We start from the raw sequence: 288,358 nt of genomic DNA on the forward strand, positions 1-288,358 counted from the left end.
TATCAATTATTTATTATGATATTTGTTTTAAAGATGGCACTGGTGAATTTTTTACTGTTTATTATTTTTTTCTAAGATGTATGACTATGTGATTGAAAATAGTATTGCATTGAACATGTAGACCTATATATATATATAGGCCCTGATTTATACTTTTTGACTCAAAGCTGCGTTAGCGCAGGTTTGCGTCAAAAAGTTTACCGCCGGCTAGCAGCATTCCTGGACGGCAGCCAGGCATCATATTTAAGGAATTACACTAGCCGGCGGTAAGGCCAATTAGCGTAAAAATAAATTACGCTAACCGAGTGGGGGAGGTGTAGGGGAAACAGGAGGTTTGCGTCGAAGAATGGCGCTAGTCAGGTTAGAGTCAGAAAAATGACGCTAACCTAACTAGCGTCTTTTTTTGACACACAAGCCCCATTGACATGACTCCAGTCTTAGTAAAGACAGGAGTCATGCCCCCCAGCCCAATAGTCATGTCTAGGAGACTTATGTCCCCTGGGCATGGCCATTGGGCGCAGGGCCATGTAGGGGGGACCAAGTTAGGCCCCCCTATGGCACTATTAAAAATAAATTAAAAAACCTATCTGGACTTACCTGGGATGGGTCCCCCCATCCCTAGGTGTCCTCCAGATGTGGGTGGGGGTGTCCCTGGGTGTAGGGAAGGGCCCCTGTGGGCTGTTTCCATAGCCTCTGACCATGGAAAATGGCCCACAAGTCCCCTACCGCCTGTTGTGACCCAGGCATTGAATAATGGCGCTAAACAGGCTTAATGTCATTATTTAAGGCCCTCTTCCCCGTGTGTGATTTTTGCACTGGAGGGTAAATAAGGCGCAAATGCCTTAGAGTAATTTTTTGCCCAGGAACGCCTACCTTGCATCTCATTGATGCAAGGTAGTTTTCCACAGGCAGAAAATGACGTTAACTCCAATATTTTGATGCTAGACAGGTCTAGCGTCAAAATATCAATCTAGACTTAAAAAAATGACGCAAATCCAGTGCAAACAGAGTATAAATATGCTCCAGAGTTCTCTCCCAGGAAGCCTGTCCCATTCTGCACACTGTTCTCTGGGCAATTCTGAGAGAAGGCACAAATCCAGGTCGACTAGTTGCTTCTCAAAAGGGATTTATTATTTAATTCAATAAAGTGCAAAGTGCGTGGTGCCACAAAGAAAACCTGGCCTACGCGTATCAGCAAAAAGACATTGACTATATATATATATATATATATATATATATATATATATATATATAAATAAATGTGTATATAGATGGATGAAGAAAAGGTGGGAGGGAAGGTTGCGGTGAAGTGCTATTTTCATTTTCAAATCCCATAGGAACGATTGCTCAATTATACAGAACAAATGGCTGAACAGAATTACATCAAACTTGGCACAAGGTTAGACCTTTACTCAAGGATTATGCTTTTGTTGGCATATGTAAACCTATTTGCAAATTTTTGAGAAAATAGCTGTTTAAAAGGCACATAGGTAAACAGAATGAGCACATTATGACCCCCACCTCCCCCAGGCCACGTGAAGGATCTCAAAGGTCCCTGTGTTTAAAAATTGCCAGAAAAAAGTTACATTTTGTTGCAGGATCTGCAGTACCAGTGTGTGGTACTGATAAACCCAGTAAAGCCCCCATGTATGTAACTGTGGTACTACCACAAGCCCCTGGGTACCAGCATCCCTTCCATGGTACCACAGTCAGGTGCAAGTATCCTGGCTTGGGACAGTGGTGCCATAAGTGGCACGTGCTCCAAAGGGACCACATTCAAAGCTGGGTTTGCAGTTCCAAAAAGTTCAAGCATCTGTGGAGCATGCGGTGGTCAACTAGGCCCTATGCACTGCTCCCTCTGTGCATGGCCTTTGGGATTGAGTGCCTGGGAAGAGTGGGGTGCAGGTCCTGGCTAGAAGCCAGGCTCTTCATCCCATCCCCACTGCACATGGCTGATGGCTGTGCAAGGTTGAGAAACGGCACCCTCTGCCAGGCCTGGCACCCCATCCCTACTGTGCAAGGCAGTAAGCTTTCCGCAGATGGGCTGAGATGTCCACAAAGGCTGTGGTGAAGGGCCTGGACAAAGGCCAGTTCCTACTCCCTGCCCTTGCTGGTCACAGCTGAAGGCCATCTGCAGTACTCAGGCTGTTGTGAAGGTGGAATACAGTGTTGCTAGGAATCGTTCCCCACCCCTGCTATGCACAGCCAAAATGAAGTGCATAGTGGGTTTAGGCATCTGCAGAGGGAATGCACAGTGTGGGTGGTAGCCCGTTGTAGTTAGGACACAAGACTGGCAGTGCTGTACACAGTGTGGTTGGTTGCTCATAGAGTGTTGTCATGTAGTTCCTATTATGGTAATGAGAATGTGTGTTTTAGAGCAGCAGCACCACAGCATATGGGTGACTGAGTCAGTTCCACACCGTCTGGAAGCTGTCTGCCTAATTCCTGGCAACCCCACCCTCTTTGTATGATCCTAAAAGCCTAAATGATTCCTACCTACACCCTATGTCTAAAACCTGATAGCATAGCTGTGATACCCTTCTGCCTTTCCTGGTCTAAGAGAAAGACCCCGACCCCAAGCCTGAAAAGGCTGGCAAGGGATTGCCTCTTGTCTGGATAGCAATCCTCTCAGATGGCTGAAGAGTCAGTGCCAGGATTAGTGAAGTTGTCAATGGAATGGTGTACCTTGCAGGACAGCCATAATTGGAATGCCCTCTGCCCTTTTAAGGCATATACAGTGTTTATATAATAAATCCTGCAGTGTCCTAAGAACAAGCCTGATGTGATAATATGCCTAAGAAATGGGGACTGTCTCCTGAGCTCCTGGAGTGGTAATTTGAGTTAAAATATAATGTACCGAAGATGACATCCTTGAACAGGGCACAAAGTGAAATGCGTACAAGGGGCTGATAAAATGTGCAGCACTAACAACGTCTTCTCAGAAACAAGCAACTGATTAAAATATAAAAAACAATGAGCTAAAAGCTGGCTATGCTAAACAAATATGAAATGAATAAAAACGTGTCTCTGCAAAAGGCACAAGCTACTGGCCTAATGCTAAGATAAGGGTGTCCAACCCAGGTACAAAGGAGATCCCACAACAGTGTGGGGGAGCAATGGCCTTGTGCAGTGGGGTCAGCTGTCTGTAGAGGCTAGGGTCGAGGGCCACTGTGCTCTGACGCCACTGCGCTAAGCCAAAAGGCCTGCTCCAACTTATATCCAGAACAGAAGAACTGACTCCAATGGATAGTTGGCTAGCCTTCTGCTAACCTACAGTGTCTCAAAAAGCTACAAGAAGCCTACCTTCCTGAAGAGCCTAGCTGACCAGTTCAAACCAGACTTGCCCTGAACATTGCTGGTGGCTTCCCCTCAGTGAATCTTAACCCCCAAGAGTTGTACTCAAATGTCCTGGGGCCCTTAAAAAAGGGTCAGAGTGTACGCCTCCTGCCTAACATTAAAAGCTGGGACCTAGAAACTTTTCTGAGGATTTTTGTCAAAAGAATCAAATGCTACCACCAGAACATCACTGATGCAGCCACCAACATTGCATCACCAGTCGGATTCAACTCGGTGGTTTGCCTTGCTGGAAGAATTTAGACTTCCAAAAACTTTTCCAAGGCTGAAGGTAGAGAAACACTGTGAGACGACACTGAAAGTATCTAGGTGGCAAGGGACCTTTAAATTACTCACATTTCTGTGGTTTCCCACCAAACGTCAACAGCTTCACTGGGATTTAATTCGATAGCTATCCAACTTTGTGGAACCCATGTCGGCCACACTCCATTGCTACCCTCCTCTGAGGACCTACAGCTTTTAAAAAGTTTTCTAAGTCAGAAGGTAAAACTTTCTACCAGACCAAACGTGGTCTATCTGACCGTCCCCTTTTCTGGTCACCTTAACTTTTGACTTTGACCCAATCTAGCATGACCTTTGGTTGGCATTTTGTGCTTTTTGTTGCTATAAATATAAAAACTTTGACAAATCATACCTCTGGTTCCCTACATCTGATTTTTGTCGTTTTGGTGTATATTTTCTCATTAAAATGCACTCTATTTTGTAAATTAGATTGTGTTTATAAGTTAAGCCTGTCTGCTCTGTGCTACAGGTACCAGGTGTTGAGTTCAGGTTTAAATTATTGAGATCTATCTGGACCTAGTCCAGAATAGTGACATTATTACTTGGAGAGGATTACCATCCATTTTGACCAATAATCCACATTCTCACATTTTGTATCAACACATTTCCCCAAAGGGATAAAAAACCTCATTGATATGTCTGAACTGTAATGACGGTGCTATTGGTTGATGTCTATTTGCGATTTGGTAATTATACAAGGGAGAAACGCAGTGTTTGATGTTGCTGTCCACTACGTTACGACTGACCAAATGTTAGTGTTTCATATTACATAGTGTTTGATTTTGCTGACTGCATAAACAAAGAAATCTTAATTTTGTGTGTTTCGTGAAAAATGAGTCTTTCGTAGAACCTGGTGATCTTTTTCATTTGCATGATTTTGCGCTTTTAAGTACTAAAGTGACCCCTACTGGATAATTTTGGAACGACAGGCAGCTTTTCATCTCCATGCTGTGGACAACATGATTAATATACCGACAGTTCGGACGTTTCCTGAATGTGGAGGAAGTTGCAACCGCGCCCTTTTTAAACAGGTTTTTCAGGGTCCAGCTTTGGGTTTCTACCTGCTCCTTTCTGCCAGTACGGAGGGGCATAACTTGGTCAGGAAGACTGGAGGGTGGCGGGTAGAGTAATCCTCAGATTTTCCAGCAGTCATGTTGGAATATCATGGTAATATAGATGAGGAGCAGCCCATGAGGCGGGTTTTACAGGCGGTAGAGAGGAGTGCGGATTGATAGGAGTCCTTAAAACACAGTATTTTGTAAAATAGGAGAGAGAGTGTGTGTTTGAGTGAGCTTGTAAAAACCCTTGATGTGAGAAGGTAGCCTCTTTCTAGCCTTGTTACCCCCACTTTTGGCCTGTTTGTGAGTGTATGTCAGGGTTTTGTCACTGTTTTCACTGTCTCACTGGGATCCTGATAGCCAGGCCTCAGTGCTCATAGTGAAAACACTATGTTTTCAGTATGTTTGTTATGTGTCACTGGGATCCTGCTGGTCAGGACCCCAGTGCTCATAAGTTTGTGGCCTATATGTATGTGTCACTGGGACCCTGTCACACAGGACCCCAGTGCTCATAGGTGTGCATGTATATGTTCCCTGTGTGGTGCCTAACTGTCTCACTGAGGCTCTGCTAACCAGAACCTCAGTGGTTATGCTCTCTCATTACTTTCAAATTGTCACTGACAGGCTAGTGACCATTTTTTACCAATTTACATTGGCTTACTGGAACACCCTTATAATTCCCTAGTATATGGTACTGAGGTACCCAGGGTATTGGGGTTCCAGGAGATCCCTATGGACTGCAGCATTGCTTTTGCCACCCATAGGGAGCTCTGACAATTCTTACACAGGCCTGCCACTGCAGCCTGAGTGAAATAACGTCCACGTTATTTCACAGCCATTTTACACTGCACTTAAGTAACTTATAAGTCACCTATATGTCTAACCTTTACCTGGTAAAGGTTAGGTGCAAAGTTACTTAGTGTGAGGGCTCCCTGGCACTAGCCAAGGTGCCCCCACATTGTTCAGAGCCAATTCACTGAACTTTGTGAGTGCGGGGACACCATTACACGCGTGCACTACATATAGGTCACTACCTATATGTAGCTTCACCATGGTAACTCCGAATATGGCCATGTAACATGTCTATGATCATGGAATTGCCCCCTCTATGCCATCCTGGCATTGTTGGTACAATTCCATGATCCCAGTGGTCTGTAGCACAGACCCTGGTACTGCCAGACTGCCCTTCCTGGGGTTTCTCTGCAGCTGCTGCTGCTGCCAACCCCTCAGACAGGCAGCTGCCCTCCTGGGGTCCAGCCAGGCCTGGCCCAGGATGGCAGAACAAAGAACTTCCTCTGAGAGAGGGTGTGACACCCTCTCCCTTTGGAAAATGGTGTGAAGGCAGGGGAGGAGTAGCCTCCCCCAGCCTCTGGAAATGCTTTGTTGGGCACAGATGTGCCCAATTCTGCATAAGCCAGTCTACACCGGTTCAGGGACCCCTTAGCCCCTGCTCTGGCGCGAAACTGGACAAAGGAAAGGGGAGTGACCACTCCCCTGACCTGCACCTCCCCTGGGAGGTGTCCAGAGCTCCTCCAGTGTGCTCCAGACCTCTGCCATCTTGGAAACAGAGGTGCTGCTGGCACACTGGACTGCTCTGAGTGGCCAGTGCCACCAGGTGACGTCAGAGACTCCTTGTGATAGGCTCCTTCAGGTGTTAGTAGCCTTTCCTCTCTCCTAGGTAGCCAAACCCTCTTTTCTGGCTATTTAGGGTCTCTGTCTCTGGGGAAACTTTAGATAACGAATGCATGAGCTCAGCCGAGTTCCTCTGCATCTCCCTCTTCACCTTCTGATAAGGAATCGACCGCTGACCGCGCTGGAAGCCTGCAAACCTGCAACATAGTAGCAAAGACGACTACTGCAACTCTGTAACGCTGATCCTGCCGCCTTCTCGACTGTTTTCCTGCTTGTGCATGCTGTGGGGGTAGTCTGCCTCCTCTCTGCACCAGAAGCTCCGAAGAAATCTCCCGTGGGTCGACGGAATCGTCCCCCTGCAACCGCAGGCACCAAAAAGCTGCATTACCGGTCCCTTGGGTCTCCTCTCAGCACGACGAGCGAGGTCCCTCGAATCCAGCGACACCGTCCAAGTGACCCGCACAGTCCAGTGACTCTACAGCCCAAGTTTGGTGGAGGTAAGTCCTTGCCTCACCTCGCTGGGCTGCATTGCTGGGAACCGTGACTTTGCAAGCTACTCCGGCCCCTGTGCACTTCCGGCGGAAATCCTTCGTGCACAGCCAAGCCTGGGTCGACGGCACTCTAACCTGCATTGCACGACTTTCTAAGTTGGTCTCCGGCGACGTGGGACTCCTTTGTGCAACTTCGGCGAGCACCGTTTCACGCATCCTCGTAGTGCCTGTTTCTGGCACTTCTCCGGGTGCTACCTGCTTCAGTGAGGGCTATTTGTCTTGCTCGACGTCCCCTCTCTCTGCAGGTCCAATTTGCGACCTCCTGGTCCCTCCTGGGCCCCAGCAGCGTCCAAAAACGCCAAACGCACGATTTGCGTGTAGCAAGGCTTGTTGGCGTCCATCCGGCGGGAAAACACTTCTGCACGACTCTCCAAGGCGTGGGGGATCCATCCTCCAAAGGGGAAGTCTCTAGCCCTTGTCGTTCCTGCAGTATTCACAGTTCTTCAGCCTAGTAAGAGCTTCTTTGCACCAACCGCTGGCATTTCTTGGGCATCTGCCCATCTCCGAGCTGCTTGTGACTTTTGGACTTGGTCCCCTTGTTCCACAGGTACCCTCAGTCAGGAATCCATCGTTGTTGCATTGCTGATTTGTGTTTTCCTTGCATTTTCCCTCTAACACGACTATTTTGTCCTTAGGGGAACTTTAGTGCATTTTGCACTCACTTTTCAGGGTCTTGGGGAGGGTTATTTTTCTAACTCTCACTATTTTCTAATAGTCCCAGCGACCCTCTACAAGGTCACATAGGTTTGGGGTCCATCCGTGGTTCGCATTCCACTTCTGGAGTATATGGTTTGTGTTGCCCCTATCCCTATGTTTCCCCATTGCATCCTATTGTAACTATACATTGTTTGCACTGTTTTCTAAGACTATACTGCATATTTTTGCTATTGTGTATATATATCTTGTGTATATTTCCTATCCTCTCACTGAGGGTACACTCTAAGATACTTTGGCATATTGTCATAAAAATAAAGTACCTTTATTTTTAGTATAACTGTGTATTGTGTTTTCTTATGATATTGTGCGTATGACACTAAGTGGTACTGTAGTAGCTTCACACGTTTCCTAGTTCAGCCTGAGCTGCTTTGCTAAGCTACCATTATCTATCAGCCTAAGCTGCTAGACACCCTATACACTAATAAGGGATAACTGGGCCTGGTGCAAGGTGCAAGTACCCCTTGGTACTCACTACAAGCCAGTCCAGCCTCCTACACTTGATGAAACCCGACAGACACCTCACTATGTCTGACTGAAAGCACCTGTCGCCAGCTAGTACCAAAGGATACATTTATTAGGCGGTGGAAACACCCCAAAAATCCCCCCCAAACTATGCACCTGCCAGTACGTGTCTCCTAGAGGGTTGTTAATGAGTGAATCTGAGGTTTAACAGGGATTGTTACAGCAGAGATCAGTACTACTGCAGGGCCAGAGAATTCCTTATGCGATTAGCTCGATTTACTGGAAACAAGAACTTCAATCCAGACTCAAGGTGTTCAGTGCACTTGCAGTGGTTGTGCAATCTGTTTTCAAGGTCTCTCTGTGTTTCGGGCCTAAGCGGTTTATGTGTAACTCATTCTTGGTTTGCCTTCTTAATCTGGGCATTCACTATCGCACTCAGAATCAACACTGTTCTACACTCACTAGTGCACATGTGAAAGAAACTCCGTATCCTGCAACAGTTGCTCTAACTCAGGGGTCTCCAACTTTTTCTGTAATGAGAGCTTCAATGAAAGTCATCTAGAGCAACTAATATTATTTTATTAGTGCTGTAACAGTGACCATGACACAAGATTACATTAGTGGGCACCATATGCAACATTACCAGCTGTGATCCTCTCAGTGCATCAGAGAAGGGTGCCATAAAAAATCTATATGAATGTGGAACAAGTATATATTGGTAATACATAACAACCATAGCTGCAATGCCCCTGGCACCAAGGTAATAATATTACTAATAAGTCTCCCCAGTGCTGGATGATTTATCACTCAAAGATCAACTTTAAACATATTTTACAAAGTCAATCATTTTTCTCCAGACATTCACTTATGCAGGGTTGGACAGGGACAGAAAAATAGATTGGTGCACCAATATAAAAGTGGCCCCTATTAGTGAATTAAGGGGCATATTCATACCTTTTGGTGCAAAACTACACTAACGCAGTTTTGCACCAAAAAGTTTAGCAGAGGCTTGCGCCATTCCTGAGCACCAGCCGGCTGACATATATATGGAAAGGCACAAGCAGGTACAAAGAGTGGGCTAGCGTAAAAAAAAAAAAAAAATGACGTTAGCCGGGTGGGGCTGGTGGTATGGGAAAAGGTGGATTTGCACCAAAAAATGACATTAGGCTGGTTAGAGTAAAAAAGATGACTCTAACCAGCCTAGTGTCATTTTCTGACGCAAAACCATCCATACCATATGACTCCTCTCCTAGAAAAGATAGGCATCATGCCCACCTCCCCAATGGCCAGCACAGGGGACTACAGTCCCCTGGGCATGGCCATTGCACCCTGTGCCATGCAGGGGGCCCCAAGTTGGACCCCGATGGCACTTTAATTAGAAAAAAAATATTACTTACCTATATTTACCTGGGATGGGGTCCCCCATCCTCCGGTTTCCCTCTGGTGTGGGTGTTCCTGGAGCTTGAGGAGGGCACCTGTGGACCCATTCCATGGTGTTTAACCATGGAAATGGGTCCACTGGTCCCTTAACACCTGGTCTGACCCAGGTGTTAAATAATGGTGCAAAGAAAGCTTTGCACCATTATTCAGCCCCTCCTCCCACCCGTGTGTCATTTTAGCACAAGGGGATAAATATGGGGCAATGGAGTTAGCACAGTTTTTTAGATGGGAACGCCTACCTTGCACCTCATTGAGGCAAGGTATGTTCACGCATCTACAAAAATGGTGCAAACTCCAATATTTTGACGTTAAACTGGTCTAACGTCAAAATATAAATATGGAGTTAGTTTTGCACCGAATTTGCGTAAAAAAAGGACACTAATTCGGGTCAAATGGGGTATCAATATGCCCCTAAATAGCTAAAAAAAAGTGACCCATCTTTGCAAATTGGTATCGTTTTGAATTTGTAAATATGCTGTATAAGTGTTTTGCACGGTACACAGGAGTATATGGATCTGAACTTGCTGCAGGCAATGTTTGTTCTAATATCAGGATATCAACAGTAAGAGCTGGCACAGCAGACCATACAACAGGCCTATAAACAGCAAACAAAATGGCTCACACACTGACCTGTCTGATGAGCCCTTTGGGTAATGACTGATTTTGCCCTATAGGCCAGTCTGACCATGAAATTATGAGTCCTGAAAACACACGTTTTCACCTCATATACACAGTTTTAAATGTTGATATGCATATATTAATTCAACCAAGTAAAAGCTTTTAGCTGCGAACAGGAGAGCTGTTTTAGATGGCTGGAGAGCTGTCAGTAGCTCACGAGCTACTTGTTGGAGAAGCCTGTTTCAACTACCAGCAAATTGGCTATTTTCTCTGAGATCCACCCTCTTTCTTGTAAAATTGTTTTTGTTGATATTTTGATACAATAAAGTACTCAAGTCAATTTACATAAGACGTCAGGCCTCTCACCTCATGCTGCGCTTTCTCCCCATCCCTCCCCGCCCAGGTCAAAGCATAACAAATAGGAGAGAAATACACATCTCATTACACCCAGCTCCCCCCAGCAGTTGGTAAAGTAAGCAGCTTACTTCAGAAAACATTAAACAAATAATGAACAAAACATTACAACACAACAAGTGTTCTATCCCTTTCTGCACATCTGAGGTGGATTGAAAGGCCATCGGTTCATAGGTCCCCTCCCTGACCCGGGAACGTCACGCCTAGTCGCACTCACCCTCCTCTTCCAGTCAGCCCCTACACATAGAAAAGATGCAGAGCCCGAAGACGTGGGCTACAAGCTGTGAGAGGCAAGCCTTGTGAGAGGAACCTAACCAGGGGGTCACAAATAAAGTCAAAACCTCTTCGAAAGCCATCCATTTTATCTGCTAAACACTCAAATGGCGAGGCCGCGCCATAGCCCCGTGAACCACAGAGCTATTGGAGGTGGGTCCCCTTTTTTCCAAAAAGATGCTAAGGTTGTCTTCACCCTCTTTCTATTGTATGAGCTTTGTGTGCTCTTACGGCCAGCTAGTGAACATTATTTCCCAAAGTGGCTGCCATGAAGTTCACATTGCCTTACATTCGGGGCTTTGATTGAGGCCGGTGCAATTAAAAACTGAAACTGGTGCCCTATAATCATGACCTTAACATTGCAATCAAAAACACATATCAATTTCACAATGACTGTAAAACCCCTTAAGGTAATCTATGAAAGTGACACAGTCCATGTTTATAATATTTATATTTAATGTGCTTTAATGCCCAAATCATTGTTGTTTTCTGATATCTGAGAAATCAGTAACAACAATGATTTGTTATGAATAATTAGAAAGCAAGCATAGGTAAAGCCAATAGCTCTGGCTTGTTTAGACATATATTCATAGTGTGATGTGTCTAGATGAAATACCAGAAAACTAACAGAGGCACCCAAATACTGTCGGGAGGCATGCTGTGTGAAAATGAACAGGATTTCAGTTCATATGTTTAAGCCATAACCTTAATTTGATAGGCCTCTCCTGGTGGGAAGGATTCCTAGTTAACATTCCTTTGCCCGTGTCCCTTTTACAAATGCCCCACCCTTTTTTCCTCCGCTTTTTTCATCCTACCTGGTTACATTTAATTTTATACTAGGGCAAACACATATGTTGTCATACTCCATCCACTCTCATATCGGCGGCTCAAATTAACTCATAATTATACTAAAACTGTACTCATATTTACCTATACCAATCCACCACTAATTCTTTTTGGGTTCCAAGGTAGCGTGCTACTCGCCGAAAAGCGCTTCAACACCTCGTCAGGGGTAGTAAACGCTATATAAATACTATTACAAATCTCACAAATGCCAGATACCAGAGGCTGCTTTGTCAATGGTGGTCCGGGCGTGGATCCAGCTCTCCACAAATATAAATATAATTCCTCCAGTAAAATATAGACGAATGCCCGGACAGCAAATTGAGGTCAAAAATGTACTTTAATACCAAATGCTTCCTCCCAATACAACGCGTTTCAGCCATAGCCTTGCTCACGTACAGATTGGAAGTTTGCTACACATGTTAAATACCCATACCTTACAAAACATAAACAAAGGACTACATACAACGCATACTTGCAAACAAATTTTGACCTCAAGTTGCTGTCCGGGCATTCGTCTATATATTACTGGAGGAATTATAGTTATAAATACTGATACAATACAATACTTTGATGGAGCCCTTTATATTAATTTAGCCAATAATCTTTTGTGGTTGAACCAAAGTTGTGTTACCCAAGATAGATTTATTAGTCATTTCCATTCTTTGCAAGTCATTTTGATTAGAACAATTAAGCACAGTATGGTAATGTAGGCCTTGAAAATCAACTATTCACAAAGCATTGTTCTTTTCTGTAAGACTGGAGACAGTAACTTTTGGACTTGAATTGCAGATGGCGCAACCAAAAAACCTGAATCAAATGTATGCGTCCATAATAAGTCAAATTATGTGATCCTGAGCAAAAACTTACACCACTGTACCTCAAAGCCCTAAACTCCATAGGTTTCGAGTACTGGTAAGTAATTAAGCCCTTGGGGGAGCCCCTGGGTAGGAGGATGTATATTATGGTTTTGTGGTGATCTGTCTTTTTTGGTTTGTGTTTGGTGTTATTTATTGCACTGGTTACTGTCAGGTCTGTCCTCACACCACAATGCCTTGGTTAAAGAGTGTTTAATACATTTAATAATAATGATAATGAAGATAAGAATGATATTCAAACAATATTAATTTATAATTTAACAGAGGAATTTAATTGTTGTCTGTTGTAAAGTGCCCATTTTTGGATGGTCACCCCCCACTTACGTTGTCTGATTCTGTTGTTTTTGACCTGTCAGTGTTATTAGGTCTACTAACCAGGCCCTAGGACCAATGATCTTTCCCTTATATGGTATGTCGAATTGCAAAGGCCAATTGGCAAGGACCTTACCTCCTGTAAGTCCCCAGTAAATAGTACCCAGGGCATGGGAGATAAAGGAGGTTACCAGGGCTGTGGCACTGATTGTGCCACCCTGAGTAACCCTAGTAAAAGAGACTGTAGAACTGCTGTGTCAGCCTGCAAGAGCAGCCTGCTACTCGAGTGATACTCTGCCCACACCAGGTGCAGGCAGATCCCCTATTACTGCCCATGTAGAGCAGGCGGAAGGGCTGGTGGAAGGGGTTGGGTAGGGTGATATTTCAAGTCTAAGCAGCAACGCACCCGGCTGTAGCGGCCAGAATGGTAGTGGCTCAAGACCATCAGGTTAGGCTGGCATTCGGTTGGTGACACCAACAGGGAGTATGATGGCCCCAGGACGTTGGTCTGAAGAAATAGGGGTAGTTTCATGTGGCCGTTCCTGCAGCGCAGGATTGAATGCGTGGTGGGCCGCCTAAGGTGTGTGTAGCACAGGAAGGATCTGGGCGACCTTCTCCGGCATTGCGACTGAAGGATAGAGAGTACAGTGACATTTATAAATGTGAGGATGTTTTGGAGCTGGATTATAATGCTAAGAGTGATGACGGGGAAGAAGGTGAAGAGTGTAAAGATGATGGGGTTGGTAACAAGTGGATGCCGGGCCTGGCTAGGATTCACAGGAGGCAGGAGTTGGTGTCTTGCAGGCGTCAAGTGCAGACGTAGGAGGCACCCGAGGGTGGAAGAAGCTGACGGCTGCAGCTACCAGGCGGCAGAAAAAAGACGTGGATATGCCCACAGATTCGAAGGATTGGTCGGCAGAGTGGGATGCAAAAGAGGGGTGTTCACTGAGCAAGGCATGCAGATCGGTGGGTGTGGGGGATGGAGTGATTGGAAGGAAGGCAAACAGCAGCAAGAGGCAGACACAAAAGTGGATGGGGGCACTACAGAGGTACAAGGAGAGGCAGCCAAGGCAGGGACAGGTGAGGGTGAAGAGGCCAAAGATGAGGCAGGGCATAGGAAATGTTTGCCCTATATAGGGCCAGCCATGCCTTTAGGGTCACATCTTTCTGATAAAACAAAACGAAGGATATGAAAGCATGAATATGTGGATGTATTTAAGCTTCTTCATAGAGATATTCAGGCTAAGGAAGGGCCGAAGGAAGATGAGTGGGAGCTGGCCAGGAGACCTAAGGGTCCTATTACCGTGGAGAACTAAGCGTCAGCGTTTTTAATCTATGCTACTGTCTACCATGACAAATATCCCAACAGGGCAATCGTCTTGTTTAAGTATATGGACATTATTCGGAAGGCCCAAATGCATTTTGGGGGTTTTGCCTGGCTTAGCTACAATGAGGAATTCAGGGTGAGGGTCAGTGTTAACCCTGACAAGCCATGGGGGACGTAGATGCTGAGCTTTGGATGCAGTAGATGTCGTCCACCCAATCCACTGCTTTGATGCATAGTGGTTTGCTGATCACATACAAGTCCTTTCAGTGGCAGCCTACCCAGTCAGGGGTAGGTAATACAGCCAATAATGGAACGAAGAATGTGTCTGTGGGGGAGTGTCAGGGGCTTGTTGGAATTTTAACAAAGGTTTTTACAACAGGAATCCCTGCAGGTTCAAGCATGAGTGGTCCAAGTGCGGGGGCAGACATCCTATTATGCAGTGCTTTATGCTAGCCAACCCAATGGAGTAATAGAAGTCAGGGAGGGGAGAAGGACAGCAGGGCCCTGCTGGTCTGAAGGCTCCTACGTCAATTAAACTAGATGCTATACTGCCATGGCTAGCATAATATCCTGATGCGGAGGTGGCTTTCAGGCTGGAATAGGGGTTTCAGAAGATTTTTGAGTGGGGTACCAAGGGCCTAGGAGTCGCCGGTGGGCTGACAATTTGCCGTCAGCTAAGGATCTTCCAGAGGTGGGAAAAGCAAAATTGAGCATGGAAATACAAGAAAGGAGGATTGTAGGCTATTTTCAAGAATGGCCGCTGTGTGACCTATTGATATCGTCACTGGTGTTTGTACCTAAGAAGCATGTTGAGGAGTACAGGTTGATACATCACCTTTGTTGGCTCAATGGGGCATCAGTCAATGATTTCATAGCTGTGGAGGATACAAGGGTTGTGTATGCCTCTGTTGACAATGCTGTGGGCCTGGTCAAGCAGTGCGGGCAGGGGGCTCAAATGGCAAAATGTGATATCAAGTCTGCTTTCTACTTGCTGCCTATATACACTGGGTACATCTCGTTGTTGGGGATGCAGTTTGATGGGTCCACTTACGGCGGTTGGGCTTGCCTATGTCTGGGGCAAAGCTTGCGCACCATTGTATCAGCATTTCTGTGGCAGTGAGGGCGGATATAGGGGTCTAGCTCTCCTTTCCTGTGCATTTTAATAGAGTATCCATGTGGTTTCAGGAAGAGAAGATGGTGTGGGAAGTACACATTTTTTCCGACTCAGCTGGGGCGCATGGATATGGCCTGTTCTGGGTCAGCAGGTGGTGTGGGGAGCACTGGCCACAACAATGGCTGCAACAAGAGCGCAGCATTGCCTTGTTAGAGTCTTTTCCTCTTCTGGTGGCAATGGCAGTGTGGGGTGAAGAATTGCATAACAGAACAGTAATATTTTATGTGGATAACATGACTGTGGTGGAACTTGTCAACCGGCAGTGTGCAAGAGATTTTTGAGGGTTTTGAGGCTGCTGAGATGATTTATGCTGTTGTGTTTGCAAAAGAATATTGTTTTTAAGGTGACACGTGCCCGGAGCGAATAATGTTATTGTTGATCCGTTATCTTGTTCACTGTGGCACTGTTTTCGCATCATGGGTCCGGGAGCAGAGGAAGTCAAGATGGAAGTCCCTATGAAAGTCTGGGAGTGGGGGAGCTTGAGAGTTCTTAGGCTGGTGGAGAGGTCTTTACCGGATACTACCAGGAGGAGCTATCAGCTAGCCTGGATGGAATTTCAGTAGGAGAGAGCAAGGAGTACATCACTGTGAGAGTGTGCTGACAGGGAAGGATCAGTGATGCTTTTTCTTTTGGAATTGATGTATAAGGGCCTGTCTCCCATGACTATTGTAGGCAAACTGGTTAGGCTGTCTTTTTTTACGGAAATTGCTGTGGGGTTTTGACCCGGCAGGGTATGAAATGCTGGGCAGGATACTGAAAGGATAAGTTAGAGAGAAGCCACACATGAATAGAGGTTTGCGGGAGGCCATTACGTTTGAACTGCTGGGTGACATTTTGGGTTGGCTGGGGAAGTGCTGTTATGACAGTTTTGAAGTGCCGGTGTTTTGTCAGTGTATGATTTGGATGCTTTTTGGAGCATTCAGAGTGTCTGAGGTGTTGGTGTTGGGAGGGGAAGGGGGCATTAGACAGGATGAAGCGCAAATGGAATCCAGTCATAGGGGGATATAGTTGAGAAAGTCTAAGGCAGACCTAGTCAGGAGGGGGAAGTCGACCTGGTTGGATGAGGGGGTGGGGGTGAAATGGTGTGCCCTGTGTGGGAATGATGTGCTTTTCTGGAGTGGCCCAGGTGCAAATACGCAGGCATTTTTTGCCATCAGGATGGTAGCAGGGTCACAGCTTTTCAGCTTTTAGCAGTGCTGTGCAAGGCAGTGGCGGCAGTGGGTCGCGATCCTACGTTGTTTGGGACTCACTCTTCAAATTGGGGCAGCGACATCGGCGGCGTGATTGGGGTGGGGATCGCACAGATACGGCAGTTTGGGAGGTGGCGCTCGAAGTGCAGTCAGCAGTATGTGCGTAAATGAAGGAGGTCAGCGGGGTTTTTCAGAGGAAGGGAGGTAGAGTCTTTCAGATTGGCGCTTAATCTATTTATTTTTTCCTAGGATGTGTGGGTGGCCCATTGCACCAAAATACAGTGATTTCGATAGTCGGGCACTCATTTGTCCACTGGGCAGCAAAGTATGCAGAACGGCAGATTTATGGACACAATCTGGGACTTTCCAGCAAGCGGCATGAGGTGCTATGGTAGGGGTAAAGGGGGCATGAGGTGGGGTGGTTTACTGCCTTTTCTGGTGTGTATGGTGGCTAGACAGAGTTGTCCAGATTGGTTGGTGATCCATTTGGGGAAAATTACTTGGTACAATTGTCAGGATTGACACTACTGTAACACATGCAGCAGGACTTGGAGATCCTCAAGCGTAATCTGTCTGGGACATGTTTGGTATGGACTGAATTTGTGCCACGCAGAAGGTGGAGGAGAGCGTCAAGCGCGCCGCCATCTACAAGGCCCATAAGAAGATTAACAGGACAATGACGGTTTTCTGTGCAGGACATGGCATCAAGGTGGTAGCTCACATGCTTATTCAAGGGAGGCTTTTCCAGGATGACGGAGTCCACCTTCCTAAGTTGGGACACACTTATTATCTGGTGGAACTAAGGATTGCGTTGGGGAGCTTGTGGAACGAGTGGGTGTGGTGTGAAAAGAACAGGTGGAATTGAATGTGTTGCAGTAACAGTTCCATATGGGTGGGCATAAAAACACCCCTTTGGGGGATTTTCTGGGTGGTGATACGTGGGGGGTGGAGAGTCAGATGCTGGCGTATCCACCCCTTGGGACGACGAGTAAGGAGTTCAGGTGAAAGGAGATCTGGGGGTAGGTTGACTGGAATAGATGAATGAAGTGGTGGTTGGAGGATGTTTTGAAAGGAAGAGATGAGGAAGACGGTGTTTGAGGAAGTGACGGCTGAAGGGCAAAAAGAGCGTGTGAGGCATTGTTGGGGAGAAATGGTGATGACGGGCAAAGGAGAAATACAGTTGCTATGTTAAGGAGTTTAAGAGGTTGTTTGTTACATGTTGGAATATTTTAGTTGTAAACCTGTCCTAATAAATGGCCTTTTGCACACTACTGGTGTCATGATGATTATCCCACGATGGAGGATCCCGGGGAGAGCTAGTTACAGACTAGTCTTTCCCCGGGAGACTTCATGGTATGGAGGCATCGTGGGACAGAATTGGTTAGTGGGAGGTGGGGGAAGTCACATTGGGTGGAGTGGGCAGTTAAATGAGCCGGGAGAGTAAATGACGTCCTCTTCCGGCTCATGGGGAAAAAAGGGAAGGAGTGAGGGCTGCCAAGTTAGGACAGGATGCTGGTGAGTGTGAACGATACGTGGGGGGTGGAGAGCCTGATGTGGGCATATCCACCCCTTGGGACGAGGAGTAAGGATGATGGTGATGGAGGAAGTGACTGGGGTGAGAATGTAGGAGGCTGGCCTGGCTTGTAGTGGGTACCAGAGGTACTTACACTTTGTGCCAGGTCCAGTTATCCCTTATTAGTATAGAAGAGGTGTTTCTAGCAGCTTAGGCTGATAGAAGATAGCTATGGCAAAGCAGCTTAGGCTGAACTAGGAGACATGTAAAGCTCCTACTATACCACTGGTGTCATATGCACAATATCATAAGAAAACACAATACACAGATATACTAAAAATAAAGGTACTTTATTTTTATGACAATATGCCAAAAGTATCTCAGTGAGTACCCTCAGTATGAGGATAAGATATATACACAAGATATATGTACACAAACCAAAATTATGCAGGTTATAGCAAGAAAAGTAATGCAAGCAGTGTAAAGTTACAATAGATTGCAATAGGAGCACATAGGTATAGGGGCAACACAAACCATATACTCCAAAAGTGGAATGCGAACCACGAATGGACCCCAAACCTATGTGAGCTTGTAGAGGGTCGCTGGGACTGTAAGAAAACATTGAGGGTTAGAAAAATAGCCCACCCCAAGACCCTGAAAGGTAGGTGTAAAGTGCACCTACTACCCCCAGAGAGCACAGAAGTCGTGGTAGGGGGATTCTGCAGGAAGAACAAACACCAGCAATGCAACAACAGTGGATTTCCGGACCTGAGTACCTGTAAGACAAGGGGACCAAGTCCAAGAGTCGCGACAGTGTCGAGAGTGGGCAGGAGCCCAGGAAATGCCAGCTGAGGGTGCAAGGAAGCTGCCACCTTTTGGAAGAAGCTTGGTGTTCTGCAAGAACGAAGAGGACTAGGAACTTCCCCTTTGGAGGATGGATGTCCCACGTCGTGAAGAAGCTTGCAGAGGTGTTCCCACGCAGAAAGACCGCAAACAAGCCTTGCTAGCTGCAAGGATCGCGGTTAGGGTTTTTGGATGCTGCTGTGGCCCAGGAGGGACCAGGATGTCGCCACTTGGATGAGGAGACAGAGGGGGCGCCCAGCAAGTCAGGGAGCCCTCACAGAAGCAGGCAGCACCCGCCGAAGTACCTGAACAGGCACTTGGAAGAAGAGTGAACCGGAGTCCATGCGAAGTCACAAAAGGGAGTCCCACGACGCCGGAGGACAACTCAGAAGGTTGTGCACTGCAGGTTAGACTGTCGGGGACCCAGGCTTGGCTGTGCACGAAGGAAATCCTGGAAGAGTGCACAGGAGCCGGAGCAGCTGCAAATCACGCGGTACCCAGCAATACAGTCTAGCGTGGGGAGGCAAGGACTTACCTCCACCAAACTTGGGATGAAGAGTCACTGGACTGTGGGAGTCACTTGGACAGAGTTGCTGAGTTCCAGGGACCACGCTCGTTGTGCTGAAAGGGGACCCAGAGGACCGGTGATGCAGTCTTTTGTTGCCTACGGTTGCAGGGGGAAGATTCCGTCGACCCACAGGAGATTTCTTCAGAGCTCCTGGTGCAGAGAGGAGGCAGGCTGCCCCCAAAGCATGCACCACCTGGAAACAGTCGAGACAGCCGGCAGGATGAAGCGATACAAGGTTGCTAGTAGTCGTCTTTGCTACTTTCCTGCGGTTTTGCAGGCGTCCTGAGCAGTCAGCGGTCGATCCTTTGGCAGAAGGTGAAGATGGAGATGCAGAGGAACTCTGGTGAGCTCTTGCATTCGTTATCTCAAGAATTCTCCAAAGCAGAGAGCCTAAATAGCCAGAAAAGGAGGTTTGGCTACCTCAGAAGGAGGATTGGCTACCAAGAGAGGTAAGAGCCTCATCAGAAAGAACCTCTGACGTCACCTGCTGGCACTGGCCACTCAGAGCAGTCCAGTGTGCCACAGACACCTCTGTTTCCAAGATGGCAGAGGTCTGGGACACACTGGAGGAGCTCTGGGCACCTCCCCTGGGAGGTGCAGGTCAGGGGAGTGGTCACTCCCCTTTCCTTTGTCCAGTTGCGCTCCAGAGCAGGGCTGGGGGATCCCTAAACCGGTGTAGACTGGCTTATGCAGAGATGGGCACCATCTGTGCCCATCAAAGCATTTCCAGAGGCTGGGGGAGGCTACTCCTCCCCAGCCTTCACACCTATTTCCAAAGGGAGAGGGTGTTACACCCTCTCTCAGAGGAAATCCTTTGTTCTGCCTTCCTGGGCCAGGGCTGCCTGGACCCCAGGAGGGCAGAAACCTGTCTGAGGGGTTGGCAGCAGCAGCAGTAGCTGCAGCTGCAGTGGAGACCCCGAAAAGGCAGATTTGGCAGTACCCGGGGTCTGTGCTAGAGACCCGGGGGATCATGGAAGTGTCCCCCCAATGCCACAATGGCATTGGGGGGACAATTCCATGATCTTAGACATGTTACATGGCCATGTTCGGAGTTATCATTGTGACGCTATACATAGGTAGTGACCTATGTACAGTGCACGCGTGTAATGGTGTCCCCGCACTCACAAAGTCCGGGGAATTTGCCCTGAACAATGTGGGGGCACCTTGGCTAGTGCCAGGGTGCCCACACACTAAGTAACTTTGCACCCAACCTTCACCAGGTGAAGGTTAGACATATAGGTGACTTATAAGTTACTTAAGTGCAGTGGTAAATGGCTGTGAAATAACGTGGACGTTATTTCCCTCAGGCTGTACTGGCAGGCCTGTGTAAGAATTGTCAGAGCTCCCTATGGGTGGCAAAAGAAATGCTGCAGCCCATAGGGATCTCCTGGAACCCCAATACCCTGGGTACCTCAGTACCATATACTAAGGAATTATATGGGTGTACCAGTATGCCAATGTGAATTGGTAAATTTAGTCACTAGCCTGTTAGTGACAAATTTGGAAAGCAGAGAGAGTATAACCACTGAGGTTCTGGTTAGCAGAGCCTTAGTGAGACAGTTAGGCATCACACAGGGAACACATACAAGGCACATACTTATGAGCACTGGGGCCCTGCCTGGCAGGGTCCCAGTGACACATAGACTAAAACAACATATATACAGTGAAATATGGGGGTAACATGCCAGGCAAGATGGTGCTTTCCTACAGTGAGGGGCAAAAAGAATGCGTGAGGCATTGTTGGGGAGAAATGGTGATGACGGTCAAAGGAGAAATACAGTTGATATGTTAAGATATTAAGGAGTTTAAGATGTTGTCTGTTACATGTTGTAATGTTTTTGTTGCAATCCTTTCCTAATAAATAGCCTTTTGCACAATACAAGTGTCATGATGATTATACCATGAAGTAGCACAAGGTACAGCTGGCTGAGTTTAGCATCAGCATCTTGGTTTTTCGGAGGAACAGTAAACCGTGGCATAATCTTGTGATATAAATTAGCCGACAGCACTCTTTTGTGCGAGGGAAGCGAGTATTAGGAGAAGGTAGTACACATAACTGCTTCGGGGCAAGTCAGCACAGAGCAGGTTTGCTTCTGAGGGAAGGAAACATGAAGAGCTGTAAGTGCCTTGGATCACAAAGGAATACAATTGGTGCTGAAAAGAGAGGTAAAGATGAGAGGCTAGAGGAACACCGGTCAGAGACAGGCCAGAGCTCACATAAGCCTTTAATTCATCTTATAGACAATGTGGTCTTCAATCAATAACAGACAAAAAGACATAAAAAGGAAATAAGTGCAACCAACAAAAGTCACGAGGCAGCAGCTACATTAAGCTCTACAGCAGCCCATTTAACATCACAAGTGTAGCAACAAAAGATCTCACACAAGGGTACATAAGAGCAGTAGCACGAGCCAGGCGTAGTAAGAATGAAGTGTAAGGGAGAGGATATAAATGAAATCCATTAGTGGCGCCAGCAAAAACCGTGCCTACAGTTACAGAAAAAAGGCGCGCAGAAGATAGAGGCGGGTTGGATAACGGCGAAACGAAGCACACATCTGCCGTAAGGTGAATGGCGGTAGTAATGGTAACAAGTGAATGTTCCTGGTGTACTGTATTGTTCAAAATAACAAAATGCAAATAAAAATGTGTTATTAAAAAAACCAACAAGAGTGACTCAATATGCCTGAAGGAAGAGTGAGTCAAAAGCTATTTAGGGAACAATGGTTCAATAGGCATCGATTAATTAAAAAAAAAAAATAAACAAAAAAAAAAAAAAATAAGAAGATAGGAACATTTCTTTGTAATCCAATCACTGGCAAAAGTGAACGTTTAATCAAAAAATTATAGCATAAAGCTTAAAATTCAAAGCACAGCTGTGAAGATGTCCAGTGCCTCGAGTGATCAAACAATGAAACAAAAATAACAATGAGGGTGCGTATATCTGCAGAGAGCTGAATTGCTGGCTGTCAGCTCTGTGGCATTAATATCACATGTGCAAGTCTGATACTGTGGGACAGGAAGTCAGGAGCCAAACATGGGGCAGCTGAGTAACCTGAACATTTTGCCACCCCTTACTATCTGCCGCTCAAGGCAAATGCCAGTGTGTGCCACTTTAAGGGGGCAGCTCTGCAGAAGTACTATCAATATGATATAGTGAATATGGAGAATTACATCAAAAGATTACACTCACATATAGGGGTTGACTCCTTGAATTTAGAAGGGGTTCCTGCTAAATGGATGTAAGAAAGTCTGACTTTTACCCTCACGTCCTTTCTTTCTGGTGATAGAATACACCACCTTTGTAGAAAATATGATAAAGCACAACAACCAGGAAGTTTTAACACACTGATTCAGTTACCCAGCAATATGGTCAAATTTCTCTCTCACAAAAAATACCAATGCCCAATCAACAAGAATTCAACCCAAGTCAAAATTAACGTAGGGTTAGAGTGCAAAGCATCCCGGAGTACAGTTCCAGGGCATAGCTACCAGGGATCACTGTCCAGTCTGGACATCCATTGTTTTAGCCCAGTTGGTTGGTGCCTCAACTGATCTCCCAGTTCATTAAATTAACTTATAACTGGTACAGATGTAGCTGTGGCCAGTGCTCCCAGTGCCATCCTCCAGGCAGACCAAAAATAGAGGTCTGTATCTTGAAAAACACTAGTTACAGTACATTTTCTAGTAGAAGGAGTGCCTACGAGACTTAAGAGACTTAGGGCCTCATTTCGAAGCCCATGGTGCTGGGCAGCACAGCAAGTGCCTTGCTGCGCTGCCCTGCGCCACCAGCAAATGGCAGAAATGCACTGTATCTACAAGATATAGAGCATTCCTGTCTTCTCCCTCTGTACTGGTGCACAAATTGCTGCCTAGTGCCAATGAGGCACCCTTGTACCATGGATGCAGCACTGGGCCAAGACGCCAAATTTAGAGCCTGCTTGTTTGGCCAGCTAGGGCGCAGGTGAAGATAATATACAGATCCCTTTCTTAAACTATTTTTAATATACCATGAGGGTCATTGGAGATAACCCCTGCCACCCAGGAGGACCAGGGTACTACCGCAGTTTCAAAATCTGACAACAACATTACATGCTTTGGCTAGTGCCAGCGTCCAGTCCACCAGTACAAAATGTGCTGTAGATGTCAGGCTGTCCGCAGCTTAAACTCATCAGTGGGCACTTGTATATATACAGCGTGGGTGTGGCATCTACATTATCATACAGGCACCAATAACAAAACTTCATGTGCAAGCAAACAGGCACAAAACACATAGGTCCTGATTTAAGAAAAGTTGTGCCGTACCCAGTGCAACACCACTTTTCTTGCGTCCCTTAGTACCCACCCCTTGACTCCATCATGTGTGGGTGGATCTAAGATACAGTGTACCATGGCGGTAGTTGGAAACCTGGCATCAAAAATGTTTACGCTAGTTTGGAGCTTTTCAGGATTAGCGTACAAAATGTTGACGCTAATCCTGCAAAGCCCATTGAGGCCCATTGTATTAAATGGTGTGCCTCTTTTTAACGTCTGCTCTGAGCAGGCGTTAAAAGTGCAAAAAAAATGCTTCAAAGAAATCTTTTAGATTTTGTTGCGCCATTTTTTCGTCCTCCCCCTTATGGGAGAACGCGCCTTTGCATACATTATGTCTGGCACAGGCATAATGTATCACAAAGGGTTACGAAGTGGTGCAATGCATGCATTGCGCCACTTTGTAAATTTGGTGCCACGATTTTGGCCTTGTTGAGCCACATTAGCGTAACAAAAATGATGCTAATGTGGTGCAAGGAGGAGCTAAGGGATCTTAAATCCGCCCCATAGAGTCAAAGACTAGTTGATATGTGATTCACAAATGCTGCTCTGCACTGCTTGCATCACCATAGCTGGTAGTGTCCAAAATGCATATATGTTCTGGAGTTGTTGGGTGTGACAGAATTTTGAGGCCAGACATAAGAGTTACAGAGGGTGCTCGATAGTGATCTCTGGGCATTGTGATACGAGTACATTCCTGTGGCACTCCACTGTGGTGTGGATGTATAGTAATGGTGGGGAAAATGTTGGGCACATGCTAATGTGGTGAATCTGTGTATGCCAGAATGGTGCACAATGGTCATAAAAATACTACCACATTCAGCAACTTCACACAACAAGACACTGCCATGCTTATAGGTAGAACGCACAATCAGGGCTTGGCTGGCAATTAAAAATATGAGCATATATTTAATGTACTGTAGGGGACATTCCCTCCAGCAGGCACACCAACCCACAGAACTATACAGAACTTTCACATGCTATAATAACCTTTAACACACAATACTTTTAGCACTGTGTGATGTGTGTGGTGCACTCACCCTTGGCTTGACGGCCCACATCCTCCCAAGTTGCAAACATTCTCCCACCATCTTCCCTTGCCTTTTCTTAGCTGTTCCACCCTTTAACCATTAGCCCTTCATTTTCAGCTTCCCATCCTGTTCAAGAGACTGGCTGGAGAATCTTAGTTATTGCCACTCTATGTGTGCTTCTAACATAGTCACACTATATCCATGTGCACATGAGCTTTCAACTATGGAAGCACCTACATATGCATTCAAATGGCATCTCTGTGGTCATGGTAATGTTAGAAATGTTGCTACAGCAGGATTCATTGGCATTTATTGATCATTTTGTATCATTGACAGTGATTATTGTACATCAGATTTGTAGCAGAACACTGAACATCAAATTCAGGTACACTACAACCCTCCACACCCATCCTAAACTGTTATACACCTTCTGAAGGAATGTAAAATAAAACATACATTGGAACATGGGAAGCCATAAAACGGGAGATGAGTAACTCAAAATAGAACTGGCACCCAAGGAAGGAATACAGCAATCAATGTTGTGTGTGGTTAACCATGCATATGTATATCACACTGATGAATAAAACATAAATCTATCATGAGGCCTGTTTATTTACATCCACCAGATAAAAAAAATACCCAAAACACCAACAAGTATGCCTTCTCCATAACCCACAACTGAGAAACATTTTGTGTTATAACAACTGTATCACATTTCTTTCAGTACCAAGGGATGCCACATTAATTATTATATTGACTTCCTCAAGCTCATGTAAATGACTGTCCATGGTTCTCACCCACATGCCTGTCTATATAATATCTACCTTATTGAAGGAAATGCTCTATCCCTGGAGCTAAGGCTGTTCTATATCAATGGGTGCAATTACATGTATTGAAAAGTGCATAAGGTACTTGTAGGAGGCTGGCCCTCTATGTAGCGTGCAAAACTAGGCACACAGTGCAAGAGGTCCAGGCAACCACACGTTGGTTTACAGGGGGAAAACTACACCACATAATGCTCTAATTTTTATAGTAGTTTGGTGAAGCAGTTAGGCCAATCATGGAGAAGTGCAAAGCATTTGTTGTACTCACAGCATCAATCTTGCAACTCACACACTCCAAGGAATAACTTTAGACCAATTTATAAAAATACTTCAGATTTTTATGTAATTTTTAAAACCAAGATCATCAAAATTTGTTAAGTACTTTTCGCAATATGAATGTTTGAAGTTTAATAAAAATCGTTTTTTTTGTGCAAAATTACGCACCATAGGAATCAATGGAGGATAACTTTAAAAATACATATAAAATCACACATTAGGTTTACCAAGTTCTTCTTTTGCAGGTTGGTCGAGGAACTCAATGGGCACTCTGTGCCAGCTGCAAGAATTTGGGCAGTTATCGGTTCCAGTGGGAGCAGCAGGAACAGGTCTCTGGAGCAGGTGCAGAGCCACTTGGAAAAGCACTGCACAGGTAAGTTTAAAGGTGAATCCTGGGGGTCCTCTCGGAGTGTTGAGGTTGCAAGGGGTGGTGGGCCCTTAGGGCATATCTGGGTCTTCAGTGCAGTGCACAGGGTGGTCGGGTGCAGAGCAAATTTGTTTAGCCAGGAGCTGTGTGAAAGGATGCCCTCAGAACAGGAGGTAGGTTGGTTCAAGGGTCGTTTGTGGGACAACAGGGCACTCTGGTGGGAGGTCCTGGTTGTTTCTGAAGTCCCTCAACTGGGGCTTCCTCCTGGTCCTTTTACAGTCCCAGGTGAGCTGTGTTTCTTGGTGTCTGAAGTCTGCTTTTGGTACGATTCACCTGCTAGAGGGTGTAGTGCCACCAAACTTGGCTCACTGGCAGGGTTTGTGCTCATAGTCATTGGTGTGAAGTTTGGTCTGGCAGTGGCATCCAGTTCCAGAGTTAGCATCCAGTCAGTGAAGCGGACCTCACTGACTTGTTGGTTCCTTGTGGATTTAGAGTGGTAACTCCACTCTGAAGGGAGTTCTCTGGCAAATAGTGAAGCCTGGCTGTCCTCTGGGGTTCTTTGGAGTTTGTTCAGTTGTCGGCTATTGTCAGGTCTTGGGTACTGCAAGGAGGGTTTGGCGCCTTTTTTTGTGCAGCAGGTGCACAGTTTTCATGCCTTTGTATCTTCTTGTTGCTGGTCTTCTTCTGTCTGTCGAATCTGATTTCTTGGTCTAGGGACGCCCACTAAATACTGTATTTAGTGTATGTTTTAGGGGGAACCTGGTAGTGACCAATGGGTCATCTACATTTGGGTGGCTACACCTACTGAGTGACTACTTCCTGTGGGCAGAGGTCACTTCCCTACACCTAATTGGCTATATAAATTAAATGGAAAGTCCACCTCGCATGCAGCACCTTAGGAGTGGTGCATGCCAGGTAGAGCCACTCCTCCTTTTCTTTGTTTGAGTTTCCTGCCATTGCTGCCACCGAAAGTGCAGGTTTGCAATGGAGACGGCCATCCGCTGCTAGCAGCAGGCCTGGAGCTCGAGTTTCAAAGACATAAGCCTTTGAATCTCGCCAACAGAGCAGTGCACATTCCAGTGAGAAGAGGTGTTAGCACCTCAACCCAGGAAGGGCTTTGCTGTACATCCCAGAGGGCCGAGGCCCTTACACCGGGGGTGCAGGTTTGTGTCTGAAGATGGCAGGCTAGATGTGATAGGCGAGCAAACATGCCAAGATAGTTAACTTTTGCAGAGGGCAACTCTAAGGTGACCCCTGGGTACATTTGGTAATGAATCCAATACAGTACCAGTTTAGATTTATAATTCTGAGTTGTTTGATACCAAACAACCCAGAGCGCAGAGTTGCCATCATGCAGCTGCGAAACTCGTATTGATCAGTATCCAGCACATGTATTAAAATAGCTGCTCTCTTCACTCACTGTGTCCCAGGCTTGGCAAGGACACAGTGGGGGCACATTGCTCATGCAGCTATGCCCTCACATGCAGTTTAGTGCACCCTGCCTTAGGGCTGAAAGGCCTGCCAGAGGGGTGTCTTATCCATAGTGCAGGCATTGTATAATGGACAGCGCACACAGGCAGTGGGCCATGTTGAGTTTGCATTTTAGTTTAGCATCAGGACACTCAGCCTGCAATGGCAGTGCTGGATGCAGCTGAATCCACGGCCCTAGTGGGTGGCACAATCAGCGCTTCTGTCTTCAGGGGCCTACCATTAGTACCTTCTGCCCAGGGTACCTAAGTACCATTTACTAGGTGCTTAAGGGGTAGCTAAAGGTGTCTCCAATTGTGCCAGTGCATCACAACAGTTTAGGGAAAGAGCTCTGACCCAGGGAACCTGATTAGCAGGGGCCTTGGGCACTAACAACTTCTAGGCTACATCATATACCAGGCACAAAAGTTGAGGTTAAACATGTCAAAAAGAGGCCTTTTTTCACAGTACTCGGCAACAAATAAACCGGAACCCCAGTCAGATGTTGTGCTCGATCCATGCAGCAGCACAGAAAAAACAAGCACTATCAAAGGTCAGTGAACGGCTGTTCCTAGGGTGTCTAGGTGTTCCAGATCTGCCGGACAGCACAAGCAGATTTCAGTACATGAACTGTTTTTCAGAGATGGTCGACTTAACAGAGACATGTATAGTTCCATCTGTTCCAGTGAAGGGTTAGTTAGCAGCCATTACCAGAAATTAATTTTATTAACATAAAGGATACTGTGTGTAAATGTTCCATTTAATTAGCATTACTGCCTGGTTGGCTGTGCCCCTTGGTCTGACTTTTGTGTTGGTGGAATGTCTCAGTTTTTGATTTTGATAATCTTTTCGCCCTACCTGTTACCCGTTCTCCCTCTGACCACCCACCCCCTCTTCCTATCCAAGACATTGTTCTGAGTCTGTGATGAAAAGTTGGCTTCTGAAGCCTCCTTAACCCCCTGGGTAGATGTGGATGAGTAGTCAAGGCCTATCTCAATAAAGGTGGTGAAGGGGGATATAAGGTACAGAACAACACGATGTTCCCACTTTCAATAACGATATCAGCGATCAGTCAGAACGCTGAGTGCTCAACACTTTAATAATATCCAATAATATTCTTGCAGTACAAATGGGAATCCATCAGCTAACAGATAGTTTCATTTATAAAAGAATGGATGCTGGTACCGAAACCCTTTTGTTTCTACTTGATTCCACTCACAAGCACTTTTTCTTTAAGCACTTCTTTTGTTTCTCTCTGATACTTTCTGTTTTTGGGGCAACCATGTGCACAAATGTGTCAATAACATATCTGTATTGTTGGATTTAATATATAAAAATATCAAATGTATGCATTTATATGTATTTGTGTGTGCATGATAAGTATTGTAGACAATATATGCATTGTGCTATATTGATAAGATCTGACCTACCTCAAGTCAAAGGGGATTGAGCTACTACTGAAGAGTGGGGTAAGCTGAGGATTCCAGCTTTACCTTAAAGTATAGGTCCTTCCGATTGGAACATTGTTGTTATGCATCAGCATAATAGGCGGTATTGACACAATAGGTAAACCTGGGAGGGGGCTGAGCACACCACAATGGGTCAAGTATAAGAATGATATGCTTTGAGCATATTTGAGGAACTTCAGAAAATCCATCAAATACTGATAGGGCAGTACTCAACACAAGAAGCAATACTCAAAGTATTATGGACACTCTGGGGCTCACAATTGCAGGAGCCTGAAACTGATCACATATTACAACGGATACTGGCACAAAGAAACAACGGCATGCAGTAACAGCCCTATACATAGCAGAAAGGGTGCATTGCATAGGGGGTTATACAGCTTATGACAAAAGTGGGAATCCAACCTTGGCACAGAACTTATAGATGGGAATGGCACATGGCTCTCCAACACACCTCCAAGGTTTCAAGGAACTATTATAATTTCATAATTTACACCACACCTACCTCACCCCAGCACGGCTTACTAAAATGTAACCTCAGTTATGTGCCTGTGATGCCTGGAGGTTGATGTCCCCTTTTATCACATGATATGGGCATGTCCAACATTGCATACTTTCTGGATATTATCGGACCTGGTGAGTAAATGAAGTGAAAAAAGGGAATTCACCAAGTGCTTAATTTGAGCAGGTGTTTGCTGGTGGAGCCATCCGGGCTTGTTTTTGACAACCAGCACTTATTTTTCCTCCACAGGCTCTCACAACAAGTGAGAGAAAAAACAATCAGTAAAACAAATAAGGGGGAAGGGAAAAAAGGAACAAGCATTGGCAATGCCAATAGGTCTGGCTTTAAATGAATGTTGCATGGTAATGTGAAGTACTAAAAGTAAATAGCATGGTAATGGATATGTACTCATGGGGAAGCAAAGTACTATGGAAGACTATTGGTGTAGGTTAAAAGGACAGGTGACAGTTGCACTGTCAAGCCAGACCTAAACATCCATGTAGGTTAATAACTGCCTTCCTCCCATTTGTGCTGCAGCCATAGTAAACATCACAAATTATCTAGTTTTCTATGACACTTAATCAATCAATCAGGGATTTGAAAAGTGCGGCTACTCATCCGTGAAGGTCTTAAGGCGCTGGGGGAGGTGCTGAGGATCAGTCGAAGAGCCAGGCCTTGAGGCCCTTCCTGAACTGAGACAGGGTGGGGGATTGCCTGAGGTGGATGGGAAGGGTGTGCCAGGTCTTGGCAGTGATGTGAGAGAAGGATCTTCCTCTGGCTGTGGTTTTCCGGATGCAGGGGACGTGGTGAGGGCCTGGTCGGCGGAGCGGAGTTGTCCGGCGGGAGTGTAGAAGGAGAGTCTGTGGTTGAGGTAGGCTGGTCAGACGCCGTGTAGGGCCTTGTAGGCCTGGGTCAGGAGCTTGAAGGTGATTCTCTTGTCGATAGAGAACCAGTGTAGGTCTCTCAGAAGGGCGGAGGTGTGGCTGTGTCGTGGGGCATTCTTGATGAGACGGGCGGAGGTGTTCTGGATGCATTGTAGTCTTTTCTGGGTCTTGGCAGTGGTTCCGTCGTAGAGTGCATTGCCGTAGTGAAGGCGGCTGCTGACGAGGGCCTGGGTGACTGTCCTTCTGGTTTCTGTAGGAAACCACTTGTAGATTTTTCTAAGCCTGCGCAGGGTGTGGAAGCAACCCGATAAGACAGCGCTCACTTGTCGGTCCATTGAGTGTGATGAGTCTAAGATGACGTGGAGGTTGCAGGCGTGGTCGGTGGGGGTGTTTCCGAGGGCAGTGGGCCACCAGGAATCATTCCAGGTGGAGGATGTGGTGCCAAGGATGAGGACTTCTGTTTTGTCCGAGTTCAGTTTGAGGCAACTATCTTTCTTCCAGGCGGCGACTGCTTATCAGTCACTTAAATAGCATTACAGTGTTAAGTGTGTGCCCCTTCAAGTTAAACCTCACGGAGCTGGATGAATGACCAGAATGACTACAGCTCTGTAGAGAGCAAGCACTTTTTTGTAGAAGCACACAACTTCTTCCAATGAAAACATGTACACTTGGCTCCCAGCATTTGGACAGAGCTAATGCCCCTGTCTAGTGATGGTCACATAATTGTCTGGAAACAGCTGTGAAGCACCACTGTCAGTGCTATGAAGCCAGACCATAAAAATAGACACAAATGGAGCGGGAGAAAGGAGAGACCAGCTAGAGTGAGATAAAGTTGCAGCAGGGCCCGGTAGGAGACTAAAGGAGCTTGAGGTGAATTCAACACTACCCAGCGTTAGTATTCAGTGTGGCTGCCAGAGCAGAGCTTTGGGCACTGGCACTCATTGTTTTACAAATTAAGCACTGAACTTACATGACCCAAAAACGAGCCTGCTTGGCCTAATGACCCGGCCCAAAGCAGGGAAGTCGAACCGCCAATTTGTGGATTTGGGCATTAGCACTCAACAGTTGCCAGCGTTAAACACCTGGTGTAGGAGGCTGGACTGGCTTGTAGTGAGTACCAAGGGGTACTTGCACCTTGCACCAGGCCCAGTTATCCCTTATTAGTGTATAGGGTGTCTAGCAGCTTAGGCTGATAGATAATGGTAGCTTAGCAGAGCAGCTTAGGCTGAACTAGGAGACGTGTGAAGCTACTACAGTACCACCTAGTGTCATATGCACAATATCATAAGAAAACACAATACACAGTTATACTAAAAATAAAGGTACTTTATTTTTATGACAATATGCCAAAGTATCTTAGAGTGTACCCTCAGTGAGAGGATAGGAAATATACACAAGATATATATACACAATAGCAAAAATATGCAGTATAGTCTTAGAAAACAGTGCAAACAATGTATAGTTACAATAGGATGCACTGGGGAAACATAGGGATAGGGGCAACACAAACCATATACTCCAGAAGTGGAATGCGAACCACGAATGGACCCCAAACCTATGTGACCTTGTAGAGGGTCGCTGGGACTATTAGAAAATAGTGAGAGTTAGCAAAATAACCCTCCCCAAGACCCTGAAAAGTGAGTGCAAAGTGCACCAAAGTTCCCCTAAGGACAAAATAGTCGTGTTAGAGGGAAAATGCAAGGAAAACACAAATCAGCAATGCAACAACGATGGATTCCTGACTGAGGGTACCTGTGGAACAAGGGGACCAAGTCCAAAAGTCACAAGCAGCTCGGAGATGGGCAGATGCCCAAGAAATGCCAGCGGTTGTTGCAAAGAAGCTCTTACTAGGCTGAAGAACTGTGAATACTGCAGGAACGACAAAGGCTAGAGACTTCCCCTTTGGAGGATGGATCCCCCACGCCTTGGAGAGTCGTGCAGAAGTGTTTTCCCGCCGGATGGACGCCAACAAGCCTTGCTACACGCAAATCGTGCGTTTGGCGTTTTTGGACGCTGCTGGGGCCCAGGAGGGACCAGAAGGTCGCAAATTGGACCTGCAGAGAGAGGGGACGTCGAGCAAGACAAAGAGCCCTCACTGAAGCAGGTAGCACCCGGAGAAGTGCCAGAAACAGGCACTACGAGGATGCGTGAAACGGTGCTCGCCGAAGTTGCACAAAGGAGTCCCACGTCGCCGGAGACCAACTTAGAAAGTCGTGCAATGCAGGTTAGAGTGCCGTGGACCCAGGCTTGGCTGTGCACGAAGGATTTCCGCCGGAAGTGCACAGGGGCCGGAGTAGCTTGCAAAGTCGCGGTTCCCAGCAATGCAGCCCAGCGAGGTGAGGCAAGGACTTACCTCCACCAAACTTGGGCTGAAGAGTCACTGGACTGTGGGGGTCACTTGGACGGTGTCGCTGGATTCGAGGGACCTCGCTCGTTGTGCTGAGAGGAGACCCAAGGGACCGGTAATGCAGCTTTTTGGTGCCTGCGGTTGCAGGGGGAAGATTCCGTCGACCCACGGGAGATTTCTTCGGAGCTTCTGGTGCAGAGAGGAGGCAGACTACCCCCACAGCATGCACAAGCAGGAAAACAGTCGAGAAGGCGGCAGGATCAGCGTTACAGAGTTGCAGTAGTCGTCTTTGCTACTATGTTGCAGGTTTGCAGGCTTCCAGCGCGGTCAGCGGTCGATTCCTTATCAGAAGGTGAAGAGGGAGATGCAGAGGAACTCGGCTGAGCTCATGCATTCGTTATCTAAAGTTTCCCCAGAGACAGAGACCCTAAATAGCCAGAAAAGAGGGTTTGGCTACCTAGGAGAGAGGAAAGGCTACTAACACCTGAAGGAGCCTATCACAAGGAGTCTCTGACGTCACCTGGTGGCACTGGCCACTCAGAGCAGTCCAGTGTGCTAGCAGCACCTCTGTTTCCAAGATGGCAGAGGTCTGGAGCACACTGGAGGAGCTCTGGACACCTCCCAGGGGAGGTGCAGGTCAGGGGAGTGGTCACTCCCCTTTCCTTTGTCCAGTTTCGCGCCAGAGCAGGGGCTAAGGGGTCCCTGAACCGGTGTAGACTGGCTTATGCAGAATTGGGCACCTCTGTGCCCAACAAAGCATTTCCAGAGGCTGGGGGAGGCTACTCCTCCCCTGCCTTCACACCATTTTCCAAAGGGAGAGGGTGTCACACCCTCTCTCAGAGAAAGTTCTTTGTTCTGCCATCCTGGGCCAGGCCTGGCTGGACCCCAGGAGGGCAGATGCCTGTCTGAGGGGTTGGCAGCAGCAGCAGCTGCAGTGAAACCCCAGGAAGGGCAGTTTGGCAGTACCAGGGTCTGTGCTACAGACCACTGGGATCATGGAATTGTACCAACAATGCCAGGATGGTATAGAGGGGGCAATTCCATGATCATAGACATGTTACATGGCCATATTCGGAGTTACCATGGTGAAGCTACATATAGGTAGTGACCTATATGTAGTGCACGCGTGTAATGGTGTCCCCGCACTCACAAAGTTCAGGGAATTGGCTCTGAACAATGTGGGGGCACCTTGGCTAGTGCCAGGGTGCCCTCACACTAAGTAACTTTGCACCTAACCTTTACCAGGTAAAGGTTAGACATATAGGTGACTTATAAGTTACTTAAGTGCAGTGTAAAATGGCTGTGAAATAACGTGGACGTTATTTCACTCAGGCTGCAGTGGCAGGCCTGTGTAAGAATTGTCAGAGCTCCCTATGGGTGGCAAAAGAAATGCTGCAGCCCATAGGGATCTCCTGGAACCCCAATACCCTGGGTACCTCAGTACCATATACTAGGGAATTATAAGGGTGTTCCAGTAAGCCAATGTAAATTGGTAAAAAATGGTCACTAGCCTGTTAGTGACAATTTGAAAGTAATGAGAGAGCATAACCACTGAGGTTCTGGTTAGCAGAGCCTCAGTGAGACAGTTAGGCACCACACAGGGAACATATACATGCACACCTATGAGCACTGGGGCCCTGTGTGACAGGGTCCCAGTGACACATACATATAGGCCACAAACCTATGAGCACTGGGGTCCTGACTAGCAGGATCCCAGTGACACATAACAACCATACTGAAAACATGGTGTTTTCACTATGAGCACTGAGGCCTGGCTATCAGGATCCCAGTGAGACAGTGAAAACAGTGACAAACACCCTGACATACACTCACAAACAGGCCAAAAGTGGGGGTAACAAGGCTAGAAAGAGGCTACCTTCTCACACAACCCCCCCCCAAACGAAGGACAATAAGGCTAACCTTGGCCAGTTGAGACTTTATTGTCTAAGTGGTGATAAGTAGAGAGTAGCTCTGCAATAGACTGGTTACTCCCTTTATCATCCACTAAATGGTTACTTCCCTGTGGGGATGTAAACCACCCTGTTTGAAGTTTTTTAGCTAAGCAACAATGTGAAGATGTATTTTCAGAGTTTCTATCAGTAAGTTTTAGTTTCGAGCAGTGGGAATTGTCCACTGAACCTATTTGTAGTGATGGAAATGCCAGACAGGGATGCTGTCTCAGAAAAGCCATAGCTGGGCAAAAACTTTGTCCATATGGCTGGAAGAGAGAACAGGGATGCTGTTTCTCTTGGGTTGGAGCAGGGCAGGGATGCTGTCCTATCAGCTCCACACTAGGGCAGGGATGCTGTCCTAAGTGTTGTGAGGTAGTGCAGGGTTTCTGCACTAAAGTTTCTCTGGGAGGGTTGGAGGGATGCTCCATGTTAACTAAAATGGTGCTGTTTTTCTCACCAATGTTAGTTATCCCACAGAGAGGTACTTCCACCTCAGGGAGTCCAGCTTTGCCAGCTGATGATTCCCTTGGAACAGGTGCCACCCCAGGAGAGGTTTCTCCCACCACAGGAATAGTATCCTGAATGGTAGGGTGGTTAGGGGATACTGTGATACCCTTTTTACCTGTTGATGGAGAGGGATCCTGAGTTTTCAGGCCTTCTCTCCTTTGCTTTTTCATTTCACTTGAAATGAGAGGGAACAATTCCTCAGGGATGCCCAGCATGGCTGCATGGGCATAAAACTCTACATCAGCCCAACCTGAGGCCTCTAGGTCATTACCTAAGAGACAGTCTACAGGTAAGCTAGGTGATACCACCACCTGCTTAGGGCCAGTAACTCCACCCCAACTAAACTGAATTATAGCTAAGGGAAGAAACTTAGTGGAGTTATGGACATCAATAATCTTATACTGTTGTCCGATGATGTGTTGTTCAGGAGGCACTAGGTTTTCAGTCACCAAAGTGAAACTGGCACCTGTGTCCCTGTAGGCCAAGGCCTCAACACCATTTATTGAAACTGTCTGCCTGTACTTATCCATTGTAAGGGGACAAGCAGCCAGTGTGGCAAGGCCAATGCCACTAGGTGTGACAGAAACTGTCTTGGGACTGACTACATCAGTTTCCACTATGGACCCATAAGTGAACCCAACTACACCCTTTGCTTGACTGTTGCCAGCAGTCCCACCACTAGTACCACTACTGCTAGGGGCACTAGAGCTTGATGTATTAGTGGTGGTAGGCTCAGGGGGTTTACCTGGACAGGACTTATCCCCTGGCCTATGGCCTCTGTTTTTACACACAAAGCACCAGGGCTTTTTAATGTGTGCAGGTTGGGAAGAAGAGGAAGAATTTGTTTTATCCCCACCCTCTGAAGAGTGTTTAAGATTTGAAGTGGGATCTTTGGTTTTACCCTTATCCCCATGCTTATCTTGAGATTTTTCACCATCTTTCTTCTTATTGCCATCTTTGTCACCCCCTGTATGAACTTTTCTGTTCACCCTTGTTCTGACCCATTTGTCTGCCTTCTTTCCCAATTCTTGGGGAGAGGTCAGATCAGAGTCTACCAGGTACTGGTGCAACAAATCAGACACACAATTATTAAGTATATGCTCTCTCAGGATTGTGTTATACAGGCTTTCATAATCAGTAACTTTACTGCCATGTAACCACCCCTCCAAGGCCTTCACTGAATGGTCAATGAAATCAACCCAGTCTTGTGAAGACTCCTTTTTGGTCTCTCTGAACTTTATCCTGTACTGTTCAGTGGTTAAGCCATAACCATCCAGGAGTGCATTCTTAAGAACTGTAAAATTATTGGCATCATTTTCTTTCACTGTAAGGAGCCTATCCCTACCTTTTCCACTAAATGATAGCCATAGGATAGCAGCCCACTGCTTTTGAGGGACATCCTGTACAGCACAGGCCCTCTCAAGTGCAGCAAACCACTTGTTAATGTCATCCCCCTCCTTATAAGGGGGAACTATCTTGTGCAGATTCCTGGAATCATGCTCTTTTGCAGGATGACTATGGGGAATACTGCTGCTGCCACCATGGGTATCTAAACCCAACTTCTGTCTTTCCCTCTCTATTTCTAAAGACTGTCTATCCAAATCCAGCTGTTGCTTCTTGAGCTTCAGTCTGGTTTGTTCCACTCTCAATCTATTGAGCTCCCTTTCTAACAATCTGTCATCAGGGTGGGTGGGAGGGACATTTCTAGATACAGAGGTATGATGGGAATGAACAGAAGGAGACCTGTCCCTTACAGAGGGCACCCTAACAGCTTGGCTACCAGCATAATGTGAGATCACATCATCAGTATGGTGTGATTCAACCTCTGTACCAACTATGCTAGACTGTCTAGTAATGGGCAGGCTGAGAAGTTTCTTTCCTGAACCTTTTCCTGGGGGAGTCCCTGGATCAGATTGAGAACCATTAGCTACTTTTTCTACAGATTGGGCACTTATGGCCTTATCCTGTACTCTAAGCATATTAATTAACAGTTCTAAGGAAGGATTCTTCCCTACACTCAAACCTCTCTCTATGCAGAGACTCCTTGCTCCTTTCCAGCTAAGGTGATCATATGCAAGTTTGGACAGTTCAACATTTTTTCCTGTGCCAGACATTTTTTAGAGAGAGTTAAAGTGATAGAAAAAGAGAAAAAAGTTTTCAGAACTTTTTGGAAAGACAGAAAAAACTTTTTAAACTTTTAAGAACTTTTTGAAAGTTTAGAAGTACTTTTCAGCACTTAGAAAAGAGTGAAAAGAGGAAATGCAAAACTTTTTGGCTATGTGTATATACACTGACCTTGTTTTGTATATTTTTCTCTTATGAAAAGTACAATGACAAGAGTGGTAAGTAGTCTCAAAGCACTTATCCCACCACTGCACAACCAATGTAGGAGGCTGGACTGGCTTGTAGTGAGTAACAAGGGGTACTTGCACCTTGCACCAGGCCCAGTTATCCCTTATTAGTGTATAGGGTGTCTAGCAGCTTAGGCTGATAGATAATGGTAGCTTAGCAGAGCAGCTTAGGCTGAACTAGGAGACGTGTGAAGCTACTACAGTACCACCTAGTGTCATATGCACAATATCATAAGAAAACACAATACACAGTTATACTAAAAATAAAGGTACTTTATTTTTATGACAATATGCCAAAGTATCTTAGAGTGTACCCTCAGTGAGAGGATAGGAAATATACACAAGATATATATACACAATAGCAAAAATATGCAGTATAGTCTTAGAAAACAGTGCAAACAATGTATAGTTACAATAGGATGCACTGGGGAAACATAGGGATAGGGGCAACACAAACCATATACTCCAGAAGTGGAATGCGAACCACGAATGGACCCCAAACCTATGTGACCTTGTAGAGGGTCGCTGGGACTATTAGAAAATAGTGAGAGTTAGCAAAATAACCCTCCCCAAGACCCTGAAAAGTGAGTGCAAAGTGCACCAAAGTTCCCCTAAGGACAAAATAGTCGTGTTAGAGGGAAAATGCAAGGAAAACACAAATCAGCAATGCAACAACGATGGATTCCTGACTGAGGGTACCTGTGGAACAAGGGGACCAAGTCCAAAAGTCACAAGCAGCTCGGAGATGGGCAGATGCCCAAGAAATGCCAGCGGTTGTTGCAAAGAAGCTCTTACTAGGCTGAAGAACTGTGAATACTGCAGGAACGACAAAGGCTAGAGACTTCCCCTTTGGAGGATGGATCCCCCACGCCTTGGAGAGTCGTGCAGAAGTGTTTTCCCGCCGGATGGACGCCAACAAGCCTTGCTACACGCAAATCGTGCGTTTGGCGTTTTTGGACGCTGCTGGGGCCCAGGAGGGACCAGAAGGTCTCAAATTGGACCTGCAGAGAGAGGGGACGTCGAGCAAGACAAAGAGCCCTCACTGAAGCAGGTAGCACCCGGAGAAGTGCCAGAAACAGGCACTACGAGGATGCGTGAAACGGTGCTCGCCGAAGTTGCACAAAGGAGTCCCACGTCGCCGGAGACCAACTTAGAAAGTCGTGCAATGCAGGTTAGAGTGCCGTGGACCCAGGCTTGGCTGTGCACGAAGGATTTCCGCCGGAAGAGCACAGGGGCCGGAGTAGCTTGCAAAGTCGCGGTTCCCAGCAATGCAGCCCAGCGAGGTGAGGCAAGGACTTACCTCCACCAAACTTGGGCTGAAGAGTCACTGGACTGTGGGGGTCACTTGGACGGTGTCGCTGGATTCGAGGGACCTCGCTCGTTGTGCTGAGAGGAGACCCAAGGGACCGGTAATGCAGCTTTTTGGTGCCTGCGGTTGCAGGGGGAAGATTCCGTCGACCCACGGGAGATTTCTTCGGAGCTTCTGGTGCAGAGAGGAGGCAGACTACCCCCACAGCATGCACAAGCAGGAAAACAGTCGAGAAGGCGGCAGGATCAGCGTTACAGAGTTGCAGTAGTCGTCTTTGCTACTATGTTGCAGGTTTGCAGGCTTCCAGCGCGGTCAGCGGTCGATTCCTTATCAGAAGGTGAAGAGGGAGATGCAGAGGAACTCGGCTGAGCTCATGCATTCGTTATCTAAAGTTTCCCCAGAGACAGAGACCCTAAATAGCCAGAAAAGAGGGTTTGGCTACCTAGGAGAGAGGAAAGGCTACTAACACCTGAAGGAGCCTATCACAAGGAGTCTCTGACGTCACCTGGTGGCACTGGCCACTCAGAGCAGTCCAGTGTGCTAGCAGCACCTCTGTTTCCAAGATGGCAGAGGTCTGGAGCACACTGGAGGAGCTCTGGACACCTCCCAGGGGAGGTGCAGGTCAGGGGAGTGGTCACTCCCCTTTCCTTTGTCCAGTTTCGCGCCAGAGCAGGGGCTAAGGGGTCCCTGAACCGGTGTAGACTGGCTTATGCAGAATTGGGCACCTCTGTGCCCAACAAAGCATTTCCAGAGGCTGGGGGAGGCTACTCCTCCCCTGCCTTCACACCATTTTCCAAAGGGAGAGGGTGTCACACCCTCTCTCAGAGGAAGTTCTTTGTTCTGCCATCCTGGGCCAGGCCTGGCTGGACCCCAGGAGGGCAGATGCCTGTCTGAGGGGTTGGCAGCAGCAGCAGCTGCAGTGAAACCCCAGGAAGGGCAGTTTGGCAGTACCAGGGTCTGTGCTACAGACCACTGGGATCATGGAATTGTACCAACAATGCCAGGATGGTATAGAGGGGGCAATTCCATGATCATAGACATGTTACATGGCCATATTCGGAGTTACCATGGTGAAGCTACATATAGGTAGTGACCTATATGTAGTGCACGCGTGTAATGGTGTCCCCGCACTCACAAAGTTCAGGGAATTGGCTCTGAACAATGTGGGGGCACCTTGGCTAGTGCCAGGGTGCCCTCACACTAAGTAACTTTGCACCTAACCTTTACCAGGTAAAGGTTAGACATATAGGTGACTTATAAGTTACTTAAGTGCAGTGTAAAATGGCTGTGAAATAACGTGGACGTTATTTCACTCAGGCTGCAGTGGCAGGCCTGTGTAAGAATTGTCAGAGCTCCCTATGGGTGGCAAAAGAAATGCTGCAGCCCATAGGGATCTCCTGGAACCCCAATACCCTGGGTACCTCAGTACCATATACTAGGGAATTATAAGGGTGTTCCAGTAAGCCAATGTAAATTGGTAAAAAATGGTCACTAGCCTGTTAGTGACAATTTGAAAGTAATGAGAGAGCATAACCACTGAGGTTCTGGTTAGCAGAGCCTCAGTGAGACAGTTAGGCACCACACAGGGAACATATACATGCACACCTATGAGCACTGGGGCCCTGTGTGACAGGGTCCCAGTGACACATACATATAGGCCACAAACCTATGAGCACTGGGGTCCTGACTAGCAGGATCCCAGTGACACATAACAACCATACTGAAAACATGGTGTTTTCACTATGAGCACTAGGCCTGGCTATCAGGATCCCAGTGAGACAGTGAAAACAGTGACAAACACCCTGACATACACTCACAAACAGGCCAAAAGTGGGGGTAACAAGGCTAGAAAGAGGCTACCTTCTCACACCTGGGGCCTCATTTATGAGGTTTTAGTGCAGGGCAGCGCCACAAAGAATCTATGAGATATGGCGCATTCCTATTCTTTCCCATTGCGCAGGCGCACCATGGGCTGCCATGCACCAATGCAGGCACTCTTGCACCATACTGCAAAGGTGCCTGCGTTGTATGGATGACTGTTTTTGTGCAGGAGGGGATGCTTTCCAGCACAATAAACAATCAATTGTGGTGCTTTCCTCCTTCTGTATGTGCTGCATGCAGCACACAGAGAAAGAGGAAAAAACTTGGAGAAATAATGTTACTTCTCCTCATATGCCTCCCCTGGGGAGGCGAAGGCTTTTGACACATTCCCAGATTTTCAAAACTATGGGAATGTGTCAAATGCCATGGGTGTTACATAGGAAAGTCCCTCGTGACGCCCATGGCATGCCTCCCTATCCCAGAGTGAGGCAACACAGTGACTTGTGCTGGGTTGTCTCACTCTATTTCTACAAGGCCATGAAAAGTCACGCAGGGTGGCTATAGGTGGTCATGTATATGTGGATCTGGAGTGTGTGCCGCCGGCCCGTCATAAAAGTGACATTCCAGCGGCGCACAGAGGTTTGTAAATGAGCCCCTAGGAAAGCAGCATTAAACAGAAGGGCACAAGTAGACAACACTGCAGCAGCTCGGTCAATTGGGACTCCCTGATAATGGAAATGAAAAACAAATCGGACTATAGGGCTGCTATGAGTGAGTTTAAACCAGTCGCAAAAAGCAAGAATTTAAGCGACACCATAAAACCACGCCACAATAGTAATGCTAACGAATCCTCAGTACAGTACGGGCAGGCCCCTAAATGGAACAATTTAAATGTACAATCATTTATATATATGGGGACAAGAAACCTAAATACCTGATGGAACAGCTGCCCCACACCTACCTTTTATTTCACGGGACCTCGACATGCTGAGAAGGCACAATCTATGATGATTCCTTGCGTAATATGTGCCACAGTATAAACCTATTGTTGTTTCCGTTTACATGTTAAAAATAAAAAAAAAGTTTAGCAGCCAAGATTTCTATCTCTTCAAACCTCTTATTTGCATGTGAGGTAGAAAGTGCTTGCGCACCAGAGGCTGCTGCTTCCATCTCTTCCATCTGCCAGGGGACCACTGAAGTGATTGTTTCAGTCACACACACCGTGTCTTGAATTCTTTTTCCTTTGACAGTCGATCTGCAAGAGGTGGTGTATAGGGCAGCACTTGCGATCTGTGGCACTTTGAGATGGGTCAATATTGTTCTATAGCTGTTACGACTGTTTTCCCATGCTAGTTGTAGCTTTCTGGGCCTATCTGCTCCCTACAAAGTGCCTCTGCCTGCCGAGCCTAGAATGTATGTATTGAGTATTTATAAAGCGCATTCCGGCCCGAGGGCATCGAAGCGCTAATAGGCCAGAACGTATGTCATATTATGATACAGGTATGCGTATGGTGGAAACGTTTGCAGAAAGTTCTGCTGACAGAAAAGGGCTCTCAGACTGCATTTATTACCCAGATGGTGAGCCCTGTTAGCATGACCCCAGTTGATGATTGATTCTGCTTACCTCATAGTTCCATGCAGGGGCGTAGCTTGGTCCAGAAGACTAGGGTGTGTGGGCTTCAGATCTTCCGACAATCAGGCTGGCATACAATGTCAAAATACATCATAGGACAAACAGGTGCATGAGAGTGGTTAAAGGGGCAGTGGAAAGGGAGACGAAAGGGCTGGTAGGGATAGTAGGGGCAGATTTATTGAAAAGTGGCGCAACACAGTGCTGCACCAAAATTGACAGCGGCGCGCTGTGTCACTTTAGAAACGCAGGGATGCGCCGTATTTAAATGAATACAGCACACCCCTGCGTTTCCCCCTGCTCTTCCCCCTGCGCTGGCACTAAAATTTAGCTGCCAGCGCGAACGCAGGCATCCTTGCACCATTCTGCAAGGATGTCGGTGTTGAGGGGTGTGATTGTTTATGTGCAGGAAGGAACACCTTCCCGCACATAAACCATCATTTCTGGCATTTTGTTTTTTCCATGCATGCGGCAGAATGCAGCACACATAGAAAAAGCAACAAATGAGGAGGAATAAAAGTATTCCTCCTCATTGCACCCTGCTAACGCCACCCCTGGGGGTGGCGTTAGATTTTGCCGTTGCCTCAGGTTTACGTGAATTCATAAATCTGAGGCAGCGTCAAAATGCAATGGGTGTTGCTGTGGCACACCCAGAGCAACACCCATTGCACGCCCCTTCCACGCACAGTGTTGCGTGGGAAGGGGCTGTATTTACAGGTTGGCGTTAAGCCACAAAAAGAGGCTTAACCCCACCTTGTAAACACAGCGCTGTGCTTGGCGCCACAGGAGCGTAACAAAAAGTGACGCTCCTGTGGCGCTAGGGCTATATAAATACGGCCCTGAGTGAATAAAACCCAATAATTTGTAAAATAACCAACATTTTTAACACTTTAAAAAAATGAGGGGTGAGAACTTGTGTGTTTTTTGTCTGTGTTATATAAAAATTCCTTGCGAAATCCGACAGACACCTCACCATACCCACCTGAAAGCATATGTACCCAACTATGTTCCAGAAAATACCTTTATTGAGGGGGGTGTAACACCCCAAACACCACCCACCTTGAAGCTACGCCCCTGGATCCAAGTGGTAGGTGGCCGACCCAATAGTACATGAATGTTTTTATATTCATTTTGATGCATTTGAGGGTAAGGATGGCTCCTAGTCCTTATTATCATCACAATGTCTGACTTCCTACTCGGTGAGCAAGTGGCCTTCTGTTCCCATCCACATCAGTGTCTGCTGGGGCAACTCCGGGACAGTGTGTGCGCATGCCTGGTGTGGTGTCTTAGGGGGAATTAAGAAATAGCATCAAACTATCTGAGTCACGCACGGGCCACCTTTATCGGTTCATACTGCGAGATCTTGGGATGTAACATGGGGAAATCAGGGACTCAGCTATGTAATCCATTCCCTGATCTGGCAATTCGAAAGTCCTCCTTGGTGTTCAATACTCCACTTATTTAATTGTGTATGTAGTTGTGTCCTTTTGGTTCCATAAAAGCATCTTCCTGTACGATCAACACAATACAGAGAGAAAGCTTTAGGATTTTTGCTGTATCCAGTTGTACATAATCTGCTGAATGATACAACAATATAATCACTTTTCCTGAATTAATTCCGATTGTCATTTTAGGTCTGGTTTGGTAGCCCATCTCTTGGCTTATCTACTGTTACCAATTTTAAAAAATATATATAGATTGGGTATTGGCCCAGAGGAGTATCTCTACCACCTCAAGCTATTGGTTTTTGGTGTACCATTTCGCTTTCTAGGGTGTATTCAATTGGAATGTATGTAGCATTGTTTTGCAACTTAAAGGTTCACATAATCATCACACTGTTTGCTTCAATCATTCATCTCCTATAAGCATTTTACAAATAAACTAATCCTTTTTTACTACTGCCCCACCCCTGGATTGGCAAAACTAATAGCCTGAGCTTTAAAATGCTGAAGAGCATGTGTGTATGTAACACATACAAAGAACATTTATGCAAGTCTTTGTATGAATTAGCATGTTAAAGTCAGAACTTTTGGCTTTGCCAGTGGTTGCACTTCAGCGGTGTACACGTGTTAAGAGAGGGATCTAAAGTAAAGCCCATGGGGTTGGAGAACAGCATACAGGAAGTGTGCCTCTGGCTATGTTTGTCGGGGGTAAGACACCACCGACAGTTTTGAGATGGTGATGGACGGTATACTCGTTTCATCAAATAGTTGCAAACATTTATTGAGCTTTTCTTTTAAAAGACAACCTTGCATATTTTAGGCAAAAGTCTCAGTAGATTAATCGCTTAAAATCTGGACCAATGTTGGATTTTGCATGTGTTAAATCAGAATAATTGGAGATTGTAATGTCTTGGTATTCATACAGTGCTTTCCATTTCCCTTGTGAGACCTAAATTAGTTTTCTGGGTGATCCACTAACATTATTTATATAGCTCTTGATACCCATGGGAACCCTTGCAGCAGTATGGTTAAAAGGATTTTTTTTAGCCTGTATAAGACATGACGGGTGCTGATTGAGGTTTGAGAACAGGTGGGTACGTTGAGTAAAGCTGCACATAAGCTTTGATCTTGCAGAGTGCAAGAATAGATACAGCCAGGCACTATGACAATTACCATATTTTGGGTTGGACACTATCATACTTAGACCCACTGTTGATGTCCCCGCTGGGGTCCACTAGATCATTTCACCCAATAGCATCAGAAGATTCAAGCCATTTGGAAGCACAGATAAACCACAAAACTATTATGCGGATTTACCTGCCTATGACATGAGCAACAGAAAAACAACCCATGGGAGGTATTTTTAAGCCACCATAAAAGTATTATGTGGGGTATACATAGGAATGAAAAAGAAATACTCCATTGGAGGCACTGCTCAAATGCAAAAGGAGTAATGTACCGCATTCACCCTGGGTTGAGAGGGGTGAGGCTTAGGGTCAGATGGGTTTCTGGCCCTAAATGGCCCAAATAAGGACCCTGGCACAAGAAGGGAGCATTAACCTTTCACCTTTTTCCTGGGCGTTCTTAGAGTAGAATTCATACAGGTGTGGAGGTGCAAAGAAAAGAAAGGGGCCAGAGGAAGCTGCGAACCCACAGCAGGAGCCATCTTTATAATGATAGATGAGGAAGAAGAGGGAAACCAAGAAAGGACACGGACCGAAAAACACAAAGGAAAGCTCGTGGAAGTAAAACCTAATAAAGATTCTCACTATGGGAGCGGAGACTCGTGCTAACTGCAAGGTCTCTCCACCATTCCAGAAACACAATGCAGCACATTCAAGGTTTGTCAACTGCTATGTTGTGCTCTATCTGTCCTTTCCACCGAGCAAAACGTGAAAAGGAAAATCCACCTCTTGGGATCCTAATATTCCATGTGTTTTGTAGAGCCATCCCGCATGTGCCCCAGCTGGATGCTCAGCAAAGAAAAAGGTCTCTACTCCGCAGCACCTTGTTCACGTTCAAAATGGCAGTTTCAGATGAAGGGGCTCCCCGTTATTTCAATAGAAATGATGCATGGGAAGTCTGCGACACTGCAGCAGGAGCCAGCCTGTGGGATTTCCGTTAAACGGGGAGGACAAGGAAGTGTGTGTGTGGGGGGGGGGGGGTCAAGCAAGGAGGTAGCTGGAAAAACATGAGAGGAAAAACATACGAAAGTAAACGCTCGCAAAGATGAGCTCTACAACAGTGCCGACCCGTGCCCTTCCCACAATCAGACCATCAAATCACAGCAAGGACTCTCAGCCATTCAAAAAAAAAAAAAAGTATGTGCAATGCAACGGGTCTCGCATTTCCCCAAGTTAGAGCTATTAGCAGTTGTAAATTCCCAACCGAGCTTTTCTTGCCACATTAAATGGAAAAAAAGAGCGCTTCTACAGTTCACTCGTAGCGAAACCTATCGGCAAAAGTGTAATTATCTGCGTAACCGGCAAAAGTGCAATTAACTATGTAATAGGGTCGATGTCATGCAAAGCGCTCAACTTCTGCCAAGTCAGATCGTGCTGTGAAAAGAGATAAAAAAGTAGTCCACAAACCGGACGGAAAACAGCGAGCCTCGCATGTTTTCAGTACTTGGTCGCTGCACTGTAGAGGGCTAACCACCGGAAAAGGCATGAAGTATGCATGCCTTCCACTAAGGAAAGCAAGCAGATTCTAAAAGGCAAGCCCACAAACCAATGAAAACACTGATGTGACATGAACAGGGCTCTGAGCCCTTTTCTAACTACTAAAGTGTCTCGCAAGCGAAACGCATACGCAAGCAACGCAGGCTCGACCCTAAAAACCAACAGAATGCAATACATTCTATGTTTTCTAGCCTGGATCCCGACTCCTCATTACCCTCTGTTTAGTTCACCTAGAAATAATTTGAAGAGAAAAATCCCCCTCCAGTGGTTTCAATACTCCATCTCCATGTGTGAGTTGTGGACGCAGGAACAGCTTTAGCACTGCCGGCGCCTGGTGCAGCAATCATTTTTGGACCACCCACTTCCCCCCAACCTCCTCCTCAGAATCCTTAACTACCACCGAGCAACAGTGACCCTCATCTCCCCATAGCCCCACTCTCACATACATTTCATTTGTTTTAAAGCACCCAAATGAACACTTTTTGCAGCATTACGAATAGATAAAGGAAGACTGGAGGGAATGTCCTAGCCTATTTTATGCAGTTTGCATGCAGCTCTTTGATGATAATTTGTAACAGTCAATGTTGTATATTAGTGCTGTATCTTATGAATTGTGGTAGCAAAAGAATCTCTGTGACAAAAGCCGTAATACACTCAGCTAGCCACATAAAATACAGATCTGTGATATGCATGGTACGCGTCAATTGCAGCAAGCATATTAACCCTCTGCGCTACTTTATGGCGAGTCAAAACTGCAACTAGACATAACTCAGATCTCTCTCTTTCTAGCACGAACATTAATCACAAGAGTTATCTTGCCATTTTTATTGTTGACTGAAAGCTGGAAGCACAAATAACACTGCAGCAGGTGTTTCTAAATCGTAAATTGTTGCTAAACACAGCATCCACCTTCCTCCAGGTCAGTGCCCGGTGCGGCCGCATCTGTTGCACAGTCCTAAAGCCAGCCCTGTGTGGAGGGCCTGGAAGGCCTAGGGGAAGCTCAGAAACCAGGACTACCTCTCCTTGGGGCACCATGTGCAAACTGAACACATCTGATGTGGATTGTTTCCATCTCACTTGTTCCACAGTCCTTAACACATATGGAAGTTAAACCTCCTGAAATGAATGCATGGTGTATAGGTGGATGATTTTTTGCAGAATCATGAAGACAAGGAAGTTGAACACATTTCTGCTTATCTAAGTCTCGGAGTGGCTCTTATGTGATGGGGCTCTGCAATTAAGGCAGACATCACAGCCAACAGGTCTCACTTTTTAAGTCTGGCCTTACAGATCACTGGTGCTATCTTCCCCAGGCAATTGATTCTTTTAAAAAGAATATGCACAATATACCTACATGCAAGGACTCTAAATCCAGGGGCTTCATCCACTGGTCTGTTAAATTGACATTTGCATTTTGGGTCTGCCAACCACAGCATACTGGAAGTTTCAGTGGGTCAACTCAATTTACCAATTGGATCTCGTCACTGACTTCACAAAGCCTGTAAACATTGTTAGCATCTGCCAAAATCTCCTTCCTTGCTCTCCAGTGATAAAGCTGGCTTAAAATGTGCAATTTTATTTGATTTATAAATGCATGGCACAATTAAAGGGGGTGTTATTTAAAACAAAATGTTACTAATAAAACGTCCACATTAATGAGGGTCTGATTTAGATATTGGAGGAGGGGATACTCCATCACAAATATCCCGTCCGGCGTATTATGATAACAAAAGGATATAATGAGATCGTAACACGGCAGATGGGATATGTGTGACGGAGTATTACTGTCCGCCAAGATCTAAATCAAGCCCTTAGTGTTTCATAAATGTAAAATTTGCACTGCAAACCTATGGAGGCCACGTTGAGTTCCAGCATATTTTTTATTTTTGCTCAACATGCTTGCAATGAAAAATACATTTAACCAAATACAAGAATGCCAGACCTATTGGCTTTTGCCAATGCTTAAAAAAATAAAATATGTTTTATCTTATTTCATATCATTGGGCAGACTCTTGAGTAGATGAATGCAAAAATAAGACTAGATGTATGAATGGATGAGTGGATGGATGGATGAATTAATAGGTGAATGATCGAGTCAATGAATGTCTGAGTATGATACAATGGCAGAAAACTGGATGAACAGACCAGCATGCAAGTTTATGGATGGATAATGGATATGTATGACAAAGAGTGGCATGGCCACAGTGGTGGCAGGATGCTATTCTACTCTGCCATCTCCTCTAGTGATTCACCCATCCATGAGTTCAGTCACTTATAGTCACCTATCAACATAAGCTTACATTCACCCACTTTCAGAATCCCCGCATTCAGTGACTCACCCCTTCATACAAACTACCCCTCCCCAACAAACACAAAAGCACTCCCATCAGTTATCAACCACCTTCATTGTTTGTTTTAAATGCTCTTGTTTTTCTGTTAACATTAATTTTAGGTCACAGTTTAACATGTGTGGAAACCATATCCACACTGTTGATATTGAGGACTATCTTGGTTAAATAAAGTGGTGTCTGCTATTTGTGTTTTCCCTTACACTCTGTAAGGTGAGGAGCATGATATCTTTGTAGATAGAGGCGTGGGCACTATGATCAGTGCTGTGTGAAGGTGACTGCCGGACCCCTCTTGTTGCACGTTGATACCCACTTCTCCAACATTTAGCCTTGGAACAGCAGGTGAACCCATAAAATGGCTTTGTACAGGTACAGTGGACCTTTCTCAAAATGGTAGCCTCCATAGAAATGAGGCATCTGCTATAAGAAGTGCAGTCCATTGGAGGGCGGAAAAGCATAAGGGTTTGGACATGGGGACATGTGGACCTGGCACTTTTCTGTGAAGCAGCAAGATGCCCTTGTGAATGCTGAATGTTTACTAATAAAATATTAAGTGTATTTGAATTATGAATCTGCATAGAATTGACTTAATATAGAAAATAATGCACGACTTGGAAAATGTGCCTACTTGAGTGATTGCCAGTAATCACAAAGTGTCTTTATTAATGGTTTATTAAAATGAATAGATGTGATCATGTTTAAATTAATGTAGTAGTGTGATATATTAATGATTACTTATTATGTATTTGCTTTATTAATTGTAGGACTTAAGTTAGCGAGGTCATGAGCCTAGTTGCACAACCTCATGTTCAACTGCACTGTTAAGATAACGCTGTGCGGAATGTTTGCTTGAAGAAATTAATGCGTGAATTGTCCTTTCTCCTGAGTTGACCAAACAATAGCTGCTGTCTTCTTTTCCCATGAGAATTGCTGGTTAGAATATGCTGTATTAGTTATTGTTCCTTTAATAGATATTTTGATAGTGTACCACTTGAAATAGATCAATAAAGTCCAATTACTACATATTGTCAAATTATAATTTTTGTTTTATTTCGCGTGTCTTGCACATTAAAAAACACATCAGCCAACGTGTTTCGTCCTTAGCAAAGGACTTCTGTAGGGCTGAAATATAATAGAGAAAAGTATCCTAAATATGTTAAAAAGAAACAGACATAACAACAACACTAGATTAGAAACATAAAACAAATGCTGAAACGATGGCCAAGGGCCAGTTTGTAAAACATATAGGCATGGGACACCCAAAAAGAAATATGCTTCAGGGCTGAATTTCAACCCTGAAGAAGTCCTTTGCTAAGGACGAAACGCGTTGGCTGATGTGTTTTTTATGTGCAAGACAAGCAAAATAAAACGAAGATGATAATTTGACAATATGTAGTAATTGGACTTTATTGATCTATTTCAAGTGGTGCACTATCAAAATATCTATTATCTACAACTCCATGGAGAAAGCACCTTGGTGGCAGGTGCTGTGATCAGTGCACACATGGAGTTATAAACACTCCTTTTTCTGCTCCCTTACAGTGCATACACTTTAATAGGTGATAGGGGTAGGTACATTTTCATTCTTAAACCCGCCGCCAATTCTATCAGGATTATAGTTATTGTTACTTTGTATAGCTTAGGTTGTGAGAAAGCGATGTTCCCAGGAGCTAACAATGGATGCACTGACTGGAGAACAGAGTGATACAAAATTGATACCTGACAAACCTGACGATGGGAACAAGAGAAGAGGAGCCCATCATCGACATGTGAAAGACATTTTAGGTATATCTTAGATTTGAAGTTCTACCTTCATTGGTCAAAATGTAATTGTTTGATTCGTGGACCAATGGCAATTTGGGAAGAGTTTTAGACAACTTTAACTTAGCTCGGCTTCACACAGAGAGAAGCACTCATTCTATTTTTTTTTTTTGTTTCTGCCGAAGAGGCATGCTCATTTCTTAATTTTGATTCCTCTATTTAGAGAATTCTCCCTTTAACTTTATTGCTTAGAATTCTGATACTGAATGCTGATTCCTTAGACACTACTTTTCAAATGGTTCAGATAGCTTAGAGTCTCTTGTTCTGGACCATTCCCTTTCATGGCTTGTTGCTGATGCTGACCGAACAGATGTCCAATTGACGAAGATAATTGCAGCTTGCTGATCCATACTGAGGAGAGTTATAACAAAATGTTCTTGTGCTTGTTGTATTTTGTCTTTTGTTTCTAGGTACAAACTGCTATTTTTTTAGAGCCATAGCTAGATGTTTTCCAAATTTGTGTTGACTAAAATTATTTTGCATAAATCCCACACAAGCTATTCTAATTAGGAGGTTAATAGAGGAAATCCTAAAATGTTAATAGGTTGCTATTAATAAAACAATGATGCTACTCACTTGCTTAATCTAAATGTAGGTGATTTCTATTACACAGTTGTTCTTGCTATTGATTTGTACTGTAACTCTTGAGTGCATAGTAATTCATGCGTTAGTTAAATAGAGATTCTTTAGAAGGTTTGGTCAACCAGTGTTGTTTTTATATGTATATCATTTGATTTTGAGACTAAGTTACGTGACATTAGCATTGTTAATATAGGGAAATAAACATTCTAACTTTTCTATAAAGTTGTGGTTATTCATGGCCAAAGGGGTCATGGTGCATGAGATTACGGTCTCCAAAGATTATTAATGTTGCTGATTTACAGTGTTTGATGGTTTATATTGAATTTGTAACTTGTGGTGGGACTTACTCTAAGCCTAGACAAAAGGACCACGGACCCTCTAACATGTCCTCTTATAAATTAAAGATAAGAAACCAAATAAGGTCAGATGCGCTAACACCCTGATGAGGGGACTGATTTGAAAGGGTGCGTGCTTTCATGGGTCGCCCACGTTTATTTCTTCCATTGGCAAAAAGTAGGATATCTGAAATGAATTTTAGAAAATTACACCCTAAACCTATCCCAATGAGCACCAGATGAATGCTAGAAACACCTTCTTACGTTTACATGCATGTGCTCAGTAGGTTGTACAGTTCAAAAACAGAATGGGAAAATGCTAGCTGGAGAGTGAATTCAAAATCTATGTGCTTGACCTCTCTGACCTTGTGTGTGACGTTAGCAGAGTATAACCCCCCCCCCATATTCTATACCACTGATTACAATAACTCCAGAATGGCAAAGACATCAAGGTAAGGCATATCTCCACAAGCAGGAAAATTAAATGTACAATTTAAGCTTATAGCTTTGCATTTCATACCATACGTGTTGTAGCATATGCAGGTTTCATCAAGTACTGCTGAAGTATTCATTAGAGATTGCCCAAATTAACTCTATAGCAGGCGCGGCTCCTCCGCTGTGGTGGAGGCGCGTCAAAGTCCCACCGTCAGCAGCTGCAAACCTATTACAACAAATCGATAATAAACTGTGTTTATTATCATTTTGTAGGAAAAGGGGTGGGCCGCAGGCTGTGACGAGCTCTGAGGGGAATTCACTGTGCACTCCCCTCAATGCACATGTATGTTTGGCCGGCCGTCTCAGCCCAGCCAAACACTGTTGCCAGGCTGGAGAGAGCAGACTCAGGCACCATTCTGATTTGGAGTGACTTAAGCAACCTGTGCTTGCAGCAGATGAGGCAGAGGAGCAGTGCGATGGTGGCGGCAGCGGCAACAATTCAGGTAAGTGTTTTTTTTTAGTTTACTTTTGCTCCCCAACCCTCTGCGTGCGCCACCCCACCCTCCCCTAGAAAGCACCGCGAGCCACACCTGCTCTACAGGTACATTTCTTGCCAATACATCTGGAACATTAATCACTCGAATGACCCACACACTGGCTACCATCATTCTTATGTTCAAAGGTTATTATATCCTGTAGAAAGTAGCATTTAATTATATCACTGTCTGGCAGCACAGGAACCTAACAACATTAACAATTTCAACCCAGCGGTAAAATGTAAACTATTAGCAGTTATTCACTTCAAACTTTTAAATAGTTTTATGTACCATATTATGAAAGAGAGAACATAGCATTTTGATTAATCTCCATACTTTATTTGAGCTTTCAGCTCATGTTTCACAAAATTTATAAGCGCTGCAGCCACTGATTGTTTGAGAGTTGGGATTCCCATTACAAGTGTGATTAGCTGGGTAGCTGTGGACCAGGTCAGTTTCTCAACCATGGGCACAATCTCAGCATAAAGTTTCTGCTTCTCAGACTCATTCATTGCTCTAATGATCTGAGGTAAAGGCTCAAACTGACCTCTGGCCATCCAGAAAACTAGATACCCTCCCACCGCAGCACCTAAAAAACAAACAAAAAACAAAATTAAACAATGAATACATTCAACTCAATCACCTTCAGTACCCAATAGCTATTTTGGTACATACTTATTAATTAAATAATTGATCTGGTTATTAAAATGTACAATGTGTTACCTTAGAAAACGAAACATCCATACAGCATAAAACAATTATAAACACCTTGTTTCATTATTAAGAACGTGACATAGTAAGGACACCCCTAGGCAAGACCTACATATAAAAATGTATTGTGCATTGCCAACTGAGTATGAGTTACTTACAATTTCTGGTCCTGAATATTGACTAAGGAGTATCAGTAAAGACTACTAACATAGGCAAATTAGCAAGGGCAAAAATATCAATAGGTAAGTATGTAGAGATTTTCTATACTAACCTCCACATGTACGTACCTTGAAGAAGAAAGAATATATATGTAACCTATTGGCAGTCACCAGTAGGTAGTTATAGTTAGTACCTAGCTTCCATAGAAAAAGTATTTTTTGACTTGGCTATATCTTTGGTGGCATTCGAGGAATCGTCATTAAATTTTCCACAAAAAGTGTGCCCAAGGGATTTGTTGTGCATTGAAAGTTTTGGGTGATACGGCAAGTGGAGGCTGAGAAAAAAAAGGAGGGGGGTTTAAAAAAAAAAAAAAAAAAAAAAAGTGTGTGTTCCCATGTTAATCTCCATAGACTCCTTAGATGCCTGTAACCCAAACAGCTGGACGGAATTACATCAAATGTGGCAGAAATTTAGCTTTTGGTCCAGAGATCACGCTTTTTGTTATTTAGTGTAAATCTGTTCAGTAGTTTTTGAGATATTTAAAGAAACCCATATTTAAAGAAAAAAAACCAAATTTGTTTATCTAGGCAAAGCCAAAGCACAGATCTCAGGGTGAGATCTGATTGGCTGCAGATGCTTCAACCAGGAAGTGACGGCAGCCATCTTGGGACCAATATATATGATAGCACCCCACTGAAATGCATTGTAGTGAATGGCAGCTTTGGAGGGTCACAAAAAAGAAAACACATGAAGGGTGATAACAATTGTTAGTTACAATCCAATCATTTGTTGATGGTACTATACTAATTTTAGGATTTGTGGTGTATTTTAAGGTGATTTTACCCTGCTGAGATTTCATGACTCATGTTTGGGAGAAAACTGTTTTCCCATGATTTTCCTATGGAGATGATGGAAGGTGCTCCAGAAGCTAAAATGAGAGCATACGTTTTGTAAATTCACACTTATCTTTCTCAGCCATATGAGAATGAAGTCTGACATTCTCAATAAAACATGTACTTTCAACAGGAGCAGACAGCCTGTCAGTTGATTTCCTTTGTTCTACTGCAGCCTCCCAATGGGTTCTAAAGAACAACTAAAGTGCTAACAATCTTACTTATGACATAATTGTGTCACACCTGAAGCCATCTTGATTGAATCAAACTGCTAAAACTTTAAACATTTAGGGGCCGATTTAAGAGGCATTAGCGCCTCCTTGCGCCACATTAGCGTCATTGTTTAAGTGCAGTGCTATTTTTCTTGTGCCTCTTAGCACCCCCTAACGCCACCATGTGTGTGCAGTTTCTAAGATATGTTCGCACCATAGCGATAGTTAGGGAACTAGCGTCAGAATTTTTGACGCTAGTTCTGAGCATTGCAGGATTAGTAAACTTTTTACGCTAATCCTGAAAAGCCCAAAAGGCCCATTGTAAACAATGGTGTGTCTACTTTTAATGCCTCCTCTGAGCAGGCGTTAAAAGTGCTAAAAGAATTACTCAAAGAAATGTCTTAGATTTCCTTGTGCCATTTTCTGTCCTCGCAAAGCCCTCCTCACCCCCAACGGGCACAACTTTTGCATACATTGACGGAGGCATAATGTAGCACAAAGGGTTACAAAGTGGCACAATGCATGCATTACGCCACTTTGTAAATTTGGTACTGCGATTTTGGCCTCGTTGGGCCATATTAGCCAAAATAAATGATGCTAACGTGAAGCAAGGAGGCACTAGGGTCTGTTAAATCTGCCCCTTACTTTTGTAGTTTTTTTGCAGTTTCATATAGCACAGTCATAACCCGAAGGTATTGCAGTGCTTTACATGAGCATCAGTTACATTACACAAGCACACATTCATTTTGGTACATAAAGATAGCAAATAATTTAAAAGTGCTTTGTCTATACTTTGGAACTCAGACAACATGTCCTTATTTTAGTTTTTTAGAGCATTAACCATAATTTCAATGGAAATAAGGCCCTTTTGCTTTTATAATTTCTTAAGGAACTTCCCTAGGAATTACAGTTTTTATAACATCAAGATGACATCAGGGTGCCACACTTTTGTAATAAATATAGAATGTTAGCAATCTAGTTGTACATTACAATACTGTGGGGAGGAAGATGTCTGGGGCACGGACTCTGATGATTGAGGACAGAATGGAGGGTGCAGAGGCAACAAGTTGACCATGCTGGGCAGGCAGGAGGGGCAGTGGGAGTATAATGAACCATGGAGGGCAGAGGAAACAAACCAACCAAGCAAGACAGGCAAGAGAGGACGTGGCAAAATAACAGACCATTGAGGGCTGAAGAAAGAGGCTGCAGCAGTACAACCATAATGCCAGCAGACCCAATTCAGGCAGGAGATTCCTAATGTTTTTAAGCCCAAAAGGGCTTTATTTTAGCTGCCTCCTGCTTAAAATCTCCTCTTTTTCAATAAAATTCAATTTGGAAAATCAATACCCCAGGTTTTATTTTTCAAAAACTCCCTCTTACAAAATTTAAAATGTTGACAAGTATAGTACATTGGAACACGGAGGGCAGGAAGAATAGGGTAGGGACATGGACTCAAATAACAGAGGGCAGGAGGGAGAAGGACAGAGGCACCAAACTGACCTTACACAGCAAGGGTCAGGGGTTACAGCAACACAATACACCACATAGGGAAGCAGGACAGCAGTGCAGCACAATGGGCCATAGAAAGCAATAGGGAGCGGTCAGGGCCATGTACATGCACAACGAAGAGTATTGGGGAAAGAGGCAAGGGCGGCAAGCTGACCATCCCGGCAGACAGGAGGGACAGCTGCACCTTAACAGACCATGAAAGGAGGAAGGGGGCAGTGGCAGCACATTGGACCATGCAGGGCAGGAGGAAGGGGGCAGTGGCAGCACATCGGACCATGCAGGGCAGGAGGAAGGGGGCTGGTGCATGGACTCGGACAACAGAGGGTAGGGCGGAGATGGATGGGGCAGCAAGCTAACTGCTCAGGGGTGGCGGGAAGGGCAGTGGCAGAACAACTACCACACAGGGCTGTAATGGGGGGCATTGACTTGGACAATGGATGGCAAGGAGGAGGCGGGGCAGGATCAGCAAGCTTGGGTAGGGTAAGCACAATGCCAGGCCAGGCCCTGAGTCCAACACCCCCCACTGTGTATTGTGATAGGCATCTTGCTTAACATTTTTTTAAGAACTGGAAATTCACTACAAAACCAGAGGTTTCAGGGAAGTTATAGTTATATTCAGATTTTACATGCACAAAACCATAGAAATTCAGCTGTTATAGTTATTTCAAGTAACTAGAACTCGTGTCCTAGGGTAATTATAGCTCGCCCCCTCACCATGCACTGCTACTTACCCCAGTTACTACATAACTCCTGACATCTTTTATAACATCATTGATAATATCTCTGTAACATTTGGGGCCGTATTTATACTCCGTTTGCGCCGAATTTGCGTCGTTTTTTTCGACGCAAATTCGACGCTAAACTAACGCCAACTAACGCCATATTTATACTATAGCGTTAGAGGCGTATAGCGCCAAAGTTCCCGGAATGTGCGTCATTTTTTAGCGTGAACCCCTTCCTTGCGTTAATGATATGCAAGGGAGGCGTTCCCGTCTAAAAAATTACTCCCAGGCCTTTACGTGGTATTTATACTCCCGGGCAAAAGAGACGCCCGGGAGTGGGCGTGGCTAAAAACGGCGCATTTGCGCCGCTTTTTAACGCCTGGGTCAGGCATGGCGTTAAGGGACAAGTGGGCTCAAAATGAGCCCAGAGTGCCCTCCCCTGCCCCCAGGGACCCCCCCTGCCACCCTTGCCCACCCCAGGAGGACACCCAAGGCTGGAGGGACCCACCCCAGGGACATTCAGGTAAGTTCAGGTAAGTATTTTTTTTTTTAATAATTTTTTTTGGCATAGGGGGGCCTGATTTGTGCCCCCCTACATGCCACTATGCCCAATGACCATGCCCAGGGGACAGAAGTCCCCTGGGCATGGCCATTGGGCAAGGGGGCATGACTCCTATCTTTACAATGATAGGAGTCATGTTGATGGGGGATGGGCGTCGAAAATAAATGGCGCAAGTCGGGTTACGATGATTTTTTCGACGTAACCTGACTTGCCCCATTTTAAGACGCCCATGCGCCATTTTCCCCCTACGCCGGCGCTGCCTGGTGTACGTGGTTTTTCTCGCGCACACCAGGCAGCGCCGGTCTGCTTGCGCCGGCTAACGCCATTCAATAATTACGGCGCCCGCATGGCGCTTCAGAATGGCGTTAGCCGGCGCAAAACTTTTTGACGCTAAACTGCGTTAGCGCAGTTTAGCGTCAAAAAGTATAAATATGGGCCTTGATGTAAAATTATTCATTAAAAAATTGTGCATGGCGGGTGCACAAGTTATCGTTACCCAACTATAACTGCTGAATTTCTATGGTTTTGTATGTTTAAAATGGGAACCTAACTATAATGTCCCTGTAACATTTGTTTTTTTTAAGTGAATTTCTATGATTTTCTTAATTTTATTTCCTAAATAAAACGTTCCTGTATTCAGAAGTTCATAAGTTATAGTTTGATCTCAAGAAACTATAACTTGTGCCCTAAGGTTACTATTACACATGCTCTCGCCATGCGCTGTTAATTACACCACGTATCTAATCAATAATTGCATCTTATATGAGATCATTGATATCATTGCAACATTTACACTAACATTATTGATCTGAAAACTGTACATGGCGGGGGCACAAGTTATAGCTTGCTTAGGGCATGAGTTATAGTTTCTTGAGATAACTAGAACTGCTGAAGTTCTAAGGTTAATTGCATTGGGAAAACATGTTTTAGAAAGCCCTCTTTTTCTTGGCCTTGCTTGACGAGGAACCCTGAAGCTTTCAAAACTGCAGCTGAAGTGAGTGGCAAACTAGTTTTTAAAAATTTGTGAGGATTCATCAACAACCCACACCAAAGTTATTGGCAAAATAAGAAATACTCCTCGTGGGGAAACTAGGTCCTAACTATAAACTGGTGACCACCAGTAGGTCTAATATATATATATAAATAATTTGGAGTTTAGAAAAGTAAAGGTCCCTCTAAGCAGTTAACTTTCGATATATTGGTCCTTGATAATTTAGCTATAATATTACGGTATCACAATATTCTGGTACTCAATATTCAGACAAAATTCATGCTATTTCTTCACTAGAATTATAATTCCTTAGGTGCAAACTACACTCTATTGTCACAGTTTAGCACTTATAAAAACGCAAGTTTTTCCATCCGCGTTTCTTCTGTTTTTATCCTGACATGGTGCATGGACTTTTGGTTTATCTTTGAAGCCACACGTCGAGAAAATAACAGCTGCTGCGGTGAGAATATTCATTTAAGGCTTCCTTAAAACATCCGGGTTAACAATGGAGGGAGAACCCAACAAACCTCAAGCAAAAATAAGCTGTAATTTAATAGTAGTTTCATTTTATAAAAGTTACAAAGGGTTACGAGAGGCATTAACATATATAACAAGCATTTGCAATGCAATGGGTCTCGCATTTGCTCGAGTTAGAGCTATTAGCATTGTAAACTCCTAACCGGACTTTTCTTGCCACACAAACGGAAAATGAAAAGTAAAACAGTTTCACGTAAGCGAAAACGGCCGCCATGAGCGCACAGTAGACACACAAAGGGATAAAGAAGTTCGCTCACAGTGAAACTTATCGGCAAAAGTGAAATTAACCATTTAACCAGCAAAAGTGCAATTATCCATGGACCCGGCAAAAGTGCAATTATCCATGTAACAGGGTTGATGTCATGCAAAGTGCTCGACTACTGCCCTGCAAGATCGCACTGCCTACGAAATAAAGAGAAAAAGTAGTTCAGAAACCACATGGAAAGCATGGCGCCTCTTATGTTTTCAGTAGTTGGCCGGTGCTCTTGAGAAGGGCTAATCGCCGGAAAAGGCATGATGTATGCATGCCTTTCACTAATGAAATCAAGCAAATTTTAAAAGGCAAGCCCACGAACCAACTAAACTGATGGGCATGACATGGTTGTGGTTAAAAGCCCACAGAGAGATTACAACAGGGACAGAGGGCTTTGCGGGCTCGACCATTATAAATGGAAGTGGCTTCTACTGAAGGAAGGAGGTTCCTCTGTCCTTGCAGCTGTCAGACCTTGTCAGCTGTGCAGCACAGGTTTAAATTGGACACATAGCACAACAGCTATGAGTTAAAGTGAGTAGCTCTGTATTTTAACTGAATGCAATTATGACACGTTCACCCAAACCATTTATTAAGAAGTAACAGGATCTAAGGCTCGCCATCAGAATTTATTTCCATCATAAATTATGTATACACCTGGTATATTCATTCAAAGCAACAGGTGTGAAGATGTAGCGTTGCTGGATACATGTTCACAATTACGAATAATGGTAGCTGGAATTGTCAAAGGAAACGTTTTGAGGAACGTAATTTTTGAAATAATAAAAAAAAGTGCCAGCAGTCTGTGAAATGAAGGCAGGTGAAACCATGTGGCCAGTTAGATTCACTTTGTATTCTATAAACATGGCGTCCGAGTTAAAAAAAATCTTTGACTGGCAGGGCATGATTTTGCCTTGTGCAGCTGTGATTGAAAAGGCAATCATGCAGCTCAGACATCTTTGCACATGTCCCAAACAAAGAAAAACAAAGTAACGCGGTTCAGAACCTACAGCCTTCACGACAAACAGCATGTGCGCACGCAATAGAGAACGTAAAGCTGGCTGGCCTCGCTGGGCTCCTCACCAGGGCCTGCCACTGTGCCGTCACATGGAGAACACACGGAACTGCGTGGGGGAGACCGGCAGCTGGATAATGCACCGCAAAATGGGTGCAGGTAGCGGGCCACCTGACTGTCAGGAGCCTCGCGCTGGGGGCGGGGCCTGCAGCATGTAGGTTGCCCGTTGATCCCCGCAAAGCGCCCGTGATCTGAGGCAAGACACTAATCTCTTCCGTGAAACGTTTACGTGTCCTTTGCTTCAGTCCTGCAGCCACCAATTAGCGGCAGCGCCGCACACTAGACTGAGCCCGGCTGTGAATCAAAATAAGGCAATTTGCAGTAAATGATTTTCATATCAAAGCCTATCTGGGCTTAATATTTATTCTGGAGAAATGTTAAACGATGCACTCCCAGGCGTTTACACTGAATTGTCACTTTCGTGAAGTGGGAATGGGAAAGGCGTTGTCTCTCTCCATCTAGACCACACTCTCGTCGCAACCATGATTCTTTGTTAAACTTTTATAGTCATGTGAACTCATTTTTGGGAACTACTGCTCAGTCCAAAGTCGCATTTAGGCAGTAATACATGCGGGATATGTAATAACAGGAAGCACTTAACGATAGGGGTTACGGTGACAGCCGAGGACAATTGTTTATTCAGGGAGACAGTGATAGCAAAGAAAACAGCAGCATCTATCCCAGAAATGATGTTGATAAGATAAGAATTTCTGATTGAGCCATGCCCCCCACACGCATGAATGCTAATGGCTTATTTCATCATGGTGACTTATTTAAAACAAGCGAGATCGCGCTGCGAACAACAGATACCAAGCAAGATCACGCTGCAAACAAAAGATAAAAAGTGCAATTCACTTTGTAAAGCTCTCTACTTCTGCCATGCGAAATCGCGCTAGGAAAAATGGAGAAAAAGTAGTCCACGAGCCAGACAGAAAACAGAGAGCCTCGTATGTTTTCTGTACTTGGTCAATGCGCTCGAGGAGGGCTAGCCACCGGAAAAGGCATGACGTATGCATGCCTTCGAATAATGAAAGCAAGCAGATTTGAATAGGCAAGCCCATGAACCAATGAAAAACACTGACGTGACGACGACAGGGCTCCGAGCCCTTTTCTACTAACTAAAGCTTCCCGCTGCGATACGCATGCGCGACCCTAAAAACATATCTTGGCCATGTCCCGAGCAGTACAGTGTCCTACACCAGGGCGTCTGCGTCAAGTTCTCCTGCTCAAAGAATACACAACTTTTCAACCAAAACTACAGGCACATGGATTTATACAAAATGCTTCTTGTGCAGAAAAGCATTGCTATGTAGTAGAATAAGAACATAATGTTCTTACCCATTATGTTTACTCAGTGGATCCACAGTGAATACAAATCATGATGTGTTTACTTACGAAACAGGAACTAGATGTGTCAATAGTTGGGTCCCATAGGAGCACTGTGTTGGTACGGCATATGAAATGTGACTTCGCCACATCTTTGTGCCGTGCCAGCTGTATCAATCTTAGAAAACAAAAAAGTGATTGTTGGAATACTTCAATTAATCTCACACACTAGTATTTAATCAACCCAAATTTCAGTCTATCCTTTTTTGCTCACTATGCTGCTTCACACAAAAGGCAGCCATATGCAAATCAGACTCAGTTCTACTAAAAAAATAACAGCCAATCCCAAACTGCCAGCCATGCCTCATCCAAATGGGAACACAAGCAACCCATGACCATTTATCACTGAGATTGGCTTGAGTCCAATGGCACAGTGAGCTTGGAATCCAAGTCTAGACACACTCATTGCACCTAAGGTGCCTAAGAAAAATACAAAAGCTAAAATCTGGCACAGGGCAAAGGGAAGTTTCACAAACACATTTAACTTCATTAATATTCATGAGGTAGGATCATTTTTCTGACTCTTTGAAAATGCCTGCAAATGCAAAGATGGGGGTGTGGAAGGAACTGTATACGTTTTGGAGATTGTAGTTCATGTAGGGGAAGGACCTTTGATACACTTTAGTATTACCCTATTAAGGGCCCCTGCAGCTCTTTCAAAAAAGCAGCAGATCATGAAAAGGACACTGGAAATGCATGTCCAGGGGACCACTGCCTGCTTTGGAGATGCACATAGATGCGATTTGTACAATCACAGCTGTACGTAAAGTTTTTCAATTTTGTAAATAGTTACCAACGTACAAGGGCACTCAGTACCCTTTAGATAAATTGTGACCAACAAAGTGACCACAAACCATGGATATGCCCCTCAGCCGGCACCTAATTCCTTGTGATTTACGAGGGCTTGCTTTGTGACCCCTGTGATTCTCAAACGTACCCTGATACGTTGCAGTTTTGTGCTTTTCCCCTTGCAAATCTGTCAGTGTGCACAACAGAGCCTTTGCGAAGGAAAAATACATTAAATACATGTGGCTACTGATCAGCAGGTTCACACCAGCACAATCATTCAAGATCTTTGAAGGTGACCTTGTTTGCAGTACTGAAATTCCAGAGCCAACGTACTGCAGATATAGTTTTACTATGCAAGCACAAATTCTGAAGGACTCAGTAAGCAACTCGAATCTGCCACAATTCAGGAGCAATTTCAAGAACTACCTTTACTCACTCTTCCCTGGTCTATTCTCTGCAGTGCTGGCTCGTCTGCCGCTTCTTTCCCTCATCACTTCAACTTGCTATTAGTCCATTGTACCCCACCAGCCCACTACGTCCCGTCCCTCGTCCACTGTTCCACCACTGAGTACCTACAATGTGCATGTGTCACCTACAGCGGTAGTAAGCGCTATATAATTACAATATAGTTACAATTTACAATTACTTTCACAAATGCTTAGAAAATAAACAGAGTTTAGTTGTTGCATACAGAATTGTCTTTTGCTATCTGCAACCAAAGAAAGGTTTGGGTGTGAAATACAGGGAGGGAACAGAAGCGCGGGCTTTATAACTGAGTGAGCCAAGAAACATTTATTTGCTTCTGATTTGTATTTACTTATTTCCCATTTTTATAGTGTGCACCTCTGCTTAGCCAGGTCTCAGTGTACTTTAAAAAAGAAACAAGCATAGATTTGCTTTTCTTTAGATAAAAGTGAACTCTTATAGAGTAAAACAATGACCTTTGAGCTACATTCGGCATAAGGAAAGAAACTGAAAAACCAAGTAGGGTACACCAGTTAAAAAAGTAATATATGTTTAATCAAATAGCATCCACAGATTTTGTGCTGCCTGAAGAGGGAGACTGCGTTGGATTGAAAACTTTTGCCATCTGTCATTGTAACATCCTTCAGTGTTCAGACTCAATAAATACAAAGCACACGCAGTAGTTATCAATAAACAAGTTATTTATGGCTAAGAGAAATTCTATTGATCATTCCAGTTTCTGAAAGTCATGACTCCTTGCTACTACATCTCAATACTTGATAACAAGCAGCATTACTTGTATGCATTGACTAAAAGCTGAGAATACATCTGCATGAGGAGGAAGGCAGAGAAGGTAGTGCGTTTTGGTTAAGGATATTTATTTTTCACATTGTGTAAGGAGGAGAGGGCATGATATATATCTCCCATTATTCTCTGTCCCTGCACAGTAGCTGAAGGCAGGGGCAGATAATTTTTGGGCAATACATAACAAAATTATAGATGGTGTCATCACAGACAACTTGAGCTTCTGTTTGACATCAGTCAGAACCCCTGAATTAAAAACATCCCCATAATTCACTGTTATTCATCTGTAATTCTAGATAGTAATAGCAATAAGGTGCTTTGTGGTGGTGATGTGCTTTACAAGCAGACCTTCAATAGCAAACCTTACAGCTCGCAATCGTCTGCATGACATCACCACCCCAACCAATCCCCTGTCCCTTGCCAGCCAGATGGCTAAAACTGATCAGGCTTCCCTCCTTTCTAGCTTATGACACAAGCCCTTAGTACTGCCTTACCTCTGAGAATCCATGATTCTAAATCAATAAAGTCTGGCATAAAAAAAACTCAGTTAGTTTCTACTTCAGAGCCATCACATTTCTGAGCAGTGAACATTTTCTGGGGATTTTTGTTCAAAGTGGACTTGTTTTATCATGACTCATTTTCTATATCTTTTAACTAATTAGTCTGAGAAGATGTTCTCTTGGAGGAAATAAACCTAACACTATGTCTGATCACTGACTTAATTCACTGTCACACTACATTCCAATATACCTTGCATTTTCCTTTCCAAAAGTCTTGTATGCACTTCTTGAGATATCTACCAGTTACTTCTCAAGTAAAGCAGTGGATGAAGGATGCGATATGTAGTTGAATGGTAATGAAAACCCCTCCTCCAACATCTGGAGGAGATGTAAAATACAGTGTAAAATCCCCCAGTACACATTTACTACGTCATAGGAAGAGCATAGTGGAGGACATTTCATCAGTGCAATTCCATACAAATGTGTTGCTGTCTCCAGAAATCAGATGATTTTTCCATTACATCCACTCTAGATCAGGCCCCATGACTGCACGTTCCTGCTTTCTAATTGAGAATTGGGACTTGATATAATCTCAGGAGGGGACCGTCCCTCATAGTGATTAACACCTAAATGGAGAAAGACATCATGAAGAAGCCAGGTTGACAAAACTATTTCGGGTAACAGCATTTATAAGGAAGGTACGTGTCCATGAAAATCAAATAATTGTGGGGAATAATACACCAGACTCAGATTAGAACACTAGATCGGATACAAATTAAAAACATAGAATATAACGAATTTTAAAAATATATATTTTATAAAGGCAAGGTGTAAAGAACTGTAAAAAAATATATTTTTAAGAAAGGCAAGATGTAAAAAGGGTAGTCTTTTTTCCATGTCTACTGTGACTCAGAAGGAAAGATAAGTGAAAGATGGAAAGAAAGAATATGCCCACAGAAGAAAATGAGTAGAAAACATAAAAGATAAGTAAAAAGATGAGAAGGTGGTGGTGGACAGGAAGAGCAAGGTCCTCATTGGCAAAGTAGGATTGGGGATAGGTGGTGGGATGTAGTAGCTATAGGTGGGTCAGAGGAGGAAGGAATGTAAAGGGGATAAAATAAAGGATTTCTAAGAGGAGTTACAGTGTCAATCCTGCCTTTAAAAGAAAGTAAATAACACGCAACCGGGAGAAAGGGTTGCCAGCTAAAAGCAGCAATGGGGGGGGGGGGGGGGATACAGAGGGGGAGGGAACCCCTTGAAAAACGAAAGACAAAAGGTTCGGAAGGGAAAATCAAATTGGGTTTGGGATTTTTTGCTGAAAAATACATTCCGATGCCTAACATCCGTGCACCTTAAAAATTGAGCTCTAGACAACTTCCAACACAAGGCTTTGCCACCATTTTTATCCCAGTGACTTCATTAAGATATTTCTAGATCGCTGCTCCCGAAGTGTTCGGAGTGTTCTATATAGCGTTTAGTAGTGCTTAACAAAAACCATCAAATAAATACACCACATTCATCATCAAACTGGTTGCCATTCAGGGTGAAAAATGTGTGGAAACCAGTTTAATGTAGAGGTTTCATTGTCACCAGTTTCATCAAGCTTGATTTTGGTCCTGTAGACATGGAACTGTTGAGGGATCTGAAATAATAATGCTCTCAATTTGTGAACTAGATACACTTCCCACTAGACAATGTGATATATGGACATAAATTAGATTCTTCAGGGTTTGTTTGCAGCATTAGGACAGAGGAGGGTCCCCCTCCCTTCCCCCCTTCCCCCTCTGCAAGCAGCAGCAGCTGCAAAACCTTAAACTGTTTATTATTGTTTTCTTGACAGGGGGCGGGGCATTTGTGGTGACGAACACTTGAGGAGTGCACTGAGCACTCCCCTCAGAGCACATGTATGTTTGACCGACTGTCTCGGGCCGGCCAAACACACATGCACAGTAGGCTCTCTCCAACCTGGCACTGTGCTGCCAGGCTGGAAAGAGCCTGCACAGGCTCCCAGTCTGCCTGGGAGCACACTGGCTGGGTGCTCCCAGACAATCCTAACGCTGCTTTAAGCAGTGTCAGGATTGGCTGCAGAGCAGGCTGGGAGCCTGTGCCTGCAGCCTGGGGCGACGGAGGAGCGGCGCGGCGGCAACGGAGGAGGTAACTTTTTATTCATTCTTTTAATTATTAAATGTTCCTGCACCCCCACCTGGTGCACCTGCCCATTTAAAGGTCAGCAAGCCGTGACTGCTTATTTGTTGCCACAAGGTAATTTTGAAAGAAACCACATTTCAGCTACGTGAATTGGATTTTCACTGTTTATTGAAATTATACACAACTATAAATCAGAAATGTTATTGTTCATCGGGATTTCATGAAGTTCTGAAGAACTGAGTCTTTCACCAAATGTCCTATGCACATGATTAGGTTTCATATTTTATTCGAGCCTTAAACTCCTTTTTCATAAAATTTATAAGCGCTGTAGTCACAGACTCCTTAAGAGTTTGATCTCTCATCACGAGTGAAATCAACTGTGGTGCATCGGCCCAGGTCAAACCCCCAATAAGGGATGAAATCTCGTCATATAGTTTCTCCTTATCACATTCAGTCATTGCCCTAATGACTTTAGGTAATGGCTCGAACTGGCCTCTCGTAATCCAGGAACCAAGTAACCCTCCCACTGCAGCTCCTAAAAATAAATAAAAAACAAAAGTGAATAATGAATGAATTCGTCTAAAGTTCCATCAGCATCCAAACGTCAATCAAAAATAATATTTATCATGAAGAGCTGCCCTAAAACTCCCTAAGCAAAGATAATTGATAGAAGGCTAAAACAAATATGTATTTTAGTAGTGTTATATTTTTTATACAAATGGCTATGAGGATATATGAAACCACATAAACGATAGAATAATATAAAAATAATGGAATATCACTACAATGTATACGGAAAGTAATCTGCAATGGAGCCAGCGACAGCTTTTTTTATCTATGTGAATCGACTATCATATTTTACACACCCTTCAATTTCTCTAAAAACTCTACTGAAATTGCTGTCAACAGATATTCATCTGACTAAAAATAGAATAAAGCAGGCCCCTACCCAAATATGAGATGAGGAATGACTCATCAGCAACACTCATACATTAAATTCAACGTCATGCCAAGGGTTTCTGAGTTTTGTTGGATGTTGTTTACATTAAGTGAATCCTAAATCCCGGCATTAGGTCAGTTGTGTACCTGGTTACAAGTTTCTCTCCATATGAGGGGGTCGGAGGGAGGGGGGCGGAATGTGCATACACAGGCTTTGACAATGGTGTGGGATCGCCAATCCCTAGCACCACATTTTTTCCACATACAACTTCCCCAGGTAACACCTAGAGGAAACGTCCCTTGCAATAACCCGGTTCTCAGAGCAATTTGAGTGAAATCCACAACAGGAGCAATGTGGAAAAGCAGGAGTAAACACCGTTTGTGCCCGCTTTCTACATTTTGCAGGCACCGAGAAGGAGACTAAGGGGGTCATTCTGACCCTGGCGGCCGGTGACCGCCAGGGTCACCGACCACGGGAGCACCGCCAACAGGCTGGCGGTGCTCCCGAGGGCATTCTGACCGCGGCGGTTCAGCCGCGGCCAGAAAGGGTAAACCGGCGGTCTCCCGCCGGTTTACCACTGCCCTTGTGAATCCTCCATGGCTGCGGAGCGCGCTCCGCAGCCATGGGGATTCTGACACCCCCTACCGCCATCCTGTTCCTGGCGGGTCTCCCGCCAGGAACAGGATGGCGGTAGGGGGTGCCGCGGGGCCCCCTGCAGTGCCCATGCCCATGGCATGGGCACTGCAGGGGCCCCCGTAAGAGGGTCCCGCAAAGTATTTCAGTGTCTGCTAAGCAGACACTGAAATACGCGACGGGTGCAACTGCACCCGTCGCACCCCTGCAATTACGCCGGCTCAATTCTGAGCCGGCGTCCTCGTTGCAGGGGCATTTCCTCTGGGCCGGCGGGCGCTCTTTTGGAGAGCGCCCGCCGGCCCAGAGGAAATGTCTGAATGGCCGCCGCGGTCTTTTGACCGCGGTGCGGTCATTCAGCGGCGGTACCTTGGCGGACGGCCTCCGCTGTCCGCCAAGGTCAAAATGACCCCCTAAGTGCCCATAGACCAACAGTCTTTAATGCCCAACCCTTCACTTTGAGAACCACAGATCTGTCTTTGGTAAATGAGCCGTAGCAATGAAACATTTTCAAAGTGTCCATTACCAGGGTGTATATCTGTCTCAATTTTAAATGTTCTTACTCAGATAGTTACTAAATAATCTGAACGTTTAGGCTATGTGGATTTAAGGCAGAACACCTCTCTCAGGAGGCAAATATAATTCTTGCCCTTTGTGTTCACTCAGTGGATCCACATATAATACGACTCTGATCTAAAATGAAAATGACTGTTCTCTGACCTAGACTGAATAGAACTTTAGTATCTCACCCACAATGACCATGACTAAAGCAAAAGACTCTTGTTTTCCTTTGATTACGACAAAACGTTTCATCATGACTCGGTTACTTACTGGTAATCTTCATTACGGTGAATACCTTTTTTTGTACTAACACTTACTAAATGAGGTGTCACACCTCCTATCCAGGCAAAATGTGATCCAGCAGAACGCAATCAAAATAAGCTTTTGACCTCCTACCCTACCTTCCCCAGAGCGGCCTTCCCCTTACCTCGCATAATTGTACAGAAGACCCTCCACATTCTTGCTATCCCAAATCCTAAAGAATCAAGGATGCACAAGGGCAAAAGAGGGAGGTGTGCACATTTTGATATGAGAAAAGTGATTTCTGAGTAATAAAGATTACTAGTAAGTAATCAAATCCTTACCTCCTCAACCCACTTTCTCATACTACTACTTAGTAAATGAGGATGTTCCAAAGCAGAATTTTTAACTTGATTCCCAGAAAGGAAATAGCAGCAGTTAACACTCTAAATCCCGGTTCCATTGAGTTAATGTCTCCCACGGCCAAACTAATGTGAGATGAAAGTAGATGGAGTGGACTATGTAGCTGCTCTACAGATAACTGTGATAGATGCTCCACACTCTTCTGCTCGTGGTGCAGCTGAACCTCTAGCAGACCTGCCTTGTATCTCACCTCGGGGAGATCCAGTCGGCAACACACACCATCAGTCTTAATACATCTACCCAATGTTTTTAAGATCTATTTGAAAAGACCTACTGGAAAAGATCCATCCTGGCATTTTGGTCATAGTTCTGAGTAATGGGAACCAACTCATCCTCAGCCAAAGAGCTGCTACCCATACCAGATCTGCCATCTCGTTCCGAAGAACAGACTAAAAGTCTGTTTTTCAAAGGCAAGCAAAGAAACGCATATAGGAGAGGTGGTCATTGTTAACAGATTTACTCTTCAACAATCTACCTCCTGAAACCTGGACAGAAACCTTTGTAGAACAGTGTTCTTTGAACTGGCGAAAATATATATTTGAGGAGTTCCAAACATGCCTGTCCTCACCCATACCATCTGATTGTGTAAACAATGGGAAAAGCAAAGAACATAATATAGTGTCTTCATCTCCTTCCAGATTCTCTCTTTCCCAGAACCCATTTCCACTGGACTGTCTGATCCTCCAGCTTGGCTCCCCAACCAATGTTGCTCATATCAGACGTCAGTATTAGCAAAGGGGGGTAAAGAAAACAAAAGTCCACTGCAGAGATTCCAGGGAATCACTCACCACTGTAATTTCCCCCAAATAGTTTTCATTGGAGTAATCAGTTCTTCCAGATCTTCTGAGAATGGATCCCAATGACTGAGAAGGTGCCCAACCTGCAGATCCAAGTATAGGTGAGTGCCACAAAGACACTTGATGCCTACATGGAGACATAAGAGATACAAACAAGATATTAATGCAGTTCTCTACAAATAACGTATTACAATTACAATCTAGCCTCCTCAGACGTGTTTTTTATTCTGAGTCATTACCTTGCAGAAGACTTCTTTGCCTCTCCAGATTGGGCAGAAGCTGGTGCTGTCTGAGAACCCTCAGCTGTGGAAGGCCTACATATCCCGAATACGTATCTGGGCCCAACAAACTCCAGATCTCAAGTTGGAACCAAATAAGTTGGAGAGGAGCACTTGAAACCACAAATGGTGACTCTTCACAAATAATCTCAGTTATTTGTTTTGTAGTGGGAAAACCGAGATGTGGCGGTAAGTGCACCGAAGATCCAATGCGGTTGTCCATTTTGACGTAGATATGAAAGGAATTATCTGTTGTAATGTTTCCATCTTGAAGTTAACTTTCTTATGGAATTGATTCTCTTTAGATTTATTATGAACTTGAAGTATCCCAATGATTTCTACATCAAGAAGTCACTGGAATAGAAACATTTTCCTTCCTGTGGTTTTGGAACAGAACAGTTTACACTCTGTCAACAGTTCTTTAAATATCCTTGGCGATGCTTTGAACTTGATTGGATCCTGAACATAACCTAAAAGTACTAGGCTTGAACCTAAAAGGACTTCTTCATATTCCAATGCATAACCTTGCCTCACAATTCCCTGCATCCAAGCATCTGACACATCTTGCCATACTTGATGAACGTAAAAAAGGTGATCTCCCTACTGAGGTGCTGGCATAAACATGGTTACTTCTTGGGTTCCAGAGGAAAAGGACAAGAGTTCTTTACTCTGAAATGGAAAGATTGATTGAACCTATTTTTCCACCCTAGAAAATGAAGTCCCTTTGGCACTGCTGCTTAAATGGTCTACATGAAAAGACTGATATTTTAAGTTGGGTCTTGTTCAAGTGGGCATTCCTCAGGTCTTTAAAAGCTGAGAAAAACATCACAAGTAGCTACTCAAACAAGCCGTTACCAAAAAAGTAATGCATAATAGTCCAGAATACTTGGCTCCTTTCACCTTCCATTCTCTAAGGTAAATATGGCTGTCGGAAGCAATATTAGAAACAGGAGAAAAAGCTAAAGGTTAAGGAATGTCGGAAGACATATCTAACAGGAATTGTGTTTGCATTTCCTGTCTGAAAACAATTCAGAACAATCCATACCCTCCTGTATGACTGCTGGTTTAGACTGGAAGTACTTCAAGAATGACTTAGATGCATACCCCACATAGCTAGCCGCTCATTGCAAAATTCTAGCTTGTAAAACTCTTCTTCGAAAATGCCTCCACTTTGCGATCCAGCATATGTGCTATTGAAACATCTAAAATAACTGATGATTTTCCTGCCAAGTTGGCCCACGTTGGATCAATTTTAACAGCTGATGGTTGCTCTCTGTCTCCCTTACTTTCAGATCTCTAAGAACTGCTCAAAGGCCGATCAAACTTTATAAATAGAGGACACTTAGAATGCGACAGTGGAAAGTAAACTCATGCAGAAAAGGCAATTCCAGGGCTTTTCTAGCTGCATGCTGACCAGCAACAACAAGACTGATAGTCCATGCAGACACTTCCAGGTCATAAAAGGCAGAGCTCAATAAAGACTCATGACACCAGACAGAACGTGCCTAGCAAGAGAAGTTGTTGCAACTCTCTCTCACTTTCATATTAGTTCCCATGCACGCTTATTCCTTCACCTTTCTTTTTCTTCTCCTCTGTTCTTCAGTTCCCCCACCCCTCTTTGACTACAATGGTTAATTTTCTCAAACCAGCTTTGAGTTGTACATTACCATGAATCCTTTCCTGCAGTCTTGCTTGGCATCTCAGCACTCTTCAGCATCTCCCCAAAGTGGCATAGTTCAATCAGCTGTAGTTCCTCAGGCATGTTTCCAGGTTTGTCTAGGGGCTAGTTTAAGTGGAACTCCTCTGCTCTGGCTGCCTTTTCTCCCTGGTGTTTATATACATTATTTTATGTCTGGTGGTACTTACCTTACTTCTGGCTTGCTGTATTCCTACAGACATAGTGTAGCGAATGTGGGACAATGCACCACCTGTAAACAGAGAATTCACTCCAGGTCTTCAGCCAACCAGCCTGCTGGTATGAGTGTCTTTCTCTCTTCCACACCCCCTTTTCCTCTTAGCTCTGGGTTTCCTTCAAGGTCCCAGAGATACAGACCACAAAAAATTGCTCATTAGTGGAGTGGAATCAGCAGTGCTATTAGGCATCGGGTCATGCAAAGGATTTGGCATTTTCCTGAAGGATATAGCTGAAGGTCAGGATGAACCAGAATAACGTGCTATGCTGGTGGAGAAGACAAAGGATTTAGGGGACTTGGGAGAATAACGATTTGAAGTTTATTTTTTTTGTTTGTAGAGCTTCTGATAAGGAACTCAAGTGTTTTGTTTGTCAGGAAAAACAGGATTAGATGGAAGAGGGCAAGGAGCACGAGACTCATCCCTATATCTTTTTCTGCCTTCATTATCCACCTTAGAACACTAACACTTTTTAGAGGAATGTCTTCTGTGATCCATAATGTAGTACAAAAGACAGTCCACTGAGAAAATCCTACACTTAAATGCTTCTAAGGAGCCCTTAATATTGATGTTCACAATAAGGCTTGAACATATACATATTTTCTTAAAATTGAACAGACGACTTCAACAACCCAGTGCCAATATTTTCATTTTTGTAAGTTATTGGAAAAGAAGGAAAAGTACTGTGTTTTATCTACATCCAAAAAAAACAAAATACTGAATGCAGGCAATTTATTAAACACCCTGGTAAAATTCAGAAATTGGTCTAATCCCACCCTCTGTAATTTCAACTGACGATACTGAGATTTGGACTCAAAGCTTTTGAGTGAAAGCCACACACTTATTCATTACACAATTAGGTGGTGTTCCCTAAGCTAGTAGAGATAGTCAGTTCCTGAAACAATGTTCCAAAATGGCCCCTGCTCATCTACCAGCAGAGCCAGGAACATAGGTGTTGAAGCAGCAATGAGGCGCAGGAAAGAGCGGCAGTCCCATACATCACAGCCGTGCCCAGAAGCAACCTTCCATTGTTTACGGCACATCCCCCATTTGATTTGCCCGTCACGAGAGTTAGGAGACGCGCACACCACATACCACAACTTCCAGCTCAGCCCATACTAAAGGAGACATGCCAATGAGACCACACCAATCCTCGATGAAAGTAGGACGATACTTAAGAGGCGATAGTGCAGTGGAGTTCACTTTCCAGAACCACCGCCAAAAAAGGAACAAAGGGAAACCCTCTGTGCCATGTTACTACAGGATAAAAGGCCTTGCTGTTGCCTTATAATGTAGCCCTGAACCTAATGGGTGCTTTGGGGGGAATAAGGGCTTGCTCGATCTCCCCTGGGGCTGATCGGGCATCGGTGGTACAATCTACCACGGTGGGGGAAAGTTATTGGGTGGAGGGTGGTTTAGGGGTGGGTTTATAAGTAGTGGGCAGGGTGTGGGCAGCCTCTTTGGCTACTGTCACACCCAGGAATAAGGGTGTGGTTAGTTTTGAGCCCTCCCCCATTTTATTTGGTTTGAGGATATTTGTTCTATTGGATTTAGTTCGGTATTGTTGGAAGTAGTTTCCTATGGTAGTTTTTATTTCATTGTTTTAATAGGGCAGATCAATTTAATATTTGTTATTTAGTTGCTGCTGGTAGGCAGGTTTGGTGTAGGCAGATTTTAGAGACATTTATTGTGGGGAGGGGTACGGATGCACAAATAAGAGAGGTGGTTTTTGAGCAGGACCAAAGGGAGGGAAGGGCAAGGGTAAAAAAAAAAGAAAAACTGTAAACTTCGCCCTTGTATAGCGCACTACTCACCTGTTGGGGTCTCAAGGAGCTGTACGCATACCGCTGTGGAACCCCTCCTGGCTTTTCCCTGTGAGGAGGCCACTCCTGGACAGCCCCAGGGTGAAGCCAGGCATCCAAGCGCTGTCAGGGCCATTGTGGAGATTAAGCAAGCTATTGCCCAGAGTTACAGAGTGGGACCCTTTAATTAGATTAGGCACTGAGGCGAGAATTATCTGGTCCAAGGAAATTGAGCCCAAGACCTGCCGAGGCTGGAATTGAACCCTGGTCCCGGGCCAGATCTCTAAATGAGGGTCTGTCTCTCTAAACATTGTGCCACACTTCTCCACAGGGTAACTACATGAGGTGGACAGTAGAGCAGATGGGTACTGGATTTGTCGGTTCAAGGTGGGGATGGGAAAGGGAATTGCTGAGGGGTAAGTTTTATTAGAGGGTGAGGGTGGGGTTGGGGTTTAGGAAGTGCCATTGTTTTAGTGAGTATGGGGTTAGTATTGTAAGGCTTAATGCCAAGGTCTATTGCTTGCCAGACCTGTTCTATTAAAGCTGCCTTTTACCCCTATATTTGGTGTGAGCGTTGTGGCTCGTGCGCTGTTTCGCCCGATATTGTTAAGGGAAAGGCCCTGCAAAAGCTTTGACAAAAAATGTTCCTTCTGAATACACTTCAACCTGACACCCGACAACATATGCCCCGATTGCCACCTGATTGAACAACGAGTAAGGCATAAAAGCTTGAAACTTTATCCAGGATGCCTAGCATCCCAAGACATAATCTGAAGTTTCTACTGGCTTCAGAGCACGGAGTTTGATGGGAAGGCGGAAGGTTGGGGGTCAAAACAAAGCTGAATATTAGCTTTGTGTTGGGTGGGTGGGAATGTGAGGCACCCCATTTAGCAAGTACTAGTATATGGAAGGGGTTGAGGAAGTAATAGCCACAGCTAACAGGAAAAGGGCAATGTCTATTGTATAGTAGCAGAGGCAGAAACGGGCAACTGAATGGGTCTGATGACTCTAGTCTATCACTAATGTATATTTACCTATATAGCTTTAGATATAAACAATTTTCTTACAAACTGTTAATGGTGCCTTGTTGACCTTGTATGAATGAATAGGAATCAAGTAACTTGATTGATGCATAGAGATATAGATGCTTGAAATTATATTTGCCTAAAAACAAAATAGATACTTCTTGTATGGATGGGTTTGTTGTTTTTAATAGTGGTGTTTGGTGTGTTTTTAAGGTTTCATTTTTTGAAGAGCTGGTGTGAATGTGAAGAAAGGATATCCCCATATATTTGGGGTAAGAAATTTTGTCATGATATGCAGAAAAATATACTCATTAAAATGAAAAGGTTTTTTTGTTACAGAGGTACTGTTTGTTTGTTATAGATATAAAGGTGTTGTGGAGTTTAAGTGAGGAAGAGTATGGCCTTAGGAATTCACATTATAGCAAGTGTAAGTATGTTTATATGTAGTTATGCAGCAGCATTATGTTTGTTAGATTTGGATTATGTTTATATTAATTATTTTTGTTTGGATTATTTGTAGTGGTCCCCTATCTCTTTTTTAGTCCTGATGAAGACCCGTATGTGAGCCCGGAACTAGCCCAAGAGCCAGGGGTCGAAACGTCGACGATGATGATTGAGCCTGGATGTGTTTGTTTTCGTTTTGGTTTATAGGATAAATGAAGGACTTTATTGGGGATTATATATATATATATATATATATATATATATATATATATTCGACGGCTGTTCTTTAATTCTCTGTTTTTTGGTTAGGTGTGAGATTGGGTTTCCTTGTCTTTTCTTTTGAAACACGAGCACTATTTCTTCTGACACTCGTTCTGTCCTTCTTATAAAAACTTTTTGATAGGAGTATTTCTATTTCTAGGTAAATATGTTTTATAAATTTTGTATGTAAATAAAAGCAGTTTATTTAAATATATATTGTTTGCTGCTGCATGTACGATTTAGTGTTTTCTAGTTTATATTTAGTCCAAGAGTGGGCAATGTAGTTAGTTGACAATAGTTTCTACCGAGCCCCTCTTGGGTTTGGCAGGGTTACCCCCTGTGGTTTATACTATTATATATAATAATAGTATACACATCACATACCAGGCAAAATTGGGGGCAAAACGTGTCAAAAAGAAGCCTTTTCTCACAACTATTCTCACACCCAGAGAGACAGGACACAGCCAGCTCCCACTGTGTACCTCCAAAGGGTCATGAGCAATGTGGGCAGTTAAAGTGGTTGGCCTCAGGGTCTACCCGCAGGCCAGGCCTTGCTGGCAACCCCCTCCTCACAAGGCCGAAGGCAGTGCATGGCGCAAGGTTGGGTGCTTATAGGGGGGGTTGACATCAGGGCCTTGTCGCAGGCCAGGCGTGGCAGCCAACCTCCGCTGCGCATGGCCAAAGGCCGTACACGGCAATGGTTGGATTAATGTATAGCAATGAAAATTACTGTACATTAAAAAAAATAGAAACTGAAAAAAAAAAAACGTTACAGGGACATTATAGTTAGGAAACAGAATAAAAAAAAACAAAACATTAAAATTCACTTTAAAAAACAATGGTTACAAGGAAATTTTAGTTTGGCTCACATTTCTCACATTTTAAACGTAGAAAACCATAGAAATTCACCTGTTATAGTTCGAGTAATCTCAAGTAACTATAACTCATGCCCTAAGGTAACTGTAACTCACGCCCTTGCCAAACACTGCTAATTACCCCACAAATTACGGCACTCATGACATCTTCGATAATATCATTGATAATACCGATGAAGTATTTGCAGTAAAATATTTTACGAAAAAAACGTGCATTGTGCGGGCGCAACTTGTAGTTACCTTAGGGCACGAGTTATAGTTACTTGAGATAACGAACTATAAAAGATTAAAAAAAAAAAAAAAAATTATATATATATATATATATATATATATATATATATACACACACACACACACACACACACACACACACACAGACTAATAGATAATGTTTATTTTCTAAAGTGTTTTCACAACATACTTGTTTTAACTGCTCTCTAAAAAGCAGGTGATTGTTCACTTTATGGACAACATAACAAAATGTAATCCAATATTTTGCTGCATTGGTTTTTCACTTAATTTGGCCTTTCATATTCCATGCAAAATGCAGCAAGAACAAATGGGCTTCTATAGACCGATGAAGGCAATTTGGGCACTGGTGGAGAAACTGCCTTTTTTACAGCTCAAGCCTTGCTTTTTGAGCAATGACCAGTGTCTTAATGCAATATATGTATTCAGTTGGAAGCCAGCACCGGTTCCTTAATACTGAAATGGTGTGCTCAATATATCCTGTTTTGATAACAAAATGATAACTTGATTGGCAAAATATATGTTATCAGAGATTAAGATTTATGTAGAGTACATTAAAGTAATCATATTTCAATACAATAGAAGAGATAACAGATCTACACATCAGGTAAAAGTGGTAGATCTATTTTCAGTATGTAATGATCTGAGAAAACTAAATTAGATGATTCCATTTAAAACTGGCTAGATACTCACATCTTTTCTCAATCCTGTAGTAGTAACTCTTATGACAGGAGCTGTGACTTGCTATAATAGAGCTTTGCTAACTTGGCTTGCACCCAGGTCTTCACCAGCAGAAAAAGATATAAGGTTGATCAAACAGACTTATTGTAGTAGGACTTACCGTCTGCAAGACATTATCCTCACAACAATGCCTCTGTCCTCATTACTCACACTAGCCAGCCAGTCGGCTAAAACGGACTGGGCAGTCCTCCCATGACCATGAGCTACAAGGTCTTGCTTTCCCCAAGACTGACAATTTATGAGCCAAAATAAATAGAAAGAAATATGGACTTTTTTCCCAAACAAAAACATAAAATGGATCAAATTACTATGGCGCAGCCATCACATTTCTAAGCAGGACAAACATTAAGCTACCACTTAATATATGGGTGTCAGATAAGCGTACATAAAGTCCAAGTAAAGTACCAATCCTAGAGTACCCCAGCCCTGCTCCAGTGAGCATCAGCATTAATGCCACCTGAGCCACCTGACGGTTGCCGAAGATCACTTGTGTCCCCTTGTTCTTGTTTATGAAAAACCTTTGAGAGGTGAGAAGCTAACTCAAACTTGCATTCTCGTTGGCATTAAATACATAAAATGACACTGCTCTCAGTTTGAGAGTTAGGATCCAGGCAGACCTCATAGTTATCTTGAAGTAAACATATCTCTGCAGTGACAGCCACACTGTACGACAATCAAACAACAGTGATACACAAATTAATGTATGAAGAGACTGCTTTAAACAATCCAAGCACTCTTTAAAAAGGGAAGAAAGAAAAGAAAAGAAGACCGAAAAAAATTAAGATATAAAAATGGGCTAGAAGAAGGTAGAAGAAGAAATAAGATGAAAGAGGGAGAAACAAGAAAGAAAAGGTGAGGAAGACACAAAGGAGGTGAGAAAAGAAGAGGTAATGATAGAAGGACAGAAACGGGAAAACACAAATAAAAAAGACAGAATAAGGAAAGAAGGCCAGAAGAGAAAAGTAATTCGAAAAAAAGGGAAACGGTCGTAGAGAAAAAGACAAGGAGAGAGAGGGGCTGAAGGAAGAGCGTGGGAGAGCATGGAACGTGAAAGTTAATAGGGCAAATAAAAGAAAAAGGATAGCAAGAAAGGTGAAAATTAGTGAAATAGAAGCAACAGTGACAGAAAGAGTAAAATGCACAAGAGAAAGCAAACTAAGAAAAAAGAATGATAAGAAAAAAGGGGGAAAACAAAGCACAGAAAGGGAAACAAGGGAATCTAAACAAAAATGAAGGCAGAATAAAAGGAGAAACGGAAAAAAAGGAAAAAGAATAAATGAAAGAAACAAAATAAGAGAGAAAGAAATGCCTGAAAGAAGGAAAAAGCAAAATAACAAAGGGGATAGTGCATGAAAATGAAAATTAGAGTAATTAGAGTAAAAGGGGAAAAGAAAGTGGGGAAAAAGAAAGGAGGAAGCAATGGAAAAAGAGGAAGAAAGAAAAAGGTGATAAAGAAAATAAAAAATAAAAGTAAAGAACAGAAACCAGAAAGAATGGAAGAAAGAGAAACAGAGGAAAAGGTAAGAAAAGAAAGAAGGAGGGAATGACGTGAGAAATAAAGTAACAAAGAAACAGAAAGGAGAGAAGTAGAGAAAAAGGAAAGAAAAAAGATAAATACAAACAGTAAGAAATAGAGAAAGAAAGACAGAGGAAGAGGAATTGAAGCAAATAAAGGAAGATAAAGGAGAGAAAGAAGAGAATGAAACAGAACAGAGAAGATAAGGTGAAAAATGAGGGAGAAAAAAATGGAGAGAGAAAGAAGCCAAAGAAAAAAGAAGGATCCTACGAAACATAGGGAAAAAAACAGAAAGGAGAAGAAGAAAGAGAGAAATAGCAAAGAAATCTAAAAAGAGTGGGCTGCTTGGACATGCTCTTTCAGCTTCCTGAAGCCGCACAGACAGTAGTGCACTGTGGTTTAAATTGCTGCCTTAGCATGTGGACAGCCAGAGATTTCTAACCTACCTGACAGTTAATTTTCATGTGCGATCTAGTCAGGGGATCCCTGGAAGCTACTGGTAGCTTAGGATCGACCTGTTGGAGACCCCTGCTTTAGATCGTTTTCTGAATCCTTTAAATCAGTGGTTCCCAACCTGTGGTCCATGGACCCCCAGGGGTCTATGACACATTCCCAGGGGTTCCGCAGGCCTAGGTTAAGAAGGCATTTCTGACTGTTTTTATATTTATTGCTTCATTTGTACAGCAGTTTTAAAAGCACTGCAAAGTTCCTTGGACATCCAGCAGCTTTCATGCCAAAATAAAAGTGTCAAAATAACTGGTGATTAATGTACCTGCTAGAGAGAGATGGAGTTTTGTTTAGTGGCAGTTTTGACTCATCGAAATTAGCGCAGATGGTTAATATGCCTGCTGCAAAGAACATGTATCATGCAAAGAACAGTATTTTAGGTACATAACACAGTGGGTTACTGCTTTAGGCACACATTAGAAAGTTATGTTGCTATTTACATGACAATAATAACAAAAGGTGGCTAAAAATCCTGTAGTCTCCTTTGAACACCCTTTGTGTAGGTGTTCAGAACCTACTAGCACTTTTCAAAATCCAATCTACATTCAAATTTTATGTTGGCATTTCGACCCTAAAACAACAAAATTCATTCAAAAGAGTCATCGTCAGGACAAAGAATTCATGTAGGAAGCACCCTTCATTGATATCGATAACATACAGCCTAGTCTGGTTTAAGACTACAGGACTTTTAGCCACATTTTGTTTTTATTGTCATGTAAATAGCACTGATGCACTTTACTAACACATAACTCACTTGCACTCTGTCGTCACCATATAGGAGCACCTAATATATTACCATACTTTAAGTTGTTTAATTTGAGTTTTCCTAATAAATTGGATACTATACTAAATGAGCCTCATTGATTCAGAGGGTTTTAGTGGTTCAACCACTGCGCATGGAAGTTGATAAGTACTCTTACCATTATTGTTTGTTGCTATACTATTTGCTCACCCAGGTCCCAGGGTACTGTGTTGCCCCATTTTGCCAAGACATACTTTGAGTGAGTCAGCTGCGTCCCTGTCCTCCATTGCACAGTGCATTTGAGGAGGAGAGTGCCACATTGAGGGACAATCCTGTTAGCTGGAGAGGGGGCCGCTGGGAGTAAGGGAGATGTACCTCTTTAACTACATTCTGGCAGCATTATTGGTGCAGCCACGCCCAATGACGAGGGCTTCCCTGCTGTCAATGGAGGTGCGAAGATACTGCAACAGTCTAGCCAAATTGGTAAGAGGGCTCCACCTGCTTCAGGGACTATCTGCCTTCGGGAGGGTGCAGAGGAGGATCTGTCCCTATTCTTAGTTACCCTCCCAACTAACGTTCTGGGCACAAAGGGGGACCTACTGGTATGGCTTCCCCTCCCACTACCTGAAGTGCTCCCAGCTGGGCTAGGGGGGTTATTAGGGACTCTATGATCCTCTGAGGGCCCCTGTTGACCCTCCTCAGTGTCCAGATCCTGTCTTTCCAACACTGGGGGGCTAGTGTCTGCATCTTCATCCTCCTCCTCCTGGCTACCAGCATGGTCCTGGTCATCCTGGAGGATCAGGCCCAGAAGCAGACTTTTGTTAGGGTTCCTCCCTGCCTTCAAGTTTCCACCCAAAAGGACTAAAAAGAAGATATGCAACACCCAGACAAGACTGCTAGAAACCAGTGGTGGATTCCTGAAGAGGAAGACCTGTGGAAGAAGGGGACTAAGTGCAGAAGTCGCAGGAATGTCCGGGGGTGGCTGGAGCCACTACCCACCAGTCTGTGGTTGCAGGAGGTGGTCTGCGGTAGGACGAAGACGTTCAGCAATGCAGCCCTAGGGACAGATAAGAGTTCATGGAGGATGTAGTCGATGTCCCATGCCAGACTGCAGTCGGTCAGTGGCATGGAAAAGCCACCAACAAACCTTGGCAAAGGCAGAAGTCGTGATGAAGCAATAGTGGAGCTGCCGGTGGCTAGCAAGTTCCAGAAGGACTCAACCCAAGGCAGAGAGTCCACAGAAGAAAAGGCAGCCCCCAAGGGAGACCCACTTGAAGAGGAATCAGGAGTCACAGAGGAGCCCAAGTAGCACAACTGGAGAAGGGTCTCACCGCAGGAGAAGTACGCTGATCAAGTAGTAGGAGGGCAGAAACCTGCCTGAGGGATGGCAGCAGCTTGCGGCCCCAGAAAGCTGGTAGGAGCAATGCTGGGGGGTCCTCTAAGGAGCTCCCAGAGTGCAATGGAATCATACTTCTAATACTGGCAACAGTATTGGGGTATGATTCGGACATGTTTGATAACAAACATGCCTAGGCTTGGAGTTACCATAATGTAGCTGGATATAGGTATTGACCTATATGAAGTACATGCATAAATTGGCGTCCCCGCACTCACGAAGTCCATGAAATGGAGCTGGAGATCATGGGGACACATCTGCTCATGCAGGGGTACTCTCACAAACAGGTACTTGCACCCTGCCCTCTGGGTGAGGAGGGCCTACCATAGGGGTGACTTACAGTGGTCTGGTGCAGTGACCTGTAGTGAAAAAGGGTGCATGCACCTTTTTACACGGACTGCAAAGGAAGGCCTGCAGATACACTTTGCATGTGCTCCCCAAGGGTGTCATAATACATGCTGAAGCCGATGGGGGGGACCTCTGGTGCCCCATTGCCCTGGGTACCATGTACTAGGGACTTACAAGGGGGCACTAGTATGCCAAATGTGGGGTATGTGTGGTCCAAGCAACCAAGTATAAAGGGAGACAGCATAGTCACTGGGGTCCTGGTTAGCAGGAGCCCAGTGAACACAGTCAAAACACACTGACATCAGGCAAAAAGTGGGGGTAACCATGCTAAAAAGAGGATACTTTCCTACAATTAGTATTTGAAAAGTTTCAACACTCTGTCCATCATTTTATTTTGTGATGTCGCTATGTGCGTTCTAAGTGGCTAGGGTATGCCTAGACGTGCGTCCCTTGCTCGCTGCGTCACTGGAATCAAGCTAGCCTGGCTGATGAGGTGTGATACCCTGATACCGGTCCCAGGTTGCTTGTTTCCAGTCCAGGGAGGACCTGACTTGGGAATTCAGGCTGGACTGTTCCCATGGGAGCAGGGTCAAGACTGATTTGCACATGGCTGCATCCAAACTGGGGTGAAGTGGCAATCAAAATAACGATGGATTAAACCCATATCTGTAATGGGGGTGAATGTTTGAAAAGTTTCAACATTCTGTCCGCTATATTATTTTGTGGTGTTAGTTTGTGCACCTTAAGTAGCTAGGGTATGCCCAGACATGGGTCCCTTGCTCACTGCACCACTGGAATTGAGCTAGCCTCATTGATGAGGGGTGATACCCCAAAACCAGTCCCAGGATGCTTGTTTCCAGTCCAGGGAGGACCTGGCTTGGCAGTTTGGGCTCGACTGTTCCCCTGGGTAGCAGGGTCAAGACTGATTTGCATATGTCTGGGCCCAGAATGGGGTGACATGGCGAGCAAAGTAACAATGGATTAAACCCAGATCTGTGACTGGGGGTGAGTGTTAGAAAAGTTTCAACACTGCATACATCCTTTTATTTTGTGACATTGATCAAACAGGGCATACTTTGGCATGGTTAATACGATCAGAAATCCCCACGACAAATATAGGAGGGGCTATCTGTGACACTGCAGGTCACGTGGTTACTACCCAGGCAGACAACAATGATGTGTTTGTCCGGTTCTATGAAGATCTGTACTCTCCCCCCACTAGCTATCAGGGCTTTCCTGCGAGAGATTGCTCTACCCTGCTTGTCCCCTCTGCAGCTGTCAGAATTAGAACACCTCCCACAATTGAAGGAACTTCAGTTGGCTATATGCCAGATAGCATGGGACAAGACCCCCCGGCAAGGATGGCTTGCCCGTTGAGTATTACCTGGCATTCCGTGCCACCCGGGCTCCTAAGTTGCAGGCAGTATATTGGGAAGCTCATCAACTGGGCATTCTGACAGACTCCCTTTGTGAGGCTCTTATAGTGGTACTGCCTAAAAAGGTCAAAGACCCACTCTTCATGCTCAACATTGATTACAGGATCCTGAGTAAGGTCCTGGCCAACAGATCACTCCCAGTGCTCAACTCCATGGTCCATCCTGATCAGTGCAGGTTTATCCCTCACCATGCAACCTCCCATAACACACACCGCCTGTGAAATATTCTGGCCATCATAGAAGGCTCAGCTGATCTCCCGGTTTAGTCTCCATGGATTTTGAAAAAGTCTTTTCTGACCCATGTGTTGGAAGCCATGGGAGATGGGCCTGGAGTTCCTTACGTGGATCAAGCTATTGCACACTGAACCACAAGCTCCTAGATGACTTTGGTGATCTGATGGGCCTTAAGGTGAATTGGGGCAAATCTTGCCTTTTCCACTTGCACCGGGTGGATTAGGAAGACCTAAACACATTAGGACTTGGCCGCTTCCCTTGGAACTATATGACCTTTTGCTTTCTGGGACTAAACATGTAGTGAAAGGAACCTCCTAGATGGTAACCACTGGAGAGCCCTTGCTTCCATATGCCATTTGCTGACATTCTGAACATGCCTGCCTGTCACTAATGGGGTGCATGGCTATTGCTAAAATGCTTGTCCTCCAGCATCTTTTATATTATTTTGCGGCCCTCCCAGTTATGCCCTCTAGAGCCTTTTTCAAAGAATTGAGAAGACTGGTGTCTGACCTAGTCTGGGGTCCTGCCTGAAAGCATGTCTCAATCCTGTCACTGCAACACCCTATATAGGAGGCTGGCCTAGGGGTGCCTGACCTAGAACTATATTTGGCAGCAGCTCAGTTGCAGTGGCCAATGAGATGCTTGGTGAGAGATAAGAAAGGGGAAATGGGAGAAGACAGGTTTGTGTTGGCCGAGCTCAATGGTAAGAGCCTGTTGCAGTGGTTATTAACGTCTGAAGGCCCAGGGAAGGAGCTGAGTAGTTTACCACTATAGGAGGTTCTCTCTCTATAGGGTGTCTGAAAAAGACGTGCACTGTGCAGACAGTCCAAGCAACCCCATCTTGGTATCCAGAGGTAAAAAGCAGACAACCTAATGTTCTGTTTTTGTGGTAGGGTGGGCGAGCAGTTAGGCTTATCTTGGAGACGTGTTAAGCATTTAAGTACTCACAGTATCAATAAATGTGGAAACACTTGGAAGAATAAACCAAGACAAGTTTACAAAAAAAAACTTCAGATTTTTTTATAAAAGTTGTAAGACCAAGATCCTCAATTTATGGTAAATACCTTTTTAGTTATGATTTTTCAAACTTTAGAAAATGTTCTGTTTTTGTACGTAATTATGCACCATATTAATGAACGGGAAAATCTTTCAAAACGCACATCAAACCAGGCAGCGCTTTCACAAGTGTCACCTTCTATTTTTAGGTCCAGGTCGAGGAGATATCCTGTGGGCCAGCCGGAGAAGTTTAGAAGGTTCCTGGTTCAAGCGGGAGCAGCGGCTGAAAGGCTTGGATCTGGTGCACAATGGAAGGGGGACCACTTGGAAACACACTGCACAAATGGACTTAAAGGTAAGTCCAGTGGGTCCTCTTGGACGGTGGATTTCATCAGGGGTTAGGGACCTCTAGAGCACAGCTGGTTTGTTGATGCAGGGGCTAGGGAGGCCAGGTGCAGTGCAGACAGGTCAGCCAGGAGTCTTGCGTCCTGGAGTCCTTCGAGAGTAGATTTCAGGTCAGCAGGGCTTCTTTGTTTCTGGGTGTCCAACGTTGCGGGTCCATTACCCAGGGTAATGGTATGTCTCAAACCCTGAAAGTCCCAGTGCCATCAAATTTGGGTAGGTTCTTTTCTTTGAGTCGGTCTGGTGGATTTTGGTTGGGCTGCCTGGTCCGGTTCATTTGTCAGCAGCCGGTCAGTGAATTGGACTTCACTGGTTCCTTGTCTGCAGAGTGCAGGAGAGTGCTACCTCTGTCAAATCTGATCTGTTGGTCTAGGAATGCCCATTAAATACTTCATTTAGGGAGTGCTAGGTGGAGTACCTGGTAGTGACCAATGGGTCACCTACCTTAGGGTGGCTACACCCACTAAGTGACCACTTCCTGTGGGAAATGGTCACATTACAAACCCCGATTGGCTATTTTCCTGCCATCCAAGATGGAGGAAAATGAAATGGAGTAGTCAACTTGCCTGCCTCACCTGAGGGGTGATGCAGGCTGGGGTGTGCCACTCCTCCTATCCTTGCTAGTTTTCCTATTGGTTTTCCCACCCAAAGGGGGGGGGGGGGAATCATTGGGTGGCCATTTGATACTAGCAGCAGAGGCGGAGGTCCAATTTCAAAGGTGGTAAAGCCTTTGAAGGTAACTGCTAGTGCAGGGTGCATGCTTGTGGGAGGAGGTCTAACCCAGGAAAGGCTTTGTGTTCTGGGTCCTAAGAGCAAAAGGCTCTCATCCCAGGAGTCCACAATCATGTCTGGTGGTGGCAGGCTGGTTAAGACCAGCCAGCAACCATGCCAGGGCTGTTGGGTTTTGCAAGTGGAACCCCTAATGTGCCCTCTGGGAACATTTTATAATAAGTCCAAGACTGGCAGCAGTGTAGGTTTATTATTCTGAGTAGTTTGAAACTAAACAACCCAGGTTCGGAGAGGCCATCATGTAGGTGGGGAACTCATAATGACCAGTGTCCAGCACATGCATTTGTTATAAGTCCCCTCTACGCTTACTAGGTTAGCAAAGACACAGTTAGGGGCACATTTGCTCATGTACACATATGCCCTCACATGTATTGTAGTGCACCCTGCCTTAGGGCTGTAAGGCCTGCCAGAGGGGTGACTTATCTAAACTGCATGCAGTGTTAGTGGGCCTGGCACTCTGGGTGAGAGGCATGTTGAGTTTGCAACTTTAGATTCACTTTATCATGCCCTTGCAATGGCAGTCTGCATGGGGCTGGCATGGGGCCTCTCAGAGTGGCACAATTGGTGCTGCAGCTCCGATGGGCCCTCTTCAGTACCCATGCCCTAGTTACCAATCAATCAATCAATCAAATAATTTCTTAAGAGCACTACTCACCCGGTAGGGTCTCAAGGCGCTGGGAGGCGGGCGGTTACTGCTCGAAAAGCCATGGTTTTAGGTGCTTTCTGAAGTTTAAGAGGTCCTGGGTCTTGCATAGGTTGGTGGGGAGGGAGTTCAAGGTCTTGGCGGCGAAGTGGGAGAAGGATCTGCCACCGGAGGTGGTGCGTTGGATGCGGGGGACTGTACCAAAGGCGAGGTCGGCGGAGCTGTCGAGTTGGTATGTGGAAGTTTACTCATTCATTGAGGTAGGCCTGTCCAGTGTCGTGGAGGGCTTTGTGAGCGTGGACAAGGACCTTAAAAATGATCCTTTTGTTGATGGGCAACTAGTGTAGGGATCTGAGGTGGGTGGATATGTGTTTGTGGCGAGGGAGGTTGAAGATGAGACGAGCGGCTGCGTTCTGGATTCGCTGGAGTTTGAAGCTTGGCTGTGGTCCCTGCGTAGAGGGCGTTGCTGTAGTGTTGTCTGCAGGGAATGAGGGCGTGGGTGACTGTTCTTGTTTCTAAAGGAATCCATTTGAAAGTCTTGCGTAGCATTCGAAGGGTGCTGAAGCAGGAGGATGATATGGCGTTGATTTGCTGGGTCATGGAGAGAGATGAGTCCAGTATGATGCCAAGGTTGCGTGCGTGGGTGTTGGGGGTGGTGGGCCACCAGGAGTCGTTCCATGCTGTCTTGTTGGGGCCAAAGATGATGAGCTCTGTTTTGTTTGAGTTCAATTTGAGGTGGCTTATTGTCATCCATTTGGCGATGTCGAGGAGTCCGGTGTGCAGGTTAATCTTGGCTGGATCCTGGTGAGAGAGATGATGAGCTGGGTGTCGTCAGCGTATGAAATTATGGTGATGCCGTGGGGGCGGAGGATGTTGGCGAGAGAAGCCATGTAGATGTTGAAGAGGGTGGGGCTGAGGGAGGATCCTTGGGGGACCCCACAGATTATCTTGGTGACTGTAGACCGGAAAGGAGGGAGGCAAACTCTTTGGGTTCTTTTAGAAAGGAAGGAAGTGAGCCAGTCCAGGGCCTTGTGGCAAATTCCGGCATCGAAAAGGCATGCGTGGAGAGTTTGGTGGCATACAGTGTCAAAAGCTGCAGAGAGGTCTAGCAGGATGTCTCGCCCTTGTCCACTCTGGTCCTGTTGTCGTCTGTGCAGGCGATGAGGGCGGTCTCAGTGCTGTGGTTCTTGTGGAATCCAGACTGGGAAGCGTTGAGTATGTTGTTTTCTTCTAGGAAGCGAGACAGTTGTGCGTTTACTATCTTCTCAGCGACCTTTGCGGGGAAGGGGAGAAGAGAAAAAGGGGCGGTAGCTTGTGAGGTCTTCAGGGTCTGCTTTGGGTTTTTTGAAAAGTGCGTTGGCTTCGGCGTGCTTTCAAATATCTGGGAAGGTTGTGGTGTCGAAGGAACTGTTGATGACGGCGCGGAGCTGGGGAGCGATGATTTGGCTGGCCTTGTTGAAAATGTGGTGGGGGCAAGGGTCTGTTGGGGAGCCTGAGTGGATGGAGTTCATGGTTTTGCCAATTTCTTCCTCGTTGGTGGGGGTCCAGGTGTTTGTTTCGGTTGGTGCGGCAGGGTGTTGTGGTGTTGGTGGTTGTGTCGGTGGTGGTGATGGTGGGTGCTGATGATGTAAAGCGGTCGTGTATGTCTGTGATTTTGTGGTGGAAGTAGTTGGAGAGGGAGTTGCAGAGGTCTTGGGAGTGTGGAGGGTCAATGGTGCAGGATTTGGGTTTGGTGAGTTCTTTGATGATGGCAAAGAGTTCCTTGCTGTTGTGTGTGTTGTTGTCTATGCGTTGTTTGTAGAAGGACCGTTTGGTGGTCCGGATGAGTTGGTGGTGTTTGCGCATGGCTGTTTTGAGGGCGGAGAAGTTGCTCATGGAGGGTTCTTGGCGCCAGGCTCTCTCAATTTTTCGGCATTCCTGTTTGGAAGACTGGAGTTCTGTGGTGAACCGGGTGCGGTCTTGATGGTGCGGGTGTTGTTGTTAGTTTTCAAAGGGGCGAGGGAGTCTGTGAGGGTTTATAGCCATCGTCTGAGGTTGTGAGCAGCGGTGTTGGGGTCGTTGGTGACGGGAGGTGGAGATTGTGCGAGGATGGAGATCAGTTGTTCTTTGGAGATCTTGTTCCACTTGCGGTAGGGTGTAGTGTGTTGTTGGTGGTGGGTTTCATGAAGGAGAAGTGGACGCAGTGGTGGTCAGTCCAGTGGAGTTCGGTGGTGTGAGTGAAGGTGATGTGGCTGCTGGAGGTGAAGATGGCATCTAGCGTGTGTCCCACTGAGTGGGTGGGTGAGGTGACCAGTTGCCTGAGGCCGAGGTTTGTGAGGTTGTCCAGCAGGGCTGTGGAGTTGCAGTCGTGGGTGCTTTCCAGGTGAAAGTTGAGGTCACCAAGTTGTATGTAGTCTGTGGAGGTGAGGGCGTGGGAGCTGATGGTATCAGCAATGGTGTCACAGAATGGGGGGCCGGGTCCTGGTGGTCTGTAGATGAGGGTTCCTCTAAGGGTGGTGTTGGCATTGAAGTGTATTTGAAAGTGTAGGTTTCTGCGTTGACTAGGGTGTCGGTGTTGGTGGAAATTTTGATGGTGTTTTCGTTTGTTATGGTGATACCTCCTCCTGGTTTGTTAGTGCGGTCTCTACAGGTGATTTTGTAACCTTCTGGGAAGGCTATGGCGATGTCTGGTTCTAATGAGGAGTTCATCCATGTTTCAGTGAGGAAGGCGATGTCAGGAGAGTTTGTGGTGAGCAGGTCCCAAAGCTTGATGGAGTGCTTGTGGACGGAACGGGTGTTAAGGAGGATGCAGTTAACTGGATTGCGGGGTTTAGTGCTTATTGGTGTTGCAGGTGTTGGTGTGAGTGCAGGAGAAATGGCATGAGTGGCATGTGAAAGGTCCATGTGTGTGTTTGGGGTTGGCCTGGGCGCAGGCGGGGTGCTGGCCTGGGTTGAGAGCAAGGAGTTCTGTGGAGGAGTAGTGGTGCTTCGGGGGGGGCGGGGTCGGAGAATCGTGGACCGGGGGGACAGGTGCTGGGTGCGGTCCAGGCGCAGACAGGCTTGCCTCTGGCGCGCCTCCGGTGCACCCGGTGTGCACGGCTGCAATTAAGAAGGGGAGGTGGGAGGGAGTAGCAGCTGGGAGGCGGGAGGGAGTGTCCAATGGGAGCATGAGGGGGGCAGTGTAGTAGCGGACGCAGCAGCTAGGTATAAGGAACCGGCGAGAGCGGGGAAAGAAAAACAGGCACAATTGAAGCACAAACACGAAGCGGAGCACAGAATGGGCCCAGTTTAGGTTAAAAAAAAAAAAACAGTTCTAAAAACGAAAAACTAAATACAGAAAATTAAATACAAGCTATGGAATTTAATACTAGACACGCCTACCACTAGGCACCAGGGATGAGGCACAGGCAGATGCCTGCAGGTGGTGGAGGGCCTTGAACTTCTCTTGCAGCAAACGGCGGGGTCAGGGGCACAGAGGCAGGCTGGTGGAGCCGAAGTGTACTCCTGGCCCAAAGCAGGTCAGGGGGTCACACTAGGCGCTGCGCAGAGGTACCATTTACTAGGGACTTACAAAGGTAGCTGAAGTGCCAAACATAGTAGTTTTAGGGAAAGAGATCTGGCCTTGGGAACCTGTTTAGCAGGGGCCCAACGCTATTACAGTTTGAAACCACATTGTTTTCCAGGCAGAAAGTGGGGGCTACCAAGATAAAAGAGGCCTTTTCTCACAAGCACACGTAGCAAAAGTTATTTGCAATAGATATAGCCTGCCCAAATGTAATGTGGCCTCCTACGCATAGCAGCTTCCTCTTTGAGACATGCCTGCCACAAGAGGGTTATTGGGCGGCCATGACCCAGCACCATGGCAGGATGCAGGGATCGTTCAAATGGGTGGCCTATTTGATGAAGGTGACCTGCAATCATTCCAAGATCTCCAAGACGCATACGGATTTGGAGGTGGGATCCTTCCTCACCTACCATGCCCTTGAACTAGCTGTTAGAGACACGTGGCCAGCAGGTGGTAACGAACCCAAACTACAATAGGGGTTACAACGTTGTCTTATACACGGAGTAGGACGCAAAGCAATATCTTTCCTTTACACAGCGCTTCTAGCAGCAGGTGCAGACCATACACTAGAGGGGAAAACCCCAATGGGATGAAGGCCTGGGGACCGAACTCCCAGTTAAACAATGGATGATGGCACTGGAAAATGTGAAACGGGTGTCTTGAAATGCTCACCTCAAATTCACAGTTTAATTATCTCCATCAAATATATTTTACATTACACTGGCTCCACACGATGTTCCCCGCTGTACCATCAACATGCCCCAAGTGTGGACATGCCGATGCAACTTTTTCACATGTGGACAGGAGTGCCCACCACTTGCGCATTTCTGGGGTCAAGTGCTGAACCACATAACCACAGTAGATGGGATACAGCTGTCCCCTGACCTGTTGTTCTGCCTCTTAAGGATTATCAAACACACTAAATACTACCGGAGACTGGTGGACCCTGCTCTGGCCCCGTTTAAGAGACTAATAGCCATGGCATAGAAATATGCACAGCTTCCCAAGGTACTTATTTGCCTTCAAGTGACTCATATATGGGCACTAGCTGAAGCAGATGCCATGGTATCCGACCGGCTCCTACAGGGTAGCGAAGGTGTGGTCACTCTTTGGGAAACCTATGTCCTCAAATTGTTTGATAAATTGACTTCACCTCCATCTTAATTCATTTTCTGAAGTGTGATGGCCCTGTCGATAGCCACACTGACCTGCTCTTGGTAGACCCACTTTGGGACTATGGGGTCACCAGACTCGGACATTTCAATTGGAGGCCCCTCACAACCTATCCTTATGACTCCCCAACCCCTCACTCCACGGGGGTCAAATATATTGCATTATATGCTCTCTTTCCATGCCTCCACCTCCATCTGGGGGTGACCTCCAGCCAGAGGTTTCCATAAGTGTTAGCATTCTTTTTGTTACACACACTGTTCTTTAGACGTATTGTATGCCAAACCCTATAAGACATTGTTAACTGCCTTTCTTGCTGTGCTATGTTGTCCTATCTTCTTAGTCTTATTTTTCTCTTTTTCCATATCGATTGCCAACAACACAATTATAGCTGTTGTTTTTTGTATTGCCCACATATCAAACTCAGGGATGTACGTTTCACTGTCCATTATTTCTGCTCAGATTATATCTTGAAAATGCCCATAAAGATATTTAAAAAAAATAACATTTCATTTACTGAGGGCACTGTACATTAGTATAAATTCCATTTATAATTTTTCCATCAGTTGTATCACTTCTTCCTGAAATCAAAGGACTTTCCCATATATCGTTTTCTAAATCAGGCCCCAAATCTAGATGTGTTCTGTCTCTTTTGGAGGTCAGAGTAGGGACTTAAGTAAAGAAATTGAATCTCACAATACAATGCTCTAAGTTTGTGAACTAGATGTGCCTCCCACCAGACATCCATCAATCAAAAATATTTAACTCAGGAAGGAGATTGATATTGATTTAAAAACATATCTATAGTCCCTTGCAGAAGGATTGCCTAGTCTCCAGGTATTCTTAAATCTAAGTCAAGTTTAAAGAATTCGAAAGCTTTCTTATCACTGTAATCTTGTGCCATGAAAGGTATCCTTGTTTTTTAAACTAAGGGGGTCATTACAACCCTGGCGGACGGTGTTAAAGCGGCAGTAAGACCGCCAACAGGCTGGCGGTCTTTTTTTTTGTATTATGACCATGGCGGTTACCGCCATGGTCATCCGCCGCTTCCCTGTTCCGCCCGCTGGGCTGGAGACCTGGGTCTCCAGCCCGGCGGCCGTGACAATACCGCTGCCGGTATTGTGACCCAGCTTACCGCCGTGGATTTCCAGCGGTAGGAACCGCCATGAAATCCATGGCGGTAAGCACTATCAGTGCCAGGGAACTCCTTCCCTGGCACTGATAGGGGTCTCCCCCACCCGACTCCCTCCCCTACACCCCCCCACCACCCCTGCCACCCCACCAAAGGTGGCAGGGCCCCCCTCCCCACCCCGACATTACCTGACACATACACACCCAACACGCATGCAGGCACCACCAACACACATACACGCACACACACCGACATACATGCCTACATCCACACACACACTCAGACACGTACCCCCACATTCACGCACACATCCATACAGACATACATACAGACAGACACGCACACATTTCCGAAACACGCAACACCCCCGCAAGCATACACGCACTCACATACCCCCCTACATACACAGACGCACACCCCCATGCACCCACACACCACACAACACCCCCCTCCCCTAATGGACGATCGACTTACCTGTTCCGTCGATCCGCCGGGAGGGGACGGGAGCCATGGGGGCAGCTCCGCCAACACCACACCGCCAACAGAACACCGCCGCGCAGAATCACAGGACGTGATTAGCTCGGCGGTGTTCTGTTGGCGTGGCGGTGGAGGTGGAGCAACCTCCACTTCCCCGCCGCCCGCAAGTATGGCTGTTGGCGGCTCTCCGTCGGAAAAACGACGGAGGGCTGCCAACGGTCATAATACGCAGAGCGGCAAACCGCCACTACTGGCGGTCTTCCGCACGGCGGTCCCTCGGCGGTCTTCATAAAAGACCGCCGAGGTTGTAATGACCACCTAAGTGTCCAGGTTCAACGTAGAGACTCTAAACTTCACACATTTCCCCCATCATCAACTACATTCTGCAAAACCCCATTAATCAACAAAAAGTAGGGCTGTTCATTAAATATAGTCATCAAGGTAACCTCTTTATTTCCTAGTAAAAATCTAAATGTAGCCATCTTGCCATTTTATCTTTCCCAATACCTAATATATTGATTGACAACTTAGCATAAATCAAAATAAAAGTCTTCCTCCCTTGGTTTTGAACTAACCAGCAGCACTATGGATTTCCCAACCAAGCACTTGTTCTACGTTATTGACGCTTTATCTGCTGAGTGGATCTCTTGCAATGTCAAAACGTTAGTTTGTATTTCTGTAAAGACCTACATTAGTACCTTCTTTTCACAGTTGAAGAGATGAAAGTTGGAGACCATCAGCTTGTTCATCCCTGCCATTTTTTCTTTTGCGAATATCACAATAAGTGCAGATGAAAGACTTGCCTCAATACCCTTCAACGCATCTGTTGTTTAGGTTATCCTTTGATCATTATGAATATCTTTGTAGCATAACATGAAGTATATAAGATGGAGAATATAAGCAGTGCATGACGGAGGCACAACTGATAGATTGTTCACTATTTTATAACTGGCGTATTGCAATGTTTTGGGGGGTTCAACATGAGCTTGTGTCTCATTTGAACACCTAACTGTAACATCAATAAAAGTTCTTTTTTGTTCATTTCAGTGTATTTCAGTTTTTTTTTTTTTATAACGTAAGATAAGGTCTTAGCACGAAACTATAAAACAACCTCAACCATATATATATTTTAGATGTCAGCTGTTCCATAGGATATTTTTTGTGTGTTGCTAATAACTTTGGCCCCATTTGACGAATCTTTCCAAAAAGATGCTACTTTTTGACAAGTTTGCACAGGGAAAGTTTTGGGGCGATCAGTCAAGTGGGGGCTGAGAAAAAAGGAGGGGGTCCAAAATGCAAAATCCCCATTCATTTTCCATAGACTTCTACTAAAGGCTAGGGGTCTCCTTCCCCTAGTCTTTACAAGCACCAAGGAGCCCATCCGAGGTTAAAATTATTGTATGTGGAGAGGGACAGTACTTAATTTGAGCCAGTGGTTTCCTGTGCTCAGCACTGGCACTTAATTTTTAACACTAGCACTTGTGACAGTCTGCCACATGGTGGTGCTGTTTGTCTGATTTAGAGATGAGCACAACAGGAGTGGTTTACTAATTCAATGTACATTTCAAATGACTAATACGTGCTACTATCCTTATAGCTTTTTGGGGTCTTGAACAGTCTGGTTTGTCACACTTGTAGGAGTGTGATGGTTAGTAACTGTATTGGTACCGTAATTTAAGCTTGGGCAAAATAGGGAGAGGGTCCACGCAGATCCCCTCCCTGAGCCATCAAAGGCACGGGGAGCCCACTCCGGAGCCAAACTTTGTCAAAATACAGAGGTTGTCGCGCAGCCTACCTCCCAGAGCATCTATAGGCCCTGGAGACCACTGCTCCCTGGGCTGCTAAACAATTTAAAAGGGAGTGGCTCACTAGCTATATCCTGGGAATCCCATCCCCGGGACATAACAGTTTCACTGCCCACACCGGCACGGGTAGGAAAACTTGTGTTTGCTCCCACTTTGTGGGAGCATTTTTGAATCTCTGCCGTGCAGAGGCAAACACAAAGTCTGCTCCCATTGGGCGGGAACTTTAAAAATGTTGCCGCTAGCTGGGAGCAGATGTTTGATTTAATTCCCTTCCTGCACTGATGTGGGCAGGGAAATTGATCAAGAGATTGCTCATGCCTGGAGGGAGCAGCATAAGTATCTGAACTGTGCAGGGGAAAGCAATGCCAGCTCTCACTGCATGCAGGAAGCCGGCTGCAGCCATGGGGGCTCTGGGACTCCTCCTGTGGCCCCATATGAATGTATAGTGGGTGTCCAGAGTGGACAAGAGAGCATCAGGTCATCCTCCTTTAATAACGCGAGCCCCGAGGGATTTAATTACTGGGGCCGATGACTGCTCGGGGAGAGAGGCGTGCGGCCCCCTCCCCTTTATTTTAAGGAGTGGCCCTAACAAGACTTGGGGAGGAGGGCCACGTGGTCCCCCTCCTATTCTAATTTTTCTTTTTTTAATGCAGTCCCAGGGCCTAACAAGGCTCAGTGGGGGCTGCTTGGTCCCCTCCCCTTTAAAGAACTGTAGTTACATGCCACTAAGTAAAGAAAAAAATCAAACTAACATACTCATTGAATTATGTCATCAGTGATGTCATCAATTGTCAGTTGAGATGTCATCAGTGATGTCATAAATGATGTCATAGAACTTGACACAAGTGATGTAATATGTCTGTGTTATCTCAAAAAGTGCATGAATGCCTAGAGCAAATTAGCAAGTGGATGACAGTGAGTTGCCTGAAATTAAATGGGGACAAAATGGAGATCATGGGGGTGGGTAATAACCCATCATTGTGGGATCAACTCACGTGGCCTCCGTCTGTAGGAAATCACCCTTCCCCAAAACTAGAGGTGAAAAGCCTGGACATTATACTGGACAATAATCTCTATATGGCCCTACAAGCAACAACAAAAAAAGTGTCAGCCTCCTATTTCGTCCTTCTCAGAGCCTTGAGAAAAACAATTAAAAGACTCCCTTTGATCTATGAAAAACTGAGGTACAGGGGGTGATTCTATTACACCTTGACTACAGCAATTCGCTATTCCTAGGCAGCCTTATCTCAGTGATCAACAGGCTGCAAATCATCCAGAATGTGGCAGCTGGTCTGCTACTGGCACCCCTAGATCTCAGTCTGCTCGCCCAGCTCTAGCCACTCTGCACTCAATGCTGGTAGAAAAAAGGGTCCAATTCATGGCACTGTGCATGGAGTAACATGCTAAACATAACTCAGGCTCTCAGATTCTGCAGCATCTCATAAAACCTTACGAGGCATGAAGAAAACTCAGATCACCCAAGCTAGGCCTATTCATTGTTCCAAGAATTAAAAAGGCTAGAAGTGGGGGTCGATCTTTCGCCTACCTGGCCCCTAAACTGTGGAATTCCTTGCCAATCAGTCCTAGACTCAACAAGAATCTACTTAGCTTTAAAAATCAATTGAAAACAAATTTATTTAAAACATAACGAGGATAGTAGCAGCAAGGACGGCTAGCACTGGAAAGCCCAATTGCCCAATTGAGTAGCCATGCGCTTAACATATGCTGTAATATTAATAATAATACTAATATCCATCCATCTCACAGTTAAACAGTGTGTATATATGTATATATATATATATATATATATATATATATATATATATATATATAGACAGACAGACACACACACACACACACACACAGACCTAATGGTGCTTGGGTAGTTATAGTTAGGACCAGGTTTCCATAGGAAATTGATTTTTTGTTTGCTACAGACTTTAACTCTGCTTGACAAAACTTCATGCAATGCTCCAACAAACACTCTCATCCCCCTCAGCTCCTTCCTGTTAAGATTCAGGGTGATTTTTTTAAGTGGGGGGTCAAGAAAAAGGGGAGGCCCCAAAATTAGTTTACCCATAACATTTTCTATAGGAAAACTTAACAGTGATTTAGACAAAGCAGATGAACAGATATTTCTCAAATTTGACAGAAAGCTACATGTATACTCAGAAAGCTTGCGTTTTGTGATTTGGTGTGAATACATTCAGTAGTGTATGAGAAATTAAGGTTCAAAATTTATGTATATTTCATAAAGAGGTACATAGTGGGCATCTACAAAGATTCACAGACCTGTAAGCTCAAACTATACAATCTTATTTGCTGGTCACACCCTGAGCAAAAAATTGTGGCAGACATTTTAGGACTCAATCTAGTGGTTAAAAAAAAAAACAAAGGGCCAGGGTGGAGGTACCTCTTGTGGGTTAATTTTCAACAACTTGCTTTGGCATATTTATTTTGACTTGGGCCTGCAGCCTGTGTCCTTTTACCCAGTTATTTCATTTATTTGTCATATTTCATTTTAGAATGGCTTGCTTCAAGCAGGGATGTTTTCATCCTATGGTGTGGGTCACTTTGCATCTTTCCTGATCAAGGCCTTGTCTCTACAGCCAACCGAGAAGATTGGCAGCAGATCCTTGTTCTCAGATATGGGGGCGGGGGCTCCTTCCATGGCCTAGTAAGGGCAGAAAGGGCTGTCACTGCTATGATCTCATGTAGATGCTAGGGGTGTAGGTAGGAATTCTTAGGCATAGTTATTCCAGGATGTTGGGATTGTTCATTTGTTTTCCACTAATGGTCACAATTCTATCTGTGATATGTTTCATCCTCCTAATAATCACAGCTCATGTCTTATCATAGAAGGCAGTCTTTTCAATAAATGCATTGAAAACTGTCCTGCATCTCTTTGTCTGCCTTTGCTTGGGAGAAACTTGTCCAAATTAGAGAAATGGGAAGGATCTGCCAACTACTACCTCCATAGAGGAGTCAGAGTGTCATGTTTTCTAGGCTACCACAAATCACCCTTACTTTCTAGGTTTTATTGAGGTGCTGCTAGCTAGCCAAAATGGTTAGCCCAACAGCCTCCAGCCAGTAATTACTCAGTCACCAGCAGTCTTACCCCGTGGTAAGAGTCCTAGAACATACCCTGACCCCCTTGGCCGTGTGTGGAGGGGGAGGTATTCAGAGGGACCCTTCCCCCAGGGTCAAATTGAAATTATTTTTTTTCTGCAATTTTATGGAACTGCTGATCTCCTGCAACACCCAGCATGGTGACGTGTAAATTTGCGGGGAACGCAGATCTAATGTCACCAAAAAAATGGGGGGTGCTGCTCAAACATGGGTGTTGACTACCTATCCCCACGCTGTACATGGCTGCCAATGACCAATGCGTTGAGGGCAGGGCCTCACCGTCCGCAATGTGGGATTTCTATAGTATGGTATGCTGATAGTCTATTACTTTACATTAAGAAATGCTAGAAATTCACTGAAAAAAAAAAGGTTAAAATAAGGTTTTAGTCGGGTATGGTAACAACATCTTACTTTGCATTAAAAATGCTCACAAATTCACAGAATAAAGTAAGGTTAAAGTAACACAACAGTAAGTTAAAAATGTCAGTTAAATCACACATTTTAAACTACAAAAAACACTGAAACTCTCCAGTTCAATTTAACTGAAAAAACTATAATTCACAATCTCGCCATGCACTTCTTATGACCTTGCATACTACCATATCTCATGACATATAGTACAACATCCTAAATAACTTCACGGATGACATCTGAAATGACATAATTAGTGACGAAGGTGCACATGCTGGTGGTGCAAGTTAAAGTTCCTTATCTTATTCAACAGTAGTCAACTGCAGTGTTTTTAGAGAATGAAATGTTTTGTTTTAACTGAAATGTTCACCCAACTCTTATAACATTGCTTTGACTATATATATATATATATATATATATATATATATATTTATATATATATATATATATATATATATATGTGTGTGTGTATATACACACACATTAAGTTGTGGTTATGAATTAAAGTGAAAAAAAAACAATGACATTCAATAATTACGATTAGAACCATAATTCATAACTCATAACTCAGCCATGGAAACCATAGCTAGCACACTACATACAATGGTCATGACCTCAACCTTGAAATGTCAGAAGTAATCACAAATGCCTCAGTCTTAGGACTATCAAATAGAGGTCTATGAATGAAGTATTAATAGGTTTATGTATGTGTTATTTAATTACACTGCACTTTTGCATAGTATTAATTGGTTTAACTATTGTGAGGTCATAAACTCCTCAATCCCTGCATCCTAAAATATAAAAGTGCCATAACAGTGCAGGTGCATCCCTTGACTCGCTAGTGAAGAAGGTGGGGGTTCCAAAAGGACACCGCTGTTTGTAAAATAAATTAAAAGAGCGGCTTATTCTTGGTTGGGTTTGCAGACTCAGCGGTTAATTTTATGGCCCCCAGGCCTGCCCTTGAGGTCCACAAACTCTTGTCAATGGTCCCTAAGCACAAGGCAGGGGCTCCTGGACCCTTGCTGGACCTCCAACTGGGTTTGAAAACTGGGTCTGCGTACTGCACAGGAGGTCAAATAAGGGTCCACAAATTCGCAACGGTTTGCAAACATAACAGCAGTTTGTCAACCTTTAAAAATGGAAATAATGGAACCCTGCCACCAATCCATGCTTAGGTGTGCAAACAACTTGGGCTGTAGCCAGTACCTGTTGCGCACAGTCTTCAGCCATGTGCAGTGAGGGTATGCCACTTGTGTCAGCTGGGCGCAGGCCTAGCGAAATGCCAGGCTCTGTAGCCAAATGCAACTGTTGGACTTCCATGGTGGGTTGGTTGCAGGGCCTACGGATAGGCTAGGCCATGAAATCAATGCCTGCTGCTCACAGCCTTTGGCCATGCACAGCTGGGTTTGGCTGTCTTGGCGTTTCGCAAAGGGAACGGTTGGATTTGGTCTGTCATACACAAAACCCCAGAAATTCATTTAATTTCACTTCAATATAAAGTGACGATATGGATAGCTTTGGTACGACACCTTAATGTATGTTAATTCAAAGTTAAAGTGCATTTATTGGTGGGAATTACAACTGAAAAAACACTGACATTTGGAAAGTATGATTAGGTTTATAATCTACAGCTTCCTAGACAGACATGTAAACCATAACTAGCACATGAAATGAAAGTTTGAGACCTCACAATATTTAAAAAAATAAGTAACATTACCTAAAAGCACATCGTTAAATAACACATTCAACCCAGTCTTCTCTTTGATAGTGCTAATAGTAATGTGAAATGTGTGAGGTTTTTACATTTGCGTGATATGTAAGCTCATCTACCCTGTAAAATGCTTTATGCCATTTTTAATGCATCTAGGGTTATGATGTCTATTATTTTGTTACAGACACTATACCGCAGTGTTAAATGGTGGGTACGTAGATAAATGATGGCCATTGTGTTGGCATAAGATGTGGGTGTGTTGGTAATTGATAGTGTGTTCCTGAATGTATGTTCTGGGTGTGGCCACATGAATGTGGATTTGCAGTTATTTAATTAGGAGTGCGTGGGTTATTTCAGTGCTTGTGTAGGCATATCATGTTTGTTGTGTTGTATAAAATAGCTATATAATCGTTTGTGAATAGTTATACGATCGTGGGTGTGTTAGCATAGGATGATGTATACCGAGTAGTAGATGTGTGGTATTTAATGTGTAGTGTATGCTGGGGTTGGGAGTTAAGGTGAACTTAAGATGCTGCTTTTGCCTCAACTGTATTAACTCATCAATCTCCTGATTTGTTTGAGTTTTTATGGCACAACAACTCTTAACACCTTAGACATCCTTAACTCTATTGTAACAATTTATTTCTGTGAATGTGTTTTTTTTGTGTGTTTTTTTTTTTTAACAAATGTACATTATTTTAATATATTTAACAAAAAAACAAAAAAAAAATGTAACATTTCTGGAAATTGTGTGCACAGTCAGGAGTATAAAACCAGGAGTGTATGTCACCAGGGTATTCAAGTGGGCCATCTGTATAGCATGTATTGTGCGAGTTTGAGCATCATGGAGTGTGTGGTATCAGTCATGACGCATATATTAGAACATTGGAATGATGGGATCTCCATTACAAACAATGGAGTACTCCAGGCTTCTAACCGCTAGCAGATGCCCAGAGCTCCAACATTCCAATATTGTTCACAGCTGTTGCCAGACAAAAGCCTCCCGGAGCTCGAGGGGATTTCAATCCCCTTGGACTCTGTGAGGCCTTTGCTTTATTTATTAGAACATTCTGCCCTCTAGTGGCAGAATGATCTAATAGGCATCTAGCCCTCCATAACTAGGCTATACCAACATTAAAGTCCCGGTCCCTTATAAAAGGCCCTCCTTCGGCTCAGGCCTTTAACCCCTTCTGTGCCGGGGACGTAATGGTTACGTCCACCAGCACAGTGCTCCTGTGCTGAGGAGGTTACCATTACGTCCTCGGCTTGGAGCTCGGCTCCCTCTGTGGGCTTCCCTCCCACCCCCACCAAGGCAGGGATGGAAGGGGAAGCCCTTCCCCTTCCACCCTGCTCCCCAACTCCCCCAATGACGTCAACGTGCAATCGCGCGCTGACATCATTACAGGGTGCCGGTCGCAGCTACCAGATAGCGAAAAGAAAAACAGGTGAGTTTCTCCTCCGGTGGGTGGGGGGTTTCAATCAAAGAGGCATCGGGGGAAAGGAAAGGGTTTTCGTTTCTCCCGGTGTCTCTTTGAGCATTCCTGCTGCCCGATTGCATTGCGATCGGGCAGCAGGAATGCCCATTAGATGCCAGGGATTTCTTTTTTTTAATCTTCAGTGTTTTGTGTCGTGGAGCGGCCCCTTGGGCAAGGGTCGCTCCCCTTTTGGGGGGGGGGGGAAGGTTTGCTGTGGCCATTTCTGCCCCCCTTGGGGATCTGCCTATTATTTTTAGGCTGATCTGCCCCAAGGGGGGCAGAAACCACTGGAACGCCAGGGATGTTTTTTTATTTGTTTACTTATGTGGGGGGGCGCCCCCCCAAGGGGGGCATAGAACTGTTGGCCGTTTCTGCCACCCCTTGGAGGATGATCAGCCTATTTTATTTAGGTCCATTGCCCCCAAGAGGGGCAGAAGCCACTTAAGCACCAGGGATAGTGTGTGTGTGTGTGTGTTTTTTTGTTTGGGGGTGGCCCCTTGGGCAAGAGTCGCTCCCTATGGGGACACACTACTAAAGGTATTTTCTGCCCCCCTTGGGGCAGATAGGCCTATTTTTTAGTAGGCCCATCTGCTCCTATGGGGGGCAGAATCCACTTAGGCACCAATTTCTAAATACTTGATGGCGTGGTGTTTGTCAACTGGCGAAGTAGTTGCATTTGTGATAATTTGTTTTTAATCCTTTTTGTTCTAGTTCAAAGCTTTTGCTTTCTTTGCTGTGGCTCCTTGCGGTTTTGGCGGTGGTTGACCTGCGGTTTGCATAGTTGCATGTTTTAGGTAAGTAAAAACAATTACTCCAAAGGAGTTTTGTTGCCATGCATGAATGACATGTTTGTAGGTGGTGTGCTAAATGCAGGATTGTGTGTGAAATTGTCCTTAGATTTGAGCACAATGATATTTGTGTTGTCTTATTTCTAATTTGCTTTTCTTTCTTTCTTTTTAGTGGAATATCATTGGTGATTGCAGTGTCTGAGCAGAGTAGTTGCTGGTGAGTCAAGCTTTTTCAGGCAAGTGAGCAGTATAGTTTTTGAGTTTATAACTCTTACTGATAAAGCTACATTTTATTACTTATCTTACACAGTGCTGGTTGTTGGTGGTGCATTTGTCCAGTTACTTTTCGTAGGAAAGATCATGGCTAGCCACAGGATGACCGCTCAGCAGGTGGTTGGTATGCTTTTTGAGTCATTGTCTGATCATGATTATGAGACAGACTCTGCATCTAAGTCAGAGGAGGAAGCGAGAGATTCTGGCAGTGAAGTTTCTGTCTGAGAGGAATCTTCCGATGAGGAAGCCACTCTCAGAGCAGATGAAGGGCCTGTTTTAGAGGAGGATGCTGATGTGCCATTAGTGCAGCAACCTAGGGCTGAAAGGTTTCCCATTAGAAGACCAGCCAGAGTTGCCTACCTTTACTGGTCTCCCGGGGTGTAGAGTCAATTCAGAGAACTTTTTGCCTGTCAATTTCTTTGAGTTATTTGTGGATGATGTGTTTTTTTAAGAGATTGTTGAGCAGGCTAATTTGTATGCGGAGCAGTATTTGAGGGACAACGCTGCTAGACTTAAGCCACACTTTAGGGCTACCCAGTGGATTCCCACAAATTTGGAGGAAATGAAAAGGTTTTTGGGTTTGACTCTTTTAATGGGGTTGATAAGGAAGCTGTCACTGGCTTCTTATTGGTCTACTAGTCCCTTGATGGCAACAGCTATATTTCCTGCAACCATGAGTCATAATCGGTATTTGCTTCTTCTTATGATGCTGCATTTTGTTGGCAATGCATTAGCCTTGCCACGAGATCACCTTGATTCTGACCGTCTTTTTAAGATTAGGGCTGTCCTTGGTCATTTTGTAGATCGGTTTTCAGAGGTCTATGCTCCAGGCAAAGAAATAGCTGTGGACAAGTCTTTGGTCCTCTTCAAGGGTCGTTTGGATTTTAAGCAGTACATTCCTAGCAAGGAGGCACGATATGGAATTAAATTTTATATGCTGTCTGAAAGTAGTACAGGATATGTGTATAGTTTCTGTGTCTACACTGGTAGGGATTCCAGTATTGACCTCCCTGGTTGTCCTCCCACTTTTGGAGTACTGAGAAAATTGTGTGGGAACTTGGTAGACGACTGTTCAACAAAGGTCACCATTTGTATGTAGATAACTTCTACACTGGAGTGCAGTTGTTCAAGGAATTGTTTAGAGTGGACACTGTTGCTTGTGGCACAATTTGTTGTAACTGGAAAGACTATCCAAGGGAGCTTGTTTGTAAAAAAAAGAAAAAACCTTGAGAGGGGACAGTGCAGTGTCTCGCAGAATGATGAGCTGCTAGCTATTAAATTTTCAGACAGGAGGGATGTCTTCAAGCTAAGTACTATCCATGATGTGAGTACTTCCCCTGTGACTGTTTGGGGCCAGGTTGTCGAAGTGCGCAAACCTGTGTGCATCTTAGGTTATAATAAGCACATGGGAGGTGTAGATAGAGTTAATCAGAGGTTGGATTCTTATACTGCTATTCATAAGTCTTACGTTTGGTATAAGAAGTTAGCAATTCACCTCTTCCACTTGGCAACTTTTATGCTCTTATTGTGTTTAAGGATAGGTCTCCAGAGTCAAAGATGACATTTGTGAAAGTTCAGGAGTCAGTGATAGAGAGCCTTATTGTGGTGGAACAGGCAAGAGTTCCTAGAGAAGCAGCGGTGGAGGATGTGGCTAGATTGAAAGATCACCACTTTGCGGAGCATATTCCTCCCACGCCCAAAAAAGATTTTCCAGATAAGAAATGTAGAGTCTGTGTTTGAAGAGGTATCCGGAGGGAGAGTCGAATGTACTGCCCAGATTCTCCTTCAAAGACTGGGCTGTGTGTGGGTGGTTGTTTCAAGAATTACCACACCCAGAATTACTGGGAACTACCATGAGTGTAAACTGCCTGTTTTATATTTTCATGTGTTCAGTTTCATGGTTGGCATTTCTGTCATGTACTTAGTTAGAGCTTTTGTGTTTGTAGTTTTGTAATTATTTCTAATTAGTTAGTGGTTTCTTTGTTTTTAAAACAAAACAAAAGTGATGCCATTGTGTGTGGAGTGGCACTTGGCTGACGGTGTACATATTGACTTGCTGTTGGCTACTGCAACACACTGCCAGCCAAACGCCAGTCCACACACTCCCATCAGCTGGTGTGATTGCTGTATCAGGCATGTTGGCTTATGTAAGTGATGGGCCCTTGAGTGGCGCTGTCTGTCGATGCGAGTGTTGTAATGTGCTGGGCCCGTGGCTGGCAGCGTGAATGGTTTGTGCATGTCATGTATGAAAGGTGTGTGAATGGACTGCAAAGCGGTTGGTGCCTTGTCGTGGCTTTACAGCTCACGAGCTGCGAGTCATTGGTTCAGTTTTTAGGCCTTTCAGTTATTAACAGTGCATTTCATTTTTGTGAAACTTTTTGTTAATAAAATTTGAACCACTCAACCATCACTCATCCTCGTGCCAAATCCAACCAGTATATGTGGTAAAAATGACAAAACCTGTTCCGCTGTAATCAAGCGTCGCAGCACACCTGTGACACGCTAGGTGTCTCGGGTGAGACCCCGATGATGAAGCATGCTACCAACTTGGTTGGTGGGTGAGAAGTCTTTTTAACATATCCAAATTGTGTTTCTTTTCACAATTTTAGTGTTTGGAACACCACATAAGTATGTGGACACACCAAAATGATCTATTGCAAAGCTACTTGTGTTTTGGGGGGGGGGGGCACCTATGTTTATGGTCCCTGGTGCAGCCTTCATGTAGGGAAACCTAACAAACCCAGACATGTTTTAAAATAGACACCCCAAGGAGTACAAGGAGGTGTGGCTTGCCTGGATCCCCCAACATTCTCTTACCCAGACTCCTCTGCAAAACTCAAAATTTGCTTAAAAAAGCATATTTTCCTCACTTTTCTTTGTAGGATCACCGCTGCTGCAAAAACTTCCTACCACCCAGCGTTCCCCTCATTCTCCCAAGTAAAATGATAACTCACTTGTGTGGGTCCCCAAAGCAGATTCAGCCTAAAAGATGTATAAAAGAAAAATATGTGCTTAGCAACTCGTTGTGCTATCCCTTCAATCTCTACAGGTTGTTGGCATTTTTCTGTTGCAGACATCTGGGCCACCCACACAAGTGAGGTATCAGTTTTATTGGGAGACTTGGGGGGAACGCTGGGTGGAAGGAAATTTGTGGCTCCTCTCAGATTCCAGAACTTTCTGTCACCGAAATGAGAGGAAAAAGTGTTTTTTTGGCCACATTTTGAGGTAGGTTTGCAAGGGATTCTGGGTAACAGAACCTGGTCAGAGCCCCACAGGTCACCCCATCTTGGACTCCCCTAGGTGTCTAGTTTTCAAAAATGCGCATGTTTGCTAGGTTTCCCCCAGGTGCCAGCTGAGCTAGAAGCCACAATCCACAACTATGCACTTTGCGAAAAAACAGCTCTGTTTTCTTTGTGAAAATGTGATGTGTCCATTTTGTGTTTCCTGTTGCGAGCATTAGGCCTACCCATGCAAATGAGGTACCATTTTTATCAGGAGACTTGGGGGAACACAGAAAAGTAAAAGAAGTGGTATTGTCCTTTGTCTTTCTCAACATTGTTTCCTTCCAAATGTAAGACACTGTGTAAAAAAGACATCTATTTGAGAAATGCCCTGTAATTCACATGCCAGTATGGGCACCCCGGAATTCAGAGATGTGCAAATACCCACTGCTTCTCAACACCTTATCTAGTGCCCATTGTGGAAATACAAAAGTTTTCTTGATACCTATTTTTCACTTTTTATATTTCAGCAAATTAATTGCTGTATACCCGGTATAGAATGAAAACCCATTACAAGGTGCAGCTAATTTATTGGCTCTGGGTTCCTAGGGTTCTTGATGAACCTACAAGCCCTATATATCCCCGCAACCAGAATAGTCCAGCAGACGTAACGGTATAATGCTTTCAGAAATCTGACATCGTAGGAAAAAGTTACAGAGTAAAACGTGGAGAAAAATGGCTGGTTTTTTTTCACCTCAATTTCAACATTCTTTTATTTCAGCTATTTTCGGTAGGAAACACTTGTAGGATCTACACAAATGACCCATTGCTGAATTCAGAATTTTATCTACTTTTCAGAAATGTTTAGCTTTCTGGGGTCCAGCATTGGTTTCTCATTCATTTCTGTCACTAACTAGGAGGCTAAAAGCACAAAAAGTTGTAAAAATGAGGTATGTCCCAGTAGAATGACAAAATTGTGTTGAAAAATGGGGTTTACTATCTAATTCAAGTCTGCCTGTTCCTGAAAGCTGGGAAGATGGTGATTTTACCACTGCAACCCCTTTGTTGATGCCATTTTCAGGAAACAAAAACACAAGCCTTCTTCTGCAGCCCTTTTTTCCCATTTTCTTTTTTTTTTTTTTTTATGACATTTTTGCTGTATTTTGGCTAATTTCTTGATCTCCTTCAAGGGAACACACAAAGTCTGAGTACCTCTAGAATCCATAGGAAGCTGGAAAAAAAGGACACAAATTTGGCATGGGTAGCTTATGTGGAGAAAAGGTTTTGAGGGCCTAAGCGCAAACTGCCCCAAATAGCCAAAAAAAGGCTTGGCACAGGAGGGGAAAAGGCCTGGCAGTGAACGGGTTAACGCTGGAGCGGGCCTTTAATGGCCGGTATAGCCCAGGGGTGTGGAATTTATTAAAATATCTACTTGTCCAGGGGACAGGTTGCTTCTCAAATCTACTTGTCCTGTAAAAAGATCTACTTGTCCCTTTGGTGTCATGTAGTGTGACGACAAATTATGGCAGCAATTAATAGCCTCTCTGATTATGCCAGGGCTACTACCATAGTAGGGCTTGAATACTTGGAGTTTCAATCCCTACTGTAGCAATTTCCTTATTTTGCCACCTTTCTGCAGATCTGCATAATGGGGCTGGAGGAAGCAGTAAGCAATAGTTCCAGGGCTGGAAAGCCTTTGAGTCTGCAAACCTACTAACCTGCATGTTTTAAAGATTTTTACCAGCTTCTCTCTAATATTTTCCCATAATAAGAATGGTTAGACATTTACTCCTGACAATGGCAGAATTAGAACTTCTTCCAGGGTTGGGAAGAAAGTGGCTGGAGGGAAAATGAACTTGCAAATGCTCAATAGATTTTCACATGAGCAAATCTACACATCGTATTTACCCATGCTAAAATACAGTTCACAAATATTTTATAAGGGTACGACATTTACCATGGGTGCACTTTTGTGACTTTCTTCAAGAATTTGGGGCCACATGTAGGTAGGTTCAGATTTGTGACCTGCAAATTGCGAGTCGCAAATCCGAATGTAGGATGGTGTCCTTGACACCATCTGTGATTCGCAAGGGCTTCGCAAATGCCCACATCATGAATAATCATGAGGTGGGTCGCAATTTGCGACCCCCTCGCGAATGGTGGCCTGCTGGAGACAGCAGACCACCATGTCTGTGACTGCTTTTCAATAAAACTGTTTTTTTTTTTTTATGTAATGCAGCCCGTTTTCCTTAAAGGAAAACAAGATGCATAACAAAAACGAAAAATGAAACGTTTTCGTTTTTTCAGAGCAGGCAGTGGTCCGCAGGACCACTGCCTGCTCTGAAAAAATGTTTACAGTGACATTCACAATGGGGAAGGGGTCCCATGGGGATCCCTTCCCTTTTGCGAAAGTGTTAGCACCCATTTGAAATGGGTGCAAACTGCGATTGGTTTGCGTTCGCGGTCACAAAACAATCCTGCATTGCACTGCGAGTTGCAATTAGGAAGGGAACACACCTTACTAATTGCGAGTCGCAAACCCGTTTTGTGATTCGGTAACCAGGTTACCGAATCGCAAAATTGGGTTTGTGCATCGCAATGTGCTTTTTGCACGTCGCAAACAGCGAAAGTCGCTGTTTGCGACATGCAAAAAGCTACCTACATGTGGGTCTTGGTCCCTAATTAGGTCTGGTGTTAACAAAGACATTTTGTTTTTATTAAACTTCTATTTCTCTCTCTTTCGGCTGGCTTTACTGTGAGTGATCACATTCTGCTCTTCCACAAGGAGCATATTGCCACACAAAGTAGTTTTGTTCAGTGTCAGGAACTACAGTGGCAATCAGTGACGTAACAAAACTGGAGGGTGCCCCTTTGCAAAGAACATGGAGGAGCCCCCTCTCCAGACTCACTCCGGGCAGGTGCTGTGCTGAAGGGGCCCCCTGGAGGGCGGCTGCGGGGCCTTTGTTATGCCGCTGGTGCTTTAAGAGTTCAAAAACTTTTTGGGGGGGGTTTGCCAATGTTTGTTACAATGTTGAGGGCCTGGTAGCTCCCACAACAATAAAGTGTTACAAAAGCCATGTCAAAACAAGACACGCATTGAATAAACTAAAAGACTTATAAAAATATGTCAGATCAGTTGGCTTTGTCAGTGTTTGTTTATTTTCATGCTTCCCATAATCGTGTTGAAAATGGTTACACTGATTTTCCATTAGAAATATTTCTGGGAAATACTAGCATGCATCAACACATTTTACTAAATGACACTTCATTTGCATATAATCAGAGAGCATTCTGGGAGCATTATACTTAGCCTCTTAGCCTAAACTTTTCAAACATGTGTGTACACGTTTTTATTTTTTTGTACTGGAACCAACGTCAGTAGTGAAGTGTGACCTTAAAACATTTATTTACAGCACGCACCCCAATAATGAAGGCTTTCAAATAATGAACCATAAATACAAGTTCGAACAGCATGATCTTTTGGAAACACATTACCTCAACTGCAGAGAGTGCCACTCTCTTTAAACAGGCAGCCAAAGGGTTTGTGCTGCAGGGGGTTGGGCCTACTTGTCCCAAGGACAAAGTAAACATAAAAACTTGTTGCCCTTGACCCCAAACAAGATGTCCCGGGCGATAGGAATTCCACTTCCCTGTAGCCACTATGGGTGGCTATAAGAAGTGTGCGCTTTGTATGTGTATCAAGAGAATGTGTCTTCAAGAATGTGAAAAGTCAGGAGTATGGAGTCAGGAATACAAAGTATGGCCCGGGTGCTTGTTTGTGCCAATCTCTGGAATGGAATGTATGCACCAGGTGTGTCGGCAAGAGTCTTTGTTTCAGGGCTACCCATTCATTAAAAACAATTCTTAATAAATGTGGAAATAAAAAAATCTGAAGTTCTCAAACAGTGTAAAAGCGTGTCTGCAAATTCCTGTTAATGTTTTTTAAACCATATTTATTGGCATTTTCATTACAGCTTAGGAAAGGATTACAGCGAGATTACAGATGAACAAGCACATCTGGTAGATGTAGTTATGATGCAGTCGCTTTTACAACAACGTCAATAGCTGGTTGTGACCAAAGGTCTCTTTAGAATCCTGAGTCGATCCGTTTTGTAAACAGTGGCAAGCAGCCAATTTTCAACACGTGAAAATTACAAGGGGGTAGCAGTATAGCGGTACACACACGGAGTCCGCAGTAAGTGATGAGAAATTAGTGTTTGGCCGTTAGCCTCAACAACTGTACTATTGAAGAGATGTGCAAGATCCCGCACCCCCCCCAGCTATTCTTGAGGGGATACACAACCTAGAATTGATTGATATATGACATACCCAACATTAAATAGATCATACTTTCTCCTCAGTCATCCTTAGCTCTCACTCTAGAATAGACGGCTTTCTTTTTTTTGTGTTGTAATTTGTTATTGAAGAGACAAGAAGTACACACGTACATTATGCAGAGTATACTTCCACATACAGCCGTAGAACAGGACAAACAGGATCCATCAACATTTGGGTAGTCTGGAAGAGGGGAGAGGGAGGATAAAACGGAAGAAAGATAGGGAGGGGTAAGAGGAACGACTGAGTAGTGGCCTCGGAGTGGGGGAGTGAGAAGGCGACGAGCTAGGAATAATGACACCTCAAGGGAGGGGGGTGCGTAGACGCTGGATTAGTGCATGGGTTTATGAGAACGTAGAGTTAGAGTGTTGTATAGTAATGACTTCAGCCTGTTTAGCGAGGTCCAGTGCCTACCCTAAGTTGCACAAGGGCAAAATTGTTAGTAGCCAGAAGGAGGGGGGTGGGGGGAATGCATGAAATGGAAGCACGGGTCGCACTATAGTACTTGGAAACCTCTATGTCGGCGGTCCACCATAGATATGTCTGTGTTTCTCCTGGATATCGAAAGGTAGACTAAGTATGTAGAAAAAGAAAAGACTAGTGGACAAGATCGGGGAGGTAGAAGAGAGCAGCCGGGGATATAGCAGATAAGTTGAAGTGCAAGATCTAGAGAAACGGTAAGGATGTGAGATGCAGGGGCAGGGTGAAGGTAGTGAGGACGTTGGAAGGGAGGTCAGATAAAAGGGCATAAGGGCCTAAGAGTCTAAGGGTACCCAGCACCTCCATCCGAGATTGGAAGGGAAAAAAAGGGGAGGTAGAAAGGAAGGTATTTGGAGTAGGGCTAGTGGATAGATGGGGAGATAAATAGCTAGAAAGATGTAGATGAGAGGGGGAGGGAAGTGGGTGGGGGGCGGTGAAAAGCAGCCCAGTATGGAGAGCATCGGTCTAAAATAGAGGGAAGGTAGGTACATGTGTACAGGATTGTTCCCCGAGAGTACCAATGCGGGGTCTGTGGCTTTGCCAAGGGCAGGTCGTACCGTATTCATGATTGCATTGCAAATATGGAGATCAGGTAATCTCAGATTACGATGCTTCGGGGAGGAATGGTGCCCATGTCTGGGTGAATAAGGCGGCTTGGTACTGTAGATTGTTAATGGCACGCTCATGCTTTGCAGTCTGAATCATTGCCACCAGCCATTCTTCCGGTGTGGGCGGGTTGAGTGATCTCCAATGGCAAAGGATGCATAGCTGGGCCAGTGTTAGAGCAGTGTGTAAAAGGCTGTGTGGAAAACGCTCCCCAAGTATAACGTTCCCCAAGTATAACATTCATTTCTCATGCGATGTTGTGGTCTGGACAAATCAGGGAGGTTACCCATATCATGTAGATGGATAAGTGAGGAAGGAAGAGATTGGTGGAGAGGGATGGAGTCTTCAAGAAAGGTACTCACGGATTCCCAAAAACGACGTATCGAGGGACAGTCACAGGGAATATGGATGATATTGTAGTATGTCTCATTGCACCGCCAGCAGTGGGCATGCAGTAGCAGGCCCATTTTGCACAGTTTAGCTGGGGCCCTATACCAGTCATTTAGTATTTTAAAGAGGCAGAATTTCATTCAGGCCTCTTGTGTGCCCCTGTCCAGGGCATTTAGGATGTCTGCCCAGTCTTCATCCTCAAAGACGGTATGAAGGTGGTGCTGCCATCTTGTCTGTAGGTTGGTAAGGAGGGGTTGCGAATAGAGATGTTAAGTGAGCACTCCATAGAGGCCAGACATCACCTCTTTGGAACGTCCCCAGGTGTTTAAGTAAGACGGTACAAGAGAGGATTCGAGGGACCAAGGGGAGGGGCCCAGAGCACTGCGAAGGCAGTGGTGAAGTTGTAGGTATCGCTATACTTGATCAGGGTGAAGGCAGAATTCCTCCTGTAATGTCGCAAAGGGTTTAGGTTTTCTGTTCTCTATAAGTTGGTCCAAAGAGGTAATACCCGCCAAACTCCAATGGGGCCAGAAAATAGAGGATCCCCCCCTATTCTTAACCGGTCATTACCCCATATAGGTGCTCCAGAGTGTAGATGGGGGTGCACCCCAAGAAGTCGGTGCATTCGTTGCCAGGCTGCAAGGGTCGCCTCTAGCATTGGGTTTTTGGGAGGAGTCTGAGGTTTGTAGTCTCTGTATAACACGCTAAGGCCACCGGTTTTTAAAGTAATTGACGCGCAAACTGGACCCACGGCGGGGGCTTTGAGGCACCGTATAACATGTACACCAACTGAGACCGGTGGAGGGCCAAAGCGTATTGTTCAACTGACGGAAGTCCCATACCGCCATTAGAACGGTGAGCCATAAGTTTGGCAGATGATAAGTGGTGGCGGGACGTACCCTACACAAAGACTCTGATTAGTGCATCCATTCTTCTAAGGGTCGTGAGGGGAATTTGCATGGGCAACATACCGAGGACATAGGTGAAATGGGGCAAGGTGACCATCCTCACTGCCTGCACCCATCCCTTTGTGTGTGGCTGCCTGGAGAGAATGCACAAGAGGCCAGCTGTACCCCACCCAGACATGTAGTAAGAGACAGACAGAAGGCACTAGATATTTAAGGTAAGAAAATGCAAAATTTCTAAAACTGCAATTTTAAGAAATACAATTTAAAATCTGCTTCACCATGAGTTGTGATTTTAAATTGTGATTCTAGAGACACCGAAATTGGGGGTCCCATCTCTTCCCAACTGGACATTACACTTATAAAATGTAATAAGGCAATCCCAATGTTAACCTATGGGAGAGATAGGCCTTGCAGTAGTGAAAAACAAATTTAAGAGTCTCTCACTACCTGGGCATGTAAAACTTAAAAGTTCATGTCCAACGTTATAAATGCATGGCACTCTGCCCTCGCAGTTGTCCATGGTCTACCTTAGGGGTAACCTATATGTGTTAAAAAGGAAAGTTTGGGCCTGGCAAGAGGTTAACTTACTAGGTCGACATGGCAGTTTCAAATTCAACCACAGGCTCTGCAATGGCAGGTCTCAGTCATGTTTAAAGGGCTACTGAAGTGGGTTGCACAGTTAGTGCTACAGGCCCACCAGTAGCTTTTAATGTATAGGCCCTGGATACAGTTAACACACCTTACTAGAGGCATAAGTAAATTAAATATGCCAATTGTGGATAAGCCAATGTTACCATGTTTTAGACAGAGAGCACCTGCACTCAAGCACTGATTAGCAGTGGTGAAGTGCTCAGAGTCATAAAGCCAGCAAAAACGAGGTCATCAAAATAAGAAGTCAGAGGTCAACAAGTTAGAGGAAACCACGCCAAGGATGCCAGGTCTAATATATGTCCTCCCCCAGATGAAAGTGAGGAGAGCTACCCAACCCCTTGAGAGTTCTCTTCAGTAAGGCAGAAGAACCTGGAGAGACCATCAGAATTGGCATGGTCAAATCCAGGGTGGTGCTCTTGCATAAAGTATATTCCCCAGTAGGGAGATGGACCCCCTCAAAAGTTTGGGATTCTCACCCCTCATCTGAGGAGCCTGTGGCCTGTTTGAACCCAAAAGTGAGTGCCAAACAGGTATGGCCTTAGCTTCTTACCTTTTCTACTGTGTCTCACCTCTGTTCCGTGGGAAGTAGCCTCCTACGGATTAAGGCTACAGGCTAGTCCAGGCCCTTTTCATTTAGCTCTGAGAGCATGGCCCCTATGACATGCTTTGAGTCGTCTGCCTGCACAATTATTTGTTTTTTGGAGAAGTCAGGGGCCTTGAGCATGGGTGCTATGCACATGGCCTCCTTCAGGGTGTCAAAAGCTTTCTGGCACGCCTCTGTCCAGATCACCCGACGTGGCTGCTTCCTAGAAGTCAGCTCTGTCTGGGGGCAACAATGGTGAAATACCCCTTGACAAATCTCCCGTAATAGCTAATGAGGCCTAGGAAGGCTCTCACCTCTGTCTGGGCTTGGGTGGGTCTCCTAGGCCAGAATGGTTTCAATTGTGGCCTGGAGGGGCTGCACATTGCCACCTCCCACTTCGTGACCCACGTAGACCACCGAACCCTGTCCTATCTGGCACTTACTAGCCTTGATAGTCAGGCCTGCCCTCCGCAGAGCCTGAACCACTCCCTTGAGGTAGCAGAGGTGGTCCTACCAGCTAGAATTGAAGACCGCCATGTCGTCCAGGTAGGTGGCACTAAAGTTCTCCAATCCAGCTGGGTCTTGATGTTGATGACCACCCTCTCAAAAGGGGTGGGATAGACAGGAAAATGTGCAGGGGCGCCTTGCAGTTCCCCCTGTATTGCCACTCACCTGGCAGGTAGGACAGGACCTACAGTAAGCATCTGAGGCCTTCCTCATATGAGGCCAATAAAAGTGGGTGTCAAGCCTATCAGAGGTCTTGTCTTGCTCCAAAAGACCTGCCAGTGGCACATCATGACCAGACCCAATAGGAAGGCCCTGTAACACTGGGGGATCACCAACACACAAGTTGCACCAGGCTCAGAAGCCTTAGGCTCACTATACAGGAGACAATTTCCCAAGTTAATCAGGTGTTTGCCTGAGGCACCACCAGTTGCTTGGGTCGCAGCCTGCGACCCACATGAGTAGGACATTCCCCCTATACCTTCCAGAACTCTTTCTTGGTGTGACCCTATTCCTGCTGCCAGTTGGACAGCTTAGGCATGTTCCCCAGTCTGGCCACATCCTACTGTGTAGGCTCTGGGGCATCCCCCTCAGGGTCAGCCTTCTCCCAGACTGTGGGAGTTTCAGGAGCAGTTTTCTCGTGCCCCTATACCCTTCCTCTTTATGGCAGGACTTTGGGCCATTCTTCCAGGCCCCATGTCCTTCTGATCACATTCCTGGGCTGCCATGGACTGTGCACCCACTCAGGCAACCTTAACATCTCCAAGTGTGACCTGAGCTCCACCTCCTTCCAGGAGGTATGCTCCAGGTTGTTGTCAAGCAGACATTCCACAGGCATGGATGGACTCACAGCTACCCTCAAGGAACCGGAGACCGCCCACCCCCATTCAAAGGAACCTGAGCCACTGGGTAGTGGCTCCCAAGGTAGTCAGAGGCAACAACTTGGTGGAAGACATTAGGGACTACCTGCTCTGAGGACACCAGGTGACACTGAATGGTTGTCAGAAAGGCTCCAGTGTCTCTCAGAGCCTCTACCCTCTGCCCACTGATGGTGATCCACTGTCCATACTTTCTACTGTTATCATGCATGTGGGTTCGCTGCATCACCCAGGGACACTAGGGTAACCTCTACTCCGTCCCTAAAACTATGTTTGCTACATTAGCCAGCCCCAGTGACCGCCTACCAGAAGGGGGGGGGGGGCTGTGCCCACTTGGGACACTTGGCATAGCCCTTGTAGTGTCCTTCCTGCTGAACCTCATAACCCTTAGGGGGTGAGTTCCCTGCAGACTTACTGTCAGGAAACCATTTCTTTTTCTTCTCAGTAGGGGGATGGGAGCCCTGACCTGAAGAAGTATTTTGAGGCCCTTTAGAGAGCTCCTTGGTTTAGTTTTTGTCCCCCCACCTCCTTCTTCTGGTGAGGACCCTGCCACTCTTGTGGTGATCCTCCCCCCCACCCCGATACCTTCTTGTGGACCATGGGGCAAACTAAGCGGACCGCCTCCTTAGCAAACTCTCTGGGGCTATGAGCTTACTAGCAGCAAGGTACTGGCACAGATCTGGAAAGCAAAGACTGAACAGGTGCTCTTTTGCAAATAAATTATACATCCCCTGGTAATCCTTTACCTCACTGCCCTTCACCCAACCATTCAGTGCCTCGCAAAAGGAGTCAACACAGTCCACCCCATTCTGTTGGGACAGCTACTGACTGTCCCTGTACTTCTGCCCATATGTCTCTGGGGTTAAACTGAATTTCCTTCATTGTGGGGGCAGGGGTTGGGTACATCATCCTACCACTCCCTTGTAGGGCCAGTAGAGTATCCCTCCACTCACTAGGGATATGCCTCCACAGATTAGCACCCCAATCCACCTCAGGGTCCTTGTGCATCCATAGGGGAATTTCATATGCATTAAACCATCTGTCTATGTTGTCTACCACCACAAAGTCAGACACCAAACAACCCTTTGGGATGTGGACCTTCTTGTCAGCGGGCACTGAATAATTGCTGCCACCAGTGGACTCTATCTGTTTAGCTTTTAGGTCCACTTCCTTTAGGATCCTCTCGTGAGCCAAAAGCTCCAAAGTGATTTTCTCCTTTATGGCCATTTTTTCCCTGTCTTAGGCTCACTCAGCCTCCTCCAAAAGTATTCTTTTCTCCTCCAAAGCTTTTTCTTTCTCCAATTTGAGCTTAGCCAGCTGCATTCCAAATTTTCTCTGTTCCCTTCCGTCCTCCAGAACTTCTGGGGACAAGCTTCCGAGTGATACACTGCTCCCTGCGTGGGTGGGAACCACTACTCCTGGCAGGACACTGACCTTCTGTCCCACAGCCAGTCCAAATTCTCCTGTGAATTCTGCTCCAATCCTTCACCATCATCCAGTTCCTCTTCATCATCCTCGGGGGGTACAGACGCTGCATCGCAAGCTTCTATCTAGGCCCTCAGCGCCTTTTCAAGACCCACCTTCCTGATGAACCCCATGCAGAAATCCTTGAGCTAGGCCATAGTGTAACTCTCAAGTTTGGCCAGCTCAAAATCCATTTTTGCAGGTGCAGACGTAGAACCTCCAGTCAGAGATATGATTTTAGGAAAAAAAAGTCAATCAAGGAGAACAGAAAAATTTAAAATGCCAATTAGGGAGGGTAGACTAAAATGCCAATCAAGAAGAATTGATTCAAATTTGTCTTAAGTATAGAGTGTTGGTTTCCAAATTACTGTAAGTCACTGCACAAACACGAGTCCTAGCCTCACTGATATTCACCAGTGTTAGAAACTGGGTCTCTAGGTGCCAGAGGAATGCACTCTGTGCAATTGGGGACTACAATCCTAGTCAGGGCAAGACAGTTATACACCATAAATTAACCTGTGCTTACCCTCTGGTAGTTTGTCACAGAGCATGCTGGCTTAACTTAGGAGGTAATTTGTAAGGTATTTGTGCAATACCTAAAACAGTGAAAAGACTACACAACAGGATACCATGCAAGGTTAGAACAATAGAGCTTAATTTAATGAACAAAACAAGACCAAAACAACAAACATCAAATAAGTAGAAGTCAAGATACGAATGTTAAAAGATTAAAATGCATTACAGTGCAATATAGTGCTTAAAAGCTTAAAGCGCCAACCAATGGCATATGGTCACGCTAGTCTGGGTAAAATCTGCCGACTGTGATGGAGCACAAGTCGAATACAGGGACCAACCTGGTTGCGCTGAAAGAGTACTTTGTAGCGCCATTGATGGGGCCCGAAGCGAGGAGGAAAGTAGGCAATTCATCACCGTTGATCCCACTGGATGTAGGTGACGAGTCAGTTCCAAGCCACGCAATCCGCAACGTGTCATTGGCTGTTCCTTAGAGAGGAAGGCGTTGCGTCACCCTCGAGTTGTTGATGTGATGTCCTTTCCCTCAGCTGAGATGCACTGAGGGAAGATGCGCTGGTTCTGACTGGCGCACAGACGCGATGCATGGATTTCACAGTTGAAGCACTTTATAACCACTCCCAAGGGCCCAGGACTAAACTGCACCACTTGGCAAGGCAAGACTTGCAGCAAGAAAATCCAGGTACTGGTGCAGGATGAAGTGAAGTCTTTCATGTCCCTGAGACTTCAGAACAAGAGGCAAACCAGCACGCCCTTAGGGTCACTTAGGTTCTGGGGATGTAGAGATGTGCGTCCAGTCCTTCTCACTCCCAAGCAAGGAGGGCAGCAGGCACAGCAGAGCTCGGTCACTAGAGTTGACGATTCAGACTAAGGCATGCACACAGGCTTGGATTGTCTCCAAAAGACCTTTTAGTGACTACATGCTACGGGATTGGTAAAGGACTATACATCAAGACCGGCTTGGCCCAGCTACAAGTGTTTGTACTCTGTTCTGCACGTTATCTGTCCTTATTGGCTGTTAGCTCTTTTTGGAGAAACAGAGGCCACTAAGCTAGATTCAATTTGTTAAGAGCCTTGAGGAAGTCCTGGAAGGGGACGAAACTCGTGTCAGCTGAACATATCCAGTATCAACAACAACATATAAGACCTTGGAAAGAAATACATCACCATTTAGAACTTTGTTTTCTTTTGTGTCATATCAATTATGGACTTGTTACAATGTTTTGCTTCAGTAAAAAGGATCATATTATCAGTATTTGATGGTGTACAAAAATGTTTTCTTACCTTTCGGACTGCAGGAGTAATTAGTATGGGTTTTGTGATGACTAAATGGAAGGTAAATAGTTATTGATATGATTATGTGCTGAAACCACCTGGGTGCTCTGCTATATAATATTTTCAGAGCAGAGCATGAGTCCAGCAAAGCCCAGTGGAGCCAAAAGAATAGCGGTCCCTTCAGCAGCACAGCAGCCCTTCCTGCCACAATGTCCTCAGGTCCAGAAGTGTACTGATTTGGTAGGGAAAGAAGTCCACTTCTTATACCCAGTGGTGCCTTTGAAGTGGGGGATACTTCAAAGAGAGGTCCTTGAAGTGGACAGAGTCCCTGCTCTTCCTGTCTTGGCTACAGACGTAATACAGGGGGTTATGAAGCCCTTTGAGTGGGATCAGGACACAGCCCATTAAGGTGTGAGTGTCAGGTTCTCCCTCCCATCCTGCCCAAGATAGGCCATCAGGATGTTGACGGTCAGTCAGTTACACCTAATGCCCTTTGTGTGGGGCTGCTGGGTGAGAATGAGCAAGAGCCCAGCTGTCACCCACCCAGACATGTATTCAGAGACAGGCAGAAGGCAGTAGATGATTTAAGATAGGAAAATGCCAACTTTCTAAAAGTGGCATTTTCAGAACTGCAATTTAAAATGCGACTTCACCATCAGGTGTAATTTTAAATCGTGATTCCAAAGACACTAAAATTTGGGGGTTCCAACTCTTCCCAATTGGAAAATACACTTATCCACCCTGCCCTTGAGGCTGTCCACGGCCTACCTCAGGGATGACATATATGTATTAAAAAGGAAGATTTGGGCCTGGCAAAAGGGTTAATTTGTCAAGTCGACACGACAGCTTAAAACTGCACCCACAGGCACTGCATTGGCAGGCCTGCGTAATGTTTAAAGGGCTACAGCGGGTGGCACAATCACTGCTGAAAGCCCACCAGTAGCATTTAATTTACAGGCACAAGTAGCGTGCATTAATAAGGACTTATAAGTAAATTGAATTTGCCAATTGTGGACGAGCCGACCATGTTTTAAGCAGGGAGCACCTAAAATTAGCATTGGTTAGAAGTGGTAAAGTGCCCAGAGTCTTAAAGCCAGCAAAAATGAAGTCAGCAAAATAGGAGGTCAGAGGGCGAAAAGTTTGGGGAAACCTTGCCAAGGAAGCCAGGTCTAACAGACATCATAAGGAAGTTCCATTTCCAGACAATATCCTGTGTGTTATTTTTCATTCTAATGAATCATTACTAGTATTACATGTGGAGTTAGATGAATTCTCCAACATGTCTGGATTTAAGATCAATTCTACAAAATATTTCAGGATGGGCTCAATGTGAATGATACGTTATGTGTATTTGTAAAATGCACTTTCACCTGTGAGGGTATAATGGCATTGCGCAGGTGTGTGTGCTTAGCCCAGCTTATGGTAGGTTCGATAATTGAAAAGCCAGCTTTTTCTGGTATTGAAGAGAGGCAGCGGCTCTGATGTGTAGTGGGAGGTCATTCCACGCATTTGGAGTGATGTAAGAGAACGCCTATCCTCCTACTCTCAGACATCCCACACATAAATAGAACCAGAGTAGAAGTCCTGTGGACCGGAGGTGTCTGGGTGGTAGAACTGAAGGAAATGAGATTCTTCAGGTAGGTTGGCCCTATGTTGTGTAGTTTCTTGAATGTAGGTGTGAGGAGTGAAATGATGGTGTTTATGTATCCGGAGTCTGTGGAGCTCCCGGATGTGTGTTGTGGTGTGATGCAAGTTCTGTGTGGTAGGTTGAGGATGAGTATGAGTATGGCTGCTAATTCTGGATGATTTGTAGTTTTCTAGACAGTTGCTTTGTGATGCCAGTGTAGAGGATATTCCTGTAATTCAACTCGCTGGTGACTAGAGCGTGAGCGACAGTTTTTCTACTGTTGCTTGAGAGCCATTTGAAGATCTTCCTCAGCATCTTCGGGCTCTGGAACCAGGATGCAGTGATAGCATTGACGTGTGTGTGTGATCATGTCCAGTTTGCTGAGATTCCTGGCATGGGTGCTGGGTGTAGGTGATGGCCTGAATTCAGCTGGTCACCAGTTGGAGTCCCATGGTGAGGTGTTCTTGCACAAGCTCACTACTGCCATCTTGTCAGTGTGGATCTTGAGTTAGTTGGCTTTAATCCAGTTAGTAACTTAGTTAATGCAGGCAGTGAACTGGTTTCTTATAATGAGGGTCTTGTCTGAGAGTATGAGGAGTTGTGTGTCATCGGTGTATGGAGAGAACATTAATGTTGTGTGTGTGGGTGATGCTAGCCAGAGGAATCATGTAGGCATTGAGTGGAGGCTGAGCGATGAACCTTGAGGCATTCCGCAGATGAGTTTACGTTCTATTCGTTAAGAAGGAGTAGATTCAGCACACAGCGGGTCCTTGGATGGCAGTCTCGTGCAGGCGCATGATGAGAATGGGAATTGAGACTGTGTCAAATGCTGCAGAAGTCCAGGAGAATGAGGGCTGTGGTATCTCCTCTGTCAAGGATTATGTGGATGTCAAAGGTGGCAGCGATGAGAGCCGTTTCTGTGCTCAGGCTTCAAAAAAATCATCAAAATGTTACTAGACCTGTGGGTCAAGTAGCTTGAATAATCTACTCGACCTAACTGTAATGTCATTGACCCGGAAACAGGTCTCAAATTATGTGATCCTAGGCAAATATTTTATTTTACAATTGCCTTTTTCTTAATTCTCACATATGAGTGCACCTTCAAATATGTGAGTTCAGAATTTCTGCTGTAAAAAAAAAAAAATACTCTTTTGTTTGATTAAATACACTAAACGTTTGCTCCATGTATAATAAATCTAGCCCACATATGGAGTGCAAATGATCCATGCAGGACTTGCCTCTTAGTTAACTAATAGCCTTGCCTTCAGGGCAGTAGAGTTTCTCAGTTTATGTTTAAACATTCACTTTTAATAAATATATTACCAAAGCATGATGTGGTAGCGCACTGTCATTTACAGACAGTAAATTTCCAAGAAATGTTCAAAAACCTTCCCACTAACTTACAGCTTTACTGATAAAACTATATAAATAGGGTTCCAGAAAACATTTATCATTCGCACATCACTAAGTAAAGTGTTCTGACTTTTTTTTTTTCATCCTATTAAAAAAAGAATTCATCACACAGAAGTATAAAAAATGGTCTTTCACAGCTACTAAAATGTATTTTGAAATGTTTGTAAAGTTGACTTAGTTTTATAAATGTTGTGTGTTAGGAAAAACCTGATGCCAAAAGCCTTTCACTTCACATAGGTCAGACAGTTCACCTTCCAAAATCCTGGAACTCTTCAGTCACAAGGAAAAGTATTTGCATTGCAAGAAGACAAACTGACTTTTGACCTCTGTCTCTGAACACAGAGCAAATGTGACAAGAATAAGATTTAAAGGCATCTTAATTGCAAAACACCTGTCCTTTGTACACTAGAAGTGTCCAGTGGAATCTAAAAATAGGTCAACCTTATAAAATAAAACTTGCCATAATAATGCAATTGGGCCTGAATCCAGAATGCATGGTGTCAAGGAGGTTGGTGAGGCGCAGATTGATTAATGTCTTTAAGACCTTTACTAGGTGTGGTAGAAGGTAGGTGAGTATGTAGCTGGGTGGGTCATAAGATGGTTTCATGAGCAGGGCGCGATGGAGGCATGTTTCAGGTGTCAGGGAATGTGGTTCAGTCGATGGAGACGTTCAAGATGGGTGTTAGTGCTTTACTGATCCGGAGTTGTCCTTTGGTTAAGGCGTGGTGAGGGCAAGAGTCAGATCCTCCCCCCAGCCTAGGTGGATGATCTTCATGTTAGCAGAGATTTTGACGGTGGTGACAGCGGGCTATGAGGTCAGGGTTCGTTCTTCAGCAGAGATGGGAAATTGAGTTGTGACAGTGATGGGGTCCACTTGAGGGTCAGAGTTGCCATATATGAAGATGATTTTGTTACAGAAGAATTTGGAGAGCTTGTTGCAAAGTTATTCTGAGGGAGAGGCTCCGCTGGAGGCAGCAGGGGGTGAAAGCTTTGATGATGGTGAAGAAATCCTTGCAGATGTTAGTACTGGCATTGATGTAATCTGCAAGAGCTGCACGCTTGGCATTTCTTTTCTGCTGGTGGTAACGTCTTAGGACTGATCTGAAGACGCCTTTATCTGTATAAACTTGAGTCTTGACTTGTTCTCCATTTGTTCTCCAGTTGCTTGCAGTGGCGTCAGAGTTCATCTGTGTACTAGCTGGCCTGTGGTTAGCTCTTGCAATTTGGTTGCACTTGAGGGGACCCAGTGTGTTGGTGCTTAGAGTGTTCCAGCTGTTGAGGTTCTTGATGGTGTTCAGCAAGCTGCTGGTGTGCTTGGGCAGTGTGTGTTGGGGGGGGGAGGGATCAGAAGCCCACTTCTCTCCTGTGATGCTTTTCCAGCAGCGGTGGGCGAATCCGGTGGTGGTTGGAGGTCCGTGGCGGTGCGTGATAGGTATGCTGAAACTGATTAGGGCGTGGTCCGTCAAGGTCATAGTTGCTGGCTTGTCGAATGATGTTGCTGATTGAGGAGAAAATCAGGACCAATAGGCATCCGTCGCTGTGGGTGGGTTTGGCAATGCGCTGGGTGAGGCCAAGGTTTGCGGGGTTTTTTTTTTAGAAGAAACAAAGGTTGGGTTGATAAGGTCTTCTAGGTTAAATTAAGGGCTCTGAGGAGGAAGAAGGTGCTGGTGTTGATGATGGTGGGTGCAACAGATGATCAATCATTCAGAAGAAAGGGCTGCTCAAATACCTGGGCACCAAACTTCCTTTAAAACATTTTTTTACATTTGATATTCTAATTTCCCAGGCTCAATAGACACACTATAAAAGGTCTCTAGGGATGGATTTGCCCAGAGTTCCTGGTTCCTCAATACTATTGGACTTCTCATCAGATCTTGAGACAGCTGACAATCTTCTGCTCAACCGCCTATACCTCCAAATCGGCACAAATGGCAGTCTTTCATGGTTTACATCTTTTCTTAGTTAACAAAGGCTGTCAATTCAAAATGGATAACTCAGTCTAGAAGAGGGTTCTCAAAATCATCACAGGAAGGAAATTGTTTGAAGGCGACCCAGCAAAAGATGCAATAAATGTGTCAATGCCTTGATAGACAGAATATGCATTTCATGCTAATGGCTCAGATGGACATCCAGCCACTTCCCTGAGCCCACCACCCAAGACCAAAGCTATGTAATAAGGGGGTCGTGTTTGACAGGCGCCTCTCCTCTCCTTCACACTGTTGGTGTATTTGCCAAAAGACATAGAAGTTATAGAAATTGTGACCATGTTTACAGGAGAATCTGGAGGGTCAAAATGCTTCCTCGTTTCACTTACCTAAATATATACAATTGGTAGAAAGAAATGTTTCTGTGGTTTTATATAATCGCTATATCCCCGGGATGACAGCCAGATTGAATTAGGATACAAATATTTATTATGATCCTAAAACACGTTGCATTTTCTTTGGCTGGAAAGGCAGTGTTAGACCTGACAGCATTAGGGTGGTCACCCCTAACTTTTTGCCTGCCTCCCTCCACTTTGTAGACACTGTTTCTGCTTGTTTTAGGACTCTGCACACTTTATCACTGCTAACCAGTGCTAAAGTGCATATGCTCTATCCCTTAAAACATGGTGACATTGATTTATACCGAATTGGCTTATTTAATTTACTTATAAGTCCCTAGTAAAGTGCACTATATGTGCCCAGGGCCTGTAGATTAAATGCTACTAGTGGACCTGCAGCACTAATTGTGCCACCCACTTAAGTAGCCCCTTTCCCTTGTCTCAGGCCTGCCAGTGCAAGGCCTGTGTGTGCAGTTGCACTGCAAATTCGACTTCGCATTTAAAAGTACTTGCCAAGCCTAGAACTACCCTTTTTCTATATATAAGTCACTCCTAAGTTAGGCCCTAGCCCGTAGGGCAGGGTGCTGTGTAGACAAAAGGCAGGACATGTACCTGTGTAGTTTACATGTCCTGGTAGAGTAAAACTTCTAAATTAATTTTACACTGCTGTGAGGCCTGCTCATTTCATAGTCTAACATTAGGGCTACCCTTGTATACTGTTTGAGTGGTAGCTCCTGATCTGAAAGGAGTAACAAGGTCATATTTAGTATGGCCAGAAGGGTAATACAAAATCCTGCTGACTAGTGAAGTTGGATTTAATATTACTATTTTAGAAATGCCACTTTTAGAAAGTGGGCATTTCTCTGCACTTAAATCCTTCTGTGCCTTACAATCTACGTCTGGCTAGGTTTAGTTCACAGCTCCTTTGTGCATTCACTCAGACAACCCCAAACACAGGATGCTCAGTCACACATGCATACATCTGCATATTGAATGGGTCTTCCTGGGATGGGAGGGCGGAGGGCCTGACACATGTCAAAGGACAGTAGCCTGCCTTCACACAAAGGACTGCCACACCCCCTACTGGGACCCTGGCAGACAGGATGGAACTGAAAGGGGACCTTGTGCACTTCTAAGCCACTCTTTGAAGTCTCCCTCACTTCAAGGGCACATTTGGGTATTTAAGCAGGGTCTCTGACCCTACCAACTCAGACACTTCTACTTCACAAGACACTTCTGGACAAGATACCACGGGAGAAAAAACCCTGAACCAGAACCTGCAACCTGCCAAGAAGAACTGCCTGGCTGCCCAAAGAACTCACCTGACTGCTGCCTTGCTGTTGCCCTGCTGCCTTGCTGCTCACTGGCTGTGCTGAGAAGCGCTCTCCAAGGGCTTGGATAGAGCTTGCCTCCTGTTCCTGAAAGTCTCAAGACTAAAAAGACTTCATTCCTGCAAAAGAACTCCCTGTGCGGCGAAACTCGACGCACGGCCTGCATCGCGGTGAGAAAACCACTGCACGCCAAACCGGAACGACGTAGCCCGACTACGCTAGGAGAAGTTTGATGCAGCGCCAGCGTAGCGACTGGAAATTCGACGCACGGCCCACTGGATCGAGGCAAAGCTGAGTCGGAACGACGCAGCCTGACTTCCTGAGAGGAATTGATGCAGCGCCTGCTGTGCGGTAGACATTTCTGCGCAACGCTCACTGGATCAACGCAGCCCCTGTGACTTCGTCCAGCAAGTGCCGGATTTCAACGCATTGTCCCCGGGGCCTCCGAAAACCCCATAATCTGAAGAGGATCCCAGTCTATGCTCCAGAAATCGACGCAAAGCCTGCCTGCGTAAAAACTCAACGACAAATCGTCTGTGTGCGCAGCAAAAAAAAAAAAAAAAAAACGACGCACATCTCCACGTTTTCCAAGCATCTCCTCCTCTGCGGTCCCTTGCAGAGAATTTGAACGCAAACCAGGTACTTTGTGCTTGCAAGAGACACGTTGCTTTTTAAGAGACTAAAGACACTTTATATCATTTTTACAGTGATACTTCAACATATAATTATTGCATCTTAATCGTTTTGACATGCATCTTATCAGATAAATATTATAGATTTTTCTAAACACTGTGTGTGATATTTTTGTGGCGCTCTACTGTGTTATTGCATGATTTACTGTACAAATACTTTACACATTGCCTTCTAAGTTAAGCCTGACTGCTCGGTGCCAAGCTATCAGAGGGTGGGCACAGGATAATTTGGATTGTGTGTGACTTACCCTGACTAGAGTGAGGGTCCTTGCTTGGACAGGGGGTAACCTGACTGCCAACCAAAGACCCCATTTCTAACAGGCAGTAATATTAATAAGCTCCCACTGAAAAACCCTAGACTATCACAGTGCACATCTTTGTAACTGGAACAGTTATAAAAGTGTGTTAGTTTAGTGAATCAAAACTGCACGTAGGCAAATATGGTTTTATGCTGAATTACAAAAATCCTTTTTTGACTGAAAAACTAGCAAGTCCAATCTACCTCAAGCATAAATGTTTGCATCTGCATTAAGTACACCACGTCAAATGGCAGTACAGAGGGTATAATGCCAGGTCATGGGCGTTGGTTGGTAGTATTTTTTGTTCTGCAGAAACAAACCCCCCCAAAATAGGGGGGGTTGTTCTACAAAAAAAGAAAAAAAAAAAAGAAAATTAATGGTCCCTAACACAAAACGTTTTCCCCTTGAGTTTAATGCCCATTGTTTTGTTTTCCTGTGTGCAACTGTCTCACCTGTCATATCATTTGGGGACAGGAAAAAAGGAGCATCACAAGGCCTGTGATAACAACAGCAGGCTTTCCGGTGCTCTGAAGCTGGCAGCTTGTTTTAAATGGCTGCTGATGGAGGATTTCCACAAGGGTAATACCAAGAAAGGCTCCATCATAGGGAACATTGCAGTACACGGAGGAACCATGAGTTTGGTGGGGCAGGAGAAATTGAGATTCATGGCCTTCCTTTAGTCCCACCATGTTCTAAATGACCAGCTTACTTTTATTTCATATCATAGACTGTAATTTATTGAACATGTTAAAATAAGAAACTGTCAAAATGGTAGGGAGGAGTCAAGGCAAATTCAAGGGCATTCCCCAAATATGAACATCGTGTCAAAGGTGAATGGTTAAACGTCCACTGTGTTCTTCTGAGATCCCAAGATGTTTAGGGGAACACGAGATAACATCAAAATGACCAATTAAATAGTGTGTTGGTGATATATGAAGCAGTTTTGCCTGTCGCAAACGGCCCATGTACCATCCCTATTTTGCGTGTCAGTAACTTGTTACAGACTTGGAAAATAGGGATTGCGAGTCACTATTAGGAAGGGGCATGCCAAGGGCGTCCCTTCCTAATAGCGAGTCACAAGGCCATGTAAGAATGTTTTGCGATTGTGAATCTTGTCGCAAAATATTCTCAGTTACCACTAACTTCAAGTTGGTGGAAATCTATTTAAAAATGAAAAGGGGGTCCCAGGGGACCCCTTCCCCTTTGAGAATGGTAGCGAAAACATTTTTTTAAGAGAAGGCAATGGCCTCACGAACCACTGAATACTCTTAAAAAATAAAGAAAACTTTTCAGTTTTCTCTTTTAAACACATCCAGTTTTCCTTTAAGGAAAACGGGCTGCAATTAATTAAAAAAAAAAAAACAAAAAAAAAAAATTGCTTTATTTAAAAGCAAAATCAAAGACATGTTAGTCTGCTGCCCCCAGAAGGCCACCATCTCTTTAAAAGTGTCCATTCTCAAATGGGTCGCAAACTGCAACCTGCCTCATGAATATTAATGAGGTAGGTCTCTTGCAACTCATTTGGAAATCGCAAACAGTGTTAAACACACACATCACAGTTTGCCATTTCTTAATGGTGATTCGCTAATAGGAAATCACAAACCACTTATCTGATACATCTACCCCCTCCCAATCCCATGGATCTTGAAAAGCTTATCTATCTCCTTATTTAGTGGAACAGGCCAGCCAAAGTTCAGATGTGAAAAAATATGCTCAAAGATGCAATTCTGTGATAAAAGTTTCAAAAATGTGTAAATACTATTTAAAGCACTTTAGGACTTTAGCATAAAAAGGACAAAAACAGATACATTAAAGCATCTGTTGCACTTTCATACATGCAAGTAACGCAGACAACTTGCAGCCCAGCAAACACATGATACAACAGAGATATCCAACCTTTTCTTTAGTAAGAGCTACTTATGTTCAATAATACTATGCTGAGCTACTAATTATTATTGTTTGTGCAATGAAGCCCATATCAGCTATGCCAATATTACTGGTCATTCTGGGCAAGGTAACCAGTAGCGATGACTTTGGTCTATCAGGAGTTAAGAAAAAATGATTGAAACAGAGGTAACAGAACAGCAATAGTTGCAATGCCAGTGGTATCAAAGCAAATTGTCTTCATCCTAGGAAAATAAATTTGAACAAAGATAAAAATAAAATAATACTAAAATGAAATAAAAGCTCATACCCTCATCCCCTGGTAAAAAAATTGCAACGATTTCCTGCGGTTCTGAACAAGTTCAAGGAAAGTGTAAACACTTGAGTAGATCTCAGAGAGGTTAAGCAACTGAAGATATAACAAAGTGGATGTACATCTTGATAGACCAGAGTCCCCTCAGAACAGGAATCAAACATTTTCTTGCGATAAAATTAACAGAAAAATACAAAATGGTGCAGACTCTGTGGGGCTCTCTCGTCACATGGACAAAAAAGGATAGTGGTATAGTCATACTGTCCCAGAGGGAAACAAAGGTGCAATCTAATAGTTCCCAATGTAAACCTAGTCAAGAGCATCTAATACCATGTATTTGTCTCAGGTCAAGATACGGCTCCAGACCAGGTGAGTTTGGATCAAAATGAATTCATGGTTTTGGGAATTAAGTTAGTTCCTCGGTATCCCTTAACCTGTGCCTAAAGCAAATAAAAGACTTTCTGATCCAAGATCTGTCAATTTTAGTTAGCTCAAGCGGCTTGGAAAAAATGGTAGGTCTGCTCATTATCATACAAACCTGCTTAATATAATGAAACCATGGGATTGGATTGCCAAGATAACAGGACAATCAATGACATTAGGATAACACTAGAATGAACAGGAGCCAGGTTATTCTGGTCTTCCACATAATCAAGTCCAAGCTTGTGATAGCATACGTAGGACTGTTTCATGGAAGACCTTAAAGATACCTGCAAGCTCGATTGTCCCCAGCATGTAAACCAGGGACCTTCTTATACCCCCACAATTCTTAGAGCTCAGATGTCCCACGAATCAAAGGTAACTTTAAAATATGAGAAATCATGGGTTATCGCTATTGGTTTGCCCTTTTTGCTCAAACAATGCGATTTTAAATACCTGGAACCACAAGCCATGAAGATGTTCTTAGCTAGGATTGTTCCTTGTTCAATGTACCCATAAATTCAACAAACACCAAGTTAGAGACAAGGACAGAGAGGGAAACCCAGTGTCAGAACCGGTTTTACCGTGGGCATGTAGCCCTTGGGTAGCCAAACCACTAGGGTGGGCTACCAAGGTCCTGACACCAAAAGAAGGGTTGTGTCATCTTAAAAGGGGCAATAATGTTGCACTCTGGGATAGCCAGATCCCACACAAGACAGGTACCAAAGAGGAGGGGAACTATTAGCCCACTGGATAGAGACCACATTGTCCCAGTGGAGCCTGGGTTTAAAATGGCACCCCTTGCACCCAGTCCCTTAGTAGACCATGAGTTTGGAGAGAGGACCAAAGAAGGACCACTGTGCTGGCATTGAAAGGACACAGGGGCTGTACTTTCAGAAGAAATGCACCTCCTGCACTTTAGGCTAATAAAGTTTGGATCGTGTCCATGGCTCCTGGCTCAGGGAAAAGTTGATTCCAAGTCCCAGATTGAAATAGTGACTCCAAGGGTTTGTTAGCTGGCCATCTGGAACAGCACCAGGGACATTAAAGCTGGAAGAACCCAAAACGCCAAGTTGGTAGCCACTGCAGATGTTTTGCAGCCATCGAATGTTGGGCAATTTGAGAGATTTATCCGAGCTAGCCAAAAGTTGCACTCGTGTCTGCTGGACCCATGGGTGTTGTCTGCTCTCTAAATCATCACCCAAGAGGGACACTAGGCCCCGCCAAAGATTTGCAGCCTTGCCATTGTGTCACAAGAACTGATGGTCCACCACAGCTGCCCTTCTACCATCACAAAGAGGTCTTCTTGGGACCTCAAGCTCAGTGGGCAAAGTCACTCCACTTCACCCATGAAACAAGGATCACCCAGAACTTACCCATGCCAACCGCAGAGCATCATGAGCATCCTTAAACATCTTTTTCTCCAACATCCTCAGCATCAGGACCACTCTATGTCCGTCGTCTCCTAAAGGCTGGAACTGGACTAAAAAAGCATATGGTGGGCAGGTACCTCTCAAAAGTATCCTTACTGGCCTCTTACACCTCTAAATGACATTTTTCCCAGATTAGCATTAAAACCCCTCACGAGTTCTATGTTAAATCCCTTATCCAATAGGCGTAATTATTTTGAAGCCGATGTATAAAGTTAAAAATTAGGACATAGTTGAGGTTAAAGCTAGAGGCAAAGTTGTCATTATAAAAATGAATGACTACCATACTAAAGTTATTATGCCACATCAGGAAAAAAGTGCAGAAGAAATCACAATTGGTAGGAATTGGGCATGTTACACAGTCTAATGCAGTCCTAAACCAAGATGAGGTTAAACTTGCCCATGCTTGCCCAGCAACTGAGAGAATAGCAGGGGCTGAATGACACGTAAATCTAGCACAAAATACCTCACTGGTGGTCCAGGTTTCCTGTAACAACAGTATGTCATATGATTTAATATAGTTGACCAAGATTTCCATACACATTTTCCTTGATATCCCAGCAATGTTGCAGCTTAATAGTTTAATGGAGTAAGCACCCCAGGTGGCTGGATGGGTGGCCCTAGGGAATGGCATTGCTCCTGGGTCAAAGGGGCAACTCAAACTAGACAGAGCTCAGACTCTGAGCTCTTAGGCATGGAGGTGTATTGCTGAGCCAAATGATCCCACAGACCTGGTACTGTCATCATCCACCAGAGATTCCCTAAGTCAGTCGTTCATAGGTATGTCTAGCATGATTGAAAAATGATTGTATGTAGGGCTAAGGGTGTCTACAAGAGAGTGAGATGCATGACTTAGCTTACCTGCAGACACTTCTGGGGTCAGTCTAAAACTTCTGTAAAACACACACAAGGATAGGACCTTTATTGGACATGGGCTGACTAAACCAACATAGGATGACTGACTCAACTTACCCACAATATGCAGGTTTCTGAAATTAAATAATATACAAATGTCTTCGAATTCCTTCTCCAATGGGCCCACTCAGCCCACTCTCTAAGGAAACAGGATAGCTTGAAAGAACCAGATCCTGGCTCTCTATGTTCCCATGTAACCTATGATTAGCCTTCTCAGTGAGGTAGTTTCACTGCCCGATGAGCTAGTTTGGGCACACTGGCCAGAATTGGAACATAGAGCCAGGCAGCTGGGGGTAAATGACGTACTGGGATACTATCAGGATGATGTGCCTTAGAGTTTATAACAAAAGGAGCCGAGAGGGCTTTCTGTGTCTCGGTATTACGCCTTATAATTGCTGTCTTGTCACATGCCACCCCACCATGGCGGGAATTATCAGAAACAGCCCCTATCAAGTTTACCCTTTGTGTCCCTCTAATCACACCCTGAGGTGGTAGCGTCTAAGACTAAACTGAAATGCTAGTTCGGGGAACAATCGAGAGATTAGACATAGTCCCTTCTACCACTGATGAGTATATTTGCTTTTCAATAGACTTGAGGCAGCCATACAAGAGATGGAGACGATTATCCAAAATGAGTTTGAGATAGTCACTGATCTCTTCCACAACCTTGTAATTAAAGTCTTCAGAGATATATTTATAATTAGACTGTGTTTGGGCCGTTTCTTCAAGCAATTCACAGCACCTTTGATTTGCCCCATTTTTTTGTTTGCGTTTTACCACAGGGGCCATGTCTAGTGGTGTCAAGGGCTAGTCCATGCAGGGCCAGTACCATTAATCACTTCGGGCCAAGAATTACAATTCTTAACATCCATAAGAAGGCTAAACTGACTGGCAGATGGCATAGGTAGGTCCAAAGTTCTTACAATAAAAAGCAAACCTCTTTCTGTCCGTTTAATTACTTTGTCTTTAACACCCATATCCCACTCCAAAAAAAACTTCTAAGGTGGTATTTTTATTGGCTGTATTTGACGTAGTAAGCCCCAATCTGAGCTATCCCTTCCCGATTGCTATTCAGGAAAAAAAAAAAGTCACGAATCAAGCAGCCCTCAACCATAAAACAATTCAATAATAAAGCAAAAGCGTACTTTTAAACATGCAGCAGTACCTTAAAAACTCTTCAGAAAATTGATCATAGGTCCACGAGAGGGCCCCAGGCTGGCCCAGCCTCCTCCGGGCAAAGACAGGCTGGGTTGCAGCCAGCGCAGCAGGAACACTGAAGGCATAGTATAGCGCAGTAACCGCAGCCCCTCCTCCTCTGGGTGCAGCTCGCATTGTTGGGCTGGTAGTTCAACCAGACCCCCAGCATCACAGATGGTTGTCCATCTCTGGAACATCTTTTAACAAACCCAGGCAACTTCCACCCTCCCACACCGATCTAGCACCAAACAACAAAGCAAAGTACAACACAAAACACACATATATTTCACAAATCATGGGCAACATATGGCATGGAGCGAGGTCAAGACACTACCTAAATCCCACAGCAGATTTTACAAGCGGGTTCAAGCCATATGTATTCTCAGCCTACAGATGTTCCTAAAGGCAGATCTGGTAATATAGAAGTATAACGTCACATATACTGGTCAATCCCCTGAAAAAGAAGAAAAGTAAGAACTGTCTCGTCCTCGTGCACACAGATAATGGTGACAGTTCAGTAGGTCTAATTATGATATAGCCACAGCTAGTTACAGTAACTCCCACAGAAATCATCTGAAAGTTGACAGGAAGATTTCGCTTGCAATTCTCCACCTTTTTAGCGATCTTTTCTAAACCACCGTCCCCGCTATGTTTCTTAAATAGCTCTGTGGCTTCATCAGATGAGCTCACAGATGGGAAGGGAACAGCACTGCCTATTAGAGATCATTACTTCACAACTACTTAATCTCACTGAAGGTTTTCCAGCATTCGTACTGTGGACATGAAATCTAGGTAAAAAGAGAACTTGGTACTCTGTAAATGCAACTCCTCTCTCTCCCTGGCTGATCATAGGACGGTGTCATGGTTTCGGAAGTCAAGGAGGACCAAAATAAAAGGACTTGGGTGGGGAGCCCAATCTGGTTTCCAGATATCTATGGCTGAAGTTAAGGGGCTCTTAAGTTCCTATTACATAGGGAAATGTTCATTTTAGATGCTACCTACATTTTAAAAAGGGTGCTGACATGACAGAAACATTACATATTTCTCTTTTTTAATGTGTACAAAATTATTTTTTTGTTGAAAGACTACAGTTGCACAAAAACACCAAACTATTTAGAACACTCTTGATTTAATTATTTCCCTGGTGTATACCCAAAGCATAAAATGTACTGCAAAATTACAGAAAGACTAACAAAGAGATTGCAAAAAAAAAAAAAAAAAAAAAAAAAACACAATAGCGATTTTGTCCACATCTATTACTTGATGAACAGCATGTACTGATTGTGGAGTATGTTATTGATAAGCTATTCCTTAACTTTTAATCACTCATTCAAAGTTAAAAAAAAAAAAGGTGAGTTTTTTTTATTTAAATGCACCATTTTCCACGTGTTCACAATAAGAAAAATCAGAAACCTCTTGTTTAAAACGTGTTTTTTTTGTTTCGTAAGTTCTATTCTATTTAGGAGTGTATAGAGTGCACTGCTGCAGTTATATGTGTTTTATAGAAAGGAGTTTAAAGCCTCAGGTGACAATCGGAGCTGCGGCAAGTAAATAGTGCACATTACAGCACCGTTAACGTTCTATCTTGGCATTGCCTTTGCCACCATGAGGCTCAAAGGCAGTGCCAGAGGTCGCGTCCATGCCTCTAGGTGTGTGTACTTATTCCATATTACCCACAATACCTTTTTTATGTGAAGTAGGTTTTCAATAACGGCCGCATCACCCTACTCTACATCTGCCATTGGCCTGCCGTGGCTATCCTAGTTGTTTGCTTAGCGATCCGTCATGTGGTCCAAGTATGCTGCTAGAGTTTTTATCTTTTCTGTACACTGTAAGCTACTCTTCAGTTCAAGAGGAGCTTGTATGTAAGTATCGTGTGCAGTTTCCCGGTACTTTGCGTTGGTTTTTCTGGCCGTCTACTCGTCTCTCCCACTACCCCAAGTGTAATTCCCAGTTTCAAAGTTCAAATTCCCTTATGATTGCTCACCCCCGATTGCGGCGATGACTAAGGGGCTCATTAAGTCACGACAGATAGGTGTCCGCCAGTGCGGCTGCCTTCCAGTGGGCCACATTAAGAGTTTCCCGCCCTCTGGCCCAGCGGGAAATGGCCTACAACATTGCCTCCGGCTCATAATGGAGCCGGTGGCAATGCTGTAGTGCGTAGGTTGCACCAGCACCCATCGCGATGTTCACTGTATGCAAAGCATACAGTGAACATCACAACATGGCTGGCCAGAGAGTCCCCTGTACTGGCCATGCTAAGTGCATGGGCAGTGTAGGGCCCTCCCCCCCCCCCAGTCCCCCCTGCACCCCGTCTCCACCAGCCTTTACATGGCAGTGGTACCACGATGTAATCGCTGGCGAGAAGGGACTCTTATTCCCCAGGGCGACAAAAACTCGTAATCTGGTGGCACTGGCAGTCCAACAGTGGTACTACCGCCGCGGTCATATCAGCCATCCAACCACCACCGCGGCCCTGACAGTCTCAAGAAATCCAGGGTCATAATGACCACCTAAGTATTTATGTTGCATTATCGCACAGACATCCAGAAGCAAAGATGAAGTCTAATGCGATGTTCGGTGTTAAGGTATGGGCAAGATATTTAGCGGCGGTTACTCGTTAAATCATTTCACTATCTATGTTTAGCAAACACACCCCAACCTCCATTTCCTAGCTGAGATCTTAATGGTCGAAGGAGAAATGGAGCACCTCAAATGTCAGCAATTCCAGGTTTGGAGAACATTTGCTTGTTTGGGTTTTGCAGTCCTAAAGCATAGAGACTCGTACAAATGCTCCTTTGGCCACTGCATCATACAGTCTCACACATACTTCACTCACTGATTGTGCTCTACTTCTTAGAGAGTTATCTAGGCCTCGAGCTCCATAAGATTTAAATGTGAGGAGCACCCTGGTATAGAATTGACTCCTTGGACTGAAAGTATGTCAATAATGATGCCATCACTGCATCAGGTGCGGGTGTGCTCTCTGTCCTCCTTCTAAAATGGTCACTAATCTCATGAACAAGATGACCAGTGCCAAAAGAAGCATCCGATTTATGCAGCAGTGACAGCTCATGTCAGCCCCTGTTCTAATGAAGGGGGCAATCATAGTGAAGACCAGTCCTTTTGCTCTGCATGTTCCCGATGCTGGGAACAAGCTCAGCCTCTGCTTCCTCAAAAGATTAACTTCTGCAAGGGCAGGTACACTTCAACCCTCTCCTAGAAGGCAGGCTTCTAAGTTGCTTCAGGCAGATTCTCAGCTACTCCAGCAGGAAATAGTGACTTCAAGTGATGTTCCCTCCTCTATGGGAAAATGGTTACAGGCAGACCCCAGCCCAGGTTAGAACCTCTCTCTGAGCACTCTGTGGAACATATCATTTCATGGTCAAGAAGAACTTGAGTGTGTAAAAAAGGTGGGATGATCTGGAACCCATGTTTATAAGCACTTACCAGAATTGGGATGTGGATCCACTGTTACACGCATCAGAACCAGTTATGGGGTGGTACTAATACAAGATGTCCTAAGGCTGTTCTCCCTACACTGCTCCCTACAGTGATACTTCCCACAGAGGGGAACAATGGGGCTAGCAGGAGTAACCGCCACATGGTCACAATGGACTGTCAGATCTCTGCATCCGGCTGTAATCAGCCTTCCTGAAGCAGTAATTAGAGACAGACAGAAGGGCAGGCCCTGCCTAGAAACCTCTTCACTTCACCCAACACCAATGCCATCTACCACATGTCAGTGCCCAGGAAGAACTAAACAGTATCTCCTTGCTACAAAGTCTTCACGACATTCCTAAAGGTAGCCCCGTTTTCACCCTCCTCACCAGTGTCATCCTCTAGCCACAGGAATACAAGTGAAACACTTCTACCGTCTGAGAAGGTTATCCTCACCCTTCATCTTTGCTATGATAAACCAGGAACATCCAAAATGAATCCCAGTGGCTTCAGTATGTTCTTTTTATCTTCTCTCGCTTTCATTATCATACATGTATAACAGACTTACTGTACAGGTACACACACTCCCTATACACTTGGGATGCCTGCACAAGGTTCTGGGTCTCACGTAACATTGGATCTTTACACACGAGGTGAGTAGGACACTCACTTAGACATATAGAATACTAAACACAGTACAGTGCCACCTCTGCTTAACATGGTAAACATTGAACAAGGATATTAGTCCACTGTTCACTGTGGTGTACCCCTTCAGGTCACAGGATACGTCCTGGACTTCACATTGTCTGGGGCAGTCCTACGCCTCTGACATGCACTAGATCACTGGGGCACCAGTGCCAAAATAGAAAGTCAGGATACCACTTTCACATGCAGTTGGGCACTCATGGTTGGGAACATACCGGACTCAACAGGAAGACATCTCCCTCCACCTCTAGGAGCCAGCAAGGAAAGAAGTTTAGCCCAGATCTCCCTGCACTGTATGCACAGATGCAGCCCTTGACCTCCAAGGCTGTGATCCATTCAGTCTCTGCCGGACTGCAGACCAACGTCACTACAGAAGGGGATGGTCAGCTTGAGATGCACAGAACCACAAGTCATTTGAAAGGCTTTTCTAAAGGACTTTTTTTCTTTGAAACTGGCCTTAATAAATCTCCCTGAATAATTTAGTCATTTCAATTGTCTTTTTTTTTTTTTTTTTTTAAACTCCCAGAGAAGCCTATAGCATAGAGATGAGCTTTCCCAGAAGAGCAAGTCTATTTCCAAATAATTTTAGTTGAATTTAGATGCAGGTGTTTTTCGTATTTAGAATTTTTCTGATAGTTCAAAGTTTATTCAGATTGCATAATTATTTAAAAATCATAGGACACAGTGCAAAATATAGAAGCACAAAAGTATAAAAGAACTGCACCATACAAATTAAAGAAAACACCATAAACAATAAAAGGGTTTTTTCCCCAAAGGAAATGGGCCCTGGGTCTACATTTACCATAGTCAAAGTGCAAAAATTACTAATTACTTAGCCACAGGGGCACTCATAAAATCAAGGAAAGTACTCACCAAGCCGGGCAGATGCCCTAGTGCTTAATGGTGTAAACATTGGAATTTAAGCTTTACTTTCAAGGTGTTACATTTTTGAGCACTGATAAAGCATAGAAAATTATAATATGGCATGCTCACTTATTAAGATCATAACCCATAGGTAATCAAGTGCTGCCAATCTTTCATGTGACGCCAGCGTAAAAGCAGCGCAACAATCAGCGTTACTCCTGCCATTCAAAAAGCGCAAATCCAATCATATGTAGACATGAGGATAACTCAATATTGAGTTTTGAGGTTCTCATGAGAAGGAAGAAAGTGGAGCAGGAATGTTATATAGTTTATCCTTGATGTCCAGCCACTCTTGATCATTCATCATCTTTAACAAATTAGCATTGAAATCTCCAGCTAGTAGCCATGTAGAGTTTAGATGATCCAGCCTTACTTCCATCAAAGTCTCAATGAAATACTCTATCAGAGACCTTTTTTCTTCAAGCTAGAATTTATAAAATTGTTTGTCAGTAATAGTAAGCTTGAATGTGTGCAGCAGGGGTTTTCAAGTTTAATAATGACCGCTCCATTTAATTCAGTCAGGGTGGAGATGATAAAGCCTAAATGATTAGGTACATATATTGAGGTGCTCCCAGATGGTCAACCCCCTCGCCCCCCCCCCCCCCCAGCAGAGCTTATTGCAGGCTAGTAATATTCAATGTAATCAAACCAGGGGTTTGAACATAATTGCCGTGTTTCTTGCAAGCAAATTAGTTTAAAAGTACATAAATAATCCAAGTGTTCTTGAGAGATTGTTATAACCCCTAATGTTCAATGAGCCAATCGTCAATGGGGTTGACTTTGTCGGGAGGTATACTAGGGCAAGTGAGGAATCACATTTGCTAGTTTAGCCTCCTCAGCAGACTTTGAGATGTTCGTCAGGCAACAAACTTTATTCCCTGACTCAAGGTTTTTGTGCATGAATGAGTAATTTCCAAAGGAAACAATAGGTTGTTGATTTAAAGTGCCTTGTAAGACTGAGGGTCTTGCGATGGGTAGAATTTGAGGGATTATTGCTCCAATGTGGCTGAGATTGCTTGGCGACGAAGATTGGGGGATATTGTACTTCATCCTGTTTGATGATCCTTGTGCCCCAATGAGTCAATCTCTCCTTTTCAGCAAGTAAACAGAAAAGCCTTATTGTTCACCCAAAAAAAAAAAAAAAAAACGAATTTCTGTTCTTGTATTGTTTTCAACACTCTGCCCATTTGTGAAGGCAATACAGTCAATATCCTTTGTTGTTATATTGCTTAAACTTGGGATAGCGGCATTTAACTTTAATAGGTTGCTCTTGTTCAGTATGTTTTTCCTGCTCCGTGATGCATATTCAGAGTATAACAAAACAGTTTGTGAAACAATCCCTTCCGAGCTCGCTGGATTGAACATAGAAGAAGAAACCAGAGGCTCCTCAATGTCCCTTTGACCTGTTAACATCATCTGGCACTGAGCATATTATGCCATGCCTGGACACTGAACATCAAATCCAGATTTTGTTGTAAAGATTGCTCTTTTTTTTTTTTTTTTTTTAATCATTGGAGACTTTTGAGTCCAAAAGTTATGACCATTGACAAGAGAAATGAGCATGGGTCTGGCTCCATATTCACTAGATTGTCGAGTTCTAAAGCAGTGTTGGTAGGATTGTTGTTGTCTGTTGCGTTGACCCTTCCTGATCATGACAAATTGTTAATCCGGATTCATGAGAACCCATTAATGCTTGTCGTGCGTCACAGTCAGTGGCCAACATGTCATGCCCACAACTGTTTCAGCCTCAAATGTGTGCCTCGCTGTTGATAGAACCGAACGTATGAGGAGCACCTCCTTTTTAATTATCTAGTTAAAAGTGATATCACAGCAAGGCGGTCAGGAAACATTTTTAGAAGTTGAGAACAAAAGTATGTTACTTCATTATCGAAAGCTATTTGCTGAGCCTGCGATATTAGAGAATTTAGATTTCATTTTTTGCTCGATGCCTTTGGTGTAGTCCACCAAATTTGTGAAAAATTGTTATTGGAGTATTGTGTTTGTCTGCATTTAATTCTGCCGCTCTGCCAATAGCAGAGATGGTTTATTCCATTAATCGTCTCCAGGTGATCTCCTCGCTGACAAATGCTCACAGGCCAGACTTGCAAACAAGAACTGGAGTCTGCCAAGGTGATAGGACAAAACATTGGAGTACGAGAGGCTTCAGATGAGAGTGTACCCTCCAACACCGGGAAAGAACCCCGAGTTTACATGATTTTCACTGAAGGGAACAACGCAACTGTTTTCACTGATGAAACCTCAAAGGAAGAGGGAGCAGCCGGAAGTCCTGGGAGCGATAGTCAGCCTCCCTAAAGGGTTGAGTGCTCATTAGTCCCAAAGTCAACTTGGACTTGCTTTTAATTCCTTAACTTGGCACTTCTATGGAGTTTTAGGGATGGCAATAACTTTATCCAATAAGGTCAGACTGTTGTCAAATGAGTTAATTAATGAAGAATTCTCATTTAATAGGCAAACCTCAATCTCTGCTAAGCCGCTCCCATCTCCTCCACAGGTGAGGCATTTTTAATAACTGCAAAGAGTAGTCATCTGACTTTGAAGTCCTCGCTATCTTAGTGGGGGGGAGGGCCTGCAGGCTTATGTTGTGAGCTATGCATTTGCTGCAGTCGAAGCCAATGAGAGCTCTATGAGCATTAGACCCCCCCATGCACTCCAGCCCTATTATGTTTACGCTTAAAATATCTCTGAATGCCAACACTTTGTGAGTCAATTTCTATAAGTGAGGCTGCCTCACTTGTCGGTGGATGTGGCGCTTCAAAGACGGGGGAATTCAAGTGATGGTGGTCCACAGGGTTTGATGAAAGTGACAATTTCTTCCTCCTCATGGCAGGTGTTGAGTTTTCTTTTTGTGTTTTTAGGTTGTTTGCCTCTTTCCTTAGTGGTGCCTAATAATATGAAGCTACAAGTATGCATGGCTCAGCTACAAGTATGCATGGCTCAGCATGGCTCAGCAACCTGTTGGGGGCACAGAGACTAGTTGTCAAGAACTGTTTCACCAAACGATAGCAACTTACAAGCTCCAGACAGGAATATACTCAGCTGTCCACCAGGTCTGGCAATAAGCTAAAACAGGTGGCGTATTTGAGGCAATTTGTCCCTAGGCCACAAAAAGGAACTTGAGATCACTGGGAAATAAGATAGAACGGGGGAGTAATTGGGGCACAATCCACACCAAACCCTAAGCCTGCCACTTCCACACCACCAATTCTGAACCGCACGTCAGCTCGCATATGGCAACTGACTTGCTCCTGCTGCACAAGTTGCCCGCTCCAAGATGCCTTTTCTCACTCCCATAGCAAGTTGTTTAAAGGCCTTTACTCTCCTTGCCGTGTGCCAAGTCTTCAGAATTATGTACGCGGGAGTTGCGAGGGCAGTTGCGGCCTTTGAGGGGCGATTAAGAGAAGCTGGTTCTGTCGACTAAAAGCAGGCATAATAAAGAAGACCGTTCCAGAGTGTCCAAGAGTGGGAGGGCTCAGTAGCCAATATGCACTGGGTGCAGGCTTGAGCGGGAGCCCAAGCACTAGCCTCGATTCTATGTCAGGATCGGAGGCTCCGATTATGCTTCTCTTTCCATGCTTTAATTTTTTAGCAGCCAACAGAAAGACAAAAACAAAGACATCACTTCCTGTGACAGACCACATGACCATCATAAGCACCCCCAAACATGTCTCCTCCTTCTTTGCTGCTTCGCAGCCAGTTAAGTACCATTGTTTATCCTGCTGAATGTTATGATCGCGGAGTACGGGTGTATTTAAACACATTGCCCGTGTCCACTGCGCACTCCGCTACCCTTGTAATTGCTTTTCAATTACTTTTATGTGCGTCGCTTTAATTTGGGAGCATTATCCTCCCAGCGTGGGTTTTTTCAGAACCCTCGCATTTCATTACGTGGAGTGGGAGTTTAGAGAGCGGGGACAGCGCGTTATGTCTAACATGCTGTCCTCTTTCTATTTTTTGTGTTTGTACTCTTGTGCGCATACACATTTTGACTGATTTCGTTCAGCGTTTATTCCCCAATGGCTCAGAACACGTGTGAGACATGTGTTCTCGTCTCAGAAGGATTTCACCTGCTCTCCGATACGTGCCCACTTGTTTATACTGTTGAGTTGTAATAAATTATAACTAGGCTCTGTCTTATTTGAATTGCCACTTTGTGGTGGATATTTTTCCTGTGTTTTTCATATAATATTAGCAGGCCTCCCTCCACATGTTATTCCTGGCTCTGGATTTTTTCCCTAAGCACAAAGCCTGCTTTAAGGACTGTCAGTTTTTCATCCCCACTTCACTGGAAGGTATTATTGGCAGATTGTCTGCCCCTCTAAATTGTCACTTGTGTGACCTAGTATTATTTAATATGGCTGGCTATAGAGGACACTCTAGAGAAGGCACCCTGTATGATGATCCTGATGGGTCCTTTCAGCAAGACCTTGTCTATGCCCTCAATGCTGGTGTTAGACACACTGTTAATGTGGCCTTGACCCAGGTTATACAGCCAATTAAGCATCACTTATTGGGTTTTGCAGAGCAACAGGGCTGGATGCCCCATCCGCGCAGCCAGGAAGAGCTGCCCTTTTCACAAGATCCCAGTTCAGCCTCCGATGCAAACCCTCATGAAGCTGACTTTGACCAACTTTTGCAAGCTCTGTCTAAGGATCACAATTATTCTTTGTCACAGTCTCTTCATCCAAGAGATGTGAGTAAGGAGGATTCTGATTCCTCGGCTTCTTCACAGGCTCCGGAAAAGGACCCGGATTCTCCTCCACGTAAACGTAAGGCCAAATCCTGGCATGCGGAAGTGCCTTCTCAGGCTGAAGGTTTTAACTTTAGAACCAGGTTTTAACTTTAGAACCAGAAGATATGCATCCTAGATCTTCATCCTGGACTCCGCCTTCCAAGGTGGCCGAATACGTTCAGGCACACATTCACCATAGTTTTGATAAGGATGTCCGATCTCGTCTGAGGTCAGAATGTCCCAGACCAGATTTCTCCTCTAAGGCCACTAAGACACCAGAGATTGACCACACCTTGGTAACATCTCTCAAGAAATTCTCTAAGGATCCGAAAAAGGCCATTGATCGTGCCTGGTGAGGTTGTCAGGATAAACTCCTGGATGTCTCGTTTCCTCATACCAAAATCCTAGAATTGGATTTTCAGGCTAAGGAATCAGGGGTCCCGGTTAACCCGGAAGTTTTGGTTGGTTGGCCCAGAAGGCCTTATGTGTTTTGGGGAACGCTAAACTGTGCATCTCCAGGGAGAGACGGCACTCTATTACACTTAAAATGGATCCCAAGCTGACGGATCTAGCCTCGTCTGAATCGGGCCCTTTGGCTCAGGGTCTGCCTTTTGGGTCTCCTTTCCTTAAGGAACTTTGAATGTTTGCCTCTGCCTATGCCAACCTGGACAAGGAGAAGGGATCCATAAAAAAAAGGTTCTTCGCCCCCTTTTTTAACAGGGCTGGGTGCTACAAAGGGCAAGCCTTCGGCCGCAATTACTAACAAGGCCCTTCACGTGGTTCCCACCAACATCCCAGAGGAGGCTACCAGGACTCTGCCTCTGCCTTCTATCCCACAAGGTCCCATAGAGGTCGCAACAGATTTCAGAGAGGGAAACTAAGGGAACCTACACCTCCTATCAGGAGTCCAACCCTTCAGGTGACACTTATTTCGATTTCAGAAGTGATTCTGGGGGGCAGGACAGCTTTAATCACCCAGGACCCCTGGGTCCTAGATGCTCTCCAGGGCTTCAAACTGGAATTTTATGATTTCCCAGCTCAGTGGGTTACTCCTCTAAAAATTTATTTTTCCCTACAAGATCGGGAGTTCATCTCCTTGGAAGTCACAGCTCTCCTGGCCAAAAGGGCCATAGTAGAATCCTCCCCCCACCCTGGCCGTTTCCTCAGCCCCATTTTTCTGGTAGAAAAGAAGGATGGCGGTTCTCGACTGGTTCTAAATCTAAAAGATTTCAATGACTGGATTATTTACCGCCATTTCAAGATGGAGGGCATTCTTTAACTAAGGGACATCTTAAGAGAAAACGATTGGATGGTCCGCATAGATTTAAAGGACGCTTATCTGATCATTCCTATTTTTCCTCCTCACCGGAGATTTTATCAGTTTCTATGGCAGGGCAGTTGTTTCTAAATACAAGGTCCTTCCTTTTGGCCTGTCATTGGCACCTTGGGGCTTCACAAAGGTGATGCGACCCACTGCGGAATACCTTCGTGCCAAAGGCTACATCTGATCATATATCTCGACGACCCTATCATCATGTCTCAGTGCCCTCTTCTGGTATTGACCCATCTGGAGCGGGCGATCTCTCCTTCAGGACTTGGGCTTCATCATCAACAGTCAGAAGTCCATCCTGGTTCCTTCCCAGAGATTGGAGTTTCTGGGCTTTCACGTGGACTCTGTCCTAGCCCAATTGATCCTTCCTCCCTCCAAGGTCCGAAACATAAAAAAAGGAGTTACGGGCACTATTGTCCAAACAGATTGTATCTTTGAGATGCTTAGCGTGAATGGTGGGCATTCTCTCCTCGTCCATTCAGGCAATATTTCCAGGCCCTCTCCATTACCGTGCTCTTGAGCGTCTGAAGATCTCTCATCTCCAAAGGGGTCTCAGTTATTCTGCCCTGGTTCCCCTATCATCCGAGGCCAGGACCGAGATCCAGCGGGGGCTCAATCATATGGATGCTTGGAACGGGAGAGCGATCTTTGGCTCGTCTTCGGAGATCGTGATCTAGTCCGATGCCAGCCGCTGGGGCTGTGGAGCCCGTTGCGGCTCAGTGGTCACTGGGGGCCATTGGTCACAGGCAGAGTTTGCTCTTCATATCAATTGCTTGGAATTCTTAGCAGGATCTTTTGCGATTCGCAGTCTCTCTCCAGAGAGGTTGAATTGTTGCATCCTTCTCCGGATGGACAACATTTTGGTGGTCCGTTATGTCAACAGGCTGGGCAGGACGAGATCTCGCCTCTTAGTGAAGATTGCCAAGGACTTTTGGCACTTTTGCCTCCAACATCGAGTTTTGGTGGTGGCAGAGTATCCCCCAGGTCAGAGCAATACGGTAGCCGATTGGTAATCTCGTTATCTCCGCGACTTCAGCGATTGGAGACATCATCAGAGAATGTTTCACTCTCTCCAATGCCTGTGGGGCCCTTTCTCGATAGACCTCTTTATGTCTCGCCTCAACCGCCCGATGGATCGTTTTTTTTCAGTTGGCGCCCGGATCTAGAAACCCAGGAGACCAATGCATTCCTGCAGGACTGGTACCAGTTCTGGGGTTATGCTTTTTCCTCCCTTCATGATGATTCCCAGAGTTCTGTCTCAAGTGCGTCGTCAGAGAATGGAGCTGGTGATTGTGACCGCCCTCTGGAGGGCTCAAGTCTGGTTTCCTGTAATTCTAGAGATGTCTTGCACTCCGCCAGTCATTCTTCCACATCGTTGGAACTTGTTACTAGACCCGATTGGCCTTCCTCTTCCTGTACTGCAATCGCATTCCCTAACCTTGGTGGCCTGGAGAATTTCTGGGAACGATGGTCTCTCCCAGGACTTTAGCACGAATCTCAGGATCTCATCTCAAAATCCTGGGCCCCTCACACACACAAGCGTTACACTTCCGTTTGGAAATGTTGACACTCTTGGTGCGGTCAACGGTGTGCTGATCCATTCGCAGCGGATTGTTCCATGACTCTAAATTTCTTGCTCAGTTTGCAGCTTAAGGTATGGCCTATAGTTATTAATTACAGGTCGGCATCTCAGCAGGTCATGTTCCCTTTGAGGGTAAACCTATTGTCGAACTGCCGATTGTGTGTAAACTTCTTCGGGGAATTCGGTTTTTGAACCCTCCTCAACCGCGTTATTCTACCCTTTGGGATGTAAATATTGTCCTACATTTCTTAGATTCCTGGCCAGCTAATAGGTACCTTTCCATAAAGAAGCTATCTGGTAAGCTTACTATGCTTCTGTGTTTCATATCTCGTAAATGGGTTTCTGATGTAAAGGCATGAGATATCTCTGGTAGAGTTTTTACTCCTGAAGGAGTATCCTTTACTGGGCAATTGTTAATTTCCTTAATGAAGCCTTTCCACCCACTCTCTTCAGCCACTTTAGCTAGATGGATGCGGTGGCTTATGAGCGAGGCGGGCATCAATACCTCTCAGTTTGGAGCTCACTCTGCGCGAGGCGCCATGGTGTCTAAAGCTTTTTCTTTGGGTTCTCACCTAGAGGACATTTTGAGAACGGTTGACTGGTTGTCTGAGTCTACCTTTAAGGCTTTTTACTACAAACCCATTTTAGATGTTGCAAAGATTGTTCTAGATCAGCTTTAAACTAGCATAATAGGAGCCTCCGGTCCTGACACAGAATAAAAAATAAATAAATCTAGCTTACGCAGAACATATTTTTCAATTCTATTAAGAAGGACACAGAGACGAGGATTATCCCTCGATTAGAAAAGTGTTTTGTATAAAATTACACGTTATTGAGATATCTCGACTTTCGTGAAATGTTCCTTTTCTTACCCCACACCCCCTTTTTTTCTGAATGATGTTGAAATATCAAGGGATATGGTCCAGTGTTTATGGCTCAATTTTGTGTTTAACTTTAGGCACTGAAGATAAGTGAATTCTGTTCTTCTGAGTGAACGTCATTCCAGTTATCTGGATTCTCCTTCTCAGATTCAGCCCGTTGGCCCCTTCGCTGGTTGGATTCAGTGGTTCTGTTGAAGCTCCTGTATGGTTTGCTTTTTCCTCTGTTGGGGATTTGTTCTTGATACTTTTACTGGTATTTGGACTCACGCAAAGCAATACGAGGTGTGTTTAACTTAGGGGGCTTATGGAGGGCTGGACTCTATGATGGTCATGTGGTCTGACACAGGAAATGAAGTCTTTGTTTTTTTCTTTCTATTGACTGCTAAAAAATTAAAGCATGGAAAGAGATGCATAATCCTCGCCAAACATTACCATTTTTTTAATTTTGCCTCACAGCTCTGCAACCCATAATAATTTTCTGCTCTTTTCCGGCATGCTCCCAAGCCCATCGCTGGGGGATAAAGCAGAGAGGTAAGGTACGTGCACTCCTTAGACATGCTGCTCTCTGCTCTCCACTCACGGCAACAGCAGCTCACAGCTGGGCCAGCAGCAGCACATATTCATGTTAACTTCACCAAGCCAAAATGTAATGTTTCTGAAAGAACGGATAGAAATCACACTACTGCCATGGTGCCAGTTTGTTGATGAGAATGAGCAAGCTTAATATTTTGAATGACTGACAAGGTGAAAGCTTATCAACTAAGTAATCATTGTCCTTGCAAGCAGAATTCTGATTTTGACATGGGTACAGACACTTTTTTATGCCAGAAAGGTTAAAGGGTAAGTAGCTCTTAAAGAGTGATTTACAAATAGTGATGCATTTGAGAGTGTAGTGTTAAAATTGTGCTACACCTATTTTTACAATTCTAAAAACTAGACGTTGAAGCAAACAGCAGCAGTCTCTTTTGAGAGTTTCAGAAAAATAAAGACCCCATAAGTGATAGCACTATCAAAGACTGCATACCACCACTTGTGACTCGTGGGAAACCCACCTCACACTGCTGTTACCTGAAAGGTTGCCCTACTAGTTGCTGTGGTTAGAATGGGTTACTGCACCAGCTAACGAGTGAGGCTCACTTGTCAAAATGTAAGAGTAGGGAGTCGGTGTATATCTGAAAAGGTGCAATTACACAGATAGGTGCCACACACACTGTAGTGAATCCTCGTTTATTTTAATGGGCTAACAGGAGTCAGCTTAGCCTTTGGCTTGCAGACTCGTGCCCCCGTCACCTAGTGACTTTTAACCTACTTAGCTTGATCTGTCTTAGACCATTTATTTAATTAATTCTTCTAAGATGGCTGCCTTGTTTATAGCTAGGCCATTTTGTTTAGATTTATGTTATCAGTGCCACTGTGGAAAGGCGTCAAATCATGCAACAAAGACAAACAAACTGTAAGTGCTCACATTAGGAATTACCGTCCCAAGCATGCTGTGTTATCTGTTGTTTTGGAACAACCTACGTCAGGGGTCCAAGTAGGTCTGTATAAATACATCACACCTTAGACAGATAATCAGGAGGATTCCAACCAGATACCATCGCTGCTTTCGATGCTGCACGTCGCCTTGACACTGAACCGGACTTCGTGCTCCTTCGGAGTCTGAGCACGAGACCTCATTCCAAGGTAACGAGGGTTGGGGGTTCCTTCCAGGGACATGACATTGGCAGATTAGGTTTAACATACCCAGCTCTCCTCTAGGTAGAAGGTTAGGTCTATTATGGTAGGGTATTAGGACATATCATACACTCTATGTCTTTCCATGTTATTGCAAGATGGTGGGGGTCTTCATAATCATGACTCTTGTCTTTACAATTCTATCTCTTGCACTGTTCATTATCCTAATAATTGCAGCCCAATGCGATTTACCGCAGATTGCATTAAATAAAAACTATTGAAACATTACTGCCTCTTCGTTATTGCCTGTGTTTGGTTGAGACATGATACATCTATGAGAAAGGGGTAATCTCCGTTTAACCACGACACTCCCTGAGATGTCATACTTCTGAGTCCATGCATGAAGGCTGCCACAAATCACATTTAACTTTTTGGGTTATTGGTGAGGTACTGCTAGTGAGCCGGAAGGGTTGGGGCTACAGTTGCGACTTGTTGTAGGATAGGCATAGTCGCCTAAAAACAAAAGTACTGTCATCCTGGAATCAGCAGTCTTGCCCAGAGCAAGAGTCCGAACTACGACATGGCGCCACCAACTATGGTGTTTAGGCACTAATTTACAGATACCCCGACTATCACTGTCTCACAGATAACAGGTACCCCAAGTACCATTGTACGGAGACGCCCGTGGTCTTTGGGAAAATCGTCCTCAGCTGAACAGGGAACACCCAATTAGGCTGTAGGTTGTTCGAGCTCGAACTCAGAAAAAGGACTTTGCTCCCCACTTGGTGTTCCATCTCTTCACCCATTTCACAAATACGGCTAACCCCATATATATGCCTGAGAATGCTAGACAAGCATTAACATTACATCTAGTAGTGCATGGCTTAACAGATGCGGGCGGGAATGTTACATTCATAGTAGAAGCTAATGAAGCTTACCAAACAGAAACGTTCTACTCCTGGGTCACATTTCCTGAGGAAGACCCCAGGTCAGTCACATTCCACACATAGAATTGCTAATGTACCTCAACGTTACCAAGCATACCAGTACCATGAAATACCGCTCACCTATCAAGAGCATCAGAACTGGTTTGGAGGCGCCCTACCACATGTAATACAAGTGAGATTAGGTCCTTTAAGTAATGACGGACCTATGTGGCCTATGTTTGCCACACACACACACACACACACCTCATCCGGGTATACAAAATTTGCAAGCAGCAGATCTGCAAAACTTATATAATGAAATAGTAACATTATATAGAAGGCTTGTTCAGGTTGTAATGCGGACTTTGAACCCAACACCAGCGTGTCCAGCACCACCAGCACCTGCAGGATACGAATTGGCTACTGTGATTTATCCACAAACAGTGCATACTATTATGGGTAAAGTACCCACAGAGCGGGAGAAAATACTTAATTGGATAGCCCAGAAAACAAATCAGCTGGAAGCTGTGTTTCGCCATTCAGGACCACAGGAGAAACATAGAATTCTAACAATGTGCTTGCCCTTTGGGATGGTTCCCTCGGTGGATGACTGTACCACATGGGGTACAGTCTTCGCTGCAATATATACTACCATGCATAGTACCCCAACACTTGCCAATTTACCGGAGGTGTTAAAACAAATAGAGAATGAGAACGGGGCAGCACCTGCCCTGGATTTGTGGATGAAATTAATGCGTAATTTCGACACAGTATCCTCGATAATACTCAGTAACATTAAAGGGGAAGCGGTAGCACTGGCTATACGCCAGCATCAAGAGAAACTCCACATCTGGATCAAGAGAGACAGCTAGCAAAAATGATTTCCGATACCTATACTAGTATAGGACGGGATAGTCTGGGAGCCAAGCCAAAGAAATTAGAAGTACAGAGTACCACCCCTAAGGAAGGTACGAAACAGACACAAGAGGGTTCGAAAAAGCACTGGGAGAAGCCAAAACAATTTAAAGACAGACAGAAGCGGAGAGCAGACTCTCCGCATCCGGAGAACTCCGAAAGGAGATATACTCTCAGAAATAGGGAGAATATTAGAACTCCTGATAGATGTACTGATTCACATCCCTCTCGTTCCTTTCAGAACGCTCTGGATAGGCATAGCGAGAGAGGGGGTCGTCCTGACCGATGTCCTGAATATGTCAAACAAAAGAAAGACTCACCACAATCTTCAGTCAAAAAAAGAAGAGAAGACTCTGCAACAAAAGCCACAGTTTAAAAAGAAAAAGGTGGCAGCATTATCGCTCAAAAATGCCAATACACTTGAGAACATTGCTGAAGAATAAGACGTGGGCGGTGACACTGCGAGACAGCGCAGCAGAGGTCACTATATGTCACCAGAGTCTGAAAGATCATCTGGATGCAACATCAGCAACAGCAACTAGCGATTTTGTTGCAGTTGAAACGGCGGACGGGCGCATACTCCCACCAGATAGACTTTATGATCTAAAGATCCAAATTGAGGGAGACGTGGAATGCACCATCGGTGTGATCTTTTGGGACGAACTTAATTGTGACATCCTATTGGCCGAAAGACTGCCTGCCCAAACACATCCATAAGCTCCCACATGGGGAAAAATGTCATTTTGCCTTCTTTCTCTAATCTTGTTCCAGAGGTGAAAAAGGAAGCCAACGCGGTCAGTTGGGCTCTAGGGCAGGCACCTGCATTATATTGCAATCAAGTAGGTTGGAACAGGGACTATCCGTGTCATGTAATACCTATCAGGCCTACACCCCAGCCTCAGACACAATATCCAGTCAAACATTAGGCTAAAGCTCCAGTGAGGGAGATATCATGGGGAATATCAGGGGGTATTTGAGCCCTGTGCCTCTGCAATGAATAATCCACTATTCCCGGTTGCGGAGCCAGACCATTCCTATAGAACAGTCTTAGATTACAGACATTTAAACAGTCATACATGCGACAATAAAACAAATTTGGTCATCAGAATAATTGCTGGTGCCCATTGGGTTTACGTATGTCACCTTCAATGAGGATGACACGGTGCCCATAGCATATAAATGACATTTGTACTCAAAAGCAGAGCAACACTTTGCACCCACAGAAACAATTCTAACTGCAGTTCAGATGGCTGTCATAAAAGAGAGGCCACTTGCCCAGGGGAAACGCATCATTGTCGTGACCCCAGTAACAGCTTTAGAGGCCGTCAGTAAAGCAAGCGTTCCTAACGCTAAAGCATTACATCCACGCTGGATTCAGTGGGCGACTTCTCTGACAGATACTGATGTTGATTATATTTTTGATCCGAAACTTCAGACACAAGATTTTCTCCAATATGAATAGGAGTGCCCCGCTCCTCTACATCTTTTGCCTTTAGACAATTATCATACTGTCATTTATACTGATGGTTCAGCCCAACCAGCTGTAGGTACCAAACATCAATACTCAGCCACGTGCGCAGCCGTGAGTGGAGTGCTGAAGGATGGAGTCTTCCACCCTCATAACACCTACATGCAGACCTTAGGGGACTGCACAACTCAGTTAGCTGAACTCAAAGCCCTTATTTTAGCGCTAGAAAAAACAGAGACAGGAAGACTGACTTTGATAGTCTGTGATTCGTATTACTGTGTTCAGTCTTACAATGATTATCTTAATCACTGGAAACTGAACAGGTATAGAGATTCTAAAGGGAACACCATAAAATACAAGACATTGTGGGGGAGAGTGGTTGATCTTAAGGATAAGCTACAGTGCGTCCATGTATTACATACATTGGGCCACCAACGTGTAGGAATACACGTTATCGGTAATAGTTTGGCTGACGAAGCAGCCAAATCCGCAGTAGCTACGGCTTACGTGGCTGCAGGGACTCGTTCCCATATGAGATTGAATAATGAAATCGTGACTGCCGTGAAAGCTTCAGCTGAAGGCAAGTCTCTCCCGAAAGGGTACCCTACAACATATTCTTACCACATCAGTGAACAGAATGTTGCTTATGCAACACTTCCTGGGGCTGGGGATAAAGCAATCCCTACCAAAGACCAGAGATTAGATCTAGTGAAAGCAGCACATGAGGGTGTCGCTTCTGCTCATGCTGGTATTTCGGCCACAGTAACACTCTTACAGAAAAGATTCTGGTGGCCAGGTCTATACAAACAGACAAAGCAATACATCTTTTGTTGTGACATCTGCCAGCAAATAAAGGGCTCTAATATCAAACGCCCACCACAGACATCCCTCGTAGTGTCCAGCAGGCCACTGTGGTCCACTCCAACCAGATGGTGCATACAAATACATCCTAGTCGCTGTAGATTCTTATTCTAGATTCCTGTGGGTATGGCCGCAGCGGTCAGCTGACGCTCGAACTCTTATAAGAGATTTGCTGATCTTTATCGATACATATGCCGTTGCAGCATTCCACTCGGACCAGGACGCTGCATTTGCCTCAAAGGCATTCAGGGACACCATGGGGACGATCGGTGTTGAACTCCATTACTCCTTACCATACCATCCCAAGGGAAATTCGGTCGTCGAGAGGCGGAACCGTGATCTAAAGCAGTCCTTAACAGCTAGAGTATTAGGTTCTGGCCGCAGCTGGCTTCATCATGTATATGGGGTCCAGAGAGCACTGAATAATCTGCCAAGAAAGTCTTTGGGGGGGGGGGGGGGGGGAGAACGAACTCCCTATGAGGTTCTCTTTGGGATACCTATGTATGTCCCAGATCTTGATGGTTCAGGTATGGTGGCAGCAGAAACACCTTTTGACATAAATGAACCTCTCACTGTCTACAGGAGATTCAACAATTTTGAGATGATAAATCATCCACCAGTGCTGCCACATTAGGAATAAGGGATATACCAACAACTTCCACTGGCTGGATTCCTAAAGTTGGGGATCTGGTCTGTGAAAAGATTGCTATAAAGAAGGAATTCGGTCCATCCTACAGAGCGCCAGTCTCAGTCTTGGGAATACAAGATACCAGAACTGTAATCTTGCCACCATTGCCTGGTTCCCGAGGAAACCGATTTGTTTCGATTGACAACGTCAAACTACACCATGTGACCGATCCTTCACGGTAGACCCAGAGGTCCCTTGGGTAGTTCCCGAAACCCTCTCACTACCCAACAGGACATACCTCTTCAGAACAGAGTGACAAACACTACTGTGGACTATGCAACAATGTCCAACAATGCTATAAATTCCTCCTCGACCCTGGGGAGGGCGGAGAATGAGCTCTTGCTGGTTCCAGTCACCACTTCCACTACAACACCTGGTCAAGAATTGGCTGTCTTATACACCAATACAACACAGACCGATGGCACTATTTACTATGAGCCCCCACGTGAAGTGAACGCATCTACAAGTACTGAACTTGCTCCTGTGATTGCAGAGACTGCCTCTGGTTACTTCATCGACATTGATGACTTTTCTTCAGACTTATCCACTCCAGTGAAAATGTTTTAAAGACACGCAAGCTAGATCTTTGGCTTAAAACAAATTACTTAATATTCCCCTTGGAACTATTTATGGTTCTGCCTGACATTTTGTACCTTATTTCTATGGATTGGTTTCGTAACTGTTTTCTTTTTGTTTATAAATGGTCATTATATTCCTGAACGCGCCTCTGCAGTGCTTGTGGTTGACGTTTTAACACCATATCATTCCTCACATAAGGTCAGCAGAGACTTGTCCCTAGTGAACATTACAGCTGGACCCATTTCTGATGGGATTGTGTGGGTCAAAGTTCCATTTGAAATATACGGGCCTACTGAGGTTATTCAAATTCCATATGTATTCAAAATATCCATGACCGATGTTATCACACCCAGTGTTGTATCTGATGATTGGGACGTCCAGACAGTTGATTCTATGTTAACTGAAATGAAGGACTATTTGAAAGTGATGATGTATCTGTAAATACAATGAATTATGGAGAAATGTTATGCTACAATAATTGGGGACATTACTACCTGCACCGTGCAACTAGACATAGACCGGTACTTAATTACACACAGTGGGAACATTGTTCAACACCACCAGTGGGGAGCCCGAAAAGTTATTTAGAAAAATTCCCTTATTTTTCTGGGCATGACAAAAAATTCAGAGTCATATTTTTTCAGATTGCCTCCTTCAAAAATTAGGAAAATGTTGCTAACAAATACAAAACTGATATATTCAGATGCCTTTGTTTCCAGTCTTGCCATTGAAGGTTACGATCACTGGAAGAACAATATTGATTTAAAGACTATATGGGGAACACAAGATTGGCAAATACAGGGGGGAGAAGCCTTGTTCAGAGCATTCCTGATTCCTGTACAAAAGATTTTTTTAAGTGACACTGTTCAACAGACATCCTGCCCAGGGTTAGCAAAAATAAGACAAGAACACGCCCAGTATTCCCACACCGGCTAAGTTTAATGACTGGCAATTCTTCCTGAATAACACCGAAGAAGAACTAGATGCAAAAGTTCAGGCTGGTACCTATAATTCTTCACTTTCCAGTCTCGGCGGGTGGTTAGTTTGGCCACTAGACACCAATGAATGTCAGGTGCGTTTTTTAAATTCCTCAGGGGGTTTTAAGATTAGCCGGCCGGAGCTCGCTTCATCTCAGGTCAACACACGGGGATAGGTACTACATACACTGTGGGTAAACTGTGTCAGCAAGGGGTACAGTCTGACATGTTAGCCACAGTTAAAGAACACCTTAACACACTTTCTGAAGATATAGACTTGCAGGACTTCTTGTTAGGTCCTAGGAAACCGAGCTCTAAAAGATTTATACATGCTATGTATAATGAGATATGATAACTTTCTCAGATAGAAGCTGCTGCACGTTTAAGGCAAATTGATAAGGAAAACTTGGAAAAGGCTTTGGCGGTTGTCTATAACGGCATGAACACCCTTGTCCAACAGAATTTATTCACTTACAAACATAGTGTCATCTATAATTGATATCATTCAGTCAGACATGTCCCGTTTATACCATGGACAGTCAGCTGCGTTCTATTATGCAGCTTGGTTGGACATTACAAACATTGAACAATGGCCGCATTCCATGGAGATACATTAACGGTAGTGAATTATTCGCTACTTTTAATTTATCCAAGAAACAACAGACCAGGGCTAAAAGGGAAGCAAGTTTCACCATGCTTCATATAGAGAAGTTGAAAAAATTGCCTTTTACAATAGCAGAGAGTCCTTCGACTGTCTGGCTCCTACTTGGCATTATTAATCTGCCCATATCCACCTTTCGTTTTTCGAAATGCCTGAAACATCTTGTTGTAGGCAGTTATGAGCATCTGGGCAATAGCTATATTAAGGAAGAGTGGGAGTTACCCTTTGATTACAAATGTCTGAAAGGCGAAACAGAGGTCTTTCTTAGCGGAAGCGAAAGTGAAACTACTGTTAGTCATTCAAAGATCTGCAAGCAGGTGTCCCTTCACGGCCACTGCAATGCAGGGGTCGCAAACTGTGCCTGTTTCCTGAAGGGTACTTCAGTCTCTTTGATTCGACCAGCATTTCATGTACTTTCCGATGGCAGTTATGTGGTGCTGAGCGATCAAAGCTGTTGCGGTATGCGACCGGGCATTGCCTACACAATTTCGGTCTATAAGGTCATTAGGTGTTGTGGACATATTTTATTCCTCCCACACAAGAGCTAAAGGTATCAGACACGTGGCCCGGGAATTGATACCATTAATGTAAATTATGACGAGCTGAGCAGACTAAAGGCGCTACTGTTTCAAAAACAGGCCGCATTGACATCTGCTAGAGAGATGTATGTTCTCCAGATTGCAAGATCATTAGCAGAGATACAATCCCTACTAAATACCAACTTTCCCAAGAACTTTGGTGAGCTGGTATCCAGAATTTTCAGTGCCTCGAGCACAACTGGGATTGTCCATTTCTTTAAGGTTGTCGGGTCTGGATTTGAGTCAGTCTTCCAGACTATCTTCGGAGTCATCCTGTCGGCCATCCATTCACTATTTTCAAGTGTGGTTGGTGGCTTTCCTGTAATTTTGGCTTTATTTGGTGGAATTCTGCTGCTATTTTTTCTTATTCACAGGGGTTGTTTCTTTACAGCTACACAGAGCAATGGAGCCACTGCCACCAGCACAACTGTGCCGTGAACGCATGGTTCAGATCTTCGATGCTTCCTTGCTGGAGGAACTAGAGTGGAATTGGTCATTGTCATTTCGACCACTTCCCTGGTGCGTGCAGCCTGTCTTTCGCTGCGTATGGTGCTTCTTCGAACATTTGACAACAATGTGTCTTGCCGTCTTGCCAGTGCCTCCTGTGGACCAAGAACTGCTGATGTCCCTGATGAGGGTTCATACACTGTTGTGCCCCATGAGAATAAGGCTGATCCGCAAGGCCACTTATAAACACTCCGTATTTACTGAGTTGGCTCCTCCTTCTATGGAAAATGGCACTAATGCAGGTGGACCTGCACAAGATACTACTGTGCACTTTTGCTCGATGAATCCATCCGCCCAAGTGTTCGATCTTACATCAGACAATTTGGCCTCATTTTTTGACAACTTTTTAGTCGGTGACTTCGGAGCCAGTCTTCAAGATCATGACTATAGTTCCAAGCCACAATGATTGGAACTTTTTTTTTTTTTACCAAACTAACTTCCAATGTATGATTCATACTTAAGCCTGCTGTGCTTGTCATAGTTGACCTCAAGTCTCCTTTGTATGTTTTTAAACATTTCATTTTAACTATGTTTTTTAACTTTTGTTTTTATGCTTCACTTTTAGTCCAAGGTCTATAAACTCAAATACTAGCACATCTACGGACCCTCGCCTGATCCAAACCAAATGAGCCAAGCATTTCTTTGAATTACGATTTAAGGTATCAGAAATGTATTCTGTTGTGCTGTCAAAGAACACATAGTTTAATACAGGTTGGATACTATGGCACAGACACTACTTTAATTTCATTCATGGCATCACTGATCTCATTTTTCTAACTTGATAATGGGAACTGCTTCTCTTAGTATCTTATGGATGGTTGCCTTCGAGTAATATAATCTATTACTTCTTCAAACTCCAATTTAGAAGGTCATTTAGATCAGGACAAGTGGCTCACCAGCTCATCAAAAGCCTAGTGTTAGACCCGGCAGCCTATGGGTGGTCATCCCCCAACTTTTTGCCTGCCTCCTTCCACTTTTCTGACACTGTTTTTGCTGGTTTAAGGACTCTGCACACTTTACCACTGTTAATCACTGCTAAAGTGCATATGCTCTCTCCCTTAAACATGGTAACATTGGTTCATTCTCAATTGGCATATTTGATTTACTTGCAAGTCCCTCGTAAAGTGCACTGCCCCAGGGCCTCTAAATCAAATGCTACTATTGGACCTAAAGCACTGACTGTGCCACTCACATAAGTAGCCCCTTAGCCATGTCTCAGGCCTGCCATTGCAAGGGCCGTGTGTGCAGTTTCACTACCACTTCAACTTGGCATTTAAAAGTACTTGCCAAGCCTTAAACTCCCTTTTTCTACATATAAGTCACCCCTAAGATAGGCCCTAGGTAACCCATTAGGGCAGGGTGCTATGTATGTAAAAGCAGGACATTTTCCTGTGTGTTTTAATTGTCCTGGTAGTGGAAAACTCCTAAAAAATTGTATACTACTGTGAGGCCCTGCTCATTTCATAGACTAACATTAGTGCTACTATCATACACTGTTTGAGTGGTAGATTCTGATCAGAAAGGGGTAAACATGTCATGTTTAGTATGGCCAGAATGGTAGTAGAAAATCCTGCTTATTGGTGAGGTTGGACTTTATATAACTATTTTAGAAATGCCACTTTTAGAAAGTGAGCATTTCTCTGCACTTAAAGTCCATCTGTGCCTTACAGCCTGTCGCTAATCCACGTCTGGGTTGGGCTAGTTGACAGCTCCCTTGTGCATTTCACCCAGACAACCACAAACACAGGATATTCAGTCACACCTGCACTCATCTGCATACTGAATGGGCCTTCCTGGGCTGGAAGGGTGGAGGGGCCGACACTTACATTTCAAAGGCTAGTGGCCTGCCCTCACACAATGGACTGTCACCTCCCCTACTGGGACCCTGGCAGACAGACCTGTACTGAAAGGGGACGTTGTGCACTTTAAAGGCACTTTTGGGTATAGAAACTGGGTCCCTGACCCCACCAAATCAGACACTTCTGGATCAGATCCTGCAACCTGTCAAGAGGAGCTGCCTGGCTGCCCAAAGGACTCACCAGGACTGCTTTGCGGTGAAGGACTGTTGCCCTGCTGGCTTCTGACTTTGCTGAGAAGTGCTCTCAAAGGGCTGGGCTTTAGCTTGCCTCCGGTTTCTGAAGTTTCAGGGCCAAAAAGACTTCCTCTCTTCAAGGAATCTCCTTGTGTGGCGAAAATAGATGCAGAGCCTGCCGGAAACGACGCATAGCCTGCCCATCGACAAGAAAGTCGCTGCTGGAGATTGATGCAGCAACTGTGTTGCGACCAGAACTTCACCGGATCGACGCACAGCCAAGCCAGAATGACCCAGCCCAACTTCCTGAGTGAAGAATCAACGCAGCGCCTGCCGTGCGACTGATACTTTGACGCATTAACCACCAGATCGGCGCAGCGCCTGTGACTTCGTCCCGCATGCCCTGGATTTCCACACTTCAACCCTGGGCGTTAAAAGGCCCTGCATCGCAGTGAGGATTCAAGACTGCATGCCGGAAATCAACACAAAGCCCTTGCAGTGTGGGAAGGAACTACGCATCGACTGTTGCGTCAGGAAATCTGACGCACACCTTCCTTTTTCCAGGCATCTGCTCCTCTGCGGTGTCCGTGCGTGTAATTTCGACGAAAACCAGGTACTTTGTGCACACAAGAGACAATTGCTGAGTTTTAAAGATCTAAGACCCTTCTTAACATTGCAAAAGTGATATTTCAACTTGTGCTAATCAAATCTTGATCGTTTTGACCTTAATTTAACCAGATAAATATCCTATATTTTTCTATACCTGTGTGGTGTATTTTTGTGGTGTTTTCGCATGATTTATTGCACAAATACTTTACACATTGCCTTCTAAGTTCAGCCTGACGCACAGTGCCAAGCTAACTAACGGTAGGCACAATATAATTTGGATTGTGGGTGACTTACAGTGACTAGGATTGTGGTCCCTACTTGGACAGGGGTTTATACCTCTGCGACCTAGAGATCCCATTTCTAACACCTAGCCTATGCTCCCCAATTGGAGAACTGTCAGCAATGTTTATAGATGCCCCATCTGGCTTTTGGGATGGATATGGATATATATATCTATATCTATATCTATCTATATATATATATAGCTTCAGTGCAACTGCTGTCACAGCAGATACAATGTAAGTACAGCTGAATGCCAAGAGGGCACCATGGCTTGTCTGCTTGCTTAGCATTATAAGCAATGGCCCTGATGCACAGGGTGTTTTGTCTAAGACCATGGGGGAACTGTCTTTTCCTGGTCTGGGATCATCGTATCTAATCACTGTAAATCTGTGGTGGGTGTACCAATGTAATATGGCCGTTTATCATCACAGAGACCTTTGTGGCCCTGTGATGGATGTAACACCAGATCAAGCATTTCAGATAACAGAGCAAACATATGCACTGCTGCTGGAAATCAAGCAACGGCTTCACATCTAAATGTGTCAGGAGAAAGACAAGTTATGAATGGCTGGAGCACTGCCACTTTAAAGGCATAGAACCCCCAACCTCCAAATGATTCCCTTAACCTTTATCTGAAGCATCATTTTCTGGCACAGAAACGCGTTCCGAGGTGGCAAATTTCACCTAAAACGGTTTGTTAAATAAATCAGAATGTTACTATTTTTATTCACTTTCAGGTCTGGCATGGCAGCTTTTTTTGTTTTACAGTCGTGTGTAATGAATAAAAAACAACTAGATAGCCTTGCCACCTTTGCAACACAAAAATATACCGACCATCTGTCCATGTTTTAAGAGTATCCAAAGGCCCAGACATAATACTTAAATAGGACTTCATGTAAAATCATCTGTAATCATTTGTAACATGACTTTTCAGTCTTTGTTTGCTGTAATTATAAGTAAACATTTTTCTAGCTTACGCGTCATGAATTTTCAAATCTGTGAAGGACACGGAGGCGAGTATTATGCTATCTCCTTCTTTACCAACTCAAAACAGCAGCCAATCAAAATACAGAAAAAACAATAACTACATTTCCCATGAGGCATAAGCCTGGCATCACATGGCCCAATCACCTCCCATACCCTTTGTCCATAAATGCCTTGACCTTAAACGTCACTTCCTCTTTCTTTGGCTAAATCCGGCAATAATGTACTTCAGAAAAACGAAACTTCATATATAGTCAAAAAGTCAAAAGTTCTCAAACTCTAGTCTTGGTGAGATCCGAACTCCGCTGGAAACCAAGCCTCTTCAATGAACCGAATAACAGATCCATAAAACGATATCCTCAGAGGGAGAAAACTGAAAATTTCAAGAGTTCTTCTGATCAGAACCTAAGAAAAAATAATACACATAAGGTCATATCATGTAATAATGTAGGGAAGCAAAGCTTTAATGTTATAAATATATCTCAGGGTGGGAAGAAATAATGCTTAATATACAATCAATAAATAAATACAATCATTTGTTATTTAACAGCATTGTTTCTTTGGGAGGGATAATCCTCGCCTCCGTGTCCTTAATAGAATTGAAAATTCTTGATGCGTAAGCTAGAATTTTTTTAATTCTATTTCAGGACCGGAGGCTCCGATTATGCTAGTTTAAAGCTGATTAATAACCACAGAAGCAACATCTAAAAGAGGTTTCTGATAACATTTTCGAAATGTAGATTCTGACGACCAATCAGCCGCTTTCATAATGTCCTCTAGACGAGAACCTAAAGCATATGTCTTGGACGCCATTGCCCCTCGTACTGTATGAGCTCCAAATACATTAATATCTATGCCTGCCTCATTCATTAACCATTTAACCCATCGAGACAAGGTGGCCGATGAGACTGGTTTGAAAGGTTTTTGCAGAGCTATGAGTAACTGACCAGTAGTATCTTGCCTAAGTTGCTCTGTAACTAGCTCATATTCTCTTAAAAAGTGAACCACACAAAGCTTTGGGTTGTCTAAGAACGCTGGGTAAGTTACCGACCTGCAATTTTTCTTTGTCCGTTTGGTAATGTTAAAGGTAACCCCCTCAGGGGAATACACTCTACCTGTTAAGTCCAAGGCTTTGACATCCGATACGCGCTTGCAAGAGATGAGACATAATAACATTGTCAGTTTAGCTGAAATCTGTTTACGAGATAAGAATCTATTGTCTAGCCAGGAATCCAAAAATCTCAGTACAATATTGACGTCCCACAAGACAGAATATTTGGTTTGTGGAGGATTAGATAGCCGAATACCCCTAAGTAACTTACAAATGAGAGGATGTTCACCCGCAGGTTTTCCATTCAGGTGAGCATCGCCGGCTGAAATGGCCGATCTAAAGTTGTTCATGGTTCTATAAGCTAGACCTGAGCCAGCTAATTCAGCTAGAAAATTAATTATAATTTCAACATTAGCGTCCACGGGATTGAGATCCCGTCTATCACACTAGCTAGTCCATCTTCGCCATGCCGATGTGTATCTTTTATGGGTGCCTGATGCCCAGGCTTGTTTGATGAATGCCGCAGCTTGTTGCGAAATTCCTGGGGTATTCCATCTTGCCCTGAAACCTTCCAAGTCATCAATGTTAGTTTCACTGAAACAATCATTGGATGTTGATGATTCTCTGGGTTCAAAAGGAGATTCGGGCGAGGAGGAATGAGAAGAAGTAGAGAGCAGGTTAACTGAAGGGCAAGCGGGAACCAAGGCTGAGCTCTCCAAAATGGAGTCACTAATATGATCTCCGCTTTCTGACGCTTTATCTGAGACAGTACTCTGGGGATCATTAGAAACGGGGGGAAAGCATATCCCCGAAACTTTGACCAATCCTGCAGAAATGCGTCGGTCGTCAAGGCCAGAGGGTCCGGGCGCCAGCTGAAAAACTTTGGTATCTGTGTATTGAGCCGAGATGCAAATAGATCCACTTCGCACGGGCCCCAAACTTTGGAGATCTGTAGAAAAAGTATCGGATCCAGTCTCCAGTCGCTGAAATCGGTCAGGTACCTTGAGTTCCAGTCTGCTATTGTATTCTGGTCTCCTGGGAGATATTCTACCATGATAGTCAGACGATGGCTGAGGCAATAGTGCCAAAATTCCTTGGCAATTTCCGCCAGTATTCTGGATTTCGTGCCCCCTAGTTTGTTGACATACTGCACTGCAGAAATGTTGTCCATTCGTAACAAGATGCAGCAGTCCGTCTTTCAAGGGGAAAGGCTCCTGAAGGCAAAGGACCCCGCTAGGAGTTCTAGACAATTGATATGAAGAGTCTGTTCCCTGGTCGACCAACGACCTCCACTTACTATTGAGCTGCATTGGGCTCCCCATCCCCAACGGCAGGCATCGGACTCTATCACTATTTCTGGGAGAACCGAATATTGCCCTGCCGTTCCAAGCTTCCATGTGTTGGAGCCACCAATGAAGTTCTATTTTCACTTTGTCGGTCAGGGGAATCATTTCTGAGGAACTCAGACCCTGTTGTAAGTGCCTGATCTTGAGTCTCTGTAGGGCACGATAATGAAACGCGGCCAGGAAGATTGCCTGAATCGAAGAAGCCAGAAGGCCTACTATTCTGGCAATGTTCCTCAATGAAATCATCTGGGTGGACAGAGCAGATCTCAATTCTCTCTTGATGCCTCAAATTTTCTGAGGTGGGAGAATCAGAAGGGAGAGGATGGAATCTATCCTGAATCCCAGAAAATCTATCACCTGGGAGGGATTCAATAAGGACTTCTGCACATTGATAAGGAAACCTAAATCCTGCAGAAGATTGATTGTCCATTCCAGATGTATCAGGAGTGTATGGGGGTTCTGAGCCATCAGAAGGATGTCGTTGAGATAAATTATCAATCTGACTCCCCTTGATCTCAACCATTCCATCACTGGCCTCAGTAGTTTTGTGAAGCACCACGGGCCGATGAGAGGCCAAAAGGAAGTGCATTGAACTCTAGACAGTGCCCCTTCCATAGGAATTGTAGGAACCTCCTGTGAGGGTGGAAGATGGGAACTGACAGGTAAGCGTCTTTCAGGTCTAGACGAACCATCCAATCTCCCTCTAGAAGAATGTCCCATAGCAAGTGGATACCCTCCATCTTGAAGTGTCTGTATAATATCCAGTAGTTGAATTCTTTTAGATTTAGAACTAGACGGTGACCTCCTCCCTTTTTGTCCACGACCAAGATGGGACTGAGGAACCCTGATGGATGAGGGGTTGAAATACTCACAGCTCCTTTGTGTAAGAGGTCTTGTACCTCTGAGTCTATAAAAGTCTGGTCTGCGAGGGAAAAAAATAAATTTGTGTTGGAGGGGCAAGTTCCTAGAAATTCTAGATGGAACCCAGAAACTGTCTGAAGAATCCAGGGGTCTCCTGAAATTCTTTTCCAGTTTTTTTTTTTTTAGGAATAAGCCCACTCTGCCCCCAAGACGTACTTGAGAATAATGAATAATGCTCACCTGAATAACTGGATTCTTGGATTGCTCCCTGCTGACCCCTGCGGGGTCCACGTCTGTATCTGGGGCATCCCCCTCGATTGCGAGTGGGGTAGAAGGTGGTGTCGGATTGATCAGAGTACCAGTTGTTTCTGCCTCTAGGGTAGGGATATTGAGAGCCTTGAAAGGATCCCCGGCCGGGCATATGCCCTCCAAAACGTCCGGCCCTGGTAAAAAGGTTTCTTTTGAATACTTTAAGAGACAAATGAGCCTTGTCTAGGGAAGAGAAAGTAGAGCAAAATGTTGCTAGATCTTTTATGAAGGAAGAACCAAAAAGGAGGCCATCAGCCGATGGGCCAGCTTCTGAAGTTGCCAGGTCTGTTAATTTGGGATCGATTCATATAAGAATTGACTTACGTCGTTCTGACGAAATCGCACAATTTGCATTGCCCAAAAGGCAAAGTGACCAGTGAGCCAAACCAACCAAGACTTCAGTATCCACGGGTGTACTCGACTCTTTGGCAAGGAATGCCATGTCTAGGATCTTATTCAAGGGACCTGTGACATCTAGTAGCTTATCTTGACAAATCCGCCATGACCGGTCTAAGCCTTTTTTGGGGTCTTTGCCAAATTTTCTCATAAAGGTGACCATAGTGGGGTCGATGTCTGGGGTGTCCGTCACCTTCTCTTCTACATCAGGTCTAGGGCATTCAGCTCTAAGGCGCGAACGGACCTCTTTGTCAAAACTCCTTCTGACATTATCGTGGACGTATTGCGCCACTTCAGGAGACGGGGTCCAGTTGGAGGCTCTAGGGTGCATGATCTGAGTGGGATCGAATTCCACGGTTTTTGATGTGGAAGGTTCTTTCCTGAGCTTTTTATTAGGAATTGGGGACTCCGAAGCGTCTGAGTCGCTGGAGTTAGAGTTGGAGTCAAATGAGGACTGAAGAGCCCAGGTCTTTTGAGGAATTGTAATTATGTTCATTGGAGTGCTTCTTAAGCAATTTGTTAAATGCATCTGCATGTACTCCAGTGATCGTGTTCTCATTCCCTTCTAGATTCTTGGCTTTTGCTTTGCATTTCGATTTTTTCTCGTTAGAGGAAGATTGTTGTTCATTATGCCAACCCTAGGATTTGGCGTAGTCAAATAATTGCCCTGAAAAGGGTCCTAAAGCTCTTACCAGGGTGTCATTAACAGATTGTTGGACTCTTATCACGGGCTTCAACTAAGTTTACTTCTAGTTGATTGCCCAATTCATCAGGGTAAAACCCTGTATCATTCTCACTCCATTGAGCCATTAGGAGGAGTGGTAAAAGTTTAATTGGTAGTAGAAAAAGGGGGGAGTGCTAGCCCCTGACCATCAAGGAAGCCCAGATATAGAGTGGAGGGAGCCCCCTGTATAATGCACTCTAGGCAGAGCCTTTTCTATATTTTACAACCCAAGTTCTCAGTTTTGAAGTGAACTGGGTGTCAGGGAGCACACAACAATCACCGGGTGTCAGGGAAACAGCTTGCAAGCGCGCCGCGCGTCTGCAGAACGAGCCGTCTCATCAGGAAAAATGATGAGACCGGCTCGAAGCGCGAGACTGGCCATAGAAAATGGGACTACACAGAAGTGTAAAAGCTCCCGCTCCACATGGCTCAAAAAAAATAGTCGGCACGAAGGCGCGTTAAGTAAAAGGTGCACGCGCGGCAAAAACACGGGTTAATGCAAGCGGAATCGCATTGCTACCCGACCGAATTAATTAGCACAGTATAATTATAGTAAACAACAAACTAAACATGCAAAGTAGTGAGGAGAAAGAAAAAACGTCACTTATCTGCTGCGGAGCAGCAAAGAAAGAGGGAGTGACGTTTAAGGTCAAGGAATTTATGGACAAAGGGTATGGGAGGTGATTGGGCCATGTGATGCCAGGCTTATGCCTCATGGCTAGTTATTGTTTTTTCTGTATTTTGATTGCCTGCTGTTTCGAGTTAGTAAAGAAGGAGATAGCATAATCGGAGCCTCCGGTCCTGAAATGGAATCTGGGATCATGAACGCAGATCTAGAGCATATTTTAATGTGCTCTCTTCTTATGTTGAGAGCTTGAGTTTTATTTTTTTTACTGATATTAGAGGAAAAATACTGGCTTTAGGTTATCTTATTAATTGGCCAGGCCATTAAAATACCATTAAAATACCAGGCACACTGGTAGAAAAGCGGCCAGGTGACAACCCTAAACCTAGAGCGCTTTTGGATCCACCCCTTTAACCATTGGTCTGTCTTTCACATGTTGGATCAGGCCACCAAAGAGCCATTCAGGGACTCGTGTTTCAGTCTCTACAAGTCATTTTTTTCTTACATCTGGAGCTCGCATTGGGAAGGTGTAAGCACTGACGTGCAAAGGAGTCTGCAGTTTGCAGCTGCACTTACTGCTATGCTATGTATATAGCAGCTGCAGCGATGAGGCCTGGACAGAGTACCTAGACGCATACTTACCAACTAGTGCAAGGGGATTAAACAAAATCACAAGGGGCTTGTTTACAAGTATATTTATTGTTGAATCCCAGAGTGGAGCCAACTATGTGCTGCTGGGGACCAGAGGAAGCTTGCTGGTAGTGTCGACAACTCTGTACTGCGACTGTGCTGCACTTCCACCATTCACCTGCTTATGCACTTTAGTTAATGTAATATGTGCCACAAATTGCATTTTTAGGACTTTTTAAATAGCTCTATTGTGCTCCAAAATGTTTTAAAGACAGAGAGCATTAACAGGCACATCAATTGAACTAAGCATAACAAAACACACGGAGACATTTTAAACACTTCAGAAAAATAACGTTCAGATAGAGCAAGCGTTTGCAAAGACAACAGGTCTCACCCACGTGAGCTCTTGGTTTTGGCAATATTTTGTAATCATGCTGTTCAGAAGCACAGATGCTTTGCAGAATGGCTAAAGCTAAGGCTAATTTTAAAAAGGTGCTGTGATGCAGCCAGAGCTAAGGTGCTTTAAAAAAAAAAGAAAAAAAAAAAAAAAAATTCTGCATTAGAAATGGATGCATCAAGTCCTTTTTTGTTATTATTTTAGGCCATGCTGCATAGTAGCCTTACTGGTATACAGCAAGGGTAACAGTCATTGCCAAAGTCAGCAAAGTCCATGCTGTACAGCATGAACAAAAGGCAATGGCAGAGCCAATAGGTTCAAAGGTGAGAATTGTTGGCTTTGCCCATGTTTGTTAGGTCTCAGCACAATACCCCTATGATTCTGAGCAAATCAACTCTCCCCATCTGTGAAAAAAATATGACATTTGACAACAACAAAAAAAATATATATATATCAGATTATATAAAGAAAGCAATTGCGCCATGTCTTAGTGGCAATACATTGGGAAGCAGATAACACCAGTTGTCACTATAAATATCTAGTACAAAAGAGGAAAAAAGCATCTTCAAAGTGTGTCTGGCTTTGTAAAATAAAGCAAAAATGAGGAAAAGTTTGAACAAGTATGACAAAGAAGAAGAAAAAACATAAAAGCAGTTTTACATGTTATGGACAGGCACCAATGGGCGGGGGCGAGTGTTTTATTGAGGACCAATTTCAGACAATCAGCTTAGAGTAATGTAAAATACAAACCAGAACAAAATAAAAACTAGAAAAAGTTTTGTGATGGACTAGGCCATTACTACAATTAACTGGAGTAGTTAAGGTGGAATAGACACACAGTAATGCAACATTGCACAAGTATACCTCTCTCCTGACCTTGTGTCTTGGAGACAGAAATTTTTCAGAGTTGAAGATCGCACTGAAAGTGCAATTTTTTTTAGTTCTTTTAAGGAGTTCTAGCATGCAGTTACCGTACTGGTTGGAATTGCACACAGTAGGCGTGGTTCCAAAGAACGACTGTTTGAGACTTTCTTCCTTCCTAAAATCTAGAATACGTTTACTTTCTTTCTCAGTGCTTGTTGCCCTCTTGATCTAGTCTGTTTTCTGCAGTGTGGTTGGGAGTTTGAGAATAAGGCTTTGATTATTATTCAATTTCACTTGGTGTTAAATAATTGGAATCTGTATAACTCACGCCAGACCGCAATCTGCACGGTCTGAGTGCCTAGATTATTATCCACGGCAAAACTCCAGGTTCATGCAGTTCTAAATCTGAAGTTTTTTTATGTTAGTGTTCTATAGACATTTAAGGATTTTTTGCCAGTATTCAATGAATCATTATGGGTCATCTGTGTACGTGTCATTATGTATGTGTGCTTTAAAGGGTGCTTCCATGCATTTTGTTGCCCTAGGCCTTGTAAATTGTTTTACTTCTCCAGCCTTACCAATTTATGGTCTCAATACGAGTTTGGCAGTCTGGACCGCCAAACTCACAGGGCCCTATTACAAGATTTCTGCCAGCCTGACTGTCGGAAACCTTGAAACAGAGCAACAGTGCTACGAGAAAGCACTTGGCTCCCTTAAAGGAGCTAATTGCTATCTCGTGGACACAGGGTGCTGGGCAGGGGGAGCCCCTGCACTGCAAATGGCAGTGCAAGAGTCGCCCTGTGGCCCCCAGCACTTGTTCTCCGCCAGCCTTTTTATGGTGGTGAAACCGCCGAGAAAAGGCAGGCAGATAACAAGGTTGTAATCAGCAAGGTGGTGCAGAGTTCAGCGCTGCCCTGGCTGACTGCAACCAAGACCGCTGTCACCCCGTCGGGATCTAGGATCCGGGTGGAGACGGCGGTTGGATGGCGGTCCAACTGCCAAAGCCGTGGCGGTCCAACCTCTATCGCGGGGCCGGCAGTCTTTTGACCGCCAGCCTCGTAATGAGGCCCTTTGTTTCCATACATAATGCTCCAGACACGCTGCAGAACACTTGACGACTACATAATGACGGAGCCAATGATGCACTCCCCTCTCTGCAAGGTGTACTGTTATACTGTTTTGGGGGGGTTTCTATTTTCATGCATTAAACATGTTGATCAATGTGTTTTATTACTTATTAAATTACATATTCTGACTGTATTAATATGTTTACAACAGAAACAAATTTCCCACAAAGTGTGGAAATATATTATTGCGTTTTAGTTATGCCACATTTCTATATGAAGCACCTTTTTAGACAAGATTAATGCTGTCATTCATTCCTGTTACAATGCCTGGATTATGGGAATATCCATATCGATGAATATCAAGTGCCCAAATGCCTTCATGGAGACATTGCTGTTGTACACCCCTTCGCAAGGAATCATCCTCTTTTGCCTCTCCAGTTGAGTGGGCGAATCACTCACTAGCTCCAAGGCCTCCACAGAGGGCACCCCCGCACTTCTAATTGCACGCCTACTTAATTATCAGGACCATGGCATCATACTCCGCCTGACCAGAGAGAGGGGTCATCAGTGATCGGAGATATCAGTCTACCGAGCCAGCACGCCAATTGTCCAGGCGACCTGATGCATATTCACAAAGATTAAGCACTCGTTTTGCCCTCAGGGCATAAAATACACCATGCTATATCCTCTCCGCGTGCATGTTAACATCAATGGCAAGATACAGATCTTCTTACTGGCAGCTAAACAGGCATGCAGGAAGTTGTTTACTCCTCATGGCTCCACTCCGGACTGTGACTGTGCTAACGGGAACGTGGACAGAAACCTTCAAATGTGCCTGTGAGTGATGTCGAGTGAGACAGCAATGACCCTTGTCTTGTTTGCTACAAGAGCATGTACGTACGCTTGGCTCGTTGTTACCTAGGCTTCATTACTAACCTTGTAGCAGCTCTCTAATACATTGTTTCCTGACCTGTGTCAATGGCAGACATTGGCCTGCACTGTTCTTTCTGTCCAGCTTGGACACCGTACCTGATCCTTGTCCAAGTAAACTGGTTGCCATTGGCCACTCCCTAAGAATGGATCATCATATGTTAACCCATCAGGGTTTAGTTACTGGTTTCACAGGGTTCAGGGCTCTGATAGTTGGCATTTTCAGTGGGGGAGGGTTTGAAAATATTGTTTTTCCATTCCTTGCAGTATGATTACAGAGTGCTCTATGAACAGTGTTGGGTTGAAATCCACAGCTCAGTCCATACACTCACTCCACTTGCATGTCACAAGACAGATGCTGAAATTATTATCCTGGAATGGTAGATGTCTCAATATCAGCGGCATGGTTAGACTGACACTCGCATACCTACAATGCCATCCTATAGACATTGCTATGCTCCAGGAAAAACATTCTTCAACATTGTGTCTTTCTAATCTGGCCAAGAGATGGGGATCATATAAATATTTTTCATTGTATAGTTCCTATTCTAGAGGGGTCTGTGTCCTAATTGGTCAACATGTTGATTTTAAACATACACAAAGTGTTATGTACAGGGAGGGAAGGTTCATTTTTCTTGAGGGGATGCCAAATGACCAGAAACGAATACCTGTCACTACATAAGGCCCAAACATTGACTGCTTGGAGGTTTTCTGGGACATATACACTGTCCTATGCCACTCTGATAGCATGACAATTGTCTGAGGAAGTGATTTCAGTAACGGTCCTTGATCCTACTTTAGTCCCCACAACCCCCCTTTGGCTTTGACCCCAGACATCCACACACACTGGAGGCACTAACTTCAATTCTAGATACGTGCTCCCTAATAGACATTTTAAGGCACTGGCACCCCACTACCATCTAGTCTTCTTTTTCTCACCATCCCAGAATTCCTTCCCTCCGTTAGATTTATAGCTAGGAATGCCCAAGTGTGAGCTCTAGGTACATTACCATTAACTCTATGAGAGGCGATCAATACCATGCTGCCCAAACTTGGCAGGGATGGCTCTAAAGGTACATCATACTGCCCTGTGTCACTATTATGACCATGATAATAAATTAGTAGCTAAAGCTATAGCCACTCAGTGGTCCTTGCTGATGGCAGGGATGCTATACAGTGAAGTGTTGTTCCCCATATGTTCACTGCCATAAACCTAAGGGCAGCATTTGCCCTATTAACCAACTTAATCCAGGGTCAAAGGCTATAGCTGCTTTCCTAGACACTGAAAAAGCCTTTGACTGCTTGGAATGGCCCTTTCTGTTGGCACTGGTGAGGCGCTTTGGTATTCCAGCTATATTGCAGACCTTAATACAACTTCTCTACTCCATCCCAAAGACCAGGGTGCGAACCAATGGCTTAACTTCAGATCTCTTTTCAGTGACCTGTTGTATGAGTCGGGGATGTCCATTATTGCCGTTATTGTTTATGCCTGCTCTGGACCCACAAGCTTGCAGGACTCCAATCTGCAGAAAGGACTGACTTTTCAGTCAGGCCATATACTACTATGTACATTGATGAAATACTCACGTTCCCATTCCCCCACCCTACAAACCAATCCCAGCGATAATGCATATGGGGTGTACCCTGGGATCTGTGTCAACTAGGACAAGACTGAGTTATTCTCCTTGACTGATGACACAGAGGTGCCATACCTAGAGTACCCAAACTGCTGGGCCATGGACTCAGTCAAATATCTGGGAGTATTTATAAACAGAAATAGGGAGGAAATGGTCCAGTTGAACTATGGCCTGGCCATGATCAAACTGCAACAGAAAGTGAACAACTGGATAAAATTACAGTTTTGTTTGGCCTTGCAAGTGACGCTTACAGAAATTATTTTCCTGCCCTTTTTTATACCTGTTCCTAAATATACCTATTATTTTAGGTCTTTTTCTGCCCTGCCTTAGGGTAATCTGGGCAGACAAACAACAAATTGGGAGTCACTCCCTCTTCAGTATGAGAAAGGGGGATTTCTTGTCCTAGACCTAAAGACCTACTACTTCGTAGCCCAAGGACATTTTATCAGGTGGTGGTATGATACAGACAGGTGACTGAGAAGGAACAAAACACAAACTCCCCTGGTATCCTTACTGCCCTGCAGCTGACATGGTCACTACTGTTGCTTAGACCTCGTCCTGGAAGAAGATAGTAACAATGAGGAGACTTCCATTGCTATATTCCCCAGTGCTTAGACTGGCATATAACCCTCTCCTACCATTGACAAATGAGATCAGTGTTCAATAAGCCTTGTTGAATGCAGGCTTAATGTAGTTTGGTGAACAGGACTTTGTGTCTCATGATCAATTCTTAGAAGGAAGTGAGAACTGATCCCACCGACAGATAATCAAATCCCCTAATGTGACTGGATGGGTCTCCCATTGGTACTGAAAATTCACACAGGGGACTTGTTACATTATAAACAGGCCTGGGAAAGAGACCAAGGGGGTGAGATGGCAGCGGCTAAATGGACACCTTCTGCACACAAACTTGATCCATTTAATTCAATTGCCACGATATTCTCTTACACTACAAGTTCCTATACTGAACTCATATCACACCTGGCAAACACAGGATTGATTCTTTCGAACCCCACAACGTCAGAAATAAGGAACAAATTGGGCAGATTTTTTCCAACTGGTCTGGATGTGTCCCTCTAGCTCGCAATATTAACGCAAAATATTTCATACTCTGACTGATATGACTAGTAGTAGAATAACACCGGACCCAGAGCTTGCTCTCCTAGGGATATTTCAAAATGGTACCATCCAATGGATTTCTGTATAAGAACCCTTTGATTTTGGGAGTGAACAATTTTTTTGTGTCCTTGATGTGAACTAGACTATTGTCCAACATGTTCTTGAATTTGCTGCTCCTTTGGGAATAAGTTATTGTTGTTTTGTTCTCTCAATTACTTTGCATCTGAGAGCCTTCATGACATTTTCTCTGTAAAGCTTATTTTTGAACTTGGTAATAAAAGCCTTTAACTGTTTGTCTATAACTCAATTAAGGAGTGGTCCCATTACTTACTGAACTGTTTTACTCTGTTAACTGATTTCTGGGAGGCTGCCTTAGCACGCAAGATCAATCTGTGGGAGAACCATAGGAGGTAAAATTTCATGGTGTTTGAATTCTGGGGTGCTAGATTCTGGGGCACGTTTTCCTTCCACAGTACCATAGGGAACGACTAATCTGGCCTAAGTGTAGAAGAAATGGCCCTGAGAGAGACATCACTGGAAAGAAGAGTCTCTCCCCTTTCTTGTGCAGCACTATTCCCCTTAAAAACAAAAACAAATAGTCCAACAAACCAAAACAAAACCTTCACTATATTTGGCTATTTTTCCCTGTACCCTCTAGACTACTCCTCAAATCCTAGGGGGTGGTAATCAGAAAAGTAGAAATGCCATCCAGGAGAGAGAATTTGATGGAAATTGTCAGACACGAAAAAGTAACTTGGAGAAGATGAAACAAGAGACTGAGAGAAAAAAACAACCAAGAACTTCAGTTAAATTATAGCATTCAATGAGAGCACCATAAGGAAATGCTAATGAGGTAGACAGAGGAGTTTTATAAATAAGGCTGAGGCTAGATGATAGCCGCTCTAGTCCCAAAAAGATACTAGGGTGTTTTGAAGGCTCCTAATCACCCCAAAATTACTGTTTAATATAGGAGCCAACGTATATGACAAAACACACAAGTCCCTAAAAAGACTACACCGAAGAACAAAATCTTTTAAGGAGGGTCACTCCATGAATTATCACTGCTTCATCTTAAGGACTACAGACCGGAAGTCAATAAAGCAGAGAGGTAATATATCCTGCTGTTTTGCTGACTTCCTGGCAGCATTTGTTCTAATAAATATGGAAATATTATGGAAGAAAATCGCTGTCAATGGCAATACCCCATGATCTCAAATCTGTTTTGGGGGCTTTGCATTTGGTTATTTGGCCAGAGTGGAGGTAAATGCAGACAGAATCTGGTCAGAAAAAATCCTAATAAAAAAATGGATTAAGGCAGGGTTGTGTGTTTGCACCAACCCGCTTGCATTATATCTAGCACATTTAAACTCACAATTGTTATTATCTCGATCATTCTCTCCAAAGACGGTTGTAGAACAAATCCAGTGTCTGCATCAGGTAAACAATCTGGAAATAATGAGTCTTACATATATCAGGGTTTCAAACGGTATCAAATGTTTTCCACACGTATTATCTAGAAACTATACAGACAGTAAATATGAAACAAACAACAAAGTTGTTCCTTTTGACCAAAATACAAAGTAGTGTAGGTGGTTTTGGGGGACATAAAGAAGAAGAAACAGACACATAAAATTGTCTAAGTATAAATGTTCAGTATAAAATGTTCAGTATAAAATGTTGAAAAATAATGAAAATGGGGTACTCAGCAAGGGGTGTTGAAGCTTGTGTACACTGTAGGCCTCAATTTGTGATATGGAATTTGAAGGTTTTTCGCATACTTCTTTGCTGCATGCTTCTAAATCAACGGGGCATTCCTAGGTGTTAGATGGGACACAAATAATATGTTTTGAGGGTAAAGATACTCGAGACAGATTGGAAAACCAGTTGCTAAGGAGTCTGTTGTCAATGCCCATATCAAAGAAGGAGCAATCATTACATCTACAGACAGGTTTCATTGTGAGGCAGAATTTGGCAACTCCTCAGACGCAGAGATTTCAGCAGAGGCTTACCTCCTTACCCATTAATAAAATATCAAGGCTCTGATTAAACAAAGTTGTAACTAGTAAGCTAAAATGGGCACAGGAGGTAAGGAATAAGATGGTTGCTATGAAAATATGTTATAAGCAGGATACTGGAAGTCTAATGTCTCCTTTTAATCTTCTTAAAAAAGGGATTAAATATTCTTGCCTCTCTATTGGCCATGTCACTAACGATGTGGGCAGAGAACAATGAACCCAGGCCGACAGTCATTCCAAGCACACTTGCAGAGTGTGCACATGCATGTGGAGGCACCCAATAAATGCAGGCTAACTGCTTACTTGAGGTCGACTGGACTGGCTCACCTGCAGATAAAACTGCACAAGGAATTAGATCAGCCTGTAACAAGTGCAAAATTGTGTGCAGCCCTAGGCAACATGCAGAATGGAAAAAAAAAAACTGGGGTGCGTGGTTTCACACACAAGTTTTACAAATTAGCACCTGGGTTACTTTTTGGAAAAGCTTAGGGAGGTAGTTGGGGTGGGGTGGGGTGGGGGGGGGGGGGGACTTCTCCTGCCAACGATGAGAGGGGAATGAATTATAATAATGATTCCCAAGGCAGGGTGAGACCCCACTACACTGGGCTCCTACCTCCCTTTATATATGATCAATGCAGACACCAAAATCATCAGTAAGCTATTGGCCTGCAAGCTGACGGTGTTACGCACCTGTTGGCCAATAAGGATAAATCTGGCTTTACTCTGTATAGGAGTACAATCTAATCTATGACGTTTGACACAAGTGGAACACTATGTTCGTAAAAGGGATAGTATGCTGTGGCTTCATTCGATCTCAGAAGGCCTCAGATATGGTCAGGTGAGACTATGTGTTTGGGGTTTTGAGATAGATTCATTTTAGACTAGGTGGAATCCAATGTATCAAATTGCCCTAAGGCCACTATTACCTATGCTGTTTGCCCTGGCCATTGAACCACAAGCAAGTAAGCTGCGCAGTGAGATGGCAGGTAGAGTATTCAAATTGGGCTTGCAATGCACGTGGTGTCGATGTATGTGGAAGACACTCTGGTTTACTTGAATGATCAGATAGATTTGTGACCCACTTATTGCGCCTTCTAGAAGACTTTGAGGATGTCGGGACTGACCACCAATAGGAACAAATCCTGTATGTCTCTATGGGTGATCTCATGGATGTGCTGCTGGAGTGACTCTCCGATTTGGGGATAGTGTGGCAGCCCAGGTCCTTCAACTATCTGTACACCTGTACATTGGCTCAAGAGCCTGACTTGAATATTGAGCTCCTACCTGAAGATCTGGAATGTTTTATTATCCTACTGGCGGAGGCTGCCTCTGTCCCTTGCATGGAGGATGCTGGTTTGTAAAATTATTATACTTCCTAGAGGTCTACGTATGTTTCAGGGTCCAATGTATCTGTTGCCCCAGTCTTTCTTTCGGCAGGCTGACCAGATCCTTACTTTATTGCTTTGGGATGGCGCACGTCCTATAATTAAACGGAGTGCACTTAAAACTTCCATTTGATGAGGAAGGACTTTAACTTCCAGACTTTCAATATTACTACATGGCCTCATAGCTGCCACACTTACCACTGTGGTAGTCTAATGCCCCTAATATGGAAAAGGTGGTCTTTGTGGGCTGCTACCCCTTGGTGTGGCACACTTTGACATTACATCTTGTGGCACAGATGTCTCAAGTCTGGGACAGCTTCTGTAGAAACGTGGCGGGGGTACTTCTTTCGGATACAATGTGAATATTTGGACCTACCCGGCTTTTCAGGATCTCAAATACATTGCCTGGAGGATGGACAGGGCTAATTTCTGACCTTTGTTAAACTGGTCAGAGCGGTACATAGGTGCTGGGTGGGTTTGCCAAGTGACTCCCAGAGTCACGTAATCACACTGATCTGCCCCCACCACCTGTAATTCTACCATGGCAATATGTGCCCCTGATTTATAAGGCGGTGATACAAGATATGAAACACCCTCCCTTCACAATACCAGCTACGCGGGAACATGATATGGGTGCCCGTTTACAGATTGATTGCAACCGGTTCTAGGGTTCCATAAAAAGGTGTTCAATAATGATAGGTTCCGTCTTGTACAGTTTAAGATATTTCATTGTGCCTATCTCACAGCATCCCCATCACTAGCAAACTTGACCTGACAGAGACTGGGGAATGTCCTCGGTACCAACAACTTGTGGCTGACCTACTCCATGTGTTATGGACATGCCAGTGGTTGAAAACAATTGGACACTTGTGATTGAAAATGTATCTGCAATACCATCGCCAAGGGTGGCTTGCATCCAATATTTAAAAACAAAGAAATTAGTATCAGTTTGCGTCAATGGTATTGCTGCTGCAAAAGGCAGAATAATGATTCACTGAACCCAGCCTGGGGGTCCCTGAAAAAAGCTGTGATTCACAGATGCTCTGGAATGGATGTTATCCGAAGAAATACTGCCTACAATGGCGTAGTTAATTTATGATAGAGGCCTCTGAGGACATTCAAGTTTGGCAGACAATGGCGGATATTTTGTTACAGAAGGACCTGGACCCACCACTTGATGACGTCTTCAAGAGGCATATCCCTTGAGCAGCCTCTGTGCAAAATGGGAGTTGGTATTTAATGTAACAGGGTACTGCTGCTGATTGGGCAGGCACGGGGTGCATCCCTTGTTTGATAACTTTTACTGGGAATTCTCTAGTTTGGGTCATTGTTGACTTGATGTTGTAATTATTTATAAAACAAATAAACAAATTTAAAAAAAGATTCTCGTCTCGCACATCTCGAAACTTGATATAATTTATTTAGATTTTAAAAAGTCAGTAACGTTGGTTAAGGCCATCCTGGCATAAAGGAAAAATGTTTTCATGTATCAGAGCTCATTAACTTTAGTTTGAGATGGGACATTTTAAAAGGTGTAACTGGTCTATTCCTTTCTATTGCATACTGTTATCTACAAACAAGTGCCATTAGATCCAGGTGATTGTTTGTGTAGTATAGTAATATCGATATTCACATTTTACTAGCCTGTTCCCATTTAAGGCTATAGGGCAAGATGTTTAAGACCAGTGCTTTTAAAATATGAAATTAAATCTTATTAGTCGGGAAAAACCTTTTATTAGATATGAAATTTTTAGATGTAAAATGAGTGTTGGGAATTTATTTATTCTTAGAAATCCATTAAAAAAAAATACAGTTTTTAAAATGTTTATGTTCTTGTTGATCACTGTGAAAATTCATTGTAAGCTTCATTTCTTATCCATTATTGGATATATATGCTTAATAGACTATTGCCTAAGTAAACTTTTTTTAACAGAACCACCAACTTAAACATCTACCTGCAGCACGGCCAATTGTCGTCCATAATAAAATATATTCCGTTTTCAAAAGAAAAAGAAACACACAGCTATTAAGTCAACTTCTTTTCGGAATCATTTCCAAACATTTATTTACAATGAATTAATTCATAATTTCTAAAATATTTCATTCCAGCTTTTCAAACTAACCCACCAAGCCCTAAGAAGCAGTTAAATAAATTAATAATACAGATGTTACAATTTGCCTGACAATGCACTGAAAAGAGCACTGGCCACAAGAGCATCAAGGCAACCAAACAATCCAACTTTACTGTACCACACTGAAAGAAGTCTTAATTAAATTGCTTATTCAAAAGAGATACAAAACAAACATGTTTTTGCAAAGTGTATGTCACAATTTTTGAGAAAGGGGTACAAATGGTACTAAATCGAATTTGCTTTTAAATTATTATTTGGGCATCATACAGATCACAGGGTGTCTAAGAAGCGTGATCGGTGCAGACATGATTTTTTACTAACAGCAACACGGTTTCTTCTATTTCTGTTCGATTAAAAAAATAGGTAACTTTCAGAAAAAATATTTCAGAAAAAATACATGCAATTCTCAGTGCTCGTTCAAAGCACAAATTAGAAATTATATTGTTCAGAAACTTTTCACAAAATATTTAAGGATGTTAATCTTTCACCAAAGGCTCCAAGGCACACGATCAGTCTTCATACTGTATTTGAGCCCGCATCTCCCTGGTCATGTAAGTTATAAGCGCCTTCACCACAGTTTGCTTCAGAGTTGAATTCCCCATCACAAGAAGAATCAACTGTGAAGCGGTGGTCCAGTCCAGAGTCCTGATAACGGCTGAAACCTCATCGTAAAGTTTCTGCTGCTCACATGGAGTCATTTCCATAATGATTTGAGGTACAGGTTTGAACTGGCCGCTAGTCATCCAGGCACCTAGCAACCCCCCCACTGCACCACCTAAAAGGAAACAAACAGTATTTAAAAATGAATGTCTTTAACTACCGTGTGTTAAGAACCCAGTATCCAAGGCTGCAGTGCAGATATAGCATCCGAAAAGCATCTAAATCAAACCACAAACAAAGAAGATGCTAGACACCCCGCCCTTTGCTTTGCTCAAGTTAAAGGTGATTTCAAAATGGCATTAACTTTTTATGAACGTTACAAAGATCATGAGAACACACAAAGCAATATACAGCATAAATGAATTTGAAGATAAAGTGTCCTTACCAACATACAACACATAGTATATACGCAGATTTAACAGTTTAACATGCGGTTTATAATGAGACCCTAACGTTGAGAGGTGAAGCTCTGAACTGACCAATGCTCCTCCACCAGTGCTTAATATGAGCCAGGGGGGCCACCAGCACTCATTTTTGGAGACAGGCACTTTTTTTCAATCAATCAGACATTTCCTAAGAGCAGGAGAGTTAAACACTCAAAGGCAAAACGGAGGAGGAAGAGAAAAACGGGAAAAAAACATCACAATGGGAGAAATCAGGAACCTGCAAGAGTGTAATAAGGGAGGGTGCTTGGCAGTGGATTAAAGAGGTTTGAGGGTGATTCAAGTCTGCGCAGCCTTGGTATTCAGCACGTTGTATTTAGTAGTGCGAGCTGAGCCAAGCTTTCGCCACTGGCATTTATTCTTTTACAAATTAAGTATAGTCCTCTCCCGATTTAACTTGGTAGATCGCAGGACATTGACTATGCTATTTATCTCATGAGGAGCAATTATTGACAAAGATAGTTAACAAGGACCACATCACAAGGAATGACCCATTATCAGTGGTGAAGTGCTTCAACATTTTCAACAAAAAAAGCTAAATATTTTGCAAAGCAAAAAGTGTTTAAAGAGTGAATTGGTGAAAAAAATGGTAGTAGGTAACCATACTTAAGCATGCAAGGCCTGAAACGCTGAGACGCTAAAACATTAAAGTTAACAGAGCTAACAAATTGCAGATTTGACATTTAACTTGACCTTGTCTTTTTAAAAAGACGTATTTATGGTAGTGATGGGTTGTTGCACAAAATGTTTTCCTTCTCGTTTATATAGATACTTCCAATTCTATATGACCACTGTTAGCTAATGGACAGACATGCTACTCAGACGGTTAGATATGCATGTTCACACAAGGGAATGTATGCTTGAATCGGAGGATGAATTATGAGAATCTAAACTAAATAGTTACATAATACAGTTGCAGTCTTACAAGTAGCGGTCTGAAGAATACTGTGTTCCTGTGAGAAAACGGGAAGTGAATGTGTTCCCAGGGGTGCATCGGAAGCCGACTGGTCACCTCAAGAAAGAAGAAGGTACACAAAGTTGCAACAATATTTTTGGCTGTCTATAATACTATGTGTTCCTACAGTAGGTTATTTCATTGCCACCTTCACTTATCTACACCCTGTTCCACGCTGCTCTGAGACTCAGATTCTGGAACCTCTCTTCATATGAAGTTCTCCTTTGATCGATTACTGATTTACTAAGCTGACATTTGATGCTGAAGCTTTCCGATTTCTCTCAAATTCAGAACTCTTTATTGGTTTCTGAACTTACACATTTTCCTTCTCATTCCTAGAATAGGGGTACTCATGTTATGGAAGAGGCTTACTGCTTTTTATTATGATTTATTGATTGCTTATCTTTAAATGTCAATTCCTGACAAAACTAATGACAGACTAACAAAATGTAACTTGTGACTCTAATAAAGATGATTTACTAAAATATTTGAATAATAAAACCCTTTAACTCACATCAACCTCTTTATTGACTGACATAGTTTAGACTTTGTAATAATTTATTGTGATGTACAGCCCCTGATTAATCTCCATCAACGTGAATGGTCCATCAACCTGAGAGAGACTAAGGCAGCAGCGGTTTAGCCCTAACAGTAAACAGACTTTATTTGAAACAATCCCCAAGCCAGCACCGGTAATCTGCATTGACCTTAGTGCTACCTGCCTTCATCACAGTCTTTGCTCATGTGGTGTCTCCACCTCGGGTAGGAAAAAGAAAACAGCATGTAAAGTTCAACTTTGCCTATCCGCTGGATGTAATAAAGGAATTTCTTATCCAAACTACCTCCTGAACATGCCAAGCTGAATGAAGCTCAGCTTTCAATTGAATGACTGTGGTGAGGACAAGTAGGACTGAGGATAATGAACATTACAAATAAGTGACTGGTGCATTATTTCTACATTCCTTATCCTCATCCGAGTAATTGCTTAGGAGATACACCAAAGCTAAGCAAGCCTTCTAAAAAAGGTAAAAATTAAGTGATTTACAAAAAGATTCACCAATCATGCACCTCTTTTAATTAGTGATATGTACACCACTGACAATGAACAGGTGCAGTGCTGAAAATGGGATTGCACAGCACCTAGTGCTTGTGCATTTCAAACTTTTTTAAAGAGGTTGCCATCTGTGTGCCAGTACAGCACATCATCACTTAGGCTGTGACCAGGCTGCTCCAAAGAGCCACCATGACCTATGATTTAACTGCTACTTCACAACATGAAGAAAACTTGGGAATTTCGGGATGTTACAGTGGAATTTCACCCAAGTGAGAATGGTGACAGCACTCACATATTCACTCACTCACTCTTATACTTTGTATAGCCATTTTAGTGCTTCTTTTAGGCAAGTTATTTTAGCAACTAGGCCTGCCGCTTGTGCCCTTTAGCACAGTTAAATTTTATTCTGCTTAGCTTTATTATTTCAGAATTGGCCACATTTGTGGTGCTGTTTTATTTTCTTTATCTAGCTGTTTTTTCGCCTTGGAAAGCACTGCATATCTTAGTAAGACATTCTTCTCACTTTGAGCTACCTCAAGGCTGCAGCAATATAGAGGTGCTGGCACAGTGGTGCACTGCATCTCCAGCATTCACAGAAACAAGCACATCCTTACGTGGGGAAATTTTCCTAGAACATTAGTTGTTTCATTATAAAAACACTTCTCCGTCCCATACATGTTAGAGGGAGATTCCAGCCACATGACCACGACCACATTCTGATTGACTTTGCTACAGCTGATTGCTGAGACTATCGGTTCCCTGGCCTGCATGGGGATGGCGTCTCTAGACAACAGGTCTCCTTGCTCAGGTATGGGGGAATGATGTCTTTCTAGGGGGGAAACCTGAGGGGCAGATTAGGGCTCATCACTGTGTGATCTAACATAGCTTAGGTAGGAACCGCATATATTAGGCATAGTGACAGTATGGTGGGACTTTTCTTGTGTTTCACTTTCCTTGTCACCATTTTGCTTCCAGCATGTTCTATCATCCTAATTATTGCAATTCATGCCATTTTATCTAAGATGCATTTGTTTCAATAAATCTTATTGAACCATTTTCTGCCTGTTTGTCCTTGCATGTGCGAGACTAATGTAACCGAGAGAAAAGGGTGAGAGCTGATATACCACGATTTCCCTGAGAAGTCATTTTTGTCATGCGCCCTACTCCACAATCATCCCTGTTCTCGGACAGAGATGAGGCACTGCTAGTTGGCCAGAAACAGATTAGGCAGACAGTCTTCACATGGTGTGGGATTGGACTCAGTTTTCCACAATTCAGGTGATGCTGCTGTCCAAATCTAGCAGCCTCATTAGGATAATGAGAGCCCACGCGGCACTACTTGTAGATTCCATTCATTGTGTTAAGCACCTGTTCCAGAGACCGGTCTATAACCTACATGTCACTCATGCCTTAACTGTACATATTCTGCGAGAGATGAAAACTTATACTAGTCTGCCCTGTTGGATCTGTTTTGCTAGGAATGGAAAATTGCACTAGCTGCCTTCGGTGAGAGCAGGAAACTTGGTTTTCTACTGCCATCCTATACCAATTATGTGAGTAGGTAAAAATTGCACTGCTGCTGCTTATTTTGTAGGTGTCCCGTGATGATGGGTAAAGTGTGTATTTTGTAAACAGTAGCAACACTCATTCAGCAGTGGAAACACCCCTTCTTCAGAGAACAGTACACCTTAGGCAGAAATAGTGTAATCTTCCCTCCAACAGAGGGCAAATATATACTATTTCTGCTTAGGGTGTCCTATTTAATGAAGAAGGGGTGTTTCCACAGCTGAATGAAAGTGTCTCCACTGTTTACGAAAAAACTAAAGTATGTACGCAGTACACATGAATAACTTGTCCTAAAAATATGTAATTTTCTGCAATGTTTAATGTCAGATGCCTCTTGTCTTGGGGAAGTTCCCATCCACCAAAGGAGCACTATTCAAGCATCAAAACATTTTGATGGGAAAGCGAAGTAGGTTCGGTTGTTCTACTTTCTATTTTCAATCTTTCCAGGAAGTCACCATTAACACAAATTTAATATAGGTCTGAAAATTGAATAGGGGGGGGGGGGGGGGAAAACATACATTTTGGCAGGGATTCCACTGTTAATAAGAAGCTGGAGAGCTCCTTGATAAAGTGTGAACTTGGTCCCCGAGCTGAGGCAAAGTCCTTGTGTGAGAGGATGACTACATGGGCAGTATCCAGAGACTTCATTATTTTCAAACTGGCCTAACCTGTCACAAGCAGTCTAATCCACCGATGCCTGTTCCTTCTTTTGACCTTCTAGCTGGCCAGATACCAATCCCATTGGGGAGGAGCTGCCCCAAGAACCGGTTTTGAGTGGCCACAGAGGAGGTTTTGCTAATTTCTCTGGCCACAGCTCTAGGGTGGGCACAGGAGCTCTGCTGATGCGAGGAAATGTTCGGCTATCTTGAATTTAATAAGAGATGGGCAATATGGGATAGTATGCAGTAGAGCACAAGGGAACTGCTGAAAAATACACCTGGGAACTTTTCCAGATTGGCTGGATGGGGAGCAGGGGAAGCCACCCACAGGCTTGTGCTAGGCCTAAGTGTTGCACCCCTCGACACACTCTTCAGAAAACTAGTAGACCTGTGGAAGACAGAAGAAGGACTGCACCTGCTGTTGAGACCTAGGAGGAGAAGTCCAAGGGCTAGACCTGTTCACACTTGTTCCCTTGACTAAGAAGTGGGCTGCAAAGGTTGATGGCTGACCTTCTGTTAAGGTACAGGAGCACAAAAGCTGCAAGAATCCCACTTTCCTGGGATGATGCATTTGGGGCTGAGTCCATAAAAAACAAAACAAAAAATCCTTTTTGAACTTTTTTCTTTTGGGGGCAAATAAGACTTTAGTAATAGCATTTTTTTTTAATTGTTTTTTGGGGGGGGGGGCCACACATTTTATTATTTTTTGTTCTACATCAGACTCTTTGCATACAGCTCTAGTAACACAATAGTTATATAAGGCATATATGATAAGAACTAAAACTCCCCATCCCACCCCCCCCTCCTTCGGTACATTTCTCAGCGTAGGGTTGCTCCTCCCTCTTTCCTGTGAAGGTCTAACAATATATGGCGTTCTGTTCCTGTGCCCTCCCATTTCCAGGAACCCTTTTATGACTCTGGTGTGTTGTCCTGGTTCTCATCTCTCCTTCCTTTACTTACAGTGTGCTCCGAGGACTTGGTTTTCCCTAGGGTTCAGTTTATGCCTATCCCGTCTCCCACCTCCCCTACATTTTCTCCAATTTCTTTTCTTTGCCCCTATCTCTGTATATTTCCCTTTCTAGTATATGGCATCTGTCCATGCCCTCCCACCACTCGTTATGACCTGGTGCTGTCCCCGAACCCCACTGTCTGGCTATGTCCCTTTTTGTGATCATAAAGCCTAGATTAATCAGTGGTTTTTGATAGCTTGTGTGGTAAGTTTGACCCTATACCCCTAGAAGCACTGTTTCCAGTTCCATTTCTATAGTTTTCCCTGCGGCGTTTTCCAGGGCATTCCCTACTTCCTTCAAAAATCTGGCGACCTGAAGGCAGCTCCATAAGGTACGGTAGAATGTGCCAACATCCCCATAGCCGCATAGACAGTCGGCGTTGGTTGCCCTCCCTATCTTATAAAGCAAGGATCTTGTATAGTATACCCTGTGCAGTATTTAAAATTGTATTCGTTTGAGCGATGCTGGAATAGCTACCTCAGCTAGGAACATAAGCGTCTCTGCCCAATCTGCCTCCACCAGCTCCTTACAGTCTCCTTTCCACCTCTTCCATTGATTAGATAGTGAGCATTGTGTGTTTCTTATAATTGTGCCATAGGTCAGTGATATTAGTTTCTTTTGTATCTCGCCGTCCAGGAGTCTTACTTCCAATGGGGCAGCTTCTTGTGTTTCCTATTCTGCGGGGATACTATGTTTCAGGACTGGCTGTAGCCGCGCATAATGTAACCATTGTTTATCCGACATTTGATATTCTGTTTTAAGGTGTGAAAAAGGTGCCACCCCATTTGCGTGTCAGCTAGGTATGTTATCCCAATGGTGTCCCAGCCCCTATATTCTTTTAGGGTATTTATCTTAGGTAATCTCGAACCTTCTCACAGAGGTGTCCTTGGGGTCAGGCATTTGGCCCATCCAATTTCCCTAGTGAGTCTTTTCCATGTTTGCATGATCGTCGTTGTTGCTGGGCTAAATGCAGGGTTCAATTTACCCCAGTATAGCCAGTGTAGGTAACTATGTTTGTGCATCAGTTCCCTGTCTCCTCGAAATGCTGGGTCGTCCCGTGGAGCGAAAGCCCAGTGCCTTACTTGTGCCGCCTCATAATACTTCTGAATGTTTGGCAGGGCTATAACCCCCTCGTATTTTGACCTTTGTAGTGTGTGCAATTTAATTCTGGGCTGCCCCCCGGTAGAAGTGTACGTGCCAGGGAATCCACTTTGTAGAAGAACATGTCTGGGATAGGGTAGGGGAGCTGTGCAGACTGTATAGGAAGTGGGGTAAGGCCACCATCTTGAAAAGTGCTGCTCTACCTTTCAACGAGATCTGGAGATAAATGTGCCATGGGACAGTCAGCTATAAAGCTATCTATAGTACTAGCTATTTTTAACCACCTTTAAAACAAAAGTTTCAAATAAGCATTGAGTAATTAGTGCGAGCAAGTATCTGCATACACTAAGAGGGTTTTTTAGAAAGTGGAACGAGTTTTGGTGGTTACAATTAGTTTCCTTTGGTCTATTGAAAATAATTTTATAAATCAGATTTTATTTGTTTTAAACGAGATATTGACAAAAAAATTACAATACAGCATGTTAGGAACAGCATTTGTCAAACACATATTTTCCAAGTTGTTATGAAAATTAAAGTAGTCTCATTAAATACCCCAAATTTTGTACTTGCGGGGGCAAACCTGCTGTTGTGCAGAGACTTCAATCTGGCATTTATCCACTGCCCTTGGTTATTCAGACACTTGAGATGCTATTTAGGATTTCCAATATTTGGTGATAGCCCTTTTATCTGCCACAGAACTGATACCCCCCAGAGTCCGCTCACCCCATTTAGCCACTAAGATCCTCCAATATCCCAAAAAGAGCATAATGTGGTGTTTAGTCAGTTGGGCTGCCCGGTGTATTCAAGAGCGTAGTGTCTACTCGTGTTCCAATAATAATCCCGGCCCCCCGATATAATTCTGTGAAAAAAATGGTTGTCCTGAGATTTTTATTTTTGATTTGTGTTTTTGGAATATTAGAGACGTAATTTAGCTTGGGTAGACATTGCTGATCTGGGCCGATTTTTTCTTGGCGCTATTTAAAAAAACATTTTGTGATGTGTTGCAGTGATGATGTACTAATTCAGGAACCATAAGACCTATAAACGTAATTTTGGTGTCAAAACATAGGTTTTGGGGGTCAAGTAGTCTTAGAGAGACAGAAGAAAAAAAAATAACTCCTCAGAGCAACCCTTTCACCATTTTTCAAAATGACAGCTCTATAACGATATGTTTTAGCCGTCATATTGGTAATTTATTTTAATATTGTTTTTGTTTCAAGTTTTCCTTTGATTCAAATTTGTAAACCTGAGTGAAGCGGGTGGTAGCCGAAGATCTTTACTTGCTGCCAGAGTGTTCCTAACTACAAAGTCTGAGGACTCCTTCAACAAAGGAAAACGTGTCATATGCCAAACAAATCTGAAAGAAAAGCTAACCAAATGCGGCTGATGCTGCAGAAATACAGCAAGACAAAGTTCACAAGTATTCTTAGAGACAAACAATAACTCCTCAGAGCAACCCTTTCCAAAATGGCGGCTATAATAGAGGACAAAGAGATATATAGAGAAATAAAACAAATAATGATTGTTTTTAATCCTTTTATCTATAAACCAAACAATGTTTATGATCTGAATACAAAACAAATGTTTATCACTACTGTGTTAGACACATTTTTACAGTTCACTTCATTGGTTTGTTTCAGGAGTCCATTGTGGTACATTTGCAAAATGTTTAACACTGGAGACGAGCATATCGTCAGGGATATGTTTTGGTAGCACAGGTTTTCCCCAGTACATGTACATATAAGTTCTGTGCATAGAGGCTTTAAAAATGTTGTAGGTTTTAGCACCAAACCAAATTCATACTGATCTTTCTCTACATATGCATGATCCAAGACATTTACACATCTTCTGATAAAGTAGATACTCTTTTAATGTGTCCACGCACAGAATATGGCATTGGTGGAAGGTCACTTAGCAGGACTGATCTCTTGAATTCAATGTACCAAAGATGGTCAAATGTGTGACAGTCAGAACTCATTTTCAACACATGCACAAGGTATTTTTCTACGTCTTTAAAGTCACATTCTTCTTCTGTTTCAGCAAATCCTCTTAGAAACTTCACAGGTTCAGCAGTTAAAGCTCCAAGCTTTGTTCCATTTTTGCACAGTGTTATCACCCATAAGAATATATGCCTTAACAAGAACACTGGGCATCTCTGGGTCACGTTTCTTGAACAGGATATGAAGCAGAATTAAGTGTCTTCTCACTTTTTCCATAATGTATCCATAACTGACAATCCTTGACTTATGAACACTGCAACAAACCTAAGTAGCACAGTAACACCTGTGTCATTTGACAGCACAATGACTTGATTGGAACCATTTTGAATAGCCACTCATCATGTAGCACAACAGGAAGGTCAGCTTCCTCAAATTTTCTGTTAATTTCTTGAACAATACAGCCCGTACCTTTAGACTAGATCTCTGCAGACACCATCTCCTCATTGACAATCATTCCACTTGTAATAATTGGACATTCAGTGTTCACTGAAGCATCAGCAATGTTTTGGCGAGTTAACATCTCCAAGTTCACCTTGTTCAATGTTGATGACCAGTATTTATCAAGTTGCACAGGTATAGGTGTTGAATTTTTGATGCAGACAAGGACAATTGTTCCACTTTTGACGTTTGTCTAATGCTCTCACATTCTTTGATCGATAGTTCAAGATAACTATCAAAGACAATGTGCAGTTCTTGCATGGTGCACACTGACTTTGATACCTATAGAACAGTCCGAACATCCTCCCATTTTTCAATGAGGACACCTTTTAGAAATGAAATTCTTCAGGTGAAAGGTTTTTTCCAAGCTCTTGTACAAGGTTGTGCTTCACTGGTTTGATTGCAGCATCTCCATTAAATAGTGAGTTTGTTGGAAGATCAAGCAACAGAATGTGATTGATAAATTCACTCCTTTCTTTTGCTACATCTATCTCTCTATGTGCTTGCGAAACTTGTTTTTTGTATCCTGTTCTGTAGTGAATGGTTGGACAAAACTCTTAATACGGCAATTAAAGCATTGAAGTTTAGCATACAAATCTCGCCTGCTTCAAGTCTGCGTGTAGTTTCGATCTATGCTCTAGGATATCTAGTAAGCTTGTCTTGAAATCATTATCCGCATGATGTTTGGTCACAAAGTTGTGCAGTCGCACAGGCACAGTAATTTCAAAAGGGTTTCCTTGCCGCTGCATAAAATGAAGAAGGCTGTCAATATGTTTATTAAAACATTCCACTCTTTCCCACAAGTTTTTTGTAATCGCTCTGTAAACATTGCAAATAAGAAGAACTTCAACATAAACTAGCTGCCATTGAGCAACATATTCACTTTTACGTGTCTGTCGAACAATTCTCTTGGAACTTTTCTGTGGTCTCTGGATCATCTGTTCCAGTTTCGTACCCGGAGCCACAGCATTGAAACTTCCTTCTCGGTCTTTCATCACAAAATGTTTTTAGATGAATTTTCTGTAGAGGTATGGTTTTTCCACTTCTAGCTTCTTCGTTCTTTCCAAATACCAGGACCCATATCTCAGGTAGTTTATGCAATCAAATTCAAAAAACACAGTAATCAGTAATCACCGTCTTCATGTGCAGCCCCCAATCACCTTCCCGTTCAGCATGTACCAAGTTTTTGCACTAGAGCTATCATGTGTAAAAAACAATTTCCCCAGTATTTGCAAAGTTCTGATTTTTCTTCACATTCTTTGACAAACTCTACCAACTTGGTTTTCAGGTTTTCTAATTTTGAACTGAGTGTATGAAATACTGGCTTTGCATTATTTCTTTTGAAATAAGTGCACCCTGTGCCTTGTTCACTTCCGAGATAAGATATGCAAATACTAATCTGTCATTCTTGTTCCAGAAAGCATTCCAACACAATGTTTTCATAGCTTCAGCTTTAATGAGCATATCTTGTAACAAATTAACATAATAAGTTCCGCTCAATATTGAATAGACAGTTTTGCTTCCAAAGATTTCAGCCTCAATAAGTGCATCATCTATCACCGCAAAACAACTTTTTTCATGTGGAAAACACCTATTGTCGGCTAAAGATCATCAAATTCTTCTGGATTGATCATAAAAATGTCAGTTGCAATTTGGAAAATCCATCATCGCAGAAAATTGGCAGGCTAAGCTGGTCTTCAAGCTAAGCCCGCACATTTTGAACATTTATTTTTAGCACTGTATATACTTTTGCGTAGTTTGTGACTGAAGACTGTATTACAGGTAAAAACCCTACCTTCTTCAGAGGAACGTATTCCGGGAGAACAGAGCATGAATTCCAGCCCTTGGAGAAACTGTTTCTTCTTCATCCTTCAGTCTGCACTGAGTGAGCGATCGGATAAATTCATTTAAATCAGTTTTGCAGACCACAGTATCAGGTAGAAGAAGATCCATGTCCTCAGTCACTTTGAAACATTCTGGCACACTGGGACATGTTGATGGCTTATAGTGATTTTACAGATGTTTGCAAGGAAGTTGGTTTAAAAGTTTGCAGCTTCATTTGTCCATGCCTACAGCTGACACAGCTTGTTTTCCTGCAGCTACTTCATTGGTAGAGTCTTGAAAAAGCACCATTGCAGTATCATGTGTGCGGCATGTTCCAGATAAAAACAAAAAAGAGCTGTATTCAAAATCAAAATTATTAAGTGCAGCAATTGTAAATTCTTTCTTGGTAAAGTGACTCAGAAGTGGTGTGGTGTTGGATTCACAAGACTGTACAGCCTGAGCTGCTAACAAGTTCCTTCTCTGTAGTAAGTCATTATAACTTGTTGATACACCAATCCTATTCATTGAAGTGATTAGCTCTCTACTTTTGCACTTGTCATAGATTGCGTGGGAGGCCATCATGTGTAGCGGAGTTTTCTTTTTGCTGTGATGTAATTCATAAAACATGATTTGGAAAAGACAGTACATTTGCACAGCATAAGCCATCATCTATGTTGTCGGCTTCTGTTCCAAACTCAAGAACATTAGTTCATAACAGTTTTGCTTTGCTGATATTAAACAATAATGTAAAAATTGTTAAGACAACATCAAGCATTCTTGTTGACACCCATGTTTTGCAGAGCTCTGGGGCATCACAGAATTTGTTATCAAGTCCAAAATGATGATCTTTCAGGAGGTTTCTTAAAATGGTTCCTGCTGATTTTACTGCACTGTGTGATCTTAGTTTGGCAGCAAGACCTTCAAGAGTCTAATCAGCTGAGAACACCATAAGTGGCTCATTATTTTTGTTAGACTGCAAAAAACAAATTCTGTCATTGTACATTCTTACTATAAAAATCTTAATTTCATTATTATAGATCAATACCATTTTATCAATGCTGACCATTATTCCTCTGATCTCACAGTGTGAACCCATAGCCAGCACTCAAGAGTGGCTCTAACACGTCATTTGTTTTTACAAAGAGTGCAAACTTAACTGAAGGCTGGCAGTTACGTTGCTGCTGGGAGCTCACTGCAAATTCACATTTTCAAATGTATGCATGCAGTTCTGGTAGGCTTACAAATTTGCTGCCAATACATTTGCCTTGCTGTATGTATCAGCTGCTCAGCTGAAAACCTCATCTTGGAAGAAACTGGCTATAGATAAAAACATGTTTGCCTTTTGAAACTCGCATACTGTGTACTTTGTTCTTTCGCCAATCCCTTTGGCCCTTGTTCTGCCTAAACCACAGGTAACACATTGAAGATTCTCTGCTTTCTGATCAGTTGTTCTAGGTCGACAAACTTTCACCATCGATCTTCTAAGTAGGTGGGCATTGCGTTTGGTTGTTGTCGCTTTCCCAGAAGACTTGTTGGGATTCACTGGTTTCTGCTATTTTTTAACAATTTTTTCCAGGCTTTTTTCCATTGTGTATGCTTTGTAGCACTTGTTGTTACAATGACAAAATATTTGATCCTCTTCTCCCATCAGTTTCAATCTTTTAAGAACTTCGTCCTGCTATGTTTCTGCAGCATCTCAAACTCTCTTCAGTCCAGCCACAGCTATTAGCTTTTTTTCAGATTAGTTTGGCAGATGACCCATTTTTCTTTGTTGACGGAGTCCTCATATGTTGTAGTTACCAACACTCTGTCAGGAGGTAAAGATCTTCAGATAAGACCTGCTTCGCTCATGTGTACAAATTTGAATCAACTGAAAACTTCAAACAAAAACAATATTAAAATAAGATACCAATTTGATTTCTAAAAGACATCATTATAGAGCTGCCATTTTGGAAAATGGTGGAAGGGTTGCTCTGAGGATTCTCTTCTGTCTCTTTACTACTTGACCCCCAAAACCTATGTTTTGACATCAAATTCAAGTATACAGTCTCATGGTTCCTGAAATATTACATTATCATTGCAACACATCCACCATTTTTAAAAATGTCATCCAGAAAAAAGAAGAAAAAAAAAATATTATCTGCCCACATTAGTACTGTCTACCAAAGCTAAATTACTTCTCTAATAAAACACAAATCAAAAATGGAAGTCTCTGGGCATCATTTTTTACGCCGATATATCAAGGTTCCAGGACTATAAGCCACAATCATAGGACAGGTCCAGACCACACAATAATTAGCCCTTCTGACCTACTTTGAGAACACCATAGCAAAGTGAGTCTGTCATTTTAGCACAATCTTAACAAGGTGAAATAGGGAGTATGTAAGAAATTAAGTTGGGTTAGTCCTATTCTGGTAGAGATGACAGTTTCTTCTGGTGCCAATTCAGCATCCAACCAGTCGCTTTAAACCACAGATCCCACTCAACTCTGCTCCTTGTCCTTGAGACTGGTAAATAAATCTGGTACATTAATTTCAAGGATTTATATATTCATGAGATGCCACCCCTTCCCAATGGCCCAAGGGGCACCTTACCCTTCAGTTGGATATACACCACCATATCAAGGAGTTCTGTTTGATTATCGCCATAGGGGAGTATTTGTAAAACTGCATTTTCTGTAGGCTTGAATGAAAATAGTTTGTTTTTTTTAAAACATTGTGGGTTTCTTGATGTTGGGGGAAGATTGCCATGTATGTTTCTTCAAGTAGTACTCAGAAAGGGGGATTGACCTTCTGTCTAGAGTAAGGATCAAAGACAATCATCTTCTACTATTTTCAGTATCTCAGGAATATAATTATTCAAAAACGATGCCACACTAAAATGTGCAGCTAAAACGGAGACCCAAGAAAGCCTTACCAAAATAAATATATATATATATATATATATATATATATATATATATATATATATATGATGCACAAGGCTAAATAAAGGCAGTGAGTGACATTATTTATCCTCCTGCTGCTTTTTAACCACTGGGCCTAACCCAAAGGCCAGGTCCTAGGAATAACGAACACTGCACGTAGTCAACTGCCATTGGCTATGGGTGTAGGCTTTCTGTGGCAGGTTATCCGCAGGACCTGCAGCTGACTCATGCTGCACACAGCCAAAAGCTCTGGGCAGAGGACAATAGCTCTCTTTGATGGGATGTTCAAATAGCCTGTCTGAAAGTGCTGTACACACAGAGTATACTGTCAGTTCACTCTACAGCTGGGCAATCACTTCTGGGGTACCAGAATGATCACTTCAGAAACTGCTTCATGGGCAGTTTAACTTCTTTTCCATTGCAGCTTTTTTTCCTATGCAATCACAACATGCAAGGGGTACACAACGCCTGTCCTAGTCCTGTCTGTTAATGGGTTAATGACTTTTGGAAATGTGCCTTTGTGTGTGTTTTCCTTTGTTTGAATTTTGCCCTTTCTATACCATTTCGCTTTATTGAAATTTTGCCCTTTCTGTTCCATCACCTCAACTTTTTTGGCCTTTCTACTTAACCCTATTTTTGCTGGCTACAGAACTCTGTGCACTTTACCACTATTAACCAGAGGTAAAGTGCTTGTGCTTTTCCTTTCAACATGGTAAAATTGGTATTTTTAACCTGCATATAAGTCCCTGGTATTTGGTACTCACTGTGCATACAGGACGTGCAAGTTCAAGGTCATAGGTGAGCTGCAGCACTCACTGTGCCACCTACTGCAGTGACAATAGAAACATGTAGGCCTGCCAACAGTAACCCATGCTGTATAGGTGTGAAGTGCAAATTTGGCCGGTCAAAATATCCCCTTTTTGACAGGCTTCTAAACCTTCTTGTTTAAAATGTAAACGTAACCCCTAAGCAGGCATTATTGTTCATGGGGCGTAGTATTTAAAAGTTGGACATCTGAATGTTTACTGTAAAACCTGTCCATACAGTGAAAATGACATTAAAGCTATCTAAACTGTAGCAGGGCTGGCTGCTCTATTGAAAAGCACTGGGAACAATATTAGGGTTAGTAAATATTACCTTCACCTAAGAAATAACTACAAATTGAACTATTACAAGCTCAATTCACTGGTGAAGTCTTATCAGTAATACACATTTTAGAAAGATGGCTTTCAGAAAGTCGCTTTTGCTTTGCCTAAAGTCTCTGGAATCCAAATCTGCATTTTGCTCTCTCCCTTCTGCCAGCCAGTATATGCATTTCAATGGATGTGAATGAGGTATGAACCTGCTGCTAAGACAGCGACAAAAGTCTTTGGGTGAGGGAAGGTGCTGTTGTGACCTGGACAGGAACGCCTGTGCCCAAGGTCTTGATTAACTTCAAAAAGGCCTACCCAGTCACAAGCAGATGTAGCGAACACCCAGGCCTGCATCCTTCTACAATGCGGCCAGCCAGGATCAGTCTCCATCACAGTGGGCCTCTTGCTCACATGACAGTGTCAGATTGTGCTGGAGTGTCAAGTCTGCTTGACAGGTCTGCTGGGATTTTCATACGATATTTGAGGCACACTTCGAAGGAGGAAACAAAGCCAAGACAGTTTGTGTGTATTTACTGTCTGGTTGCTGAAAGTTCAGATTTTTAATACCAGACTTCCTTCTGAGTTTGCTGGGGGTACAGGGACCGCCTAAAACCGGATTTTAGTGAAAGATGTGGGAGGACAATTGGATTACCATAGTATATCTATATAACACACACACACACACACACACACACACACACACACCACACACACACACACACACACACACACACTTTCCTGCCCCTCCCCACAAACCCAAGATTAGTGTGGCTGAAGACTCCAGCCATCTTGAAAACAACCAACATGGGTAGGGTTAGTCCCGGGAACATTTACTTCATTAGTTGCAATTCACTCTTAGACACTAGCTCATGCCACACAAAAATGTGGCACCTATAGGCCCCTACTGCAAGACATTCCTGGACCTGTGGAAGATAAGAGGCCTGAACCTGTTGCCTCAGACCTGTGAAGAGCCCTAAAGGACGGGGTATGCTCTTCCTCTTGAACCTAGAATAAATAAGTTGACTTCAGGGGTCATATAGTTGCACTCTTGTTCAAGCAGAAGGGATACAACAAGATAAGAGAGGCCTTTCCTCCACCTGCCCAGCTGATCAGTGGTAACTGGACTGGACTCTGTCTGTCACCCTATTTGTCTCTAAGTGCCTGAGTCCTGGGGAGGTTTGGAAGTGTACTCATGTGGTGGACTGGGTCTTAAAGGACTAAATTCAGAAGGTAAAATCATCTTTGACCATGATTAACTGGTTAGTGTATCTGACATGCGCTTTATCATGGGCAGCATCAAATTTTGCCTATGTCCTGTTCTACTGCGATCATTGACACTTCCTACTTCTTAGCGCTATTTGTACTTAAAACGTTTCTTTTTTTTTTATAAATGTCATTATCAACAGTTCCCCTCATTGGATTTTTGTCAATGTTGTGTCATTTTTTGTTTATTAAATTTTACTCTACATTTTGGATTTTTTATTGTTTAATGTTTCAACTATATTACTACTTTAGTATTGCATAAATACTTTACAAATTGCCTCTAAGTTAAACATGTAGGCTCTGTGCCTTACCTATCAGGGAGCTGAGCTTGGGTTTACTTAGAGGCTTTAGTTGTTCACCCTAACCAGGATTCTGACTATTACTTGGAGGTAAGTACTTACTATTTCTCCCCCCCTCACCAACCAAACAATAACCAAATGTCTTACAGCCTTGGATTTTTTGCTTTAAGGAGCTGGCTTACCGACCTTTTGGACCGATGAGTGGTGAGAGACTGCCGACTATCTCAAAGCAGATTTCAATTCAAAAACATCAATTGAGCTACGAAATTTATGTAGGTCTATGGTCATAAATGTGCAAAGCTTGTACAAGTGGCAGTGTAGGCATAGTGCAATATTCCGACAAGCACATGCAAGATTGGAAATATGATAAATGACAAGTAGGCTGGGATTCTATTTGATGAGGAGATGCTCGACTCAGATTAGGATGAGTGTACTTAGCAGAAGGCCCGGGGAAATGACAAAGAGAAGCCTAGATACGATTTTTGTGCATCATTTTAGAAAACCCAAGACACTGTACTTCATAAAAAATTTTGTTTTTCAGTAATACACAGCATGTGCTGCAAAGGAGTTGGGGATTTTGCCTGGAATATTCCCTGGGAAAGGCCCAGGAAACTTTACAAATCAGATATGGGTCAACATTATATACATCTACTCCTACCACCTTGAAGTTACAATGTTCCCAGAATCTTGGAAGACGAGAAGAAGAAAACAAGCTATCTGAGCACTGATACCCGAGCAAGGACAGAGAAATGTTTCCTGCTCCTCTGAATCTCTGACCACCAAGGACAACGAAAGACAGGAACTTGTAAACCCAGAAGATGAAAACTGATCCAGGGCTGCAATGCCAACTGCTGTTCATCTTCTCTGCCAAGCTGTGGATCCAAAGACCAGAGCTCCCTGCGATGTTTTAGCTGTAATCAGTAAAAGAGTTGGTGAAAAGCCTGTTTCCAACAGAAATCTGTGGATTTATATCCTATAATTTAGTTCCTGAAAATTTGGGAACAACTTGGTTAGTGTACGTTTGTACTGTTTAGAGGTTCCAAGCACAAACCTCATTGGTGTTCTGTTTGGCAACACCATCCAGATTTGTCAGTTAAAGCATTTTTAGCTGAGAAAAAGCATCTATGTCCACAACCAGCTACAAAAGAAAACTGTGTCCCATTTCCTGCATCCTGTACGAGCAATGACCTTTAGGTTTCACATTGCATTCTAAAAATGCACATTTTAAAGATATGGCAAAAAATAAAAACTCTTGAGCCTCCCAATTGTTTTTTTGTCAACATAAAATGTTCTTCGGTGTCAAAACTGGTGAAAACTTCATCAACTTTGCAAGTGTTTTTCTGATCGTTAAATAAAACACATGCATTTTCTCACAATTAAGATTGTCAGCTTGTGCCTAGCTTCCAAAGGAAAGCCCAGTATTCCTGAGGGAAATATGCCTTTAATTTTAGTTGCTAGATGCTTTTATCTTCTAGGAGCTCAGCCGCAGCTCACATCAAGATCCAGGCTGCTCTCTTGTTTTTAGTCAAATTTCCTAAAGTATTATAAATTAGCTTTCTGACAATCTGTGAATGACTTCTCTTTCAGATGGAAGTCTATTTCCAAGTTCTTCATAGAACTAGGCTGCTTAGAGTTGAATGTTAAGTTAGAGGCATTCCACTTTTTAATAGTGCCACCTCTGAGAAAAACCCCTGTATCTGATGCCAGACAAAGGTGTGTAGTTTCCCACAAGCCACAACTGTGGCGTAGTGAACAAACTTCAGTGTCGCCATTGAAATTCCAAGAGACCAAGAAGTGGTCAACCAACTTGCTTTGATCATATTTTTCTGGCTTATGCTACCATTTGGAAATCCTGATGCACAGTCACTGGGTGGCATCTCTAACCTTTAAAGGGAGACTCCCAACAATCACGCCAAGTGACCTGGCATCAAGGGTTATAATTGAGAGAGCATAATTTTGGTGGTCAGCTCTGCAAAGGGCTAGCTAGACTACCTGAGGGGATCACCAACAGCACCTGCAAGACCTACAAAGCACGAATGCAAGGGGCATTCCTCCAAGCTGCTGGGCGAGGTCTGCTTGCATGGCCTGTGCTCATGTAGTGCCTCAGAATGCCGGAGAAAGCAGAGACAACAGCACACACAAAGCAACGGTGAATGAGAATGTGCTATAACCTGAAAAGAAACTGTGACTAAAAGGCTTTGGAGAGGGCACAAAGGGGTTACAGCCTCATGGTGTGGTATTAATCAGAGAGGGCTCTCAACCACAACCACAAGAAGGGGCACTGCCGAGACTACAAGTCTCAGAGTGCATCAAGGCAGTTATCCAGTAACTACGGGAGCAGGGAAACTCATGGTTGGAATAACTTAATCACTGGTAGCCAAAGACTTCTCAACCCTATGACAAGAGCTGGGGAAACAGTCAGGTCACATTCTAAATAAGGCAAAAAGGAAAAAAAAATATCCTATATTCCTAACTGGCATGCTCAATTTATCCAAAACAAAGTCAGCGGTCTCTGTGCCCTGAAAAGTTTGGTCTAGCTTGCTTAGATATACAATCTTTAAGGAGGAGTTGTACAGTTACACTGCAGTATCAAAGGTTCTCCTCTCAACATATAACAAATGAAAATGAAAAATCATTAGCCAACACAGAATTTTATCTTATATCATGCCAGAAGTATGTATTTGGTTGCGGTTTATCTGACCTGTGAAAAATCAGTTTGGATACTAAGAATAATGTTTTGCCCCTTGTGTTTTTGCCACCTGCTACCTTTCCAGGAGTGGTGCCCCCTTTGTGTGAGGCTTCTCCAGACAAAAATACTTCATGACCTCCATCCCACTCTCATCTGTCCCTTTTCTGACAACCATGGGTCAAAGGCAGTTTGACACTGATAAAGCCCCAGCTCAGACAAAGGAATGCTTAACTGCTACTGCATCCTGCCTTGATAGCACATGATAGGTTTTTGACACTGTTCAAGAAACAACTTCCACAGGGGCACCCTATCTGCTAGTGCCCTTACGGTTTGCCAAACAGGAGTCAAATGGAAGCTACAACAAAAGCCTCCTTTACAGTCTAGGGGTTGCACAGACAACATGAGCCCTACTCCTGGTAGTACTTAGAAGGTGATGTTTGGCATTGATCCACAAGGGGTCAGAGGAGGCTGGCGCTGGGAAGAGCTAGATGATGGAAAAGGAGAAGTTGAGACAAAGCTCCGGGTACATGTCAAAGACACAACTTTGGCAGGCAAAAATTGGTGGTCCGTCCTATTCAGAGATTTTTCTTTAAAGAATAAAGGAATTAGCAGCACCTTGCAAACAAGGAGGCAAATCATGTTGAAACCTTGCCTTCTATGACTTTCAGCTTTAACCTGTTGATAGATTCCAACCTGCAAAAAGTTTTCAAAGTCAAGAAATAAACCACACGAGCAGTACAAAATGCTAATGTGTGCCCAACTAGACAGCGATATTGGTAGGTACAATGCCAAGGGCTATCTTGCTGAGCTTTGCAGTTTGGATCAAGATTATGGAAGGAACACAGAGTCAACACATCTGAACCTGTGAAGACCTGCTAGTCCACAGTATCCCACCTTGACCGGCTTGTAAATTTGGACTTCGAGAAACATGACTAAATCTACAATAAAAACCTTGTCCAAAGCAAACTGTGAGGCCTTTATAGCCTGCTCTCCCATTTGGAAACCCATTGGGGGTGTCAAGGAACAAATCAAATGGCACCTATGTAATAACATATGTGTGACATTCTAGATTAGGCGGAAGGAAGGCTCTTACGGAACTAAGAATTCATTACCTTTCACTGCCTACATGTAAAACACAGTTTTATTGAGAAAACCTTGGCTAACTACCTGGCAAGAAAGGCACAAAAATGTAGACTTTTCATAGAAAGATGCATGTTAACTGTGTAAGCTACACGAAAACAACATTAAAATAAGAAAAGAACACAGATCTATTTAGTTGAAAAACAAAAATAGAAAAATGCAATGATGCAAGCAACACCACAAAGACCAAAATGGGAATAAAAATCAGTAAGTATGATTCTGTTTAAGAAAACAATCAAAAGTAATCTCCAGAACACAGGAGGTCCAATCTGTACCTTAGTAAGAGAGGCCTCTGTTGCACAAACAAAAAAAACAAAAAAAAAAAAATCGCAGTAAACCGCACAATTATGTCCCATAGGGGTTACATGGACTCAAATGCTTCCAAACTCCTAAAGCTTGCAAATTGCTGGGTGAGGGTGAGGGTGATAGGTTTCCGGCCCTCAGGGGGAGGTTGGCTTCAATGTTCTCTCCTCCAGTGTTTCCAGAACAGATCCCTGTGCTCATTTGTCTGATTTTTCTTCTTCCAAAAAATCCTTTTTATGTCTTATTTAACCGACGCTACAGGTGGCGAGCAGGTATGACCTTTGAGAAATACTTTTAAAGCCGAACTACAAGGAAGCGCAGCTCTGATCTTAGTACTCTTCTAGGCCGATACAGCAACAGGATCTTCCACCTGCTGTTCTCCCTACAAGTCCACCAGTGTTCCAAGATGATGGCTTAGGGATCCCATATAGGGGTCACTTACCACTGGAGATACCTCCAAATTTAATCACATTTAAACTCCCAGAGCCAAATCAGTCTTCCATTAGAACGCTTTGTTTTACTGGCAAGAATCTGAGGAAAGTTTGCTATGGAGGCCTTTCAAGATGGCAGGACCCCAGTGTCAGTGTGTGAAGCTATGATTCCCTTCCATGAAATGTCCCACTATGAAGAAACTCCTGGGGAAAACCAACCGAGGTGGATTTTGAGGAAGAGTCCCCATCTGTTGTTATATGAGGCAGCTTGGCTTGGAAAAGACCATTAACAAACACCTTCCTCTCACTAGGACTAATGAACTTACTACAAAAATGACAACAATCAGTCCCCAGCCTATTCTTTGTAATAGACTCTGCTGCTCCTATCTGTTCCCCTCTCCCACATTCAAAGATGAATAGGGGTAAATAGCTTGCAATTAACTCCTTCCTGTTAGAAGGCAGCTGATAGTACTAGCCGATTATCTCAAAAGGTATTTCACACCTGTTGGACCTGGCTTTTTGACAGGGTCATCCCCAAACTTTTTGCCTCCTTCCTCCTATTTTATCTGCCCTGTTGTTGTTGGCTTTTGACTTCTGGGCACTTTACCACTGCTAACCAGTGCTAAAGTGCATATGCGCTCTGTGTAAATTGTACTATTGATTGGTTTATCCATGATTGGCTATTTAATTTACTTGTAAGTCCCTAGTAGAGTGCACTATATGTGCCTAGGGCCTGTAGATTAAATGCTACTAGTGGGCCTGCAGCACTGGTTGTGCCACCAACTTCAGTAGCCCCTTAACCTTGTCTCAGGCCTGCCATGGCAAGGCCTGTGTGTGCAGTTTCACTGCCACTTCGACTTGGCATTTAAAAGTACTTGCCAAGCCTAGAACTCCCCTTTTTCTACATATAAGTCACCCCTAATGTGTGCCCTAGGTAACCCCTAGAGCAGGGTGCTGTGTGGGTAAAAGGCAGGACATGTACCTGTTTAGTTATATGTCCTGGTAGTGTAAAACTCCTAAATTCGTTTTTACACTACTGTGAGGCCTGCTCCCTTCATAGGCTAACATTGGGGCTGCCCTCATACATTGTTGAAGTGGCAGCTGCTGATCTAAAAGGAGCAGGAAGGTCATATTTAGTAGGGCCAAAATGGTAATCCAAATCCTGCTGACTGGTGAAGTCGGATTTAATATTACTATTCTAGAAATGGCACTTTTAGAAAGTGTGCATTTCTTTGCATTTAAATCTTTCTGCCCCTTTCAATCCACGTCTGGCTAGGTTTAGTTGACAGCGCCTTGCGCATTCACTCAGACACACCCCAAACACAGTGTACTCAGCCTCACTTGCATACATTTGCATTTTGAATGGGTCTTCCTGGGCTGGGAGGGTGGAGGGCATGCCCTCACACAATGGACTGCCAAACCCCCCTACTGGGACCCTGGTGCATTTCTTAGCCACTCTTTGAAGTCACCCCCACTTCAAAGGCACAAGTTAGTATAAAACAGGGCCTCTGCCCTACCTCATCAGCCACTTGCTGGAGAAGAAACCTGAACCAGAAACTACATCCTGCCAAGAAGAGCTGCCTGGCTGCTCAAAGGACTCACCTGTCTGCTTTCTACAAAGGACTGCTGCCTTGCTGTTGGCCTGCTGCCTTGCTGAACTCTTGTCTGGCTGTAAAAGTGCTCTGCAAGGGCTTGGGTAGAGCTTACCTCCTGTTCCCTGAAGTCTCAGGACCAAAAAGACTTCTCTTTTTCATTTGGACTCTTCGTGCGCTGAAAATTTCGACGCACAGCTTGCTCCGTGGCGAGAAAAACGCCGCACACCAACGCTGATCGACGCGAGGCCTTCGGGGCGACCGGAACTTCGACGCACGGCATCGCAAGGACAACGCCGCCCGACTTCCAGAGAGGAAATCGACGCGACGCCTGCCATGAGATCGAAACTTCGACGCACAGCCTCGCGGAACGACGCGCAGCCGGAAATCAAGCCGAAGAATCCACGCACAGACCCCGGGACATCTGGTAATCCCGCGACCCACAGAAAGAGACTGTCCGCGTGCCGGAAAACGACACACGACTTCCCCGCGTGAAAAATAACGACGCAAGTCCGTGTGTGCAGGGGAGAAATCGACGCACACACCATTTTTCCACGTATCTCTTCTTCTGCTGCCCTTTGCGGAGATTTTCCACTTTAAACCAGGTACTTTGTGCTTGAAAGAGACTTTGTTTGCTTTTTAAAGACTTAAGACACTTTATATCACTTTTCAGTGATATCTCTACAATTTCACATTGCATCTTTATTCGTTTTGATCTGCAATTACCCAGATAAATTTTATATATTTTTCTAAACACTGTGGTGTATTTTTGTAGTGCTATATGGTGTTATTGTATGATTTATTGCACAAAAACTTTACACATTGCCTTCTAAGTTAAGCCTGACTGCTCGTGCCAAGCTACCAGAGGGTGGGCACAGGATATTTTTGGATTGTGTGTGACTTACCCTGACTAGAGTGAGGGTTCTTGCTTGGACAGAGGGTAACCTGACTGCCAACCAAAAACCCCATTTCTAACAACACTTTAACCAATAGTAATTTAGTGTGGCTGGAACAGAGAAGGCAGAATCCAAATAATTATTGCCCAGGCCTTCGGACAAAGAACAGGTTTTAATTAAATCACCTTGCAAAATATCTAACAAAAGTATATGTCCACCACTGAAATAGACTTAGATAAAAATATTACAGTGGTGCCCTGGTGTTTTTGGTAGCTATCTGGAAGCCCCCCCAAAAGAAATTATTACTTATTCCATCTGCTTTTATGGTAGGAAAAAGCTACCATAGCTTAGTCAGTAAAAGGGGGACTTTGTCAATGCAGGGACATAACACTATGAAACATCAGCCATGCCCCACCTTTGGGCATTACATAAGTATAACTGTGAATGCCAACACAATAATTATAAGCATATTGTCAAAAGTCGGCTTTCATACATGTCATAACAGGTTCCTTTTACATATGTTTGCTACAGCTTGTCTCCCAGTAGTTCAGAGCTGCATTGTCACACCTTAAGTCATGCTCCAAACACCACTTGCGAGTGGCGTAAGCCTATAAGCAGCCCATGTGACATTTAGCTTCCATGCCACAGATCCACAACCTGCACCAGATTACTGTGGCCTTAATTAAAAGTTAAATGTGCCTATTGGGTTAGCTATTCTTTACTGATAGTTAGGAGATCTAAGCATATGCACGAGGAACTATTTAGCAGTTTTCCAGTGCACAAAATCAAAGAATGCAAATCTTGTATCAAAGCAGAAACATCTGGGGAGCCCATGCACAAATATTAACTGCATACAGTGGGATTATTCCGAGTCTAATACTTTTATATGGCTATTTAGGATTATTTGGTCTAACTGCAGCATAGATCCTTTTTGATTATTGGTATCTTTCTAATCATTACATTTTACTTTTAACTAAACTGGGTTGTAAATTTAAACTTATTTATTTCTTAACTGTAATGTTGTTTTGTTGTTGTACATATGCATATGTACTTATCTCTGCTAGTGCACGCTACCAGGGATGAAACAGGGATTTCTTACAGACGCTTCATTTTACTTTTAGGTACCATATAGCTTTGACTGTGTGAGCGCTCAGCAACGGCTCATAACAAGACTGACACATCTCTCTCCCACAGTCTAAGAGCCCCGTTTTCTGTAGCGTCTCTGCCCGAGTGAGGGTCTTTTTGTAATGTTAAATTATGCGAAGAATGTTTGTATAACGTTCTGTAGGGAAAACGGCATACATGTTAAAGCTTCTGCTGTTAAAAACAGGTACAATTTGCCAAATGCTGATCATGTTTAGCACATTTAAACTACGTTTTAATGACCAAATTTCTAAGTTTAAAAAGTCACTCCCTATTATGGACCAAAGAATGCAATCACACAAATTATACAATTGTGAGGTCAGGGCCGATTTTCTTACAAGCAAACCGATCACGTCTTCCGCTGCAAATTCTTACTTGTATTGCAGCCAGCTACAAAGCCCGGGACACTCTCAGAAAGAGACGTGGATGTGTTATTTTGTCCTTCTGGACCAACTGACATTCCCTTTTGACAGGATCTCAATTTATGCAGATCTTGAAAATGGAAAAAGAAGAAGGACTTACCAACTGCTATTCCTGGTGGCCCTCCCACAAGACCTCCCATGAAGGCTGCTGCACCAGCATAGAGTGCCCCCCTTGTTGAATGCTTCACTGCAGCCTTAATTTTATCAGTCTCAGCAACATGGCACAAAAGCTCCATGACAGCTTCTACCTCAGCAGCCGCCATGGTGAGGTAAAAGGTCCCCTAGAAAACAATAGATACAGAACTTGTCAGCATCTTTTGCAACACCAGATAACTACCTCATTATTTTGTATCAACAACTAGGAATATGTGGTCAAGACAGAACAATATGAGGTACGAAAAGGTAACCTGCTACCAGACTGTAGTTTTAGGATTTAGCACGAGTAACTGAACACATCTCTGTAGCACACTAAACCCCTTTTACAAAGTGTTCGGCTTATTTCTAGGCTTCAAGATAAAGATTTTAGCTGCTTGAGAAACGCAGTCAATGTGGCCTTCTCTAATAGGTGAAGCGATGGTTTGTTCCATGTCAGGGTGATATGCAAAAGACTGTTCTTGCTTTGGAGCTTAATTTCAATGTAAGGAAGATGTATAAAAAGAGCCTTGTAAGTGCTGCATAAAACACGCACTAGAGAACCCCTTTACACCAGCAGCCATTGCATAGACAGACATACTTTTATATGAGCAAAACTTTCACAGCAACATGATTACTACCTCAACCTGCCATAAACCTGACATGACTCCAACAACCACATTGTACTGTACGGTAGCATTTAAATAGCTTTTCATCCCCTTAACCCCTTCGCTGCCAGGCCTTTTCACCCTCAGGTGCAAGGCCTTTTTTTTGGCTATTTGGGGCAGGGCGCGCTTAGGCCCTCCTAACTTTTTGTCCATATAAGCTACCCACGCCAAATTTGCGTCCTTTTTTTATAACATCCTATGGATTCTAGAGGTACCCAGACTTTGTGGGTTCCACTGAAGGAGACCAAGAAATTAGCCAAAATACAGTAAAAGTTTCGTTTAAAAAAAATAAAAATTGGAAAAAAAGGGCTGCAGAAGAAGGCTTGTTGTTTTTTCCCTAAAATTGGCATCAAGAAAGGGTTTGCAGTGCTAAAATCACCAGCTTCCAGGAACAGGCAGACTTGAATCAGAAAACCAATTTTTCAACACAATTTTGGCATTTTACTGGGACATACCCAATTTTTACGATTTTTTGTGCTTTCAGCCTCCTTCCAGTCAGTGACAGAAATGGGTGTGAAACCAATGCTGGATCCCAAACACCTAAACATATCTGAAAAGTAGACAAAATTCTGAATTCAGCAATGGGTAATTTGTGTAGATCCTACAAGGGTTTCCTACAGAAAATAACAACTGAAATAAAAAAATATTGAAATTGAGGTAAAAAAACAGCCATTTTTCTCTACGTTTTACTCTGTAACTTTTTCTTGCAATGCCAGATTTTTGAAAGCAATATACTGTTACGTCTGCTGGACTCTTCTGGGTGCGGGGATATATAGGGATTGTAGGTTCATCAAGAACCCTAGGTACCCAGAGCAAATAAATGAGCTGCACCTTGCAGTGGGTTTTCATTCTATACCGGGTATACAGCAATTCATTTGCTGAAATATAAAGAGTGAAAAATAGGTATCAAGAAAACCTTTGTATTTCCAAAATAGGCACAGGATAAGGTGTTGAGGAGCAGTGCTTATTTGCACATCTCTGAATTCTGGGATGCCCACACTAGCATGTGAATTACAGGGCATTTCTCAAATATATGTCTTTTTACACACTGTCTTATATTTGGAAGGAAAAAATGTAGAGAAAGACAAGGGGCAATAACACTTGTTTTGCTATTCTATGTTTCCCCAAGTCTCCCGATAAAAATGGTAGCTCACTTGTGTGGGTAGGCCTAGCGCCCACAACAGGAAGTACCCCAAAACACAACGCGGACACATCAGATTTTCCCAAAGAAAACAGAGGTGTTTTTTGCAAAGTGCCTACCTGTGGATTTTGGGCCTCTAGCTCAGACGTCACTTAGGGAAACCTACCAAACCTGTGCATTTCTGAAAACTAGTGACCTAGGGGAATCCAAGATGGGGTGACTTGTGGGGCTCTGACCAGGTTCTGTTACCCAGAATCCTTTACAAACCTCAAAATGTGGCTAAAAAAAAAAAACTTTTTCCTCAGATTTCGGTGACAGAAAGTTCTGGAATCTGAGAGGAGCCACAAACTTCCTTCCACCCAGTATTCCCCCAAGTCTCCAGATAAAAATGGTACCTCACTTGTGTGGGTAGGCCTTCTGCTCGCAACAGGAAATGCCCCAAAACACTATCTGGACACATCAAAATTATCAAATAGAAAACAACCTGTTTTTTTGCGGGGGCACCTGCGTTTTTGGTCCTGGGCTCAGCAGCCATATAGGGAAACCTACCAAACCCAGACATTTCTGAAAACTAGACACCCGAGGGATTCAAGGGAGGTGTGACTTGCGTGGATCCCCCAATGTTTTCTTACCCAGAATCCTCAGCAAACTTCAAATTTAGCTAAAAGAAAATCCAAATTTTTCACACATTTCAGTGTGGGATCACTGCACCGGGACAAATTTCCTACCACCCAACGTTCCCCTTAGTCTCCCGGTAAAAATGATACCTCACTTGTGTAGGTGGGCCAAGTGTTTGTAACGGGGAAAGTGTCAAAAACACATCGAAATTGCAGGGGAACCAAAGTGGGTCCAAAAGGGCAGTTTGAAACTAAACATTATTAGGCTGACAAGTGCAGCAGAAATGTTGTCAGTATAGATGAGACAATGCTGGGTTGTAGGAATTTTGTGGATTCCTGCAGATTCCGGAAGGTTCCATCACAAAAATGTGGGGAAAATGTATACTTTCCAGCAAAGTTGCAGATTTGCAGGGCATTGTGGGTAAGGAAATGGTGCGGGGTGCATGTGAAGCACACCACCCTGGAATCAACTAGATGTTTAGTTTTCAGTTGTGTCTAGGCCTTGTGGATTTTTCTACATGGCAGCGTCCCAAAGTAAAAAAAAGTGCAGCCCTCACCATTCCAAGTGGGACGATTTTGAGAGTTACCAAGCTCTCATGGCCCAAACGTAAAACAAAAACCCAAAAAATCAAATGTCCTCTTGCTTGCCATGGGATAAGATGTTTTAGTGTGCGGGGGAGAGCTGAATGACTGTTAGCCCCTTCAGATCGGGTGAGGGCATAACCAGGCCCATACTGGTTGGTAGTCACCACCCCACTATTTTTTTTATTTCATGGCATCTAGTAGACTTTCTGCAGCACTGCCCCCCCCCCCCCCCCGGGTGTGGATCGGGATAATTGCCCCATCTGCCCATTGGTGTCCAGAACAACTTTGGCCCCATTTATTTGGGCTGGGGGTATGGCCATAACCCCTCTTATTTTGGAGGAAAAAAAAAAATCTTCTCTGGTGAGCTTTGTGCCCCCCTTGGGGGCAGATGGGCCTTCCAAAAATAGGCCAATCTACCCCCAACGGGGGCAGATATGGCCAACAGTAATGTGTCCCCATGGGGCGCGACCCTTGCCCAAGGGGCTGTCCCTCCCCCCCAAACAAAACACACACACCAATCCCTGATGTCTAGTGGTTTCTGCCCCCCTTGGGGGCAGATGGGCCTTCCAAAAATAGGCCAATCTACCCCCAACGGGGGCAGATATGGCCAACAGTAATGTGTCCCCATGGGGCGCGACCCTTGCCCAAGGGGCTGTCCCTCCCCCCCAAACAAAACACACACACCAATCCCTGATGTCTAGTGGTTTCTGCCCCCCTTGGGGGCAGATTGGCCTCACAAAAATAGGCCGATCTGCCCCCAAGGGGGGCAGAAATGGCCTAAATACAATTTCCCCCCCAGGGGAGCGACCCTTGCCTAAGGGGTCACTCCCCATACCTAAAAACAAAGTAAATAAAAAAAATAAAAAATAAAAATATATATATATATATATATATCTCTCATCTCTATATCTCTGGTGTCTAGAGGTTTCTGCCCCCCCAGAGGCAGAAATGGCCTAAAAATAATATGGACCCCTAGGGAGCGACCCTTACCCAAGGGGCCGCTCCCTTTATTAGAAAACACAAAAAGAAAAAATCCCTGGTGTCTAGTGGGCATTTCTTCCACCCCCCCCCCGGGGCAGATCGGCGATCTGCCCCCAGGGGGGGGCAGAAATGTCCTAAGCACAATTTGCCCCCCAAGGGAGTGCCTAAGGGGTGGCTCCCTGCACATAAAAGAAAAAAAAGAATTCCCTGGTGTCTAGTGGGCATTTCTGCCCCCAATTATTTGGCCCCCTAGGGAGCGACCCTTGCCCAAGGGGCCGCTCCCCTCAGGTAAAAAATGTTTAAAACGAAATTCCCTGGTGTCTAGTGGGCATTTCTGCTGCCCGATCGCATAGCGATCGCATAGGCTCAGAAAGCCTTTCCTTTCTTCCAATGTCTCTCCCGCCCCCCTCCTCCTGCTAAGCATTTCTCTTCCGCATCGCTTGAGGCGACCTCTGATGAGACATCACTGGGGGGGGGGGCCACAGATGGGAGCACTAGCGCTTCCTCCGTGGGCCCGGTGCAGGACGAGGTGGTCCCAGGCACACGGGAACCGTGTGCAGGGACGAGACCACCTCGTCCAAGGCACCGAGGGGGTTAATGAGAGAACAAAGCAATCCAGTTCACATCATGTTCCTCGCTCACTTTTAGTGAGCATCGCAAATATGGTACGGTTTGGCCATTAGCTAAATGGGAAAGATTTGGCGGTTAAGGTAAAAGACCTACTGAGATGATAATCTGTCAGTGTAAATGCATCTCTTCATAAAGGCTGACAATGTGGTGGCGGTGAACATTCAAACTAGACAATACAGAGCAACTGTCATGGAGGAATTAAGGTACTAGATTGTGTAACAACTTAACTGCTGGGGTAGTGACCTCGAACCCCACCTTAAACGAGCAGCCAGTGAATTGGCTCCCTAGCAGTACACATCACTCTTTCTTAACCCATAAACAGGCCAAATCCTACTACCATTGGCCATTTCAGATATGATCAGAGAACAAGTCTGCCTAACTCTATTTTTAAAGCATTTAATAGTCCAGCCCTGTGATAACTGGGGTACCTACAATGATAAGACATCTGATATAGCAAAAGTGGCAGCAAGATCTTCCTAAGGAGGGAGCACTGATAAATTAAATTATTCACTCAAGGATAGGTTTTGGTTGCAAAATCATTTTGAAAATCGCAAATTGCTTCTATGTGCATCACCTTCCTCAAGGTTCCAGCATTAAAGGAGGGGGTGGGGGAGAGAATGATACTAGTTTTCTCTATAATCCATTCTCAATAAACTGAAGTAAAGCAAGACAGACAAGAGATGGTTGTCACCAGTGTATAACCGCACCTAAACACTGTGGAAAGTTTGCAGGGCTGTAGGAGTTAATGGGACACACGAGTGGCCCTTTACAAGACACCAAAGCTAACTGCAGCTATTTTGATGGGCAAGGACAAGAAATCACGCAGCAATGGAGCCGGTGGGTTGTGAAGCCAAAATCGAAGCCCCTTGGGGTGTGGCCCAGTTATGTGCATGTGTGTCCACTCAGTCAACTAGTTGAGCAAGGCTTTTATTATGGCCATGTGGAATGGTGTTTTGTTTTACTGCTGACTCAGCCAAAATACAAACTCTGAAAGGAGTCGAAAAAAAATCCCTGGAATGCACCTCTTAATCTGAAAAAGACATTTATTATATATTTTTGCAAGGCTCGTGAAGGAAGGCCTATATAAATCGAAGAGTGTACTTTTAAAATGTGCAACAATGAAGTAAGACCACGTACAAGGAATCTTCAATCTATAAACAGCAAATATATACATGCAAGGATACACTTATAATGATATATATTTTTTTATATTTTCATACCCAATGCACAGCAAGTAATTAATAAAAATGCATCACCGTAGAGCCTGTCTGGTGCTTCACCTTTCTCCTGCCAGTAAGTCATTGACCCTGTTCGACTGAAATGAGAAAGAGAGAACTCTACCCTCACGGGAAATATATTAGGTATTCAACGTCTAAAATCCTGATTAAGGTCTCGGAATCTCCCACTGTCGATCTGGGTCTCTTATATATCTTAAACAAACGAGGAAAGGGCTTACTGGAAAAACCTCTCCCGCAGCGCAAGAAGTATTAAAATATGCTGGCTATTTTAGGTCAGGGTTGAAAGAAACAGGTTGGAACCGGCCATTTTACCAAGGTGTCTCTCCCAAGCCTAAGCCATTCCCTGCTGTACCATAAACATTATTCTAGTACATCCTTATCGTGCTGACTGTTTGACTCCTCCATGTTATGTCCTAGCTCTTCGGTGAGAGAAAAAAAAAAAGAACAGGCAGAATAGAAAACACGTTGCATAACATGTTTTAAACGGAAAAATACTTGCACCTTTAACATGGCAGTGAAGCTAAGGATAAGCTGAATACAAAATGGAGTCTGCAACTGCTGACCACTAGTGTGACGGTGGACAGCTAAGTCAAATGCAAAGTGGTGCGACAGAAAGCCAGTGGTCAAAACACCAATATCACTACAAATGGTGAGGACAGAATTTGCCCAGCAATTGGATCGAAAACTACTAAAATGTCATACTAAAAGGTACATTTTAAAGCTCGCAAAGTACCAAGCTTTGAAATAAGAGCTTAAAATCAAGGGTTTTACTCCAAATAGTAGGCAGGTTAGTGTAATGTTAGCATAGCCCTAGAAGTGTGTAGGAAACAAAGGGCACTACAATGTTACTCTCCTAGTTAAATGAGAAGGGACAGATAGCATATGTATGCACAAAAGGATGTTTTATCACCACATGCAATCTCATAATATAAGCAAATGCTAGATTATATATAGGGCTCTCGGTTTCCATATTTATTTAATTGATAGACGCATACTCTTACTTTGACGTCTATTGTGTTTTAGCTACTTAAGCTGCCATATATTACATAACAATACACCCACTCTTAAAAATTGCCATTATACAACAAATTCATGTTAACATATCGCATTATTTGAAGAAATGTAACTCTGTTTTTTAATTTCCCATGCTGTCCATTTGCTCAGCTGTGGGCACGTAGGTCTATAAATTCATGAAAGACAGCACAGAGAGTCACTTAAAAGAAGCCCAATTTTCTCTCTCTATCCACTTTGAAAAATAAATGCAGAGAGAAAACACATTGTTTTCTGAATGTATGTATGCATGTATCTGTAAAAATGGAAAACTGGGAGCTATATATTAGAATGCATTTATTTATTTCTGGTTAATAAACAAGCAGTGCTGAATCCATCACATGAATACAAACTTGCTTACATTACGTCCAGTGGATACATAAAGATTACATGCGGTGCAAACAAAATACACATTCAAGAGGAGGTTAAGCGGGGAGCGGGCATCAGGGTAACAGACCAGCAGACAGTGGTGGCAATGGAGGGGCAAGACCTAAAATAACAGTCCATCAGATGATCAGGTATGAGGCTGACATAATGACAATGCACAGCTACATTAGATGTCGTCAGATACATCAGAGTCCAAAGTTAAGAGGTAGGTATGAAGGGGCGCCCAAATGTACTTAGGCCTAGATGTTTGTATTTGCAATGAGGCGTACAGTTCACTAGTAGTATCACAGTGTTGTCTTTCAGCCAGTCATCCATGGTGGGTGCCCTGTTGCTACCCTACAGGAGGGCTATGCTCCGCTTAGCTGAAAACAGTGCCATGGCAGTGAATCTCCTGAAGCTTGGGCTCAGTGGTTTCACATATCCTAGAAGTGCAATGAATGGATCGGGATCGAACTATGTTCTATCATAGTTGAAATCAAGGCAAATATAGCCCACCCAATATGAATGGATAATAGTACAGTTCCAAGTTAAATGCCCAAAGTCAGCATTATAAGTTGCACATTTCCACAGGGATGTGAGAGGTTAAACTGTGCTAAAGCCTTGGGCTGGTGAATGCCTGATGTAAATATGTATAGTGAAGTAGTCTGTGCCTAATGTTAATGGATACCAGGTTTGTGTGCAGCAGTAATGCCAGGTTTTGTCTGGTATGGGGTATTCCAAATCGCGTTCCCACGCTGTTAGCGATTGGAGTGCACGTATTGGCCTTAGTGTTATGCAAGATTCGTAAAGGAGGGAAACTGGTACTCTCAGTGGTCGATATCACTAAAGTCAGGGGAGGAAATTTAGCCAGTTCCTCATGACATACAGGCAGTTTTTCATGCAGGGAGCTGTTAAGGCAAGGGCAGACAAATTTGTCCATGTAGGAAGCAGTTCTTGCAGCCTTAAATGCAGTGTTCATGTTTATCTTGCTGTTGGTGAAGAGGTCTCCTATGGTGCACAGCTGGTGAGCCAATAGCGTGCTCTGTACGAGTACCTCCTGGGTCAATGGTAGCCATGGGTTACTTATGAGGACAACGCCTGGGGAGTATAGAAAATCAGTACCCAGGTATCCCCAGAGTCTGGACCATGCCCAGTAGGTCGTAGAGAGTGTGTGTTTATCTGAGGATTCACGCTGTAGTCCCGGAGGTAGAACTGAGGACAGTAGGAGCTGTTCCGTCCGGCCCAGCTCTGCTTTCAGATAGGGGAGTCTAGGGTCCTGGTGGTATCAGTAGTAGGAAAGTGGCATTGCACCACCAAGTAATACAGTTGAAGATGTGGTACACCAAAACCGCCCCCTTCATACGGGAGGGTCAGTGTCCCCCCATTTAATTCTGTGACATCAGTTCGCCCATATGAGCAGAATAAGAAGTTGGTTAATGCAATTGGGATGTTTCAGAACAAATCTAGGAAGCGGGGAGCACTATCATCTGATAGCATTACGTGCTGCAATGGACAGAGGCAATTTGATCCATCTGTCTATCTGAGTAGCGAGTTCATAGACTGCAGGGTTATAATTTCGGCAGATCACCTCCTCTTTCTGTCTATGCAGGATAATACTGAGATACTTGGGAGGAAGGGCCACACAACAGTGAAGAGGGTATTCCAGATCACATTGGACAGTGGGGTCTGTGAGTGGGAATAGCTCAGATTTACTCTAATTTATAAAGAGACCGGAGAGAGGCCTGTATCATATTATATCTCAGATGATTTGGGAGAGGGGCTATGGTGGGAGGGAGGTCTCATATGAATAGTAAGATGTCATTTGCATACATGGATGCCAGGAGTGGTCTTTTGCTAAATCGTACCCTCTGTGCATATGCCTTTCCTGGAAATGTCGGGCATGGTTTGAGTCTAGGGCAATGATAAAAAGAAAAGGGGGAAGGGGGCACCCCCGTCGAGTACCTCTGGCTACAGGAAAGGCATTGGTGAGTTGGTCATTCACTCTGTTGGACCGTAGACCCAGCTTATCAAAGCATAATAAGGTCACAAAAGCCTTGGGGCACAGGGTCAAGACTGATTTGCATGTGGCAGAGTCCAAACTGGGGGGACGTGGCGAGCAAAATAACAATGGATTAAACACAGATCTGTGAACGGGGGTGAGTATTTGAAAAGTTTCAAACACTCCGTCCGTCCATCATTTTGTTTTGTGATGTTGCTTTGTGCTCCCTAAGTGGCTAGGGTATATGCCCAGACACGGGTCCCTTGCTCGCTGCGCCACTGGATTCAAGCTAGCCTGGCTCATGAAGGGTGATACCCAGAAACCGGTCCCAGGATGCTTGTTTCCTGTCCACGGAGGACCTGGCCTGGCAGTTCGGGCTGGACTGTTCCCATGAGGAACAGGGTCAAGACTGATTTTTATATGGCTGAGTGCAAACTGGGGTGATGTGGCGAGCAAAAATAACAATGGATTTAACCCAGATCTGTGACCGGAGATGAGAGTTTGAAAAGTTTCAGCACTCCATCCATAATTTTATTTTGTTTTGTGATGCTGCATTCCCAATTAAGTCAAGGTCGCCATCTGGAATGGCCATTCCAAGTAATCAAATGCTTTTTCAGCATCAAGGAGGGCGACCGCAGCTGGGTGATTCAGAGAGATTTGATTTAGGACTGCAAATATAGTATTGAGGTTAATAGCAGTGGAGCGATACTGCACAAAACACATTTGAAGGGGGCAGATTATTTGCAGGGGAAGACATGTCGCAAAGACTTTAGCCAATATTTTATTGTTGTAATTGAGAAAGGACTCTGCCTGAAAGAGGAGCACATGTGGGCTGGCTTGCCAGGTTTAAGGAGAAGAGTGATGACAGCAGGGTAGGGGGGAGAATGCTATCTTCAAGAGCCTCAGCATTTACCTCTAAAAGGCGTGGGACTAAAACATGTTTGAATGCCTATATAAGGCCACCCAGGCCGGGGACATTGGTCCCTCGCAAGGCGTCAATTGCCTGCGCAATTTCCTTGTGTGTGAGGGGGGATGCCAAAAATTGTTGCTGTCCATCCGTTAGCTATAGCATTGCTACCTCGGTTAGGTACCTGCCAACTGCCTCAGAGTCACCCATCGACCGTGTAGTGTATAGTTGCTGGTAATAAGTTAGGGTTAGTTTGGCTTTACTGGTGCTACCTATGGCAGTCGGTGCCCCTGTCTGTAAAAAGACTCGTTATATGGGTGTTCTAGTAGTTAGGGCTTAAGAGCAGCACTAGGTTGCAGCCTGGTCTTTCTTCCTCCCCATAGCACTGAGCAGAAGCATATTTACATAGCTAGGCCAGTTCACTGTCAGTCAGGTCTTGAAATTCCTGCAGCAGAATTGCATGCCTTTGCAATTGGGTGGTCTGTGCACCATCTATAGTGGTGGAATCAATGGTCCATAGTTCCCTCTCCACTCGGGTCAGGTCACTGCAGATGCTCCTCAGGACCCCTGCATGCTTAGATATGCAGACACCCCATATATAGGTCTTGAAGGCCTCCCACAACGTAGCATTTTTGGTGACGGATCCAGAATATTCATTTATGGCGTTAGGAATTTGGATTTAAATACAGCATCATAGAGTGCATTTTCTTGGAAGTGCCATTGTCAGGGCGCACATTCTGGGTGCAGGATGTTCAGCGTGGTCACAACAGGGCTGTGGTCCAAAAGAGTGCGGGCATATGTGCCACATCTGATGGGCATCCTTCTCTGGCTAAGATATGAACCAGTAATCTATACGGGCCCAACTAGCATATGGGCCAGAGTAGAACATGTAACCCTTGGCATGAGGATGTCAGGTGCGCCAGGCATCAGAAAGTTGGCAAGTGTCAATGTCTTGGAATGTGCGCAGGGAGCGAGGTTTTGTAATAGAGGTGGGGTCCATGGATGGGTGACGAACTATATTAAAATTGTCCTCCATCGGAATAAGGTCTGCCTGTAGGCATCCTATCAGGGGGAGAGGGTTTGGTAGAATTCAGGGGAATCAGTATTAGGCACATAAACGTTTACGTGCCACACCGCCTTGCCAGTTAAGGTACCGGAAACAAGTAAATATCTACCATCGCTGTCGGCAACATGCTCGTGATATGTGGATCGAAGAGTTTTATGGATCAGGATACATACCCCTCGAGAATAAGAGCTATTATAAGAAAAAAGTAATTTTGAGCCCCAAGTGGAAGCAAACATGCAATTGTCTTGAGGGCAGACATGGGTTTCCTGAAGGAATAACAGTTTTATGCCATGCCTGTTTAGATAGGATAACCGGTTTCCCCTTCCTAGGGTTATTCAAGTGTCTGACTTTCCAGGTTGTGCACGTCAGGTCTAAACCCTGGGTGCCCTTAGGGTGGTGGCCTGCATATTGTGGTGGGAAAATAATGTCAGGTATGTGGCAAAACTGTGTACTATTGGGAAGTAGTGTATAACAGGAAAGCATAGGGGAAAGGAAGAGGAAGAAAAAAAAAAAAAAACCACACACCACACAACACGACCCTTCCCCCCTCCCACACCAGTTATGCCAAGAACTGGTGAATCCCAGTCGAACATATACATATATACATACACACACACAAGAAATTAAACATTACAGTGTACACCTCGGTTGGGGGGGTGATGCCCACTTTAAACAAGTGATCGTTACTGGTGATGGTTTGTAGTCATTGTTCAGATACAGCAGGTGAATATGAATAGATGAAGTGCACAACAGAGTTAACAGCTACAGTTGTGTAGCATTCCAAGCAGCAATGGAGCATGGTGCCATAGTGTAGGCCATCTTAGTCTGGTGGGTCACGCAGGGTTGCAGAGGCAGTGAGTGAGGGATCTGAGGTAATGAGTCGTGAGGAACCACTACCCTCTTTTCAGAACTGGGCTACTTCCGCAGGGTTGCTCAATATCTGTTGTTGACCATTAACCTCTACGCAGAAGTGCTTTAGGTACAGCATATTGTACCTGAGACCTTGCTTTCGAAGGGTGCTTTTGACATCGGAGAATTTGAGTTTGGCCTGCTGTACAGCAAGTGTAAATTCCAGAAACGGGGACAGTGTTGAGCCCTGTTATTGAAGGATGCCCTGCTCCCAGGCCAAGTGAAGAGCTGTGTCCCTGTAGTTGAGAAGATGCGCTATTATCAGAGGGGCAGAAACCTGTGTGCTCTTACCACCACAGAAGTGTCAGTGAAATCTTGTTGGCTGAAGAGCTTGGTAAGTAGTTTCTCCACAAAGATGTCCTGGTGTCCCATGTTGGCCACACTCATGAATCTAAGATTATTGTGCCTAGATCTTGCTTCGAGATCTTTGTATTTCGCCATTGCGGTTTTAAGCAGACATTCTACCTTTACCAGGCGTTTCGTGATGTTGAAAGCGTCATCTTTCATTTCAGAGATTCTACGTTCTGCCCCATCTAGGTGAGTAGTAAAGTAGGTGTTCCCCCACATGATCTAGATGGCTGCTAAGGGAGTCAAAGTGAGTGTCAGTTGCCAGGAGCCGAACATGCAGCTTGGCCATTATGGCGGAAGTGCCATCAGGAGATATGTTGGCAGAGTTAGTGTGGGGAGATTCCTCTGTGTCAGAGAGGGAGTGTTGATGTCTTGGTCCCTTGACTAGGTCAAAGGCCAGCTTCTTTTGTTTGGGGTTGCTGAGCCCCATCTTCCCTGTCTGATGGATAGCTGAGGTGGGTAGGGGAGTGTAGGCACCAAGCCAGTGAAGGATAGTGCCACTGAGTGGGCCATGAGGGAGGTCGCAGTGCGAATCAGGAGGTGCACTCAGGCACATGAGGCAATATGCAGAGTAGATCAGTCTGCAATAATCCACCGGCGTGCACACCCGCTATTGAAAAAACTAAATCCCATCAATGCTAACATAGCTTTACAATTTTTTTCGCACCATTCATCACTCCTTAAAATGAAAAAAATTTGAATATCCGCTTAACCAGTGTAGGAGGCTGGCCTGGTTTGTAGTGGGTCCCTAAGGTACTTAAACCCTTTACCAGGTCCAGTTATCCCTTATTAGTGAAATGTAGGCAGTGTCTAGCAGATTAGGCTGTCTAGGGGTAGCTGTAGCAGAGCAGCCAAGGTTGAACTAGGACACATGCAAAGCTCTTGCAATACCACTAAAGTCACACTGTACTTATACACAATAAAAGACAATACTCAGTGTTACCAAAAATAAAAGGTACTTTATTTAAGTGACACAAGGCCAAAAATATCTTAGAGGCAATATTCCTTCTGGAGGTAAGTATTATACACAATATATAAATGAGTAACCAAAATCAGGTATAGAATAGTGCAAACAGTGAAAAACACAATAGATTGCAATGGGCCTAGGGGCAACACAAACCATACACTAAAATAATGGAATGCGAAAGTAGAATTGCCCCCTAGGCAAGTGTAGTGTGTAGAGGGGCGCTTGGAGTGTAAGAAAACACCAAAGGTAAGTAAAATACCCCACCCCAGAGCCCAGGAAAACAGGAGTAAAGTACAGCAGGTTTCCTCAGAACACACTCAAAGTCGGATTGAAGGATTATGCGAGAACCAAGCAAAACTGCAAGAAACCAACAATGGGTTCCTGGACCTGAAGACCGGTGGAGAGAGGAGCCCAAGTCCAGAAATCGATGAAGAGTCCAAGAAGAACAAGAGCCCCTGCCCATCTGGAAGATGGTGCAAAAGTGGATTCTCCGGTTGGAAGAAAAGTACAGAAATGCACCAAAGAAGATAGCTGTGGGTTCCAGCTTGGTGCAAGAGGTGTCCCACGTCGAGTCATTGGATGCAGGCTGTTTGCATCACTGGATTCCACCAACAAGCCTTAGTTCACAAAAGAAGGTATTTTGTGTCAAAGAGGAGCTGCCTGGGCCTAAGAGCAACATGGGGGTCTCAACTCGGACTGAGGAGACAGAGGGGGCTCTCGGCACTTCAGTGGGTTCTGTCTGGTCTTCTGAGGGTTCTCTAAAGTGCTGAGCCCAGCGTAGCCCAGGTCCCCAACACTCTATCCTGTGAACGCAAAGCTCCCTGAGCTGTTCTGTGTAGTGCTGTGACGACCACACTTTGCAACTCCTTTGTCCCTATGTCCAAGGACTCCAGTGGGTGCTGCCTGGTCTTCTGAGGGTTCTCTCGAGTCCCTGGACTTTGGGACAAAGGAGTTGCCAAGTGTGGTCGTCGCAGCACTACACAGAAGGATCCCACGCCGCCGGAGAACAGCTCAGGGAGCTGTGCGTTCACAGGATAGAGTGTCGGGGACCTGGGCTCCGCTGTGTACAAAGAGCTTTTGGAAGAAGTGCACAGAAGCCCAAGGAGCTGCAGAAGACGCGATGCACAGGGGTACTGTCTGGCACGGGGAGGCAAGCCCTTACCTCCACCAAATTTGGACAGCTGGGCCTTTGGAAAGTCAGGATCACTTTGGCCCACCACCTGTGTTCCAGGGATCACGCTCCTTGACAGGATAGGAATCCCAGAGTACTAGTAGTTGTCACAGAACGGTACCTGCAGGAGCAGGGAAGTGACTCAGTCACTCCACAGGAGATTCCTTCAGTTCTTCTGGTGCATGGTGAAGACAGGCAGTCCTCAGAGCGTGCACAACCTAGAAACTGTTGCAGTTGCTGGCTGGAGCTGAAGATGCAGGTCACAGTAGCCTTCCTGGATACTATGTTGCAGTTACAGTGGTTCCTGGAGCAGTCTGCGGTTGATCTGATGGTCAGAAGCTGAAGCAGAGGAGTCCTGCAAACCGAATCTGAGAAAACACCCAGGGGAGAGACCCTAAATAGCCCTCAGAGGGAGGATTGGCTACCTACCCAGGTATGCACCTACCAGGAGGGGTTTCTGACGTCACCTGCTGGCACTGGCCACTCAGATGCTCCCAGAGGGTCCCCACGCCTTGGAATCCAAGATGGCTAACACCAGGGACACTCTGGAGGAGCTCTGGGCACCACCGCTGGGGAGGTGATGGGCAGGGGAGTGGACACTCCCCTTTCCTTTGTCCAGCTTCACACCAGAGCAAGGACTGGGTTTCCCTGAACCAGTGTAGACTGGATTATGCAAGGATTTCCAGAGGCTCTGAGAGGATACCCCTCCCATGCCTTTAGTACCTATTTCCAATGGGAGAGGGTGTAACACCTCTCTCCTAAAGGAAATGCATTGTTCTGCCTTCCTGGTATTGAGCTGCTCAATCCCCAGGAGGGCAGAAACCTGTCTGGGAGGTGGCAGCAGCTAGGGCTGCAGTGGAAAACTCAGAGAGCTGGTTTGGCAGTACTGGGGGTCTATGGTGGAGCCCCCAGGGTGCATGGAATTGCCCCCCTCCATACCAGGTTTGGATTGGGGGTTCAGTTCCACAACCTTAGACGCCTTACATGGCCATATTCAGAGTTACCATTGTAAAGCTACATATATGTATTGACATATATGTAGTGCAAGCTTATAATGGCACTCACGAAGTCCGGGGAATTGGCCCTGGACAATGTTGGGGCACCTTTGCAAGTGCAAGGGGGCCCTCACACACAGTAACTTTGCACCTAGCCTTCAGTAAATGAAGGTTAGACATATAGGTGACTTATAAGTTACCTGGTGCAGTGAAAAAATGGCTGTGGAATAGTGTGAGCACTATTTCACTCACACTGCAGTGGCAGTCCTGAAGAAAGGTTTGTATGAGCTCCTTATGGGTGGCAAAAGAAATGCTGCAGACCATAAGGATCTCCTGGAACCCCAATGCCCTCGGTTCCATATACCAGGGACTTATAAGTGGGGGGGGACAAATGCGCCAATTGGAATCGGTATATTAAGTCACTAAACTATAGTGACAAATTTGGTACACAGAGAGAGTGCACATAAGCACTGGAGTTCTGGTTTGCAGAACTCCAGTGACACAGTCAAGCATACTGACAACACATATAGGCCTCAAACTATGAGCACTAGGGTCCTGGCTAGCAGAATCCCAGTGAGACAGTAAAAACACACTGACAAACAGGCCAAAAATGGGGGTAATCATGCTAGAAAGAGGCTACTTTATCACAAACAAGATTCTAAGACTTCTGCTAACTGTGACTTCTGGACATGTAGGGCCTCATTACAAGTGTGCTAGAGTCATACCAGGTAACACTGCATCACATGAGTTGAGGTTACTGCAGCCTGTTAACTCCAGCAATGTCGATTACAGGGTACTCCAAGTGGAATCCTGACGATTTACTGGGAAATCTGGAATTACCGAGTACATCTAATTCTAGGTCGAAATCACCTAGGGATTGCCCACACTGCCACCCAGTTTACTCCAGATTTTATACCTAGTTTCTTTTTTTGAACTGCCAAAAGCTCTGAGGGAATGACAGGTTAACTGCGTTTCTGTAGACGTAATAATTCTAAAAGGCACAGTTACTCATGTGTTATTGGGCCAGTAGCAATCAATAGGCCCCTCGTAATGACAGTCTTATATTGAAGAATACTGTAGGAAGTAAAGCATGAAGTAATAGCTGGGTTTTATTAAACATGTATCTGACCACCATAATGACGCAAAGGCAACAACAACAATTCTGCTCAGTTCAGATGACTAACAGATCTCCAAAGTCACTGAATGAGAAATGTTTGCCACAGTGGATACAATATGCTTGGTCTGAAGTTCAGATATGTCTAAAAGAGTATATAACAAGGCACAATGTCACCACTTTTGACAAATGGTATGCTAACAACAGCAACCTAAGTAGAACATGGAAAAATAAGTTGTCTGCCTTCTTCCCTTTTATTCAAAATGGTTGCAAAAAGCTGGAAGTAGCCAAGAGTTCGAGCCCAGATTATAAGAGTGATCAGGTTGGAAATACAGTTTAAAACATTGTGGGATATGTGTGGTTGACAAGCCTGAATTCTAAGTACTTTGTGTTACGTTCTGAAACAAATTGCAGAGAATAAGGAATTAAGCAGATGTACGGTTAGCTTTGTGAAAAGGCATCTCTTAACTCCCAAAATCAGGTTGTCTAAATAAGGTGGTTGGTTGATCATTGAGGGCTCACGTAAGTAAATTATGGAACTTGATGCCTCTGGAGTTGAGGGAGGAGACGATGGGTCTGATCAAGAGCTAGGAGAAGAGGTTACCCTGTGGCAATGGCAAACCTCAACACCATACTTTAGATCTGCCCATCAGATTTTGACTTGGGAAGACCACTAGGTTTATGCAGACAGTGTGAAACGTACTGTTGTATGACACAACCATGAATGCCTGACCAACAAGGTTGGAACCACGCCTGCTTCTTTACAAATCATGCCTTTAACACGCAAGCATATGTGGTAAAGAAATATGCATGGTAAATTCCCCCTGCCCTGCGCTCTAGCACCAGACACCCCTGCCCTGCAATGCACCCCCTGGCTTTAAAACTACCCCAACCCGCCTGCCCTTAAATCTACACCGACTCACCCGCCCTGAGGCCTAAATCCACAAAACTACCCTGACCCCAGCCCCCTGCTCTTAAGCATACCCTGACCCCCAACCCTAAAACCGCCCACATACCCCTAAAAACAATCCCCCTCCCAAAACTACCCTACCCCACTGCCATGAGCCCTAAATCAACACCCCTACCATCCACCCCACCCCTGCCCTTAAAACTACTGTGTTGGTCCCGACCTGAAGCCTAAATCCACAATACTACCCCAACCCCCTCGAGTCCTAAATTCCAAACACTCCCCAACACTCCCCAGCCTTGAGCCCTAAAACCCCCCACACAACCCTAAAAACAACCCGCCGCCCCCCTGAGGTCTAAATTTACAAAAAGGTTTCATTTTTTTTTCCTCTCCAGCCCAGTCAAGTAAAACCTGGTGTTAATGGACAGAACACAAAATAATGACCCTCACACCATAGGAGAAAACTCCTATATCGTTTGGGCCATTAGATTTCTTTTTCAAAAACAAACTATTGCTTGGGGAGTTTGAAAAAATAAGAACTTTGTAAGAGTTTGTTGGGCATCTGTGACGTCTGACAGTGCAGTCAGTCAAATTATTCGAACAATGACAGGAACTGCCAGGACAGCAGTTTGCGCCAATGTATAGAGGTGACCACTGGTCTGGTGGACATCTCGCAGTTTTGCAGGTGGATAAAGGGAGGGTGGTGGACATGACCCTGTCTATTTTTACTCCATTAGTCAGAGTCCAATTGCGAGCCAAGTACTCTACCATGAAGTATGTGACCGCAGGTTAGAGAGTGGCTGGTCTCTTAAGTTTAAAAGGAAAGTGCTATAGGAGTAAAACAGTGAAATAATCTTCCATTTGATTTACGAAAAGTGATCTATCTGTAGAGCTTTCAGAAGATGTTTTGACTATCTGTATCCTGTTGCATTTGGTGTGCCTCGAGATGTGCTAGAAGCTGGATATCCCAAGGTTCAAGGTGCTTCAGAAATACATTCTGCATGACTTGGTGAAGAGAAAAGGTGGGTTCCCAAAAGCAAAAACAATGTGCGCCAAAATAGAGGTAACGTTCTGAGAAAATAGAAAAGGGTGAAAAGAAAAAAGGGAGAGGAAGAGTGCCAGAAGCAGCTGTAGAGCCCAATCGGACTTTGAAGGGTTCACTGAAAGCTGCATATATCAAGGAAGGGCATATTGTAAGGAATTAAGAAAATCAGTTTCAGAAACCAGAAAAACTTCACACCTCAGACGAGGGTCTTCAGGAATGAGCACTGAGGCATAAAGATCAGCAGAGGGAGATGCAAGTATTAGAAGAGTGACAAATGAATCAGAAGAGAGATGACTGCATTGATCAAGAGTAAAATGTGAAGCTAGAAGAAGGGAGAGAGACAGAAATCAAAAGAATCAAAGCTAGTATGCAAAAAAGAGCAGATATTGTGAGATAGTTGCAGACACCAGAGTGGAGGTAGCAGGGATTAAGAGAATGAGGTACAATTAAAAAAAAAAAAAAAAAAAAAACTGAGGTACAGGGATGGGCAAAGAGATGCAGGGATCACGGGAGATGTCATGTTATATTCATTAAACAAGCATTTGCAATGCCATAGATCTTGCCTTTGTAAGAGTTAGAGCTATTGGTTATTGTAAATCACAGTGTCTTTTACCTATGTGTTTTGGTTTGGAGTGCAGTAGATGTATGCAAGGTGCCACAGTAATCCTTCCAAACCTGTCGCTGCAGGAGAGAGGACACAATGTGGCTGCCATCTTGGGAGTGTTTTTGCCTCATTCCTACAGACTGGCTGTGATATTAAACGCAGGAGTCCAGAGGGTGATGGGAAAGCACTCTGTGCTTGTGACAACGACTGTGGGGGTATTCGAGGAGATTCCTCTTCAAAAAGGAAGCAGTCCTATTTGAGCGCTGTTTAAGACAGCGCTTCCAGCAGTGACATCTGCAAGGTTGCAGCAGTTGTGAGGGGACTATCATCAAAGGCATGACACCAGTGAATTCAGAGAGGAGGAAGTGATGGAGTTTGCTCCACTTTTGTGTCCTATGATACTCTGCTCAACTCACTGTGGCACCCCTGGGTTCACTTCTTTGCGATACAGGGTTAGGAAAATGGCAGCCTCTACTAACTGAACTGTATTTGAAGAGGCCCAATTTACATTCAAAGGTTAGATGTTTTTTGTTATCAAGCTTGAGGCCATCACATGCTTGGGTCTGGAGGCACGACTCCTTTTCCACCATTTTGAAAACAACACCTTTATCTTCTTGCCTAGAACTAACCTATGTGCTTGGTTGGTGACCTTCTGGAGGTTGTCAGGAACATGTGCTATCGCCTTGTGTTAAGCTCTACTCAAATCAGTTGGTTAATGCACCCACTGAAGAGGTCGTGACAGAATGAGAACGTCACAGATTACAACCCCGACATATCTTTTTTAATTTCCTAATCTCTGCAAGGTCAGTGCAAATGAATTATATCGATTTTGTTAAGAATGGCACCTGCTTTGAAGGGCTACGAGGTGGCAGAACCTGTACTATCAAGAGCTATTTCAAATTAAAAAAAAGTTATTTATTCCCAGACTGCCCGACACGCCCCAGACAAAGAACCCTAGGGGAGAGGATGTAGTTTAAGGGCCAAAGCTGCCAACTTTGGAGCTGGGGAACATGGATCGAGTCTCTAAACTGGCTCCTGTGATTCTGGGCAAATCACTTAATCTCTTTTTGCTACCAAAACTGAATGTGTTTTTGTAGAATGTACCCAGTGCTCATGGAAAGCGCTGTAATACCTTTGTATCGGGATCACACTATATAAAACTGCAAAAACGTCTAAGAAGTGAAGTGTCTGCTGAGTACAGTCAACCTAGCATAAAACAAACAAGGACTGCTGCTCTCCCTAAACGTCCAGATAGGCAAAAGTGTAGAGATAAAATTAAAACTGACCAAAACATTAGCCTCAGGGAAAAAAAACAGTAATTACTAATTCTCTGTTTTTAGTGCAGAAGACCAACACTCTAAAGAGCATCATAAATTTGGACGGGGTATAAACTAACAAGAAACGTTAAAAATCCCTCCTTTCCATAAAAAGTTAAGTAGAATATGATAATCTCTAGTATTCTAAAATAAGGATTTCTCCTATCCTACCTTACAAAAGTGAAGTTTTAGGACCAACATTAAGCATGGAGTAAACAGACTATAACACAAATCACCAGAGAATACTGTAAATCTGCTGTTCTGTACATATCTATTATGTACACAGTGACTGGTCACATTATGAGGGCAGAGCAGAACTGGGTAGTATTTTCTGTGCTACTGAAAAGTCTAGAATGGCAACATAAAAATCGGATGCCAGATTAATAAGGATAAACAAATGCCCTGCACTACCAGGCACGCTGGATCCAGCTAAAGAACGCCACCAAGTAATCAACATAACTCCACAAAGGAAACACAGAGGGGCCAGTCCAATTAACTATGATACTAGATTAACCTACTCAAGATTTAACATTTGTAAAATATCCTTCTATGAACTGAAACACAAGAATTTGACACATTTTCACTACATAAAGACTGCTAAGGGTAACTGAATTGCCGACTCGGAGCAAACTAGAATTTAACATCAGCACGAGTCATGAAAAAAAAGGGGGAAAAAAACAACAACAAAAACACACTATGGATCATTCTTTTATTGGGACATTCAAAGAACAACAGAAAGGGAAGCCAAGATGTGTGTGCCACCAGAAAAGGAGAACACAGATACAAAAAAAAGTCACTTCACAGAAACCGCCAATATTGGCACTTAAAATGTTTAATGTATGATTATTGTGCATAGCCTAAAGCTGTAATTTGGCATTTTTTGCAAGAAATGTCATTCATGTCAGTAAAGCATTTTGGTATTTTATTGAGCAAAAGCAGCATCATCGACGGTTGGAATGAGTGTAACCCCTGCACTTGGCCCACTCCAACCTGTACACATCCCACATATACATTTATTAATGTTATACCAGTCGAGTGCTTGTGTTCTTCCGTTGGAATTCTTGACCGCAGTTCTATTAACATGTATTTTCAATACTCTGTGTCATAAATCACAGTGACCAGTCACAAATCCCGATGACAGGGTCATAATTCATTCTTACAGTGTCATAAAACAAACATTCTGACGGGACCATAAATCACAGGATATGCAGTCCATTAATTTCCTTCGAAGTTTGTGACTTGTAGTCCTAGTTTGAAAACCAGTTAAACGGAACTACAAATACCAGAATGCAATTAAACCGAAACTGGATAAACTACCCACGTACGAACCTGAGAAACAGGAGAGTTCAGGGAGAAAAGAAACGGGAAGGGCTCCGATTAAGAAACCGGTCGAACACCCCCAGTGCCCTTGTTTTGATTCTTTTTCAGTACCACCCTCCTTCAAAGCAAGGTCACGTGTGTTCGTACACCTTAAGGCGGTTTGCATCTGCCTCTCCCAGTGCCTATCCAACACACCTGCCTCTTTCAATCTCCCCTTCGACGTTTCCCTCTCACCCGCCCCGACTACGTCTCCTTCGCTCCAATTCCAGATTTTCTCTCGGAGCCCCCACCTCATGTTACTCTCTCCTATCGGCCAATCAATTGCGTTCACCCCTGCTCTTACTTGTCACCGCAGGACTATCCCTTCCAATTCTGGTTCCCACTCTCCTCTTCTGCCGGCATCACATGCCCTACTCCAAAACGCACACCAGCATGAACATTTAGAGGAGGGGGCGGGGCCGGGAGAGGCTGACGACAGCTACGGGGCGGGAACAATAGGGATCCGTCAGCAATTAGCGAGGATGCGTATAAAATAAGCCATCGTGGGCCAGTCTTCCTGCCAAACAGTTCTACCCGGAAGTACAAAGCTAGTACAGCTGTTCGGTGAACTTGATTGGCAGCGTCTCCTAAAATTCGATTGGAGAGTTTACCCTGGCGTCCCTAGCAACCACTCATCGTCTCGTGACCGTCTATGCTTGCAGAGTGCAACGTGTTCTCCATTGATGTGATCTTGATTGTTGCTTTTGTGCTTTGTGATTATGTGCAGACCTGTTGCTGAAGCGCCTGTGAAAGCGGCTGGAATACGTAACAGACATAAGATCATTTTACCTGTCTTCGTCGGCGCCGACCTTATAACACGACCTTCACTCTCACGCATAACGACGTCTTTCGCTGCTAATTAAAATCAAGTTAAATGAAGACAGCACAACGAGTCCACCAATACGCATAACTTTATTTGGAATGCACCACCACGACCAGGGAGCAAATAGGATACATGGTATGGCCAGTCCCTGACGTTTAGCAGGCTCTTCCCATTCTCGGTCAAACGTGAGAAAAAGTACAGGAAGAAGAGGGTGGGACTCTAGGATTGTGGTTAGGAAGATCTAGACTTGGAGTAATGGTCGGGTTACTTACTGGTAATTCTATGTCAGGACCGGAGGCTTCGGATTCTATCACAGGACCGGAGGCGAGGATTATGCAGATCTTTCTTCACTTTTTATTAAACAGCAAGTTCAAAGTCAAACAAAACATGAACAAAAAACTACAAGTTCCATGAGCCCGCCGCCATGGTAACGAGTATCCAATGAGGTGCACTCCTTCATGTTGGTATAAATATCCCGAAATGCGTCACACTTCCTCTTTCTTCACTGCTGCGAGTCAGATAAGTGCCTTTTTCTGCCTCCGGTTAGAAGTTTGTTTGTTGGCTCGCGTTACTGCTTCAATTGTGTTTTCCGTGTATTTAATTGTTATAGCAACGTTCGTTGCTACGAGCGGTCCGGAACAGACGTTTCCGCTCGAGCGTTTCATTTTTCTGTTTCGCCCTCGTCGTGTTTAAATACGCGTCGGACCCACCAGAGGGCGCGCGCGCTGCGTTTTTCAGCGTCAGAGAGCGTGTTACTCTCAGCTCTCGGCGCTCGCACCTCGCGTTTGTTATTTTCTTTAAGAATTGAGGGTTTTTACCTCAGTAGCACGTTTTCGTGCCTCTGGTGCAGTTTTTTCCCTACCTGTGACACCCGTTTGGGTAAGGATTACCCCATTGGGAAGGCATTATTTCTTGACTTTACTTGAGTGACAGAGAGGGTAGGGATTTACCCTATATATTATATATATTTTTGTTGGGTGTATACTCTGTCCAGTCCTCATTATGCAATCCTCTCAAGTGAATGAACCCTTTACCAACATGTCCCCAGGTGAGGGTCCCTCTCACCGTACCCTTCCCCCTGGGGTGGACGCTTTATTTTCACAGGCTATTTCTCACGCTTTAGCCCCTCTTAGGGATACTGTAGCTAAACTTACTGAACAGGTGTCCAGGGGTACGGGCATGTTTGGTGTGACGGGAGCGGAGGGTGATTCCTCTACCCTTTCGGCTCCCAGGAAAATGCGCAAGCGCGACGCGGGGCACCTGGAGGATGGTGAGTTTTTATCCAACCCCAAGAGTGCGCGCGCGCATAAGCGCTTACCCTCCCGGGAGGGCCGTTTGCCCGGGGTAATGGGTGACATGCTTCACCACCTATGGAACCCTGATTTGGGATCCCCTAAAGGCTTCATGGGAGGTTCAGATGAGGACTCATCATCTTTGGATGACGACTCAGGTCGCCCTTGGCGTCCTGGTGCTACCCTACCAGATCCTTCGGATCACGGCGATTCTGACTCCGATATGTTTGAACCGGAGGGTATCTACCATCCGCGTTCCTCGGAGTGACGTCCAGACCACAAGGTAGCTGAATATGTCGCCAGCAAAATTAGGCAACCTCTGGACAAAGAGGTGCGAGCTCGTCTACGGGCGGAGTGCCCACGCCCGTCTTTATCGGATAAGGTCGCTTTTACGCCTGACATTGACCCTAAAATGTGTACGTTTTTTGCCAAGTATACCAAGGATCCCAAAAAAAAGGGATTGATCGCTCCTGGAGGGCATGCCAAGATAAACTTCTTGATGTGTTAGGTCCCCTCACACAGATTATTCAATTAGCGGAGCGTGCCAAGCAAGCAAACACTCTCCTTCAGACAGACATCATAGCAGGATGGGCTCAGAGAGCTGTTTGTCTCCGGGGCAACGCGAACTGTGCCATCTCTGCAGAAAGACGCAGGTCTTTATTGATCAAAATCGACCCCAAGTTAGGGGAACTGTCTAACTCAGAGGCAGGGGCTGTTGCCCAAGGCAATTTATTTGGCGTCCCTTTTGTGAAAGAGTTAGGAAAATTTGTGGCTACTTTTTCAGCTTTGGATAAAAGCACAATCTTTAATCTTCCTAGGGTTTCTAGTGGATTCCCGATCGGCGTCTCTCAGTCTCCCGACGACGAAGATTTCCAAGATAAAGAAGGAACTGAGAAAAGTCCTTCGACAAGACCAGATTTCACTACGTCAGTTAGCCAGAGTGGTCGGCCTGCTTTCCTCTTCGATTCAGGCCATTTTTCCTGGTCCCCTACACTACAAAGCCCTGCAACGCTTGAAAGCGTTTCACCTTCGCCGAGGGGTGACGTACTCCGAGCTGATCTCCCTGTCTCAGGAGGCAAGGACGGAGTTGTTTTGGTGGCTGGACCACATGGAGGCATGGAATGGCAGGGCCATTTTTGGAGCAGCCCCGGATCTGGTGATCGAGTCAGACGCCAGTCGCCAGGGATGGGGGGCTCGTTGCGGGGACATCTCGTTCGGGGGTCGCTGTACCCCGCAGGAACTAACCATGCATATCAACTGCCTGGAGCTCCTGGCGGGATCATTTGCGATCAAATCTCTCACGAGTGACAAAGTCTCATGTGTAGTTCTACGGATGGACAATGTATCGGCAGTACAATACATAAATCGTCTGGGGGGACAAGATCAAGAGCCCTAGCGGAACTAGCGAAAGATTTTTGGCATTTTTGCCTTCAACACCAAATCTCAGTCACAGCAGAGTATCTTCCGGGATCCCAGAATATCTGGGCAGACTGGAATTCTCGGTTTCTCCAGGATCCCAGCGATTGGCGACTACATCACTCGGTTTTTCAGGCGATCATGGATCGTTGGGGTCCCTGCTCAGTGGATCTCTTTGCGTCTCGTTGGAATGCTCAGCTTCCCCTATACTTCAGCTGGCGTCCGGATCCGGGAGCGGCGGCAGTAGATGCGTTTCTCCAACATTGGGGGACCCTTCAGGGTTATGCTTTTCCCCCGTTTCTTCTTATCCCGTGGGTTGCTGCTCAAGTTCGCCGCCAAGAGGCGACGGTGATTCTAATAACCCCCTGGTGGAGGTCACAGGCGTGGTTCCCGACTCTGCTGGAACTCTCGTGCGAATGTCCTCTTCGCCTCCCGGATTTTCCCTCAATACTCCTGGATCCGTCGGGTTTCTGTCACCCTCTAGTCCTTCTAGGTCATCTTTCCCTCATAGCTTGGAAGATTTCCGGCATCGTTGGCAAGACAACCGACTTTCGCAGGAAGCTAATAACTTCATCGCACAGGCCTGGGCCCCTGGTACATGCAAACGATATAGATCAGCATGGAATAGATGGTCTCGTTGGTGTGTGGGCAAACACTGCGATCCCATGGGGGCCAGTATTACCAACATCATCAATTTCCTTGCAGAATTAGCAAAATCCGGCTAGGCGTATCGCACGATCAATTCTTTTCGTTCGGCCATCTCCGCGGGCCACCCTCCCCTGAACAATCTCCCGATCGGGGAGCATCCCTGGATATGTAAACTTCTTAAGGGTATTAGACTCTCCAGACCTCCACAACCCAGATATTCGGAGCTCTGGGATGTGGACTTAGTTCTTAATCTTTTATCCTCTTGGCGGGACAACCAGTATTTGTCGACAAAAGAATTGTCGGCCAAATTAGCCATGCTTCTCTGCCTCATTTCCTGTAAGCGAGTGTCAGATATCAGAGCACTGGATGTTTCCGCTCGAGTCTTTACTCCAGAAGGAGTCACGTTTACTATTGCAAGGAGGACAAAGACTAATACCAGGTCGGTATCCTATCCCGCTTTTCCTGATTCCCCGAAACTATCTGTGTTTAGATGTCTCAAAGTCTATGAGGAAGTGACCAGTTCTTGTAGACCTCCAGGTGAGAATCAATTGTTGATTTCTATAAAGAGACCGTTCAAGGCGGTTTCTTCTCCTTCCATTGCCAGATGGATTCGATGGATTCTCTCTGAGGCAGGAATAGATATTCAAGTTTTTGGCGCCCATTCTACTCGGGGAGCTATGGCTTCCAAAGCCATACAAGTGGGGGGCGGATTAGAGGACATCATGCATGCTGCTGATTGGTCTTCAGATTCTACTTTTAAGAAGTTTTACTTTAAACCAATTCATGAAGCAGCCGCACTAGTGGTGAGTAAGCTTTGAACTTGCATAATCCTCGCCTCCGGTCCTGTGATAGAATACGAAATTTCCTAGCTATCGTGAAGGAAAGTTTCAATTCTATTAAGGACACGGAGGCGAGGATTATCCCACCCACATACATTACGCTGGTATGTTCCCTCCCGATTACATCTATCTGCGTAGCAAGGTAGTATACTTGCGTTTATACCTTTATTTATTGTTATTCTGCTCATGTTCTAATTTACATTAGGCAGCACTTGATTCAGATGTATTTTACATTTTATATTTAAATGTATGTTAAGGTTCATGACTTTATTGCCTTCGGTATGTTTCTGTGTTCTATTGGATTAGCATCTAATTATACCTCTTTTGTAGGTTTCAAAACTACAACCAATTGACTCTACCAGGATTCCTTCCGCAGTGAAGTCGAGGAAGTGTGACGCATTTCGGGATATTTATACCAACATGAAGGAGTGCACCTCATTGGATACTCGTTACCATGGCGGCGGGCTCATGGAACTTGTAGTTTTTTGTTCATGTTTTGTTTGACTTTGAACTTGCTGTTTAATAAAAAGTGAAGAAAGATCTGCATAATCCTCGCCTCCGTGTCCTTAATAGAATTGAAACTTTCCTTCACGATAGCTAGGAAATTTCGTATTCTATTTCGGAACCGGAGGCTCGGATTATGCTTTCTCTTTCTTTTACTGAAATTCACAGCAGCCAATCAAATTACAATAAACTAAAAAACTACATTTCCCATGGTGCTAAAGTCCAGTATCACATGCACCAATCACTGCTCGTGACCTATTCCACAACCTGAATGAACTCAAACTTTCCTCTTTCTTTGCTGCTTTGCAGCAGATACTAGTATTTTCCTTTTCTCTCATGTGATTGTACTTATTATGTACTTATTTGTATGCATTTGTATGCACTTTTATCGTGACGCGATTCCGCTCGCATTATTTGTTTATATATTTCTTTGATTGGAATCTTCTGATTTTTTTTGTGCCCGTTTTATTTTGTAAAAGCATTGGTAAAGTGGGAGCGACTACGCGAGAGGCGTGTAGTCTATTTTTTTTTATTTCGTGAAACGCACGCGCTGTTTTACGAGCCGGTCTCTGAGAGTTTCTGAATCCTGGAGAACGGCTCGTATTCTCGCAGCGCACGCTTCAAAAAAGGCTATATTTAGCCTCTGTTGTGCCTCCTTCATCAGCGTGTGTATAGAAGAGCTGGTTAGCTCTGTATGCCCCCCAGACGCCCAGAGTGCCTGACACCTGGGTTGTAAAACTGCATTAGGCTCTGTGTAGAGTGGTTGCAGGCAGCTCCCTCCACATCCTATTGGGCCCTTGAACAACAGTGCCTGCTAGGGTTTTTTTCCACTCCCCCTATTTATTATATATTTTGAAAAACAGAATTCAGAGCAATATGGCTCAATGGGAAGATCCAGAGACAGAATACTTCCCTGATGATTCTAGCAAACAGCTAGAGGTTAATTTGGTAGAGGCTTTAGATAACAGAGTACAGCAATCCGTAAACAATGCCTTAGTTAGAGCTTTGGGACCCTTCTCAGGGCAACTTTTTGAATATGCCCAGTCGCAGGGCTGGTTGTCTAACCAAAATACCCCCCTTTTGGGAGAAGATTCTAATAAACAGAAAGCAAGATCTAAGGCTACTGAAGATGCAAGATGCCCTTCTCTAGATCTTCATGCGGACGCCTTTGAAAAGATTTGCAAGAAAAGAGCGACTGAACATAATTATAGTTCTAGGAAAGACGCCCAGCTAGTGTCTTCCTCCGATAAAGACTCTTCTAGTGATTCTGATGACTCAGATATCCCTGGACCCAGTAAGAAAATCAGGAAACAGTCTCCTGCGTCACAGGTCTTAGATTTTGATCCAACTGAACTGATTCACCCCAGATCCTCCAATTGGCTTCCTTCGGCTGAGGTGGCGCAATATGTACATTCTAATCTCAGGAAGGACTTTGATAAGGAAGTCCGTGCTCGTCTTTGAGCAGAATGTCCCAGGCCTGACTTAGACAATAAGGTTTCAGACACCCCTGAAATAGACCTTTCTATGGTCACTTTTATGAAAAAGTTCGGAAAATACATTTACAGACATTTCAAGATGGAAGGGATCCACATGTTGAGAGACATTCTATCAGAAGGAGATTGGATGGTCCGACTGGACCTGAAAGATGCTTATCTATCAATCCCAATCTTTCCCCCCCACAGATGATTTCTTCAGTTTCGGTGGAAAGGCTATTGTTTGGAATTCAAAGCTCTACCCTTTGGCCTGTCATCAGCCCCTTGGTGTTTCACGAAACTGTTGAGACCAGTTGTGGAATCTTTGAGAAACAAGGGGGTCAGACTGATCATATATCTGGACTACATTTTATGGATGGCTCAGGATCCTTGTTCTCTCCTGGTTCATCTGGAATGGACCATCACCTTATTACAAGATTTGGGTTTCCTGATCAATGCGCAGAAGTCGTCATTGAATCCATCTCAAGTGATGGAGTTTCTGGGATTCAAGATACACTCAGTACGAGCCCTTCTGGTTCTGCCATCAGCAAAAATTTGCAATATCAAGAGGGAGTTGAGAGCAGCGTTAGCAAACACAGTTATCTCTCTAAGGACCATTGTCAGATTAGTGGGTCTGTTGACCTCCTCTATTCAGGCAATTTTCCCAGCCCCCTTACACTATCGAGCTCTTCAGAGATTAAAGATAAGACACCTACAGCAGGGTCTGAGCTATTCCGAGTTGGTTCCCTTGACGACAGAGGTCAGAGAGGAAATTCATTGGTGGTTGCAACACATGGAGGCTTGGAATGGAAGAGCCATTTTTGGGACGCATCCGGTAGTAGTGATCGAATCGGATGCCAGTCAATGGGGTTGGGGAGCCCGGTGCGGGTCCCTAGTGACAGGGGGCAGATGGTCACAGACGGAAAGTTCCTTTCATATAAATTGTCTGAAACTCCTAGCAGGCTCGTTTGCTATAAGGAGTCTTTCTCCTCAAAAGACGAATTGTTGCATACTACTTCAAATAGACAATATTTCAGCAGTTCGGTATGTCAACAAACTGGGAGGGACGAGATCCTGAGTTCTAGCGGAGATAGCCAAGGAATTTTGGCACTATTGTCTGGAATAGTGATTAATAGTGGTGGCGGAGTCCCTTCCAGGGACTCTGAACACTATTGCGGATTGGAACTCCAGATACCTGACGGATTCCAGAGACTGGAAACTGCACCCAGTCATTTTTTCCCAGATAATCAAAGAATGGGGTCCTTGCGATCTGGACCTCTTTGCATCTCGACTCAATTCTCAGACGTTGAACTTCTTCAGTTGGCGTCCAGACCCTCTTGCTCTAGCAACGGATGCATTCCTACAGGATTGGTCCCTGTTTCAGAGTTATGCATTTCCTCCGTTTCTGTTAATATCCAGAGTCTTAGCCCAAATACAGAGACAGAAAACAGATTTGATTCTAGTGACACCATGTTGGAGGTCACAACCCTGGTTCCCAATTGCTCTACAACTGTCGTGTTCCAGTCTACTTCTCATTCCTCCTCGTCTGAATCTTCTCTTGAGCCTGGAGGGCCATCAACATCCACTGATACTTTCAGGGAAGTTGACGTTGATGGCGTGGTTAGTTTCAGGTAGAGATGGGATTCCTCAGGCCTTTCACAACAAGCTACGAATTTTATCAAACAGGCTTGGGCCCCTAGCACTCACAAAAGATATACGTCAGCCTGGCGTAGATGGAATAGTTGGTGCAGTGGAAGAAATTGTAATCCCGTGGAGTCGGGCATTGACTTGATAGTTAACTTTCTAGCGGAATTGGCTTCTTCAGGTTTAGCTTACAGGACCATCAACAATTTTAGATCTGCTATTTCACCTGGACATTCCAATGTTGATGGTGAACCAGTGGGTGAACATCCATTAGTGTGTAAACTTTTGAGGGGTATTCGCTTGAGTAATCCTCCGCAGGCTAAATATTCCCAATTGTGGGATGTACTATATTGAAGTTCCTGGAAGACTGGCCATCCAATAGGTATTTATCCTGTGAACAGATTTCTGCAAAATTAACTATGTTACTTTGTTTGGTATCTTGTAAGAGGGTCTCAGATGTTAAGGCCTTAGACCTTGAAGGTAGAGTATACTCTCCAGATGGAGTATCATTTAACATTACTAAAAGAACGAAGACAAATTGCAGGTCAGTAACGTATCCTCAATTTCCAGGCAATTCTAAATTATGTGTTGTTCAATGCTTAAAAGATTATGAGGCAGTTACTGAAGAATTTAGGCTGAATTTAAATGGTCAACTACTTAATTCCTTACAGAAACCCTTTACACCTGTTTCCTCAGCCACTCTTGCTAGGTGGATGAGATGGTTGATGAGTGAAACGGGTATAGATATAAATATATTTGGAGCTCACTCTATTAGAGGAGCTATGGCATCAAAAACCTTTGCTTTGGGTTCGAGACTAGAGGACATTATGAAAGCGGCAGATTGGTCTTCTGAGTTTACTTTTAAAATATTCTATCATAAACCAGTAGTGGATGTTGCTTCTGTTGTTATTGATCAGCTTTGAACGAGCATAATCCGAGCCTCCGGTCCTGAAATAGAATAAAAATGTTTCTAGCATACGCGTCTAGAATTTTCAATTCTATTAAAGACACGGAGGCGAGGATTATCCCACCCGGAAATGTTTTTAGACATGTTATAGAAGAATTATAAATGTAAAGTTATTTCAGATTTTATTATTATGCCCACACTGAGTTATTAAATAAGATGTTTATATTTGTATAGATATATCAAAATTATAACATATTACCTTTTATTATTATTATTTTTAGGCTCTGATCAGAAGAATACTTGATTATCTGGGTTTTTGGATATCGGTGAAGATATTTTTTCAGATGGATCTTTGAAAATTATTCATCTTCCAGTTTCCATGGAGTTCGGTTATATTGGAGAAGAATGGAAGTTGTCGAGTTCTTCAGTTCTTTAGGACTTTTTCGAAGCAGAAGTTTCAAGGTTATCATTTTATTTTCGCAAAGAAAGAAGAAGTGACGTTTGAGTTCATTCAGGTTGTGGAATAGGTCACGAGCAGTGATTGGTGCATGTGATACTGGACTTTAGCACCATGGGAAATTTAGTTTTTTAGTTTATTGTAATTTGATTGGCTGCTGTGAATTTCAGTAAAAGAAAGAGAAAGCATAATCCTCGCCTCCGTGTCCTTAATAGAATTGAAAATTCTGGACGCGTAAGCTAGAAATATTTTTATTATGGTATCTCTTTCTTTACTGTCAACACACAGCAGCCAATAGAAAAACAGAACTACATTTCCCAATATCGAACAGCCTCGCTATGACCCCCAATCAGGGCCCACTATCTGGTGTATATATATATATATATATATATATATATATATATATATATATATAATTCACCAAAAGTATTCACTGCACTCCATGAAGTTCAAATAGTGCCTATTTATTGATGCCAAATTAACAACCACAAATGCGTTTGAACTCCCCAAGGAGTCTTGTTCACAGTGAATGAGTCCCTTTTCCCTTTTGCTATTTATACCCCATAGTGCCTCATTATTTACAATGCATTCTGGATAATGTAGTTTTAAAATTAAAAAGCATTTGTATGATTTTCCAATTCTTAACTACAAATACTAAAAACAACACAGACGACAAATAATAATTACTTAAGATAGTGCTTATAAAAACCTAAACCAACATAATATAATACTTGTTACATATGTTCTCCTCTATTGTGCTATTATATTTAATTACCAATTTATACCTTAATACTATTTATATTAGCCCCTTATCAATTTACTGTATTCTATTGGACTGGAGAGCTACGCACAAATGACACACATTTCCCAATAACATCTATTCCATTGTTTCATATACATTTTAAGAGAGGTATCACTCTAATGTTTCAGTATCTCTAATTCATGCATTTCTATATGTCGTTAATGACCCTAAGAGATTCTGTAAATTCCTTAATAAATTCTGCTGTCTCAATTTTATACAGACATATATCAATTCTGTCCAGAATGCTGCCTATCATTATACGGCTTAAGATGTTAGATACTTTATACATAGTACTTTGTTAGTGACCTCACCACATGAGTGTCATTGTTATCATGCATTTACATATTCATCAGAATCACAGATGTACATGTAATTCTTCGTCCATGTTCAATCCATAAGGCATCTTTGTGCGTAGCTGAATAATAAATTTGCTCTCCATTTGTCTGAGCTTTCGAATTCTGTCCCCTCCTCTCTCATTTCTTTTCATTTGTGCTATACCTATGAATCGTAATGATCTCCAATCATTGGTATGTACGTTCGCAAAATGTTTTGCCATTGTGTAGCTCATGTCTTTATTCGTAATGGCTCTCGTATGTTCTAAAATCCTTTTCTTCAATGAACAGATTGTAATCCCAATATATCTCAATCCACATTCACATTCAAGCATGTAGACCACATATTGGCTATCACAAGTGATTCTTTGTAAAATACTTATAGCCTTTCCATTGTAGTCCATGTAAGTCTTTGTATTTACTGCAATTTGGCACACTTTGCATTTATTACATTTGTAAAAGCCAGTTGTTTCATTGTTCAGCCAATTCCTTGCAGTTGGTGCTTCATAATGGCTTTTTACCAATATGTCCTTCAGTGAGCGTGATTTCCTATATGATATTTGTGGAATTCCACCTATTCTTTTTGCCAGATCTCGATCACTCCTCAATATCTTCCAGTGTTTTCTAAATATTGATTCAATTTCCTTACTTTCTTTACTATAAGTGAGAATTAGGCGAGGACAAGTTTCCTCCTTGTCAAGTCCTCTTTTTGCACCCTTGTCTATCAGTGTTTCCTGTCGAGACATCCTCCTAGCCCTCTTCTCACTCAAATCAATATTAGTTCTTAAGTCTCATGCTCACCTTCCTCGATTTTACAGTTGGAGGCTGGATCCAATGGCTCTAGGGTCGGACGCCTTCCTCCAATCCTGGATGGGCGAACTGAATTATGCGTTTCCTCCTTTTTCTACGATTCACCGAGTTCTCTCCCTGGTCCTTTGACAGAGGGTAGAGATGATCTTAGTAACTCCATGCTGGAAAGCCCAGTCATGGTTCCCAGTAGCATTGTCCCTGTGTTGTGCGGCACCGGTGCAAATTCTGAGTTTGATGTATCTTTTACTGGATCCACTGGGACAACCTCAACCTCTTGTACTGGAGGACAAGTTGTTGCTCATGGCCTGGAGAATTTCAGAGTGCCAGAACAGGTCTCTGAGGTTTCGGAGGGCACTAGGTTCTTCTTCTCTCAATCCTTGGCCCCTAGTACACATAAGAGATAATGGTTCCACCTGGATGTGATGGTTGGATTGGTGCAGTCAGAGGAGTGTGGATCCCTTGGGGGCTTTAGTGCAGATTATTACAAATTTTTTGTCCCAGTTAGCGGCACAAGGGTTCGCCTATAGGACAATTAATAATTTTCGTTCGGCCACCTCGGCCAAACATCCTCGGGTAGAAGGTAAGCCTATTGGAGAACATCCTTTAATATGTAAGCTTTTACGTGGTATACATTTAGTATGCCCTCCTCAACCCAAATATTCATCTTTATGGGATGTAAATATAATCTTGAAATTCCTGGTTTCCTGGCCAGCTAATGAGGGCTTATCCCGTAATCAATTATCAACTAAATTAACTATGTTGCTTTGTCTGATTTTATGCCGAAGAGTATCAGATGTTAAAGCCATGGATATCGCAGGTAGAGTATTTACTCCTACAGAAGTTTCTTTTCGGATTTCTAAGCGAACTAAATCGCATTCTACATGCATTTCTTATCCAAGTTTTAGGGCTAATTCAAAGCTATGTGTTGTGAATTTTTTGAAAGTTTATGAGGATGTTACTCGAGAATTTAGGAGAGACCATTCAGGGAAATTGTTAATTTCTTTACAGCAACCATTTGGACCTGTGTCTTCAGCGACCTTAGCTAGATGGGTCCGATGGTTGTTGCAAGAGGCAGGAATTGATATTGCTGTTTTTGGAGCCCATTCTGTTAGAGGAGCTATGGCTTCTAAAGCTTTTTCATTCAGGCTCTAGATTGGAAGATATTATGACCGCGGCTGATTGGTCTTCAGATTCTACTTTTAAGTTGTTTTATCATAAACCTATTGTTGATGCAGCTTCTGGGGTAATAGCTCAGCTTTAAACTAGCATAATCCGAAGCCTCCTGTCCTGACATAGAATCAAAGTTCTTCTAGCTTACGCAACAAGAATTTTCAATTCTATTAAGGACACGGAGGCGAGGGTTATCCCATCCGTGTTTGAATAACAATTTAACATAAAGTTGTATATTCATGGTTGACGACATTAGTTTTATGATGATTTGACCCACCCTTTATAATATGTTTTATTTATCAAGGATGTAGTATTACAGAGATTTTTCTTTTTCAGACGAGAAAGCTACTTGAAGGAGTTCCACTGAGATTGGATTGAGTTCCTCATGGAGAGCTGTGCGACTTAAGTTGCACCATTGTGCTGTTCAAGATTCTGTGGTTTGGCAACACGAATTCGCTGTTGGCTGTTGGTTCGTCTTTGATTCTGGATATTTTAAGCAAAGAAAGAGGAAGGACATATATATACCAGATGGTGGGCCCTGATTGGGGGTCATAACAAGGCTGTTCGATATTGGGAAATGTAGTTCTGTTTTTCCATTGGCTGCTGTGTGTTGACAGTAAAGTAAGAGATAGCATAATCCTCGCCTCTGTGTCCTTAATAGAATTGAAAATTCTTGTTGCGTAAGCTAGAACATTTTTGATTCTTCATCACAAGGCACATAGCCAAGTTTCGCAGGTCCAAGCGTGAGTAGTTGGACCAGTCTGGTTTTTTCATTTTAGTTCTGACACTTTTAGTCTTGTTTTTATACTAGGTTTAAGAAGACTACGAGTCCCAGAATTCTAAGAAAAAAAACAGAGCTAACCTAAATATTCACGCATTGACCTGGGAATCAAATCCATACAAACCGTTTGTGGGGAAGGTTGATTATCTCTTACCTTAAATACATCAGGTACTGCCATCTAAACCATCTGTTGGATATTTGCTATTGTAGGAATCACACCAGTAGGACCCTCTCTCTTCACCTGCATCCTCCACATTGTGCCTTTTCTCATCACTTTACTTATGCTGATCTATGTTAAGGCACCAAACCACTGCCACCAGCCCTTAAACGCTCTGCTCCCTGCTAAAAATAAACCAAGGAGAGCACTTCCCACATTAAGGCCCTCATTACAACCTTGGCGGTCAATGTTGAAGTGGCGGTAATACCGCCAACGGCCGGCGGTAAAAAAATGGGATCACGACTACGGCGGAAACCGCCAAAACATACAGCCACTTTAACACTCCGACCGCCACAGCAGTAGCAACAAACACTGCGGCGGTAACCGCCAACAGCCAGGCGGAAGACAATGTACCACCCACCCCATCCGCCAGCTTTTCCGGGGCGGTACCAACGCCATCAAAAGCATGGCAGAAACAGTACTTGGAAGGGAAACCACTCACCTCTCGACACTCAACGAAGAACCAGGATGCCATGGAGCCCGAGCTGCAGGTCCTCCTCATGCTGGTCTACCTCCCCATCTACCAGGAGTACCAATGGCGGCGACGACGACCATGGTGAGTACTGCACCTAGGAGACACGGGAGGGGGGAGGAAAAAGAGAGTGACACACACACGCAACACGCCACACCCCCACCCCACCCCCACCCACAACACCATACACACAAACACATGCATCAACATTACATTTACACCCCGTAAACCCCTGGAAGAACGCAAGGACAAAAGGAATAGAGTCAAATCAGTGATATATTAGAAATAGTCAGATATACATAAGAATTTCTAAAACAGTATTTACAAAAATATACAATATGTACATAAGGCAGTACATTGTCCACTCAAAATGTCCGTGGGCCACTGGGCCAAAACTCATAGGCCAAGCCCACACTTCACTCCTGCCTCAATAAGGAGAGAACACTGCAGGGGCATCAGGTCGAAAACACACAGGCACCTCAGGGGGAGGGTGAAAGGGGGTGCACCTCAGCTGGAAGATGGGACAATGCCACTGCTCCTAGAGGGGGCTCCATGCCCACAGCGATGTCCTGGGGAATGCAAGGCCACAGTCTCTCAAGTGGGTGCTTTTCCCACTGCTTGGTCCTGGGGAGTGCAAGGCCACAGTCTCTCAAGTGGGTGGTTTGCCCACTGCTGGGTCATGGAGAGTGCAAGGCCACAGTCTCTCAAGTGGGTGGTTTGCCAACTGCTTGGTCCTGGGGAGTGCAAAGCCACAGTCTCTCTAGTGGATGGTTTGCCCACTGCTTGGTCCTGAGGAGTGCAAGGCCACAGTCTCTCAAGTGAGTGGTTTGCCCACTGCTTGCTCCTGGGGAGTGCAAGGCCACAGTCTCTCAAGTGGATGCCTTCTTCCACTGGTTCTGGAGGGGACTTTGTGCCCAGTGTGCTTCATCCTGCCAAGGATAGGGTGAGTGGATGCCTTCTTCCACTGGTTCTGGAGGGGGCTTTGTGCTGAGTGTGTTTCATCCTGCCAAAGATAGGGTCAGTGAATGCCTTCTTCCATTGGTTCTGGAGGGGGCTTGGTGCCCAGTGTGCTTCATCCTGGCAAGGAGGGGCTGAGTGGATGGCTTCTTCCACTGGTTCTGGAGGGGGCTCTCTGCCCAGTGATTCAAAACTTGGGGAGTGGCAGTTCACAGTCCCTCACCTGGGTGTCTGAGGCACAAGATTTGCAGGGACCAGGTTGCATGATAGTCTATGGAGGCAGGGCTAGACTCCATCCGGTGACGGCTACGGCTGCAAACTGGTGGTAGTGCCGGGGCTGGTGGGGGTGCTGCCAGTGCTGGAGGGAGGCTCCAGCCAGTGGTGCTACTGTCAGCAGTGCAGGTGAGGGTGCTTGCGGCGGGGCTTGCAGCGGCGCTAGCGGCGGTGCAGGTGGCGGTGCTGGCCATGGTGCAGTTGCCGGTGCTGCCAGTGTTGGACAGAGGCTCCAGGCCTTCTCCTGCAGCCTCGGACGGCTGCCCACTGGGGCTGCTGCTGCTGACAGTAGTGGTGCTTGCGGCGGTGCAGGTAGCGGTGCAGGTGGCGGGGCTTGCGGCAGTGCTAGCGGCTGGGCTGCTGGCAATGCTGGCCGCGGTGCTGGCGGTTTTGCTGGTACACACCAGGCCTTCACCTGCAGCCTCGGATGGCTGAAGTGCCTTGGCTGTTTTTTTCTGCCCCTTCCTCACCTTGGCAGATGGTGGTGTGACCTTGGGTCTGGCAGCTGGAGTCTTTGAGGTGGCCTTGCTGGGTGGTTGTGGCTCCTTCCCCTTGCTGGATCCTGTCCCCCTCTTCACCTTGCCAGGTGGCAGAATGGCTTTGGCCTTGGCAGGAGTTGGTGGCACACTGGCTGGGCTGACGGGTACCCCCTTTGAGCCTTTGATAACTGCAGGAACCACAGCGGCCGACGATTTGGTGGCTGAGGTGCTGACCACCCTGGCCCGAGGGGAAAGACGGGGGGAGGGGTAGGGAAGAGGTCAATGTTTGCCTGGAAAAGTTTCTTAGGGACACTAGGGCGGAAAGAGGGAGAGGGTTTGGGAGTGTAGGAAGAGGGAGTGGTTGTAGGAGGTGTCTGTCTGCTGAGTTTGGGTGCAGGTACATGGGCTGGATGCTGTTGTGAGGTGGATGGCTGTTGGGTGGGTGGGTGCTTGCGTTTGTGTACTTTGGGAGGAGGGGTCACAGACACACTGGGAAAGGACACAGGGGATGTGTGCATGGATGTGGGGGTGGTGAATGACAGTGAGGGGTGTGTTGTGATGGGCATGCTGGTGATGGAGGTAGTGGATGAGGATGTAGTGCATGCAGGTGTGAGTGGAGACGCTACTGGGAGGGAGGTGGATGATGAGGAGGAGGGGGACACAGTGGAGGCAGTGGATGTTGGTGTGTCTGGATGGGGATGGTGCTTGTGTGAGTGCTTGTGAGATGGAGTGTGGTGCTTGTGTTTGCCTGACCAACTTTTGTGTGGTGATTTGGGTGAATGCTGGTCTGAAGGTGTGCTTGGGATAGGTTGAGGTTGAGGGGATTGGGACTGGGTAGAGGAAGATGGAGGAGGGAAGCTAGAGACAAGGACAATGGCTGCCATCAGTGCTGAGCACAGAGCCTGAAATATTCTCTGTTGGGCCACCACGCCAGAGTGAATGCCCTCCAGGTATGCATTTGTTTGTTGCAAATGCCTCTCGACACCCTGGATGGCATTCAGTATGGTTGACTGCCTAACAGTGAGGGATCTCAGGAGGTCAATAGCCTCCTCTCTGAGGGCAGCAGGGCTGACTGGGGAAGGGTCTGAGGTGCCTAGGGCGAAGGAGATGCCCACCCTCCTGGGTGAGCGGGCACAGGAAACACGCTGAGGGGCGGCTGCTGGGAGGGCGGTGCTGGTAGGGGGGGGTGGCGGCTGTACCTGTTGTTGGGGTGGGCACAGAGGTGTCTGCCACCGCCAGGAAGTTTCCATCGGAGGAGGAGTCACTGTCTGTGGTGTCCCCTCCTGTCCCCATCGTGGTGCTCCCCTCGCCCTCCGTCCCACTGGTGCCTCTCACCATTGGTGGATTCGGCCTCCAGGCCCATGTGGGATGCAGCTCCCTCCGTCACCGGTGCCTCTGCTCCTCCGCCAGATGATGCTAATGCACACAAGGACAGGGTGACAAAAAAAAGGGGCGGAGAGACAGAGGATACACTTGGTCAGTGCCAGCAACAACGCTACCATTGGCGTACACAACTCACAGGGAGCAGCCCTATGCACTAGGCCATGCACTCACCAGTTACTAAGATAGTCACCAGGCCATGGGGTACAATGCCTATCGCCATTAGCTGCGCACCTGAAACCCACAGGACCCTGCCCAGTAGTAGATGAACACTAACACTATTGGGGGTGGAGTTCTTCAGAGCCTGCCCAACAAGGGATCTATCCGGCCATGTTGGCCCTGGCCTAGGGGCACTTACAGCCCACATCCCCCACCCAGGTAAACCTTAACACGTGCACAGTCATGAATCTGAATCTGTACGCTGTGATGCCTTCAAGCGCCCATCCAACTCTGGATAGGCCACCGCCAGGATGCTGAACATCAGGGGGTTCAGGGTAATACGGGCACCCCTTCCTCGTTGGGAGGCCAGGCCCAGCTGGGCCTCTGCCATCTCCTTGCCCAGTGGCGCAGGTCCTCCCACCGTTTGCGGCAGTGGGTGCTCCGCCTATCAAAGACCCCCAGGGTCCGCACCTCCTTGGCGATGGCATGCCAAATACCCTTTTTCTGATGGGTGCTGAATTGCATGGAAAAAACAGCAGAAAAGGGCATTAGTTAACCGTCCAGACCGTCACACTCATGGCCCACCAGATCCCTCCCATCCCCTGACGCACATACATTGACCACCATACATGCATCACCCTGGCCAGGACGTCTCAGCCCCACCCTACATGTGGCTTACACACACAGCAATCCATACATTCATGGCCCACGCATCATGCTCACAGTGTACTCACCTGTTTGTCTGGAGGTCTGTAGAGTAACGTGTACTGGGGTAGGACCCCATCCACCAGTTTCTCCAACTCCTTCGCAGTGAAGGCAGGGGCCCTTTCCCCAGACACATGAGCCGTTGTCGCTTCCAGACACAGGTCACAGCAGCACTTGCAGTGTAGGTCCTCTCCTGTTGAAGGGCAGGTAGCAAGTGAGTGAACAGATAGAAAGTGGCGGTCACGTCTGCGGCGGTGCGTACCGTCACCGCCGGCGTACATTGCCATTGGCTCCTGGAACCCATAGGGCCCAATGATAACCAATGCAAAGTTGCGCAGCGGTCATCGGCCGCCTACCGCAACGGCACACTATCCCAGCGGAATTACCTCATTTTCACTTGTCCATCCTCACAGGTCAGGCAGCCGCCATTTCAGGGGGGCACAGGCCATGGCACCTAACCGCGTCACAGCAGACACTGGCACAGCAACTGACTCTCAGATTCACATACAGGTTCTGTAAAGTAAAAGATGCATCATTATTTCAATTGATGTGTGAATAAGACCCTCTGCTCACCGTTTTCCTCATAGGCTTCTGCCGCTGATGATGAATATGAGATGGCAACATCCTCCGGTGTACAGACCCCTGGTGGACCTTGTGACTATGGAGGACAGACACATTATCCTAACTTACAGACTTGATCGGGCCACAATCCAAGAACTGTGTGCCCAATTGGAGCCAGACCTAATGTCAGCTATCCGCCAGCGAACAGGTATCCCCACTCTAGCGCAGGTCATGTCAGTGCTCCATTTCCTGGCAAGTGGTTCCTTCCAAACAACAGTGGCCATGGCATCAGGGATGTATCAGCCAATGTTCTCAAACATGTTGACCAGAGTGTTGTCAGCCCTGCTGAAACACATGCACAGCTACATTGTATTTCCCCAGGTGGAGGATGTGGCCACAGTGAAAGCTGACTTTTATGCCCTGGGACATATCCCCAATATCATTGGTGCCATAGATGATACACATGTAGCATTTGTCCCACCCCGGAGAAATGAACAAGTGTTCAGGAATAGAAAAAGCTATCACTCTATGAATGTGCAGATGGTGTGTTTGGCAGACCAGTACATCTCCCATGAGAATGCCAAGTTTCCTGGCTCTGTGCATTATGCCTTTGTCTTGAGGAATAGCAGCATCCCATATGTGATGGGCCAACTCCAGAGGCACCGGGTGTGGCTAATAGGTGAGCGCAAGGTCACCACCCAGTATAAGTTTGTGTCTGGGCATGTGGTTGTCCCTAAGGGTTAGTGTGTGTCTAACAGGTATCCCTCGATATTTGCAGGTGACTCTGGTTACCCCAACTTCTCATGGCTACTTACTCCAGTGAGGAATGCCAGGACAAGGGCAGGGGACCGTTACAACGGGGCAAATGGGCGAACAAGGAGGATCATTGAATGAACCTTTGGCCTCCTGAAGGCCAGATTCCAGCGCCTCCATCTGACAGGTGGATCCCTGTACTACTCACCCGAGAAGGTGTGCCAGATCATCATTGCATGTTGCAAATTGCACAACCTGGCCTTGAGACGTCAGGTGCCTTTTCTGCAGGAGGATGAGCCTGAAGATGGTCTTGTGGCAGCGGTGGAGCCTGTAGACAGTGAGGAAGAGGAGGCAGAGAAAGAAGATGTGGACAACAGAAGTAATATAATTCAGCAGTACTTCCAGTGACACACAGGTAAGAAACTGTAACTTCACTTCACATTTCAGTTTTCTATTGGACATTGTAAATGGCAACCTGATTCCCCTATGTCTATGGCCACTTACTGTACCCTTTGGCATCTCTATTTTCAGATCTCTGTGGCCCACTCTGGCTCCTGGTATGTTTACTGCTGCCCACTAAAGGTCATACCAATGAATAAATGACTGTATATATGACTTTCAGAATGTTGTACTACCTAATGATTCAATCATTTGACAGACTCAAGATTAGTATTTGTCCCAAGGGTGTTTATTTAAGTGCTCATACATAGAGGGGGATGAGCAATGGGCTGGGGTGATGGTGGAGGAATGTCCAGTTAGTGTCCAATCACTTTGTATCATAGCTGTATTGTCCAATTGGGCATAGGAAGGGGAGTAATTGCAGTTCAAGGTGGACTGGGTGACAGAGTGGGACAGAAGGGTGACAATAAGGAGAGTTTTATTTCCTGGCGGTGGTCTTGGCAATGTTCTCTGGCTTCTGCCTGGATCTCAGGGACTGTTTGCGGGGAGGTTCTCCTTCTGCAGGGGGTGGGGTGCTGGTGGCCTGTTGGTCCTGTGGCGGGGCCTCCTGTCCACTAGCGCCGGCGGAGGTGGAGGGCTGTTCTTCGGTGTGGCTAGTGTCAGGGGCCCATTGATGTGCCACTGCCTCCCTCATGGTCTTGCCCATGTCTGCCATCACCCCTGCAATGGCGACCAGGATGGTGTAGATGTTTTTGAGGTCCTCCCTGATCCCCTGGTACTGTCCCTCCTGCAGCCGGTGGGTCTCCCGCAACTTGTACAGTATCTGGCCCATGGTCTCCTGGGAATGGTGGTATGCTCCCAGGATGTTGGAGAGTGCCTCCTGGAGAGTGGGTTCCCTGGGCCTGTCCTCCCCCTGTCGCACAGCAGTCCTCCCAGCTTCCCTGTTGTCCTGTGCTTATATCCCCTGAACTGTGTGCCCACTGCCACTGACCCCAGGTCCCTGATCGTCCTGTGTTTGTGGGGTTGCCTGGGGTCCCTGTAGTGGTGGACACACTGATGATTGACGTGTCCTGGGGATAGTGGCATGGGCCCGCTGGGTGGGTGCTGTGCTGGTGTTTCCTGAGGGGGGAGGCTCTGTGGTGGGTTGGGACTGTGGCAGGGTAACCCACTGTCCAGAGGTCCCTAATGGGCCAGGTTGGTCATCCTGATCCAGGCGTGCAGAGCTGCTGTCATCACTGTGGGCCTCCTCTGGGGGGGAGACTGGATGTTGGTGGCAACTCCTTTCCGGTGACTTTGAGTAGGGGTCCTGTGGGGATGAAAATGCAGTGTCATTGTATCTGCGTATGCCATCTTGTGCATGGGTATGTTTCCCTCTATGGTTGTTATTAGCAAGACAGCTTTGGCTTGTGTGAGTTGTGCTTGGTTTGGCTAAGTGATTGTCACTAGTGTGCATGCTGTGGTGATGGGTGTCCATGCAGGTCTGGGATGGGGGTCCATGGATTGGTGTTACATGCAGGGCTTGGTTTTGGGATGTGTGGGTTGTGATGGTGGGGTATATGTAAGGTGGTGGAGTGATGGGGTGAGGGTAGGGGTAGGTGTTTGTGATGGCATGCAGGTAGGGTGGGGGATATAGTAGTGAAGATTTGACTTACCAGAGTCCAGTCCTCCTGCTACTCCTGCGAGGCCCTCAGGATGCAATTTTGCCAAGACTTGCTCCTCCCATGTTGTTAGTTGTGGGGGAGGAGGTGGGGGTCCACCGCAGGTCCTCTGTACGGCTACCTGTGTCTTGCAACCACGGAACGCACCTTACCCCGTAGGTCGTTCCACCTCTTCCTGATGTCATCCCTTGTTCTTGGGTGCTGTCCCACAGCGTTGACCCTGTCCACAATCCTCCGCCATAGCTCCATCTTCCTAGCAATGGAGGTCTGCTGCACCTGTGATCCGAATAGCTGTAGCTCTACCCTGATGATTTCCACCACCATGACCCTTAGCTCCTCCTCTGAAAACCTGGGGTGTCTTTAGGGTGCCATGGATGTGGTGTGAGTGATATGTGTGAGGATGTGTGGGATGATGTGTGGGGTGATGTGTTATGGTGTGTGGTGTGAGGTGCGTGGATGGTGTATGGGTGATGGTGTTATGTGGCTCAGATTGAGTGGGTGCTCCTGGCTTGTGTCTCTCTGTATCGGCAATCTTTTTTTCATTGCAAGGGTTGTGGGTAATGTGGGTGTGTGTTTTATAGTGGTGTGAGTGTGTGGGTGTGGTGTGTGTATGTGTGTCAGGTGTGTGTAGTTTGAATTGTCCAATGTGGTGTGGTTTTGTAAGTGTGTGTATTTTTAGTTCAACGGTGTGTACCGCCAATGGTTTACTGCGGTTGAAAGACCGCCGCAGTGATTCGTGGGTCCTGATAATGTGGGCCTATTCCTGTTGGCGTAACGGTGTGGGTTTTGGTACCGCCAATTTATCACTGACCTTTGGTCTGGCAAACTTGTGTGGGTGTTTGTATAGTGTTGGATTTCTCAGTGTGGGTCATAATACCCGTAGCAGAATACTGCCACGGTCACAGTATGTTGGCAGCCGTCAGCACGGCGGTAGGTGGCATTTACCGCCAGGGTTGTAATAAGGGGCCTAAGTCTGTTGCTAAGCAATGCTATCATTCACAAGACTCCTCCATTACTAAGCTGACAGCAATGGTCTGAAAAATAAATGATTTTCTCAAACAGAGGCTTAATCGCTCCCCCTGGCCAGCGCGCACTTCAACAAAAAATTGATCAGCTAAAGCAGGATCTTAATTATTGCCCTGGTTCCCTGCTGGTAATCATCATTACTCCGAGTCCAGGTCTTCCTTGCCACACAGTGTTTACACCATGAGCATTAGCCTCCAATCAGAAAATTCCAAAGTCAAAGCTAAGCTTCTAGCTTCCCATCCCTCCAAGATTGTTGACTTCCTCTTCCCCTGTGCTGTATAAAAGGAGTCAACCCTATCCTGTTTCCAAAAGCCTGTAATAAAAAATAAAACCATCTGCAACAGGGAAGGGGGAGATGGGAAACTAAACTATGGCGAGGAAGACCTGGACTCTGCGTAATGAGGATTTCTGGTATGTAACCGGAGCATTACCTCCTTTTCCGTTTAGCTTGCCACAGTATTTACACCATGAGCTGATACCAAAGTTAAATCGGTTTCATCATGCTTTAAAAACATATGCTCAAAAACATAAAGGCCACATACTTGTTTTAATATGAACCACCAAAATATGTTTAATCACATATATTCCTAGATACTTGAATTCAAAACTGAAGTAGCAAATGACATTCAAACCCTGCTCCCACCTCTAATCGGTAGCACTACATGAAAGTATGGGATGAAGACCATGTGGCTGCATTTCAGATTTCTTCCACTGATAAACCTTTACATGCAGCTCAAGAAGTGGACATAGCTCTAGTTGATCTCCCCTGAATCTGACTCTCCATTTCTTTATCCTTTACTCCATAAGCTAACAGAATTGTCTGCTCAATCCACTTAGTCAGTGTAGAATTCAAGTGTTTTAACCCATTTCTAACTGGGCCAAAGTTCACAAAAAGACTGTCAACCTTCCCGAAAGACTCTTCTCGCAAGGTAAATCAATAAAAACTATTTTCACATCTAACAAGTGCAACAAATTCTCCTCTGCAGATTAAGGCACCTTAGGAATGACAGTAGGATTGGATCTCAAAACTACTCTACCTTTCAAAATCCTAATACATGGTTAATTCAGATCATAAGAAAGAACCCAATTTACCTATTCGTCTTGCTGATGCAATAGCCACTAAAACTCTACCTTAAGATTAAAGAATTTTAAATCCATCGACTCCAAAGGTTTAAAAGTTGTCCTTTGTAGAGCTCTCAAATCTAGTGGTAAGGCCCATGATTGAGCCACTGCCAAGAGTCTAGGCCTCTTCAACACAAAAAACTCAATAGCCGCGGCACAAGACGATGAAGATGATCAAACAAAGAACTACTGAAAGCCCTAACAGCTGCCCACTAAGCCTGAACTGTGGAAGTTGCCAATCCTAGAGCAAAACCATTTGTAAGGAAATCAATAACCTAATTGAATCCATATCACCTGAATAAAACGCCTTCCTTTCACACAATTTGACAAACTTCGTCCACTGTCTAGCATATGCTTTCAACGTAAAGGGTGGTGCCTCAACTGTTGTATCAAATCTACTACCATTGGTAAACAACCTTTAGCCAACAAAATTCATACTTTCAAACAACCAGACCTGAAGATGTATTCTCAGAAGCACAGAGATCAGACATCAAGGCCCCACAAAGGGATATGGGTGACAAGGAATCTCCCACTGTGGTTGGACCAGACACTCCATGAACAGAGGAAACCATGGGCATCTCTGCCAGCCCGGAACCATCAGGATCACATATGAACTGTCCCTCTTGATCTTCTGTAATACCTTGGGAATCATAGGAATCGGGGAGAAAGGCGTACAACAGACTTGTCAGTCACTTGAATGTCAAGGTGTCCAACTTCCAAGCCTGCTGGCAAGGAATAATTGTGCTGAACTGTGGCAGTGTGGCATTCTCTTTTGAGCCGAACAAGCCTATCCTCAGTTGTCCAAACCTCCTCTGCAACTGCAGGAATATTTCCTTCATCAAGGAAGATTAACTCATCAGTGGAAATACTTGAATCAGCTTGTCCGATACCCAGTTCTCATTCCCTGGCAAATACATTGCTGTAAGTGAACTGAGCTCTGATTCTGCCCACCAGCAAATCTCCCTACTCAGGCAATTAGGGACTGAACTCTGCATCCACATATCATATGACCACTCTGTTGTCTATCTTGATCTGAACATGGTGACCTCCTACTGAGGAGCAAAAGCCATGAGAACTAGCTGTACTGCCTCTGCCTTCAGTCCCCTGTAATTGGATGAATCCTCCACGGTTGAGCTCCAACTCTGCTTGCTGCCGTCTGTGGTCACAATCTTTAATGGAACTACAAGACAAAGTATCCCCTCGGACAGATTCTCCTCGACAAACCATCAACTCAACGCATCTCTCACTTGAGCTATCACTGGAATTCCTTGTGCATAATTTTGAGAGCTTGTTAAGCAGTGGGAGAGCAAATAATTTATCAAAGGATACAAATGTAATCAAGCCCAAGTCAGAACCAAGAGGGACACTGACATCAGACCCTGTAGGCGTAACCAGTGCTTGACTGGCGGACATTCCAGTATCAATAACTTCTGGATCTGTACCACCAGAGTCTATCTCCGTTCCACTGGAATGAACACCTTCCCCACCAATGTCCTGAAATGTGTCCCAATGAAAGTCAGTTCCTATGTTGGAGTGAGACACAACTTGTTTTGATTCAATAAGGACCTATGATCCTGCAACACTTTGCAGACCTCCTTGACATAAAGCTCCATCTTAGAGGGAAAAAAAGGAAATACCTGAACTCCCTTAACATGTAAAAGCCCTATTAGGGAAGCCAATACCTTAGAAATGACCCTTGGTGAAGACTCCAATCCAGAAGTGATAGTGCTGACCCTTGGCACAAAAACAGAGAAATCTCTGAGAATCCAGATGAATTGGTACATGTTGATATGCATCCTGCAGATCGAACGAGGCCAGAAAAGCCCCCCTGAGTTATAAAGGGAAGAATCTTCTGAAGTGCAATAATTTAGAATTTCACATGAGATATGAATTTGTTTAACCATTTCAGATCCACCACCGGCCCAAACTCTCTCGAATGCACCAGAAGAAGTATCAAATATATGCCCTCCCCAAGTTGAGATTGAGGAATGGGCATAACTGTGCCTTTTTTAAGGAGCTTCTCAACCACTTATAGCAAAACCTGCCTTTTTACACTAGTCCTCGGTAATGGAGTGCCTGGAAAACATCTGATGGAGACAAGAGAAAACAATCTGCAAACCTTCCTTCACCACTTGAAGACCCATTGATCTGATGCTGTTTGGTTCCCAAATATGTTACAAGAGAGATATCCACCCCCACTAGAATTTGTGCAACAGTCGTATAATCAGGATTTTGAGGTGGACTGAGAGGATGAAGCACCTGGTTGTTAAAACCAGGATTTATTGGAGGTAGCCACCCTCCCCCCCTGCATTGTACTCTACCACAAAAGGGTTGGTTTGGTTTCCCTTGTCTTGAAGAGTCAAAAGCTGTTTTATTGCCAAAAATGTATGCTTCATCCCTTTATCTGGAGCCATAGCTTACGGTCTTCAGTGGACTTCTTAATCATGTCCTCCAAAGGGGGGTGGGGGCAGGCAATTTAGCCCCAGAAAAGGGATTTTCATTATTAGTGATTATTGTGTTGCATCCACCTTCCAAGACTTTAACTATAACTGTCATCTAGCAGCTATGAAAAAACCTACTGCAGGAGCCGCCACACACAAAGAATCAAATTAAATGTCTGACAAAAGTTTTACTTGCTCTTCCATCAAGGCCACTGCTGGAAAATTGTCCTTCCCCCTAGTCCAACAATTCGGCAAGTGATTGAAAATCCTTCATCACTGACTGAATGGCATACAGAGAATATGCTGCTGCACTAATAGCAACATTTGATGCATGAAAAGTACATTTCACAGCTGCATCCACCCTTTTATGCACTGGATCTGATGGAGTGGCATCCTCAGAAATAAATGTACCCTGCCAAGCTAGGCCTGCCATCAACGTATCCACCTTAATGGCTGCAGAACATTTTCAGCACACTCCTGCAAAGGGTATCGCCTTGCCAAAAACAATAGGAAAGGTATTCTTGTCCACCTGTTTCAACTCTGACTCCACAACCTTCTTAACTGAAGAATGAAGAGGAAGGGACTCTGGTTCCTTCCTCTGATACTGAGAAAAAAGTTCTCAGTTTCCTCTTGAAAGCAAACATCCAAAAATCAAGATTCTGTCAGATGTGTTGCTGGACATCCTCCTCAGTGTCAGAATCTGCAGGGGTTATATTATCCAGACAAGGTTTTTTTATGGTACAGCTGTAGCTCCTGTTCCTGAAAAGCAGCAGCAACTGCTGTCTGAATCATCTGCTGAATTACAGCGAAAGAAGGAGCAGCCTTCAGAGACCCAGTCTCCTCCACATTTTTGGTCTTTTCTGTGGAGTTACCCCCAGTCTTCATGGTGCATTAAGAACAATGCCATCGAAAAAGTGCACTTCTCGCTTGGATAGTTGCGGGCAACGACAAACATACCCATAACACCATACGCCCCCCACACAGAGGTATCTAAATTGAATTGTTGGCGTGGTCGCTAAACACGCGCCCACCTGTGTCTGCAAGGCGTTCACTTTACAGAGTGCGTCCGCCCCCAACCATAGAAACATGCAGCTTGCTCAATCCTGCCCGGTGCTTACCACTGTAGCAATCCAAACTAAGCCCTGCGCTCACTCCCGCTGAGCACTTCAGCCAGTGGCTGTCCCTCCTGCAACGCAGCATCCAATAGGTGCTGCTTCTAAGACCGCTAGTGCAAGACTTCAAATATGTAAAAGAATGACCAGGGCAATCTCATCTATCATGCATTCTTTTCTCTTTGGCGGGTATCAGTCATTGCTGGACCACCGCAAAGACAAAAATAGAGGCGCTAGGCTGGGTACGTGCATAACTTGCTTGTAGGTCATACTTGACTCGAAGTTGAAGTTTCCCAAGAGAGACTAAAAAATATGATGTGGTGGGGTTGACTTCCCTTTTATACAATACAGGGGAAGAAGTCAGCCATCTTAGAGAGATGGGAAGTTAGAAAGTTAACTTTGACTTTGGGGTTTTCTGATTGGAAGCTAATGCTCATGGTGTAAATGCTGTGGGGAGGAAGATGGACTAGGAGGTAATGGTCTGAATAGCTAGAGTCATAACAGCTACACACTACTTCCCCAGCTTATTTAATGGACCAGTTATGGCAGGGTCTCTAATACTGCAGTGGATCTCCTGTAGAATGCCCTCTGACAATATAATCTGTTGAAAGCATTATTTTAATACCTACCTGTGCCAGGGGACCCTACCTGTACAGAAAGCCAAAAACAGGAATAAGAGTTGGTGGACTTCCTTTTCATGCAAATGATCACGGTTAGTCTGCCATCGGGCAGAAAGGTTCAATTCACCGGACCATTTAGAGAGCAAAAGGCCGCTTTATTAGGACAGGTAAGCAGACTATTAAACCATATTTACATTAACATTAATCAAAAACCCCGCCTCACTAATGCAAAGAACAATCCTAATCCCCCCTCCTTAAAGCTCCCTACCAACAAAAAACAGATGCCCCATTCATCATCAAAACATTCATTTCTCGCCATCCCCTTTCTTTCCATTTACTGACCTTCACACACTACCCCACCATCTCTTCCCCTGCATTCCTCTGCCATGCCTACCCTGCAAAGCCATCCAACCCTTCATGCCTGTCTGGTGCTCCTCCCTTTCTGCCAACAGGAAATAAAAAACGTTAAGGCATTTTTCTTGTTCGCACCCCATCCTTTTATCTATATTCTGTTCTTCATGAATGATGGATAGGCTGTGCTCCAACAGCCTTAATTAATTCAACTCTGTAAGCAGGCCACAGAGGGCTGTCACCACAACAGACTCTAGAAGCACCCTCTTTCTGCTAATGCTCTGAACAAAGTTTCCTTTAGTTCCAACAAATAGAGCTTGTTCCCCATAAACGATAGATGGATCCCATCCGGTCTAAAAAACACAAACTCCTCTTATTTAATTTCCGTGTGCTCACTCCAACCTATTCCCTTCACCCTACAGAACCTCAGGATATCCCTATTCACTTTCCTCTTGGCTTTTTCAATAGCAGAATATTTCCTCTCACCACACCATACCGTCCTTGGGAACAATGCTGTCCAGAAAACTTTTGTGTCTGCCCATGATTTCCCAATTAAATCTAAATCAGATTTCATTGCTTTTAATAAATCTAGACCCGACTCATGCACCAAATCATTTTCCCCTAAGTGTAGAATCTATACATCCGGACACATTATCACTGAAATCAAATCCAGCAACCAAGGAAGAAATTGTCCCCATTTCAGCCCCTATTCCCCCCATCAAGAAATATGATAATCCTCAAATCAAAATCCCTGTTTGTTTCCCTAAGGTCTCTTGTCAACATGTTTTTGCTGCTCATTTTTATAAAGGAATGCCCCACAATCCATATGGAAAACACCACCAAAACAGGTCCTGCCACACAACCTGGAATGAGAAATGAATGTTAGTCACTGCAATCATAACTTGTCTAACTTCCCACTGTATCACAAACAACAGTCCGATGTACATCTACCCAGGTTCCGCACCTCCTGTAAGGAGAAACCCAACCTAGTCACCTCAGATACTGCCCCAATTCGAAATGAATAAGTTCCGAAGATAGATGGATCGTACCCCAATGCCATCATGATCTTCCTCATTACTGCTAGAACATGCCCTGCTAATAGCCCAGTGCCATTTTCGAGCCTAAAAACAAAAACTTCGCTAGCACCCCCCACCAATTTGAACTGATACCATGCCCCCAATCTTGTGAAAATAAAATCTCTGCACCCTTTCCTACCTGACCAATTTTAGATTTCTCCAGAAATATATTTAAAGTTGTTTCTCTGGCAACCACATGTTCAAACCTCAACACCCTACTACCAGCACTACCCAAAAGCTCTGAAATTCTAAAAGCTCCAATAAACATCCAGGACATACACAGTCTGAACTTCGAAATTGTAATAACAACAATCCTTCCAAGCATTGACCAACTGCATCAGCTTTTTCATGGATATCGGTGCGCTGGAAACATTTTACTTGCTTTTTTTCGGTCAACCTACCAAAATCCTCCTGCCCATCTCGCCTGCTGAGGGCTCAAAGCCCCAAAATAATTTACCATAGAAAATGATCCCTTCTAGTTTTCCTGCAATGGTGGAAGCAGAAACTTTCTTATTGTTATTAGCCATGGTGAACCTTACCACGTCATTCTTCCTGGCCTCAAGACCTCCCTCTTCTTGGTCTCTTTATCTAGCCCCTCCTCTCAAGAACTCCACCCATGCTCTCCAAAAGGCAGACCTCGTGCTCACTGGAATGGATTTTTCCACCAATTCCTTGAATCTCAGTCTGCTACCTCCCAAAATTCTGAAGGAACCTGTGTCTTCAATCGATCAGCTCTGGGAACCAAACCACAAAATCTCTTCCACTGAAAATAAGACAAAGGCCCTCATTACAACCCTGGCGGTCGGTGATAAAGCGGCGGTAAAACTGCCAACAGGCCGGCGGTAAAAAGAAAAAATGGAATTATGACCACAGCGGAAACCGCTCAGACAGACAGCCACTTTAACGCTCCGACCGCCACGGCGGTATCAACAAGCACCACAGCAGTAACCGCCAACAGCCAGGCGGAAGACAATGTACCGTCCACTCTATTCAGACAGGCCTATCCACCACCTTTTCTGGGGCGGTACCAACGACATCAAAAGCAAGGTGGAAACAGAACACATAAGTCAAAGGACTCCCCTCTGGACACTCAGGGATCAACCACGACGCTGTGGAGCCCGAGGTGCACATTTTCCCCATGCTCGTCTACCTCTTCCTGCATTACGAGCAGCAACTCCGGCAAAGACGACCACGGTGAGTACTGTCGCCTAGCACACAAGGGAGGGGGGAGTCAAAAGAGAGTGACACACACACGCAACACACACACAACACACACACCCCGCCCCCACCCCCAACTCCATACACACAACCAGATGCAGTAACATTACATATTCACCCCTAACCCTCAGGAATAATGCAGGGACAAAAAGATTGGAAGAAAGTGAGTGTAATATGACAAAATAACATGAATTAGTGCATCAAAATACAAACGGATATACATATCTACAAAAGTAGGGACACTGCCCAGTCCTCAAGGTCTGTGGGCAACAGGGCCAGAACACATAGGCCAAGGCCTCACCTCACTCCTGCAACAACACAGAGAGAACACTTCAGGGGCATCAGTTCGAAAACACACAGGCACAGGACTGGGAATGGGGGGGCACCTCACCCGGAAGATGGTACAACACCACTGGTCCTGGAGGGGGCACATGCCCTGTCCAATGTCCTGGGGAGTGCAAGGCCACAGTCTATCAAGTGGGTGGTTTGCCCACTGCTTGGACCTAGGGAGTGCAAGACGACAGTCTCTCAAGTGGGTGGTTTGCCCACTGCATGGTCCTGGGGAGTGCAACGCCACAGTCTCTCAAGTCGGTGGTTTGCCCACTGCTTGGTCCTGGGGAGTGCAAAGCCACAGTCTCTCAAGTGGGTGGTTTGCCCACTGCTTGGTCCTGGAGAGTGCAAAGCCACAGTCTCTCTAGTGCATGGCTTCTTCCACTGGTTCTGGAGGGGGCCTTGTGCCCAGTGTGCTTCATCCTGGGAAGGATAGGGTGAGTGGATGGTTTCTTCCACTGGTTCTGGAGGGGGCATTGTGCACTGTATGCAGAACTTGGGGAGTGCAAGGTCATAGTCTCTCACCTGGGTGTCACACCTGCAGGATTTGCAGGGTCCAGGACACAGTGGTGGCAGTGCTGGTGTCAGGGATGGCAGTGGTGGGGGGAGGCTCCAGCCCATCCCCTGCTGCCTCGGACTGCTGCCCATTGGGGCTGCTGCTGGTGGCGGTGCTGGCAGTGGTGGTGGCAGGCTCCAGCTCTTCCCCTGCAGCCTTGGACAGCTGCCCACTGGGGCTGCTGCTGCTGCTGGTGGTGCTGGGGCTGCTGCTTCTGGCAGTGGTGCTGGCAGTGGTGCTGGTGGCGGTGCTGGTGGCGGTGCAGGTGGCGTTGCCGGGGCTTCTGCTGCTGGTGGCGGTGCAGGCAGTGGTGGGGGAGGCCCCAGCCCTTCCCCTGCAGCCTCAGATGGCTGCCCACTGGGGCTGCTGCTGCTGCTGCTGGTGGCGGTGCTTGCAGTGGTAGGGGAGGCTCCAGCCCTTACCCTGCAGCCTCGGACAGCTGAACTGACATGGTTGGTGGTGGGGGCTCCGAATGAGTCCAAGCACCAGGCCTCCTGTCCTTCTCTCTGCTGGTGCTGGCACCTTGCCCTTCCCTTTGGCAGCTGGTGGTGTCTCCTTGCCCTTCCATTTGGCAGCTGGTGGTGCCTCCTTGCCTTTCCCTTTGGCAGCTGGTGGTGCCTCCTTGCCCGTCCTTGATGCACCTGGTGCATGCACACTTCCAGTACTGCTGGCTGGTTCCCGGGATCCTCTCCCACCTGCAGTAGCTGTCAACACTACTGTGGCCGTGGACTGGGTGGCTGAGGTGCTCGCCTGGGTTCTGACCACCCTGGCCCGACGTGAAGGAAGGTGGGGCGGGAGGTGTAGGGAAGAGGTCAACAGTGGGAAGGAAAAGCTTCTTAGGGACATTGGGGCGGGAAGAGGGTGAAGGTTTGGGAGTGGAGGAAGGTGAAGCGGTTGTAGGATGTGTCTGTCTGCTGTGTTTGGGTGCAGGTGCAGGTGCATGAGCGTGATGCTGTTGTGAGGTGGATGGCTGTTGGGTGAGTGTTTGTGTTTGTGTACTTTGGAGGAGGGGCACAGGCACAGTGGGAGAGGACACAGGCGACATGTGCATGGATGTGGGGGGGGGTAACTGCCAGTTAGGGGTGTGTAGTGATAGGCATGCTGGTGATGGAGTTAGTGGATGAGGATGTAGTGCCTGCAGGTGTGTGTGTAGACGCTACTGGGGTGGAGGTGCACGACGAGGAGGAGGGGGACACAGTGGAGGCAGTGATGGTTGGTATGGCTGCATCTTGATGGTGTTTGTGTGAGTGCCTGTGGGATGATGTGTGGTGCTTGTGTTTCCCTGAACCAATCCTGTGTGTTGTCCTGGGTGCATGCTGGTCTGCCTGTGTGCTTGGGATAGGTTGGAGTTGAGGGGAATGGGACTGGGTAGAAGAAGTTGGAGGGGGAGGCTAGAAACAGGGACAATGGCTGCCATCAGAGAGGGGGCCAGAGCCTGGATTGATCTCTGTTGGGCTGCCATGCCAGAGTGAGTGCCCTCTAGGAATGCATTTGTTTGTTGCAAATGGGCTGCCAGCCCCTGGATGACATTCACAATGGTTGACTGCCCAACAGAGATGGATCGCAGGAGGTCAATAGCCTCCTCACTCAGGGCAGCAGGGCTAACTGGGGCAAGGCCTGAGGTGCCTGGGCCGAAGGAGATGCCCACTCTCCTGAGTGAGCAGGCACAGGAAACTCAATGAGATGCTGCTGGGAGGGTGGTGCTGGTATGGGGGGTGCCGGTTATACCTGTAGTTGGGGTGGCCACAGAGGTGTCCGCCACCACCAGGGAGCTTCCATCAAAGGGAGGTATCACTGTCCGAACTGTCCCCTCCTGTCTCCGCTGTGGTGCTCCCCTCGCCCTCCGTCCCACTGGTGCCCTCACCGTTGGTGGATTTGGCCTCCTGGGCCCTGTGGGATGCCGCTACCTCCGTGCCGGTGCCTCAGCTCCTCCACCAGATGATGCTAATGCACAGAAAGACAGGGTGACAAAACAAAAAGGGGGGGGAGACAAGGGGAGCCAAATATACACTGGGTCAATGGCTGCTCCAACACCAACGTTGGCGTACACAACACACACACACACACAGGGAACAGCCCTACGCATTAGGCAATGCACCACCAGTCACAATCCTAGTCACTAGGCCATGGACAGTAATACCTAACGCCACTAACAGCATACCAGAGACCCACAGACCCCTGCCCAGTAGTGGATGCCTACTAGCTTGTTTGGAGGTGGTTCACATCATACCCTGCCCAACATGGAACCTACCCTGCAAGTCCGGCCTGGCCTAGGGGCACCCACAGGCCCACATCCCCCACCCGGATACCACCCCACCATGCGCAAGTAGTATATTTGGAAACTGTACTCACATGTGGCTGCTGTGATGCCCTCAAGCGCCCATCCAGCTCCGGTTAGGCCACCGCCAATATGTGGGCCATCAGGGGGGTCAGGGTTCGACAGGCACCCCTTCCTCATTGAAAGGCCATCCCCAGGTGGGCCTCCACCGTCTTCCTTGCCCAGCGTCTCAGGTCCTCCCACTGTTTGGGACAGTGGGTGCTCCGCCTGCCATAGACCCCCAGGGTCCGCACGTCCTTGGCGATGGCACTCCATAAACCCTTTTTCTGATGGGCACTGACCTGCAGAAAAATACACATAGAAAAAAGGTATCAGTCAGACTGTCCGGCCTGTTACACTCATGTCCCATCATAGCCCTCACATCCCCTTACGTACAGACATTGCCCACCATACATGCAGCATGCTGCCCAGGACCCTTCCACCAACCCCCCCTTGCACGAGGCCGTCACACACAGCATTCCATGCATTCATGCCCCATGCATCTTGCTCACAGTGTACTCACCTGTTGATCTGGAGGCCCATACAGCATTTGGTACTGGGGTAGGACCCCATCCACCAGTCTCTCCAACTCCGCAGCGGTGAAGGCAGGGGCCCTTTTCCCAGTGACACGAGCCATGGTCGGTTCCAGACACAGGTCACAGCAGCTCTTGCAGTGTAGGTCCTCTCCTATTGAAGGTCAGGTAGCAAGTGGGTGAACAGATAGAAAATGGCAGTCACGTCTGCGACGGTGCGTACCGTCACCGCTGGCGTACATCACCATTGGCAACTGTAACCCATAGGGCCCAATGGGATCCAATGAGGAGATGCACAGCCGTTTTTGACCGCCTCCCGCAACAGCGCACAACATCAGCGAAATTACATTATTTCCACATGTCACTCCATACAGGACAGGCGGACACCATTTCAGGGGGGAGGGCAAGCCATGGCACCTAACTGCGTTACAGTACACATAAGCACCATTTAGTCCTATACAACAATCTTGTGTTACAGTCACAACATGCAATGCAGTGTAGTGTTTTGAAATATGGGATACTGACCAGCTACTCACCGTTTGCCCCCTCGATTGTAACCGCTGTAGATGAATCGGAGATGGAGACATCCCCCGTGTACAGGCCCCTGGTGGACTTGGCAACAATGGAGGACAGGCACATTATCCTCACCTACAGACTTGACAGGGCCACAATCACAGAGCTGTGTGCCCAATTGGAACCTGACCTTATATCTGTTATCCATCACCCCACTGGGATCCCCCCTCTTGTGCAAGTTCTATCAGTGCTCCATTTCCTGGCAAGTGGCTCCTTCCAAGTGACAGTGGGCTTTGCAGCAGGAATGTCTCAGCCAATGTTCTTAATAGTGCTGACCAGAGTGTTGTCTGCCTTGATTAAACACATGAGCAGCTACATTGTTTTCCCCCAGGTGGAGGATTTGGCCGCAGTGAAAGCAGATTTCTATGCAATGGGACATATCCCCAACATTATTGGGCAACAGATCGTACACGTATTGCATTTGCCCCCTCCACCCCCCCTGGAGAAATGAACAGGTGTTCAGAAATCGAAAGAGTTTTCACTCCATGAATGTGCAGATAGTGTGTCTGGCAGACTAGTACATCTCCCATGTCAATGCAAAGTATCCTGGGTCTGTACATGATGCCTTTATCCTGAGGAATAGCAGCATCCCATATGTGATGGCTCAACTCCAGAGGCACCGGGTGTGGCTAATAGGTGAGCCCAGGTTCCCACCCAGTAGATGTTAGTGTATGGGTATGGTGTGGGCCCAAAGGGTTAGTGTGTGTCAGTTGTCCCTCAATATTTGCAGGTGACTCTGGTTACCCCAACCTCTCATGGCTACTGACCCCTGTGAGGAATCCCAGGAAAAAGGCAGAGGAACGTTACAATGAGGCACATGGACGAACAAGAATAATAATAGAAAGGACATTCGGCCTCCTGAAGGCCAGGTTTTGTTGCCTCCATCTAACAGGTGGATCCCTGTACTACTCACCCAAGAAGGTGTGCCAGATCATTGTGGCATAATGTATGTTGCACAACCTTGCCTTACGTCACCAGGTGCCTTTTCTGCAGGAGGATGAGGCTGGAGATGGGTGTGTGGCAGCAATGGACCCCTTGGACAGTGAAGATGAGGAGGCAGAGGATGAGGACAACAGAAGTGCTATTATAAGACAGTACTTCCAATGACACACAGGTAGGACAATGTAATTACACTTCACATAGACAGTTTTGTATTTGACATTGTCACTGGCAGGCTAATTTTCCCACTTCTATGGCCACTTACTGTACCCTTTGGCATTTCTTTTTTCAGATATTTGTGTCCCACTATCGCTCTTGGTGTGTTGACTGCAGCCAACTACAGGTCATTCTTATTTATACAATACTGTACAATTATATTGCAGTGTTTAAAGCTTGTTAAACGAATACATGGTTAAATGGTTTGACAGACTCCAAATGGTGTTTATTTCAGTGCTAATGATTAGAGGGGGATGTGCAATGAGCTGGAATGATGATGGAGGAAAGTCCAGACTGTAGTCCAGTCTGTTTGTATCACAGTTGCATTGTCCAAGGGTGCATAGGAAGTGGAGCAATGACAGTTCATGGTGGACAGGGTGACAAAGTGGGACACAAGGGTGACATTCAGGAGAGTCTTATTTCCTGGCAGGGGTCTTGGCAATGTTCTCTGGCTTCTGCCTGGATCGCAGGGACCGTTTGCGGTGTGGTTCTCCTTCTGCACTGGGTGGGGTGCTGGTGGCCTGTTGGTCCAGTGGCAGGGCCTCCTGTCCACTAGCGGCAGCAGAGTTGGAAGGCTGTTCATCGGTTTGGCTAGCATCAGGGGCCCAGTGGTGTGCCACTGCCTCCCTCATGGTGTTGGCCATGTCAGCCAGCACCCCATCAATGGTGATCAGGGTGGTGTATATGTCCTTCAAGTCCTCCCTGATCCCCAGGTACTGTCCCTCCTGTAGCCGCTGGGTCTCCTGCACCTTGTCCAGTATATGGCCCATCGTCTCCTGGGAATGGTGGCATGCTCCCAGGATGTTGGTGAGTGCCTCCTGGAGGGTCGGTTTCCTGGGCCTGTCCTCCCCCTGTCGCACAGCAGTCCTCCCAGCTTCCCTGTTGTCCTGTACCTCTGTCCCCTGAACCATGTGCCCACTGCCACTGACCCTAGGTCCCTGATCGTCCTGTGTCTGTGGGGTGGCCTGGGGTCCCTGTAGTGGTGGACACACTGCTGATTGACGTGTCCTGGGGACAGATGTATAGGCCCGCTGGGTGGGTACTGTGCTGGTGTTTCCTGAGGGGGGGGGCTTTGTGGTGGTATGGGACTGTGCCTGGGTAACCGACTGTCCGGAGATCCATGATGGGCCAGGTTGGTCATCCAGATCCAGGCATCCAGAGCTGCTGTCATCACTGTGGGCCTCTTCTGGGGGTGGACTGGAAGTTGCTGGCACCTCCTCTCCGGTGACGTTGGGTGGGGGACCTGTAGGGATGTAAATGCAGAGTTATTGTTTCTGTGTGTGTCATCTTGTGCATGGGTGTGTTGCCCAGTATGGTTGTTATTGCCCTGGCAGATTTGCCTTTGAGTGAGTAGCTATTTGGTGGGCTAGGTGATTCTCTCTAGTGTGCATGCAGTGTTGATAGGTGTCCATGCAGGTCTGTGAGGGGTGTCCATGCATTGGTGTTACATGCGGGGCTTGGTATTGGGATGTGTGGGTTGTGATGGTGGGGTATGTGGGAGGTGGTGAAGTGATGGGAGTGAGGGTGAGTCTTGTCTGTGGTCCTGCTATCTCTCTTGTGGCACTTGTTTGTAATGGTAAAGGGTTGTGGGTAGTGTGGGTGTGTGTTTTATAGTGGTGTGGATGTGGTGTGTGTATGTGTGTCAGGTGTGTGTTGTTCAAATCGTCCAATGTGGTGTTATTTTGTTAGGTTGTGTGTATTTTGAGTGCAGCGGTATGTACCGCCAATGGTTTAGCGCCACTGAATGTCCGCCACGGTGATTAGTGGGTCATAATGCTATGGGCGTAGTTCTGTTGTCATAACTGTGTGGGTTTGGATACCACCAGTTTATTACTGACCTTTGGGCTGGCGGACTTGTGTGTGTGGCTGTATAGTGACGGATTGCTATGTGTGGGTCATAATTTGGATGGTTGTAATCCACTGCGGCAGCGGTATTTTGGCGGCAGTCAGCATGGCAGTAAGTGGGATTTACTGCCAATGTCATAATGAGGGCCAAAGCTTCTGTGATGTTATTGTCCGCACCTGGCGCACGCTTGGCTCCAAAGACAATGTTAAACATCAAACAGCCTAGCATGAGTCTCTGCAACAATGTTAACAGCTCATCCCTTGCTTTTTGTCCATTGACCATGTCCACTACTGGTCTGTTGTCTACATGGAAGGAAACTGCTGTGTTTTCCTGCCATTTCCCCATTCTGAAAGAGCCACCAAAAGGGGGAAGGACTCCAAAAAAGTTATGCCTCTACCTTCTTGTTTCCATTGTGCAGGCCACTTTTCTGCACACCATTACCCATCCCAAAAGAGACCAAATACCATCTGAACCTGCTGCATCAGAGTAAATTTATACCATCCAGTGAAAATCTTAATCCTTGGGCCACATAGACACTCCATTAAAATCTCTCAGGAACATCAACCATACCTCCAAATCTGTCCTCATATCCGCTGTAATCCTCACTCTGTGATGCAGCAATCGTGCTCCTGCCATAGCAAAGCCAAGTCTACAACCAAATGCTCTATCTGTTCTCACCACTTCACAAGCAAATTTGAGATGCCCTAGTAACTGTTGCAATTGTCTTGACTGCAGCTTGTTTGTTGCTATTGCCTGCTCCAACAAATGTAGCAATTCTTGAACCTTCTGTCGAGGTAACCTTGCCTCCATCCTCACAGTATCTAACTCAATCTCTAAAAAAACATACTTTTATTAGGCCCTTCAGTCTTTTTGGGAGCCAATGGAATACCCATCTCTTCTGCCGATGCCTTGAAATTGTGTAATGCATGCAAACACACCTCACCGTCATTACTGCCAATGAACAAGAAATCATCCAAATGATGGGTAAGTAGTTTGTGTCATGTCCTGAAGGTAAAGCACCATTGCAAAAAAGAACTATGGGGGTCATTACAACCCTGGCGGACGGTGTTAAAGGTGCGGTAATACCGCAAACAGGCCGGCGGACAAAAAAATGGAATCATGACCCTGGCGGAAACCGCCAACAAAGACAGCCACTTTAACACACCGCCCGCCACGGCGGTACAGACAAGCAGCGTGGCGGTTACCGCCAACAGACAGGCGGGAGACAATGTACCGCCCACACTATTACAACCCGCCAATCCGCCACCTTTTCCGGGGCGGATGCACCGCGGATAAAAACACGGCGGAAAGAGCTTTTGCTATGGGAAAACGCTCACCTGAACACATCCCACGAGGAACGAGGACACCATGGAGCCCGAACTCCAAATACTCCCTGCGCTTGTTTTTCTGCTCCTTTACGACCAACAGCTACGTAGGCGCAGAAGATACCGGTGAGTACTGCACCTATGACATGGAGGAGGGGGAGGCAAAAGTTAGGGGGACACCCACCAAACACCCCACCCCCACCCTCGCATATCACAACATACACACCAATGCAGTCACAAAAATAACAGTAACAACCCACAATCCCCCCGGAAGAATGAAAACACAAAGCGAAATTCAGGCAAACATTGTAATGTGCCAATATACATGTCATAAAAAAATATACAGATATATATATCTCAAAATCACTCTTATTTACACATACAATCCGAGAAGTAGTACCGATATGTACACAACAATGTCCGTGCACCAACAGTCCAAAAATGCATGGGCGAGGCCCACAATAGATACCTGACCAAAATCGGAGAGAACACTGCCGGGGCATCAGATAGAAATAAAACAGGCACCTCAGGGGGAAGGGAAGGGGGGGCACCTCAGCCAGATGAATGCTAAGTCAGATCCACGATGGGGCTCCATGCCCATTGAAGTATCCTGGGGAGTGCAAGGCCACAGTCTCTCAAGTCTCTACAGTGGGTGGGTTGCCCACTGCCATATCCTGGGGAGTGCAAAGCCACAGTCTCTCAAGTCTCTACAGTGGGTGGTTTGCCCACTGTGCCATCCTGGGGAGTGCAAAGCCACAGTCTCTCAAGTCTCCACAGTGGGTGGTTTGCCCACTGCCATATCCTGGGGAGTGCAAAGCCACAGTCTCTCAAGTCTCTACAGTGGGTGGTTTGCCCACTGTGCCATCCTGGGGAGTGCAAAGCCACAGTCTCTCAAGTAGATGTAGGTCTCCACTGGTTCTGGAGGGGACTGGTGCCCAGACTGGATGAGTCTCCATGTGAAAGTACCTGTCCTGTCACTGTCCCAGCTGCACATGGGATAAGGATGCCTGATGTGGCGGTCCATTCATTCCTACACGGTGCATGCCCTGTTCAGCGGTGCTTTGACATAGTGGTCTTTGCCCTGTTCAGCGGTGCTTTGCCATGGCGGTCTTTGCCCTGTTCAGTGGTGCTTTGCATTGGCGGTCTTTGCCCTGTTCAGCAGTGCTTTGCCATGGCGGTTCAGGACAGTTCAGCGGTGCTTTGCCATGGCGGTCTTTGCCCTGTTCAGCGGTGCTTTGCCATGGCGGTCTTTGCCCTGTTCAGCGGTGCTTTGCCATGGTGGTTCAGGACAGTTCAGCGGTGCTTTGCCATGGCGGTCTTTGCCCTGTTCAGCGGTGCTTTGACATGGCGGTCTTTGCCCTGTTCAGCGGTGCTTTGCCATGGCGGTCTTTGCCCTGTTCAGCGATGCTTTGCCATGGCGGTTCAGGGCAGTTCAGCAGTGCTTTGCCATGGCGGTCTTTGCCCTGTTCAGCGGTGCTTTGCCATGGCGGTCTTTGCCCTGTTCAGCGGTGCTTTGACATGGCGGTTCAGTACTGTTTAGCGGTGCTTTGCCATGGCGGTTCTGATACGGACATTGGTGTGTGGCATGACGATCTCTACACTGGACATTGGTGTGTGGCATGACGATCTCCACACTGGACATTGGTGTGTGGCATGACGATCTCTACACTGGGCATTGGTGTGTGGCATGACGATCTCTACACTGGGCATTGGTGTGTGGCATGACGTTCCATCATTGCCCAGCGGGGCTGTGGCATCCTGGCCCCTCCTGGGCTGTGACTCCGGCGGTGGTCTCTGGACCAGTGACAATACTTGTGCCCTCCTGGGCTGTGACTCCGGCGGTGGTCTCCTGACCAGTGACAATACTTGGGCCCTCCTGGGCTGTGACTCTGGCGGTGGTCTCTGGACCAGTGACGATACTTGTGCCCTCCTGGGCTGTGACTCCGGCGGTGGTCTCCTGACCAGTGACGATACTTGGGCCCTCCTGGGCTGTGACTCTGGCGGTGGTCTCCGGACCAGTGACGATACTTGTGCCCTCCTGGGCTGTGACTCTGGCGGTGGTTTCTGGACCAGTAACGATACTTGTGCCCTCCTGGGCTGTGACTCTGGCTGTGGTTTCTGGACCAGTGACGATACTTGTGCCCTCCTGGGCTGTGACTCTGGCGGTGGTCTCTGGACCAGTGACGATACTTGTGCCCTCCTGGGCTGTGACTCCGGCGGTGGTTTCTGGACCAGTGACGATACTTGTGCCCTCCTGGGCTGTGACTCCGGCGGTGGTCTCTGGACCAGTGACGATACTTGTGCCCTCCTGGGCTGTGACTCCGGCGGTGGTTTCTGGACCAGTAACGATACTTGGGCCCTCCTGGGCTGTGACTCCGGCGGTGGTTTCTGGACCAGTGACGATACTTGTGCCCTCCTGGGGTGTGACTCTGGTGGTGGTCTCTGGACCAGTGACGACACTTGTGCCCTCCTGGGCTGTGACTCCGGCGGTGGTTTCTGGACCAGTAACGATACTTGTGCCCTCCTGGGCTGTGACTCCGGCGGTGGTTTCTGGACCAGTGACGACGGTGATGGCGGTTGTGTCTGGACCGCCGGAAATGATGGCGCACTTCTCCGCCGTGACACTCACAACAGGCTGGGCAGACTTCCTCTGGACCTTCCCCACCTTTGATGGAGTTACAGCTGACTCACCAATCCCCTTCGATCCCATGTCACTTGTTATCCCACCAGGGGTCTTAAGACGGTCCCGTCGTCCACTCTCCATTTTCAGAGCCTTTACAGGGGGTGGGCTGCCAGTGCCTTGGCTCCGGGTCCTACTGCCTGCCCTGGTGGACGGTGCACTCCAAAAACCTGGAACACGCACCACTGGTACTGGAGGCTTTTTGGCTGAGGTGCTAAGACAGGACTGATGAATTGGAGGGGGGGGGTGGGGGCAAAAAGGTCAATTTGACAGAGGGACAGTTTCTGACGAACACTGGTATGGGTAGCTGGAGGGGGTCTGGGAGTGGAGGAAGAGGAGGTGGTTGTAGGAGGTGTCACTTTAGCTGTTTTGGGTGCAGGTGCAGGTACTGGAGGCTGTTGTGAGGTGGATGGATGTTGGGTGAGTGATTGCCGGCGTTTGTGTACTTTGGGAGGGGGCGTCACAGACACACTGGGAGAGGACACAGGGGACGTGTAAATGGCAGTGGAGGTGGTGAGTGCAGGTGAGCGGCTTGTGGTGCTGGGTGTCCTGGTGCGAGTCCTAGTGCCTGTAGATGTGGTGCATGCAGGTGTGTGTGTAGACGAGACTGGGAGGGAGGAGGGAGAAGAGGAGGAGGGGGACACAGTGGAGACAGTGGATGTTGCTGTGTCTGTATGTGGGTGAGGCTTGCGTGAGTGCCTGTGGTGTGTGTGGTGCCTATGTTTGCTTAAGCTACTTGTGTGTGTTGACTTGTGTGCATGCTGGTCTGTAGGTGTGCTTGGGATGGGCTGGGGTACAGGAGATTGGGTCTGGGTGGAGGAAGTTGGAGGGGGGAGGCTAGACACAGGGACAATGGCTGCCATCAGTGCTGAGGCCAGAGATTGCAGGGTTCGCTGAAGGACAGCCTGACCAGAATGAATGCCCTCCAGGAATGCATTACCGTGTTGCAACTCCCTTTCTAAACCCTGGATGGCATTCACAATGGTAGACTGCCCAACAGTGAGTGACCTGAGGAGGTCAATGGCCTCCTCACTGAGGGCAGCAGGGGTGACTGGGGCAGGGCCTGAGGTGCCTGGGGCGAAGGTGATGCCCACCCACCTGGGTGTGCGGGCACGGGGCGAACGCTGAGGGGCTGCTGGGAGGGCGGTGCTGGTAGGGGGGGTGGCAGCTGTACCTGTAGAAGTGGGGCGCACAGGTGGTGCCGCCACCACAGGGGAGCTCCCATCGGCGGACGAGTCCGTGTCGCTGGTTGGTGATCCGGTGGCCGACGTGAAGCTCCCCTCGCCCTCCGTCCCACTGGTGCATTCAGAGTCTGTGGTGTGGCCCTCCATGGCCATGTGGGATGCAGCTCCCTCGTGCTCCGGTGCCACTGTACCTCCGCCTGATGATGCTGATGTACAAAAGGACAGGGAGAGCAGGAAAAGGGGGGGAGACAGAAGAAAGAGAGTTACAGTGAATGGCATGCCGCTACCGTTGGCGGACAAGACAGATGCAGCAGCCCCCTGCATTACGCCGTGCTCCTGACCTCTGCACATGCAATTTCTGGGACATGGCTTACATGTCAATGGTGGAAATCTGCGCACATGGATGCCACAGGGGCAACTATACCTCAACTTGGCACTCTGCTGAGGTGGGGTTGAGTGCCACATGGCCTACATTACAGAGGGGCCTTGCCTACCTAACTCACCCTGGCCTAGGGACACCCACAGTCCACCTCCCCCACCCAGACCCCTCCACTGCACGCAAAGTCCGCAGAATGAGGTTGTACTCACCCCCTTGTGTCTGCTGTGATGTCCTCAAGCGCCCATCCAACTCCGGGTAGGCCACCGCCAGGATCCGGAACATCAGGGGGGTCATGGTGCGACGGGCACCCCTCCCACGTTGGGAGGCCATCCCCAGCTGAGCCTCCGCCATCTTCTTGCTGCAGCGGCGAATGTCCTCCCATCTCTTCCGGCAGTGGGTGCCCCGTCTCTGGTAGGCCCCCAGGGTCCGGACCTCCTTGGCGATGGCACGCCAAATGTCCCTATTCTGGTGGGCGCTGACCTACATGACATGCACAAGGAAAGAGGAACAGTCATTACCAACTGCACCGTCAATGTGAGTGGCCCCCCTCCCTACTCTGGCCATGTGGCCCATTCATTCCCATGCATAACTGATCTATGTACTCTGCCCCCTTCCCTCTTCCACCCAGCCCTCTCCACCCAGGCCTAGCCCATACAACGTGCTCCCTGTGTACTAACCTGTTGGTCTGGAGGACCGTAGAGTAGCGTGTACTGGGGGAGGACCCCATCCACAAGTTTCTCTAACTCCTGTGCAGTGAAGGCAGGGGCCCTTTCCCCAGACGCAGCAGCCATCATCGCTTCCAGACCGAGGTCACAGCAGCACTAGCAGTGTAGGTCCTCTCCTGTCGAAGGTCAGGTATCTAGTGATTGAACAGATAGAAAATGGCGGTGACGTCCGCGGCGGTGACGTCCGCAGTGGTGCGCATCATCACCGCCAGCGCACCTGTTCATTGGCTCCTGGGACCCATAGGGTCCAATGTTAACCAATGCAGCATTGCGCCGCGGTCTACGACCGCCTACCGCGACGGTGTGCAATGCCAGCGCAGTTACCCCACAATCCCATTGTCTATGGGATAAGAGGTCAGGCAGCCGCCATTTCAGGGGCCCACATGGCTTCATTTAATACTGCGTCACGCATAGCTAGGCCTATACTCAACACACATACAGGAAGGGGTTTTGTCTGGTGTAGTCTTGTGTGTAACTGTGGGTACATACCTGGAGGAATAGTGACTGGTTCTTCGCTGTTGTCCTTCGTAGGCACCGTCAGCTGGGACATATGAGAAGATGGCGGAATCCTCCGGTGTACCGACCGCTGGTGGACCTGTTGACAATGGAAGAAAGACATATCATCGTCACCTACCGGTTTGACCGTGCCACAATCCATGAACTATGTACCCAGTTGGAGCCAGACCTGACGTCACCGATCCGCCATCCGACTGGAATCCCCCCTGACGTGCAGGTGCTGTCAGTGCTCCATTTCCTTGCAAGTGGCTCTTTTCAGACAACAATGGCCATGGCATCAGGGATGTCCCAGCCTATGTTTTCCAACGTGTTGTCCAGAGTGTTGTCTGCCCTGCTGAAACACGTATGGAGATACATCATTTTCCCTGAGGTGGAGGATTTGCCTATAGCGAAAGGTGACTTCCATACCCTTGGACATATCCTGAACGTCATAGGTGCTATTGATGGGACCCATGTAGCTCTGGTCCCCCCGCAGGAGTGAACAGGTGTACAGGAATAGGAAGAATTATCATTCGATGAATGTCCAGATGGTCTGTTTGGCAGACCAGTACATCTCGCAGGTAAATGCAATGTTCCCTGGCTCAGTGCATGACGCCTACATCCTGCGGAATAGCAGCATCCCTGATATGATGGGTCAACTCCAGAGGCACCGTGTATGGCTATTGGGGGACTCTGGTTACCCCAACCTTTCCTGGCTATTGACCCCAGTGAGGAATCCCAGGACCAGGGCAGAGGAACGGTACAATGATGCCCATGGGCGGACTAGGAGGGTTATCGAACGCACCTTCGGCCTTCTTAAGGCCATGTTCAGGTGCCTCCATATGACAGGTGGATCCCTATTCTACTCACCGAAGAAGGTGTGCGACATCATCATCGCCTGCTTCATGCTCCATAATTTAGCATTGCGACGCCAGGTGCCTTTTCTGCAGGAGGATGATCCAGATGACGGTATTGTGGCAGCTGTGGAGCCTGTGGAGCGAGTGGACAGTGATGAGGATGAAGCTGAGGATGAAGAAAACGACAACAGGGAGTCAGTCATACAGCAATATTTCCAGTGACACACAGGTGAGAACATTTTCTGGTTTAACATTACATTAACTTTCACACGTCTACCTCTATCCTGTACCTACATTTCACTCACTATTTGTTAATTGAGTTGTACCCTTCCATTTCAGTTTCACAGGTGTGGTTACCTACGTGTCAACTGCTTGCATCCTTGAAGGGCTTGTGATGTGTGACATTGGTATGTTAGCCTTACAATGGGTAACCCATTATGACACTGTAATTGATAATACAAAGTTCCAAATCATAGACTGACTCCAGATTTTTTGGGCTTTCAAGGGTGTCTATTTAAGTGATAAAGAAATCAAGGAAGGTTGTAAAATGGTGATGGGTGATGGTGGAGGAATGTCCATGGCAGAGTCCAGTCTATTAGTCTCACAGGTGCACTGCCCATCTGCGCATTGGAAGTGGAGCTGGGGCAGTTCCAATCTGGACAGGGTGACAAAGTGGGACAGTGGGGGGACAATCAGGGTGGTCTTATTTCCTGGCGGTGGTCTTGCCATCTTGCTCTGTCCTGTTCCTGGATCTCAGGGCCCGCTTGCGTGGTTGTCCGTCTGCAGGGGATGGGGTGCTGGTGTGTTGGTCCTGTGGCGGGGCGTCCTGTCCACTAGCGCCGGCGGAGGTGGTGGGCAGTTCGTCGTCCTGGCTAGTGTCAGGGGCCCCTTGGAGTGCCACGGTGTCCCTCAAGGTCTTTTGAATGTCCGTCAGCACCCCTACGATGGTGCCCAGGGCGGAGCTGATGTTCCTGAGCTCCTCCCTGAACCCCAAATACAGTTCGTCCTGCAGACGCAGGGTCTCCTGCAACTTGTCCAGGACCGTGGCCATCGTCTTCTGGGAGTGGTGGTATGCTCCCATGATGGAGGAGAGGGCCTCGTGGAGAGTTGGTTCCCTTGGCCTGTCCTCCCTCTGTCGCACAGCAGCCCTCCCAGTTCCCCTGTGTTCGTGTGCCTTCGTACCCTGGACCGTGTGCCCACTACCACTGCCCCCAGGTCCCTGTTGTTGTTGGGGTGGTGGGTTAGCCTGGGTGCCCTGTAGTGGTGGACACACCGCTGATTGACCTGTCCTGGGTAGGGAGGTTTGGGCCTGCTGGGTGGGTGCTGTGCTGGTGTTACCAGAGGGTGGCAGCTCGGTGTTGGGCTGTGGCTGGGCAAGGGGAACCGACTGTCCTGAGGCCCACGATGGTCCGGGCTGGTCATCAGGATCCAGTAGGGCAGAGCTGCTGTCGTCACTGTGGGCATCTTCTGGGGGTGGAGTGGTGTTGTCTGGACCCTCTGGTGTGGTGATGTTCTTTCGGGTTCCTGCAGGGGTATAAGAACATGATTATTGCATGTGTGTGTGTAATGGTGTGCAATGGGTGGGTGTTTGTGTACCCCAGTGCAGGCATTCCTGTGTGGGGGCCTGTGTGGTGATGGTTGGGGGGGTGTTCTGGGTATGTGCAGTGGGCATGCTCTAGTGAGGGGTGCCCATGCTTAGTTTTTTCATGCAGGGCTTGGTGTTGGGATGGGTGGTTGGTGTCATGGGTAGATTAGTGAGGATTTGGGGTGATAGGGGAGGGTGTGAGGGTGGGGGGTGTGATGGCATGCAGGTAGGGTGGGGGATGTGATAGTTAAGATTTGACTTACCAGTGTCCCATCCTCCACGGACTCCTCCGAGGCCCTCAGGATGCAAGATGGTCAGGACTTGCTCCTCCCATGTTGTTAGTTGTGGGGGAGGAGGTGGGGGTCCGCCGCCAGTCCGCTGCACTGCGATGTTGTGCCTGGAGACCGTGGAACGCACCTTCCCCCGTAGGTCGTTCCACCTCTTCCTGATGTCCTCCCTATTTCTTGGGTGCTGTCCCACGGCGTTCACCCTGTCCACTATTCTGCGCCATAGCTCCATCTTCCTGGCTATTGATGTGTGCTGTACCTGTGAGCCAAATAGCTGTGTCTCTACCCGTACGATTTCCTCCACCATGACCCTGAGCTCCTCCTCGGAGAAGCGGGGGTGTCTTTGGCGTGACATGGGGTGGTGTGTGTGATGTGTGAGGTGGTGTATGTGGTGATGAGTGTGGTGAGTGTAGTGGTATGTGGTGTTTTGTGCATGGATGTTGTGTGGGTGATGGTGTTGTGTGCCTCTGTGTGATGGGGTTGTCAATAGCTGTGCTGTCTCTCTGGCCTTCTCTCAGAAATTCTGGTTGTAGGGGTTTGTGGGTGATGTGGGTGTGTGTTTTATATTGTGGTGGGTGTGTGGGAGTGTTGTTTGTATGTGTATCAGGTGTGTGTATTTCGAAATGTCCAATGTGGCCGTGTTTTGTAGATGTGTGTGTATTTTGAGCGCGGCGGTGTGTACCGCCAATGGAATACCGCGGTTGAAAGACCGCCGCGTGGATTTGTGGGTCGTAATAGCATGGGCGTGTTTCTGTTGGCGTGGAGGTGGAGGATGTGTTTCCGCCAGTTTATCGCTGACCTTTGGTGTGGTGGTATTGTGTGGGTGTCTGAATTTCAGCAGATTCCGTGATGTGTGTCATAATAGCTGTGGCGGTCTACCGCGGCCGCGGCGGTGTATTGGCGGTCTTTTGCACTGCGGTAAGCGCCTTATACTGCCAATGTTGTAATGACCACCTAAATGTCTTGCATAACCTGCAAGATATGGAACAGCCCATGGGAAGTAAATTGTCTACATATAAATCATTCTGGAATTGAATCCTTAACAGAGAATAATTACTGGGATGAACAGGAAGAGGCCTAAAAGCAGATTTAATAACACGTGTTGCCAGTTCCACCCCCGCAGCTATTTTCCTTATCAATCAGATCGCCATATCCAAGGACGCAAACTGGACCGCTGAATACTCTCGAGCAATTAAATCATTGACCAAGGACGCTTCTGACCAAGAAAGATGACGTATCAATCTAAATTCCCTTGTATGCTTTATTTGGCACCACCCCAGTGGAGAGACCATCAAGTCTGGCAACATCTAATAGTCAAACAGCCCTGTCTTCCTCCTTTCATTCTCTTCTTTGTCCAATTTTTGTCTTACCACCTCCGAATGGTCCTATGCAGCTTTTAAATTGTCCCCAAATCTATTAACCCGCGGTCCTTGGTAGCCCAGCCTACAACCTGTCTCAAAGCTCCATTGTAGAATTAATGCTTCCTCTCTGTTGGGACAGAATGCCAGCCAATGTTTCACTGTAAGACCGCATGCCTCCCTCCAGACTTGGAACACTCATATTTGTATTTGTAAGGATTTCTGGGACAAAACCCTGTGTTGAAGCTCCAGCAGGCCCCGGGATTTGAGGTATATCCTTTACCCCAACCTCATACCCTCCTCCCCCAACCTGTAGTATCTGTGGTCCTGGTCCCTGACCTGGCATCTCCTATCTGATTCATACTGTTGTCTTTTGGATCCTTTATCTACACCCATCATCCTTGTGCTGGACCAGAGCTTTGAACACCCAGAGGTAAATACTGTTCTTTAAATGGAGCACTTGGCACCATCTCTAATGGACTCTGGATTACCCCTTGCACCTGATTTTATTCCATTGGCATGAATAAACCTTTACCAGAAGAGTCGTGTTCACCTACCCCATCCTGAAAAGGTTTATCGTTTCCAATTTCCCCACTTTGTTTACCCTTGTACACTTTCAGGGTCATGTTTCTAGCCTTCCCAGGCCTATTCCTCTGATTTGTGAGTCCTGCATCTGTTTTTATGTACCTCCCATGAGCACTCACTCCAGATAACATGCGTGAGCACTCTGCTGCCACATGTTGCTCCTTGGAGGCTAACGCGTTCTGCGTAGGTGGGGCCAATGCAGCACATGACCGCCTTGGAATCTGCCTCCTTTTCATGTCTCTGTGCACTCGCTGTCACTCTGGCCCGGCTGCGCACATGCACTCTGCCTCTGGCCACCTGTGGAGTCACACCAACACACTCCAAGATAGGCACTTTCTCCATAACGCTCCTTTTGTCTGTCCCAACCCCTACCACTACATTAACAACCTCAGCTTCCTTAACCTTCAATTTGGCCTTCGGCGGTGAACAGGCCAAAACTGCATCTGATACTCCATTCGCAGCTGCCCTCTTTGGCCTAACCATTTCCACCCAGTCCTGAGAGAGCACACCGAGCATTAATTAAATTCTCCCTCCCTGCTTCGCAGAGTACCGTCAGGGCATCACGCACTGCCTGCAGAAAAATGTGCTATTAACTATACACCACAAAGAAGAAATATCCCTTATGTACCTACAGCCTATCCTTCAATAAAAATGTACGGTCAGTAAATTGGGCCTAGTGCTAGGACAAAACTAACAGCCTATCTCCAGGACCAAATTGATGTAAATGGGAAGTTAGTTAGGTGACAAGGGACCCAACTGTCACCATAACTCCACAACGCACTTAAACTGACCAATAAGGGATCCCACCGGTCAGGACAGCGCCACCCGCCCGAAGATCCCTAGGGGTGGACAACTTTGGGTGCCACCACAGGATCCCCATTTTAGGAGCACTGGGAAACAGGTGCTAAGTTTTTGTTGCTTTGTGACTTCCTTTTCCTACAGGAGTTCCCGCTCATGATGTAAGGACAGTGAAGAAGAAGATGGACGAGAAGGTGATGAAGATTACCAGGAAGTAACTGGATCATTACCTCCTCAACTCGCTTCTTCGTCACAGTCCTTACTTTGTGAGCTATACCCAAGCCAAGCTAACTTGTCACAGGGAAAAGATAGCTGCATGCCTGTGAAATGTTTAAAAAAATCAGTATGTCATTACAGACTGATTACAAAAACCAATGGCTGTCAAGTGGATTGCGCAAAGAATGATTGACACAACAAACAGTGTAAGAGAGGAATAACCTGTTGCTGTGATTTCTGGGTATTAATGGTATAATCTGTCTTTAGCCAGACTTGAAATGCCCTTTCTTGTGTTTTTCTTATTATGGTGTTTAATATGAATGACTGTCTTAGAAAAAAGGAAGTAGGCTAATGGCTTTTCATAAACGCTTTATTGCCTTTGCCGCTGCTTTAAGGCTGTTTCTTGAATTTTGTATTGCAGAAAAGGGGTGATTTGGTAACCTTAGCTAATTACATAGACATAAGTGCTTTGTTCTACTGAAGATAGGCTCCTGAATCGGTGTTTGAAGAGAAGTGTACTAAGGCGCCTTGTGGGAATGACAGAATTTCCTAAATAGCTAATGTTTCTATTTTCTATTTTTATGTGTTATTTTAGAAACAGGTATTATCTGCCGACCAACAAGCATAGTGGCATGCCTCTCTCACCAACTGCATATGAGATTAGTAGTTCTACATATCTCAATGTGTGAAGCCCCAAGTATTAAAATTTGTAAATAACAGAAATAGATATACCGCTATGTACCTGTAGATAATGTTTTAGAATTGCAGAAGATCCGGGCCATGCAGGGTCACAACAGTTGGGGAACCTGAGGGATCAGAGAATCTGGATAACAGTCTATAAACATATTTCACCAACTCTTTGGTATCACAGTCAGTGGGGCTGATTGATCTACAATGCAACTGCATCTTTCTTGTTGTATTGCTTTCAGATGTCACAGCTTGAAATCCCAAAACTCTAATGTTCCTTGACAGCCTCAGGTTATCAAGTATTCCAAAACTGCTATCCACCTTTAACAATGCCCCTGTAATTTTACACTTAGAATCCACCTGCTTATGAACTACAACCTCAATATGGTCCATCTACCCTCCAAGTGATTGTATTCTTGTGTCCGCTGCTAATATAGTAGCCTCCTTCCCAGTGAACCTTTTCTGCAGGTGCTCAAACCAGTATTCCACTGCTTTGGATGCTTTTTCAACTCGCTAAGGTGATAGGGTGATCATGTTCTCCCTTTGCCCCTCCAGTAGGTCTCCCCCTGGCTGATCATCGCCACCTTCTTCTGATTTCTGATTCTTCTTGTGGGTGAAGGGGTAGAGATCACCTTTGTTCCCCCAAATGTTGCTTCTCTGACATGTTTTCCAAGCACACCATCACTGCCAACACATCAGAGCTAGGCCCCCGCCACACCAGGGCTAAGCTGTCCATTAGGCCCACTGGAAAACACCACACCTCTCAGGAAGTGCTTGCTTGCTGCTTCTTCCACCAATCACCAGATCCTGATAGACATTGAAAAGGATGCAGGTCCTAGTTAAAATAACATAGGAGGTATCTCATTACACCTTAGTTCCTCTGCTGTATATGCAAGTCTCAGATCGTATAAGTGACTCTGTTGACTTCCCCAACAGTTCTATCCACTAACCTTCAGTGCTAGCAGCTTACAAGACACAGCACACCTCTGGCAAAGGCTGAAGTCCAACAATAGCATGTGGAGCTTGGGAAGGTGCGGCCATTTTGCTCACTGCCCAAGTCCATCCCCTTCTATTTAAAAAAATGTTTGATCGAGTCGTTCTATGACAGTGTGCAGTGATCAGTATATCCTTAGACTCCTCTCTTTGCAGGCCTCTATCACTCAGGAAGTGTGGTCAGTGCTGGAGAGTGCGTCTGGAAGGGAGAGGCCATTGCACAGGGTAGAACCAGCCAGGGGTTGTGGGATGCTGGAAACTCTAAAGGGCGTGATGAAAAGACTCTGCAAGTAGATTTGCATGAGCCTCCAGAAACCCCAGTAGTGTCAGTGGATGAAGGTCGCGAGATTCCAGTTTTAGCCTCCCTTTAGTTGGACTGTGTATTCTTGGTTGCAAGAGCTTCTATAACCTTAGGGCCATTGGTTTGTCGTGTTGTGAACCTCTTTAGGTGCTCTTCTCTGTCTGCCTGCATTATTGGTCTTCACAATGGATGCTAGAGAGATAGATAAGGTAGACCACTTAAGGGTCCCTCCCCTTTTAGAGGCGTTGGCGTTTGTGGGAAATGTACTATTCATCCAATTGGAAGGCAGTATCAGCAGTGTTTTCTGGCCCCATGAACCATTCCTTTATTAGAGATTGTGCTGGGGAATGTGGGCAGCATTGCTCAGACCAGTAGGCAATGTGGAGTGCCCTGCTTGGCACTCTTATCCCTGGCCTTGATGTCTTGGCAGAATGGCACCCATAGTGCTTATTGGCAGTAAATGATTTGGAGTTGACTTTGTGAAGATGGATCAATTGTGCCTGAGTATTTGCGACCTTCAAGTGTTCTTAGTAGTTGGTTGGAGATTGAGAACTCCAGTGTTAACTTGTTTGTAGATCAGTTCCAGGGCCTTTCTTCTCTTTATCTCTTAGTTCCCTGTGGAGGAAGAATGTGAAATGGATGGTGTACACTTTAGCTATCCTCCTAACTTGACAGGCTGCTTTATATATTTTCCCTTCTCTTTTAATATTGGGTTATCTATCCCTGGTCTGGCAAGGATATATGCAGGTCATTCTTGTTGTGCTGTTCTAATACTGAATGGGGTGGTTCCCGCTCTTGCACTTGCTGGTGGTTAAATAACAGTGGTGGCTGCTGCGGTCTTGTGCTTTAAAGAGTTTGGGGCCATATGTATGAACACATTTTTCCATAGACATAGAATGGGTAAAAACCTTTGATACATCTGGCCCTTGATGTTTTAACATTTGACCTACTTTCATTTGAAATTATTCAGCAAAGGAAATAAAGGAAACAACTTTCTGGTGTGTTGTATTCTTCAATCAGGACTTTTTGAGGGCATCCGTGAGATTAGGTTATAATCACTTCGGACAATAAAAGAAAACAGCTGACATCAAAACAAGATACATCTTTCAGTGTAACTGAAAAAAACATTTAAAGAAATTAGAAAGCGAGGTCCATGACTAGCCTCCCTGCACCATTATTTAACGAGCACAAACTTGATTTGTGGATGATTTGTGGATTCTTTACATTTATACAGTTTCGTTGCATGTGGGATATGCATGGAAGGCATGTATCTGTGTGTTATGGCCTTTGGATCCTGTGTAGTGCAGAACAAGATAGTCGCTTTACTTTGGAAAGGGTTTGTTTGTCCTTTTGGACATGTCAGTCTGCACATACTAATTTTCAGGGTCCCCTCCTTCATATCTGTTCTAGCTGAAGGGCGGGGAAAGTCCCCAGTCCATTCCTTTGTTTAGAGTAGGTTTCGCCCTGCCAGTAGGAAACCCACCCATCTCCCTCTTCCTGTGTTTTTGCTAGTCTCCCAGGTAATGGAAAGCTCAGGGAGATCTGCAGTCTGCAAAATCGTCTTGGCAAGTCCAAAATGGATTCATCTGCGACTCTTTGATTTAGAGCCAAGGCCACTGGGCAACAGGAAGATGCACTTTTCCAGACATGTAATAGTATTTGAAATTTTAAACAACACATACCTGGTTGGCTCTGGCTCCTTGCCTTGGCCATCAGAGAAGTATAAATACTGCCCTCCTTTAGTCACTAATCTGTAGATTGTCTAGGCACCGAGGAGGCCTCCACACTATTGAAGGACCGACATCTTGACAAGAGTGGAACCTCTGTTGAGACGCATCTCTCCCTCCAGGTTGGGCTTCGGTTTGAGAAGACTTGCTGCTGTTATGCGAGGAGTATTTATTGGACAGGATGTGACTTAGGACCTTTGGGCACAAGGAGACACTAAGACTCATATTTAAACTTTTTTACGTAAATCAGTGCTTGGGCAGATTTGCGTAAATAAGTTTATCGCCGGCTAACGCCATTCCAACGCGCCATCCGGGTGCCTTATTTATGGAATGACGTTAGCCGGCGCTGCGGCCTGGTTTGTGTCAAAATAAATGACGGTAACCGGGCAGCAGAGGCGAAGGGAAGACTGGGGGTTGTGCGCCAAAGAATGTTGCAAGTCAGGTTGGAGACAAAAATATTGGCTCTAACCTGACTTGCGCCATTGTTTGAGGCACAACCCAATGGAAATTACTCATGTCCCCCTGCCCAATGGCCATGCAAAAGGGACTTCTGTCCCCTGGGCATGGCCATTGGGCACAGTGGCATGTAAGGGGGCCCAAGTTAGGCCCCCCCTATGCCACCCCAAAAAAAATTATACTTACCTGCACTCACCATGGATGGGTCCCCCTATCCATGGGTATCCTCCATGGGTGGGCGAGGGTGGCAGGGGGTGACCCTGGGTGCTGGGAAGGGCACCTGTGGACTGCTTCCACGGTCTCTGACCATTGGAAATTAGCCCATAGGTCCCTTAATGCCTGCCCTGACCCAGGCATTAAAAAAAGCGCAATCCGGCTGGGCGCCATGTTTTAAGGCCCGCCTCCTCCTGTGCGTAATTTTGACGCCGGGGGATAAATAAGGCGCACATGCCTTAGAGTAATTTTTTGCACGGGAACGCCTACCTTGCATGTCATTAGCGCAAGGTAGGTTTTCACGCACAAAAAATGACTCAAACTCCATAACTTTGGCGCTAGACGGGTCTAGCGTCAAAGTATAAAAATGGAGTTAAGTTTGCGTCAAATTTGCATTGAGCAATGACGCCAATCTGTCGCAAACAGAGAATAAATATGGGCCTCAGGGCTCACCTGCTTACCCCAGGGAGCTAATATCATCCCAGGAAGATCTGCACAAGACCGTCATACCTCCTCAACACTGCTCAAGAAAAACATCTCCCATCCACCAAGCCAAATAACCATAATATGGTTGGAACCCATCTCCACTCTCTGGGGGCCTGTAGCATGGTTGGGAGTCCAGAGGTAGCAGCTGGCTGCAAATAGTACTGAGCAAGATCACACATTAACAAGTGCTCTCACAAAAGCTTCTCAAACAGTTCAAGACTAGCATGAAGTTTGGGGCCCAGCTGAGATTTAAAGTTGTGCCACTTCTGGAAAGCTCTGTCAGTTCAACATACTTTCCTGGAGAGAACACCTTGTTACTAGCTGCTGCACATCTGTTCTGGACACACTTCGTGACTCGGTGCTAGTCCAGCATTCTGAAAATGCATTTCAGTTTCCCCAGTCCATTAAAAAGAGTCAAAATGCCATGTTATAAATGTAAAACCATTTGCTACAACTCCCATATTCAGTGGTTGTGGGGACTTATGTTCACATTTCTCCAAGTAAGGACCTGCAGGTTGTTCTCAATTTGCACCTGCAAGACGGAGCCTGTGATTAAACTTCAGAAGTGCACCAGTGCCTTAATGAATGCATCATCCCATTCCAAACTAACGTGCAAACATGAGGACCTATGTCTTTGTGCCCATTTGTGCCCCGGGGTGTGGAATTCCTATAGCCCAACACCCAGGACATATTGTTTCATGTCAAGGACAACAAGTTTTCATGTTCATTTTGACCTGGTTAGGTCCACCGTTTTGCAGCACAAACCCTAAGGCTGCCAGCTTACAAGGAAGGGAACTTTCTTCAGTTGAGCTAATATGCGTGTCCCTATGTTAATGCTGTTTGAACTTGTATTTATGGTTCTTTAATGCAAAGCCTTTATTATTAGGGTGAGCACTCCAAATAAATGTTGTAAGCTTGGACTGCACAAATGACAGTGGTTCCAGTAAAAAAATGTGTACACACACGTTTGAAAAATGTAACAATATGAGGCCACGTTTAATGATCGCAGAATGCTCTCTGATTAGAGCAAATGTTTGCAGAAGCTTGTAAGTAAGATTGATGATTCTTAGCTTTCAAAATAAAACGTTCAGAAAAAAATACAACTAAGAAAAAATGTTTTGCTAAATTACTGTGACCATTTCTTTGAAGCATCATTTAGTAAAATGTTTTGATGCATGCTAGTATTTCCAAGAAATATTCATAATGGAAAAACAGTGTAACCAGTTTCAACAAGATTATGGAAAACATGAAAGTAAACAGACATTGGCAAAGCCAACAGATCTGACATTGGTGGCCAGCCTTAGTTGTGTCAATACATGTATTATTTTGAATTGGCTTTTGTAGAACTTTATTGTTGTGGGAGCTACCAGACCCTCATCAATGTAACAAACATTGGCAAAAAGCAAAAAAAAATGATTGGTCTTAAAAAGCCCACATTTCCACAGTCATTGCTGGCACTGAACAAAACTACTCTATGTGCCAGTATGCTCCTTGTGAGAGAGCAGAATGCTATCACTCACAGTAAAGCCAGCCAATAGATGGATAGAGAGAAATAAAAGTTTAATAAAAATAAAAGGTCTTGATTAACACCAGACCTAATTAGGGGCCCGATTCGTAAAGAAGGTCACAAAAGGGCACCCATGGTATGTCTTTGCATTAGTGCAGAATTATGGCTTTCATAAATTCACAAGAATTTACAGAAGTAGACCAGGAAATCATAGTATTGGAAAATATGTGTGCACAGCATTTAAGAATGGACAAATATGCATGTGTAGATTTGCTCATTTCTAAAATCTATTGAGTGTTTACAAGTTCACTTTCCCTCTAACCGCTTTTCCCTCAACCCTGGAAGAACTTCTGCCCTTGTCAGGGAAAAATATCCAGTCTCTTTCAGTATTGCAAAAGATTAGAGAAGAGCTGGTGAAAATCCTTAAAACATACAAGTTAGTGGGTTTGCACAGAATCAAAGGATTCCAACCCTAGAACAATTGCTTACTACCTCCTTCAGCCCCAGTATGTTGATCTGCAGAAAGGAGGCAAAATAAGGAGACTGCAAGTATTCAAACCCTAATAAAGTATTAGCCCTGGCATAATCAGAGAGGCTATTATAAGAGCTCTTATATAATGAGATTGCTGCCATAATCTCTTGCCTCACTACATACACCAAAGAGGCAATTAGATTATTTTCCAGTACAAGTAGATTTATAAAGCAACATGTTTCATGGACAGGTAGATATTTTATTAAATTCCACACCCCTGACTGTGCAACAACAGACTAGGCAGTTCCCTTGTAAAGTACATCTTGTTTGTACCTTGGTGAACATAGTTCAATAAATAGATGGATCAATAAATGTGATTATTTTGCTTGAGTAGGAACAAACATACTATTTAAAGGCTAATATTAGAACTCTGAAGAGTTTGTGCTCGAGACAGCAATTTGAGCATAGACTAACATTAGAGCTCAGACAAGACAACATTAAAGAGGATCACTATAAAGTGGTTTAGACATAAAAGCCCTATGAGAATATATACAGATGTCACAAGGTGAGAATCGGGAAGTCATGCACAGACTTTCAAATAGACAAGACTATAGTAGAATAGGGTTAGATAATGTTTATTGATCTATCCCTGGTACTTCAGGACAGTAAACCTGGGAAGACTGTCAAGCCATAGACATAGAAACCGATTGAAATAGAGAAGTCAAGTTTGGTGTAGGATTTTAAAGGTAGTACAATTTATAGCTTGCAGTAGAGTATGTCCTATGCAAACCCATAGTGATTGTGCATTTAACCTTGTTAATGACTGTTCTGTTCTGATTTGATCTAGTAATTTGTGACTAGCAGCACTGCAACACAACACTACAGTAAAAGTATGAGTTAGTCTGTCATGCAATAAGAGTACAGAGCTGGAGTTAGATGCTTTTCACTTTTTCACACGCAAACTGCTTTCTCTTTCTCAGTGTTGCATAGCCCTGTACTCAATTCGGGGTTCATACATAGACTGAAGGCTTTATAATCCCGGCCCCCTGATATAGCTCTGTAAAAAGATAGTTCTCCAGAAATTTTCATTTTTGACTTGTGTTTTTGGATCATTAGAGAAGCAATTTAGTTTGGGTATACATTGCTGATCTGAGCCGAACTTTTCTCCACAACGTTTTTAAAAATGGCGGAAGTGTTGCAGTGATAATGTAATATTTCAGGAACCATGAGACCATATACTTCATTTTAGTGTCAAAACAGGTTTTGGGGTCACGTAGTAATACGGAGACAGAAAATAACTCCTCAGATCAACTTTTCCACCATTTTCCAAAATGTCGGCTATTATAGAGGAAGAAGAAACATATATAGAAATTAAACAAATAATAATGGCTTTTAATCATTTTATATATATACCCAACAATGTTTATGACCTGCATATGAAAAAAAATAATGTTTATCGCTCCTGTTTTAGACACATTTTCATAGCTCACTTTATTTATTTCGGCAGTTGCTTGCGGTACATTTGCAGAATGTTGAACATTTGGGAAGAGTATAGCGACAGGGACATCTTTTGTAGCACAGGTTTTACAAGTACATGTATGTGTAAGTTCTGAGGGTAGAGGCTTTAGACATTTGGTAGGTTTTAGCACCCCATTCACATGGATCTTTCTCTACATTTGCATGATCCAAAACATTTACATATCTTCTGATCAAGTAGAATGCTCTTTTAATGTGTCCATGCACAGAATATGACATCGGTGGAAGATCACTTAGAGGGACCATTTCGAACAGCCCACTCAACATTTGGCACAACACAAAGGTCAGCTTCCTCAAATTTGCAGTTAAGTTATTGAACAGTATGGCCAGTACTTTTTAAATATATATCTGCAGGCACCAAGTCCTCATTGACAGCCATTCCACTTGCAATAATTGGAAATTCATTGCTCACTGAAGCATCAGCAATGTTTTGGCAAGTTAACATCTCCAAATGTCTTTGGATTAATTTTTTGTAGAGATATGGTTTTTCCACCTCTAGAATTTTTACTCTTTCCAAATACCCGAACCAATATCTCAGGCAATTGAATTCACGCAGCACAGTAATTAGTTACTCCACAGTTCTCATGTGCAGCTCCGAATCACTTTTCCGATCAGCATGTACCAAGTTTTTCACTAGAACTTTCATTTGTAAAACATTTCCCCAGTACTTGCAAGGTTTAGGTTTTTCTTCATATTCTTCAATAAACTCTACGTACTTGGTTTTCAGGTTTTCTGATTTTGAACTGAATGTATTGAGCATTGTCTGGCTTTGCATTTTTAATGCAGTGCACCCTGTGCCTTGTTCACTTCTGAGATAAGATGTGCAAAACCTAATTTGTCATTCTTATTCCAGAAAGCATTCCAATGCAATGTTTCTATAGCCTCAGATATGATGAGCATACTTTGTAACGAGGTTACATAAGGAGTTCTGCTCAATACTGACTGGACAGTTTTGCTTCCAAAGATTTCAGCCTCAATAAGTGCATTGTCTCTGCCACATCCACTGAGATGACTTCCTGCACACCACAACATAACTTTTGTCATGTGCAAAACGCCAATCATTGGATAAATATCATCAAATTCTACTGGATTGCTCATATAATAATGTCAGCTACAATATGGAACAAACGACTTCATCGCAGAAAATTGGCAGAATAGGCTGATGTTCAAGCTGAGCAAGGACATTTTGGAAATCTTTTAGAGCTGTGTATACAGTTGCGTACTTTGTGAATGGAGATGGTATTAGTAGTAAAACCCCATTCTTCTTCCATGGGATGGTTTTCTGGGCGATCAGAGCAGGAATTCCAGCCCACGGAGGAACTGGCTTTTCTTCATCCTACAGACCGCAGTGAATAAGCAATATGATAAATTCAGTTAAATCAGCTTTGTGGACTGCAGCATTGGGTAGAAGAAGATCCATGTCCTCAGGCACTTTGAAACTTTCTAGTAGACTGGGACGTGTTGATGGCTTGTAGTGATTTTGCACACATTGGCAAGGCAGTTATAAGTTTGCAGCATTGTTTGTTTATGCCTACAGCTGACACAGTTTGTTTTCCAGCAGTTACTTCATTGGCACAGTCTTGAAAAAGCACTATAGCAATATCATGTGTGCTGGATGTTCCAGACAAAAAAGAGCTATCTTCAAAATCAAAATTATCAAGAGCAGCCATTTCAAATCCTTCCCTGGTAAAATGACTTGGAAGTGATATACTGTCAGATTCACAAGATTTTACAGCATGAGCTGCTAACAAGTTCCTGCTCTGTACTATGCCATTATAACTTGTTGATACACAAATCCTATTCATTGAAGTGATTAGCTCTCTGCTTTTGCACTTGTCATAGATTGTGTGGGTGGTCATCATGTGTAGCAGAGTTTTCTTTTTGCCGTGATGTAATTCATAAAACCTGATTTGGAAAAGAAAGTACATTTGCACAGCATAAGCCTATCGGTTCATGGAATTGTCTTCCACTTCATCACTTATATCTTCAAAGCCATCATCAATGTTGTCGGCTTCTGTTCCGAACTCAAGAACTTTAGTTTGTAACAGTTATGCTCTGCTGATATTAAACAATGAATTAAAAAATGTTAAGGCAACAAAAGGATTTCTTGTTGACTCCTGTGATTTGCAGAGCTCTGAAGCACCACAAAATTTGTTAATAAGTCCAAAATCTAAATCTTTCAGAACGTTTCTTAAAATGGTTCCTGATGATTTTACTGCAGCGGTGATCTTATTTTGGCAGCAAGAACTTCAGGAGTCAAATTAGCTGAGGACACCATAAGGGGCTCATTCTTTTTGTTAGACTGACAAAAACTAACTCTGTCATTGTACATTCTCACCACAAAAATCATCATTTCGTTATTATGGATCAATAAAGTTTCATTAATGTTGGCCAATATTTCTCTGATCTCACGGAGTGTTAACCTGTAACTAGCACTCAAGAGTGGCTTTAAAACTTCATTTGCTTTTTCAAAGAATGCCTATTTAACTGAAGGGTGGCTGTTTCATTGCTGTTGAGAGCTCATTGTACATTCATAATTTCGAATGTATGCAGTTTGGGTGGGCATACAAATCTGCTGCAAATACATTCACCTCGCTTTTTAGATCAGCTACTTGGCTGAAAACTTCATCTTGGAAAAAACTGCAGATTAAAACATATGTGCCCTTTGAGACTCACATACTCTGTACTTTGTTCTTTCATCAGTCCCTTTGGCCCTTGTTCTGGCTAAACCACAGATAACATATTGAAGATCCTTTGCTTTCTGATCAGTTGTTGGAGGTGGTCGATGGGTACCCATGGATCTTCTAAGTGGATGGGAACTGGGTTTGGTTGTCGTGGCTTTCTCAGAAGACTCAGATTCTTGTTGTGATTCACTGGTTTCTGCTATTTTTTGATAGATTTTTTTCCAAGCTTTTTCTATCATATGTGACTTGTAGTACTTGTTGTTACAATGATAAATATTTGATCCTCTTCACCCATCAGTTTCAGTCTTTTATGAATTTCGTCTTGCTGAATTTCTGCAGTATTTCAAACTGTCTACTGTCCAGCCGCAGTTGATGTTAGCTTTTCTTTCTGATTAGTTTGCCATATGACACATTTTTCTTTGTTGAAGGAGTCCTCAGATTTTGTAGTTAGCAACACTCTGTCAGGGGGTAAAGATCCTCTGCTATCACCTGCTTCACTCATGTTTACGAGTTTAAATCAACAGAAAACCTAAAATAAAAACAATATTAAAATAAATGACTAATGTGATGGCTAAAACACACCCTTATAGAGCCGCCATTTTGAAAAATGGCAAAAGCGTTGCTCTGAGGAGTTATTTTCTGTCTCTGTAAGACTACTTGTCCCCAAAAACCTACTTTTTGACTCCAAAATTAAGTTTATAGGTCTCATTGTTTCAGAAATATTACATCATCACTTCAATACATTCACCATTTTAAAAAATGTAATCCAGAAAAAATCGGCCTGGATTAGCAATGTCTACCCAAGCTAAATTACTTCTCTAATTATACAAAAACACAAATGAAAAATGAAAATCTCTGGACAACATTTATTTACAGAGGTATATCAGGGGGCCAGGACTAGTATGAGGTTATCACTGCTCCTGTTGGCTCTGAATTCAGAGGTTAGTGCACGTGTAACCTCTGACAAAGGTCTAGATCAATGAAGCAACTTTGGGGAGGATGTCTCATCAGACTGAGGGGGTCATTCCAAGTCTGGCGGGCGGCGGAGGCCGCCCGCCAGACTTCCCCCCTCCAAAATACCGCTCCGCAGTCGAAAGACCGCGGAGGGTATTCTAAGTTTTTCCCTGGGCTGGCGGGCGGTCGCCAAAAGACCGCCCGCCAGACCAGGGAAAAACTCCCTTCCCACGAGGATGCCAGCTCGTAATCGAGCCGGCGGAGTGGGAAGGTGCGACGGGTGCTGTTGCACCCGTCGCGTACTTCACTGTCTGCCAAGCAGACAGTGAAATACTTGTAGGGGCCCTCTTACGGGGGCCCCTGCAGTGCCCATGCCAGTGGCATGGGCACTGCAGGGGCCCCCAGGGGCCCCGCGACCCCCCCTACCGCCATCCGGTTCCCGGCGGGCGGACCGCCGGGAACTGGATGGCGGTAGGGGGGGTCGGAATCCCCTCGGCGGCGCAGCTAGCTGCGCCGCCTTGGAGGATTCCAAAGGGCGGCGGTACACTGGCGGGAGACCGCCAGTGTTGCCGGTCCGACCGCGGCTTTACCGCCGCGGTCGGAATGCCCTTGGGAGCACCGCC

At 45.0% G+C, this 288,358-nt stretch overlaps 1 protein-coding gene across 6 annotated transcripts; it reads right to left on the reverse strand.

The window, feature by feature from the left end:
• Nucleotides 1–52,988: 52,988 nt before the first annotated feature.
• On the reverse strand, nt 52,989–225,586 carry C12H19orf12 (chromosome 12 C19orf12 homolog). Of its 6 annotated transcripts, none has more exons than XM_069216746.1 (4): nt 204,200–204,295; nt 203,045–203,225; nt 69,967–70,102; nt 52,989–53,260 (listed from the first exon to the last, which is right to left on the reverse strand). In XM_069216746.1, exons 1-4 carry the CDS (start codon nt 204,290–204,292, stop codon nt 53,209–53,211), a joined length of 462 nt encoding a protein of 153 aa, XP_069072847.1. In that variant the 5' UTR covers nt 204,293–204,295; the 3' UTR covers nt 52,989–53,208. The 6 variants fall into 6 exon arrangements, with proteins under 6 accessions (XP_069072847.1, XP_069072844.1, XP_069072845.1 ...); XM_069216745.1 differs by lacking the exon at nt 52,989–53,260 and adding an exon at nt 66,780–66,919; XM_069216743.1 differs by lacking the exon at nt 69,967–70,102.
• Between the last annotated feature and the right edge of the window lie 62,772 nt (nt 225,587–288,358).

This window comes from Pleurodeles waltl, chromosome 12, assembly GCF_031143425.1.
Source record: "Pleurodeles waltl isolate 20211129_DDA chromosome 12, aPleWal1.hap1.20221129, whole genome shotgun sequence".
Classification (NCBI taxonomy): domain Eukaryota; kingdom Metazoa; phylum Chordata; class Amphibia; order Caudata; family Salamandridae; genus Pleurodeles; species Pleurodeles waltl.

Coding starts and splice junctions, on each gene's coding strand:
- C12H19orf12 (XM_069216743.1), bottom strand. CDS start 204,292: ATGTTTAGGTGTTTGGGATCCAGCATTGGTTTCACACCCATTTCTGTC. Junction 203,226..204,199: donor CAAAAAATCGTAAAAATTGG/GTATGTCCCAGT, acceptor ATTGTTTTCTAG/GGGACCTTTTACCTCACCAT. Junction 53,261..203,044: donor GCCACCAGGAATAGCAGTTG/GTAAGTCCTTCT, acceptor TTTGTTTTTTAG/GTGCTGCGGTGGGAGGGTAT.